This window comes from Schistocerca serialis, chromosome 2, assembly GCF_023864345.2.
Source record: "Schistocerca serialis cubense isolate TAMUIC-IGC-003099 chromosome 2, iqSchSeri2.2, whole genome shotgun sequence".
NCBI lineage: Eukaryota > Metazoa > Arthropoda > Insecta > Orthoptera > Acrididae > Schistocerca > Schistocerca serialis.
The window spans coordinates 660,510,667-660,799,024 of record NC_064639.1 but is presented as its reverse complement, the minus strand read 5'-3'; the positions used below and the strand labels follow the sequence as shown (position 1 = coordinate 660,799,024).

The 288,358-nt window shown below is 42.6% G+C and overlaps 1 protein-coding gene across 1 annotated transcript; it reads right to left on the bottom strand.

Annotated features, from left to right (window-relative positions):
- Nucleotides 1–66,275: 66,275 nt before the first annotated feature.
- LOC126456314 (neuropeptide CCHamide-1 receptor-like) lies at nucleotides 66,276–287,929 on the bottom strand. Its single transcript, XM_050092064.1, has 5 exons — nucleotides 287,915–287,929; nucleotides 149,428–149,724; nucleotides 137,352–137,680; nucleotides 117,731–117,961; nucleotides 66,276–66,549 (listed from the first exon to the last, which is right to left on the bottom strand). Exons 1-5 carry the CDS (start codon nucleotides 287,927–287,929, stop codon nucleotides 66,276–66,278), a joined length of 1,146 nt encoding a protein of 381 aa, XP_049948021.1.
- Nucleotides 287,930–288,358: the final 429 nt, after the last annotated feature.

The window sequence follows — 288,358 nt, the reverse complement described above, 5'->3', positions numbered from 1 at the left end:
CATCGTATTTCTGAATCCAAATACTAAAGACTTTTCCTCTTTTATTGCATTAAACAAAAACTCTTGTTGTATTTTTCTTACGTTCTCTATTAGGTTCCAACTAACCTAGAGATCCAACAGTTATTCAGTTACCGGTATGGATGTAAAAAAAATTGTCTAAAGTGATTCCCCTTCCAGACTGAAAATATGGTTGAACCATATCTAACATAAGATTCACTTCTCTCTGGCTATCCATGTCTATATATATATACAGGGTTATTACAAATGATTGAAGCGATTTCACAGCTCTACAATAACTTTATTATTTGAGATATTTTCACAATGCTTTGCACACACATACAAAAGCTCAAAAAGTTTTTTTAGGCATTCACAAATGTTCGATATGTGCCCCTTTAGTGATTCGGCAGACATCAAGCCGATAATCAAGTTCCTCCCACACTCGGCGCAGCATGTCCCCATCAATGAGTTCGAAACGGTAAGGCTTCTGCTTTAGCCTTTTCCGTAAGATTTTCCAAACCGTCGGCTGTGGTACGTTTAGCTCCCTGCTAGCTTTATTCATCGACTTCCGCGGGCTACGCGTGAAACTTGCCCGCACGCGTTCAACCGTTTCTTCGCTCACTGCAGGCCGACCCGTTGATTTCCCCTTACAGAGGCATCCTGAAGCTTTAAACTGCGCATACCACCGCCGAATGGAGTTAGCAGTTGGAGGATCTTTGTTGAACTTCGTCCTGAAGTGTCGTTGCACTGTTGTGACTGACTGATGTGAGTGCATTTCAAGCACGACATACGCTTTCTCGTCTCCTGTCGCCATTTTGTCTCACTGCACTCTCGAGCGCTCTGGCGGCAGAAACCTGAAGTGCTGCTTCAGCCGAACATAACTTTATGAGTTTTTCTACGTATCTGTAGTGTGTCGTGACCATATGCCAATGAATGAAGCTACAGTGAATTTATGAAATCGCTTCAGTCATTTGTAATAGCCCTGTACTTGTAGATTACTTACATATCAGTTTCCAGCATCTTCAAAAATGGTTCAAATGTCTCTGAGCACTATGGGACTTAACATCTGAGGTCATCAGTCCCCTAGAACTTAGAACCACTGAAACGTAACTAACCTAAGGACATCACACACATCCATGCCCGAGGCATGATTCGAACCTGCGACCGTAGCGGTCGCGCGGTTCCAGACTGAAGCGTCTAGAACCGCTTGGCCACACCGGCTGGCCAGCATCTTCACATTGACCCTTTTTTTCAACATCATATTTACTCGAAATGGACAGTTGCCACGGAAAGTTGCCAGTTTTCATCAGTAGAGAGATACTCATTACTGCTGCAATTACGTTTGCATGCATTCACAACAATACATAAAACCTCTCCTGCTCCATGGAGCTTGTCATTTACATATGAAACTCTGGTATTGTAACTTCTTGTGTCATGAAATCTCAGAACAACTCATAATACTGGAAATCTACTACGTGGCACAACACGTGTGAAAAATAAATTACGAAAATTTGGGTTGCTCGACTATAGCTAGGAAACTCTAATGGGATTACCACGAGTCTTTCCCGCAGCCATCAGTATGGAAATAAATGCCAACAGCTCCTGGTTTGTTATGTTGTGCCATTCTTTATGTTGTTCAGGGTGAGTTTCATTGTATTTGTCAAAGACTTATTGATCTCTTTCATTAATATGTTTACACATAAATAAAGTTAGTTTTCGTGAAAAAGGAGGGTAAACATATTTACAATTGAATATACCGTTGGACTGAGATTTATTTCTGGGGTTTGTTAAAGAAAAGTTTGAAATGCCCTTCTTTGTTGACGGAAAGGTGCAGACAGCCAGACGACCTCTCAGATGAAATGGCACATGTGAAAAGGTAGGGTCTTCATTCTTAGTGACCTCTTCTGATACATTTTCTGCCACTGAATTTTTCCGTAATTTGATGCATTTCACTCATTTCTATGGCATAGTCAACTTCTCTATCAACTTCGGCATTATCATCTTAATCATACCACAAATTATACATATCACGATCTTTGTCACGCAGATCATCTGGATTATCAATAATTTTAATAATTTCAGATTGCTGCAGACTTCAACGCTTGTCCATGTTTGCTCTCAGAAGTTCAACATAAGAATGCAACAGATCAAAAAAATAACAGAGAACCATTATAAAATCATTGTTATCATTGTTGTCCTAGTGCAACAATAATTTCGAGCTGTACCAGAGTCTTCAACAACAATGCCAGGAAACGTGACAAGAGCATGGAGTGCAATCTCCAAATGATGATTGCTGATTAAAACAAATTTATAACAGTCTTCAAAAAGTTTGCAAAAACCAATGGTAAGCTAAGCTACAAAACTCCCATTAGCCCATAAACGCAAGCTGTCATGAGCAAAACAATACAGAAATAGCGATTTTTTTTTTTGCGAAGATCTAACAGTGACGTTGCTCTTTACCTAGTTTTCGTTTGACGCAGCACACATATTTTCGTATGGTGAAGGTGGGATACACAGGAATACAACCATTTCGTTTGCATTTGATGAAATTTTTGTTTTCCGTCTGAATGCATTTATAATTGTGCTGTTTGAATTTAATTTTCATCTTATGTCTTCCACAGTCTCATAAACACAGCTCTGTTTTGCCATTTGATCCCAACAACCGGTCACTTCGTCTTGTTACTGCTGCTTCAGAGGAAGAAGGTTGTGCACACACCTTCCCTACCAACAAGTTACGACTAGCCTTACACACCTGAGTGCTTCAACAAGAGAGAACAAATCGACGACTATATAGCTCCGGATCTACGATATTTCCGAACTGGGGCAAAAGCTTGATATTGACCACCCCCCTCCCCCACCGCCACTTCTATCGAGTGCTTTTGATAGGACGTCAAGAATTTAAAAGGAAATCGTTTTTCCAAACATATATTCATTTTGAAGCATACATCTTTCTGAAGAATTTGGTATATAAAACATATATGTTCGAGGAAATGTAAGACATGTTATTCAGTCTTAAGTGTGCCAAAGTGCATTGTGACACCTCTTCACACAGCATTCTTCTAACGCAAATCACTGTACTTCGCTCTGTGGAATTCAAACGTGTATATTTTGTAATGGAAGCTATCAATCTGGTGCCTCTCCTGCTTCCAGTCAGCTTTTTTAACATCCTAACCCCCTTAAAGAAACTCATAACTAACACTGGGTAGGGTTATTTGTGACTGGGAGAACTCGTTCCTTTGGGCTTTTGACCCGCTGCAACGCGGGGTCGGCTGTATTATTACGTATCGCGCAGCGTTAGTTGAAGAGGGTGGCCAGATGCCCTTCCTGCCACACCCCTAACCCCCCAGGACAGAAGTAGTGTACCCCAGCTGTCTGTGTCTAGTGTAAGTCATGAAATAGTGCGAACGTTTTCAAATGTATGTGAGTCATGTAACTGAGGTGGAACGTGGGAACCATCCCGATATTCACCTAGCGGGATGTGGAAAACGGCCTGAAAACCATCCGCCGTGCGGATTCGATCTGGGGCCGGCGCACCCACCCGAGTCCAGGACGCAGCGCTTTAGCGCTCTCGTCTCTCCTGGCGGGGGGTTTGTGACCGGGAGAATAAGCACTCTTTATTGTCTGTTAAGTAACAAGTTTCTCTTTTGTGTGACATGAAATTAAATATAAGAAACATAAAACCAGTCTACATTTCTTCACTCCTTAGATTCCAGCATTTTTTTCTGTTTAATCTTGATGCAGCTTTACATGGCGTGCTTTCTTTACTGCGAAAGAATCTGCTATCTCATCAATGTTCGCCAGACGTTTTGCTACATGAAAAATCAAAATTTCGTCATCTAATACTGAAAAAGCGTTCAATACAAAGAGTATCCAAGACTGGTGCGATTTCGCGATTTGATTACGTCTATTTTGTGAATGTCTGTTAGAGAACAGAAGTAGGCGTCCCAGTATTGCAGCAATTGCAACACACGCCAAATAAGCGAGATTGTTTCGGTACAAATGGTCATTTTGATGTACCTCGTTTACATAAGTAACATAACAGAACGTAATTCACAAAGTACCAATGTCAAATGCCTAATAGGGCTACTACAAGCAAAAAGTTTTATGTCATCAAATAGTTTCATTTTTCTTTCGTATTCCCAGTTTCTCGAGCATGAGGTCGAAAATTAGTAGTAATAACTTCTTACAGAAATTAGGAATCATCATATTCTCCCATTTAATTTGTGTGATGTCCTCGTTTCTTCTCCTTCTTCGTTCTAAGAAACGATCGTGTCATCACTAATTTTAAAACCATTAATGACACTGTCGCAACTTGTTCTCCAATTAACTTCAGTAACCCTGCCAGAATCACTGGTTCAGTTATCTAACGTTTATTCTCCGGTTAGGCGTCACTGCGTTGTCGTACAAAGCGTTTTCTGCGCTACCGAGAACAGAACTTGTAACACCATGATCGATAGGGACCAGTTGTTCAGTGTAATTAATGATGTGAATTATAAAGTGTTTTCTCTTTACTGCTTAATATCATTGATTTACTGTAAGGAAAAAGTCTTACGAAATATGTTTTGTAGAATTGTATTTAAATAATGAGACTTTCTAAAATAGGTTTATTTATGTAAAGGAAATAGTAATGTAAAAAACTGGTTCGTACTTACGAAGTTGCTTTGTATAATGAAAAAGACATAGTACTTTCCTCCACAACGGAAGTGAGTTGGCATGCGCCAAAGGTGTAATTGGTGCTCAATCTTGGTGGCAGGCGAGAGAGCACAGTAAGGAGTCAGTAGCCAGCAGCCGATGAGTGAAAAGTGTGTATAGTTTACTTTTATATAGAGGTGATAGTTTATGGGCCTCCATTCGAATCTCTTGTATTAGAAAGAAAACCAAATGAATATTGAAAGATAGGAGTGGAGATTGTGGTTAACAGGGATAAAGTTTCTGTTCATTTCTGTGATTGCTTATGCATGCTACTCATAACTACTGCTGTTCACTGTGTAGTTCGTTTGGTTATTGTAGAGGTTCATTGCACTTCATTGAGAATGAAATAATGAAAGGTTCTATTCTACAAGTAAAGATAGATTCATTCGAAACAATGTTTCCACGTTATTGTGCCTAATCAGGCTGGCGACCGTTTTACTATTTTATTTACAAGAATTCTGTTACTGTAACTTTTATCAAAATTAGTTTTTTCTGTCTTCTACCCAATTGCTGACAATACGATATTCATGTCCGATACCGTCATTCTGCTAGGTAACGCACTGTCAAATTCAAAATTCCTCCCAGAGGGTAGCCCTATACTGCCGGTGTAGGTCATATTTGGCATTTAGTAGTCTGTAGGTGTTATACGTGGCTCCTTTGTAACTGGTTGGGAGGTACTGTTACAAAAGCTAAGTATAGAACGCTGCGCCAATAGTGTTACGAACGTAAGTGGCTGCTAACCGTGTACTGTGTAGCCTTAGCCTATGTAGCCTGTGTGCCCTTAGTGTGTGGCGGTCTGGGAAAAACTTTTCTGTCAAAATTTCATTTTCTTGGAGGTACCGAGAAGGTAATATGCAATATTTCTTAAGTGTTATTCCTGTTAGTCGTCTATTTTCATTCTGGCAGTCCGTATCTATGGATTTCTCTAGTAATTATAACAACGCTGATCATCGCGCACCCAATCGACCACATAAAGAAAAGGCGATTGACATTCACCCGTTCGGGTTTATTCGGCTTATCACCGACAGTCCCGTCCCCTTTCGTCTGCGGGAAAGTTTTTATTTCTAGATGCGACGTCCCCCCTAGATCCGGTCCTGGAAGTATAAAGCGACCGCAGCGAGACGGTTCATACTGGCGGAACTACAGTCGGAATGAATGAAGCCCGTTACAACTGCTGTATTGCATTCTATTGAACTGGGGAGCTAGAAACGACGAAGAGATTTCGTCTGCAGCGTAGCCCGCAGTGGTCCACTCACCCCACCGCCGCCCCACGCCGAATCGAGGCTTATTGCGCGGTTCGGCCCCACAGTGGAAGCCCCCCCCCCCTCTCCCCCTGGAACGTCTCGCACCAGACGAATGTAAGCCCAATGCTTGCGTGGTAGAGTAATTATGGTGTACGCATAGGTGGAAACTGTGTTGGCACTGCAGTCGCCGACATGGTGTAACTGAGGTAGAATAAGAGGAACCAGGCCGCATTCACCGAGGCAGATGAAAAACCGCCTTAAAAACCATCCACAGACTGACTGACACACCGGACCTCGACACTAATCCGCCGGGCGGACTTGTGTCGGGGACCGGCACGCCTTCCAGCCCGGAAAGCAGCACGTTGGACCGCACGGCAAAGCGGGCGGGTTACAACTGCTGTGACGGCGCCGCCTTCATTTTTGACGTACGCAACCTGCAATATCATACTCGGTCCGTTTCTGACCTCCGTCTCACACCACCTGTGCCGGCAGTGAGACAGCTAATCGACACGTACGACTGTGCGACTTCTCTCACCTTTCACTTGCGCTGTGCGCTGTTATGTATGAAGGATGGAGCGCTGGTGCCAGCTACGCGTATCAATACTGCTATATATAGGATTGACGGTTACATACTAGTGGAATTAGGCAGCAAGAAACAGTAGCTTGGAATATGTTTGCCAGTTGGTGGTGCTGTATCTATATTATGTATTAGTGAAGGCTATTCAGTATGTTTGTTACTGCTGTTGGAGCATTGTGGTGGACTGGAACGTTATGTAGTGCCTGATCGTCGTGCTGGAGGTACTGTTCTTCACGGCGTAAATTTTCATAGTTGTGACCCTGCCTAGCGTGGTGTTGTTTAGTGGTCAGTTACGAGGCTGCCACCTAGAATAAAATAGTGTATCTTCAAGCTTTACAGAATAGAGTATTTATGATTAGCATAAGTCGAGGGGTTTCTGACTAAATTTAATATGAAACCTCTTCCTCGTCCCTATTTCTCGTGAATTAGCGTTAAACTTAGTGTTTTTGTATTGATTAGTTCTCTTGCCAGAGTGTGCCTTTTAGGTAGTGCTAAAAGCGTGCGATATCCTGCCGAAGGCGGTGTTCACTTAAAGTATTTTTAAACATTCTGTACGCTGTTGGCGGCCAATACTATTTTATTAAGGCTATCACATTTACGTGACAAAACTGAAAGTCCACGTTAGCCGAAATGGGCACTTAAATAAATTCAATGGTCGCCAGTGAAAATTGGTGAAGGACAGGGAGTCAAACCCAGATTATCCACTTTATGTGAGCGGTTGCCTGAATAGCTGAGCACACTTCCCGTCCAACCGAAATCACAGAATACGTGGCTTCCACTGTCCATTACTCTCTTTGCCCGCAGTCTCACGCTGATCCCCAAAGGAGCAAACGAAGAGTGCACCGGCACTGGATCATCACTAATTGTGGCAAAGGTGCTTATGTTTATATGCGTAGTGTCTGTTCTTTCGGACTTGCTGGAAAGAACAAATACCGCATGTATTAAAACAATTATCATATTTAATTATTTTTAAATATTTAGTGCGCCAAGTTACATAAGGTGATTGAGTATACTCATATATGTAAAAGTTATCCAGTATTCTTGATTTGTATTTTACCTAAATAAATCCGGATTTTAAGCTGTGGTATTTTGGCCGATTGTAAGTCAGTTCTGGTAGCGAAGTCCGATATTCTTGTTATTTGCATTGACAGTTTTCATTTGTCATATGTCCACGTTTAAAACCAGCACGTTCCGTCAACCATTCTTAGGCTCCCTACTGTTTCGGTTTTCTGAAGCTTTATCGCTCAGTAACACTTATTTTTTCACAAACAGACCAAACCACATGTTGACACGCCTGTATTTTATTCCTTTTCGATTCTTGCTTTAACTAGAGGAGGAAGTTTCATTAAAAGTAAACGGAGTTTTAGAATGAAGCATAAATTACTTGCCTTCTACAAAACAACCTCGTCTAGATCCAAACGTCTTGGCAGCATTACGAACCACTATCGACATCAGTATAGTTAACAGCATTCTAACCCCTTTCAACCAAGTTCTCTTGTTGTATAATTGAGGTGAAGATTCATGGGGTATAATCGAGGATTTTAAGTACCTACTTCTAAATGTCAACTCAGTCTGTGGAAAAATCTGTATTGATAGCCGGCCAGTGTGGCCGAGAGGTTCTAGGCGCTTCAGCCTGGAACAGCGCGACCGCTACGGTTGCAGGTTCAAATCCTGCCTCGGGCATGGATGTGTGTGATGTCCTTAGCTTAGTTAGGTTTAAGTAGTTCTAAGTTATAGGGGACTGATGACCTCAGATGTTAAGTCCCATAGTGCTCAGAGCCATTTGAACCAATCTGTACTGATATACAAAACATTATTGTGTGCATAAGTCATCTGTAGGATCTCATACGGCAGATATACCTTAGTCTTCAGACTGCCTCTTCCCGTTTTATGCCTTGGTGACACAATAGTAAAATGAGCTTTCATCACCTTTAATAGCCGTGCGGATAGCCACGCGGTCTAGGGCGTCGTGTCGTCCTTAGCGTAAGTTAGATCAAGTATTATGTAAGCTTAGGTACTGATGACCTCAGAAGATTGTTCCAAAAGACCTTACCACAAATTTCCAAATTTTTACCTTTAATAACACCAAGCGCATAACTGCAAATCCTGAATTTATCTGGAATTTCATTCCATCATCCGAAAGATATGTCATCTTCTCCTCCGTCAAGGAGAATGTAAGAAAAAAAGTTTTCCATGATCAATATGATCTTGTAGAACGTCACAAACAGCAGATAGCGCAAATTATTTTTCTGTCTCGTGGTTTTAAGTAGTGTTGTTCTTCCGCTAGTTTCCCAATCACAGCTACATTCTCTTAATTTACAAGTAAAGAAGTTACACCCAGGGGGGATGTAATCTGACAGCGACAGATTGTGCGTCAAAATTAATGTTGGACAGTTTTGTGTCGTTACGTAAATAATGTGGTTGTTTGAATCTGATAGCAGCGAAATATCGTAAAGCTGATAAAGTGTGTAAAAAGGCTTTATTTCTTGTAACCTAAGTCAGTGTTCGTGTGGTGTCACCGCCAGACACCACACTTGCTAGTTGGTAGCATTTAAATCGGTCGCGGTCCGTTAATATACGTTGGACCCGCGTGTTGCCACTATCAGTGATTGCAGACCGAGCGCCGCCACACGGCAGGTCTAGTCTAGAGAGACTCCCTAGCACTCGTCCCAGTTGTACAGCCGACTTTCCTAGCGATGGTTCTTTGACTACATACGCTCTCATTTGCAGAGACGACAGTTTAGCATAGCCTTCAGCTAAGTCATTTGCTACGACCTAGCAGCCATATTCAGTTACTATAATCTGAACAGATAATATTGTGAATCATGTATTGTCAAGAGCGACGTTCATCATTAATGGATTAAAGTTAAGTATCAAACAAGCTACGTCTGCTTTCTGAATTCTAATTCCTTGTCATGTTCCAGACCTCACGTCAGTATAGTTCTGCCCTCCTCACGCCAGCCTGCGTGAGCTAAAACGCGTGCATTTCGGCCTCCACTAGTAACACGGTGTTGGCTCTTCTGCCAACACAACAGTTTGTATGTATATATTCTAGAAAATCCAGAATTGTAACCAGCTGTAATAGCGTTCAGACAGAAGCGGCAAAGATGATCTATGCGGCGGTGGCTCATAACATCAACGCGTGCGAGAGATCATCCTGGGCGAGCTGGCCGTTATACAACGAAACGACAGCCACAGGAAATTGCATATTGATTGTTAAAGAATAATAATAGCACCCAACGTATATCTAGATTTATCGTTCAGCTATGGTATTGTAAAAAGAAGCAGTTAGCCACTATCGAGGAGCGAAAGAATTCGTGAGCTTGAGTCAGTAGATGACTGATGTGTTACTGCATGTGGGTCAAGACACATTTATGTTTGTCGCTGTCGGTACTTTTCTAGGAGCATTCGGTATCGATTATCAAGACAATTGGAGATTTCTGTTGGAAAGGTGTGGGAAACTTGTAATGAGTGGATTTAGATTTATAATGCAAGATCAGATAATGCAGTAACGATACTTGGGTACAATCAGTGGAACTGTTTGATGAATTTTATTTGAAAATAGTTCCCCGTAATGTTGTTTCGTACTTAACCTGTGGTCAAGCGATCTTTGAGTGACGGGCTTAGTGTAGAGTTGCTGGTACGCTGTGCTAGTTTGAAGACTGGTATTTGATTTTCGTAGGTACGACCAAAAATGTAAGTTCCATGTCAGTAATCGTTTCTGAAGGTTTCCGGTTTTGTTGCCCGTGATAGTGTGTAGCATGCGCCAAAGAATTTGGGTTGTGTGTATAGTTTGGAGATTTGTAATAAGCGCGCTCTAAGGTAGTTGAGTGTTAGCTATTTGTGTAGATTTCGGGAGGATGGTGTTAATACGAGGTAGTAATTTGTTGTACTCCGGGAAGTATTTAATAATCGAGCGTCATTCTCGAGTTTTTCGTGATAGTATGATCAAGTACAGAAACAAACGGACCGAAACTGAATTGCGATAACCAGTGTATTTAGTCCGTATTCATTGTTAGTAACGCAATTATAGTGATTCCCTTGCCCTAGCTGAACCATGTGAAGACGAAAAATCCACTGCTAACCTTGTTCTAATAGTACGTGACGAGTGACATTCAATCGGCTTTGCAATGAGTACGCGAGAAGTCAACACGTTAAGTCGTTAAGCTTTTGAAAACATGATTTTTAAGTTGAGCTTGAAAGTAGTGGTGGCGCGTAGGTTTCATGTTGTGCTTTTGTTTTTAAATTTATATCTCGTTCAGTGTCGGAATTAGATTTGTGGTCACTCGCCCATATCAACGTCTGCCTACGTAAAGATCTGATTCATTTCAAAGAGCTAAAATGAACTCTGATTCTTTAAAATTAAAACCAAGTCCCGTATTCTCTTTTTACTAAATGCTCTAAATAAAATGAAGGAGAATAATCGAATTTTGAACTCTGAAAAGATAAATAACGTTTCAAAGTTTAGCGATCTGACTTATAACAAGTAGAACAAGCACGCTCAAGTCAGAGATGGAATATAAATAAATGAACGACAAGTCTTTAAAAAGGAAGCAGAGGAGTATTTTATCAGAGTTTAACGACGCGACGTTTACTGTTTACGTAATTCCTTGAGAGGTAGCACTGGAGGTACAGTTAAAAATATTTTAGTTGACAATATTACAGTAAATCAATATATAAGGATTTTCTTACGAAAGGTTTATGATTTAGTACAAAAGACTATATTTAAATTTTATTAGCTGAAGTATGGCTAGGCAGAGGATGTAAATAACTGTTGTTTATTTGCGTAGTAACAAATACACCTTTGCCGTGAGACGTCAACTGCTTTACGGAAATAATTAAATGCAAAAACCTTTTATACATTTTAGATTGCGTAAATCCTCTAATTAAGAACTGGATCAATTAGCTGAAATAATTTAATACCAAGTGCAATGTCGTTATATTCCGAGTAACGAGTTAAGAGGTGTCAACATTACGTGATAGACTATGACTGCCAAGTAGTAATTTGTACAGCTCACTCATTTGTGGTGTGTTGATGATCTCTATAATTATTTGTGAGCTTAACTCAAAAAGATCCGTGTAATTATTATGATATTATAGTGTTGGATAGCTTGATCAGGTACACGAATGCTGACTGTTTTCAGAATTGCTAATAGAGTGTTACAGAGAACCTGTTATCTTCCGAGATGTTAGACTGAGATCTATTCCGCCTCTCCACAGATAATTAGCAATTTATTGCATCTATATTTATTTTTTTCTCGATTTCATCTTGCATTGCGTTGGCGTGACGCCTGTACCTTTTATAAGGTATGGATGAGTGGACACTCGGAGGCGGTAATTCTGGCACAGTGCAGGAAGCGGTGAGGACCCTGTGGTCCAGGATATATCAAATACAAGCATATCATGAGCTAGGAACATTGAACAATTAACTAGCAGATATGATCGAATTATCGAATTGTGTAAACTCATTATAACGAACGGAGGATGAACTAAGTGTAAGAGAAAGTGTAGAGCATCAAACAGAGGTTTAGAAAGTGTAGAGCAGCAAACAGAGGTTCAATTGTAAAATTTTATTAGTCTAAGACTAATTGTTCAACTCCATAGTTTAACATTAGTCTTACGGTTTGACCAGATACCGGCTGACCTCAGTGTCGAGTCATATACCAGACGAGCACAGCTGCCAGTGGTAGGCTGCGGGTATCAAAGTCTACTGCATCGGCTTCGGCTTCAACTTCAGGTCGGGTGCGACATCTCACACAGCTGATCGAGAATAAGGAGGAGGCAACACAAGGAGAATATTAAGTAAGAAATGACTTTTTACATTCTTATTTCTGTGTTGTTCCTTGTTTAGTGTTGTGTAGTCGTGGTGAGAGATCTTGCGGATTTGGTTGAAATTTTTGTGACAGTGTTTTAATATTGTGGGGAAGGTAATGTGGGTGTTGCTGAGAACGATGTAATTGGAAGGGAAGAGATAAGTTGCAGGAAGTGGGAAGTAATTATAACAACTATCGACAGAAAATACTTGTAATATAGATCAAACTAGGGCAATTTTCAGAATGACGGAAAATATTGACGAGTTTCTATCTCAGTTCACCGAAGATATAAAGAAAGAAATGAAAATGGTCAGAAATATTTGGAAGATGGGTTGGAGTACGCACAGAGAGTTAGAGAGGGTTTAAGGAAAGTTTTAGACAGGGGGATTATAGAGGCTAAAGAGGAATTAAAAACTGAGGTAGCGGCATTAAATCAATGGTGTGAGGTAATTAATACTAGAATAGTAAAAGAGATAGAAAAGGTAAGAGAAGAGGAACATCAAGTAATAGGTTTGCTAGTTCAAGATTTTAACGGTCAGATAACCGTATCTCAGGAAAGAGTTACAAGGAATGGAGGCAGTCACGGATGGAAATCTGCTGAACGAAACGAATAATAAGCTGGAAAAGACGCAAAAATGGGCCGTGGGGAATGTAAAAGATGTGTATATTAAATTGTCTGAAATTAGTTTTACTCCCAATACTGCTACTGTTATAAATGGATACCACTCAGGAAGTGGAAATTGACTTGCGTCGATTCCGGGTAGTGAAAGTATACTTAGTTCTCGAGGTAACAGTCAGAGTGAGCCTTCAATGAGTAGATTGTTAAATGACTCTAACTATGAACGTTGCTGCAAGTGTAAAAACAAGATTTGTACAAGAAATCTTGGGGAAGAGTTGAGGGTAAGAGTTATAAGCGGTGGTAATTACTTTTCACCTTTTAAACCAAGGCGGTCAGTACACACTGTAATATTTCTAAAATCATTTCAAGAGGCTTTAACAACGTCATGGGACGATAATCGATGTATAAGATACATGATTAGTCATTTAGAAAAAGATCTTTCACAGTGGGCGATATTAAACTTAGATAGCTTTCATATAGTTGAAGATTTTACGAGCGAAGTAAAGCTAAGTACTGGTACTCTAATGATAAGAACTTTATGATTTGAATTGTTCAATCCTAAAAGATATAATGAAAGTTGGGGCGGACGTAGGAATTTTGTGGAATATCACCTTAAGCAAGGTCTGTATGTGGATGAACCTGTAAGCGAAATAAATCATTTTGGTTAGGTTAGACTGAATGCAATGCCTCTCCATAACTTACTCGCATTTTATTGCATCTATATTTTTTTCTCGATTTCCTCTTGTATTGGTTTGGGATGATTCCTGACCGTATTATCTGGACTAGATACGTGGACATTCGCTGGCGGCAAGTCTGACAAAGTGCAATATATCTCTGAAATTGTCTCAAGGTCCTTGCCGGGTACATTTATGAGCAGTTCTAACTTCACGCGCAAGCACTTAAGTATTTGAAACTTCCTGGCAGATTAAAACTGTGTGCAGGACCGAGACTCGAGCTCGGGACCTTTGCCTTTCGCAGTAGGTAGGAGACGAGGTACTGGCAGAAGTAAAGCTGTGAGGACGGGGCGTGAGTCGTGCTTGGGTAGCTCATTTGGTAGAGCACTTGTCCGCGAAAGGCAAAGGTCCCGAATTCGAGTCTCGGGCCGGCACACAGTATTAATCTCCCAGGAAGTTTCATATCAGCGCACACTCCGCTGCAGAGTGAAAATCTCATACTTGAGTATTTGTTTACTTATTTTCTGGTTTTTCAAGTATGTAAACATCAATCTTTGGAGAAAAGAAAACCACTTGTATGAATATCAAGAGCCCAGATGGAAAACCAGTTCTAAGCGAAGGAGAGAAGACAGAAAGGTGTAAGCAGTATATAGAGGGTCTATACAAAGGCGATGTACTTGAGGGCAATATTATGGAAATGGATGAGGACGTAGATGGAGACGAAATGAAAGATATGACACTACGTGAAGAGTTTGACAGAGCACTGAAAGACCTAAGTCGAAACAAGGTCCCAGGAGTAGACAACATTCCATTAGAGCTACTGATAGCCATGACAAAACTCTTCCATCTGGCGAGCACGATGTATGAGACAGGCGAAATACCCTCAGACCTCAAGAAGAATATAATAATTTCTATCCCAAAGGAAGCAGGCGTTGACACGTGTGAAACTTACCGAATTATCAGTTTAGTAAGTCACGGCTGCAAGACACTAACACGAATTTTTTACAGACGAATGGAAAAACCGAAGTCGACTTCGGGGAAGATCAGTTGGATTCCGTAGAAATGCTGGAGCACGTGAAGCAATACTGACCCTAAGAAGTATCTTAGAAGATAGATTAAGGAAAGGAAAACCTACATTTCTAGCATTTGTAGACTTAGAAAAAGCTTTTGACTTTGTTGACTGAGATGGCAGTTATAAGAGTCGAGGGGCATGTAAGGAAAGCAGTGGTTGAGAATGATATTGTAATTCTGTCAAAAACAGCATAGGACCTGGAAAAGCAGTTGAACGGAATGGACAGCCTCTTGAAAGGAGTATATAAGATGAACATCAACAAAAGCGAAACGAGGATAATGGAATGCAGTCGAATTAAAACAGGTGATGCTGAAGGCATTATATTAAGAAATAAGACACTTAAAGTAGTAGATGACTTTAGCTATTTGTGAAGAAAAATAACTGATAATGGTCGAAGTAGGGAGGATATAAAATGTAGACTAGTAGCGGCAAGGAAAGCATTTCTGAAGAAGAGAAATTTGTTAACATCGAGTATAGATTTAAGTGTCAGGAAGTCTTTTCTGAAAGTATTTGTATGGAGTGTAGTCATGTATGGAAGTGAAGCTTTCGAAATGTGGTGCTACAGAAGAATGCTGAAGATTGGATGGGTAGATCACAAAAATAATGAGGAGGTACTGAATATTATCGGGAAGAAGGGGAATTTTTGGCACAACTTGACTGAAGAAGGGATCGGTCGATAGGACATGTTCTGAGGCATCAAAGGATCACCAATTTAGTATTGTAGGGCAGCGTGGAGAGAAAAAATCGTAGAGGGAGACCAAGAGATGACTACACTAAGCAGATTCAGAAGCGTGTAGGGTGCAGTAGATACCTGGAGATGATGATGCTTGCACAGGATAGAACAGCTTGGAGTGCTGGAGCAAACCAGTCTCTGGACTGAAGACCAGAACAACAACAACAACTACACATACAACAAAATTTGAAGTCCCCGACCGCACTTTTATATCTGTAACTCAAGGCCAATCACATATATTACTGTAGGGACTTTGAAATGTTTCTCACAAATGCACAGAATGAGTCACGGAGGAAGTTTTTGTGTGTAATATATAACCTCTACGCCAAACAAGTAATCCAGTAGTAGAACCTATTTAAAAGAGGGTCCAGCAAGATTTGTATTTAATAACCTGATGTATATAAAATAAAATAAACCAAGTATTATATTGAAAAGAAAATTTAATCTTTCACAAAAGTACTCTGTACAATTTACACAGTCTCCGTAATCAACAATGTTGTAAAAGCGTAAATCAGGGACAAAATCTAACGTTAATTGATTGCATATTCTCTGATTTGTGTTACTCATGTAATTATGTATTTAGGATGGTTAAATAAGACTGACCTATAAGAGTCTTCGGAATTTCGTAACAACGTTATCTAAAGAGCAGAGAGATCATTAGAAACTGAGGCAAATGCAGTTCGTATGTGCGGGCAGCATTGACAGATGCGTGAATATGCGAGTATTCATAAGGTGTACGGCGTGGGAGAACAGAACCGTACACATTTAGCAGAATTGTGAATAAAAGATACTATGCACAGTATAATACGTTCACTGTTTTTGACAAGGATATGTCAGTTCACAATTACTTGTTTATTTTGGTATACAGTAAAGTACCTAACCTCCAAGAGCTTCAGCTTCGATTTTTACCTGTGGTACAAACTGAGTGGGCAGGTATACTCGGAAACCCGTACGTCTGAAGAGCTGCACCAGATTATAAAAGAAGCTTTGCTGTCAATCCTTCCTTTCATCATGGGCTGAACTGGTTCCGATTTTAAAAATGCAGTAGCGTTACCTAAAATAGTTAAGCCCAGCAGTAAGAAAATAATATACTTGGGATACATTGTCAAAAAGGAACGCTGAGCAATAGGTGCATTTATTGAGATCTGCCATCGTGTTTAGGCTCAGATGGTTCAAATGGCTCTGAGCACTATGGGACTCAACATCTTAGGTCATAAGTCCCCTAGAACTTAGAACTACTTAAACCTAACTAAGCTAAGGACATCACACACACCCATGCCCGAGGCAGGATTCGAACCTGCGACCGTAGCAGTCCCTCGGTTCCGGACCGCAGCGCCAGAACCGCACGGCCACCGCGGCCGGCTCGTGTTTAGGAAATAAAAGAAAGTTGTTTCCATGATATGCGGACTGAATTCCCATAATTGAATCTGAAGAAACGGCTGTTATTGGGACTTAAGAATCAAAAGATTCTGAATATTTATAGTGAAACTATTATTATAATACGGTGTAGAATAATAACAGCTACCTGTCACGACTCAAGCTGTTTTTACTTAACACTCGACCGATTTCAGGCTGATGCCCATCGTCAGGTAGTTTGTATTTAGGTGTAAATTTGCAAACTTTATGTTGGAAATCACTGTTTAAATCAAAAACAAAAGATGTGATGATGACTCACGTGTAAATGCACTGGATGAGAGTGCACGTCTGTCTGAAGTTACCAACATCTAAGATGCGACTACGTTATCAGACTTAATGTGGAAGCACAATAATTAGTATGGTGACTAATATACAGTTAACATAAAAGACGAAGTATTTTTGTACAACAATGTGATAAATGAAATGTGAAAATGATATGGATACACCAGCTTTATGTGTAAGCACAACACATGTCGCTTGGCCACTTCAAAATAATTCATTAGTGTCTATTTAGTCATCATCACAGCTTTTTTTTAAACAGTGATCTCCACTATTAAGTATGGAAACACATACCTGCAAGTAAGCTACCTGAAGATGGACAGTAGCCCGAAACCGATCGTATGTTAAATAAAATCACCTTCTATTGTGACTTGTAGTGGTTATTATTCTACAACCTACGACAGGTGCAGTCACGGAACTCAACTGTACCCGTTAAATATAAAATACATTTATTGTTATAAGAGTCGTAAATGGTCAATAGATTGCAGTGCAATAAAGCAGCTGGGGTGGATGAAATTAAGTCGGAACTCATCAAATACAGTGGAATGTCAGGTCTTAAATGGCTACACAGGATAATTGAATTGGCCTGGGAGTCGGGACAGGTCCCATCAGACTGGACAAAAGCAGTAATCACACCGATCTTTAAACATGGAAACAGAAAAGATTGTAACAATTAAAGAAGTATCTCTTTAATCAGCGTTGTGGGTAAAAACTTCTCAGGTATTGTTGAAAGGAAAGTGCGAGTATTAGTTGAGGACCAATTGGATGAAAGTCAGTGTGGGTTTAGGACTCTTAGAGGTTGTCAGGACCAGATCTTTAGCTTACGGCAAATAATGGAGAAGTATTATGAGTGGAACAGGGAATTGTATCTATGCTTTATAGATCTAAAAAAGGCATATGACCGGGTTACTAGGAGGAAGTTATTGTCTGTTCTACGAGATTATGGAATAGGAGGCAAACTTTTGCAAGCAAATAAAGGTCTTTACATGGATAGTCAGGCAGCAGTTAGAGTTGACGGTAAATTGAGTTCATGGTTCAGAGTAGTTTCAGGGGTAAGACAAAGCTGCAACCTGTCTCCACTGTTGTTCATAATATTTATGGATCATATGTTGAAAACAATAGACTGGCTGGGTGAAATTATGATATGTGAACACAAAATAAGCAGTCTTGCATATGCGGATGACTTAGTTGTGATGGCAGATTCGATTGAAAGTTTACAAAGTAATATTTCAGAGCTAGATCAGAAATGTAAGGACTATGGTATGAATATTAGCATCTACAAAACAAAAGTAATGTCGGTGGGAAAGAAATATAAACGGATTGAGTGCCAAATAGGAGGAACAAAGTTAGAACAGGTGGACGGTTTCAAGTACTTAGGATGCATATTCTCACAGGATGGCAACATAGTGAAAGAACAGGAAGCGGGGTGTAGCAAAGCTAAAGCAGTCAGCGCTCAGCAACCATCTACTCTCTTCTGCAAGAAGGAAGTCAGTACCAAGACTAAATTATCTGTGCACCGTTCAATCTTTCGACCAACTTTGTTGTATGGGAGCGAAAGCTGGGTGGATTCAGATTACCTTATCAACAAGGTTGAGGTTACGGATATGAAAGTAGCTAGGATGATTGCAGGTACTAGTAGATGGGAACAATGGCAGGAGGGTGTCCACAATGAGGAAATCAAGGAAAAACTGGGAATGAACTCTATAGATGTAGCAGTCAGGGCGAACAGGCTTAGGTGGTGGGGTCATGTTACACGCATGGGAGAAGCAAGGTTACCCAGGAGACTCGTGGGTTCAGCAGTAGAGGGTAGGAGGAGTCGGGGCAGACCAAGGAGAAGGTACCTCGATTCGGTTAAGAATGATTTTGAAGTAATAGATTTAACTTCAGAAGAGGCACCAATGTTAGCACTGAATAGGGGATCATGGAGGAATTTTATAAGGGCGGCTATGCTCCAGACTGAACGCTGAAAGGCATAACCAGTCTTAAATGATGATGATGATGATGATGATGAGAGTTGTAAATTTTGTAAATTTGTATGTACATTTTGCCGTTGACACGATGAAACACGAAGAAAATTTGAGGAAAGCATTAAACGCGAGCCGGTGTCCTTCACACCTAGCTTGTGCTGGTCTCTTGTGCCGGTCTGATTAAACAGGGATTAATTAAGATTTTTTGCTTACGGAAGGATATGACTCGATACGAACGTTCTGAGCTTTTTGATTTAACATTCTTTCCATGTTCCCAAAAAATGCACTTACTAAATAAGTAACAAATTCGTTCCGACCCCTCCACTGCCACGCTTCTATCTCCACCGTTCGTCTCGGTTTCGTACGTGACACTTCCGACCGACTGTGAGCGTTTGGTTCCAATTTCCCCTCCCCCCCCCCTCCCCCCACAGCACCAATTCACGGAGGAGGGTATGGGGGGAGGGGGGGGGGGAATTATTATGCTAGTCCAGCCATTGCACTTGGTAGAGCTGGTGGAAGGTGTGGGACGGGGGGGGGGGGGGGGGGGTGCAAGTTTACTGACGTCAGATATGTAGCGGCGGCGCCACTGTGACGGCCTTAACACTCGCTCCCTTTGTCCGCCAGACGTTACGCCGCCTCTCAGCAGAGATTTAAGGACGAAACGGAAGCAGCTGCCCGCCGCCTCTAGCGCGGTCGTAACGACGCGCTTAACGGCCGCGGAGAAAAGGAACGCTGTTTCACCGCCGGTCACAGTGAGGCCGTTTGTTTTCCTTCTCCGAGCCACATAAACACCTAACTGGTGGAGCGCTGATTCTGCGGTACGTCAACCTTATCGCCTGAACCTGCTGCGGCATTGAAAGGCGACAGCTGACCGTCTCGAGCGATCAACATTCAGTTATAGAAATGGTTCTCGGAGTGAAAAGGCGGATGTCGTTGTGAAATCTCTTACAATATATCTGCGGCGCGACTGACAGGCATCTTCAGCTGCGACGAATACACTCAGTCGCAAAAGTATTCGGACAGTGGGAAGTTTCACAATGAGTACTCGAGAAACACTGACTATGAAACCCAAACATATTTATTAGCAATATATATGCGTAACAACATTAATTACAAAAGAATTATTGTATTTTTCGTTTCCAAAACATAAATAACAGAAAAATTAACAACAAAAATGAAACATCCTGCACACCCTGCTGCTACAAAAGTATTCGGACCCTGTCCAATAAATGTTCAAAAGTTATACGACGAAAATGTCAGTATCTTGTGGGTCCACCTTTCATTTTCAATACCTCCTCCAATCTACTAGGCATACTTCCCACGAGTTTTTTCGTGAAATCTGGGCCTATATTTGCCCATTCTTGGCGCAGTTTCTCTTTCAAGGTCTCCTTCGTATAGATGTTGTCCGCGTGGAGGGTCCGTTTCAATTTATCCCACAAATGTTCGATTGGGTTAAGGTCTGGTAATTGGGGAGTTAGGTGCAATACTTTCGGGCAATTGAAGACCAACTACATTTGTGCAATATGCGCAACATGCTTGGGATCATTATCCTGATAAAAATGAAAGTTGTTCGCAATGCCTAGATGTCGTGCACTCTGCTTCAAATGTCCTCGCAGTATATTTAAATACGCTTCCTTGTTCATCGTATCATCAATGAACACTAAATCACCCACACCATTCCCGGACATGCATCCTCACACCAGGATGCTCCCATCTCCAAACTTTACTGTTTGTTGGTTTGAGGTTCCTGGGATTCAGCTCTTCATTGGTCTATCGCCACACGTTTGTCTTTCGGTCGCTTTGCCATAATGTAAATTTACATTCGTCGCAAAATATCACCCGATTCCACCAAGCCTGATCATATTCGGCGTATTCCCTCGCAAACTGCACACGTTTCTTCTGGTTCACTGCAGTAATGAATGCCACTCGACCATGGTATTGCGATCGTCGTAGTGCTCTCCGCACGGTTTCGGGATGAACTTTTATACCAAGGTCTTCCTCCACCTCACTTGGAGTTCATGTGGCAGATATTGTCTGATTCTGTTGTACCTTTCGCACAATCAAACGTTCATCTCTCTGTGAAAATGACCGTGGCCGTCCTGTACTGCAACGGAATTCCAATCGGTCTTCTTTCTCGAACCGTTTAATAATGTCGTGAACTGTACTTTTCTTCATGTTCACCATTGCGGCAATTTCCCAGCAGGTTTTCCCCTTCGCGTGATGATAAACGACGAGTTGCCTTTGCTCGAACGTAGAACACTTCCCTCTGCGTCCCATCGTCGACCTGCACAGGCTCGCGATACGTGTTTACTAATCATCGCCATCGTCTCGCGGAAATGTCGGACACACTGCATTCACTTCACCCTCTGTGTGTCTCGGAATGAAATATTCTCTCACGTTCTCCGCCTTTGTCCGTATACTTTTGTTGCACCTTCCCATGTCATTTTCAGGAAATATTACGTAACAGACACATGTCCGACAACAATTCTTCGTACTTGACGCGTGTTTCACGTTGCGACTTCGTACCCAGAGTCCCAAATACATTACAAAGTGCAATTTCTGTATTTGTTCATACGGCAAACTGCAAAATTATGCGCCGTTACATGCTGTCAGAATACCTTTGCGACTGAGTGTACACTGCTGAGGCTGACTCTCCGTCCACAGGAAAGGCGACTGATATGAAGTAAATAATCTAACGTTGAAAGCTCATAATCTCTGCTGGGCGTAGAGTCGAACGCCGGTCTCACACTCACTAGGCCGATGCGCTGAGGACTTCAGGACTTGAGGACTGCGCTATTCGGACAAAGTGGCCATTGCAAGTGCACGGACTACTCTAGCATGCCTCCGTCAGATCCGGTTTCGAATCCCGGTCTGATACAAGTTTTCAACTTACCCCTCTGACTTAAATCAATGTCCACTGGCAGTTAATATCATTAATTCCTCTGTGTCTTGACTGATTCCGTTCTACCCTACATGTCCGAAAGAACAGACACAACATACGTAAAATTCAGGTCAATACGACCGAGTGATCACTTCTGTGCTGATGCAAACCAGCTCGGATTTTCACGGGAATCGCCGAAACGCCGCAAGTAAGGAGGATTATGCGCAAGGGACACTACATTAGCAGTGTGTGGATTAGTTGAAATTTCGTATGTGACCGGAGCCATCCTAGGGTAGCCTGTCGTGTTACAGTAGCCACTGCGGCCGGATGTCCAGTGTGCATGGTACTTCATTATCAATGTGAAGCATGTATGCCGGTCACGCCTTCAAAGGACTCATCTCGTAGACACCCCACTGTGTGTCGCTTATGACGTTTTGGAAACAGACGAGCACCGCCTGATGTGCAGATCGGCAAGAGGTGTCTGGTTATTGGTGTGACAGATGTCCTTAATTACCCGCGCGACTCCTCTTTCCGGACGCGGGACATTTGCCGCAAGTGAAGACGAACTCTGTGGAGTGGATTTGTGGACACGCAGCTCACTACTTGTTTGCAGATGGGGAGAAAAGTATCTTTGATATTTGGCAGTTCCTTAAAGAACGCCGGTCGGGGTGGCCGTGCGGTTCTAGGCGCTACAGTCTGATACCGCAGGACCGCTCGGTCGCAGGTTTGAATCCTGCCTCGGGCATGGATATGTGCGATGTCCTTAGGTTAGTTAGATTTAAGTACGAGGTGCATTCAAGTTCTAAGGCCTCCGATTTTTTTTCTAATTAACTACTCACCCGAAATCGATGAAACTGGCGTTACTTCTCGACGTAATCGCCCTGCAGACGTACATGTTTTTCACAACGCTGATGCCATGATTTCATGGCAGCGGCGAAGGCTTCTTTAGGAATCTGTTCTGACCACTGGAAAATCGCTGAGGCAATAGCAGCACGGCTGGTGAATGTGCGGCCACGTAGAGTGTCTTTCATTGTTGGAAAAAGCCAAAAGTCACTAGGAGTCAGGTCAGGTGAGTAGGGAGCATGAGGTATCACTTCAAAGTTGTTATCACGAAGAAACTGTTGCGTAACGTTAGCTCGATGTGCGGGAGCGTTGTGTTAGTGAAACAGCACACGCGCAGCCCTTCCCGGACGTTTTTGTTGCAGTGCAGGAAGGAATTTGTTCTTCAAAACATTTTCGTAGGATGCACCTGTTACCGTAGTGCCCTTTGGAACGCAATGGGTAAGGATTACGCCCTCGCTGTCTCAGAACATGGACACCATCATTTTTTCAGCACTGGCGGTTACCCGAAATTTTTTTGGTGGCGGTGAATCTGTGTGCTTCCATCGAGCTGACTGGCGCTTTGTTTCTGGATTGAAAAATGGCATTCACATCTCATCCATTGTCACAACCGACGAAAAGAAAGTCCCATTCATGCTGTCGTTGCGCGTCAACATTGCTTGGCAACATGCCACACTGGCAGCAATGTGGTCGTGCGTCAGCATTCGTGGCACTCACCTGGATGACACTTTTCGCATTTTCAGGCCGTCATGTAGGATTGTGTGCACAGAACCCACAGAATGCCAACACTGGAGGCGATCTGTTCAACAGTCATTCGGCGAACCCTCAAAACAATTCTCTCCACTTTCTCGATCATGTCGTCAGACCGGCTTGTGCGAGCCCAAGGTTGTTTCGGTTTGTTGTCACACGATGTTCTGCCTTCATTAAACTGTCGCACCCACGAACGCACTTTCGACACATCCATAACTCCATCACCACATGTCTCCTTCAACTGTCGATGAACTTCAATTGGTTTCACACCACGCAAATTCAGAAAACGAATGATTGCACGCTGTTCAAGTAAGGAAAACGTCGCCATTTTAAGTATTTAAAACGGTTCCCATTCTCGCCCCTGCCGGTAAAATTCCATCTGCCGTACGGTGCTGCCATCTCTGGGACGTATTGACAATGAACGCGGCCTCATTTTAAAACAAGCGCATGTTTCTCTCTCTTTCCAGCCTGGAGAAAAAAAATCGGAGGCCTTAGAACTTGAATGCACCTCGCAGTTCTAAGTTAAGTCCCATAGTGCTCAGAGCCATTTGAACCATTTTTTTGAACCTTAATGAACGCCATTGTGCAGTTGTCCCCAGTCCAAAATACAGATAATTTTTCTGCAATTTCCTTTGCCTTGTATTCCTTAACCCACCCCAGAGCTGGGGTGCTCCTGCCATGAAGAGTTGATCTCCGCCTTTTCCGCACTTACAACAGATATATTCTCTGGCCATTGGAATGTTGTTTTTGGAAAAAGTAGACAGTCTGAATGAGTGTGACGTCTTGCTGCGCCCTCCTAACGGCCGCGCGGCAGCCGGCGAGCCGAGAGGACGCTCAGCAGTGCAGCAGCAGCACTTGTCTCATAAACTGTCAATTAATTTGGTCCTTGTTTTTTGTTCGTGTGCTTCTGCAAAGAAGTAAACTGTACGTGTGTATTTTACTGTGTAGACCAGTGGTTAGAAAATTAATCGTAGTTTTTGTTACTGCAAAACTGTGAATATCTTGTGTAGGGCGGATCCTAGTGTAAATTTTCCCGTCGCCAGAAACTCCGCCAGGCCATTAAGTTTTAATTTTGTGCTAGTAGGCAGCACACAGTTTTCATCAGTGCATTCTAATTTGTAGATTTATCTCGTGCAGTAACTTTTCGGCAGACAGGTGTGTGTAAATACATCAACTTCAGTAGAGAAATTTATATCTGTTCAGTAGCTTACAGTCTCAGAGTACAGTTAGAAATCTGCACAGCAACGTTTAGTGTCACTTTATTCTACTTTGGTATATTTTCAAACTCAGTAGCGCCATTAGAGGCCTTATATCTATTTTATACACAGTGCGATATGGCTATGGACTGTGCTCGTTGTGATCGGACACAAGGAGAGTTTGTTGCTGTCCGTGAACAGCTGGAAGCTGCGTTGGCTACCGTCGATAAGCTTCTGGCTCATGCTCAAAGTTGCGGTGACGTCGCGGCGCCAGAGACGATACGTGCGACAACCTTTGGTGCCACTGGAATCCCCTGGGGAACTGGACGTCGCTGCGGCTTCCGATACGCAACATCTGACCTGTCCGTCCTCACTCCAGAGTGAGTGGCAGACAGTGATGGGTTCGCGTGTCACTGGGCGGAAAAAGAAAGAGGGAGCAGGTCGTGCGGCTGGCTCCGTACGTCTTAGCAACAGGTACGAGGTGCTTCCCAGTGTTGATGATAACTCTGAGACAGCACGGGATGCCTCTGCTGTTGGGCCAGCGGTCGATTCTCCTGCCCAGTCCGGACAAGTACAGAGGGTGGGTATGCTAGTCACTGTGAGTTCCAATGTTAGGCGGGTGGCGGAGCCCCTCAGTGAGATATCAGGCAAGGTGGGAAAGAATTCCAGTGTGCATTTGGTTTGTTTGGCGGGAGGTCTCATCTGTGATGTGGAGGAGGCCCTGCAGGCGGCTATCGAGCGCACTGGGTGCAACCAGCTGCATGTAGTGGCACATCTCGGCACGAATCACGCCTGCCGCTTGGGTTCTGAGGCCATCGTCGGCTCCTTTCGGCGGCTTGCTGATTTGGTGAAGGCAACTAGCAACGCATGTGGGGTGCAGACTAAGCTGTCTATTTGTAATATCCTGCCCAGTGTTGATCGCGGTCCTCTGGTTTGGGGCAGAGTGGGAGGTCTAAACCAGAGGCTCAGACGGCTCTGCGACAGTATCGGATGCGAACATCTCGCTATCAGGTGCAGAATTGTAGGTTTCCCCTTAATAGGTCAGGCATTCACTACACGGAGGATGCGGCTACTAGGGTTGGGAGTACATATGGGGTGCACATGGCGACTTTTTAGGTTAGAGAACCCCTCCCTCGTATCAAAGACGAGTTGCCAAGTTAAATCAGCCACAGCGATCTCAGAGAATCCTGGTCCTCGCCGATCAGAGATAGAAAAGATTGATATGATTTTAGTTAATTGCAGGAGCATCCAAGGAAAGGTCACAGAATTAGTATCGCTTACTGAAGGTTAAATGCACAGATAGTATTGGGAACAGAATGCTGGTTGAAACCAGACGCCAATGACAATGAAATCCTAAGTTCAGACTGGAATGTTTATCGTAAGGATACCTCAGTCGCTAATGGTGTCGGCATGTTTATTGCAGTAAAAAATTCGATAAAATATAGAGAGGTTGTCACAGATTCCGAATGTAAATTAATCTGGGTGAAATTATCAAAGAATGGTCAAAAATGGTGATCGGATACTTTTATAGACCACCTGGGTCAGGATCTGTAGTTGTAGAGCGCTTCCGGCAGAACTTGCAGAATATCATTAGTAATTTTCCTGATGATACCGTTGTAGCAGGGGTGAATTCAACTTGCCAGGTATAGATTGGGAGTGGTATGCAATAAAAATGGTGCCAGAGACAGGGAATCGCGTGGAATTGTTCTGGATGTCGCGTACGAAAATTACCTTGAACAGATAGAGAACCAACTTGTGAGGGAACATCTTAGACCTCCTGGCAACAAACAGAGCAGAACTTATCGACTGAGTTAACGTAGAGGAAGGTATCAGTGATCATAAGGCTGTGACAGCATCTGTGACGACGGGTCCTACAAGGAGTGTTAAGAAAGGTAGGAAGATATATTTGCTCAGCAAGAGTGACAGGATACAAATTTCAGAATATTTCAGCAGTCAGCATCAAATATTCGGCGATGAGGACGAAGGTCTGGAGGACAAATGAAAAAAAATTCAAAGGCATCGTTCAATATGCCCTAGACAAGTATGTTTCGAGTAAGGTTTTAAGGGATGCGAAATATCCACCTTGGTTTCATAGACGTGTTAGGAAAGTGCTATGTAAACAAAGAGCACTTCATCTCTGGCTCAAGAGAAAAAATGCCTAGCTGACAAACAGAAGCTGAACGAAGCGAGAATAAGGGTAAGGAGAGCAATGGGAGAAGCGTTCTACGATTTTGAAAGTAAGACGTCAACTAACCTGAGTAAAATCCCCAAGAGATTTTGGTCGTATGTAAAATCAGTAAGCGGGTCAAAATCATCTATTCATTTTCTCAGCGACCACACCGGTATCGAAACGAAAGATAACAGAGAGAAGGCCGAAATACTGAAGTCGGTCTTCCGAAGTTGTTTCACCGCGGAAGATCGTAACACTGTCCCTCCTTTCAATCGTCGTACGACCGTCGAAATGGCGGATACTGAGATAACCGATCGCTTAGCAGTGCAAAGGCTTCAGGACCAGATGAGATACCTATAAGATTCTACAAAGATTATGCGAAAGAACTTGCTCCCCTTCTAGCAGTAATTTATCGCATATCGCTTGAGCAACGGAAGGTACCTAACGACTGGAAAAAAGCGCAGGTCATTCCCGTTTTTAATACAGGCCGTAAGACAGATCCACACAATTATAGACCTATATCGTTGACGTCTATCTGTTGTAGAATTATGTAACATGTTTTATGCTCAAGAATTATGATGTTCTTGGAAAATGAACATCTCCTCTATAAAAATCAACATGGATTCCGAAACCAGAGATCCTGCGAAACTCAAATCGCTCTTTTCCTCCATGAGGTCCAGACGGCAGTGGACAACGGCGCTCAAGTTGATGCCGTGTTCCGTGATTTCAGTAGGGCATTGGACACCGTCCCGCATTGCCGTTTAGTGAAAAAAAAATACGAACTTACGGATTATCAGAACAGACATACGATTGGATTCAAGATTTGCTTGCAGATCGAACTCAACATTATGCTCTTAACGGACCTAAATCGACGGATGTAAAGGTAATATCCGGAGTACCAAAGAGAAGTGTGATAGGGCCGTTGCTGTTTAGAATATATATATAAATGATCGAGCAGAAAGCGTCGGATGTTCTTTATGGCTATTCGCAGATGATGCAGTTGTCTATACCAAAGCAGTAACCGTCGAAGATAGTAAGAATTTGCAGAACGACGTGCAGCGAATTGATGAATGGTGCAGACACTGGCAGTTGACCCTGAACGTAAATAAATGTAACATATTTCGCATACATAGAAAAATAAATCCACTGCCGTACAGTTACACTATTGATGACAAACAACTGGAGACAGCGTCTGCTGTAAAATATCTAGGTGTAACTAACCACAGCGACCTTAAGCGGCATGACCATATGAAACAGATAGTGGGAATAGCAGACACCAGAGATTCATCGGAAGAATCTTAAGGAAATTTAACTCATCCACGAAACAAGTGGCTAATATAAGTACTGTTCATCTATCTGGGACCCCTATTACGTATGACTCATAGAGGAGGTAGAGATGATCCAACGGAGAGCGGCACATTTCGTCACACGATCGTTTAGCTGGCGAGAGAGCGTTACGGAGATGCTAAACAAACTCCACTGGCAGACGTTACAAGAGCGGCGTTGTGCATCACGGACATGTTTACTATTGAAATTTCGAGACAGCACTTTTCAGTTAGACGGCATATTGCTACCCCCACATATATCTCGCGTATTGACCACGAGAAGAAAACTCGAGAAATCAGAGTCAATACAGAGGCTTACTGACAATCATTCATCCCATGCACTATTCGCGAATGTAAGAGGGTTGGAGGGATCAGATAGTGATACCGAAAGTACCCTCCACCACACACTATTAGGTAGCTTGCAGAGTATGATGTAGATGTAGATGTAGCCGCGTTGTCTAAGGCACCTTGCCACGGTTCGCGCGGCTTCCCCTGTCGGAGGTTCGAGTGCTCCCTCGGGCATGGGTGTGTGCGTCGTCCTTAGGGTAGTGTACTTTAAGTTAGGTTAAGCAATGTGTAAGCCTAGGGACCGATGACCACAGCAGATAGGTCCCATAGGAATTCACCACCAAATTTTTCCTCCTCTTGCTATTCTCCGTGGTATTTAGTTTAAAATGAATAAATAACTAAATGAAAACAAAAAAGAAAGGAAAGGAAAATAAATAAATAAACGATGTTCATTGTTCTTTACTCCACGTATCCTATGCCATCCTTGTTTCCTGGAGGGTGGGAACGGAACATGGTGGGCAGGCTTCAGGTTGCTATTCCTTGCCACTTTGCCCCCCCCCCTTGCCCCTCCCCTCTTTGGGTGCCGGGAAGTTTCGTTTAAAAAAGGTTCCCGGTCAGAAACAAATTTTCGACTTTTCCCTTTGATTTCAAGCAATGCGCGCTTGCAGACAATCTCTGTAATTTCTCTGTGTCTTAATTAATAACGCCTGATGGATCAAGAATAAGACAGACGCCACGAATATATAAAATTAAGGTGAAGTAGCCAGTGATCTCTTCAGTGCAGATTCATACCAGTCTCGAACTGTTACAGATAAAGGCGAAATGCTGCAAGTAATGAGGAAAATGGGGAAGGGTCAATACATCAGTAGTGTGGATAAGTTGAGAATTTGAATCTGACAGGAGGAGTACTATGGTAGTCCGTCACTTGCGATAACCACTGCGTCCAGATGGGGCATTGGTCAGCGCATCCGCCTAGTAAACAGGAAACTTGGGAGGAAACTGGAGAGGACTGTGTATGATTGAAACCTCCTATTTATGTCAGTCCAAGAGGGAAACGTGCAGGCGTGAAGGCTCCAAAGTCGGTGACCAATAGTGAAGTATTCCTAGAAGCACGATGGACAGATATACCACATGTCGGACGATGCAGCAAGAACTTAGGTGCACGCGCAAAGGCTATAGTTCAGGAATTTACAGCCATTAAGCTTACCTTGGCCACACTGGAACAAGACGAGTATTTTTGGGCTGTATAATATAGTTAACAATAACAATAACAGCAGAGCAATAAAAAGCATTGGCTAGGTGCAAGCAGCATCCAGGCACTGATGATTGCTTGCAACCGAAATTATGTTCATGGATAGTTCATCCATTCTGGAAATCGAGAATCTCGACCGTTTCTGCCTCTTATCGACACTGATACTGAGAATATATCAGTTCCAGAGATTCAAAGATTTTCAAGAATGTCTTAATTTCAATAATATAAATATGACAAAACATTAATCTCTCGGTATTTGTTTCACATATAACTTGAAAGCCATATACACATACAATAATCACTCCTGGATATCTGATGATGCATAAATTCTGAAACGCGTCATCTGAGAAAAAAAAAGTCATTCCTTGCCTTATTTTTGACTTTCACCATTGCGATTTACTCACTCTGAATGCAGAACTGCTGATTATCTTAGTAACAAACCATAAAAGAAATATTTTTTTCGTGAGATATGGTTACAAATTTACGATACTCGTTCCTTAGTAAATTTCATAATTATGGGCCAGATTTCTATGAGTGTGTTTGCAGGTATGAAAACCAGTGACCAAAATGGCCATAGCTTTTGGGTGCATTGACTTAGGAACTTATGTTTATTACAAAGCCAAGGGACCATAGACCTCAGTAAGTGACATACGTTTCAACTTGATACATCTATCCGTTCCCGAGAAAATGGGTTTTTAACATTCAGACAGACAGACGGATAATAAAGCGATCCAGTAAGGGTTCCGTTTTTACCGATTGAAGCATGGAACCCTAAAACTAAAAAGTAATGTATACGCATAACAAAACAAATGGATCATTGAGAACTGCATAGTGTGGCAGTTTCAAATGGAAAATATTCAATTTATTACGACTTTCATAACTTTCCACAATTGTTTTTTCTTTTTTTCCCCATCGTGTGACAGATTCTCACTTCATGGTCCGCATTGTTACTTGCTTGAGCGGCCTGCGACCCGCTAGTTGGACTCCCTTGTTATACATTGAAGCGCCAATGAAACTGGTACAGATATACGTACTCAGACACAGAGATAAGTAGACTGGCTAAATACGGCACTGCGATCGGCAACGCATATATAAGACAACAAACTTCTTGGGCAGTTGTTAGATCGGTTACTACTGCTGCAGTGGCAGGTTGTTAAGATTTAAGTGAGTTTGAACGTTGTGCTATAGTCGGCGCACGAGCATTGGGGCACGGCATCTCCGACGTAGCGATCAAGAGGGGATTTTCCCGCACAACCATTTCACGAGTGTATCGTGAATATCAGGAATCCGGTAAAACATCAAATCTCCGACATCGCTGCTGGCGGGAAAAGATCCTGCAAGAACGAGACCAACGGCGACTGAAGAGAATCGTTCAACGTGACAGAAGTGCAACCATTCCGCATATTGCCACAGATTTCAATGCTGGACCATTAACAAGTGTCAGCGTGCGAACCATTCAACGAAACATCATCGATATAGGCTTTCGGAGCCGAAGGCCCACTCGTGTAGCCTTGATAACTGCACGAAACTAAACTTTACGCCTCGCCTGGGCTCCTCAACAATGACTTGGGCTGTTGATGACTGGAAGCATGTTTCCTGGTCGTTTCAAATTATACCGAGCGGATGGGCGTGTCCGGGTATGCAGACAATCTCATAAATCCACAGATGCTGCGTGTCAGCAAGAGACTTTTCAAGCTGGCGCAGCCTCTGTGATGTGTGGGGCGTGTACACTGGGAGCGATGTGGGACCCCTGATACGCCTAGATATGACCCTCATAGGTGACACGTACGTAAGCATCCTATCACCTGCATTCATTCATGTTTATTGTGCATTCCAGCAAGACAATGCGACATCCCACACGTCCAGAATTGCTACAGGGTGGCTCCAGGAACACTCTTTTGAATTTAAAAACTTCCGCTGGCCACCAAGCTCAGCAGACATGAACATTATTGAGCATATCTGGGATGCTTTGTAACGTGCTGTTCAGAAGAGATCTCTACGCCCTCGTACTCTTTCGGATTTATGGACAGTCCTGCAGGATTCACGGTGTCAGTTCCCTTCAGCACTACTGCAGACATTAGTCGAGTTCATGCCACATCGTGCTGCGGTACTTCTGCGTCCTCGCGGGATCCTTACACGATATTAGGCAGGTGTAATTGTTTCTTTAGCTTTTCAATGTGGTTCCTACAGTACGCTGTTGTATGCCACCCTGGTGCCCTGTGTTGTGAGCCTCCTGCTGAAATACGACTCCGCAGTGTTGTGTGACCATCCTCGCCATTGTTATCCCAATATTTATGTCGGCACCGAAGTATCATTCATTGTGATCGTTGTGATCGTTGTGAATTTCAAGTTGCCAGTGTAAGATCCTATGCCGTGTTGAGTTCGAAACCCATATTTCTGTTCACAGAAGTTGTCAAGCTCTGCATTTCCACCGTTTTCTTAATTGCACGGTCTCAGTACGAAGACGTTGACGAGACAATGTTTCCCTGTTCGGTCCAGTCGTGTCTGTCTTCCATGTTCGACAAATCAGTCCTCCACCCAGCGAAAAGTCTGACCGATGTACGAACTTTATTTACGCATAGCCTTCTCAGTTACAATAGCAACTTTGTTATGGAGCACACAAGATTAACTAGAAATTTTTGCCACGTCTGCAGTAAACGGCGAACTGAAACTTCATCGACAAAATTTCGGAGGTCGTTCACGTATTACTTCTTGGGCATTCTCGTATGAGGGAACCGTGGTCTTCGAAGCCACGTTAGAGGGTAATAATTTAACGTCGAAGTATTCTTATTTCAACTCCAATTACCTTTCTTTCTGTGAAAACGCGCCAACAGTTGTGAAAACGCCTGTAATATGCAATCAAAGCATGTACGACACAGAATACGGTTTCTTGTAGGTGCGAGTGAATACACTGTATATACTGTGGTGCAGTTTCTGTCGCTGCGGGAACAGCTCAGGAAACAATTGTCATAGCACATAGAAGGTAGAAAGTGTGAGCACTAGTCGAATACACCCGTTTCGCCGCTTGGCGTCGCTAGCTCCGATTTAAGCTCTACCTTCCTATGCAGTCCAATTACGCTTTCGCGTTCGTACCTCGTTTTCACGTGTTATATAGTCACGAGTATCATATATGCTGTGGAAACATACTTAAACTAGACTATTTAAGCGCAGATTTAACAATGATAAATGGTTTCTGAATTTTTCCTGCACGGAAACAGGAGAATACGGCAGTGCATAAACTGCACGACTTCGCACACAGTAATTAATTTTTGGATTGTCAGTGTATTAAAATAGCTGACCAACTAGATAATTATCGTTAAATCTGCTACCAAATGTAACACATTAACAACTCACTTTTAGTAACGCTGCAAATAAACTAGAGCTATGATGGTATAAGCATCATCTGTTGTGAAAAGTTTTCAGTTCTGTAATAAGTAGTGCAGAACATTGTCAATATTTAATCTTCTCCCAATGTTGTGTTTTCAGCTATTTCTTTCCAGACTTTCTGTCAGGATTTCGGTTTTCTTGGCCTGTTATGAACCCAGAATGCATCAGCGCCTATGTCTCATAAGGCACAACAAGAGTACTCTTAAAATAAATGCTGCTTGCCCAAAAGTGAAAGTAATATAGCGTGCCTACTGCTAAAAAGAAGAAAATTCTCATAGGACCACCAGCCCATAGGGCAAAACTAGGCCATGAATAAAAATTACTACACACTAAAATAAAAAAAATGAAAATATTTTCTACGTATTTTCTCACTTTTTAAATGAAGGACAGCTTGGAGAGTTTCCTTGTTAATTTACTCATTTTGTCGACTTAAATTCCTTCCTGAGTTCCTTCATTTTGAAACAGAATCGACATTTCATGTAGTAAGAGTTATTTTGGGTACAGTTTCCATTGCATGCTCTGCACTACATGCTAAGCCTGATGTCTTTATTTTTTCGATGTTTTCCAAACAATCATAGAACAATTTACCCGAGAAAGCCGATGGAGAAGAAAGATCAGTACATAAGGTTTCTTGTGTCTGTAGGAAGAGATTTAACAGTTCTTCTGAAGGGAAACATAAATAACTTAGTCCTTGCTGGGAACCACATTTCTTCAAGTTAGCGAAAATTGAAATAGGACGATTTTCTACCGGCGAATTCTTCAGTGAATTTAAGCAAGCACAACATTTAGTGATTTTTGAGGCCTGATGTACGATATAGCCTGCTATGTTGTGTGCAATAAATTTTTCATATTTTCAAGAAGACTGTTGTAGGGCTCATTGGCTTACCACACATAATGATTTTCACTGGTAGTTAAGACAATCACGTCTTCTAAACTCCCTAGTACAGTTTTTTTTATGTCAATGTATTCCTTCTTGGTCTTCTTTGCCAGAATTATTATCTGACATAGGATGTGAGAGTGTGTTCTGTCCATGATTCACAATTCCCACCATTTGAGAAAACATTCTTGACTGGAGCATATGTAAACGCAGAAAGCCTACTGATGAAAGGTGGTCATCACAGGTCAATGATGTAATAATAACAAATGTCGCTCTAGTTGATCCTAATTGAACTTGGCAGTCAATACAACTTAGAACCATTTATTTCACAAGTATTCACCTTTTTCTAATGTGGTCTGTAATGTTACTCTGAGCGATTGCAATATTCTGTTTGAAGCAAAAGTACTGTATGTCACTGTATGTTGGATATGTCAATTTACTGCATGCCTTTACACCAGAAAACTCTAGTGAATTGTGAACTTCATAAACACGTTCATAAAATGCGTACTTACTCATGTCAGTACCAAACAGCGTAGTACGTTTATCATGAAAGTGGTGACGAATGCATTTCAAAATACGTGCTGCACCTGAAAAAGTCCAAACTTTTCTACAGGATTTTGCATCTAGCATTTAGATTGGTTGCCATCACATGTATACCCAACAATTCTACTAAACTGCCTGCTCTTGTCGTATTATAACCTGAATAAAATATTTGCTAACACTTCTCCAGGAGTTGCATTTTTACTGACATAGACTGAAACTGGTTGTACCCAACTGTGTAGCAGAGGTACGAACATGAAAACAAGGGCATGATTAGCTAAGACTTTACTTTTGTTCTCAGGTGTCATACTGCTAAAGACTACAAATCCAGCTATGAATAAAGAGGGACCATTGAACTGAATATCCTCTTTCAGTTTAACCTCATTAAAGATAATCTGTATTCATCCCTCTCTTCTCTAAACTTCTCTGTAATAGCTGTTTTGCTAATACCATATGTGCATTTCAAACTTTTCAAGACCCTCCTCAAATGCACCTCTGAAGGAAGACGTAACAGATTATGCTTCAAGCAGTGCCTATAACCCTTAGGAGATTTAATATGTAACAAAAAAACTGTTTAGAATAAATTCACTATTGTATGTGATTCCATTTGTATCCTTTTTCTGTCCCTTCTGTAACATAATATCTACAAGTATTTTTTGCTTACTAGACAAGCTTTCGTTACATTTACAGGTGTGTTTCTTTAGTCTACCTACTTCTGCCTGCAGCACGATTACTCTGTCCTTCTATGAGTTGAGTTTATTGTTTGCCCTAGCAAAGCTACTTTTTAAATTTTTTATTTGTAGTTTCAATACAGTCACTTTATCAAGTGGCTCAATTAATGTAGACCTACCAACAACTCTGCTTAAATCATAAGTGGTATCACTGTCACAAATTCTTAAATATTTGGTTGGTATTTTAATCACAATTTTCAAGCAGCTATCCTTTTTGTGAGAGATTTTCTTTGCTTTTATGAAGTAGACAATTACTTGAGCAAACTGGGGGAATTGTGATGAACTGAATTTAATTTCAAGTGCCAATTAATTCTGGCCAGTTCTACTTCTTTTTCATCTATAATTAATTTGTCTGTCTTTCATATTAAATTTTCAGCGATGTGAGCACCACATAAGTATCAGTTTCTTGTTAGCTCCTAGTCTTCTTTTGGAATAACTTTTTTCCATTTGTTAAAATTTTTTACGCCTTTTGGGGCTTTGAAAAAGCGTCTTACCTCCCTGCAACGTCTGTAAACTGGCTTGCAACTAGGCACAACACAGGGGACTGCAGACCTAGCTATTGAGTGCACGTATGTAATTCAAAATATCCGCATATAAACAGCGAAGCACACTAAATAGTGATAATAAACTGCGTGTATAATGATCACAGCACTTCGCAGTGGGCGATTACCGCCTTAACTCTATTTAGCCCATGTTACTGGAGACAAGAGTGTCAACTTCTGTTTCTATACGCTATGCCGTTGTGTTGCTTTTCTACTGCGTGCACTGAAACCATAGATCAGCTGCGTATCGGCCAACTACTCATAACTAAACCTATACCTACTTCAGTGTACCACTTGTAACGTACAACTGAAAAAATACCCGAAACCAAACCGAGGCATACTGCAAGCAAGCTTGGGGGCAAATCGTAAAATGAGAGTACTGTTATCAGGAGCAAGTACCGTGAGTCAATGGAAAAAGATTATTTCCAATCGTCAAAATTTCCACTTTTGTGTAGATACTTTCGGCACAATACAGATACAAAATAAACGCGTATAAGAAATCGAACTAAATTCAATTACTTTGTAACAGGCCATCGGAAAGGATTGCTCTTTGAAGCCAAAATAGAAAATCTCCCTTAACAGGTTCCGAAATTTTGCTGGTAATCTTCTGATTCATGCTGAAGACTTCTCGTGCCTGAAGACAAAAATCCATGCAGCTCAGACACCACGACGTTTTGGACAAATACTTCTTGGTCACTGTCAAGTAGTTGAGGGTACAGTTGCAGCTAAGCTAACGGATGTGACGTCACTGATACTGTAGAGAGGTTTTGAAGTCTGTTTTTATATTGCGCCCGCTGAGTCTCAACCTCACTTGTTTGCAAACCATCAAATATTTGGAGAAAGTGTTTTTAATACGTGTGACTTCTGTTATAAAATTGATAAAGCCTTCTTGAAAGAGCCTTCTTAACAGTTTTGAACACGAAAAAAACCGCTTCTGGCAGTAAGTGTCATCGAACCAGTGCTATTATGATTTAAAATTTTCCTTTAGAAATATTTTCTTCCATTGTGCAGATATAGTTTAGTCTACGTGAGTAGTAAGATTGGTGCTCACCTGAGGATGTATGTTCCTCTGAAATGCTGACGACTGGTTTCCAACTGATGGCTATATGCATACAGGTCAGAGAAGGTCTACATCTACGTCTACATATTCTCCGGAAATCTCCTGACGTTGTGTGGCGAAGGTTACTTCTTTCCGACTATCTGATCCCCTCTTCCTTCTTCGTTTCGGGAATGGCGCGTGGAAGGATTCAAGCGGCTCTGAGCACTATGGGACTTAACATCTGAGGTCATCAGTCCCCTAGAACTTAGAACTACTTAAGCCTACATCCATGCCAGAGGCAGGATTCGAATCTGCGACCGTAGCAGTAGCGTGGTTCCAGACTAAAGCGCCTAGAATCGCTCGGCCGCAGAGGCCGTCGTGGGAAGATTGATTGTCGGTAAACCTCCGTTAACTCCAATATCTCGGATTTTCTCGGTCATTTCGCAAATCGTACGTGGAAGAAAATAATACACTACTGGCCATTAAAATTGCTACACCACGAAGATGACGTGCTACAGACGCGAAATTTAACCGACAGGCCAGCAATGTAATTTGCACCTGAACAATAGGTATATTGGCATACATGTTATTGATTTCACACGTCGTCACACGTGTCGTTGGCGCTATGATTACATTCTGCAAATTGTTTATATGCTGTTTCCGATTTTTTATACTGCAATTAGTAGGATGTCGGAAATGTTTCTTCAGATACTCTGCGAGCAGCCTTTCACTTCATAACCCGCGTACTACACCCCCCCCCCCCCCTAACATTCACAATAGGGCGTAACGGTTCATTTGTTTTGTGTAGCTTTACAGTACTACGTAATTTCGGTGCCGTTGGATGCATTGATAGAGGTCGTTTCTTTTGAATTTTATTAGGAAAGATTTATGATTCACTAAAAAACTGCTTTTGGTTCACTACATATTTTGCAGTTAAATCATATGTAATTTTCATTATATTATTCTGCTGAAAAAAAAATTTGAAATTTGCTTAGGAATACTACCGCTGACTTACTTTTGTCAACCTATACTATGAGTGCTTGATAATTTACTGTGAATTGACGTTATAACGATACTGTCCGGGTTTTCATTATCTGCTTTTGATTTCCCTCCTTCCCTTGCATAGATATAATGGAAGGCATACCAGGAGAAGGAACAGGTCAGGAAACAGTACCTATCGATCTTTGAAAAAGGATCAATTATTGCTGACAACAAGTGTCTGGTTATAGTCACTGCATAATATAGCATGGGTTTTACCAATTCGGTTTTGCCAAATGCTTGCCATATACTGCAATAGGATGACACATAAAATAATAAGTGCCGAAAACCCCACCTACAACCGTGCATAGTACTGAACAGAACGGGAAGAAGCCCTACTAACTGTTACAGTGGGAAGTAGGCTATGTCTGCCATGCATTTCACTGTGATTTTCAGAGTACAGAAGTGGATATGCGATTGGGTAATATTCTGTAGTATTCACAGAAATGGGCAGATTGTAGGAGCTGCTGTGTTTGACAGTATTCAGCCGCATGGGTACACTAGTACATTCTGAAGAAGTTCTCAGCAGAGGCGCTGAAACGTCGAGTGAATGAGAAGGCATGGACGTGGCCTCACAGCTTAGAAGGTGACAAAGGGGACGAAAGCCTGCAGACTTACATGCTTCATTGGGTTTTCGACAAAAAAATTTCAAGCTAGTTTAAATCACTCGTACCTCTTCATTATGACCACAGGGTGAGTTGTAAATTGTAATCCGTTTCACGAAAAAAAATTGAGCTCTTAATATTCGTAGTGGAACATAAATAAAGTTTTCCGAACTTACAAAGTCAGTTATATTCGTCTTGAAAGACTCACATGAACTTAAGTATAGACATGCGAAACGAAAACAAACACACGGACACATAGAAGGACTCAGATATGCTGCGAGCTCTGGAAACAAGAAAAAACAGCGATACACGAAGGGGAAACTTTGTTTCTTTTTAGTGTTAAGTATGCTGATATCTAATGAGTTATTGCAGAAATGTGTAGCATATATTTCTTCAACACTGAAAGCTTTTGAAATAACACAAGATCACGTAATACAGCATCTTACTGTCCATTGTTTTCTATTAACTGCCTTTCTGCTGTCGTTAGGTTCATTGCTTACTGAGATTTCCATTTGTTCGTCAAGCTATTGAGAGCAGCTGTTGTAGTTAATGTGTTACAGTGCATCAAAGAAAACAGAGACAGTGCGCAGTGAGATAAATAAAGGGACGATTGTAAATACCCGAATACTGGCACGGCCCCTTCACAGAAAAGACAGAGAATTAATTAAATGTAAAACAGGATTAAGGTGAAACGCGTTCTCGAGGCATGGAAAGACGCTTTTAATCAGCGAAGTAAACAGGGAAATGGGGAAAGTAATGATGAAGAACTATCTTATCCAATGGATTTGCTTGGACTCATTATCGAATTTGCTCTGAGACGGTAATCGGCGGCAGGTGTAAGAACCTGTATCAAACTGCTAGCCCGACTGAAAAGTCTGTCTTCAGCCGGGGGACAAAGGAGAGGGGGAGAAGAGGGGAAAAATTCGAAGTCATGGTTACCAGCATCTGCTGCGCTTCTGGAGGCAGACGTGCTCAAGTGTAAGGCATGGGGAATCTGCGGAGAGGACAGCGATGACAGACGGTGTGCATAACAAAGCACTACGGGATGAGATTGCTGCTCTTTGAAGCGGAGAGTGCACTTTTGCGAAAGCTCTTGACAGGTTAAATATGGACGTTGCGCCAGGACTCAAATCTGTTTTAATCTGTCAGAAAGTTTCATGACGCCAGACAGCCGCAAAGTGAGAGATTCGTTTCTGAAAAATCCTATATGCAACCCGGCATCCATTCTCCGTTGAATCCCTTTCCCATGAGTGTGAGTCCAGTAGATATACCTCAATAGAGGTAGCAAACTAGGTGCGAGGTACTGGCAGCACTCACGCTCTGTGGACGCATCGTGCTTGGATAGCTCAGTTGCTAAATGCATTGTCTTCGAAAGGCTAATATCCTGCTTTCGAATCTCGATTAAGTTCACAGTATCAGAAAAAGCACTGTAGAGGACGTCTTTATAGGTCTGCCCTGCAGTTCGGTTGAGACACCATCCAATTTACATTCTTAATTAAACGGATCTTTATATCAGTGCTGGACAGTGCAGAGTACCTATACGTTTATTTACTTTTCACATTTTGCTTAGTTACTCAGCTGCAGCTCAATTAGCGGCGCTGTTGTTGATGTTGGGTGATAATATTAATGTACATTAATAAAACAGAGTACGTATCGCCACCAGAATATCCAGATCCATGTTTTACGCTCTCTCCCTATTTAAGACGAATGCTACAATGTTTCTTTTGAAAAGCAAATGGACGATTTTGCTCTTCAGCCTAGCCTGATCCGAGCCTACGTTCCAACTCTACTGACATGGCCGTCGATGGGTTTCTAAACCCTGGCCTTCTATATTCGTGTCTCGTGTAAGAGCTAGCAAGAATTACTATTCTAGAGAATGCTATTAATCAAGTCGTACAGTTTAACCCTTTCAGACTTGTTTCTGGAGAAAGGAAAATTTTTCTTTATGTGTTAATGCTCTTAGGTCATCTTTTAATGGTTTTAGATGCAAGATGTACAAAAAAATGTACGCCTTTTCAAAAGATAATTTGTACACTTGCCTTCACTTTATCCACTAAAATAATTAATTACGAAATGTTCTCTACTTTAATAAATAATACAATGATCGTTCACTAATTTCCATACGAAATAACAATAACAATATCCAACTACAGAGTGGAATATAGCGAACCAACCACATTTGTTTGTTCTGGTGGTTACCTGCTGCTGCTCAGTGCTACACTGACTTGCTGATGTTTTCATAGTGATGATCAGCAGTTAGCAGCACTTGCGCGTGATGTAACACTGACTAATGCGTACCTGTTGCTTCCACTGAGAAAAAGTACTCCTTCTGTAGCTAAGACACAGTGAAAGTTGATGTACACAGTGGTAGCCAGAGTGTCTGAAAGGGTCAAGACAATTCCAAAGTTAACGAGTGATATTTTTTTATCTTTCTGAGAAAACATTTTGAGGCATGTGGGGGATTTGATACTATTTTTCTTTATTTGCGAGTTATTTTTCTTTTAGTGACATAAATGTACTACTTTTCCTTGCATTCTGATGTATGTTTTCGAGACTTTAAATTCTCAGTTCTCTTTGTTCTCTAAATGAAAGACATCGTGTCAAAATTCTTTTTGTCCAGCTGGATAACAAGCTATGCTTGGGTCAACTCACAGATAAACTAATCAAGAAGCTCATTTAAACATCTTCTTCACTTTTATGTTGGTCTCATTGTGCTGGCTTGATAAGTGGCCACTGGATTAATTACCAAACTTTGACGTTCTGTAGTTCGGGGGTCCCATTACTAACACAAAGAAATAATCATTCAACAATAGCTAACAGTAAGAGTATAATTTATTTATTTTAGATATCGAAATCGAATATCTATCTGACAAGGGGAAGGCCTTATATTTGGCAGGACACATCTGTACAGCCTTAAATGAAAGAAACAAACAACAGTATGAACTAAGATTGATTGCTGCTCACTACACCTGTATCTGCGTCTACATCTACGTCTACATCCATATTATGCAGACCACCGCAAAGAGCACTGTAGAGGGTATGTCCCATTGTACTAGTTATCAGGGTTTCTTCCTGTTACATTCACTTGCCTATCGTAGGAAGAATGATTGTGTGGATGCCTCTGTGAACGCCGTAATTATTCTAATCTTGTGCACATATCTCTTTATTCTAGACTCTGCCAGTTCAGCTTGTTCAGCATAACTGTAACACACTCCCCCGTGTCAAATAAACCTGTACTATTCTTTACTGTATATATTCAGTATCCCCTGTTGGTCCTGTTTGGTATGGGTCCTACACACTTGAGTAAAATTATACAATTCTTATAGTGATCTGTAAGTAATCTCCTGTGCAGACGATTGAATTTACCCAGTGTTCTACCAATAAACCATAGTATACACCCGATTCACCCACGACTGAGCATGTATGATCATCCCATTTCCTATCCCTTCAGAGAGTTACGTCCAGGTATCATAAGCATTAACAGCACCATCTCAATGTTCTGCCTCTCATCAGTCCAGTCTGAAACCTGTCTGGACTGATGGGATGCAATCTGGGTAATGAGCGCGCCGTGAATGAATCTGTCTCAAGACCGTACACCGCTCCTACCTTTAATACTTGACTTACCGTGTTAAACTTATAATGTGAGATTATACCTCTTAATGAGTAGTTTATGAAAGTATTTTAAATTATTAAATTCGATCAATAGTTATATGAAATACTGAAAGTCAAATATTTGTTGCCCTAGGAAGCCGTTCTACAGGCGACCTGCAAATGTGGGTGATTGGTTTAGCAGTGTGTGTGTGTGTGTGTGTGAAAGAGAGAGAGAGAGAGAGAGAGAGAGAGAATTATTGGTCGTTTAATAACCAGAAATTGATCGTGTTCTATGGGTTCACTTTCTTTAATAATTTGTCATGGTTTGTGATACCTGGTTTACTTTGTTTTTAAAATATTATTTTGAAGCTTAGGTAGACTAAGATCATTAATTAGGAAGAGCTAAAGAGAGAGAGAGAGAGAGAGAGAGAGAGAGAGAGAGAGAGAGAGAGATAGGGAGAGAGAGAGAGAGAGAGAGACAGAGTAAGGCCTTTTAAGTTGATTCAGATTATGTGCTCTTTTATGTGATAAGAAACAAATAAAGAATATTGAGTTTCTCCCAACAAGTATTCCAGCCCTACGTAATTGAAGAGGTACAAGCATGTAAAAAGTATTTTGCAATTCATATGAGAGAGTGAGAGATGTATCTATAGCGTATGTTTAGTACTATCGTTGATTTAATTTGTTATTATGGTGTAGATATAGAAAGAAAAAAATTATTTACTGGGAGCAGGAGCTATATTCCAACTGCGCTACATACTGTTCGTATTACACCTTAACGATGCCGATGTTAGCGCAACTATTACCAACGAGCGCAAGACGTTATTAAATTTGTACAGCTTGAGTGTGTCGAGTATTTAGAGAGATGGTAATAACCATAAAAGAGTCCAATAAATAGGGGCTCTAAAACGCACATCTTAACAACTATAAGCACTTGTTCATCTTGGATACTGCGAAACACATCTGTTCTACTGCAAGCTCTTTGCTTCCATATTTTGGGAGGAGATAGTACAGACCAAAACAAGAAACTCCAGTAAAAATGGCCTCTAAAACACATACCTTAAGTGCTATGAGCACTTGATCAATAGAAGACATGCATTACCCCGTAGCGGATATGAGTAAGGCTCATTGTTGTTAAGGTATTCATTTTAGTGCCCATGTTAAGAGATATGACCAGTTGCTCAATACAAGAGATGTGTTTCACAGAAGATGAGCAAATGCTACTTTTTTTTTTTTTTTTCATGAGTCTTTCGATTGGTTTGATGCGACACGCCACACATTCCTCACCTGAGCTAACCTTTCCATTTCAGGGTAGCACTTGGAACCGACATCCTCAATTATTTACTGGATGGACCCTGATCACTATCTGTCTCCACAGTTTTTACCCTCTACAGCTCCCTCTCTTACCATGGAAGTTATTATCTGATGTCTTAACATATGCCCCATTGTCTTGTCTGTGTTTTCTATATATTCCTTTTCTCGCCGATACTGCTGAGAACCTCCTCATTTCTTACCTTATCAATCCACCTAATTTAGAAAATTCTTCTGTAGCATCACATCTCAAGTACTTATATAGTCTGCCATACAATGACGTGCTCAATATGTACATCCTCAGAAATTTATTCCTCATATCAAGACCTATGTATGACACCAGTACACTCGTGACCAGGAATGCTCTTTGTGTCAGTGCTAGTCCGCTTTTTATGTCCTCCTTCCTTTGTGCGTCATGAGGAAAGCAATTTCATCAGCGAAGAAGAGGGGCAAGATTCGTGACTCGTACATTTAGCCATCGCGAGAGCGTTACAGATCTCATAGAAAGTTTGAAGTGGGACACACTTGCAGATAGACGACGCGCTAAACAGAAGGGGCTGCTCACTAAATTCCGAAATCCAGGCTTCACCGAGGATTCAAAATGGCTCTGAGCACTATGGGACTTAACAGCTGTGGTCATCAGTCCCCTAGAACTTAGAACTACTTAAACCTAACTAACCTAAGGACATCACACACACCCGTACCCGAGGCAGGATTCGAACCTGCGACCGTAGCAGCCGCGCGGTTCCGGACTGCGCGCCTAGAACCGCGAGACCACCGCGGCCGGCACTTCACCGAGGATGTAGAGCATATATTATTACCACCACTTGGTGGCTAGCGGAGTATATATGTAGATGTAGATGTAGAATCTTATCGTTGATATCCTTCCACCTTGAATCTCAATCACACTGTTGAAACTCTCTCTAAATTGCGTCAGTGCTTTTTCGACGTATAGACTGAACAGGAGGAGCGAAAGACAGTGTCACTATCTTACACCCTTTTTAATCAGTGCACTTTGTTCTTGGTCTTCCACTTTTATTGTTCCTCTTGGTTCTTCGTTGGTTGGTTGATTGATTTAGGGAATGGGAACAAACAGCGAGGTCATCGGTCCCAGCGGATTAGGGAAGGATGGGGAAGGAAGTCGGCAGTGCCCTTTCAAAGGAACCATCGCGGTATTTGCCCCTCTTGGTTCTTGCACATATTGCGTATTACCCGTCTTTCGCTATAGCTTACCCCTATTTCAAACATATTGCACCATTTAAGGTTGTCATCGCTTTTTATAGGTCGACTGATCCTATGAATGTGTCTTGATTTTTCTTTCGTCTTGTTTCCATTATCAACAGCAATTTCAGAATGGCGTGTCCGATGTTTTTTACCTTTACTAAAGCGAAACTGATGATCATGTAACAGATACTCAATTTTCTTTCCATTCTTCTGTATACTATTCTCGTCAGCAACCTCGATGCATGAGCTGTTAAGCTGACTGTGATAATTCTCGCACTTGTCAGCTCCTGCAGTCTTCAGAATTGTGTGGATGATGTTTCTACGAAAGTCTGATGGTATACAGGCAGTCTCGAACATTCTAAACACCAACGTAAACAGTCGTTTTTACCCACTTCGGCGAATGATTGTAGCAATTCCAATGGAATGTTATCTACCCCTTCCGCCTTATTTTATTTTAATCCTTCCACAGCTATTGCAAATTCTGATTCTAGTACTTGCTAACCCATCCCTTCCCTATGGACTTTTCTTTCTTTTCTAGGCACATCTTCAGATACGTCCTCCTCAATATAGATACCCTCAGCGTACTGCTTTACTGACTCCCTCACTCCCCTGCATTTAATCGTGGAATTCCCATTGCACACTTCATTATACCACCCTTGCTTTTCATTTCACCGAATGTCGTTTCGACTTTTCTAAATGTTGAGTCTGCCCTTCCGACAATTATTCCTTTTTTCAATTTCTTCACATTTTTCATGCAACCATTTCGCCTACATTGCCTATTCATTTCATTCCTAAGTGCCTTGTGTTTCTGTATTCCTGAATTTACGAGAATATTTTTGTACACTGAAGCGCCAAAGAAAGTGGTATAGGCATGCGTATTCAAATACAGAGATATATAAATAGGCAGAAAACGGCGCAGCGGTCGGCCACACCCATGTATGACAACAAGTGTCTGGCGCAGTTTTTAGATGGATTACTGCTGCTACAATGACAGGTTATCAAGATTTAAGGGAGTCTTAACATGATGTTATAGTTGGCGCACAAGCTGTAGGACATAGGTAGCGATGTAGTGGGGATTTCTCCGTACGACCATTTCACGAGTGTACCGTGAATATCAGGAATCCGCTAAAACATCAGATCTTGAAATCCCTGCGTCCGGAAAAGCTCCTGGAAGAATAGGACCAACGAAGGCTGAAGAGAATCATTCAAGTTGACAGAAGTGCAACCGTTCCGCAAATTGCTACAGATTTCAATGCTGGGCCATCAATAAGTATCAGCCTGCCAACCATTCAACGAAACATCATTAATATAGGTTTTCGGAGCAAAAGACCCACTCGTATACTCTTGATCACTACATGACACAAGTGTTTACGCCTCACCGGGCCCATGAACACCGCCTCATTTCAAATTTTATCGAGTGAATGGAGGTGTACGGGTATGGAGAGAACCTCATGCATCCACGGCCACTGCATGTCAGCAGGGGACTGTTCAAGATGGTGAAGGCTCTGTAATGGCGTGGGGTGTGTGCAGTTGTAGTGATATGGGACGCCTGATACTTCTAGATACGACTCTGAGAGGTGACACGTAAGTAAGCATCCTGTCTGATCACCTGCATCCATTCATGTCGATTGTGTATTCTGACGGACTTGGGAAATTCCAGCAGGACAATGCGACACCGCATACATCAAGAATTGGTATAGTGTGGCTCCAGAAACACTCTTTTGAGTTTAAACACTTCCACTGGCCACCAAACTTACCAGACATGAACATTATTGAGCTCATCTGGGATGCCTTGCAACGTGCTGTTCAGAGGAGATCTCGAACCCCTCGTACCCTTACGGATTTATGGACAGCCCTCCAGGATTCATGGTGTCAGTTCCTTCCAGCACTATTTCAGATATTAGTCGAGTCCATGCAACGTCGTTCTGCGGCACTTCCGCGTGCTCACGGGGGTCCTACACGATATAAGACAGGTGTACCAGTGACTTGGGGTCTTCAATGTATTTCCTTTTTTCGTTGATCAGCTGAAGTATTTCCTCTGTTACCCATCGTTTCTTCGCATTTGCCTTTCTTGTACCTACGTTTTCCTCTCCAACGTCTGTGATCGCCCTTTACAGATATCCATTACTCTTCAACTGAACAGTCTAGTGAGCTATTCCTTATCGTGCTATCTACAGTCTCAGAGAACTTCAAGCGTATCTCTCCATTGTTTTTTACTAGCACCCCACTTCTTTGGGCATTGATTCTTTGTGACTGGTATCTGTAACTTCAAGCCTACGCTTCATCGTTACTAAATTGGTGATTTGAGTCTGTATCAGCCGCTTTGTGCGCCTTACAGTTCAGTATTCGGTTTCGGAATCTCTGCGCGACCATGATGTAACTTAATTGAAATCTTCCTGTATCTCCCTGTCTCTTTCAGGTCTAGCTCCTCCTCTTGTGATCCTTGAACAGAGTATTCGCTATTACCGCCAGAGATTTATTGCAGAATTCATTCCTAGCACCAACCCCATATTCTCCCATAATCCTTCCTTCTACTCCTTACCCTGCAACCGCATTCCAGTCACCGTGACTAGTAGATTTCCATCTCTTTTTACGTACTTAATTACACGTTCAGTAGCCTCATATACGTTCGGTGTTTCTTCATCTTTGGCTTCCGACGTCGTCATGAAAACCTGATCTATCATTGTCTGCGTTGGTTTGCTGTCGAGCTCCACTATCACTGAACTGTTCACAATAACACATCATCTATGCTATTCATAACGTATCCTACTCCTTCTACTGTAATATCTACTGCTACTGATACTACGATTTTTCTCATCTGACCAGAAGTCCTTATGTTCTCTCCATTTCGGTTCATTGAACCCAACTGTATGTAGATGGAGCCTTTGCATTTCCCTTTTCAGAACTCCTATGTTCCCCACAACGTTCAAATTTCTCACATTCCACGCCCCGACTCGTAGAACGTTAACCTTTCGTTCGTTTTTCAGTCTTTTTCTCATGGTCACCTCCAGCTTGGCAGTCCTCAAACAGAGATCCGAATGTAGGACTAGTCTGTAATCTTTTTCCAACGGAGAGATCACCATGACGCTTTTCAGTTACAGGCTACTTGTCCAGTTGGTACACATTATGTGTCTTTAATGCAGTGGTTTCCATTAACTTTGGCATCCTCATGCCGTTGATCATTGTTGATTATACAGTGTTTTAGGGGCAGTTCCTTCCTCACCTCAAGGACAAGAGAGTGCCGTGAACCTCTGTCCGCTCCTCCGCCGTATTTGTCAAGGCCGTGGCTTCTTATGCAGGAAATCTTAGGGCGTCATTGTGGACGATTTTTGACAAACAATGAAAGACGCTACCCGTAGATATCCCTGTATACATATGTCACAGGAGGAAGCGAGAAAGGAAGGATGAAGAGCCGGCCGATGTGTCCGAGCCATTCTAGGCGCTTCAGTCTCGAACCGCGTGACCGCTACGGTCGCAGGTTCGAATCCTGCCTCGGGCATGGATGTATGTCATGTCCTTAGGTTAGTTAGGTTTAAGTAGTTCTAAGTTCTAGGGGACTGATGACCTCAGATGTTAAGTCACATAGTTCTCAGAACCATTTGAACTATATTTTTGAAGGATGAAGATGCATAAATATTGTTTTCTTGCTCTGTGTCACATTCAGTTTTTGTTGAATGACTTTGAACGGTTCGTAATGGTTGCACCCTGTATACCAGAGCAAAAACTACGTCAACACTGGAAACGGATGAGGTAACGTTCAATATGGTTGCAGCACCGTTATGTCCCAAATGAAGGGTTGCCGGATGCTGTAAGCAGTATCAATGGCTGTCAAGAACGTAGTCTTGTTGCACACAGCACTGGAAACTGTTGCTTTCGATTCAGAAATGTGTGAAAATGAACTCCCCAAAGGAAGGAAAGGTTTCATTCATGCCCGTCGACTCATCGGGAGGTCTTTTCATGTCGATTCTGAGCAGTGTTCCTTCCGGAATGCTTTCATCGTCCTCAGAGTGATTTCAACTTTTCACGGTTTTGATCCTCGTCACAGAGACGTTGAGAGAAGCGGTATGATGTAGCTAAGAGGGAGGTGTGACGTCTTCCTAGTGACCTGACACGTCCATGGTGGAGCGTAGAAGAATTTTTCTGAAGTTCAGTAACCTTGTAACATCATTAACCCACCTCATGCCTCACAAGCAGTCCAGAGCTCTGGGCTCTTTCCCACACACGTCGTCACCTTGCTCTTTTAATAGTCACCGACCCCGTAGATGAAGTAGGAGAGCTCCATGCTTTTGCACCATTACAGAGGAAGGGAGCAAGCACGTTAGAACCAAATTTGGAACTTCTGTGTGGCAATGGGAGAAGCTAACGGCGTTTCAAAGAGTGGCCCTTCAATTTTGCTGCACGGTGTATATTCCCAAAGATATTCAAGGTTTACGGTTGCTCTGGAACATGGTATGCCAGGCCTATGCCACGCTGTGTAAGAGGGATAATAAATTTATGTTGTTTTTCCTGAGTGTCTCACACTTTCTATCACTGCAGAGCTGTTAATTACTGGGTAAAATAAGCCCAGCCGCAATTAACCCTTTCTTGTCCAGTGGGACATATGTGCCCCATACACAGATTTATTCCCCTGTGTTCACAGGGGCATGAAAGTCCAACATTTGACTTGAACTGTGATCTAGAACGTATCAACTGTTTGGAACCAGCAGGTTCACTGCTCGGCGCTTAATGAATTTTTTTCTGTATACAGTAGATAAGCTCAGTAAAGCTGTTTATTGTCTTCTTTTACAGTTTTGGTAGAAACTGCACATTGCACATATATGGCCAATCTGAGTAGATAACTTCTGCTTGTGCCTTTTGCTCATTTTGTCTAAATTTTTACATTTATATATATATATATTATTAAGTAATGCAATCTTATTTTATTTCCTTTCATTTGATATGAAACGGAAGACTTCACACTTATGGTTTGTTTTTAGCGAGGAAAGCTTGCCTTCCCCTTCTCTTTATATTTCATTCAGATGGATGCTGCTTTATAAGAGCAAGGTTGAATATAAAGTTGGTCACATTTTCCTGCATTATTACAGTTCCATATGATGGAACTGCTTACTACTGAAACAACCAAAATAAAATAAAAACGACTATGCCACCATTTGAGTGACCTTGTACCGGCAGCATTTATTTCCCTCTGCTGGCTTAACAGGTCTACAGCTCCCATTACTGCTGTGTATTCAGCTGTGGATGCAGGGCAGGATATAGCTGAATTTGTACCATCTCTGTTTTCTCATGTGACGTATATTGTATCTTTCTGGTGGTGAGGAGATGACAAAACTGTTACTGCCTAATTATCTTCCTATTTCACCGCAGATACACACACTTTATTTATTTATTTTTTTTATTTATTTATTTATTGTTCCGTGGGACCACATTTAGGAGAAGTCTCCATGGTCATGGAACGAGTCAATACATGAAATTATAACACGATTGTAGAAACACATAAAATGAAACAAGTCGTTAGTTTAAATAAAGAAAATCAAGAATGTAACACTGGAATTTGCTTAATTTTTTATCTCTTCCAGGAGCTCCTCGACAGAATAGAAGGAGTGAGCCATGAGGAAACTCTTCAGTTTAGACTTAAAAGTGTTTGGGCTACTGCTAAGATTTTTGAGTTCTTGTGGTAGCTTATTGAAAATGGATGCAGCAGAATACTGCACTCCTTTCTGCACAAGAGTCAAGGAAGTGCATTCCACATGCAGATTTGATTTCTGCCTAGTATTAACTGAGTGAAAGCTGCTAACTCTTGGGAATAAGCTAATATTGCTAACAACAAACGACATTAAAGAAAATACATACTGTGAGGGCAATGTCAAAATTCCCAGACTATTGAATAGGGGTCGACAAGAGGTTTTCGAACTTACACCATACATAGCTCGAACAGCCCGTTTTTGAGCCAAAAATACCCTTTTTGAATCAGAAGAATTACCCCAAAAAATAATACCATATGACATAAGCGTATGAAAATATGCGAAGTATACTACTTTTCGTGTTGAAATGTCACTTATTTCAGATACTGTTCTAATGGTAAATAAAGGGGCATTTAGTTTCTGAACAAGATCCTGAACATGGGCTTTCCACAACAGCTTACTATCTATCCGTACGCCTAGGAACTTGAACTGTTCCGTCTCGCTTATAACATGCCCATTCTGTCTGATTAAAATGTCAGTTCTTGTTGAATTGTGGGTTAGAAACTGTAAAAACTGAGTCTTACTGTGATTTAGCATCAAATTATTTTCCACAAGCCACGAACTTACTTCATGAACTACATTATTTGATAATGTTTCAATATTACACACAAGATCCTTCACTACCAAGGTGGTGTCATCAGCAAACAGAAATATTTTTGAATCACCTGTAATACTAGAAGGCATATCATTTACATAAATAAGGAACAGCAGTGGCCCCAGCACCGACCCTTGGGGAACGCCCCATTTAACAGTGCCCCATTGGGACTGAACATCATTACCACTCTCAATATTGCGGAGGATTACCTTCTGCTTTCTGTTCTTAAAGTAGGAGGCGAACCAATTGTAAGCTACTCCCCTTACTCCATAATGTTCCAACTTCTGCAGTAATATTTTGTGGTCAACACAGTCAAAAGCCTTCCTTAAATCAAAGAAAACACCTAACGTTCTCAACCTTTTATTTAATCCGTCCAAAACCTCACAGAGAAAAGAGAATATAGCATTTTCAGTTGTTAAGCCATTTCTAAAACCAAACTGTACATTTGACAGCAAATTATGTGAATTTAAATGCTGCAGTAACCTTGTATATACAAGCCTCTCGATAACTTTAGCAAACACCGATGGCATAGAAATAGGTCTATAATTGTCAACATTATCCCTGTCTCCCTTTTTATAAAGTGGCTTCACTACCGAGTACTTTAATCGGTCAGGAAACCGACCACTGCTAAAGGAAAAGTTACAGATATGGCTAAGTACTGAGCTAATATACGTGGAACAATACTTCAGTATTCTGCTAGATACCCCGTCATATCCATGAGAGTTCTTGGTCTTTAGTGATTTAATTATTAACTCAATCTCCCTCTTGTCAGTATCATGGAGGAGCATTTCAGGTAACAGTCTCGGAACACTTTTTTCTAAGAGCGCTATATGATTCCCTGTTGGGACTAGGTTTCCATTTAGTTCACCTGCTATATTCAGAAAGTGATTATTAAGTACTGTACATATATGCGACTTATCAGCAACACGGACATCCCCACTACGCACTGATTCTATATCCTCGACCTGTCTCTGCAGACCGCCACTTCCTTTACGACTGACCATATGGTTTTAATTTTATCCTGAGACTTAGCTATTCTATCTGCATACCACATACTTTTTGCCTTCCTAATAACTTTTTTAAGCACCTTACAATACTGTTTGTAATGGGCTGCTGCATTTAGATTTTGACTGTTTCTAACGTTTTGATATAATTGCCACTTTGTTCTACAAGATATTCTTATCCCTTTAGTCAGCCACCCAGGCTGCCTGTTTGTGCTAGTACCCTGTTTTAAACGTTCTAACGGAAAGCAACTTTCAAAGAGCACGAGAAAAGTCTTGAGGAAAGCATTATATTTATCGTCTACTGTATCAGCACTATAAACATCTTGCCAATCTTGTTCCTTGATAAGGTTTACAAAAGTCTGTACAGCAACTGGATCAGCTTTCCTAAAAAGTTGGTAACTATATTTAACATGTGTTGAAGCACAAAAATCTTTTAGACTTAAAATTTGTGCATCATGATCTGAAAGGCCATTCACCTTTTTGCTAACAGAATGCCCTTCTAATAATGACGAATGAACAAAAATATTGTCTATGGTTGTTCTATTGTTCCCTTGCACTCTCGTTGGAAAGAATACGGTTTGCATAAGATTATATGAATTAAGGAGGTCTACCAGCATCCTTTTCCTTGCACAATCACTTATACAATTAATATTGAAGTCACCACATATAACTAACTTTTTGTATTTCCTATAAAGTGAACCAAGAATGGATGATGTGCGCTTATCTGCAATTACAAAACATTATCCAACAAGGAGCACAAGGAGGCGATAAGGACAATGCAGTTCACTGAAACAAAAGACAAGGACTAAATAATATGTAGCAATTATAGAGTGCCACTGCGTATTCAGCCACGTTTTTGAAAAGTTCCTAAAAATATTAAGATGTGAATAAATAAATTGGTTTGACTTAGGCTATACGCCCCACTTAATCCTGGAAGTGTACACCAGGGTCACTTTGAGCCTGGAGTTTTTTGTTTCTTACTATGTATGTTCCACTGCACATACTCAGACCGCTGCCACCACTGTTAATTCGGCATTGAGTGAGACCTAGTGGAGGACAGACTTTCGAATTGGTGAGACATTGTTGTTTAATTAATTTGACAGAAATATTTCTGAAGGGTTGCCATAACCCTAGAGTACATATCGTGTATCTGTTCTGTCGCAGAAAATGACGCACATTTATGTGAAAATGCCACGTAGGAACAACATTTTACTAACTGAGAATGTGATACAGGAAGCATTATTAGAAGAACTCAGTCTTGACATGCGTGACTTTGGTGAGGAAAATGATTCTAAAGCTCACGCTCCTCCAGCAGTTATGGTCAACGGAAAAACTGATTGGCCTGCCGAATTTCAGATGACGATGAAGAAAACAAGAGTTGTCAACGGTAAGAATGGTCATTGCTGGAACACAGCTATGCCTAATAGAAGAGACCTGCTAGTAGCCTATAACATTGCAGTCTGTGTTTCAAAAGTGTAGAAATAATGAACGAATCGATTTATGAATAACTGAGGATATCTCAAAATGTTTGCGTATTACGAGGGTTGCCCAGAAAGTAATGCACCGCATTTTCTTTTCTCAGCCGGAAACAATGCTACGAATGCGAAACGTTACGTATGTGTTACTTGAAGTCTCCAGAGTGAGCACGCCAAGTTTCCGTCACTTCCGACAGATAGCGTAGCTGCAGGGCAATTTCAAACTGGCGTCTGCAGGTGATGTACACACTTTGACATAAAACTCGACCGGCGGCCGGCCACTTCAGAGGCTAAGTCCGCGCCGATAGCGACATGGGACAAAAAAACTGGCCAACTCGCTAATTCTCTAAGTCTGGTTATCTGCACAATCTGGCAACACTGTAGACTGCGGCACTTCCTGGAGGAAAACTTGTCCCATGATAGAGAAACACTATGCTGATTACGCCTGTGGTCTAGTGGCAGCGTGCGTTGTTTCTGTTCGTAATGTCAGTGGATCGAGAGCAGCTGGCATAAAATATTTTTATAGCCTCTTCTGTCTGAATGCTGAAGACGTGAATGTAATGGTAGCGCAGATTCAATCTATTTCGATTTCTGACACACCGATATCAAAATTTTATCCAGTAACGATTATGCGGCAGATTTCCTGCAGACTGTCCTCTGGACGCAGTATGCGGCAAAGCTCCGGGATCCATTTGCTGGCTACCGGCAGCGGCCGTGGCACATCAGCGGCGCTGCACTCCCCCGTTCTTTATCGAAAGCGCCTGCTCCCGCTCATCGCTTTTGATAATTTAAAACGCTTTATTTTTAAATGTTGCTCCACAGAAAATTTCTACGATTTCCATTCACGCTCAAAAGCAACGGAGACAGACGCCCTGATAAGTAGGCGGGTATTATATTACATTAATCGGCAAGAGCTGAGTATGGCCCGAAATTAATTTTATAGACTGGGACGAAATTAAACCACCTCGCTACATTCGATGAATTTATAAATGCTTCATACCTCGTTTCTTTTCCTTTCAAACTCAATTATTTGTGCAACTTTTGGTCAATGTTCGGATGTTTTCGTCAAGCCGGGGTGAGCGTCTGTGGTGTAAAGTGTATTACAGTTCTTGTTTCATTCCTTATGGTAACTCTATGCGATAAACTGTGTGAATACCTTGCAATGCATGCTCTGTAGCAATGCAGGAACACTGCACATTTGGAGCTCCATGTATGGGTTCATGAAGTATTTAATGTTGATCGGAAGTGATAGTTAAGGTCATCAGATTTAGAGCAGAAAAATTTGTCATTTTGGAGGTTTCAGAGAACGGAAAGGAATTGCTAACGCCGGTGTTAGAAAACGTCTACAGTTAAATGCTATTGCAAAAATTTAGAAGAGGGGAACTATATTAATCAACCAGTGCACTTCATAAACAACCTTCTGACATGTTAGACCTATATGACGAACAAAACTCAAATTTATATCGTTGACAGTCGCTTTGAATCTTTTCAGGATCTATTTTACAGTGAAGCACCTTGGCATTTGCAAAGCAGACATCCATGATATTAACTTAATTTACTAAGTCGAATCGGACGAAGATTGATGTTTAAAGGCATTCTTCAGATTTCGTATAAAGAAGTGAGTAGTATTTTACTAATTCGTGTCGATAGAGGCACATTTGTGTACAGATACTCGGTTTTATTAAAACATACTTTCGTCGTAAGGTTATCGTGGTTAGTTTTATTTCATTTCTTATAATACAGTGAACAATTTTCGTAAGGTTTCCTTTAGTGTTGTTAAAACAATAGCAAACATGAGAGAGAAATTAATCATCAACGATATATGCGAATTCTCTGATGTTATCTATGACAGTATGACAATGCACGTGCAGTTTATTGATTACATGCATGTAGAAAACTTGTTCTGAGTTAAAGCTGCCAAACAAAGTTTGAAGAAGAATAAAATCTCACTACCACACGACAGCTAATGTAGAAAATACTTTTCTGACATATTATGGCACGATGCGCTCTCCCTAATCTTCGAGATGCATCTGCTGCCTGCTGTCTATTAAACCTGAACAGAACAAAATGTCGCAGTAATTAGCCCTTTTTCCACATGCGACTACTTTGGGTTGAGAAGTGAAGGGAAGTATGTTCAAAGTTCCATTAGATTGACAACGTCAGCAGACAGCAGAATTGCGTTTTAAAAAATGTAGCACTGAATGTATTCGAACTCGCGACATCTTATCTACGCTACTAGCTGACACGTAGCTACAACAGCTCCAGATCTCAACTATTCCTCCAGAACTTTTTGATTCCACAGCACTGTGACATTATGCATATGGCCAGGTCCTGACTTCTGAGTGACAAACAGTTACAGCTTTTCTTTTTTTTTTACTGAACGACGTTTTCTACAAACAGATAGCGCAATAGAATAGCTCAGGTGGAAAGGAACACTTCCTATTTAAACTTCGGCATCCTACACTGTTGGCAGTTCTGTGTAGGTGGCAGTTACGTGATTTTATTTCGGTGATTACAAAATATAGAGTGGAATGTATGCACTGGGTAGCCGAGGCAGCTGGTTCATGGTGATTCGGTCAACCAAGTAAATGAATTTACTGAACATGGTGCAAATTACTACAGGACGACTGTGTGTCAGAATTCTCATCCAGTGTGGCGCAACGGCGTTACGATAGAAAAATGAGAGAAGAGGATTTCGTGGTCTGTTGGACGGATAGTAGGTTGTTATACCTATGGTCTGGGTTGGATTCCCACTTCTGTCAATGATTTTAGATAGGGAGAGACAGAGTCCACTTTCTCCTGGCTACGCCAAGTGAAGAAGATGTAATGGCAGTGTGGTCTGAAAATTCGCATTAAAGATGATTTTCCTTCTCTACCAAGTAGACGGTAGGTTGAACCACAATAAAGTCTGGAGTGACGACATGTAGAAACTCTATCACCAGTAACCTTTCTTATACTAGTTATTTATTTCAAGTGACGAAACAAACGCTATGTATGGTCACAGGACACTTATTCCATCTTTTATCTGAGTTTCTGTATGTCGATAAGATTGGTTCTGAACTCGGAATGCAACTCAAACCGCCCTTAACGCGGAATTTGATCCCTTCGTGACAATACAGCTCGGCTACAATTTGTTGTTTGTTCAAAACTGCTGATTCCTTAACATCTACACATATTACGCGTGAATGGGATCGAATCCTGGCCCGGCACTAAAGATTTAATTATGTATTATCAAGCTCTAGCATGAGAACACCTATCTGTTGGCGGATAAGAATTTTGAAAAAATGGTTCAAATGGCTCTGAGCACTATGGGACTCAACTGCTGAGGTCATTAGTCCCCTAGAACTAGTTAAACCTAACTAACCTAAGGACATCACAAACATCCATGCCCGAGGCAGGATTCGAACCTGCGACCGTAGCGGTCTTGCGGTTCCAGACTGCAGCGCCTTTAACCGCACGGCCACTTCGGCCGGCTAAGAATTTTGATTTTTAATGTATTTTTATTCGTTGTCAACACTAACGATATCTGACGTTTTTAACTCCCAGTGAGACACAGAACTATTTGCGAGATGACTGTAAGTTCAAGATGTTATTCTGAGCAGCTGGTGGAGAAAAATTCGGTAGCTGACGTCTCTTTGTGTGTAGTCAACAACGATATGTGTGGGGCTCTATTCCCAGTGAGCGCTGAACTCTTCGTCATATTATTTCTAGTTCAAACATGCTCACATATCACTGCTGGCGCAACAAACTCATATTTAACGTTCGTTTTCTCTAGAATATAACAGCGATAGGTGCTGGGTAGGAGTCCTGTGAAGGAAAAAATTAATGTTTCGTCTCGTCATTTCAGTTAAAACATCTAGCTACTGCCGCGAAAATCTGATATGTCACATTTGACTGTGCTTCGATAGCAATCCGATTAGGTTCTGGGTTCGAATCCGTGTCCAACACAAAGCTTTACCTCACGGCATTTCAAGTAAGTTACTTGTGAAGAAGCAATATTTAACATCTCTCGTAGTTCGTTAACAGGGACAATAGATGATGGGTAGGAATTCGCGTCTGTTAAACATGTTTGCGTTATGCAATTTAAAGTTGATATTTGCTAACTGATACTGTCTAAAATCGAGGTATATCACTCTCTGTATGCTTAATCAGGAATGACTGTTAGTTTCCGTCAGTAACGAAATCTTTGCTTAGTCTGCATGAGCTGGGTTTGAATCCATATGCGGAACATGACGGTTCGTCGTGTCATTTGAAGTTCATAGATATTCTCAACTAGCTGCTCGTGAATAACTTAAATTTTTAATGTCATTTTGTGTTAAATAATAAGTACGGTATGTTACTTTGAAGAGGAAATCATGAATACGACGAACTTACTACGTGCATTACCAATCTGACGTAATAATGAGAGAGGTAACATTTCAGGTGTGTCATTTATTGTAATAAATGTGAGCTTACAAGCCTTAAGGACAGTCTTATCTGTGATAAGGTGTTCCCTGATATTTGTAGTACCGTAGTATTACTTTACATCTTGAGTTATTGCGGTACGGAGCAGTGTTTTCTAGTGGTGACTTGTTGGAACTATTTTCAATAGTCAAACGACTGTACCAAGGAGCGATTAGAGGACCTGCTAGACAGCTTTTTTTGAATAGGACAATATTCCTGTCCAATAATTTTTAGATTAGTTACAATAAGCTTACGCTGCAAGAGAACTCGCTTGTATTTTTCAATATGTGGTCTGTTGTCGGTTTGAAGGCCTTACATTGCAACGGCAACTTAGTGCAACTCCACCGAGGGCTGTCTGGAGTAGGGTGGAGATAGCAATGTGAAAGTTGTGAGCTGTCGAAGACGATCTTCATATTCCTAATGCGATTAGGCCATCGTATACTCTTGACGACGTTTAGCACCTGTGCGGTCAGTCAACCAATTTCAGAATTCATGTTGAGTAATCCTGCTAAATTCCCATAATATTATCTTTTTATATTGATGAGTAATATGGACAGTCGTCACGTTCATGTGCCGTCTACAACGCAAATTTAATGTTACTATCCTAGGAACTAACCTGCAATACGTTTTGTATTTCATAATCGGAACTATCTGCATTAACCGTCATCAGAGCAATGTCAGGGAACAGAATGCAGCAGTGCCTTGGTACCTACTTGGGGACCTGTTTGAGTCATGTTCTAAGGAAAGGGTAGTTGCTGGTTCACATTATATTACACTAGCGAGAAGTACCGACTTTTCCTTTTCTCTGCAAACATCCCGAACTAAATACAGTAACTAAATGCTAAGAATATATTTGCATTGTGCCAACTCAAAGATCAATAGATATGGATATAGATATAGATTTTTATATTTAAAGCCATTCTCGTTCTGCGTTGGAATAAACATTATTCATTATTTGATTGTTATTGTTATGGTTGTTATTGTCATTCTCTCACTCGCAAGAGTTTTCACATTCCTATTTGGTATCGATGCACATGAAGAGTGGCCATGAAAGAGGGGAATACTGAATGTTACGGCATGCAGAATACACTCATTTACTTCTGCTCCTTGTGATCAACGCTACAGGAGAAGTGAGATACATAAAGTTGAGAGTGTGAGGACAGACATGCTGGCACAACTCTGCAACTACACAGTGTTGGTTGGTTGGTTGTTTTGGGGAAAGAGACCAGACAGCGAGGTCAACGGTCTCATCGGATTAGGGAAGGACGGGGAAGGAAGTCGGCCGTGCCCTTTGAAAGGAACCATCCCGGCATTTGCCTGGAGCGATTTAGGGAAATCACGGAAAACCTAAATCAGGATGGCCGGACGCGGGATCGAGCCGTCGTCCTCCCGAATGCGAGTCCAGTGTCTAAACACTGCGCCACCTCGCTCGGTCTACACAGTGTTACCAGATAAAATGGTGCTGCGGAATCGAAAGTGTAGTACGGACTTTGCCACAGTAGCAGACAGCTGCTAATTTTGGACCACGACCGTGGATTACACTTCGGTCAGTGCTGGTTAGAGTGTTGCAACTGTAAATGGAAGGCTTTGTTTGACAGTCTTGTGCTGATGCTGTCTGAATAAATTATACCATTGGATAAAAAGCGGTTTAGTTTTGAGACCTAACCCACAAGGGGAGAAGGCACAGTGGTCTGCTACAGGACTTCCAAGCAATAAAACACAAAAAGCAACCCAGGAAGGGTTCGAACAGCTACTTTCATGCAGAGACATGCATTTGGAATCTGTTCATAGTTACGGGGTCAAACAAGAGGGTAACATTACTGAAACAAAGATCAGGCTACTGAGTATATAAGGGAGCATACAGATTTCAAGAAGGAAACGTATGACGACGCAGACTTCCTCGTTATCAATATGTGCGGCATATCTTTCTTGTTAACGAGAGTAATATCCCGCTTTAACTCTTCTTACGTCTCAAATGAAATGAATGCCATGAGGAATCGAATATTTGTTGACTGCGTCTCTCCTTGCTTCCATCCGTACCAACATATTTCTTCATTCTCGTGGTAATCATGACATTCTTTTTGCATGGTTCAAATGGCTCTGAGCACTATGGGACTCAACAAGTTAGGTCATAAGTCCCCTAGAACTTAGAACTACTTAAACCTAACTAGCCTAAGGACATCACACACACCCATGCCCGAGGCAGGATTCGAACCTGCGACCGTAGCAGTCCCGCGGTTCCGGACTGCAGCGCCAGAACCGGTAGACCACCGCGGCCGGCCATTCTTTTTGTATGCTGCAAAAAATTGCACGTGGACAAATTCGACATCGAGGTGCAAAGCGTATCGTATCTTACATTATATTCAATTCGAATAAGCTTCAGATGTATTTTTACTTCGTTTGTATTTTTAGATGATTATGAACGTTACGGAAAATTATCTCACATGCTTTATGTTGAATGAGAAACATTGAATGACCCGTTTTGCTTTCCCTACGTTGAAATGATATAATGTCGGCGTCAACAGCCTTCTTCCACGGCGGAAGCTGAAACTTGTATCATTCTGGATTAATGATAATTGAATGTCTCAAATGTAGACATAGCCCACAAGGCGACGTCAGAAACCATCAGGGGAGAACGCCGCATAAAAACCAAACGTGCGCGCGCGTCTCCACTCTGAAGGACCGTATCGGAGAATCACGGCAAGCATTTCGCTGAAGAGCTGCCTCGTAAGAGAAGCGAGAAATGGCAGCGTCGTAGCAAGTATTTGTCAACACTCTGATAGTGCATTTACTTCCGGGTGTAGGCCGGCGTTACCTCGCTAAATTCACTTGACATTCGTTTTCCACATTGAAGACTCGTACGATAGAATCCACCGTAAGATGAGACACTTAGAAAGTATAATTAATTTCTGGATTCCAAGAACGGCGTTCTTCACATAAGTAACACCTGTTTGCGTGTTTTAAGGTTGTGTTTTGAGGCTCAGGCAACATCGCAGTGACTATAGTCCGTCTGTGGTCGCCAGTGTGTCGTTAGCTCAGAGGTTATTCGTCATATTGTGGCTTTTCTAACGCGGGACATTCTGAATCGGAATACTCCCCTTTCATTAATAGTTCCGGGACGTGACTATTTTCCTCGGACAAAGACCAATACTGTGAATTGGATTCGCGGACATGCCATTCACCACCTAGTTGGACAAACTGTAGACTCTGTACTCGATTTTTGGACATACCTCAACGACCGTCATTTTGTCGTTGTCCGCCATCCAAAATACAGACAATTTTTCTCGAACTTCCTTGGGAGTGCTTTCCACGACCCGCCTCGCAGCTGGAATGTGTTAAGTCAAGAGTGAAGAAGGTTTCCAGTTTGAACCAATGAACATTTCTGAACTACTGAACGGAACACACCAATTTCGAGAAGACGTGACTCAACATATTACCAGCGGGGCGCAGAAGGCGTCTGATCAATTACACAACAAAAATAAACAAAACAAAAATCAAAATAAAAATAAAATTCAGAAAAGGAAGATTTTGTTTTGTTTGTAATGATAGCCCTAACCTTGAATTCCCATATTTCCCCTGGTATATAGGCAGCTCTTGGGGTAGGTTTAGTCAGGAGCCAACGCCTGAAGTGGACCAGATTTTTTTTTTTTTTTTGTTATAGGATGAAAAGTGGCGGTGGCACTTAGTTTCTTTTTTTATTGCCATTTTCCTAAGGGGCTTTAAAATAAGAGAGAAAAAAAGGGGTAATCGTCAACAAAAGTAAAAGAAAAAAAGCAAAATTAAAAAAAAAAGAGGTTCCCTTGTGCGTTGCGGTGGTCGTACTGTATGACATAGCAGTTCCAATCTCGGTGGAAGCCGGTGACTACAACCTTTTATTTTCCATTTTAATTAATGGAGTTGCAAACGGCTAGTAAAAATTCCTTATACGAAATCTGAAGAATGCCTTTAAACATCAATCTTCGTCCGATTCGACTTAGTAAATTAAGTTAATATCATGGATGTCTGCTTTGCAAATGCCAAGGTGCTTCACTGTAAAATAGATCCTGAAAAGATTCAAAGCGACTGTCAACGATATAAATTTGAGTTTTGTTCGTCATATAGGTCTAACATGTCAGAAGGTTGTTTATGAAGTGCACTGGTTGATTAATATAGTTCCCCTCTTCTAAATTTTTGCAATAGCATTTAACTGTAGACGTTTTCTAACACCGGCGTTAGCAATTCCTTTCCGTTCTCTGAAACCTCCAAAACGACAAATTTTTCTGCTCTAAGTGGTTCAAATGGCTCTGAGCACTATGGGACTCAACTGCTAAGGTCATTAGTCCCCTAGAACTTAGAACTAGTTAAACCTAACTAACCTAAGGACATCACAAATATCCATGCCCGAGGCAGGATTCGAACCTGCGACCGTAACGGTCTTGCGGTTCCAGACTGCAGCGCCTTTAACCACACGGCCACTTCGGCCGGCTTTCTGCTCTAAATCTGATGACCTTAACTATCAGTTCCGATCAACATTAAATACTTCATGAACCCATACATGGAGCTCCAAATGTGCAGTGTTCCTGCATTGCTACAGAGCATGCATTGCAAGGTATTCACACAGTTTATCGCATAGAGTTACCATAAGGAATGAAACAAGAACTGTAATACACTTTACACCACAGACGCTCACCCCGGCTTGACGAAAACATCCGAACATTGACCAAAAGTTGCACAAATAATTGAGTTTGAAAGGAAAAGAAACGAGGTATGAAGCATTTATAAATTCATCGAATGTAGCGAGGTGGTTTAATTTCGTCCCAGTCTATAAAATTAATTTCGGGCCATACTCAGCTCTTGCCGATTAATGTAATATAATACCCGCCTACTTATCAGGGCGTCTGTCTCCGTTGCTTTTGAGCGTGAATGGAAATCGTAGAAATTTTCTGTGGAGCAACATTTAAAAATAAAGCGTTTTAAATTATCAAAAGCGATGAGCGGGAGCAGGCGCTTTCGATAAAGAACGGGGGAGTGCAGCGCCGCTGATGTCGCCACGGCCGCTGCCGGTAGCCAGCAAATGGATCCCGGAGCTTTGCCGCATACGGCGTCCAGAGGAGGACAGTCTGCAGGAAATCTGCCGCATAATCGTTACTGGATAAAATTTTGATATCGGTGTGTCAGAAATCGAAATAGATTGAATCTGGGCTACCATTACATTCACGTCTTCAGCATTCAGACAGAAGAGGCTATAAAAATATTTTATGCCAGCTGCTCTCGATCCACTGACATTACGAACAGAAACAACGCACGCTACCACTAGACCACAGGCGTAATCAGACCAGTGTTTCTCTATCATGGGACAAGTTTTCCTCCAGGAAGTGCCGCAGTCTACAGTGTTGCCAGATTGTGCAGATAACCGGACTTAGAGAATTAGCGATTTGGCCAGTTTTTTTGTCCCATGTCGCGATCGGCGCGGACTTAACCTCTGAAGCGGCCGGCCGCCGGTCGAGTTTTATGTCAAAGAGTGTACGTTACAAGCAACGTGCCGTCATTGAATTTGTCACTGCAGAGAAAGAGACTGTGGGGAATATTCACAAACGCTTGTACAAAGACTATGGAGCATCTGCTGTCGACGGAAGTACATTTAGTTGCTGGACACGGAGAGTGAGGTCATCAGAAAGCGGTTCGGCGGAGCTCCACGATTTGCAGCGTTCGGGGAGACCATCTACGGCTGTCACACCTGACATGTTGCAGCGAGCCCCCTCGGACAACTTGTTTGGGCCGTTAAGGGATGCCATTTGTGGAAGATATTTTGAGGACGATGAAGAGGTGATTTACATAGTGAGGCATTGGCTCTGCTACCAGGACAAGGATTGGTGCTGACAGGACACACACGCCCTTGTTTCGCGCTGGAGGAAGGCCATAGAACGGAATGGAGATTACGGGGAAAAATAGGGTGTGTAGATAAAACACTATTCTTTCGTGTAAGTAATTCTCATTATGTTCAATAAGGAATTGTTGAAAAAAATTCGGTGCATTATTTTCTGGACAAGCCTCTTATGGGCATTTTATGAAATGACAAGCATCTTCATCTAATTAAACTACAAATAAAATCTTTTAGTATGAATCACTTTCAATTTAGTTCAGAAGCTTCCATCGAAGTTGTTACTACATCTGTGATTTCTGAAGTATTAATACACTACTGGCCATTAAAATTGCTACACAAGGAAGAAATGCAGATGATAAATGAGTATTCATTGAACTAATATATTATGCTAAAACTGACATGCGATTACATTTTCACGCAATTTGGGTGCATAGATCCTGAGAAATGAGTACCCAGAACAACCACCTCTGGTCGTAATAACGGCCTTGACACGCCTGGGCATTCAGTGAAACAGAGTTTGGATGGAGTGTACAGGTACAGCTGCTCACGCAGCTTCAACGTGATACCACAGTTCATCAAGACTAGTGACTGATGTATTGTGATGAGGCAGTTGCTCGGCCACCATTGACCAGACGTTTACAATTGGTGAGAGATCTGGAGAATGTGCTGGCCAGGGCAGCAGTCGAACATTTTCTGTATTCAGAAAGGCCCGTACAGTACCTGCAACATGCGGTCGTGCATTATCCTGCTGAAATGTAGGGTTTCGCAGGGATCGAATGAAGGGTAGAGCCACAGGTCATAACACATCTGAAATGTAGCGTCCACTGTTCAAAGTGCCGTCGGGGCCAACAAGAGGTGACAGAGACGTGTAACCAATGGCATCCCATACCATCACGCCGGGTGATACGCCAGTATGACGATGACGAATACTCGCTTCCAATGTGCGTTCACCACGATGTCACCAAACACGGATGCGCCCATCATGTTGCTGTAAACAGAACCTGGATTCATACGAAAAAATGACGTTTTGCCATTTGTGCACCCAGGTTCGTCGTTGAGTACACCATCGCAGACGCTCCTGTCTGTGATGCAGCGTCAAGGGTAACCGCAGCCATGGTCTCCGAGCCGCTGCAAAGGTCGTCGAACTGTTCGTGTAGTTGGTTGTTGTCTTGCAAACGTCCCCATCTGTTGACTCAGGGATCGAGACGTGGCTACACGATCCGTTACAGCCATGCGGATAAGACGCCTGTCATCTCGACTGCTAGTGATACGAGGCCGTTGGGATCCAGCACGGCATTCCGTATTACCCTCCTGAACCCACCGATTCCATATTCTGCTAACAGTCATTGGATCTCGACCAACGCGAACAGCAATGTCGCGATACGATAAACCGTAATCGCGATAGGCCACAATCCGACCTTTATCAAAGTCGGAAACGTGATGGTACGCATTTCTCCTCATTACACGAGGCATCACAACAACGTTTCACCAGGCAACGCCGGTCAACTCCTGTTTGTGTTTGAGAAATCGGTTGGAAGCTTACCTCGTGTCAACACGTTGTAGGTGTCGCCACCGGCGCCAACCGTATGTGAATGCTCTGAAAAGGTAATCATTTGCATAACATAGCACCTTCTTCCTGTCGGTTAAATTTCGCGTCTGTTACACGTCATCCTTGTGGTGTAGCAATTTTAATGGCCAGTAGTGTACTTAGAATAGAAGCATTCGAAATGTGGTGCTACAGAAGAATGCTGAAGATTATATGGTTGATCACATAACTAATGAGGAAGTATTGAACAGGATTGGGGAGAAGGGAAGTTTGTGGCACAACTTGACCAGAAGACGGGATCGGTTGGTAGGACATGTTCTGAGGCATCAAGGGATCACCAATTTAGTATTGGAGGGCAGCGTGGACGGTAAAAATCGTAGAGGGAGACCAAGAGATGAATACACTAAGCAGATTCAGAAGGATGTAGATTGCAGTACGTACTGGGAGATGAAGAAGCTTTCACTGGATAGAGTAGCATGGAGAGCTGCATCAAACCAGTCTCAGGACTGAAGACCACAACAACAACAACAACAACAACAGTGTACTTACATTGATTGAAAAAGTGCATGACAAAGGTGAAATAAAATGCGTTTGATATAGGGGAGTCCAATTTCATTATAAAATATGCTGTAATCAGGCAATTTTTTCAGCAAGGAATTGAGGGTCATTGTGCTCTTCGAGTACAGTTTGTGTGACGACTTTAAAGGTAAGCACTTGTAGGGTTGAAATGTTATAAAACCATAAACAACAACCAAAAATTAGAAGCATGGTCTAAATTAATATCTATTTCAAAATTAGGAAACCAATTTTTAGAGTAATATACGAATTTTTAGTTAACTTTTTAGATGAAAGGGGTGAGTAGTAAAATCAGAAGTTCATTCATAGCAGTAAGTCTGAGGCTCTGGAGTTGGGCCGGTGGCTGAGGAAGTGGGCGGCAGTCACCTGGAGCGCGGCTGGAAGGTGGCGAGCGTCTGCGAGGTGGACTGCTTGCGCGAGTCGGTGCGGCTGCCGGCCACCACGGTGTCGGGCCGCGCGCCGCGCCGGCACCAGCACAGCAGGTAGCGGTCGAAGTGCTTGCGGAACGTGCACGACACGCAGTACAGCGCCACCGGGTTGGCGCACGAGTTGGCGAACGACAGGCAGAAGCCCAGGATGCGCAGCGCGTGCCACCAGTCGTTGTACTCCAGCACGCTCGACGACGCCCAGTAGAACCTGTGCACAAACCAGAGGTCTGTCTCACTGGAGGCACCTTCCTGGACGAATCTGTGCTCCAGCTGTCGGTATAGTCACAGTTAGCTCAGTTCTTAACAACAATACGAGGGCTTACTGGAACAATGCCTCCGAATATTTTATTCTGTTCTCACAAGGGGAGGCCGCCAATTGTGAAATTCAGATTCGATTCATACTGCGCATAATAAAAGCTCATGGCCAGAGGTGTAATGTGGCAAAGCACCAAGATGCACTTCTCAGCCGTTGTCGAGAAAATCGACAGTTAGAAGAAACCGTTGCGGTGAAATACTAAGATTAATAATGTTCTACAGCGTCGTGGCGCAGCGGTAAGCGCTCGGCTTCGTTATCCGTAGGTCGCCGGATCGAATCTCGCGCTATGAAACATTTTTTATTATTAGTTTTTGATCGCTCTCCAATTGTACCGCCTCCATTTTTTCGTTTGTTTATCAGGGTGTACCAAAGCTCTCACGTCCGCACTGATTTTCGACGATGTTATAAGTAGCGCTAGGGACCGCATCCACCTTGTTTCGAAGTTAGCAGGCAACTACGCTGTTATGCGGCCGCTCGTTTCGGCCCATTCAACATCTGTCCTTCAAGTGTAACGAGCGAGTAACGGAGTTTATGTTTCATACCTGCCACAGGAAATTTGTGTTCATTGGGTTTCTATTCTAATTCGAACGTTTGACTTACGCTATACGTATTCGTTTCGGAATATCGTTTCTACGTCTTCCGTTAACTATACGTGGTTAACATTATGAAGACAATTAATAACATTTGTGAAATACAACTTTGTTTGCGGGAAACATAATGATGTTCGAAGTCGCCAGTTTTTCCACGACAAACAACTTTCAACAACTTATTATATGCACAATTGTTGCAACTGATTGCCGGCAAATATAGGTTAGGTTAGGTTAGGTTAGGTTAGGTTAGTGTGTGTGTGTGTGTGTGTGTGTGCTTATACACACATTTGAATTACAAAAAACAAATACTAAAAAAAAAGTTGCATGGCGCGAGATTCGATCCCCCGACCTTCGGATTACGAACCCGAGCGCTTACCGCAGCGCCACGACGCTGTAGAAAATCAGTAATCGTAGAGAGTATTTCACCGCAACGGTTTCTTTTAAATGTCGATTTTCTCTACAACGGCTGAGAAGTGCATCTTAGTGCTTTGCCACATTACACCTCTGGTCATGAGCTTTTATTATGCGCAGTATGAATCTAATCTGAATTTCACAATTGGCGGCCTCCCCTTGTCAGTATCGGCCGAGGTATTAAACGCCATACATATTACTCGGTCGACATTCCCGTTTCGCTGACGCAAGCTGAAACCCTCTGCCGCTAGAGGGCTCCGTACTGTATCGTGTTACCTGGCGGCGCGTAACGTAACTACGTCGGTGCTTGGGAAACGCCGTGCTGTAATCGACTTTCTAACCGCAGAAAACTTGCCTCCAATTGAAATCTGTAGAAGAACGAAAGCTGTGTACGGCTATGATCCTATCGACAACATTAATGTGCGACATTGGGTTACTCGTGCTAGTAATGAAAGAATCGGTGGTGCTAATCTCAACGTGTGTGACAGCGCTCGGAGTGGACTACCGTGTACGGCGTACCGTGTTCGGTAACCGGGTTGTTGAACTCATCAGAGAAAATTGTCGAATAATACAGACACAGCTCTCAGGTAGGTGTGGTATATAGTGGTAAAGCGTAGAGACTATCACTGCAGAACTGCTAGGTACATCGAATGCTCACACCTGACATGAAATAGAGGATAATGGACACCTGTCAATACCGAGCGAGGTGCCGCAGTGGTTAGCACACTGCTCTCGCATTCGGGCGGACGACGGTTCAAACCCGCTCCCAGCAATCCTGATTTAGGTTTTCCGTTCTTTCCCTAAATCACTTCAGGCAAATACGGGGGTGATTCCTTTGAAAGCACACGGAAGTCTTCATTCCCCACCCTTCCTAATTCCATGGGACCGATGACCTCGGTCGCGCGGAGTGGCTGCGAAGTTTGAGGGGCCATATCACGGACTGCGCGGCTCCTCCCGCGGGAAGTTCGAATCCTCCCTCGGGCATAGGGGTGTGTGTTGCTCTTAGCATAAGTTAGTTTAAGTTCTTTGGACAACATGGTTGTGGAGAGAAGCAGCGATTAGTATGATTAATCAATAATTCAAGAACAGTCTTAATCGCATTTATTATTGTTATAATACCGCCAACCTGTTTCAACCCGATGTAGGGGTCATCTTCTGGGCGTGTACACCATTGGTCGACTGCTGGCAGTGTCGCCATCCATAGTTTCCTGCCGTTATGTAGACAGGAGTGACACCACCAGCAGTCGACCAATGGTGTAAACGCCCAGAAGATGACCCCTACGTCGGGTTGAAACAGGTTGGCGGTATTACAACAATAATAAATGCGATTAAGACTGTTCTTGAATTATTTATTTATTAGTTTAAGTTCGTTTAAGAAGTGTGTAAGTCTAGGGACCGATGACCTAAGCAGTTTGGTCCCTTAGGAATTCACACAAATTTGAGAATTTGAACATTTTGATGACTTCCCTGTTTGGTCACCTCCCTCAAAATCAACGAACCAATCAACACCTGTCAACAGTTTTTGTTGCGTTTTAAAAGTGGGGATGATGGGTTCCTGCAACAGTTCGACGCCTTTGGTTCACTGTCATCGATCATCCTCCACACATCATCCTGCCGCGGTTGGATAAGCAGCTGCAGCAGCAAGTCGTATACTCCTAGCTCACTCATTTGTTACATAGTTTAATTCTTAATTTGTTTGCGTGTTTTTGGTACTTGCATTGTTTAATTCATAAATTGCGGGTGTGTTATAGTACTTGAGAGTTGTAGCATCGCTTTTTAGTACTGAATAGTGTAAATTCGCGTAGTCGTCTGTTTTCTGTTTTTGTTTTGAACGGCCAATGTCGGTTGGTCACAGTCAGTGTGCTCCCTGCCTCCGTTGGATAAGCAGCTGCAGCAGCAAGTCGTATACTCCTAGCTCACTCATTTGTTACATGGTTTAATTCTTAATTTCTTTGCGTGTTTTTGGTACTTGCATTGTTTAATTCATAAATTTCGGGCCTATTATAGTATTTGAGAGTTGTAGCATCGCGTTTTAGTACCTGAAAAGTGTATAATCGCGTAGTCTCCTACCGCCGCCGAGCAGTGTGTCAGCAGTGCGCAAGTAGCAGCATTATTGCATTTACTAGGCAATCTTGTATTTTAATAACCGTTTAAATTTTGTGTCGATTTGTTTGCGCTCTCTGTAGATTAGTTCAGACGTTCTTTGCACAACAGTTTTTAGCATGGGTAGGGACTGCAACTGCTGTGTTCGGGTGCAGGCTGAGTTGGCATCCCTTCGCGCCCAGCTTCAGGCAGTGTTGGCTTCGGTCACACAGCTTGAGGCTGTTGCCAATGGGCATCACTGTGGGGGTCCGGATGGGGGTTTGTCGGGGACGGCCAGCTCGTTCCACGCATCCCCCGATCGGACTACGACTGTGGTTGCCCGGAATACTGCCCGCACTGAGGCTGATCCCTCACCTGTGGTAGAGTGGGAGGTCGTCTCAAGGTGTGGCAGGGAGCGAAAGACAATCTGGAGGGCTGAACGGAAGGCCTCTCCAGTTTGTCTGACGAACCGGTTTCAGGCTCTGTCTCAGGCTGATACTGATCTTCGGCTTGACATGGATGCTTGTCCTGTTCCAGAAGTTGCCCCTCAGTCTGCAAGATCCGGGCGCTCGCAGAGGGTGGGCTTACTGGTAGTTGGGAGCTCCAACGTCAGGCGCGTAATGGGGCCCCTTAGGGATATGGCAGCAAGAGAGGGGAAGAAAACCAATGTGCACTCCGTGTGCATACCGGGTGGAGTCATTCCAGATGTGGAAAGGGTCCTTCCGGATGCCATGAAGGGTACAGGGTGCACCCATCTGCAGGTGGTCGCTCATGTCAGCACCAATGATGTGTGTCGCTATGGATCGGAGGAAATCCTCTCTGGCTTCCGGCAGCTATCTGATTTGGTGAAATCTGCCAGTCTCGCTAGCAGAATGAAAGCAGAGCTCACCATCTGCAGCATCGTCGACAGGACTGACTGCGGACCTTTGGTACAGAGCCGAGTGGAGGGTCTGAATCAGAGGCTGAGACGGTTCTGCGACCGTGTGGGCTGCAGATTCCTCGACTTGCGCCATAGGGTGGTGGGGTTTCGGGTTCCGCTGGATAGGTCAGGAGTCCACTACACGAAACAAGCGGCTACACGGGTAGCAGGAGTTGTGTGGCGTGGGGTGGGCGGTTTTTTAGGTTAGATGGCATTGGGCAAGTACAGAAAGGGCAACAGCCTCAACGGGTGTGGGGCAAAGTCAGGACATGCGGGGACCAAGCAGCAATCGGTGGAGGTTACACTCAACAACCGAGCTAGTTTAATAATTGGCTCCTTTTACCGACCTCCCGACTCAGCAGCATTAGTGGCAGAACAGCTGAGAGAAAATTTGGAATACATTTCACATAAATTTTCTCAGCATGTCATAGTCTTAGGTGGAGATTTCAATTTACCAGGTATAGACTGGGACACTCAGATGTTTAGGACGGGTGGTAGGGACAGAGCATTGAGTGACATTATACTGAGTGCACTATCCGAAAGTTACCTCGAGCAATTAAACAGAGAACCGACTCGTGGAGATAACATCTTGGACCTGTTGATAACAAACAGCTCCGAACTTTTCGACTCTGTATGTGCAGAACAGGGAATCAGTGATCATACGGCCGTTGCAGCATCTCTGAATACGGAAGTTAATAGGAATATAAAAAAAGGGAGGAAGGTTTATCTGTTTAGCAAGAGTAATAGAAGGCAGATTTCAGACTACCTAACAGATCAAAAAGAAAATTTCTGTTCCGACACTGACAATGTTGAGTGTTTATGGAAAAAGTTCAAGGCAATCGTAAAATGCGTTTTAGACAGGTACGTGCCGAGTAAAACTGTGACGGACGGGAAAAAACCCACCGTGGTACAACAACAAAGATAGGAAGCTACTATGAAAGCAAAGAGAGCTTCACTCCAAGTTTAAACGCAGCCAAAACCTCTCAGACAAACAGAAGCTAAACGATGTCAAAGTTAGCGTAAGGAGGGCTATGCATGAAGCGTTCAGTGAATTAGAAAGTAAAATTCTATGTACCGACTTGACAGAAAATCCTCGGAAGTTCTGGTCTTACGTTAAATCAGTATGTGGCTCGAAACAGCATATCCAGACACTCCGGGATGATGATGGCATTGAAACAGAGGATGACACGCGTAAAGCTGAAATACTAAACACCTTTTTCCAAAGCTGTTTCACAGAGGAAGACCGCACTGCAGTTCCTTCTCTGAATCCTCGCACAAACGAAAAAATGGCTGACATCGAAATAAGTGTCCAAGGAATAGAAAAGCAACTGGAATCACTCAACAGAGGAAAGTCCACAGGACCTGACGGGAACCAATTCGATTCTACACAGAGTATGCGAAAGAACTTGCCCCCCTTCTAACAGCCGTGTACCGCAAGTCTCTAGAGGAACGGAAGGTTCGAAATGATTGGAAAAGAGCGCAGGTAGTCCCAGTCTTCAAGAAGGGTCGTCGAGCAGATGCGCAAAACTATAGACCTATATCTCTGACGTCGATCTGTTGTAGAATTCTAGAACATGTTTTTTGCTCGAGTATCATGTCGTTTTTGGAAACCCAGAATCTACTATGTAGGAATCAACATGGATTCCGGAAACAGCGATCGTGTGAGACCCAATTCGCTTTATTTGTTCATGAGACCCAGAAAATATTAGATACAGGCTCCCAGGTAGATGCTATTTTTCTTGACTTCCGGAAGGCGTTCGATACAGTTCCGCACTGTCGCCTGATAAACAAAGTAAGAGCCTACGGAATATCAGACCAGCTGTGTGGCTGGATTGAAGAGTTTTTAGCAAACAGAACACAGAATGTTGTTATCAATGGAGAGACGTCTACAGACGTTAAAGTAACCTCTGGCGTGCCACAGGGGAGTGTTATGGGACCATTGCTTTTCACAATATATATAAATGACTTAGTAGATAGTGTCGGAAGTTCCATGCGGCTTTTCGCGGATGATGCTGTAGTATACAGAGAAGTTGCAGCATTAGAAAATTGTAGCGAAATGCAGTAATACCTGCAGCGGATAGGCACTTAGTGCAGGGAGTGGCAACTGACCCTTAACATAGACAAATGTAATGTATTGCGAATACATAGAAAGAAGGATCCTTATTTGTATGATTATATAATAGCGGAACAAACACTGGTAGCAGTTACTTCTGTAAAATATCTGGGAGTATGCGTGCGGAACGATTTGAAGTGGATTGATCATATGAAATTACACATCTTATACAGCTAACAGACTAACTATTCCAATGGTTCTTCTTGGATTGCTGTACGGTCTCAAAAGTCGCCACTGTTGTGTTGCATCTAGCTCTGGCACGCACCTGGGCCTCTGTTGGGCACTGCGACTTTGGCGCCTCCTACACGAAGCTGTCTGTCGTCTGCTGCGGAATGACAACAGCGTGGGAGCAGCGACGGAGCCCATCCCGCTGGAGTCCTGGACTTGTCTATCTTTATAGCTACGCATCGTCAACGACGGCGTCTACCGTTAAATAATCCAATGCAGCCTGCTTGGGGTTGTGAACCCTGGTGTACTTCGTTGCATGCGCAGAATTGCTGATTGGTCTTATTTGTTATCAAGAACGGCTCAGGTGGCAATTGAGAAAACTGATGATGCGACTGATCTATGGCAAGTCGGGTTTCTTAAGTTTATGAACGCAATGGCTTCAGTCTAGTTGGTTTTATGCATTTAATTTGATCTCAGTTATAGGAACTAGGTATAATAACTTTGACTAACTGTGCTGATAAATGCTATGTAAAAAAACAGCCAAAGCTATGAAATTCTGTTTTTTTTAATTTAATTTATGACCGGTTTCGGATATCAGAAACCACTCTCAAATCATCCAAATGGGTTCTGATACACGAAACAGGTCATCAATTAAATGAAAAGAAACGAATGTCGAAACTTTGGCTGTTTTCTGCATCAGTCTGGTTAACGCAAGTTGCTGCCCCGTTATTAATCCAGCATGAAGGAAATCGAAAAAAAAAATAAAAAAATTTTTTTTCTTTATTAATGCTTTATGTTATTCATGCCATTGAGATTTTTCCATGCATGGGTAATGGGAGATTTACAATGTTTTTATTAAATTCATTTTATTATAGTGTCTTTCGTGAATTATTGTAGTTACATCTTTTGATTGCTGAGGAAGTTGTTTTACATCCGTTTTATTGTTTAAAATTACGTTGTCCCAAACTGACTGAATGAGACTTTTGAATAGTGTTTTCCTTTAATGGGAGTTTTTTTTTACATAAAAGTGTAATATGTTTTGAAGAAAAATATCACACTCACCTCAACCTGGCCCTTCCCCTCACTTATTACGAATCAACTACTGTTTGGTTAGGTAGTTAGAGTGCGTAGTGTGCTGATACACAGGAGAGCCAAGACACACGGAAAACAGACTTTCACCGGAGAATGCGGCCACGTGACAGGCTTTACAAAAGACTGTGTGCACATCAGGGACGTTCGCTTGTTTCGCTTGTACGTAGAACGATAATGAACACTTGACGATCCATCCTTTACAAGAAACACAACTTTCCAGGTTGCAAGCAATATAAACAAACTAAACAGGAATTATAAAGAAAGAACCTATCTTGACAAGTGTGTGGTTCTTAGGATCGAAAAAGTAGGGACTCCTTTGGAAAACCGTAGATAGTTAATAAGTAATACGATCGACGACTTAAATATTCTGAGCTGGCCAATCAAATCTAAAGCAAATTTTAGAAAACGCGTAGGGAGATAGAGGAGACTTAGACATATACCTGTTGTGAGGTAGTTTCTTGCGAGGCCTGATTTGTCACTTGCAGATATCCGGAAGGTGGCCCAAAACAGTTTCGTTAGCGGAATAAATGCTAGTACTTGTAGAGGATCTGCTTTTATGGATTACATATAACGCGTTATTTGTTAATATAAGGCCAAGCACTTGTAGAAGACCTGCTTTTATGGATTACGTATTGTGTGTTATATGCTAATGTAAGGCCAAGCAATTCATTGTCCACGAGCAAATGGTGAGCTCACTGTTTCGAAATCTTGGTGACTGACTTTTCACTGTTGGGAAGCTATGGAATCATTCAACAGCTGATAAATAGTGATAATCATTATTGTCTGCAAGGATAAGCCTTTTGGTCTGCTCCACCTTATAATAGTTCGCGTGAACTATTAAAGTGACTTCCTACATTTTTCTTTTCCATTTAGTTGCATTGTATCAGCTTCAATTATTCTAATGGCTCTGAGCACTATGGGACTCAACTTCTGAGGTCATCAGTCGCCTCGAACTTAGAACTAGTGAAACCTAACTAACCTAAGGACATCACAAACATCCATGCCCGAGGCAGGATTCGAACCTGCGACCGTAGCGTTCTTGCGGTTCCAGACTGCAGCGCCTTTAACCGCAATTCAATTATCCTATCACTGACGTATGATGGATGTGGTATTTCCAGTTCAGTCTCTATTTTTCTCTTATATTTGTAATGGGTTCAACACTTAGTTCTTCTCTAACACTAGCATTTCTTTTATGGTCCACAATGAATACCTCGCTACAAAGCGGAGGGGCTTAATCCCTGATGATTCGATACGCCGTAACTGATCAGAAGATAGGGTCCAACATTCGCTAATATACATGCGAATAGGCAAGACTGTTGTTTCGTAGAATCTAATTAATTTTTTTCCGTACGTTACATTTTAATGTAGTTGTGTAGTTCCACAAAACTGTTTGAGCCTGGTCAGTTTTAGCTCTACCTCATCTGACTTGGAAAATTTATCATTACACCATAAATACTTAAACTGTCTTATTTCCAATTATTTGTCCGCCTATAACGATTTTGGCTCTTATGGGTTCCACCCCCTGAAATAAAATTATTTTTGTTTTATCTGTATATATTCTCATTCCATATTTCGCGCAATTCAACTCAATTTAAGTAAAGCATTTTGTTCTTCAGATTCTCCTATTATAATCTGATCATTAGCGAATAGCATCGTCATATAATTAAAATTATCACTTCTTAAGGTGTCGTTTAAGAAAGCTCTCTCTTGACACCATTGAAGCCCCAAATGACGGTGGTTTGGGGTCAGTGGAATGAACGCTACAGGGCGTCTGGTTCGGAGCTGTAACCCATATGCAACAGTTCGTTGTGTCACTGTGGTGCCAGCTGGTGCACAAATTCCTGCTGCAGATGCAGTACGATACGACAGAGCCAAACGCCGAACACGATGATCTTCCCTCTCGGTAGTGCTACATGGCCGTCCGGAGCCCGATCTTCTTGCGACCGTATATTCTCGTGACTAACGCCGCCAGAAATCATGTACAGGGGCTATATTCCTGCCAACTCTTTCTGCAATATCGCAGAAGGAACATCCAGCTTCTCCTAGCTACATTACACGACCTCGTTCGAATTCAGTGAGGTGCTGATCATAGCGTGTTTGCCGCCTAAAGGCATTCTTGACTAACATCAAGTCTCCCACGTCCAATCTGAAAGGTAACTAAACGTTCACAGTGTGTATTTAAAGGAAACTTTATTTCAATCCTCAGAGTGGCGCTACTAACGCCGCTACTGTGCGAGTGGCGCGAAATTTGAATAAACGTCATCTTTCAGATGTGGAAACTCGCGTACCAACTTTCGTTTATGTCACATAGCTCCTTCTTTGTGTTGTGATTTTCCGTCAGGGTACTTTTTTCATTTAAATTGGATGACTCTAGTGTTATGCAGAGATTGCAGCTGGTCTTCGTCTCTTTGCTTAGCTTTATCTCTGCTGTCTGCATTCCACTACTAATTCTCTTTCAAGGCCGAAAGTATTTCTTTGGATCTTTCACTTTACCCAGTTTCAGTGTCCCAAGTTTATTATCCTCCTAAATTTACTCAGTTTTATTCTGCCGTTAATAACTAATAAATTAAGGTATGTGTCCATATCTGCAACAGGAAATGTTTAGGAGTTGACATTTTTGTTTCGAAATCTCTGCCATACTATGAAATAATCACTGAAACTTCTTGGTATCTCTGTATCTCGTCGACTTGTGCAAATGCTTTCATGATTCGTATACGAAATTTTAGCAGTGATTAAATTGTGCTGTGTGTAAAGTTCTACGATGTGGCTTCCGCTTTCACTCCTACGCTGCAGTCCACGGTTTCCCACCGTTTTTTCTTCTGTTCCGTTTCCTACTATTGCTTTTAAGTCCACAATCACTGTTAAATTTTCATCTCCCCTAATGATTTGAATCACTTTTTTATCCCACCGTACATTATTACAATCTCTTGGTCGTCTACGGAACTACAAGCCGTACGAAATTGTGTTACTATGATGGGTGGTAGCCATTTGATATTACGAATCAAATCTCTGACACCGGTAACGGCAATATACAACATAATGAGTGTCGGTGTAAAGCGTATTTTACTAAACATCTTCTGTCACGCGCTTCACAGTGGTTTGTGTAATATAGATGTAGATACAGTCATGGAACCCTCAATTGCCATCTATTGATAAAATAACTGCTTATTATTTGTGCCAATTGTACTATAGCGGAGCTAGTACTGTGTGAATCATTAAGGATTGATGAGCGCGACATCGCAGGCGGAAAAGGTGATTACTAGCGTCTGAACGGAGGAAAAAGTCAGTCTGTGAACTGTTAACGTATCTAATTATTCTGTTCATGGCGACACAGTGACGGCGGGTTAGCACGGCGTGGGTGATACCGTAGCGATTTGATGTGTTTTATTTGTAAGTGGTGGTCGTTCGGTGCTCCCTTGTTGTTGTTCCATACATGTGGTCAATTCCTCCAGAAGATTACATACATTGTCAACCAGAAGGTGAACGTGAAGAAGATAAAAGGAAAAATGGGGAGACAGATCAGTGAATCACAGTAGCAGAACTAGTGAATGTAACCTGCAATCGTAAATTCACTGACTTCCTGGGTCGGAAAAGAGTACTGCCTCCTTAGAGAAATAATGGGATTCAAAGATAACCTGACTGACTGCATTAGACACAATTTGTCACTTGTATAGTCACTTATCGAAGGTTACAATGCAGTATCACAAATACGTCAATTTGACCCTAAGATAATTTAAAGGACTACATTGAAGGTAGTTTCTCACTTGTGTGGTCACTAATTGAAGGTAGAAATGCAACGTCACAAATACGTGATTATCACCATATGTGACGAAATTTGATCTTTTCCGTCTGAAGATTGGGCTAAAGCGTAAAACTTACTCCAGATATCACGCCTCCTCTACCGGAACACATTTACATTTCTTTACTTAGTATCAATTAATTTTCGTCTTACACCCTCCACCGTCTCATAAAACATAACTTCGTTAAAGTCCATCTGATCCCGACAATAGGTCATTTCGTCTAATCAGTGCTGTTTTACAGCAGTAAGGTCGTGTACTCATCTTCTGTAGAAACAACAGGCCGCGACTAGCCCCTCACTCCTGCTTGCTTTAGTAAGAGAGAACGAGTCGACGAGTAGGAAGTGTGTGCAGCTTCACAGTTCCCATACTCGCCATACTCGCGGAACTACAGCGGGAATGGAGGAAGCCCGTTAGTACCGATGTAACAGCACCACCTTGATTTATGAAGTATGCAATTCGCAACATTAGAAGTGTAATCGCTCCTTTATTGACTTCTATTGTTTACAGAATGTCGAGTGTTGTTTCTCTTACTCATACCAGCGTATAGGCCGGCTCACGTATTACGGAATCAATAAAACCAAGACCGGATCTGAATGGAGAAATATGATTATCACTTATGATTACTTCTTCAGTTAGTGGAGCTCATGCTGAATCCTCATCTGCATGAATAAGCATGCAGTCGGTACAGTCATAGGAAAACAATGAAAGTTTATGTTGATGTCTCCGTGAGGAAATAAACATATTCGGCGGATAAGAGGGGCAACCAATCATCGTTGACGGTACGGGAATTCCATCACCTCACAGAGGTGCAAAGACAGGCGTTAATGGAACGTGCGACCTTCCAGGCCTGCAACAGAGGACTTTATCTTCTCTCCCTCTCTCATTCTTGCTTTTTTTAGTCATTAGACTACTGGCTGCTTTGATGTGGGCTGCCACGGATTCCTCTTTCTTCGGTGCCAACCACCAGCCACTTCACCTCAGAGAAGCAGTTGGCAACCTACCTCCTCAATTATCTGCCGTTTTTACTCCAATCTCTGACATCCTGTACAGTTTTTACCATCTACAGCTCCCTCTACTACCATGGAAGTATCGCCTGATGTCTAAACAGATGTCCTATCATCCTGTCCGTTCTTCTTGGCAGTGTTTCCTATAAGGGTCTTTTCCTCTCCGATTCTGCGCAGAACCTCCTCATTCGTTACCTTATGAATCCACGTAATTTCCAGTATTCTTATGTAGCACCACATCTCAAATTCTTTGATTCTCTTCTGTTCTGGTTTTTCCACAGTCCATTTTACTATCATAGAATGCTGTGGTCCAAACCTACATGTTCATAAATTTCTTCCTCAAATTAAGACCTATGTTTGATACCAGTAGATTTCTCTTGACCAGGAATGCCCTTTATGCCAGTCCTAGACTACTTTTGCTATATTTTCTGCTCTACGCGACATGGCTTACTTTGACGCCTAGGTATCAGAGTATTCGCTAGTATCATCTGAGATTTATTGCAGATCTTAATTAGTCTTACCCCTCTCTCATTGCTAGTACCATGTCCCTGTTCTCCCGTAATCCTTTCTTCTACTTCTAACGTTATAACAGCATTCCAGTTAGGTTTTCATCGCCATTTATATTCTAAATTACACGCTCAGTATGCTTATGTACTTCTCCTACCTCTTCATCTTCGGATTTCAACGTCGGCATGTATACAGGAATTATCTTAGTCGGTGTCGGTTGGCTGTCGACTCTCATGAGAACAACCCTATGACCAAACTGCTAATAGCAACTCACTCTTTGCCTTACCTTCGCCAGCCGCTGAGGCTGAGCAGTTCTAGGCGCTTCAGTCTTTAACCGCTCGACCGATACGGTCCAAGGTTCGAATCCTGCCTCGTGCATGGGTGTTAGTGATGTCCTTAGGTTGGTTAGGTTTAAGTAGGTCTAAGTTTTAGTGGACTGATGGCCACAGATGTTAAGTCCCATAGTGCTCAGAGCCATTTGAACCATTTGAACCTTACCTTCCTGTTGATAAAGAACGTTACTACCGTTATACCATTTTCTGCTGCTTTTGATATTACGCTTTAATCCTCTAACCAGAAATCCTTGTGTTGTTCCAATTTCACTTCACCGAACTGTGCTGTATTTAGATCGAGGCTTTGCATTTCCATTTTCAGATTTTCTATCTTCCCCTGAACGTTCAAACTTCTGACATTCCACGCTCCGACTTGTAGAACGTTAGCTTTTCGTTCGTATTTCAGTCTTTTGCTCATCGGTACTTCCCTCTTGGGAGACCCCAAACAGAGATCTGAATGGGGAACTAGTCTGCAGTCTTTTGCCCAAGGAGTGGTCATCAGACACTTTTTAGTTGCATGTTATGTGTCTTTAATACAGTGGCTTCCACTGCTTTCTGCATCGTTATGCCGTTGATAATTGCTGATTCTTCTGCGTTTGGGGGAAGTTTCGCTCCACAAGCGCAAGAGAGTGCCCTGAACCTCTGTCCACTCCTCCTCCCAGTTTGACAAGGCCGTTCGTTGGCAGAATGAAGGTGACTTCTTATGTCGGATGTCTTCGGTCGCCAATGTTAAAGGTTTTCATTCAAAATTTGAGCGGTAGTGGGTTTCTAACCAGGGAACAAGGACGATTTGATTGCTAACCAAAGACGCTATATCCTTTTATTTTATTTATTATTTTTTATTTATTTATTTATTTTTGAGGAGGTCGCCTACCTAACTCTTTATCGAAATAAATTGAATTCTCAAAAATAAAGAAATGAAAATCAAACCTGTCCCTACGTGCCACCGCCACATTAACCCTATGAAGAAAAACGAAATCAACTCTAGCTCTTCAGGGGTTGCCACTAGCTATTCCTAAAAATTCTCCAAAGGCAATAGGCTACACAGGTCTGTAATTAGTAAATGAGGAAAAATGATAATGCTATAAAACAGCATTTTTCAATGAAAGTATGATTCAAAGCATAACTAAAATAATTTTTGTGTATTGCTTGCTCTACTTCAGGTAAAAAAAATCATTCTTCATGAAGTGGTTCAACTGAGTTTCCCTTGTTAACTGCTATGCTGCATTGCTAATACCTTAAATGATTGCAGCGTTCCTTAAATCAGTCAGTCGCTTTCGTTTCGCACTGCTTGTTCAGGTCTTTCTATCTTCGTTGTGATGCTGTCCGGTACGTTAGTCTGAGTCTGGCTCTCACCAGCCGGCGGGGAGATTTACAAAAACAATGAGTAAATAATTTGCAAAGAGCGTACAGTACCTTGATGTGCGTTGTAGAGCGTCGTGAGTGTTTTGCAAGTGCCACCAGTAATCAAATACCATTTCTCCACTTAACGAATGCTTTAGTCGATTATCATTCTCTTGAACCATACAATGGCATGATATTTGCTGAGGGGAGGGTAATAGTCATCCGGACGCAGAAGGGAGCGAAGATCAATCACGTCGAGTGGGACACGGAGGTAACAAGCTACACTGAAGAGCCAAAGAACCTGGTACAGCGGTCTAATATCGTGTAGGGTCCCCGAGAGCACGCAGAACTGCTTCAACATGACGTGGCATGGACACGACTGATGTCTGAAGCAGTGCTAGAGGGATTTGACACCATGAGTCCTGCAGGGCTCTCCATAAATCAGTAGGAGTACAAGGGAGTGGAGATCTCTTCTGAACAGCCCGTTGCAAGGCATCCCAGATACGTTCAATAATGTTCACGACTGGGGAGATTGGCGGCGAGCGGAAGTTTTTAAATTGAGAAGAGTGTTCTTGGAGCCACTCTGTAGCAATTTTGGATGTCTGGGTTGTCGCATTGTCCTGCTGGAGTTTCCCAAGTCCGTCAGAATGCACTATGAACATAAATGAATGGAGGTGAAGAGACAGGATGCTTCGCTCCACACCATTACAGAGCCTCCACCAGCTTTAACAGTCTCCTGCTGACATCTCGCGTCCGGGGATTGATGAGGTTGTCTCCATACCCGTACACGTCTATCCGCTAGATACAATTTGAAACGAGACTCGTCCGACCAGGCAATAGGTTTCCAGTCATCAACAGTCCAATGTCAGTGTTGATGGGTCAAAGCGAGGGGTAAGGTTTTGTGTCGTGCAGTCATTAAGGATATACGAGTGGGCCTTCGGCTCCGAAAGCCCATATCGATGATGTTTCGTTGAATAGTACGCAGGCTGACACTTGTGGATGGCCCAGCATTAGAATCTGCAGCAATCTGGAAAAGGATTGCACTTCTGTCGCGTTGAGCGATTCTCTTCAGTCGCCGTTGGTCTCGTTCTTGCAGGATCTTTTTCCAGCCCCAGCGATGTCGCAGATTTGATGTTTTCCCGGATACCCGATATTCACGGTACACTGGTGAAATGGTCGTACAGGAAAATCCCCTCTTTATCGCTACCTCGGAGATGCTGTGTCCCATCATTCGTGCACCGACTTCAATACCACGTTCAAACTCACTTAAAACTTGATAACCTGCCACTGCAGCAGCAGCAACCGATGTAACAACTGCGCCAGATACTTGCTGTCTTATATAGGCTTGCCGAACGCAGCGCCCTATTCTGCCGTTTTACATATTTCTGTATTTGAATACGCATGCCTGTACTAGTTTGTCTGGCGCATCAGTGTAAGCTCTTCCGTGTCAGTCGCCAAACGACAGATGACAACACGCACGTGTAGCTATGTTCACTGGTTTCCAGGAGGCGACATTCGGGCAAATTGTGGAGTCCATTGATCCGATAGCGTGGATCCGGAGTCTCGTTGTATATTTTGTTAGTGACTTGATACGACTTTACGCACTCAATGGCTGGTAAAAAAGTGGTGATGCATCGTTTTCCACAGTCGAGGACAAGTGACAAATAGGTGCTTGGTTTCTACCACATTACCTGGAACTGCCTGCAGAAGGGAGGTGTAAAAATCATTCGCCTTTGCCGGACGCGTTGTGGGGAGATACAAGTTCTTATAGCTGTATTCTAAAATGAATGTCAATAGATCGAAGAGTTGCGTCGCAACGTGAGCTTCCAACACCAGCCGGACGAGAGAGACTGGCGTCACGACCTTTGATACACGACCTGTGAGGGACGCATGTTGACTGGTCCGTTGTTTCCACATATTGCTCATATGCCACTAGACCCCAGACCTTTTCCTTCTTATGCTCTATGGTATCCATCCTCATTAAGCAGCTCTACTGTATGAATTTCACAAAGGTGACTGAGGAATGTTTGCAGGTCTCTATTTGTAGGCAATTCTTTGGGACATTTATCGAAAGCTCTTCCTTACATTATTTCGTTTGGAAAAAATCAATAGACAGTATATTTCCTTGTTGGAAGTATTTCGAGCTGGATCCAGGCGTTTGTTGGACGAACGTGTGCGTGCTGTAGTAATCGGACAGAGCTGTCAAGAAATCTGGGACAGGGAAAAGACAGGGAGGAGAACCTACCAGTTTCTTTCTAACTAAAAAAATCAGGAATGTCGTATTTTTCTTCGACCGACTTGGCAATACACTTCCAGTTGGCACATGGTCCATAACGCAGCAACTTATCGAAAATACGCTAACACACCATATACACATGTCAGTATGGAGATATGGGCACCCTAGCCCACATCTTTTGGAATTGCGCCAATAGACAAGACTTTATGGACCAGGATACGAACTTTGATGGTAATGCTCCTGCCTGCAGCATAACAGGGTATGAACAACTGAATTTGCTCAGAGCTACAGTATCAGCTTAGGAGCTGCAAGATTACATGGATGAAAGACAACCAAGAAGAAGCCAAACTGAGAGAGAACGAGTCACTCCCTTACTATTGTCTATATTCAAAGGTAAAATATAATGTTGATTTTTCACCTAAGACATCGTGTCTGTGAGACGAGAGGAAGTTATCAGCAGGCATTGATGGAAATATGATCATTGTTAATGCATGCATGATGGCTCCTTCGATTAGTATTTTTCTGGAGAAAAAGCAGGTAGTTTGTTCAGTTAACAGTAAAACCTGCTATGGACGTTTGGGGATTTAAAGCCACATACAGCTATTAGGAAAAAGAAAATCTTGAAGCACTTACTGGGAACGGAATACTGGGTCCAAGAATTTCTCCCACAGCGTGCGGACAATGCGTTCGGTCGAAGAGGCGGAAAAACGGCCTATCTGGACTTACCGGTTAAGCAACTTTTGCCACAGTAGGGGCCAGGGGTGCGAGAGAAATCTAGGTCGCCCATCTTACACATTATGGCAGCTTCGTAAATACACTTTGTAAATATAAATGTCGGCCTTGAAAATTCGCGAGTTTCACTGTGGACAGGACACTATCGAGGGAGTGGTCAGGTGGTGTCGTCCTTCAGCCTTCAGAGTCTATTGGGAAGCCCAGAGCAACAAAACAATTTCAAAAGATACGTACCATTTACGTCGGCTCTGAAATGATCTATATTGGGATACAAAAGCACTTCGTTAGTTTAGCAGGCTCCCTGGTCAGATATGCAGTAACGTTTAGGCCGTCCAGATAATGATCTCCATGATTAATGTGTTGTACTCTTTACAGCTATAAGGAAACTCAAAATAACAAGCTGTCTCCTCTGTGCCTGGGAATTTGGGAGTCAGGGATTGGCTGCTTCTGAAAAGAGAAGAATATTGTTAGCTTTGATTGGGATTGACTGATGAGTAGAGCATGAAGCTCGTGGAATCTTGGGATTGGCATAAAACTCTTGTGGTGGAGGTTGCGTGAGTGCTTTTGTGCAGTTTGCCGAGGTCTGATGGGAAGTAAGGCCAGGAGAAATTTGGTCTTCCGTTTCAGACTCTGGGCTGAGTGGGGTCTTCTGATTCAGATTTCTGACTGGCAGGGTTCTGCTGTTGACTTTTGTTACGAAGGGTTGCACTGGGGACTCTTGTTCTGGACGTAACTTCGCATTAACACTGGTCTTGATTGGGGAGCCTGTGGTGACGACTCAGCTGTAGCGCGTTTAGACCTCAGTCATCTCGGACAACTCTCTGTGCCGAGGGCAATCTCATTCGTGACAGGTCTGCCGCTCTGACGTTTGATCTCCTTGTGTGCACTGTCTTATAAGTGAGTCAGACTGGTCCGTGGTATGACCGGAGAATGGGAATGTCACACAATGGAACTTGCCGAGATTTCATGATTCCGTTACAGAGAATTATTGCGATCCGTGTAACAAATCGCCAGCCGCGACTTTGCGTATTTCATGCACGCGGCAGGGAATTACAGGCGCCGCACATCACTGCTCTGCAAATGCTTGAACCACGACTGTCACCTGAGGCAGAGATGTACATTAAGAAAATGGATATTGTGTTGTTGCTACGCCTTGTTAGGGCAAACAGGATGACAATCTCGCCATTTCTTCTTAGCTGCATCAACGTAGTATCACTTCTATGTTAGAATAAATCCATCAAGGTCTGCCTTGTGGGGTAGCCGCGTGGTCTTGGGCGCATTGTCACGGTTCGCGCGGCTCCCCCCGTCGGAGGTTCGAGTCCTCCCGTTGCAGAACGCCCATCTACCACTCTGAAAGGCGAAGAAAGATTTCCTGAGATCGTGGCAGCTATTTCCTAATTTCTATATCTTGACTGTAACCCTGTGGGTCCTGAATTGTGCTTAAGTCTAAAAATCCAAACGAAATGAGGAAACTAAGTTTTGATTCTGGTACAAAGTGCAGCAGTTTAGACTTGTGTAAGAGCAGTGTCCATAATATAGTTAGTATAGCATTATAAATTACAAAAAGCTGCGCTATATGAATGGAGTATAGTACATTAGAGCAGTAGAATAAGCCTTCTGGATATGTAAGGCGCACATACACTGGCGGTAAAAAATCGCAACACTAAGATGGAGTTGTGTGACATGAACGAAAGTTGGCAGACGTGTTTCTACACCTGAAAAATGTTGTCCGTTCCAACTTCGCGTCTGTCGCATAAAACTGGCACTTGTAGAGCCACTATGGGGATGCAAATAGTGTTTGTTTTAAATTCGCACTGTAATAGCGTCTGTTCCCTTTGAGATTGGACGTGGTGACTGGAAGTTAGTCAAGAATGCCTTCAAGGGAACAAAGAGGCCATTATCAACACCTCATTGAGTTTGAACGAGGTCCTGTTATAGAGCTACGAGAAGATGATGTTCCTTCGGCATTGCTGCAGAAAGACTTGGCAGGAATGTAGCAACTATGCGTGATTGGAGGTAGGGGAGATCTAGAGAATGTGCAGTCGAAAAAAATAGCACTACCGAGAGAGAAGACCATCCAATTCATTGTATGGCTTTGGCACATCGTGCTGCAAGTGTAGCAACAATCTTAGTAGCAGTTGGCACCATAGTGACGCTTCAAACTGTTACAAATTGTTACTTCAAGGACACCTCCGAGCCAGTAGCCGCATAGTGAGCATTCTACTAACCCCAAAACACTGCCATTTGCGACTTTACTGGTGTCAAGCGAGAGATAATTGGAGGTCAGGGTCGAGATCTGTGTGTTTTTTGATGAAAACTTGTTGTGCCTCGGAGCCAGTGATGGCCGTGTGTTGGTTAGAAAGAGGCCAGTTGAGGGCCTACAACCAGCCTGTGTGTGTGTTGGGCGCACTTGACCCACTCCTGGAATTATGGTTTGGGGTGCGATTTCATATGACAGTAAGGGCACTTTCGTGGTTATCCCAAGCTCCATTACCGTAAAATTGTACGTCAGTATGGTGATTCGACCTGTTGTGCTGCCATTCATGAACACCATTCCAGCAGGTGTTTTTCAGCGGGATAACGCTCGCCCACATACCGTTGTTGTAACTCAACACGCTCTGCCGACTTCGAAATGTTGCCTTGGTCTGCTCCATCAGCAGTTCTGTCTTCAATCGAGAATATATGGGACATCATCGCTAGATTGTCCAGCGTCATCTACAAACGGCGCTGAGCTGTCCATGTGTTGACCGACCAAGGGCAACAGGCACGGAAGTCCATCCCGCATGCTGACATCCGGCACCTGTACAACACAATACATGCACAGCTGCTAGCTTGTATTCAACGTTCTGGTGGTTACACCGGTTTTTAATGTGCCAACATATCACATTTACAATGTTTTACTTGCGCTTAGATTAACCTCCAGTCTTGCAATGTTAATCACTGAAATACACTCCTGGAAATTGAAATAAGAACACCGTGAATTCATTGTCCCAGGAAGGGGAAACTTTATTGACACATTCCTGGGGTCAGATACATCACATGATCACACTGACAGAACCACAGGCACATAGACACAGGCAACAGAGCATGCACAATGTCGGCACTAGTACAGTGTATATCCACCTTTCGCAGCAATGCAGGCTGCTATTCTCCCATGGAGACGATCGTAGAGATGCTGGATGTAGTCCTGTGGAACGGCTTGGCATGCCATTTCCACCTGGCGCCTCAGTTGGACCAGCGTTCGTGCTGGACGTGCAGACCGCGTGAGACGACGCTTCATCCAGTCCCAAACATGCTCAATGGGGGACAGATCCGGAGATCTTGCTGGCCAGGGTAGTTGACTTACACCTTCTAGAGCACGTTGGGTGGCACGGGATACATGCGGACGTGCATTGTCCTGTTGGAACAGCAAGTTCCCTTGCCGGTCTAGGAATGGTAGAACGATGGGTTCGATGACGGTTTGGATGTACCGTGCACTATTCAGTGTCCCCTCGACGATCACCAGTGGTATACGGCCAGTGTAGGAGATCGCTCCCCACACCATGATGCCGGGTGTTGGCCCTGTGTGCCTCGGTCGTATGCAGTCCTGATTGTGGCGCTCACCTGCACGGCGCCAAACACGCATACGACCATCATTGGCACCAAGGCAGAAGCGACTCTCATCGCTGAAGACGACACGTCTCCATTCGTCCCTCCATTCACGCCTGTCGCGACACCACTGGAGGCGGGCTGCACGATGTTGGGGCGTGAGCGGAAGACGGCCTAACGGTGTACGGGACCGTAACCCAGCTTCATGGAGACGGTTGCGAATGGTCCTTGCCGATACCCCAGGAGCAACAGTGTCCCTAATTTGCTGGGAAGTGGCGGTGCGGTCCCCTACGGCACTGCGTAGGATCCTACGGTCTTGGCGTGCATCCGTGCGTCGCTGCGGCCCGATCCCAGGTCGACGGGCACGTGCACCTTCCGCCGACCACTGGCGACAACATCGATGTACTGTGGAGACCTCACGCCCCACGTGTTGAGCAATTCGGCGGTACGTCCACCCGGCCTCCCGCATGCCCACTATACGCCCTCGCTCAAAGTCCGTCAACTGCACATACGGTTCACGTCCACGCTGTCGCGGCATGCTACCAGTGTTAAAGACTGCGATGGAGCTCCGTATGCCACGGCAAACTGGCTGACACTGACGGCGGCGGTGCACAAATGCTGCGCAGCTAGCGCCATTCGACGGCCAACACCGCGGTTCCTGGTGTGTCCGCTCTGCCGTGCGTGTGATCATTGCTTGTACAGCCCTCTCGCAGTGTCCGGAGCAAGTATGGTGGGTCTGACACACCGGTGTCAATGTGTTCTTTTTTCCATTTCCAGGAGTGTATGTTACCTAGACAAATGAATTCTCGAAATTTCATTATTGTACATTATTTATTTTTTGGTGTTACGAATGTTTCTCTGTCAGTGTATCTGTGATCACTACTACCATCTTTATTTAAAGTATATTTAGAAGAAGATTTGCAAAACTGTATGAAAAACATGTGGTGAAGTGGGAATCCCTGTAGAGCAAGTAATACTGTACACGTCACTCTTCGCCGGTGACGATGTTCTGACAGTGAGAGCCAAAAGGCGATTCCACTTACATGTATAGGAAACTACTCGTAGAGTACTTAAAATGGAACTCGAATACTTGGTAGTGGGTTAAGATGACCGGGCAGATATGGATGTAGATATCTACAAAAATAGAAACGTCTTTTGATCGGGCAGGATAACTTTTCTTCTCACGCTCTGTCGAGTGGTACCTCAGATTGGCAGCACCGGTGGTAGTGGCAGTGAAACGAGGTTAGGATCGGCCACCAGATGGAAGGTCGTAGGTTGAGACACTCGATCTAAGGGCAGCCACGGTAGTCAGCGGTCTCAGTGAGATTCCGGCAGGCAGTGAGCAGCGACCGAGGGCACAGTCTTCGAAGCCCGCGATTGGCTTGGGCAGCACATATGCTTCAAGCGCCAGTCTCTGCTGTTCCGATGTGCCAGTTTTTACTGTCTGGCCAGTGAATATCGCCCGGTGGGACCCTTGTTCCGACGTGGGGACTGAACCCTGACTTGTACTTTGACTTTGAATATCTGAAGAAACCCTGTGTCAGCTGTGGTGGAGGACTTGCTACCTGTCAGTCATTTCCAATCATTGGTCCTGAGGATTAGACCCTGATGGCTTCTGAATGACAGCTGTGAAGTGAAAGCACCTGTTTATTGACAGTACGGGTTTTTTATGGTTGCTGTCTGTTTCCTCATCGATTCACAGAAATAATAGCGAGCATATTGTTTTATGACTGTTATGTGACCTGCCATCTCTATTGGCGGCGTCCTGGTTACACAAAACTTGTCAGAACCACTGTAGCGTCAGTGAATTAGTCATGTCAGGTCGGCTACTAAGTGATTTAGTTGCGACAGTTTGTTCTAATTTTACAGTAACAGTGGAGGCGCTAGATGAATTCGGAACATATTACATGTGGGGACTTTCGAATGGGAAATGTGTATGCAATGTGGGACACCCCTGTGACGTAGTCGTTAAACCTCTGTTTATTGCGCCTTACTCTACATTGTGTGGATAGACGATCCCTTCATCTGAGGGTGATCTATTCTGTTTAAAAAATTTGTTATTCTGTGTTGCGCGTGTAACAGCAAGAGGCCTCCTGCAATTCTGTTTGTTCATTTTGTGTGCTCGTGTTGCCCGAACACGGGGCCAGCGCACGCTAAGCTGTAACAGTAAATCCGGTGGGTAGTTGCTGCTTAATTCATTCGATCATTTATTCAGTACTGCCACCAATTGGTTTCTATAAGTTGTTACAATAAATCTCATGGGCAGTTCCGTTTAATTCATAAGATCATTTTGTTAAATTCTGCCATTAACTGCCTTTTGTATTTCGTAACAGTAAATAAGGTGGGAACTTCCTGTTTAATTCATGGGAGTATTTCATTGCATGCTGACACCAACTGATTTCTATAAGCTGTCGTAGTAAATCTGGTGGGCATTTGCTGTTTCACTCACTGGATCTTCTTTCTAAATCTCACCAGCAGTTGCTTTTCTTAAATTCAAATAGTAAATTGTTGGCAGCTATCAACAATTGCTTTTCTTAAATTTTAGTAGTAAATCTCTTTGGAAGTGTTGCTTAATACTGATGGCATTAAGTTTCTGTGTTGAGACTTCTTAGTAAATTCTGCCACCAGCGTTCTTTGGTAAAGTCATATTCACGAATTCTAAAGGTACGAGATTATCTTAGCTCATATATTTTGCACTAGTGAAACTTTACTCTTGTTTAAATGGAGTGGTTTGTAAAATTTGAATAAATTTGTTCTGTTAAATCATCTCACATAACACAAAGCTCCCTACTGCTTTAAGTCTTCACATTTCAACATTTAGGCGTCACTTTCACAACAAATGCAAGAAGCACGCAAGATAACACAAAAAGAATTGGGGAATTGGGCAAGGAAAACGAGTAAGTGGACAACATAATTCCTCGTTATGGACTGATAAAATTACAAACAGATCGAAAGTGTTGCTGTAAAAGTCGTAGGGAGTACCACCATATATGGCGTGGAAACATCGCAGATAGCCAAAAAGGAAAAAAATAAATTGATGGTCCTTGAGATGGATTTTTGGAGAAGAAGTTGTCGCGTATCTATACAGTAACACGTCAGGAAGGAGACAATACGGAAAATTATGGAAGAAAAATGCACTATTTTCTGTGCACTGTATATTATAATATTAACTTCGTATGACCACCTCCAACGAATGGATGATAACAGACAGTCCAAACAAAATTACAAACTGACAGAAGCTCAGCAAAGAAACGTGGAAGACCACCTAGAAGATGGATGCAAAATGTTAAATGTGCGACGAATCCAAGGGGCTTTCAGGAACATGAATCAACAGATACGAAACTATGGGAAGCCCATTATATATATATTGTATAGATACGAGACTAAGAGAAAATAGCAAATAAATAAATAATAGTGTAGTGATGCAGGTATGATGCAGAGATGGTAAGCTGACAACACTGTGACTAATAAGACAATGGAAATTCTACTGAAACTTTCATTACACAGATATTCAATCTCTCGGTTATCCTACTTTAGCAGGAAGTCCGATGAGTTGTGCTTAGATGAGAGGCTTTATTTCTTACAGCATTTAAGCTCAACAACAAACAAAGTTCTTAAAGCTTCCCACAGATTGATTACAGTAACCACAACAAAATTCTGACAGCAGCGGCACACATCGGGGCTTACCACAACACTGTAATTACTGCCGTCGCCAGTTAGGCGGAAAGTTTGTGGGTGCGTCACATCTGATACGACCCGTACAGCAAAGCTACACAGAGCGCGTAGGTGGCTACACTGCTGTGGCTAATATGAAAATTCGGAACCAAGCCCATTCCTTTCTAGGCATATTGGGTATTCATTTCATCATTGGGTATTTGACTAGTGAGGCGGCCAAAAATGGCGACAGTGAAAAGATCTCAAGACAGCCCATAACAACCGAAACCGGCGATCACCAGTATTATGTCGTCGCAGTTATTGTAACAATTAATCAGTTATGATTTTTTGGGAGTTATTCTGTCTCTCTATCGACAATATTTCTGCCCATATATGTATCACTAAAATTACTACAATAAAATTAAGTCGAAGGGTTGGGAGGTGAAAACTGGACATCAGAACTTGAATTCTGACAACCATACATTTGCTTTTTAACTAAGGGAATACTTCCATAGAACTTGCTCGGTTCCAGAGGATAGTAATTATTTTTAATTTACTTCTGGCGCAATATGTTCCAAACAAAAAAAAAAATACTAAAGCCGAATGTAAGTGTAAGAGTGAAAAAGGGAAAGCTACAGTGATAAGAAGTGGTATATATTATAAGAATCAGGAAGGAATAATAAAAATTGAAAAACCAGAACGAAATGCTAAGATTAAAAAGGGTGTGCTGTACTCCCCGAAAGGTACGGTATATAGTCATACACAGAGAGGACGCCACATGGCAAGGCCAGCATATGGGGAGGCACACCATAGTTACGATCAGATACTAGTAATATATCTAGGACATTTCTGGGATCGCCCGAATTGTTGCCAGATATCCCACTCCTGTGCTCCTACAATGTCACTGATGATGTCAGACGACAGTGCTAGATTTCACCCCAACTCGCTGGCAAAGGCCAATTGTCCAATGTGTAAAAAGACTGGCAATTCAAAAATTAGGAGAAAATTTAAAAGTTGGTGAGAAATACAGAATAGCCCTGTTATGCTACAGGTTTTCTCACACTCCTATGCCATCACTGTGGAAGTAGGTCTGTTGTTCTACGTGTACAGTGGTGGTAAATCCAACATGTTACATTGTTCTACCGGGGTGAACTTCATGGGCAGTTTTATGACATCAGAATCTAAGAGGGTGATCCATGATGGTACCTAGGCATACTGTGACATGGTTGCCAGATCATTGAAATCCAGTATGTTAGACCTGGGATAGCGCGCTTGGTTGTAAGATTGCTTAGAGTAAGATTTAAATGGTGGTAAAATAAAAAAGCTGTCTTTTTCCTCATCTACATGACACTACAGTTTACTCACCCTACGTTTAAGTGAACTTGTGCTGCCCTTAAACAATTCTGACCTACCTCCCACTCCCCCCACAATCCAGTTAAAATAATTGTCCTAAGATTAAAACTAGATAAGTTACTGGTGCAACACATATGGTTGTCAAACACATGTCATTATTGTGTATTGCAGGAACATAATAGGAATGATTATGTCTTGATTTAAGCAAACACCACACCAGGGAGAGCCGCCAATCCGCATTGCTCAAAGTTTGCTGTTGGTAAGTCCCCTGGGTCTCACATCACAAGTGCAGCACGCACCTACGCCACTCACTCACCGGAGATTCCATTCTGCTCCATGCCTGCAGCTGCCTTGGCAACTGGAGTTACCAACACAGAGGTGTCACATAAAGTATACTGCAATTTTACCACATAACACGGGGTGCAGAACAGCAGTTCCGATTGCTCCCACTAATGCAATCTTTATGATGGCACAGAGGTCACTCCCACAACACCTCTAACATCACTGGCCACATGACCCAAGTTGAATAGGCAGAAAATTTTGAGAATGCAAGAAGAACATACATAATTTAGTCCATGCTGAAAAATGCTGAGAAATCAAAACTTGCCCAAAGTTTAAAATTAGCAGTTGTACACACATGCATTATTCACGGAAATTCAAAAAATCGCAGAAGCACTTTCGTCCTCGTGGGAAGAAGAGCTGTGCAGTGACTCAAGAGGCACACACGTAAAAAATGTTCAGGAACTATGCTTGTAAAAGAAAGGACGGTAGCTGTGCCATTAACAAGCCCCACAGATGCATAATTCTTTTTCCTTTTTTTATTTCATTTCCCCACAATAGGGGTGCGCAGGCAGCAGATAAAACTGCTCTTCGGCCATAGTTGACACTAATAGAAAAGATGATTTGAAATACATAAAAACATGTGACAGTAAGTGATGATGTTTAAAAACGCAATGGTGGATAATATTTACGATTTTTACCGAAAATGAAATGAAAAATTGTAATTTTAAAAACACATCAGTGGACAGTATTAGAGATTTTTGTAGATGTTGCTGATTATTTCATGTTAGACTCAATATAAAATCACTGATGATGCTGTGAATGATCTTATGGTACATTGGTAATGCCGCTAATATATGGAAATGGTATTCGTTATGACGAAGGTGGAATCATGGGTATTGGTATGGAGCACGGGAGAACCCAAGAAGCAACTGAAAATAAACAAGCTGAAGGAAGTGGTAGTGGAGCCACAAGAAGCTTTGAAAATGAGCAAGGTGAAGATAGGGGGAGGGGGGAGAAGGGAAGAAAGATGTGAGGTGGAGTGTAATGACTAGGAATGGGAAGAAAGATGTATTTGAAGACGGATTTAATCATTTGGAACTGAGAGTTGGTTGAAATTCCGACGCAAGAGGATGAATGAGGCATGAAGATGCATCGAAAGTGGAATACGGATGTAGTGGGGCAGCAGGTTACCTGGATTAGTGATTGGTGGGGAAATGGGGTGCTCGAATTCGATTCTTAGGTTATGTATGAGATGTTAAGGAGCTCTAGTAAGTGAAGAAGTTGAGGGAAGTGGATGAGGTTGAACAGGATGCGAGTTTGGGAAGGTAGGTGGATGCTGAAGGAAAGGAAGAGTTCATGTCTTTTCAGAAAATTTCAAGGGCTTGTAGAATTAAGCGAAGCTGGAGCTCTGGACAACGCAGTGATTGGTGAGCATGAGGCCAGTGAGGGATATATAGGCGAGGATAACAGTAGAAGTGTGTAGACACACACATACATTCAAACATGTGGTGATATATACATCACAGATTATCAGACACACTGAGAACAAAGTATATTTATACAAAGTGACAAGTCGCTACATGACCATCAAAATGAAACAAATACAAATGTCTAAACATGATATTTTATGAGAGTAAAGCTCAGTACCCAAATTGTACAGGATATTTCTGCGGCGAAAAACCTCTCCTATTGCCAGCGACGGACTGCATGGCAGATAATACTGCAGCATCAATTCGTGAACACTTACATGGGACTTGACTCAGTGGCCATGCGGCCAGAGGCAGGTTGCCAGCGTACCCATTGCTAGTGTGTCTAAGGCTGAGCCATGGCAGGTCTCAAACCATGCAACCCAGAGGAGGTGGCCATTATGTTGTGATCCATCTCACTTCAGATAAGGAAGATATCAAATCAATTCAGAGCTGTGCATGCGTTGTTTCTTCAAATGTATGGAACAGCACAATCGTTTTCCACTCGCTAAAGTATCATTGCCTGATGGTTTCACATGTTTCGCAAAAAATTTAATGACACCAGGCCTTTCCACGGGATTTCTAAACTGAGAGTTTAGAGATTTATAGATGATCTTTATAGAACTGACATTTGCGACAGACTGCACAACAATTTACTGCAATGAACATACTTTTAACATAATGACAGCGAAGGTGGGAGAAATCGGGGATAGTGCAGATGCACATAGACTGTTGCTCATCGCTCCATTTGTGAGTGAATTAAGAAATGGAATGACTGGCAGTGATACAGGGTAACTTCCACTATTTTGGTTTGTAGGATATGACATAAACTGGATTGTGAAATAGAAAATTTTGGTGATCTGTGTAAGACCACAGTTCACAGAAATTTAAGAAGACAACTAAGTCACATTTCGAAATATTGTGGGCAAAGACGAAATCACATGATTCATAATCATTGCATACAAATGATTGAAATAGTAAATTTTTTTTTTTGAGCACTAACTTTTTGTCTCATCTAATAATGAACTCTAACACAATGAAATTAAAAAAAAAAATACATGAAATTTAAAATTTTTTCTCGCCTAAAATATGCTAAGTCCCATCAACACAGGGACAATAAAGTCCTTCTCGAGGTGTAGTCGTTTGCTTTTACACCTATTATGCTGTGGGTGTTTGAGGTAGTTGGTTTTGAGACTTCCCTGTATAAATCTGTATAACATGCGTGGATATTTAAAGGTATTTTGTTACAGTTTCTGCTGTGACGTGCAGCATTCTGCTATAAATGTACTCTAACATAGTGTATTTTTGCTGCAACTGTTAAGTCCACAACACTCTCTGACTATGAACTGTTACGTAACATCTCATGCAAAAAACTGCTGAATCTCTTTTAAATAGCTCAAACTGAACTGTAAATTCATGACCCCTCACACCAAGAAACCCTTACTAGATACGTGTGTATCCTGTGAATGTATAACTGTTTTTTTAAACCTGAGTTACATATCCTTGACATGGTACTGCCATAGATTGCCACTTTATGTAGATCACTGAACACATAAATCATTCTGTTTGTAATTTGTACTTCAGCAGTCTTAACTGCAAATTTTGTTCAACATGTTTGAGTTTCTGATGAATGGAATACATTTCAGAGAGACAGACACTCGTCTATTTTCACTTTTTTAATTTCTGTTTAACATAGAAGTGTATGCAAATGATAAGTACAAATTTACATGTGATTTTGCACCAAGGTCAAGCAGTGATGACCATGTATTATATACATTGCTAATGAAGTACAACATACATCGAAATTCATAACAAATACTTTTGAAGTGTTGTGATAGGTAAGTTCTGTATTTCCATAAAATCCATACCCATACAGGTGGCACCAGTGATGTTCGTCCACACGACCCTGGATGGCTGGGCTACTATACTTTAAGTTCCAAATTTCGATTTGTGAAACTGAGTGTACTGCAAGGTATTCTGGTTGTGTATTCTCACTATTCTTTGCTAACTCCAGACACATGTCACATGGAAACCCAGTAACACTATTGGCACTTGAGAGCTGAACATTGCAGTTATTTCTGCTGAATATTGACATGCTTGGTACCACTAAGATTCCAACAGCACTATTTGCATGTCACTAAATAGTGAATTTTCAATAATTGCCACTATAATGAACTCTCAGTCTGATGTAACGCCTATAAGAACCTTTTTGCTGACGTTCGCATTCAGTCTATATGTTGCAGAGAATAACCGCACATTCAGAGGTTGTTTATATAATGGTAGCAGTTCGATAATTGGTACAGATGCTGGTGACAGTGGAAACTCAGTCTGGAAACAATTCTGTTTCCTGCTCTGCTACACCAGGCACTTCATCAGAGAGTTCGTCTGCATGTTGGCATACTGGAGCAGGTGATGATTGTAGTGGAAACTCTAAGTCTGGAAACAGCTCTGCATGGTGATCTGATTTCCACTCCAACATATCAGGAACTGCATCATGGAGAGTGTCTGCTGTCTCTGATTACAAATGCATCAGGTGCAGAATTATCTATGTCAGGGATATGTTGTATTGAGGGAGAAATAAAAGAAACCCATGAAAACACACATATACATACACACATAATGAATAATAATAATAAACACTGAGAGATTCTTGTCAGAAATACACTCCTTAGGTAAGCATAAATCTATGATGAAATGGAATTTCGAATATCTGCCATACGAAGTAAGTAAGAAATTTTTTGGATTTCCTGAAAAAAATGTTCTAGTGCACTCACTGCATATTGCTTCTGGACGCATCAGATAGCAGTGGGTCAGTACATCCAACAATACGATTCAGTTTATTTCTGTGTGGATGTGATGGATCACTGATGACTCTTTATGATGATCGGCCTTTCACCAGGGTGTACTGAACACATCTGCCGAATTTACAAGATGATTGGATGGTACAGAGGAATCGTGAGTGTAGCCAGCTGCAGCACCACAGAAACTGTAACAACTATTTTGATCTGTTCTATATTCACATATCTGCTGTCTTGGATCGACATCTTGGATTCTGACGTCATTGATGAGATCCTGGATTTATATCTTGGATTGTGATGTCACAGGTCTTCCAACTTGGATTTTAAACTGAGTAGCCATCTTGGATTGTAGACCTAGTACAGGAGACTTCCTTCCTTCGATGTCAGGCAAAAGCCCCATAGGGTACATGAAACCTGTAGCAGCCGTGGAATAACTGAGAACTGTAAATATATCCTTTAACCATTACACCATGTGACATTATGCAAAATCTTAATAGGATATATGTCCTTAGGTTAGTTAGGTTTAAGCAGTTCTAGGGGACTGATGACCATAGATGTTAAGTCCCATAGTGCTCAGAGCCATTAATGGGATATGACTGTCTTGTGACTAAGAGATCATTGGGAACAGCACTGAACTCTTGTGAAAGCTATGACATTACTCTGATTAAGAGCCATCTTATCAACATGATAACAGTATTACAATTTTAATCATTTCTCTGAGCAACCATGTATAAGATATAACAAAGGAATCATATAGGCAATCAGTTGCGAATAATGTTTGCTACTTTGACGTAGGTTTCGACACCTCTAAGGATGTCATCAGAATGAAATTTTAAGAACCACGGTAAAATAATAAACAGAAAATTAAGTTTAAGAAAAGCAAACCAAGATGAAAACTGTCATGCTATACGTAGATTACTTACGTAAAGTTACACTGCCAGAAAGCAATGGTCAAAGTTTCGAGCAGATATGCTCAAGTCAAAATTTAAAATTAAACACGTTGAAGGTTTTGTCACATAAGCCTTGTTAGGAACAACCTCAAACTGATCGGCCCAGTGGCTTACATTGCTGTCACGAAAACAACACAGGTTCCGCCGCCTTTTGGACGCGGACAATGACGTGTGCCCATTTGAGGCATTATAACAGAATTAACTGACTTAAACAACAGTTAATTATAAAACCAAAATACAAAGGAAGAGAGTTTAATATACTTTTGAAAATACAAAAAATCGAGCGAATGCTGCATAACAGAGGCATGTATCAGGCTACACAGCAATTACCATTGTTCAAAACACAGAATATTATCGACTACTCTTAAAATTGCATTCTGATGAAGACATCGTTGGAGATGTAGAAACCGAGGTCAATGTACCAACAATTATTTGCAACCGGTTGGCCGTTGATTTCTACGTTGACATCAGTACGTGAGTGATGCAGAACTAAGACCTTCATGTCGTTCTGGGTGTGTTGTCTGTCCTGAGGCAGTCGTGGAATTGTACAGGCTGCAGGATTTCAGTGAATTTTGCTGTAACATTGTGGTGTATTGGGTAATTTGTAACAATTTTCGCTGTATCATGGAGCATTTTGTTATAATTAACAGTAAAAACAATTTATTTGAGGCATTACTTGAAAAGTCACATAAAAGGTAATGCTAACCTGAACATTAGATAGCTTTCTGTTTATAGGAAAGTTTCATCTACATTGATCGCACAAAGAGATGCCAACATATCTGCCACAGCTAGTATTGCCGCTAAACTTCTACTACTACACTTAGTTGGGAACATACTTGAATCTATAAGTTTATTGGTACTATCGAACTGGTTGGTTTCAATCTATGGAGTGAATGTGCTACAATAACCACTAGTATTCTGTCAACTGCACTACATCGACCTCAGATCCTTAAGAAATGCTATAACGCATTTTTCCACTCTAGTGCCCTTATACACAATGTCATCAAAAGTATCCGGACACCTGGCTAAAAATGACTTACCAGTTCGTGGCGCCCTCCAACGGTAATGCTGGAATTCAGTATGGTGTGGGACCACCCTTAGCCTTGGTGACACATTCCACACTCGCAGGCATACGTTCAATCCGGTGCTGGAAGGTTTCTTGGGGAATGGCAGCCCATTCATCACGGAGTGCTGCTCTGACGAGAGGTATCGATGTCAGTCGGTGAGGCCTGGCACGAAGTCGGCGTACCAAAACATTCCAAAGGCGCTCTAAAGAATTCAGGTCAAGACTGTGCAGACCAGTCCATTACAGGGAAGTTGTCGTGTAACCACTTCGCCACAGGCCGTGCATTATGAACTGGTGCACCACCGTCTTGAAAGATGCAATCACCATCTCCGAATTGCTCTCCAACAGTGGGAAGCAAGAAGGTGCTTAAAACAACAATGTAGGTCTGTGCTGCGACAGTGCCACTCAAAACAGCAAGGGATGCAAGCCCCCTCCATGAAACCCACGAAAACACCATAACATCACCGCCTCCGATGTTGGCACTACACACGCTGGCATATGACGTTCACCGGGAATTCACCATACCCACACCCTGCCATCGGATCACACATTGCGTACGGTGATCAGTCACTCCACACAACGTTTTTTAACTGTTCAATCGTCAAATGTTTGCGCTCCTTAGACCAAACGAGGTGTCTTTTGGCATTTATCGGCGTGACGTGTGGCTTGTGAGCAGCCGCTCACCTCTCGCCTATCTGTCATAGTACTTGCAGTGGATACTGATGCAGTCTGGAATTCCTGTGTGACTGTCTGGATAGATATCTGCCTATTAGACATTACGACCCTCTTCAACTGTTGGCTGTCTCTGTCAGTCACCAGACAATGTTGGCCTGTACGCTTTTGTGCTGTACGTGTCCCTTCACGTTTCCACTTCACTATCACACCGGAAACAGTGGACCTAGGGATGTTTAGGAGTGTGGAAATCTCGCGTACAAACGTATGACACAAATGACACCCAATCACTTGACCACGTTCGAAGTCCGCAAGTTCGTCGGAGCGCAGCATTCTGCTCTCTTACGATGTCTAATGACTACCCAGTTCGGTGATATTGAGTACCTTGCAGTAGGTGGCAGCACAATTCACCTAACATGAAAAACGTATGTTTTTGAGGGTGTCCGGATACTTTTGATCACATAGTTTAGCTGACTGTAGTACAAGACTCAGATCGAGCTACCGTGGCTTCAGGAGCACTCACGTTGGTGTTTCAACCATGAAATTCATCTGATGTGAATATACCTGGAATGCTATTTGAGCTCAGCTCCACACCTTCAGTTTAGGAGCATTATGTGTGAACATATGTTACCAGATGTCTCCAGAAACCTATATTAGTCCGTTGTAGCATGTTTGGTATGCCCCCAATCTTAAATTTGGAGTACGTTGAGGTGTAGCAGCAGATCTTTGATATTGTGAGCATTCAGAACGTTCCCCTGCAAGATATTTATCGTACAAACTTCCTTGTTGAGTGAAGTACAGCTGTATTCATACGAAATGATCTAGAAATCTTGTGGAAACATTTCGTCCATACCACATTTATAGATGCATGTCCCTCATACTGATGCAATAACCTTTTCAATTCAAGCACTTCTCTCTCAGAATCTCTTATATCAGCTGATCTTGTGATAAAACTTCTCTGATTTCAATGTAACGTTGACTGACTTGCTGTATGTATGCAATTAGTGGCTATGTCCGTTTCCTTTTCTGCACTTTCGGATGGTTGTCCTCCTCTTCTTCGATCGTAAACCTGTGGTACTTGGCACTGTTATCTAGTTTACAGTAACGCATGACTTTCACCAGTCAAAATGGCTGCTCTGTCACATCTAGAAATTTATATATGAGGTGTCTCTTCTTTTTGACACACTCGAAAGAACAGACATCATTTTGAGCTTGCAGTCACTATGAATCAAGAGACAAAGGAATTAATGACATAGCTGCCAGTGGGCATAGATTTAAATCAGTGAGGAAAGTTGAAAATTTGTGCCGGACCATCAAAGGAATCTGAACAAATTTTGAACTTTCCCTATTGATTTAAATCAGTGTTCACTCGCAGGTAATGTCCTTAATTCCTTTGTGTTCTTACATCCAGAACTATTTGCAGCACTTATCAAGACATTCATAGTACTTCTGTTAAAACTGTGACCTCATAAAAGAGACTACGTGGACTGTGATTGCTTTAAATCTGATACAAATGGCTGGGAAACCTATGTCAATGTAAAATTCCTCGATTTCGACACGAAAAATGACAAATCAAGTTGCATTCCCTTTTGACTGTACAGTCAACCAAATTAAGATGCATGTAGGGAGATGTGAAGGGCACCATTCCTTTGTCGTATATGCTATACTTGCAAGCATCTCGGATGTAAATCGAATCATTCGGTGTCAGACCTGTGCCGATTTTCAATCAGTAACAGAGATTATTGTGATTCTCCCAGCATTATGTTTGTATTGCTCTAGTCATTTGCTTGGCATTGTCGTAAGAGAGAGATTGAGGTGATGTAGTGTTCTGTTCTGTTCTTGTTTACAATATTAGAGCCATATCACGAACATACTGCTCGATAGCGATCATGTCTGGAGAACATGCTGGCCACTCGTCGAGCGATGTCGTTATCCTGAAGGAAGTCATTCTCAAGATGTGCACGATGGGTGCGCGATTTGTTGTCCATTTGCTGCCGATATAGTTGAACTATCGGTCGGAGGATGGCATTCACGTATCGAACAACCAGCGGCGCATGTCGGCCACACACAATGCCACCTCAAAACAGCAGGGAACCTCCACCCTGATGCACTCTCTGGACAGTGTGTGTAAGGCGTTCAGCCTGACTGGGTTGCCTCCAAACCCGCCTCCGATTATTGTATGGTTGAAGGCATATACGGCACTCATCGGCGAATAGAACGTGATGCCAATCCTGAGCGGTCCATTCGGCATGTTGTTGGGCCCATCTCTACCACGCTGCATAGTGTCGTGGTTGCAGGGATGGACCTCGCCATGGACGTCGGGAGTGAAGTTGCGCATCATGCAGCCTAATGCGCACAGTTTGAGTCGTAACACGACATCCTGTGGCTGAACGAAGGTCCAAACTTAGCAGTTTGGACCTCAAATGCTCAAGCCCTGCATTTTTCTGTTTCCGACAAGGAACTCCGTTTCATCACATTAGCTATTGAAGTGTATATATGGACAATATGTATTGTTTTTAAGTACAAGGGATTAAGGACATTGTGAAAAGCTGACATCTCACCAAAGGAATTCGTTAAAAACAAAAACACATTTGAAACACACGAACACTGTGTACATCACCTTTCTTGAGTTTACCAGGGAGACACAGCTTATATGAGGAATATAATATGTAAACATATTGTACTTGACAGATGAACTACCACTAAACATGTGCTGCTTTTGTGTTATTCCAAACTACTCCCACGTTTAGTTGCTCTCCCCGGTATGGTATTGTAATGAAATCATGAGCGTTCCAACGCTATTCTTACTACACGTGATAATGACATATGTTTGATCACCATATGTGCTGCACCAGCGAGTTAGATAGTTTTACCATTAAGAGAAATCAGCACTTTGATTTCAAACACAGCGTGACGTACAAGCTCAGTGTCAGAGGGGGAGGAGGGAGGTTGTTTAAATATAGGAAAGATGGACTTAAGCGTAGAGATAGTGAACTGTAACGTCAGAAGAGTGGAGAAAATCAATGATTTTTTAGTGTCTCGCTATTTTAAACTTAGGATAACTGATCCGACAAACATGCAGGCTGTCCTAGCATCCCCATGTCCACCATCGTACATCGGTCTGGCAATCACATACGCCCAGTTCACCATGTTGGATCGCTGTCATGGAGCCCGAAATCATACAGGCTGTCCTAGTATGCAGAGATCGTCACACTGGATAGTAATGTTGGCTCCTGACATCATGCAGACTCACCCAGTACGGAAAGTTCGATATCTTGAATCACCATATTGCATCTCCCTCTTGGATTCTGACGTTGTAAAGACTGTCCCAATATTGTCAGGTCGTCATTTTGCGTGGCATCATACACATAAAAAAAAAGTTTTGTATCACCCCAGTTCACAGAACTCCTGAAGACAGACGATGACTGTGGATATTGTATCACAGACAGAGTCACTTTGACTGTTCAGAGATGTCACTAAACCCACCCAAAGATGTAAACAACCATGCATGAGCAGCGCCCATTAGACGGAGGGGGTTCGACAGCCAAACACCTCCAGTCATTCCACTTGGAGGAAGGAGGTACACGGCTCGTGTTGTCTGTAGTTCAATCACGCCTAGACGATCAATACCGCGGTTAGATCGCGTCTGCATTGTTACTTTGTGCCAGGAAGGGGTCTCAACAATGGAACTGTCCTGGCGTCTCGAAGTGAACCAAAGCGAAGTTGATCAGACATGGAGGAGATACAGAGAGAGGAACTGTCGATGACAAACCTCGCGCAGGCCGTCCAAGGGATACTACTGCAGTGGATGACCGCTACCTACGGATTATGGCTTGGAGGATCACTGACAGCAAAGCCACCATGTTGAATAATACTTTTAGTTCAGCCACAGGATGTCGTGTTACGACTCAAACTGTGCGCATTAGGCTGCATTATGCGCAACTTCACTCCCGACGTCCATGGCGAGGTCCATCTCTGCAACCACGACACTATGCAGCGTGGTAGAGATGGGCCCAAGAACATGCCGAATGGACCGCTCAGGATTGGCATCACTTTCTATTCGCCGATGAGTGCCGTATATGCCTTCAACCATACAATCGTCGGAGGCGGGTTTGGAGGCAACCCAGTCAGGCTGAACGCCTTAGACACACTGTCCAGCGAGTGCATCAAGGTGGTGGTTCCCTGCTGTTTTGGAGTGGCATTATGTGGGCCGACATACGCCGCTGGCGTCATGGAAGGCGCCGTAACGGTTGTGCGATACGCGAATGCCATCCTCCGACCGATAGATCAACTATATCAGCAGCATATTGGGGAGGCATTCATCTTCACAGACAACAAATCGCGCCCCCATCGTGCACATCTTGTGAATGACGTTCTTCAAGATAACGACATCGCTCGACTAGAGTGGTCAGCATGTTCTCCAGATCCCTATCGAACATGCCTGGAATAGATTGAAAAGGGCTATTTATGGACGACATGACCCACCAACCACTTTGAGGGGTGTACGCCGAATCGCCGTTGATGAACTTTGGTTAGTATGACGCGACAAATAAAGGCATGCATCAATGCAAGAGGACGTGCTACTGGTTATTAGAGGTATCGTGTGTACAGCAATCTGGACCACAACCTCTGAAGGCCTCTCTGTATGGTGGCACAACATGCAATGTGTGGTTTTCATGAGCAATAAAATGGGCGGAAATTATGTTTATGTTGATCTCTATTCCAATTTTCTGTGCAGGTTCCGGAACTCTTGGAACCGAGGTGATGCTAAATTTTTTTTGATGTGTGTAGATCTCCTAGTATGGAAGGATCCTGGATCGCCATCTTGGATTCAGTACTCATACAGATTGTCCTAGAATTCCACAGTATCGCTACAATTCATCACTAATTTACTGCAAGTTTACACTTAGAACAACTGCTCAACTTTTGTATTGACATCATAGAATTGGGGGAAAATCTATAACATTGGACTATTTTGACTTTCCTGACAATTTTTTTTAATTGGCGCCTAATTTTAGATGTCCCACCATTTTATAAATATGCAAATCGTTGTATGTCTGGGTGGTTGGGGGTAATTTGACAACATTTTGTCACATCATCGATGATGTAATAGGGTACGGGGAGGGGATAATCTGTCCATAACGCAGGCTGTCCCAGAACTGTCTTAAGCTTACTGTAGATGCTGCAGACGGCCAATTTGACTAAAGCTTCGTTATGCTTCTGTGATATGTCAGTCAAGTAGTTCAGTAATGCAGATACGAGTGCAATCGCGGCTCCACTCAAAATAAACAGTGTCAGTGCTCCGAGCCAACAGCATCGAGACCACGTCCACAAAACTGAGCCACTGGGCACTGGGCAAGCAAAGTCCGAGAGACGGCACCACCGGCGCTTATCGAGGTCATGTTTAGTTAGTAGCATCTTTGGAGAGAGCGCACGCCAAGTTTCAGCCATATTGGTCTATTTCTTTGTGTTTGGCATTCGTGTGAGTCAAGGAAGTGGAGTGATTGTCAAAAAAATGGAGGAAAAAGAATTTCGTGTGGTGGTTAAACATTACTTTATGAAAGGCAAAACGCCTCAGGAGACTAAAGAGAAGCTTGATAAACATTACGGTTACTCTTCACCTTCGACTAGAACAGTTTATAAGTAGTTTCAGAGTTTTCGGAGTGATCATATGGGCACAAGTGATGCTGAACGTTCTGGACGCCCTGTGGAGGTTACGACTCCAGAAATCAATGATAAAATCCATGATATGGTGATGGATGACAGAAGAGTCAAGGTGCGTGAGACTGCTAGTGCTGTGGGCATCTCGACTGAAAGAGTACATAATATTTTGCATAAACATTTGGACTTCGCATGATGGGTTCCGCGATTATTACAGGGACATATTATTCATCGTTATTGGACCGACTGAAAACGGAGCTGCAAGAAAAACGCCGGCGATTGGACCGCAAAAAAGTCCTTTTCCATCACGACAATGGACCAGCACACACCTCAGCAGTTATGGTCGCAAAATTAATGGAAATAGAATTCAAACTCGTTTCACATTCCCCCTATTCCGCTGACTTGGCTCCCTCGGACTACTATTTGTTCCGCAGTTTGAAGAAATCGCGGGACAAAGATTTTATTCAAACGAGGAGGTGATTGCAGCAACTAGTAACTATTTTGCAGACTTGAACAATTCCTATTATTTGGAAGGGACCAACAAATTAGAACAGCGTTGGACGAAGTGTGTAAGTGTAAAAGGAGAGTATGTCAAAAAATAAAAAAAGGTTTACCTCAAACACGTAAGTATTTTTGCACAGACTTTTCAAACGCCCCTCGTAACTATTATTCACTGTGTTCATGGCTAGACCAGACTTAGACAAGTCAAGTGAATTTTAACTGTTGCCACTCACCATAATCACACTAAAGTAAAGTAATGTACAGATACAAAACATGAGTTATTGCAATTCCCTAATCTGTTTGGCACTATAAGGCGGCTGTAAAGTTGCTCCGTGTAAATAAGCCATCTCATAACACAAACTACCAAGTGGTTATAATGAAAGTACAGCTGTTTACGGAGGTCCATTGTGGACTGAAATTAACGTATGGCAGCGAAACTTGATATATATGGTATTTCATTAATATGGAACTGATTTACGCTGGAAAAAAATGAGTTCCAAATTTGGCCTCCAGGAGCCAATTGGGCGTTGTACAGCATTTGACAAGAAATAACATGAGTGAACCGTATGGCTATCGAGAAGAGGAACCGGCGTTTTTAGTGAAACTATTCTACGCGAACAGCAGCAGTTATAGAACTGCATTGACATAGTGTCGCCAAAAACAAAATCAAAACAAATCAGAAACAGTACCGCCGAGTGAAAGAACTGAGGAGAGGCCCGATGTCATGAAACGGCTGAAAAAAGATGATAATGAAATTTTAAGACACAGTTGAGCATGGTGTGGTATTCAGAAGGGAAGGCGTCCTAACGCGATGGAAGTTATGGCCTAGGTTGCTGTTGCTTTACTGACCATGCAACACATTCCCTGGGTAGCGCTAATGCTTGTGAGTGTCATTAAAAATTGTCCATCGCATGGTCAACAATAGGGAATGTTTTGAGATCAATTTTACGCTGGTACCCGTACAAGATCCAGGGGCGATGATGACCTCGATGTTGAGCGCCCATAAACCCCAACACACACGCACACACACACACACACACACACACACACACACACATACACACAAGATCCAGACCGTGCGGCAACTGAAACCTCGTGATCCACAGCAACGTTCTGAGTTAGCTCTTCGGTTTCTGGCCCATTTAGAAGTTTATTACATGTGGCCGAGCAATTTTCTATGGTGTGATGAGGCATATTTTACATTATAGGGTCGGTGAATACACATAACTGCCGAATTTACACTCCTGGAAATGGAAAAATGAACACATTGACACCGGTGTGTCAGACCCACCATACTTGCTCCGGACACTGCGAGAGGGCTGTACAAGCAATGATCACACGCACGACACAGCGGACACACCAGGAACCGCGGTGTTGGCCGTCGAATGCCGCTAGCTGCGCAGCATTTGTGCACCGCCACCGTCAGTGTCAGCCAGTTTGCCGTGGCATACGGAGCTCCATCGCAGTCTTTAACACTGGTAGCATGCCGCGACAGCGTGGACGTGAACCGTATGTGCAGTTGACGGACTTTGAGCGAGGGCGTATAGTGGGCATGCGGGAGGCCGGGTGGACGTACCGCCGAATTGCTCAACACGTGGGGCGTGAGGTCTCCACAGTACATCGATGTTGTCGCCAGTGGTCGGCGGAAGGTGCACGTGCCCGTCGACCTGGGACCGGACCGCAGCGACGCACGGAAGCACGCCAAGACCGTAGGATCCTACGCAGTGCCGTAGGGGACCGCACCGCCACTTCCCAGCAAATTAGGGACACTGTTGCTCCTGGGGTATCGGCGAGGACAATTCGCAACCGTCTCCATGAAGGTGGGCTACGGTCCCGCACACCGTTAGGCCGTCTTCCGCTCACGCCCCAACATCGTGCAGCCCGCCTCCAGTGGTGTCGCGACAGGCGTGAATGGAGGGACGAATGGAGACGTGTCGTCTTCAGCGATGAGAGTCGCTTCTCCCTTGGTGCCAATGATGGTCGTATGCGTGTTTGGCGCCGTGCAGGTGAGCGCCACAATCAGGACTGCATACGACCGAGGCACACAGGGCCAACACCCGGCATCATGGTGTGGGGAGCGATCTCCTACACTGGCGTTACACCACTGGTGATCGTCGAGGGGACACTGAATAGTGCACGGTACATCCAAACCGTCATCGAACCCATCGTTCTACCATTCCTAGACCGGCAAGGAAACTTGCTGTTCCAACAGGACAATGCACGTCCGCATGTATCCCGTGCCACCCAACGTGCTATAGAAGGTGTAAGTCAACTACCCTGGCCAGCAAGATCTCCGGATCTGTCCCCCATTGAGCATGTTTGGGACTGGATGAAGCGTCGTGTCACGCGGTCTGCACGTCCAGCACGAACGCTGGTCCAACTGAGGCGCCAGGTGGAAATGGCATGGCAAGCCGTTCCACAGGACTACATCCAGCATCTCCACGATCGTCTCCATGGGAGAATAGCAGCCTGCATTGCTGCGAAAGGTGGATATACACTGTACTAGTGCCGACATTGTGCATGCTCTGTTGCCTGTGTCTATGTGCCTGTGGTTCTGTCAGTGTGATCATGTGATGTATCTGACCCCAGGAATGTGTCAATAAACTTTCCCCTTCCTGGGACAATGAATTTACGGTGTTCTTATTTCAATTTCCAGGAGTGTAGATTACTGTTAAACCACTTCTGGTGCACGAAGAGTCACTGCACTCACCATCTCTGTCTATGTAGTATAGTTTCACAACCACCTTTACTCTCGGTCCGTTCTTCCTTGAAGAGACTACCTCCAGAGGGCCGATTAGGTGTATTGTGACGTCTGCAAGTCATCGAGACCCCCTCGTACAGCATGTGATTCTTGATTTGGAAGAGCGCAGATTTGAGGAAAACCACTGCTTTCATGCAGGCTGGGGCAACACTTCACGTAGTTCGTCCAGTGCAAGATCTGCTTAATGCGACCTGATATGAACATGTTATTTTCAAAGGTTTTTCAGACGCATAGCCTGAAATATCATTTGATCTGAATCGTGGTATTAATATTCAGGGTGAAAGAATATCAATAATAAGATACGCTGACGATATGGCAAAAAATATTACAGGACGCACGGAGTAGAACACAGAATATGGACTGAATGTAAACTGGAGGAAGACGAGAGTAGTGAGGAATATCAGAAACGAGATTAATGAGAAACAACATGAAAACTGAGGACCACGAAGTAGACGAAGTGAAGGAATTCTGTTACTCTATAAACAATATCATGTATGATGTACGAACAAGATGGACATAAAAAGCAGACTAGTGCAGGAAAAGAGGGCATTCTTGCCCAAAAGTACTAGTATCATCTGTAGGCCTTAATCTGAGGGAGGAATTTCTGTGAATGTACGTTTGGAGCACTTCATTGTGTACTTGTGAATCATGGACTGTAGGGAGATTGGAAAAGAAGCGTTTGAGATTTGGTACTATAGAAGTACGTCGAAGGTTAGATGGGCTGATAATAGCTATTAGAAATGAGGAGGTTCTCGGCAGCATTAGCGAGGAAAGAAATATGTAGGAAACACTGACAAGAAGAAGCGAAAGTCAGTAATAACTGTAACGGAAAACAGATGTACAATGTACCTACGTCGCTAACGAATGCAACCGATGAGTTCAGCGGCTACTGTCGTGATTCTAGGAACATTATTACTGCAGTACGTATATATGTTACAATAAGGAAGATAAGAATAATTCTCAGTGTACTGTGTCTTATCAGTAAAAGTGAAACCTCTCTTAAACGACTCTCTTATAACTACTAATAAATCTGCATGTATATCAGTATCAGACAAGTAACTAAAAAGTGTGTGGCAAAGTGTATGCTTTTTTTTCCTTGATACATCGTTTTTAATGCTGTTCCAGTTACATTCACGGATGGAATGTGGGAAGGAATATTGCTTGAACGCATATTTACCAGCTGGTGTTAGTCTACGAGACTGATAGTTTTAAGGATAGGAAATAACGCTATTTGTCTTTCTGAAATGTATCTTAGAACTTCCTTAGAAGATCCGTAAGCCATAAACCATCTTCCTTCGATTGTCTACGAGTTAAAATGAATTCCTCTGTTATTGTCTCTCATGTCAGACAAACACGTGACTGCTCCCTGCTTTTTATTTTATACAGGGTGTCCCAAGAGAAATGTTCAATATTCAGGGATATGACAGGAACGAGTCCAGAAACATGGGCTCTAAAATCTATACCTTAAGAGCACCTGCTGCTGCTTTGACCCACGAGATGTCAAGATAGCCAACACATACTTCTTATTAAAACCAAATATCCATAAAATATGAATCACTACTAGGATTGGCTTCGAGGACTTCAGCAAAGCATTTGACACTGTAAACTTCGATATTTTACTTGTCAAATAAGCATAAATTTCTCACCAAGTGCAAGCAACGGTTTCATTCATACTCGATGTGTCGACAGCAATCCGTCTTTTCCGCGGCCATAAACCCGCCAAGGAAGCACGTAGAATCAGGAGTACCGTGCAGTTCGATAACAAGTCCTGTACCATTTTAATTATTTGTAAATAATGTGACTTCAGTTTTGTCCTACTGTAAATAACACATAATATGTTTATGACCTCTAGTTGTATCTAAGTGCAAAACCAAAAAACTTGAAAACAGCTATAGAGAATCTCAATATTGACGTATGTGCACTATCAAAAAAAGGTTACAGCTCAACCAATCCAAAATCCGAAAGATACTCGTTGGTCCTTATAGGCTCATTGGTCCGAAATATCGGGAATCTCCACCACCTTTAATCCTAAGTGGGACAAATATCAACTTCTCTTCCTCAGCAAAGAGTCTAGGAATAATAATAAATGAAAATATAAATAGGACTGAGCACAAAACTGCAATGTGCAGGAAGGCATCAGCATGTCTGTATGCCCTACAAAAATATAAGAAGCTCTTCCCTCCTGACCTGAAAAATAAACTTGTACCAACACTTACACCGAGGCGACAAAAGTCGTGCAATACATCCTAATATCGATAAGACCTCCTTTTGCCGGCACGTAGTGCAGCGTCTAAAAGTGGAACGTGCTCAACAAGTCGTTGGAAGTGCCCTGCAGGAACGATGAGCCCTACTGTCTCTACAGCCATCAATAATTCCGGAAGAGTTGCCGGTGCGGGATTTTGTGCACGAACTGACACTTGATTATGTCCCATAAATGTCCGATGGGATTCATGACGGGGGATCTGGGTGGCCAAATCATTCTTTAGAACTGTCCAGAATGTTCTTCAAACCAGTCGCAGATAAATTGCAGCCCAGTGACACGGTGCATTGTCATCCGAAACATAAAGTCCATTATGAATAGCTGCAAATAGTCTCGAAGTAGCCGAACATAACCATTACCAGTCAGTGATCGGTCCAATTGGATCAGGTGACGCAGTGCATTCCATGTAAACACACCATTATGGAGCTACACCAGCTTGCAAAGTGCGTTGTTGAAAACTTGGCTTCACTGCTTCGTGGGGTCTGCGCGACACTTGAACACATACATCAGTTCTTACCAAATGAATTTGGGACTCATCTGCCCAGGCCATAGTTTTCCAGTCGTCTAGGGTTCAACCGACATGGTGACGAGTCCAGGAGAGGCGCTACAGGCAATGACGTGTTGTTAGCAAAGGCACTTGTGTCAGTCGCGTGATTCCATAGCCCCTTAACGTCAAATTTCGCGACATCGTCTTAACGGATAAGTTCGTCGAACGTTCCAAATTGATTTATGTGGTTATTTCACGCAGTTTCGCTTGCCTGTTAGCACTGACAACTGTATGCAAACGCCACTACACTCGGTCGTTAAGTGAACCTCGTCAGCCTTTGCGTTGTCCACGGTGAGAGGCTATGCCTGAAATTTGGTACTCTCGGCACAGTCATGAGACTGTGGATTTCGGAATACTGGATTCTCTAACTATTTCCGAAATGGAATGGACCGTGCATCTAGCTCCAACTTTCATTCCGCTTTCAAAGTTTGTTAATTGCCGCCGTGTGGTCATAAGTACATTGGAAAATTTTTTAGATGAATCAACTGAATACACCATCTGTTTCTGTGCATATCACTATCCCATGACTTCCGTCACCTCAGTGACTATGTCCAGTCACTGATTACAGCGATGTTTCACTGCGAGGTCATCCTCAGGCGTCTGGGACTGGTTGTGAATGCCTGTGTTTTTTATGTCCGTTAGGCTCTTCGACCATGTGTCACCGTCATATGGACACCATCCTGTTTGCGTGCAGGTTAGGACAGAGATTTATATACCCGAAGTCGTCTCTAATGTCCTATCAAAGAACATGGTTCCTCATATCTCTCCTCAACGTTAATGGTCTAGTCCAAAAAGTATCGTAGAAACACCCACCTCCATCAGAGCAAAATCTTTTGTGTCCCTCACTCAGTAACTTTTTCGAAGGCCCGAAGGAGCTCGACTCTGGAATAACTTCCCGCATTACATTATAGAACTGAAGACATCTAATGACGTATCCACTAAAGCAAGAAGAATGATTACAATCATTCCCGTGAACACTCGTTATCCCTGTACATCCATCAGTCCAACCAAATTTACCTCACTTCTCAGTTTACTTAGCCGGCCAGAGTGGCCGAGCGGTTCTAGGCGCTACATTCTGGAACCGCGCAACCGCTACGGCCGCAGGTTCGAATCCTGCCTCGGGCATGGATGTGTGTGATGTCCTTAGGTTAGTTAGGTTTAAGTAGTTCTGAGTTCTAGGGGACTGATGACCACAGCAGTTAAGTCCCATAGTGCTCAGAGCCACTTGACCCATTTCGAATCAGTTTACTTAACTGGTGTAGTCTCCTTAAATTTCCTTTCCCCGGAACTCGATATATCAGAAAAATTATCTTTTATCTGCCACTATAATTATTGTTGGTTGGTTGGGTTGTTTGGGGGAAGAGACGCAAACGGCGAGGTCACCGCTCTCATCGGATAAGGGAAGGACGGGGAAGGAAGTCGGCCGTGCCCTTTCAAAGGAACCATCCCGGTATTTACCTGGACTGATTTAGGGAAATCACGGAAAACCTAAATCAGGATGGCCGGACGCGGGATTGAACCGTCGTCCTCCCGAATGCGAGTCCAGTGTGCAAACCACTGCGCCGCCTCGCACGCTAATTATTGTTACTACTGTCATTATTATTATTATTATTAATATTATTATTAGTGGCTGCATCAGTAGTAGTAGCAGTACTGACAGTGTTAAGTTCATTAGCTCATAGCCAGTATTAATTCCTCACGTTGTCACTACAGATATTCAAATCGTTTTAGTACTTTTTGTCATATTAAAGTTGTTATTTCTTATGTAACTATGAAGTAAAGGAGGTACTGTTTCTGTGAAACCCTGGTCCTAAGTAAGAGAGCACCTGATGGTCTTAGTCAAATCATGTTAAACAAATAAATAGTCAAAATAAATACATACTTACTTGTCGGCCGACTTAGAAACATTAAATGACGTTCATATCTACCAGGGAAACTGTTGTGAATCTACACTGGTGGGAAAAAAAAATCGCAACACCAAGAAGGTTTTGTATGAGGTAAACGAAAGTTGATACGCAATTTTCCACATCTGATAATGATGTCTATTCAAATTTCACACTGGTCGCATAAAAGCGGCACTAGCAGCAATATTGTGAGGATGAAAATCAGGTTTGCGTTTAATACACGCTGTAACGATTTGGGAGGTTAGTTACCTTTCAGATTGGTCGTGGTGAGTTGATGTTAGTCAAGAATACCTTGAAGGACATAATGATGCCATTATCAACATGTCGCAGAGTTTGAACAAGGTCGTGTAATAGGGCTACGAGAAGCGCAATGTTTCTTCTATGATACTGCAGTTAGACATCGCAGGAATGGAGCCTCCGGACTTGACTGCTGGTAGCGGTGGTCACGAAAATATATGCTCGTAATAATATCGGTTTCCAGAAAGCTACGTGGCACTAGCGAGACGGAAAACCATCGTCCTCAGCTTATGGCTCTGATGCATCGCACTGCATCTGTAGCAGCAATTTAAGCAGCAGTTGGCATCACAGTCACACAACGAACTGTTACAAATCGGTTACTTCAAGGACAGCGGCCTGTAGCGTGCGTTCCACTGACCCAAAACCTCCACCATTAGCATCTTCAGTGGTGTAAAGCGAGAGCTCATTGGAGAGCAGGGTGGAGATCTGTTGTCGCTTTCTGATCAAAGCTGGTTCTGCCTGGGTAACAGTGATGGCCGTGTATTGGTTAGAAGGGGACGAATTGAGTGTCTGCAACCGACCTGTACATTGGACCTATACCTGTTGTTATGGTCTGGGGTGCGATTTCGTACGACACCAGGAGCACTTTCGTGGTTGTTCCACGCACCCTGACTACCAATTTGGATGTCAGTCTGGTGATTCAATCTGTTGTGCAGCGATTCGTGAACAGCATTTCAAAAGGTGTTTTCCAACAGGATAACGCTCGCACACTTGCAGTAGTTGTTGTCCAACATGTCCTGCAATGTGTCCACATGTTGTCTTGGCCCGCTCAATCACGAAATCTGTCTCCAATCCAGCTCCTGTGGGACATCATCGGACGACAACTCCACTGTTATCGACAAACAGTATTAACCGTTCTTGTTATGACCGACCAAATGCTACAGTCATTCTTTGTTGATCGATTGCGGACGTGGGACAGCGGATCGTCAAATATTTAAAAAACAAATTCGCCAAACAGGCGTGCAAATGAAGAAGTTATTTTATTTTATTTTCGTTACCAGTTTCGGCAATTCAATATGCCACCTTCAGGCCCCATATGCACCTCTCAAGAATTATCGACATTAACATATTGGACCTTCTGTTTCTGATTGTCGTGAATACTCAGGTGCTTCCTTCGAAGACTGGTCTGTAACACTAACTTTTAGTTGCCCCAGTATGCGGGTATCGATAATTTTTGAGATAAGCATATGGGGCTTCAAGATGACATATTGAATTGCGAAAATAAAATAAAATACCTTCTTAATTTGCATGACTATTTGGCAAAGTTCTTTGTTGAACAATGAATTTATTGTCTAAAAATCACGGTTGGTAATAGTGAGCTCTGGTCACATACGAAGTCGTTGCAACAAGACAATCAAATTGTTGCCAGCTACTGTTGATATTGCTGCACAAATTTATGAACTGTTATTGTCTAAGCTTTACTACTGTGAACCTCAACTCTGGATTCTCATGGATCATGAACTGGATCTCTCTAAATCGAATACAGCAGATCAAGCTATGAACCGAAGGAAGAGTATATTAGAAAATAATTGTCTACTGTTGATACAGAAGAGAACGACGCTATAGATTTCAGTGACAGAGATTCAACGGACAAATGGATTCCGAGTAAGGAAGATGCTGCTGTTGTGCTTGTAATGATATTGAAGTTGAAAGAGAAACAAGTGATAATAGTAGCGAGGACAATGACAGAGCTGACAAAAACATTGAAGTGACTGTGCCTTCTGCAGGCATTCTACGTAGTAAAGATCGAATTAAATTTCGTAAGGAACCTTTTTGGACAAGAAAGTTGGCGAAGGATAACATTTTACGAGAAAGGGCTGCCCCAAACACGTACAATAATACTTCTTCCTACAAAAGACTCCTTCAAGGATATATTTACGGATGAAATGTGTGATATAATAGCGCTTGAAATCAACAGGTAGCCAGATCAGGTATTCATAGACTATAACATCAATTCAGAATGAGCAGCGAAAGTGTGGAAGCCACTGACAACTGAGGAACTTGAAGCATATTTTGGTATGTCGACTGCAGCTGAGGTAAGGTTCTCTAAAACTGAACACACAGAGGAAATGTGGAAAGCAAACACATTCCGATTGTATAGTGCAAACTTACCCCTCAACAGGTTTCGATAGATAAGCAAATTTATGAGATTTGACAATGTGAACACCAGGACAGAGCGTTTGAGAAGTGACAAAGCTGCTGTAACATCTGACATATTTCAAATGCTAAATTAAAATCTTCATAAAAACAATATGTCTTCTGATTGTCTCACTGCTGATGAGCAGCTTTTCCTTAAATGCCCTCAAATCCAACCAAATACAGCTTGAAGGTTTTGTGAGTTTTTGATACGCGAAATTCTTATCCAATAACTGTTCAAATTTATACAGGCAAATCTGCTCCCGGAAGAGAAACTAATCAAGGGGGGAGGGTTGTAAAAGATTTATGTTACCGTTTCAAAGGTACTGACACAATTACGGTCACAGACAATTTTTTCACAACTCTACCATTATGCAAGGCTGTTGATGACGTGGGATTTGTCCATAGTTGGCTCTGTGAAAAGAAAAAAGCACTATATACCTCCAGAAATGCAGCCTTCCTCTTTATGCCAAAAACTGTCGTCTTTATTTGGATCAATGAAGATAACGTTTCTCTGTGCACATATGATCCAAAAAAGAAGAAATCAATTCTAATTTTATCTACAATGCTTTATGGTGCATCCACTTCCGGCCCTCATTCAAAGCCAGATGTTATACATTATTATAATATCACAAAAGGGGGCGTTGATAAAGTGGTCAGGTTGTGTTTTCATTGCAATGTAAAGAGGAGGACACAGAGATGGCCGCTAGCATTTTCTTTACACATTCTGGATATTGCTTGCTTAGTGGCATGCATTATTTACATAGATAACAATTCTCGAGCAAGAAATGTGACTCATAGAGCAGACTGTTTCTAATGGATCTGGGAAAACATTTGACAGTGCCTTCCATTATCTCTAGCTCGTCAAATGCTAATTGCTTGAGGAAGTTTTCCGTGAAATCGGGTACTGACTGCATGATAGTTGGACTTATTCTGGTTCCTGAAGAAGTGGAAGTTCAGCCAAATAGAGATGCTTCTGGGCGGATGAAAATCACTGGTGTCAGTTTTGTATGGAAATCTCAATCAAACAAAAGGAAGATAAACACAAGAAAATGTAAAAAAAAAAAATTATATGTGATGGGCATTACATTAGAATAACAGTGCGTGGACTTTGTAAATAAATAATAATTCCAAGTTCATCTTTTCATTGTAAAGAGCAGCAAAATCTAGTAACATTATGTAATTGACTATGTCACATATAGTAAAAAGTTGATATATTTTGCACATATTTATGACTGTAGTTGTTGTGTTATTCCTCGTTTGTCTAATAAATAATAAAACTATTAATACATTATATAAAATAAAGTATTTCATTTATGAACTTCACACCTGTTCTAATGGAGACATGTGGTTACCTGGATAACCCGAACATTGACTAGAGAGTGCATTATGTTCCTTGCCGTTTAAATGCTCTTATTTGAAAGAATTCAAATTTTGCTTTTATTGTGACATTTATAAAGAAGCAAATATGAGATAGCTTGAGACTTGTGTGTACTAGTTACAATACAGCTGAAAAATTAGCTGTTACAGTTGTAAGGTTTACCTAGTAACCCAGTGTGGACACAAGGGTTAACGTACCAGCATTTCACAAATGCAATCGCTTATCTGACCCTTACATTAACCAGTGATATTTCAATGTTAATCACTTTCCGTCGGTGTATTAATACCAATACAATTCATTGTTTGTAGTAAACGAACTAATGAATAACATTTAAAACAAGTGGTATCTACATTTTGTAGTGACACAAAATTCCAAACATTGCCACCGTAAGTATTAGAGACGACAGGTAGCTTTCAGGGAAGTTTAAGAGACCGCACAAGGCAAGTGATATAGTAGTGGCACTAACCAGAGCGAGAAGACGTGCTGCGGCAGGAAGCAGATGAAGAAGACGCCGACGAAGGTGAGCAGCGTCCTGGCGACGCGCTGCCGCTGCGAGCGGATGTGCCTCTGGGGCGCCTCGCCAGGCAGCCCGCGCCGCAGCCGCACCGCCATCAGCGAGTAGAAGACGGAGATGAGCACCAGCGGCAGCGCGTAGTGCACCGCGAACCTGCCGCCGGCACAGCAGGAGGTGTCACAACTGGCGGCAGGCTGAAGCACTGGTCGGTTAACTGCACACTGAGGTGAAAAAAGACATGGCATAGCGATAAGCACAAGTACAGATGGCAGCTGTATAGCTGACACAGGGTATAAAGGGACAGTGAATTGGTGGAGCTCTTATTTATACTCAAGTGACTCATGTGGAAAGGTGTCCGACGTGATTATGGCGGCACAACGGGGATTAACAAACTTTGAACGCAGCTGGACCCATGGAACATCTCATTTCGGAAATCCTTAGGGAATTCCATACCCCTAGACTCACAGTACAACAATGTACCGAAAGTATCCAATGTCAGACATTACCTTTCATCGCGTACGAAGAAGTGGCCGACGGACTACACATAACGATCGAGAGCAGCAGCACTTGCGTAGAGTTTTCAGTGCTGACATACAAGCAGAAAAACGTGAAATAACCCCAGAAATCAATCTGGGACGTACGACGAACGTATCCCTTGTGACATTGCTGTGAACTCTGGCGTCAGTGGGCTACGGCAGCAGAAGACCGACGTGTCCTTGCTAACAGCACGATATCGCCTACAGCGCTCCTCCTCGGCTGGTGACCATATCGGTAGGACCGTAGACGAGTGGAAAACCATGGTCTGATCAGATGAGCGCGATTTAAGTAGGGATTCGAGTGCGGCGCAGAGCCCACGAAGCGATGGACTCAAGTTGTCAACAAGGCACTGTACAACCTAGTGTTGGCTCCATAATAGTGTGCTTTGTGTTTACATGGTCCAGTTGAACCGATCATCGACTGTTCGTGGTTATGTTTGGTTACTCGGAGACCATTTTCAGCCATTCATCGACTTTATGTGCCCAAAACAAGGATGTAATGTCACCGGGCTACAATTGTTCGCGACTGGTTGGAACAACATTCTGGACAGTTCGAGCTAACGTTTCCGCCACCCAGATCGACCGACATGAATTCAATCGAACGTTTGCAGGACATAATCGAGACGTTAGTTCGTGCACTAAATGCTGCACCGGAGACACTTTTTCAGTAATGGACGGCTATAGAGGCAGCATGGTTTAATATTTCTGCAGGGGACTTCCAACGCCCTGTTGAGTCCATGCTACATCGCGCTGTTACCTTAAGCCAGGCAAAAGGAGGTCCGACATCATATTTTCCCCTGGGCAGCAGGTCGGGTATTAAAGAGTGAATGCGTAGATGCAAAGCAGTTTGTTTATACAAGTAAGCATTGCCCATTTACTGGTGCAGTTAACGACTGTGTGTCAAACATGAGGTAGTAAATTATGGCCGGCTGGTGTGGCCGAGCTGTTCTAGGCATTTCAGTCCAGAACCAGTCGGCTGCTACGGTCGCAGGTTCGAATCGTGACTCGGGCATGAAGGTGTGTGATGTCCTTTGGTTAGTTAGTTCATGTAGTTCTAACTTCTAGGGGACTGATGACCTCAGCAGTTGAGTCCCATAGTGCTCAGAGCCATTTGAACCATTTTTGTAGTAAATTATGTGATGTGTTTGCGGCAAGACAGTTAGACGCAAAGAGAAAACAAAAAAGAAACTAATACAATGACCTTGGTACATATTAAGATACCTATGATCACAATATTTGCACTTACACCGTAACGCCCTGTATGCCGTGGCAGTGAACTAAAGGAAAAGGAAATGGTCACTCTGGGCGAAAAAAGTGGATGAGCAGATTTGGGAGGGAGGGGGGGGGGGGGGGGCGGAAGCTCAACATTTCTTAGAAAATTATGTCTTTTAGAAGACGAATACTCGTTTGGAAATTTCGGCTGACACGTGCTACACGTTGTGCAATTGAAATTAACAGTGCACGTTACAGTGATGAGAAAAGCAATTACTTTTTTCAGAGAAGATACCAGTTACTCCACGTTTCCAAGCCACTTGTGCATAAAAGCTATATTTTTGTACTTAAACATCCTCACTAACAGCACCACTTCTCTTTGAGGTTGCAGTGATTTCTTTTCAGTACTGTGAAGGAGCAGATATAGACTCAAATCACAATATAGTAGTGATGAAGAGTAGGCTGAAGTTCAAGACATTAGTCAGGAAGAATCAATACGCAAAGAAGTGGGATACGGAAGTACTAAGGAATGACGAGATACGTTTGAAGTTCTCTAACGCTATAGATACAGCAATAAGGAATAGCGCAGTAGGCAGTACAGTTGAAGAGGAATGGACATCTCTAAAAAGGGTGGTAACATTAAGAGTGCAACGGGAATTCCACTGTTAAATGCAGAGGCGAGAGCAGATAGGTGGAAAGAATACATTGAAAGCCTCTATGAGGGTGAAGATTTGTCTGATGTGATAGAAGAAGAAACAGGAGTCGATTTAGAAGAGATAGGGGATCCAGTATTAGAATCGGAATTTAAAAGAGCTTTGGAGGACTTACGGTCAAATAAGGCAGAAGGGATAGATAACATTCTATCAGAATTTCTAAAATCATTGGGGGAAGTGGCAACAAAACGACTATTCACGTTTGTGTGCAGAATATATGAGTCTGGCGATATACCATCTGACTTTCGGAAAAGCATCATCCACACAATTCCGAAGACGGCAAGAGCTGACAAGTGCGAGAATTATCGCACAATCAGATTAACAGCTCATGGATCGAAGCTGCTTACAAGAATAATATACAGAAGAATGGAAAAGAAAATTGAGAATGCGCTAGGTGACGATCAGTTTGGCTTTAGGAAAAGTAAAGGGACGAGAGAGGCAAATCTGACGTTACGGCTAATAATGGAAGCAAGGATACAGAAAAATCAAGACACTTTCATAGGATTTGTCGACCTGGAAAAACCGTTCGACAATATAAAATGGTTCAAGCTGTTCGAGATTCTGAAAAAACTAGGGGTAAGCTATAGGGAGAGACGGGTCATATACAATATGTACAACAACCAAGAGGGAATAATAAGAGTGGACGATCAAGAACGAAGTGCTCGTATTAAGAAGGGTGTAAGACAAGGCTGTAGCCTTTCGCCCCTACTCTTCAATCTGTACATCGAGGAAGCAATGATGGAAATAAAAGAAAGGTTCAGGAGTGGAATTAAAATACAAGGTGAAAGGATATCAATGATACGATTCGCTGATGACATTGCTATCCTGAGTGAAAGTGAAAAAGAATTAAATGATCTGCTGAACGGAATGAACAGTCTAATGAGTACACAGTATGGTTTGAGAGTAAATCGGAGAAAGACGAAGGTAATGAGAAGTAGTAGAAATGAGAACAGCGAGAAACTTGACATCAGGATTGATGGTCACGAAGTCAATGAAGTTAAGGAATTCTGCTACCTAGACAGTAAAATAACAATGACGGACGGAGCGAGGAGGATATCAAAAGCAGACTCGCTATGGCAAAAAAGGCATTTCTGGCCAAGAGAAGTCTCCTAATATCAAATACCGGCCTGGAGTACAGCATTGTATGGTAGTGAAACATGGACTGTGGGAAAACCGGAACAGAAGAGAATCGAAGCATTTGAGATGTGGTGCTATAGACGAATGTTGAAAACTAGGTGGACTGATAAGGTAAGGAATGAGGTTCCACGCAGAATCGGAGAGGAAAGGAATATGTGGAAAACACTGATAAGGAGAAGGGACAGGATGATAGGACATCTGCTAAGACATGAGGGAAGGACTTCCATGGTACTAGAGGGAGCTGTAGAGGGCAAAAACTGTAGAGGAAGACAGAGATTGGAATATGTCAAGCAAATAATTGAGGACGTAGGTTGCAATTCCTACTCTGAGATGAAGAGGTTAGCACAGGAAAGGAATTCGTGGCGGGCCGCATCAAACCAGTCAGTAGACTGACGACAAAAAAAAAAAAAAAAAAACTGTGAAGGCCAAATGTTTTTATTTCCTTTTTAATTGCCTCGACTGTTGGAGGATCTTTTGAAGTGCAGCATATTTCAGTTAAGGCTCTTTCACGCTTGTTCTTGTGGTGTTAATCTTTACTTCAGATGTAAAAAATGTGTAACTTCACTCAATGCTTCCAGTTAAGATACTCACGTTTCGTTTGCACCATGTTGCCTTATTATATCTTCTTTTTTTCTGAATACTACTTGCACCGCACGCCACAGGAATTGTGATCTGCGTGGCTCACCTCTTCACTTGAAGCAACAGATGTCAGCAAACACTTCGGATACTATCGACAGCTTTTGAAGTAACATCGTTTATGCTTCCACATTCGGATTTAAGGAGCGTAACGAAATGACGTTTTAAAAATTTCGGAGATTGTAGAGAATGGTACTTCCAACGTTTTCACATAGACAACCTACAGGTGTACATGTGAAATGAAGTTCTTACAGAGCCAGGCACTTTCTACGTATTCGACAGCCTGAGAAACACCACGATACTGTACTCAGGAAAACGTTTATGGGCAATAGAGTACGGTCATATACTGTACAAGTAACGTTTGCAGTGAAGACTGAATAAATCTTCAACTGCCAAGATCGCCATAATCACTTATTCATGCAGAGTACTGGTTGTAGCAATTCTCTGTTGCCATCCTCATATCTACACTCCTGGAAATTGAAATAAGAACACCGTGAATTCATTGTCCCAGGAAGGGGAAACTTTATTGACACATTCCTGGGGTCAGATACATCACATGATCACACTGACAGAACCACAGGCACATAGACACAGGCAACAGAGCATGCACAATGTCGGCACTAGTACAGTGTATATCCACCTTTCGCAGCAATGCAGGCTGCTATTCTCCCATGGAGACGATCGTAGAGATGCTGGATGTAGTCCTGTGGAACGGCTTGCCATGCCATTTCCACCTGGCGCCTCAGTTGGACCAGCGTTCGTGCTGGACGTGCAGACCGCGTGAGACGACGCTTCATCCAGTCCCAAACATGCTCAATGGGGGACAGATCCGGAGATCTTGCTGGCCAGGGTAGTTGACTTACACCTTCTAGAGCACGTTGGGTGGCACGGGATACATGCGGACGTGCATTGTCCTGTTGGAACAGCAAGTTCCCTTGCCGGTCTGGTAATGGTAGAACAATGGGTTCGATGACGGTTTGGATGTACCGTGCACTATTCAGTGTCCCCTCGACGATCACCAGTGGTGTACGGCCAGTGTAGGAGATCGCTCCCCACACCATGATGCCGGGTGTTGGCCCTGTGTGCCTCGGTCGTATGCAGTCCTGATTGTGGCGCTCACCTGCACGGCGCCAAACACGCATACGACCATCATTGGCACCAAGGCAGAAGCGACTCTCATCGCTGAAGACGACACGTCTCCATTCGTCCCTCCATTCACGCCTATCGCGACACCACTGGAGGCGGGCTGCACGATGTTGGGGCGTGAGCGGAAGACGGCCTAACGGTGTGCGGGACCGTAGCCCAGCTTCATGGAGACGGTTGCGAATGGTCCTCGCCGATACCCCAGGAGCAACAGTGTCCCTAATTTGCTGGGAAGTGGCGGTGCGGCCCCCTACGGCACTGCGTAGGATCCTACGGTCTTGGCGTGCATCCGTGCGTCGCTGCGGTCCGGTCCCAGGTCGACGGGCACGTGCACCTTCCGCCGACCACTGGCGACAACATCGATGTACTGTGGAGACCTCACGCCCCACGTGTTGAGCAATTCGGCGGTACGTCCACCCGGCCTCCCGCATGCCCACTATACGCCCTCGCTCAAAGTCCGTCAACTGCACATACGGTTCACGTCCACGCTGTCGCGGCATGCTACCAGTGTTAAAGACTGCGACGGAGCTCCGTATGCCACGGCAAACTGGCTGACACTGACGGCGGCGGTGCACAAATGCTGCGCAGCTAGCGCCATACGACGGCCAACACCGCGGTTCCTGGTGTGTCCGCTGTGCCGTGCGTGTGATCATTGCTTGTACAGCCCTCTCGCAGTGTCCGGAGCAAGTATGGTGGGTCTGACACACCGGTGTCAATGTGTTCTTTTTTCCATTTCCAGGAGTGTATGTTTACATCATTACACAATCATCATTACACACAGATTCGAAGATGGCGAGAGAGAATTTCCGAAGCCAGAAATCTACATGAATGTATGATTTCAACGATCCTGGGAGTTGAATCTTTTTTCAGTGCTTAGAATAATACAGATCATCCTCATGCTGACGATGTCAGAAGTATATAACGTTTGCAACCTCATTATGGAGACGTGAAATTTCTATCTGAGGAAAGCAACGTAGACGTTCTTGAGAGTTTTAATACAAATCAGGGATGCGAAGAATTCGGCCCTGGCCTGAGTGCCATGACGATCAACCTCGCTGCACATTTCGCACACCGCCAAACCACGCTGTCTGAGGGCGAGGAGGGGGTAAAGAGAGAAACTGAACGCACTGCATTTAAATGGCAGTGCAGTCGCACTTCATATACTTCGTTTCATGTTTCAGAATTCGCAATAACTTAGCTCACAAACGAAACAAATTTTTACTATTATTTAATTACTTTTGGTGCCCTAAAGACACAATATAATTTTTATCAGCACCAGCACGGAGGGGCTGTGGTCGCAATGCTACTCTTCCTGACATTGTCAGTTTTTGTGACCGGTACCACTACTTCTCAATCTAGTATCTATTCAGTTGGCCTCAAGAAGGCTGAGTGCACCCCACCTGCGAACAGAACTCGGGAGATCCGGCCAGTGACCCTTCCAAGTACTAACAAATCGCGACAGCGCTTATCTTCGTTTATCAGATGGGAACTGCTGTTACAACTGCGACACTAGTTAGCCACTAGTATTACAAATAGGTCTAAATTTTAGGAAGGAGTTTCGGAGACCGGTCGTTTGGGCACAGAATTGTGTGGTAGTGAAAAATGGACTGAGGGAAAACCGGGGAAAAAGAGAATCGAAGCATTTGACATTTGGTGCCAAAGAAGAATGTTGAAAATTAGGTGGACTGATAAGGTAAGGAATGAGAGGGCTCTGCGCAGAATCTGAAAGGAAAGGAATGTATAGAAAACACGGACAAGAAGAAGGGACAGGATGGTAGGACATCTGTTAAGACAACACGCAATAACTTCCATAGGTGTATAGGGAGCTGTAGAGGATAAAAGCTGTAGAGGAAGACAGAGACTGGAGTACATCCAACAAATAACTGCAGACATAGTTTGCGAGTGGCAATCTGAGATGAAGAGGTTGGTAGAGGACAGGAATTCGAGGGGAGCAGCATGAAACCAGTCATAAAAAACCACGATGTTAACGGTAGATCAAGTTCAAGTTCAAGAATTGACCCACTTTTAACTGAGTATTCGTGATTGTGATCAGAAAGCGATCACAGCAAGTAGGAAACATTCACTGTAAATACATATGCTGCACGTTTATCAAGCACTTTCCAACTTGACTTTATCGGCGATACTCATTTTATTTTCAAAAATTTATCAATTTCAAATATTTTCTCTGTGGGCCGGCATAACATTGAAAGCAATCAACAATTAATTTATATTTTTCATTTGTGTGACCATAGTGTCCGTACTTGCTTTATAAATCATGACGGTATTTTTGATCCATCGTTGCAACTGCGAAAATGCGTGATTATTTCACCAGACGCGTTTCGCTTTATTGAGGTAAAGCATCATCAGTGGTCTGTAATTAAGTTATTTACGTTTAGATTTGCTTTTCAGATCGAAAAACAGTTCGTTAAGATTAAGTTGATTCGTACTTTCGGTGATTTTTCGGGTGATTTCACGCTTACATCGGGAAATGCCAGCTGCTAGCAAATCGTTGTTTTCCTGTGTTACACACTGATAATGTTGATCTAATTTTTAGATGTTCTGCAGCAATGCATTTCTCACAACTCACTTTTATGCACACCACTGTATTCTGTATGTTTTTGTACTTCAAGTATGTGTTGCTGTTTGTGTTTTGTTGTGTTGCCAACATAACCTTTCGACTACAGCATTCTTTTTTTAATTACATTATTGTGTGTGAGTAATTCTATTTAATTTGGTTTCTATATATTTATTTACTGTGTAAGAGTAGAGAAAGACTAGCAATCGAGAGATCTATTTTTTATTGTAGGGGGAAACCATGATGAGTGGACATTATAGCAGTGTCATGGAGTGTGAGTTAGAGGAGAAGGTGAGGAGCGAGAAGTGAAATGAAACTGTGAGTGGGAGGGGGGGGGGGTTGTTGTGGGAGAGTGGGAGGGGATGATGGAGGGAAAAGGCTCTTTTCTTTCTCATGTAATTTCGTCAATTATTGTATATGGAGTTTGGTTTCCAATATTTATCTGGTCATTGAGCAACTGTTTATTTTGTGTTAATGCATTTTGTATGTGGAAATTTCCTTGGAAAGGGAGGAGGTGTATGTCTTTACTGATTTTTGTGATATTCATATCGTTCTCAATATTGCTTGGCCAATTGTGTTCTTCTTTTAGATGATCTTCAAATGTTGGATGATTTGTATGGTATCTGAATGCTCTGATGTGTTCTTAATATCTTGTGTCAAATGTCCTGCCAGTCATTCCAGTGTATATCTTCTCACAATCTCAGCACCTGAGCTGATAGATACAACATTGTTGGTATCTGTCTGGTTTTGATTTTAGTTTTGGGGTGTGCTTCTGTATGGAATTGTTGGTTTTGTAAGCAATGTTTATGCCTTGTTTTTTTGAATATGTCTCCCATTTTATGAGTGAATTTGTTGTGGTAGGTCACTGTATGCCATTTTTTATTGTTGTAGGTCAAGTTGTTAGAGTTAGTGTGATTTGCTTAGTTTTTTTTTCATTATTTGTCTCTTTATTTTTTGTTTATTTTGTCTACCATAGTTTCTTTGTGTCCATTTTTACCCATCATAAAACAAATAGCATTAAAAAAATGGACACAAAGAAAGAATGCTAGACAAATTTAAAAAAAATAAACAGACGAATAATGAAAAAAAACTACCCAAACCGTAGTAACTCGTAAAATTTGCACTACATGATGCGAATGATCAAATGACTTTTATTTTATGTGGATAACTATTGTAGATATCTGTCGTACTATTTCTAATGGAAGCTTTATAAGCCGATAACCTTGTCGAATGGACATGATTCTTATATTTTCGTCTTACAACATGTTCATCGATTTTGAAGTTTTTATTTGTGATTTGCATATGGACAAGGGAGCTAATGTGCGTTTTAATAGAGCTAACGTAGGAATTTTACGCCCGTCGGTTTCATAAACAGTGTGACATTCGAGCCCCATATGATCGACAACTGCCGTTGCAGCGCGTTGCGATCACGTATGCCACGATGATGCATACGTGCCGTACGCACAAGTCGCATCGTGTCTGATCGTTCAGCAGCAAACTGAATTCGGCACCTTCAACATGACTTTCAACAGCACTGTCCGTGTGCCGACATCTTAAGTAACGAGTAAGAATAGCGGCGGAGCAAACAGCGTGGTAAGGCAGTCAGCACTCGGACCGAGCTATCGAACGCCAACATTGAGGGTGCCGAGTTCAATGTGCCACTGAACGCTCAGGAGCGATGCGACTTATGCGTACGATATGTGTGAATCGACGCTGTACACACGATCGCAGAGCTCTTCAGCGGCAATTGTCGGTTCTACAGACATTAAAAAAAATTTTCTTCACCCCGGTTCCCAGAACTCCTAATATACCTTGGTTCTTGTATCACAGACACAGTCCTTTTGACTGTTCAGAGTTGTCACTAACCCTGCCCAAAGATGTAAACAACCATGCATGAACAGCGCCTATTAGACGGAGGGTGTCCGACAGCCAATCAGCTACAATCATTACACCAGGAAGGAGGTAGACGGCTCCTGTTGTCTGTAGTTCAACCATGCTTAGACGGTCAATACCGCGATTCGATCGCGTCCGCATTGTTTCTTTGTGCCAGGAAGGGCTCTCAACGAGGGAAGTGTCCAGGCGTCTCGGAGTAACCCAAAGCGATGTTGTTCGGACGTGGAGGAGATACGTGGCAGGTTCAGTCCCATTGGGGCACTGTTAAGTGTGGCGTTCCCCAAGGGTCGGTGCTGGGGCCGCTGCTGTTTCTTATTTATATAAATGATATGCCTTCTAGTATTACAGGTAATTCAAAAATATTTCTGTTTGCTGATGACACCAGCTTGGTAGTGAAGGATCTTGTGTGTAATATTGAAACATTATCATATAATGCAGTTCATGAAATAAGTTCGTGACTTGTGGAAAATAATTTGATGCTAAATCACAGTAATACTCAGTTTTTAAAGTTTCTAACTCATAATTCAAGAATAAATGATATTTTGATCAGGCAGAATGGGCATATTATAAGCGATACGGAACAGTTCAAGTTCCTAGGCGTTCGGATAGATAGTAAGCTGTTGTGGAAAGCCCACGTTCAGGATCTTGTTCAGAAACTAAATGCTGTTTTATTTACCATTAGAACAGTATCTGAAATAAGTGAGAGTTCAACACGAAAAGTAGTCTACTTCGCGTATTTTCACACGCTTATGTCATATGGTATTATTTTTTGGGGTAAATCTTCCGATTCAAAAAGAGTATTTTTGGCTCTAAGACGGGCGGTCGAGCTATATGTGGTGTAAGTTCGAGAACCTCTTGTCGACCCCTATTCAATAGTCTGGGAATTCTGACATTGCCCTCACAGTATATATATTCTTTAATTTCGTTTGTTGTTAGCAATATTAGCTTATTCCCAAGAGTTAGCAGCTTTTACTCAGTTAATACTAGGCAGAAATCAAATCTACATGTGGAATGCACTTCCTTGACTCTTGTGCAGAAAGGAGTGCACTATTCTGCTGCATCCATTTTCAATAAGCTACCACAAGAACTCACAAATCTTAGCAGTAGCCCAAAAGCTTTTAAGTCTAAATTGAAAAGTTTCCTCATGGCTCACTCCTTCTATTCTGTTGAGGAGCTCCTGGAAGAGCTAAAAATTAATCAAACTCCAGTGTCACATTGTTGATATTCTTTACTTACGAATTGTCGCCTGAATACGTTTCATGTATTTCATTTAACCTGTTTCTACTATCTTGTTATAATTTCATGTATTGACTCGTTCCATGACCACGGAGACTTCTCCTTAATTTGGTCTCACGGAACAATAAATAAATAAACAAATAAATAAATAAATAAATACAGAGAGACAGGAACTGACGATGTCACGCCTCGCTCAGGCCTCCCAAGGGCTCCTACTGCAGTGGATGAGCGCTATCTACGGACAATGGCTCGGAGGAACCGTGATAGCAACGCCACCATGTTGGATAATGCTTTTAGTGCAGCCACACGACGTCGTGTTACGACTCAAACTGTGCGCAATAGGCTGTATGATGCGCAACTTCACTCCTGACGTCCATGGCGAGGTCCATCTTTGCAACCACGACACAATGCAGCGCGGTAGAGATGAGCCCAACAACATGCCGAATGGACCGCTCAGGATTGGCATCACGTTCTCTTCATCGATGAGTCTCACATATGTCTTCAACCAGACAATCGTTGGAGAAGTCAGGTTACGTTCCATTCGGAAAGTGGGTGCACTCAGCGACTGTTATGTGACTTATAGAGTGCAGCAATCAGTCGTCCTTTTTCTTGGATTTTATTACGCAAATCCAGATTTCGGCTATTTCTTTGAACTGTGACTGACGCCACAACAGGGACTTACATTCATTGACGATAGAAAATAGTGCATTGAGAAGGGCTAAATACTAGCCGAATCTGGATTTGCGTTATAAAATCCTAAAAATAGATGACTGATTTCTGCACCCTATAATTTACACATTGGAGATGTGTTTGGGGGCAACCCGGTTAGGTTGAACGCCTTAGACACACTTTCCAGCGAGTGCAGAAAGATGGAGGTTCCCTGCTGTTTTGGGGTGGCATTATGTAGAGCCGATGTACGCCTCTGGTCGCCGTAACGGCTGTACGAAACGTGAATGCGATCCTTCTACCGATAGTGCAACCATATCGGCAGCATATTGGCGAGGCATTCCTCTTCACGGACGACAATTCGCGTCACCCATCGTGCACACCTTGTGAATGACTTCCTCCAGGATAACGACATCGCTCCACTAGAGTGGCCAGCATGTTCTCCAGACATGAACCCTATCGAACCCTGGGATAGACTGAAAAGGGCTGTTTATGGACGACGTGACCCACCAACCACTCTGAGCGATCTACACTGAATCGCCGTTGAGGAGTGTGTCAACAGGGCCTTGATGAACTTGTGGATGGTATGCCACGACGAATACAGGCATGAATCAATGAAAGAGGACGTGCTACTCGGTATAAGAGGCACCGGTGTGTGCAGCAATCTGGACCAATACCTCTGAAGGTCTCGCTGTTTAGTGATAAAACGTGCATAGTGCGGTATTCATGAGCAATATAAAGGGCAGAAATGATGTTTACGTTGATCTCTATTCCAATTTTCTGTACAAGTTCCCGAACTCTCGGAACTGAGGTGTTGGAAAACTTTTTTTGATGTGTGTATTTGGCTCGCGCGTTGCCCTGTTTACGAATTGGATGGGCATAAAATTTCTACGTTAGCTCTATTAAAACGCACATTAGCTCCCTTGTTGATATGCTAGTCATGTTGTTCTGTCTGTAGTAAACAAGAAAACAAGTTTCAGTATTAATGAACATGTTGTAAGTTAAAAAGGGAAATGCCATGTCCATTCGACAAGGACATCGGCTTCGAAAAGTTATAAATTGTCCGATACAAATTTACATTAGTCCTCCACATAAGATAAATTTTATTTCGTCATTCGCACTTTTCAGTATAATCCTAAGGTAATTCGTACTTGATCACTGTTCCTATTGCACTTCAGAATCCTTAAAACGTGTGAAATACAAAACTTGCAACAAGAAATTACAAAATATCTTATTGAAAGTAGTGCAAGTTGCCTTGTAAATTAACAGCATCGGACAAACTCACTCCTCAGTAAGAGTACACTTATACAGAGTGAAGCGAAATTCGTGCTCTCGGGCTTCGCAGCGCGACTCCTCACATGCCAGTGATAAAAAATATCTTTCACAAAATTTCTTCCGGCTAATACATCCGGCAGAAAAAGGACGTTAAAAGGTGGCAATCGGGCAACACTGTAGCCACATGTATGGTAACTACCGTTGTCAGCACCTATTAGTCGTGCTGTGCAGTTGCTGTAGTGGATAGAATTTTGGGTTAGCATGCAGGAGGTCGATGGTTCGACGCTGGGTTGAGGCACATGTCTGGGAGATTGGTCAGCTTTGAAAGAAGCCCTGTCCACGTCGTTGGCGTAAATTTATTCGCACCACTTCATCTACTAGATGCGAAACCTGTTGTCTTTGTACCCTCCTCCAATGGTCCCATAGATTAATATCAAATATTACACTTGCCTCGTTCAGGTCCATTACATTTCGTAGGGCCTTACATTACCAGTAGGAGTAGCAACGCGGACTGTAAATAATGTCGAAACTCAGTTAGTATTTGTTTGTGTTATCACCATGATCCCACTAATTATGCCTTTGAGCATTGAGTCTGGTAACCGCATGCTGCATAGTACGTATCTCAATGCATTATTATTATTATTGTTATTATTATTGCCCTATCAATGGGACTGTGGAAACATCACGTCTATTACCGTTAGGGAAACAGTTCAGTTCGAAATCGAACATTTCACAATTAGTGGTGACGGAATGAACTATGCAGAACACTATCTGTCAGAGGGGTAATGTTTGTTAGGTGGAACAGCGCGCAGGACTGACGGCGTGTTTGTACCTTATGTGCTGTCCAACAGACAAGGGACAGTTGCGAGCAGAGTAATGCACCCGTGACAGGCTACATTGTACATGCGTACACGTATCGAATTTTTTCATTGTAAACTTCTAAACCAGTGTGGCAGACGTATGGCACACACATACAATGAATATGTGGATGTGCTTCTAGTCCTTGGTGCATATGATATCCGGGCTTGCGCTGCCGCTCGTGAATACGCTGCTAGATATCCTCCTCGACGCCATCCAGATAAAAATGTGTTTCGTCTTTTGGAGCTGCGCCTTCAGAGGTCAGGTTCTCTCCTTCTATCGTCGCAAGACAGAGGTTGTCCACGGACTTGCTGTATTTTAGCTACTGAGCAAGCTATTCTGGAGGTCATACACCAAGAAACTCAGCGAAGTTAAGTCCCATAAGATATCACACACATTTGAACATTTTTTTGATGCGCTGGAAGATGTTCAACTACATGTTCGGCAGAGGATGTTGTTCCAACATGATGGTGCACCTCCACACTCTGGAATTAATGTGCCACACTATTTGGACAGAACATTTCCAGGGAAACGGTTGGGACGTGGAGATCCACCGCGTTCACCTGACCTAAATCCCCTGGATTTCTTCCTGTGGGGACACTTGAAGGAGCACGTGTACTCTTCTCCACCGACAAATGTGGAAGAATTGGTAGCGAGTGTTCATGCTACTCTTGTTACTGTGTACGCAGCTTTGTTGCGAAGGGTTCTCAGCTGTATGATCCGGCGGGTTGGGCAATGTTTGACGTTCAGGGAGGTCGTTTTGAGCATCTGTTGTTCTGAAGACAACGTATTCAGTTGTGAAGGTCGTACGGTTATTAATGTTGACATTATTATTATCACTGGTTGCTAATGTGCGACATCTGAACGCTCGTATTACAAGTAGTATAAATGACAGGTGGATGTTGTGCTATTGTTTTCACCTTTAGCATCTCGAAACTGATATTGTCTTTGTAGTTATTCTGCCATATGACAGGTCATTCGTTTCAGTTGTCTATTTCTTATTTGCCTAATCACGTATTTGTTATGTTCAGCGTTACAAAATGTAAATTTAAGATACATGTGACCTACGAAACGGTATATATTACAGTATGAAATGTCAGAATTAAATTAGCAAATAAAAAATGCACCCAACCGCGGATCGAACCATCGACTTTTTGCGTGCTAACCCAAAACTCTATCCAGTGCTCCAACTATACAGTAAAACTAGTATTGGCTGACAGAGATAGTTATCACATATGTGGTTACAGCGTAGCAGACTGAAACTCTTTAACGTCTTTTTTCTGACGGATGTACTTTCCAGACAAAATTTAGAGAGAGACATTCCCTTATCGCAGGCATGCGAGGAGTCGTGCTGCGAAGCCCGAGTAAGTGAATTTCATATCACCCTGTATATACGTAACGTCGAAAATTATGGACTCTACTTTCATTGAACTACTAAGAAAGTATCAGGACCTATTAGCAAACGTGAAGGTTAGTAATATTTTTCAAATCTTCGACTCTACTCATTGCGCTATACCGTCCATGAGTGCTACACGCCCATACTTTGGGTCTTAAGATCTGAAACCTTTAATCTTATATGGTGACAATTATTGAACAATATGAAAAATAAACGTAAATTAGTTACCAACTACGGTGTGCACACACTTTATTCAACATGTAAACGTCACTTAGGAATTCGGATTTTTGACATGCCTGCCACCATTGGCGATGATGTGATGCAGACGAATAGCGAAATTTTGCATGGCTCGCTAAAGTGTCGGAACATTGATACCGTCGAAGACCTCCTGAATGACTGTTTTCATCTCAGCAATGGTTTTTGGGTTATTGCTGTACACCTTGTCCTTAATATAGCCCCACCAACATGAGTCGCATGTGTTCAGAACCCGAGAATATGGCGGTCGATCAAAGCCTTAGCCAGTGGCCTCTGGGTATCCCAGAGCCAGATTGCAGTCCCAAAAATTCTCCTCCAGGACGTCGAACACTGATGCTTCGTTGGGATAGATCTCTGTCTTGCATGAACCACATCGTGTCGAAAGCAGGGTCTCTTTGCATAATGGAGATGAAAGCAACTTCCTAAACCTTTACGTACCTTTCAGTAGTCACCGCGCCATCAAGGGAATATCGCACCTATTATTCCGCAACTGGACACTACGCGCCACACAGTCACCCGTTGAGGGTGAAGAGACTTCTCGACCACGAAATCGGATTTTCAGTCCCCCAAATGCGCCTATTTCGCTTATTGACGAACCCGTCCAACTGAAAGTGGACTTCGTCGCTAAACCAAACCAAGCATGCGCGTACTATTTCTCATCACGGTCCGCGGCCAACCGTGCAGTATGAGAGTCCTAATGCTAACCCATTCAGACGTTATAACGATTTTATTTGATACTAGCTATACTCGGCAAACTTCGTTCCGCCTCTGAAAATCTTTATATGTTATAGCTGACCCGGCAAACGTTGTTTTTCGCCATATAAATTATGTCTAGTCTATAAGAATAATGTATACGTCTAACACAATGTATACGTCCAACACAATAGCCGTTGTTGGCAGGAGCTCGTGACGAAACAGTAATAATGGCCGAAAACTGTGTAGGGAGTGAGAAAAGGCTTACGCGGAAGTCCGGCAGTATCAGCCATTATTAGTTCCAGCGTTTTTACGGTAGATCGCGCGGATTTAACAATTGCAGCTGATACACGGCTCGTCCATGAGCATACAAACATAGCGGCAATTTCGTGTCGAAACGTGTTCGCCAGCATTATGAATAAGGCCAAGTGCACACCCATCGATTTTTATCGTACGTAAAAATATTGTACGATTAAATTATTTTAGAGGAACAAAGGAGAGCATGGAAACTTCTTTTTTCCACTAAAAGAATTTGATCGTACGATATATTTCCGTACCATAAAAATCTATGGGTGTGCGCTAGGCCTAAATGTCGGCTTGGCGAATGTAGGGTGCTACCTAGTTAAACTTCTCGGTCTAGTTACGTCGATTCAAAGAGGGATATTCGAGTTGTTGCTTTTCGTACGTTTTCTTCAATTAGCTATCTATCGAATAGTGAAAGACTATCACCGGTAGACACTTGGCGCGGATAACTGATCAAGTGATAATTGATCAGTTATCGACCGGGTTTGAAAATTATCAAATTACTAAAATCGCTATTAAAATATAGGGGTTGATGGTACAAGGGTGAAAATTTAGGGTTGCGTGTATTTTGTAATGCCACATCATAAAAAATTAAAAATAAAAAGTTCTGCCAACAAATAATAAAAAATTGTCGTAGTGGACCCCTCTTATCACTTAGGGGTATGAGAAATAGGTTACGATCGATTCTCAGACCTACCGAATATACATGCAAAATTTCATCAGAATCCATCGAGCCGTTTCGGAGGAGTACAGTAACTAACGCGAGAATTATATGTATAAGGATAGTTCAGTAACTGTCACTCTCTAGGTAAGTTATTAACTGGCGTTTAATCATAGCAAACTGTACCAAGAAAATTTAATTTTTTATGGATCCACAGCTTGCCGTTGCCTTGAAACGATATGCCTTCATAATACAAAAGCATGAATAACTTTTTAACCACCAACGTGTGGTGTCCCGTTATTTTATTAACCGTACAATTAACGGCGCGTTTGCGAGAGATCGTCTATATTCTGAGGCTTCGAAACCGCATATATATACACTACTGGCCATTGAAATTGCTACACCAAGAAGAAAAGCAGATGGTAAACGGTTGTTCATTGGACAAATATATTATACTTCAACTTACATGTGATTCCATTTTCATGCAGTTGGGTGCACAGATCCTGCGAAATCAGTACCAAGAACTACCACCTCTGGCCGTAATAACGGCCTTGATACGCCTGGGCATTGAGTCAAACAGAGCTTGGATGGAGCGTACAGGTACAGCTGCCCATGCAGTTTCAACACGATACCACAGTTTATCAAGGTTAGTGTCGGGCGTATTGTGACGAGCTAGTTGTTCGGCCACTGTCGACGTGACGTTGTCAGTTGGTGAGAGATCTGGAGAATGTGCTGGCCAGGGCAGCAGCCGAACATTTTCTGTATTCAGAAATACCTATACACGATTTGCAACATGCGATCATGCATTATCCTGCTGAAATGTAGGGTTTCGCAGGGATCGAATGAAGGGTAGAGCCACGGGTCGTAACACATCTGAAATGTAACGTCCACTGTTCAAAGTGCCGTCAATGCGAACAAAAGGTCACCGAGACGTGTAACCAATGGCACATCATACCATCACGCCGGGTGATACGTCAGTACGGCGATGACGAATACTCGCTTCCAATGCGTGTTTACCTCGATGTCCCCAAACACGGATGCGACCATCATGATGCTATAAACAGAACCTGGATTCATGCGAAAAAATGACATTTTGCCATTCGTGGACCCAGGTTCGTCGTTGAATACACCATGGCAGGCGCTTCTGTCTGTGATGCAGCGTCAAAGGTAACCGCAGCCATGGTCTCCGAGCTGATAGTCCATGCTGCTGCAAACGTCATCGAACTGTTCGTGCAGACCTTGTGGTCTTTCAAACGTCCCCATCTGTTGACTCAGGGATCGAGACGTGGCTGCACGATCCGTTACAGCCATGCGGATAAGATGGCTGTCATCTCGACTGCTAGTGATACGAGGCCGTTGGGAACCCTCCTGAAGCCACAGATTCCATATTCTGCTAACAGTCATTGGATCTCGACCAACGCGAGCTGCAATGTCGCGATACGATAAACCGCAATCGCGATAGGCTACAATCCGACCTTTATCAAAGTCGGAAACTTGATGGTACGCATTTCTCCTCCTTACTCGAGGCATCACAACAACGTTTCACTAGGCAACGCCGGTCAACTGCTGTTTGTGTATGAGAAATCGGTTGGGAACTTTCCTCATGTCAGCAGGTTGCAGGTGTCGCCACCGGCGCCAACCTTGTGTGAATGCTCTGAAAAGCTGATCATTTGCACATGACAGCATCTTCTTCCTGTCGGTAAAATTTCGCGTCTTTAGCACGTCATCTTCGTGGTGTAGCAATTTTAATAGCCAGTAGTGTATAAGGATAGTACAATGACTGTCACCCTCTAGGTACGTTAGTAACTGACATTTAATCATAGGAAACTGTACCAAGAACATTTCATCTGTTATGGATCCACAGTGTGCCGTTGCCTTGAAGCGACATACCTTCATGATACAATAGTTACTATAATTTTTTAACCACCAACGCTGGGTTCCCGTTATTTTATTAAACGTACAATTAACGGCGGGTTTGCGAGAGATACTGAATTTTCTGACGCTTCGAAACGGCATATATATATATATATATATATATATATATATATACATGTGTGTGTGTGTGTGTGTGTGTGTGTGTGTGTGTGTGTGTGTGTGTATGTGTGTGTGTGTGTGTGTGTGTGGACTTCAGCTGAAAGCCAACAAGGCGTCTAACGACTCTGTGCTTTAGAGAGATGGCGTGCATGTGACGTAGTTGGCGTCCTTCCATCTATTTGGCATGGCTCAAACGCACGTTCGGAACATCTGTCATGCTCTATACGTTCTGGAAGACGCCCTCTGTGGTTTTTCCACTCTATAACCTCACCAATTCGGCAAGTTTATAGCTTAACGTGAGTCCGTGTGCGGATACCTTGAAGCTCTGCGGCGGGTAAGCGGTATACTGACCGTGCGGTGACGACAGGGGCCGCGAGCTCCTTGGGGAAAGGGTAGCAGACTTGTATCCTGCGCAGGGCGCCCGCCTCGCACTCGTTGATGGCCTCCTCGGTGACCTGCGTGTAGAGGGCGGTGGGCACGGCGGCGGCGGCCGCCAGCAGCCAGATGGCGGCCAGCAGCAGCGGGCCGACGCGGCGCGAGGCGCCCGCCACGGGGCCAGCGATGGCGCAGTACCGCTCCACGCTGAGCGCCGTCAGCGTGAACACCGACACCGACACCGACACCTCGCGAGCCGTCTCCGCCAGCTTGCAGATCACCATCCCGTACGGCCACGACTCCACCTGCGCACAAGCCCAACCGGCAGCGTTTACCGCACCAGCAATCGCTCCGTTCACATTCACACTGGAGAGCCAGAACATTATAACCACCTGCTTAGTTACCTGTCTGTCTGTCTTTGGAACCAAATACGTCACTGGTTCTGCGCATGACGGATCCGACAGTTTGTAGGTAGATTTGTGGAGGTACGTTGATAGATCTCGACGCACATGTCATGCAGTTCGTGTACTGATTTGCGTACGTGGTGGTGGCACTCAATAGTGACCCACATGGTTTCCCCAGGAATTTTACATCAGGCGAATATGGTCAACGAGGCATCAGCGTGAGTTCACTATCACGCTCCTCAAACCAATGAAGCACGGTTCAGATCCGAGACACCGACAGTTATACTGCTGAAACATAACACCAAGCATTAGGGGATGAAGATGGTTTGCAGCTGTCACTACCACAAGTCCCATGCAAGCGAAGGCTCTGTAGAGCGCTGCACGTTTCGAGTCGGGGTTCACCTCGATGACGGCATTTGTGGAGACGACCACTGATTGACTCAGTCCAGAAAAATGTGATTCACCCGAAGAGCCGAAACGTTTCGACTGACCGACGGTCTGCTCCCGATAGCCCTGTGACCACAGCAATTGCAACTGACGATGTCGTTGGATCAACATGTGAACACGTAACGCTGGTCTGCTGTGGCGCTCCATGTTCAAGAATATACGATGAACGATGTGCTCCGAAACACTTATGCGTGCACCTGCGTTGTGCACTTTCGGCAGAAATGCCATTAATCACCATCTATCATATTTTACAGAGCGGACAATTCTTCGAGCCCCACCTTCTGTAAAGAGTCGTGGACGTCAAACCGTTTAGCACCTAGTTGTGGTTTTACTCTCCTTCTAACTCTCCCTGTAGATGCTCACGACAGCAGGACGTGAACATTCGAACAAGTTTGCCATTTTCCGCTGTGGCCGAGTGTTTCTAGGCGCCTCAGACCGGAACCGCGCAGCTACTACGGTTGCAGGTTCGAATCCTGCCTCGGGCATGAATGTGTTTGTTGTCCTTAGGTTAGTTACGTTTAAGTAGTTCTGATTCTAGGGGACTGATGACCTCAGATGTTAAGCCCCATAGTGCTTAGAGCCAGTTTTCGCCTTTTTCTAGATACTCGTTCAGAAGTTCTGCTCGATAATAGTCTGCCCTTTGTCAGATCCGCTTATCTCAGTGAATTTCCCCATTTACCGCGCATATCTACGTTAGGGGTGTACCCCGTCCGTGTCTGACCCTCTTACATAATTTTGTTACCGCGCCACGTGCCAGCAACGCCACCAAACGGATTACAATGACGCGGTGGGCAGTGGTCATAATGTTTTGGCGTATCTGTGTATAACAGCGAGCCTCGCCACGCTGCGATTTACTCGCCTCTTTACCGACATCTGGCAAGGCTTCGGTGCTCGTAAGATTGCTGCTGCGTCAGTTCCCGCAAGGAACGCAATATTAACTGTACCGGGTCGTTCACAGCTATTTCGGACCATCCTTCTAAAACAAAAAGAAACTTGGATATATGCAAATTTATAGTCAAATACAGTGAATGGAAATAAATTAATGTAGAGATCTCAAATTTCAGGAATACATTTTTGTTGGTAGCTTATTTAAATGATTAACATTAACATTAACATTAGAAGCTTTTGAAATGTGGTGCTACAGAAGAATGCTGAAGATTAGACGGGTAGATCACGTAACTAATGAGGAGGTATTGAATAGAATTGGGGAGAAGAGGAGCTTGTGGCCTAACTTGACTAGAAGAAGGGATCGGTTGATAGGACATGTTCTGAGACATCGAGGGAGCACCAATTTAGTACTGGAGGGTGGCGTGGCGGGTAAAAATCGTAGAGGGAGACCAAGAGATGAATACACTAAGCAGATTCAGAAGTATGTAGGCTGCAGTAGTTACTGGGTGATGAAGAAGCTTGCAGAGGATAGAGTAGCATGGAGAGCTACATCAAACCAGTCTCAGGACTGAAGACCACAATAACAACACAACATTGTAGGATCACTGTAATGTAAGCGCGAGATAATCCATTGTAAATGTGAAATGCCGGTACATTACTAACAGGTGTAACCGCCAAAATGTTGAATCTGAGCGTCAAAAGTTGCATGCACTGTGTTGTACAAGTGTCGAGTGTCAGTTTGTGGGATGGGGTTCCGTGCCAGTTGCTCTTGGTCGGTCAATACAGGGGATGCTGTTTGTCGATGACGCTGGAGTTGCCGTCCGATATTGTTGCACATGTGCTCGATTGGAGACAGACTACGGCAACATGTCAACACTCTGCAGACCATGCTGGGTAGCAAGAGCAGTATGTGGGCGGGCGTTACGCTGTTGGAAAACACTCTCTGGAATGCTGTTCATGAATGGCAGTGAGGGAGCTTGGGATAACCACGAGAGTGCTCCTGGTGTCATACGAAATCGCAACCCAGAGTGTAACTGCAGGTGTAGGTCCAGTGTGTTAGTATGCAGACAGGCTGAATGATTGTCCTCATTTAGCCTCCTTCTAACCAACAGACAGCCATCACTGACACCGAGGCAGAACCAGCTTTGATTAGAAAACACGACATACCTCCTCCCTGCCTTCCACTGAGCTGTCGCTTCGTAGCAGTGAAGCAGAAAAACTGTGGTGGTTTCGGTTCAGTGGAATGAACGCTACGAGGCTACCGGCTCGGAGCTGACCTTTAGGTAACGATTTGTAACAGTTCATTGTGTCAGTGGGGTGGCTTACGCCGTACGCGATGATCTTCCATTTCGATAGTGCCACGCGACCTTTCTGGAGCCCGGTCTTCTTGCAACTGTACATTCTCGTGATCACCAGCAGTCGTTTGCAGTGGCTACATTCCTGCCAAATATTTCTGCAGTACTGCAGAAAGAACAACCAGCTTCTCGTAGCCGTATCACACGATCTCGATCAAACTCAGTGAGACGCTGATAACGACGCCTTTGTCACCTTTAAGACAGTCTTTGACATCAAGTCAGCATGTCCATTCTCAGAGCCAGCTAACATTCAAGATCGTTACAGCGTGTGTTTAAAGCAAACCTGATTTCCACTAGCGCCACCGAGCGAGGTGGTGCAGTTATCATCACAATGGACTCTTTACCGAATAAGATGGCGCAGTGGTTAGCACCCTGGGCTCGCATTCTGGAGGACTACGGTTAAAACCAGCGTCCGGCCATCCTGATTTAGGTATCCAGTGATTTCCCTAAATCGCTCCAGGCGAATGCCGGGATGGTTCCTTTGAAAGGCCACGGACGACTTCCTTCCTCATACTTTCCTAATCCGATGGGACCGATGACCTCACTGTTTGGTTTCCAACCCTCAAGCCAACCAAACAACCGCTGGACTCTTATCCTGGAGGATACCGGCGTCCGGCCATCCTGATTTAGGTTTTCCGTTATTTCCCTAACTCGCTTCAGGCAAATGCCAGAACGGTTCCTCTGAAAGAGCACAGCCGACTTTCTTCCCTAATCCGATGGGATCGATGACCCACATATCAACCAACCAACCGACAACTAAGGCCACTCTCATGCGACTGGCGCGGAATTTCAATGTATATCATATTTGATTGGTAGAAACACGCCTACGGACTTCCGTGTAGGTCGCACAACTCCTTCTCGGTGTTGCGATGTTTTATCCGCCAGAGTAGAATGACTGTTTGTGCTGTAAGTAAATTTCACAGGCAAATAGCCGGCTTTGAAGTCGATACAATTAATTGAAACTTTGACAAGTTGTCGTGGCACTCCATGCTCATCATCAGTTTGGTTTACGACAACATTACATTCCGCACCACATTCAGCTAGACACCACTCTACCGGTCAAACGTTTTCGATCACCTATCTCAGTTACGGAATTTTGATTAAACAGGGATTTCGTTTAGAATATTCTATCATATCTCCATTCTGATAACAAAACAAATATAAAAATGTAAAGAATAAGTGCCGCTGTTGTGTATTTGGCTGGTTGTTTGCTGTGAAGTTGCCGATGACTATCCACAAAAACAGCGATATTCCTCTTAAGAAGGTTCCGCTCGAACAGACCTCATTCCTTCTGCTGTCTGTGAAGCAATCACTTCGCATTAGCGTACAGCACCCTGCGTGCATCTAGAAGTGTACGTGTTTACCAGATTAGGTTTATACCTTATTACCTAGGCCTAGTCCAATCGACAGTAAATTAGACGTTGCAGCGTTTCCCCCAGCCCTGTAGGGGAGATAAATTCATATGCGTAGAGAGTAAGCGTCAGATGACTCGTACTGTACTTGAATCTCGTGGAAGTAAACAGTAATGGCAGCAGCGCCAGTCGCAAAGTCGTGTCCGTGAACGAACTATGAAAGGGTGCACAGTGGCCAAGAAACCTTTATTACGCAGACCAAGTAAGGTGAAACGATTCCAGTGAGCGCAGCAACAGAAAAACTGGAGCGTTCAGTAATGTCTCGAGGTGTTATTCACGGACGAATCTAAGTTGGAAGCATTTGGAAGCCATGGTCGGATATTTATTTGTCGACTTCGTGGAGAACGCATAATGAGTCAGTGTGTGACGCCAAAGGTTAAGCACGGTCGAGGGTCGGTCATGGGTGGGGATGTATGGTGGGTGATAAAGTCGGTTATGTAATGAAAATTAGTCGAACGTTAAAGAAGAAAGAACATTCCAGTTACATCTGACCGGAGGCGTGGGTGTCTTTTGCAGGAGGACAACGATCCCAGAAACGCTTCTAAATTGCGCAGAGGGTACGTCAACAGAAAAGAGAAATGTGGGGAGCTTAAGAGTACGATCTGATCAAGTCAGTCACCTGACTTAAATCACATTGAACTCTTCTGAGATAAACTTCAGAAGGAAGTCAGAGTATTGAGGTCATCTAATACTGAAGAACTATGGAATAATTTGCATGCCTGTTGGACTACAGTATCTTCAAAAACACTACTAATCTCGAGAATGCCAAGAGCTTTAGCTGCTACTTTGAGGGAAAAGGGTGGATATCGCGTAGAGGCTATAAGTTAAACTATATTAACGATAGAAAGAGAAAATACTTATTTTGTTGGCCTAGTTAGTTTATACGATGTGTTTGCACATTGAAATAAAGTATGCAGCGCTTGTCATGGATGATCGGAAACTTTTGATCGGTAGTATAGGTTCCTGGCGATTTCACTTCCTGTTGATATCCACGACAAATTCATCCCAGTTATGTGTATTTTAGCAACGTTAAGCATATAAAGACAGTACTTAGGTGTACTTGGTTGCACTGAACAAAACCTTGGCCGAGCGGTTCTAGACGCTTCAGTCCCGAACCGCGCTGCTGCTACGGTAGCAGGTTCGAATCCTGCCTCGGGCATGGATGTGTGTGATGTCTTTAGGTTAGTTGGGTTTAAGTAGTTCTAAGTCTAGGGGACTGATGACCTAAGATGTCAAGTCCCAAGTGCTTAGAGCCAATTTAACCAATTTTTTGAAACAAAACCTAAATACTGTATTTGTGTGTATGTGTGTGTTTGTGAGCTTGCCTCTCTTCTAAACACATTTTACTGGATGCCAAAGACGTGCATTGTTACGCGTCTATGAGAACCTCCTTAATACTTAGATCTTTAAGGAGAAAGAGAAGGCAGAAAGAGACAGGAACAGGGTTGTGGATACTTTGCTTGTTCTTTCAGAACGGGTGTTTACCGTTAATGTAGATGAACCTGTCGGTGCCGGGAAGATTAAATTAGTGGTGGTTGGTGACGAAATACAAGCTCCTAAGAATTCATGTAGGGTGCAATTTTATGACATTGAAGAGCAATATGGAAGTACCACTTCCGTTATACATTGGAATTTAGATGTCTGAGGCAGCAGAAATGGACATGGGCTAAAAATGTAAATGTAGTGTGACTAGGGCCTCCCGTCGGGTAGACAGTTCGCCGGGTGCAAGTATTTCAATTTAACATCACTTCAGCGCCTTGCGCGTCGATGGGGATGAAATGATGTTGTTTAGGACAACACAACACCCAGTCCCTGAGCGGATAAGATCCCCACCCAGCCGGGAATGGAACCCGAGCCTTAGGATTAAGATTCTGTCGCCCTTACCGCTCAGCTACCGGGGGCGGACGGACACGGGTTGTACGAAAGTGATTAAGTATGGGGGTAACAACGGGGGTGATTGCAAAGCGCAGTAGTTTCTGCTCCATTGGGTGATAATGGGAGTTGTGTTGAGGCCACAGAGCCGGAGGGTGCACAGGGAAGTGCATGTGACGTTGCTTCTTGCATCGTAAAAGTGAAACCATAGAAGGTATTGTTGTTTTAATACACCAGGGAATACAAAAGAAGTTGTTGTTAGTTATGTTTCAGATGTTGTGGTAAACACGGTTCACGAGCGTATACACTGAGCAGCCAAAGAAACTGGTATACAGGCCTAATATCGTGTAGGGCCCCCGCGATCATGCAGAAGTGCCGCAGCGCGACGTGGCATGGACTCGACTAATGTCTGAGTAGTGCTCGAGGGAACTGACACCGTGAATGTGTCACAACACAATGTGGGATGGACTCGACTAACATTTGAAGTAGGGAGGGAACAGACACCATGAATCCTGCAGGGCTGCCCATAAATCAGTATGAGTACGAGGTGGTGAGATCTCTTCTGAAGAGCACGTTGCAAGGTATCCCAGATTTGCTGTGTAATGTTAATGTCTGGGGAGTTTGGTAGCCAGCAGAAGTGTTGAAAGTCAGAACAATGTTCCTGGAGCCACTCTCTAGCAACTCCGGACGTGTGGGGTGTCGCATTGCCCAGCTGGAACTTCCAAAGTCTGTCGGAATGCACAATGGACATGGATGGGAGCAAGTGATTGGACAGGGTGCTTTCGTACGTGACACCAGTCAGAGGCGTATCTATACGGATCAGGGGTCCCATATCACTCAAACTGCACACGCCCCACACTATTACAGAGCCTCCACCAGCTTGAACAGTCCACTGCTGACAAGCAGGGTCCAGAGATTCATGAGGCTGTCTCCATATCGGCACACGTCCATCCGCTCGATACAATTTTAAACGAGACTCGTCCAACCAGCCAACGTCTTTTCAGTCATCAACAGTCAATGTCGGTGTTGACGCGTCCAGACGAGGCGTAAAGCTTTGTATCGTGCAGTCGTCAAGGGCGCCGAAAGCCCATATCGATGATGTTTCGTTGAATGGTTTGCACGCTGACACTTGTTGATGGCCCAACATGGAAACCTGCAGCAACAGTAGAAGGGCTGCACTTTTGTCACGTTGAACGATTCTCATTAGTCGTTGTTGGTCCCATTCTTGCACGGTGCTTTTCCGGCCGCCGCCATGTCGGAGATTTAATGTTTTACCGGGTCCCTGATATTCACGGTACACTCGTGAAATGGTCGTTCCTGAAAATCCCCACTTCATCGCTACCTCGGATATGCTGTGTCCCGTCGCTCGTGCGCCGACTATAACGACACGTTCAAACGCAATTGCAGCAGCAGTAAACAATCTAACAGACACTTGTTGTCTTATACAGGCGTTGACCATTGCAGCGCCGTCTAGTTACATATATCTGCATTTGAATGCGCGTGCCTAGATCAGTTTCTTCGGGGCTTCAGTGTATTTCAACAGGAACACAGTGAACAGAGAAAAAAGTGGGTAATCCAGTCGATAGGGCTGAATCTGTTGAAGAATGTACGTCAGAGGTTCAGAGTGTGGTAAGAGGGTCACTGCCTAGCAGGACAAGCAGCTGACGTGGGCAGCGAGTTGTTCATAGCACAGCGAAAGTCTAATGTACAAGCAGCATCCTCTCACCATGGCAAAAGTAGTCGTCTATACGTCAGCACGGCCAGGGAAATTGAACGAGGCGTGATTTACCTCACTGATCCACGACAAATCATGTACAGAGATTGAATAAAAGTTTCCTTTATTGTCAGCAGTGTTTGGAGTGGGTCCTCCGTCCTGTGAACATCATCAATCAAGCCACTGAATGCGGCTGCACTGCTCATTTGGTATTCATTCACACTGCATGTTATTCCTCACAGATTCAGTATCTCACTTCCTTCAACACCGATACTTCCGTACGATTCTCTTGAACTGTCTAACCTTTAGCATTACTAAACTATGATCTGTGTCTAATCTGTTCCTAGGTACACCAACCACTTCACCTCAGGGTGGCACTTGCAATCTACCTTCTCAACTGAAACTTCCTGGCAGATTAAAACTGTGTGCCCGACCGAGACTCGAACTCGAGACCTTTGCCTTTCGCGGGCAAGTGCTCTACCAACTGAGTTACCGAAGCATGACTCACGGCCGGTACTCACAGCCTTACTTCTGCCAGTACCTCGTCTCCTACCTTCCAAACTTTACAGAAGCTCTCCTGCGAACCTTGCAGAACTAGCACTCCTGAAAGAAAGGATATTGCGGAGACATGGCTTAGCCACAGCCTTCTCAACTATTTGCTGGATGTATTCCAACCTCTGTCTTCCTCTACAGTTTTTGCCGCTACAGCTCCCTCTAGTGCCATGGAAGTCATTACCAGATGTCTTAACAGACATCCTATCATCTTGTCCCTTCTCCTTGTCACTGTTTTTCGTATATTCCTTTCCTCTCCGATGCTGCACAGAACCTCATTTCTTACCTTATCAAAACGCCTAATTTTCAACATTCGTCTGTAGCACCACATCTCAACTATTTTCCCACAGTCCATGTTTCACTACCATACACTGCAGTGCTCCATATGTATATTCTCAGACATTTCTTCGTCAAATTAAGACCTATGTCCGATACTGGTGGATTTCTCTTGGCTGGGAATGCTTTTTGTTCCAGTGTTAGTCTGTTTTTGATGTCCTCCTTGCTCCGTTCGTACTGGTTATTTTGCTGCCTAGGTAGCAGAATTCCTTAACTTCATCTATTTTGTGACTGTCAATCCTGATGTTAAGTTTCTCGCTATTCTCGTTCCTTCTACTTCTCATTACTTTCTTCTTCTTCGATTACTCTCAGTCCATATTATGTACTCCTTTGACTGTTCATTCCATTCAGGTGATCATGTAATTCTTCTTTACTTTCAATCAGGATAGCAATGTAATCAGAGAATCGTAATATTGATATTCTTTCAGCTTGAATTTTAAATCTACTCTGAACTTTTATTTTATTTTCATCGTTGTTTCTTCGATGTACAGATTTAACAGTAGGGTTGAAAGACTACATCTCTGTTGTTACACAATTTCCAATCCGGGCACTTCGTTCTTAGAGGTCCACTCTTATCATGCCCTCAAAATTACCTCTCTGGTGCCTTTATCTTTCCTAAAGCCAAACTGATCGTCATCTAAAACATCCTCAGTTTTCTTTTCCATTCTTCTGTACGTTATTCTTTTAAGTAACTTTGATGTATGAGCTGCCAAGCATATTATACAGCACAAAAGTAACGCCACAGTGTGCACACATTCTTAACACTCACGTACACTTAATAGACATGCGAGACACCTCTCGTATATTCACAAGGAATATGCGCAAAGGAAGAATACCCATTCCAGCATGCAACTGAACCCGCCCCGTGATATTTCCCAATCAACAATGCCATACCACATTTAAATTTATATCAGAATAGGGTATACATCATTCACTACTCAGAAGTTGTTCAAAACTTACTGTTTCCACTGGTAACCATCGTGACTCACTCCAAAAGAAATACATAACGATTATTTCATAGATCTAATTTATTTTCGATACCTTTGATATTTTAACAGTATACTGAAACATTCTCGAGAGACAACTACCTTTCACTATCGTGGAACTAAGATCCCTATACATGCGCGACAGAAGTGAGGCTCAGCACCTTCAAGCCTTGTTTATCAGTCTTTTTAAATACTCATCGTCTTCAAATCTCATTGCGAGAAGGGATTCGTTCTTTACCAAACAGGTGATTATCACACTGTACCAGATCAGAGTTGTAGGGTAAGTGTTTCGATACTGCCCACTCAAGCTTTGTGATCTCAATGATGGTTTTCTCACTGACATTTGGCATTTTTCTACCTTAATTGTTTTGTTATACTGCACATACTCGTTTCTGCTAGCCCCACTCGAATTCACAGTTCGTTCGACGTTGCACATCTCTAAGCGAAAATCAGACTCTGAATCGGCTGTACATTGTCTGTCAGGACTCTTGTGTAGTGGTCGATTTACCACTGCAGGGGAGGACCCCACATTCACTAAATTATCTGCTTGGCCAACTATTAAATTCGCTGTGATCAGCAACGCCATGCTCATACATTTCTCATTCTCTAATGAGCGTTTGTCGCTGTATCTTTTTCACATCACAGGAATTTTATAGAAGCAAAGTAAATCATCAAGTCCACCAGCCACCTTCAGAGTGTTCTGACAGTGCATCTTGGGGATGCAAGTTGAATTAAATGTGAATACGAGAGGGGAGATTATTTCTATGACCTCAACTGGCAAACATGTAGAACAAAAGCTGGAGATTTGAAATAAAATGTTGTAAAATCTGTGGGTGTAACGCCCCTAACTTTGCGGCAACATGCATAGTAATTTTCCTACTTAGTGTGTTATAAATACTTCCATTAGGTTTATCGTTTCTGAATGGCACACTCACTATTTATTCACCACATGATAATAAAACGTCAGGATAGCTTCGATTATGTAGAACAAGTTTTGTTGTCAGCGACGTTCGCCTTTTAAGCCATCCACATGTACAAATTTACAGTGGCGCAAGTACTTAAAACACGCAGCTACAGCAGCTCATAAGGCGTTTTGCGTTGAAATGTTAACTGAGCTGGCTATATATTAGAAGTCCATTGGAAACATAATAATCAGCGATTGCTCAACTATGTTAGTATGTGGAAAAATGTACAGAGTCGTCGGTTTTGAGGCACTGAAAATCCGAATCAGTCTTTTTGTAAAGATAAGAGGCAGTGAAAAATGAAATGTGTGTCACGTCACGTATGCAAGAGTACAGCTTATAAATTTTACTTTCCTCAACTGAACTTCATTACCGGGCTAGTGATTCTTCATATTCTGAGAACAATCTTCATTGAACGTTGAGAGTACCGTTTAATCTTCCAAAGAAACAGTGCACCGCCGTATTACCTGGAGTACGCAAGTCCATATGTCCATGTGAGTGGATACGTCGACCTGGGTCAGTTACTCGACCGCCTATTTCGCCAGATCTGTATCCTGGTGAAACTTCCTGACAACTAACTGTGTGCTGGACTGCCACAGGAATGTGGAAAGTCCGCCTTTCGCGAGAAAATCGTCTACCGACTGAGCTACCCAGGAGATTCGAGGGCCAAATGGATAGATAACGGTTCCGAGTCCCATTCCGGGACACGTTTTTCATTGGCTAGGAAGTTTAATATCGACGAACACTCCGCTGCAGAGTGAAAATTGGTTGCCGTCACTTGTTGATTTGAAAATTCTATTCCATGCGGGCAACCTACTCTCGCTAGTATCAGTTCTCACAATAAATTTTTACTACAGTCGACATAATCGACTTGAGAGTTTCAGCAACTTTATACATGTTTAAGGTAATTATCATTTACTGTCCCGACTCAGTTGCACAATTTTAATGAGAATCTCCAGATCTAAGGAAGTACTCTGATATGTGGATATGAGTAGACAAGAGGGGTTGTTGACGCAGCTACTTACGTCTGAAGATGATCCTTAGTGATCGAAGCATGTAATCTACTTAAAATGTGCCACTGAGACTAAACAATAAATGAATGTCGGGCAGATTGAGATGCATACCGTGTAGATGGTGGAGATGAAGGGCACGCAGGTGAGGATGACGAGCAGGTCGCCCAGCGCCAGCGACAGGATGTACAGGTTGGGCGAGCTGCGCATGTTGCGGTGCCGTATGAAGATGAGCACCAGGGTGCCGTTGCCCAGCACGCCGGCCGTGAAGATGAGCAGGAAGATCACTGGCACCAGGTACGTCTCGATGCGCACGTCGAATGGCAGGTGCTCCATGTCGTGCTCCCCGGTCCAGTTGGAGCCGCCGGCACACTGATCACTGTCGTTCGCCTGCAACACCGTCGTTCCTGTCTAAAATTTTGTTACAAAAGAATTTTACTATGTGGAACATGATATTCTGTTTCGTAAATTGGAGTACTAATGAATTTGGAGAAAACCTCATCACTGCTTCATTTTTTGTTCTGGGAGCAAAAAGGTGGAGGATGGCGTCCACAGTCAACAATTTAAAAAAACCTACTGTAACTGAAACAAAATTTGGAATGGCTCCACGTTTAGCTGTAGAGCCAGAGCTGTCCTAAATTCTACGGTAAATTTTTAAAGGTGGTAGAGAATTCTAAACACCTGTGATATCATGTATCGACATCACCCCACGGGCGTCATAGCCAAGTTTCCATCTGACACCTATTGCAGTTACACGGGATCTGGCGGACCCAATGGTGCACGCCCGCTCAGCCACTCATCCAGCATCTCTGTACCATGAGCACGTTCTCCCGCCACGATATGGGATGGCCAGTAGCAGCCTTTCTCCAACTTGCGCTTGGAGCCTTATCGCTACGACACAATCGCTTATGTTTAGCACAGAGAGCCTTATTATAGTTGGCGCTGTGATATCTGTACTCAGTTTCTTGCTTCATTATTTCTAATGATTCTTCATTCAGTTGGAGAGATACAAATTTAGTAAATCTTCTGTTTCTTGTGTTAACTTGTTCCTAATCATTTCTGCTTCCGTCCAGGTTTCCTACGATGAGAGTTGTTGCACCGCTCCGTAGTCCACACCTGTCCTGACTATTGTATACAAAGTTGTACACAACAGAACTACTGGTCACAAAGGAATATTAAGGTTTCTCAGCAACGACTTACGTTCATTATACATCACTTTTATTTATTGCACACAGCCCAGTCACATTAAAGTGACCACCGCCTGTATTCGTCTTCAACATGTAACAACCATTCACAGACGACATGTGGTAGCAGTAACAGTGCGGAATATGTAAGGTGTGTCGGGGGGACGTGTGTCGGGGGAACGTCAATAACAATGCAGTGGTTGTCGCGATTTATCTGGGGTCCAAAAGAGCATGAATCATTTGCTTTCAGGGGAAGGGTGGAAGCATTTCCGAAGCGGATAACATTGTAAATTGTTCGCACGCCAAGATGGTTAAAATGTATCGTACATGGCAAAATGGGACTACTCAGAACTAGCACCGAACCTACTAACGTGCATCATGGGCCACAGAAAACAAGGGTCAACTCCGACTGCCGGTCGGAGTGGCCGAGCGGTTCAAGGCGCTACAGTCTGGAACCGCGCGACCGCTACGGCCGCAGGTTCGAATCCTGCCTCGGGCATGGATGTGTCTGATGTCCTTACGTTAGTTAGGTTTAAGTACTTCTAAGTTCTAGTGGACGGATGACCTTAGAAGTTAAGTCTCATAGTGCTCAAAGCCCATCAACTCCGACTGCGGAGATGTGTACAGGCGAACAAACGTGCAGCTGTTGAACAGAAGACCGCCCAGATGAACGAAAGACCTATGAACTGTCTCCTCAACAACTACTTAGAGAACGTTGGGAGTGAGTAGACAATATTTTGAATTGGAACCCATATTCGTCCTCGAGCCACAACCATCCGAAAACATTTTGGTAACGGGACCACTTTTACAAGTGACTGATTAGGCAAGATCCAGTACGTCACTTTTTTTTACATTTCCATACGTTAACAGACAAAGAAGTTGTTCGTGCTCTCGTTGGCGGGTTCTCTTCAACGTGATGCAGTACAGCCTCTTCCAGTTAAAGTGTGCGACGTTTCCTTGGAACACTAGTGTGTGCAGGTTTCCTTGGAACACCACAGTCACGCCTAATGATTGTGAAGGTACCACTTTCTCGAAGCTGTTGCGTAATTGTGGCGAAAAGAGTATGCGATGGAGTCGAACGTTGAGAAGAACGATCTTGGTAAAGGCGACGAGCAGTTCTGTCACCGTGAACTTCGCTATTCAGAATCATCATCTCGGTGTATTCTGCAGATGTGTATTCTACCACGTTGCTCTAATACTGTAACGCTGACAGACACGTGAATGAGGCTCGACCCAGATATGAGAGGTAGGATAGACGTCAAATGACATCTGATGATTCGACGTAACCTCCCGTCACCATGACTAACCTGTTGCATACTTAACTACCAAACATATTTTCAAAGGGCCGTAGAACGGAAACGGCACGTTTCCGGAATTAGGCTCCTATCCAAAATATAATGTACTGACTCCCCTCTAGAAGGCCTAGAAGTATGTAAATGGAATTTCCTAACATATTGTATTACTTTTGTTCACTTCGTACTGTACGGTATACACGGTGGTCCATTGATCGTGACTGGGCAAAATATCTCACGAAATAAGCACCAAACGAAAAAACAACAAAGAACGAAATGTGTCTAGCTTGAAGGGGGAGACGAGATGGCGCTACGGTTTTTTTAAACAGGAACCCCCATTCTTTATTCCATATTCGTGTAGTACGTAAAGAAATATGAAAGTTTTAGTTGAAGCACTTTTTCGCTTTGTGATAAATGACGCTGTAATAGTCACAAACATATGACTCACAATTTTAGACGAACAGTTGGAACAGGTAGGTTTTTTAAATGAAACTACAGAACGTAGGTACGTTTGAACATTTTATTTCGGTTGTTCCAATGTGATACATGTACCTTTGTGAACTTATCATTTCTGAGAACGTATGCTGTTACAGCGTGATTACCTGCAAATACCACATTAATGCAATAAATGTTCAAAATTATGTCCGTCAACCTCAATGCATTTGGTAATACGTGTAACGACATTCCTCTCAACAGCGAGTAGTTCGCCTTCCGTAATGTTCGCACATGCATTGACAATGCGCCGGGGACGTCAGATCCGGTGAACGTGCGGGCCACGGTATGGTGCTTCGACGACCAATCCACCTGTCATGAAATATGCTATTCAATACCGCTTCAACCGCACACGAGCTATGTGCCGGACATCCATCATGTTGGAAGTATATCGCCATTCTGTCATGCAGTGAAACATCTTCTAGTAACATCGGTAGAACATTACGTCGGAAATCAGCATACATTGCATCATTTAGATTGCCATCGATAAAATGGGGGTCAATTATCCTTCCTCTCATAATGCCGCACCATACATTAACCCGCCAAGGTCGCTGATGTTCCACTTGTCGCAGCCATCGTGAATTTTCCGTGGCCCAATAGTGCATATTATGCCGGTTTACGTTACAGCTGTTAGTGAATGACGCTTCGCCGCTAAATCGAATGCGTGCAAAAAATCTGTCATCGTCCCATAATTTCCCTTGCGCCCAGTGGCAGACCTGTACACGACGTTCAGTGTCGTCACCATGCAATTCCTGGTGCATAGAAATATGGTACGGGTGCAGTCGATGTTGATGTAGCATTCTCCACACCGGCGTTTTTGAGATTCCCGATTCTCGCGCAATTTGTCCGCTGCTGATGTGCGGATTAGCCGCGACAGCACCTAAAACACCTACTTGGGCATCATCATTTGTTGCAGGTCGTGGTTGACGTTTCACATGTGGCTGAACACTTCCTGTTTCCTTAAATGACGTAACTGTCCGGCGAACGGTCCGGACTCTTGGATGATGTCGTCCAAGATACCGAGCAGCATACATAGCAGACGCCCGTTGGGCATTTTGATCACAATAGCCATACATCAACACAATATCGACCTTTTCCGCAATTGGTAAACGGTCCATTTTAACTCGGGTAGTGTATCACGAGGCTAGTACCGTCCGCACTGGCGGAATGTTACGTGATACCACGTACTTATACGTTTGTGACTATTACAGCGCCGTCTATCACAAAGCGAAAAAAGTGGTCCAACTAAAATATTCATATTTCTTTACGTACTACGCGAATATGTAACAAAAAATGGGGGTTTCTATTTTAAAAAAGCAGTTGATATCCGTTTGACCTATGGCAGCGCCATCCAGCGGGCTAGCCATAGTGCCATTTGGTTTCCCCCTTCAAGCTAGTTTCGTTGTTTATAGTTTTTTCAAAATGGTTCAAATGGCTCTGAGCACTATGGGACTTAACTGCTGAGGTCATTAGTCCCCTAGAACTTAGAATTAGTTAAACCTAACTAACCTAAGGACATCACAAACATCCATGCCCGAGGCAGAATTCGAACCTGCGACCGTAGCGGACTTGCGGTTCCAGACAGCAGCGCCTTTAACCGCACGGCCACTTCGGCCGGCATAGTTTTTTCGTTTGATGATTATTTCGTCAGATATTTGGCCCTGTCACTATCAATGGACCACACTGTATACACAGTATGAAATGTTTCGTCAGTCGCTATCGCCCTTGCGTTGCAATTTTAATGGCCAGCAGTGCAGATTTATGGCTGACTAACACGCTGCACTGACGAAGAAACCTCTTAAGAGACGTCGGCCGTAAATAAATGTAGGAAAAGATAAGACACTCGCTGCAGAGCGGGACAGCCACGAAACTGGAGCACCCTTGAGGTATGCGGAGTCGGGACAGGCGGGGTTTTCGCTGGCTGTAATTACGTTCGGGACGCCGTCGAGTCGACTGCTCCAGACGCTGGGGAGTGTGCCTTGGATTTAATAACTGCTGGAGAAGTCAAAGGCGGGCCGAGGCGCAGGTTTAGCCATTGCATCCTCTGAGTAGCTTCAAAGGCGAAATCCTGTTTCCATACTCGACATCTGAGTACAGGAATTGGGAGTAACACACATAACGCTACTGATGCAAGTGCTACTTCTCGTCGTGGGGAGCTGATATCATGCGTCAATTTTAAGAAATTAGGTATCATACATGTGTCACGGCTACGAGAAAGAAATCTGGGTTCGCATAAGAGCTTTCTCTCCTTATTTTATTACTTTCAAGAGAGTGCTGAAAAGTAAAGTGTCTGTAGTTTTTATATGCAAATCTCTTAAATAAAATAAAGTTCATTAACATTCTACAGCTGTATTCTTCACGTCAGCATATCTATTCCCGAAAATAGCCACCCTATCGTGGAACGCACTTCTCCCAATGAGAGACCAGCTTATTGATACCGTCAAACTAGAAATTTTGAGTTTGTTAAAGGAGCCACAACCTCACATCTGCTTTTCCCGTTTCGTCACTATATAACTGAAGTCCTCGAAATTGCTCTTTAAATTTTGGAAACAGATAAAAATTGGCTGTGGCCAATTCGGGAATTTATGGAGGACGATCGTTGACAGTGAATCCGAGGCGCCGGATTGTTACGGCGATCGCATATAGTTTAGTATTGTTTTGCTGAAGGAGAGGGCTCTGTTCCGATTCATGCTTTCAGTTTTCTGAGAGTCTCGCAGTAACTTTCAGAGTCTGTGGTGGTGCATCATGCCTTGAAGATTCCAGAACACGCTGAGCACGACTTTCCCTGCCGGTGACATGGCCTTGAACATTTTTGGCGTCGGTTATCCTTTCTGGCAGAACTGCATTGGTGCTCTCTCGTTTTCGGTGTCAAAGTGGTCAAATCTTCAAAAATGGTTCAAATGGCTCTGAGCACTATGGGACTCAACTGCTGTGGTCATCAGTCCCCTAGAACTTAGAACTACTTAAATCTAACTAACCTAAGGACATCACACACACCCATGCCCGAAGCAGGATTCGAACCTGCGACCGTAGCAGCAGCGCGGCTCCGGACTGGAGCGCCTAGAACCGCACAGCCACCGCGGCCGGCCGTCAAATCTTCTCTCATCAGCTGTCATAATGTTGTTCACCAATCATCACCGTACACAGCTTTTATTAGTCTACGGATTCCACTTGTAGGTACGTCTTCTGCGTTTAGAAGCTCGTGTACAGCACGTTGTTTACGTTGCGTACCGCCATCTTACACGCTACAATTTGGACTCCTCTAGCGGCAGAGGACTGCAATTTGCTTCAGCGAACCGGGGAAGTCGACCGAGTAATATGCATGACATATAACACATTATCCGATATTCAGAAAAGAATAAAAATTCGGAGGCTTTGGTTTTCAGTAGTCATTCTGCAATACGTTGGTACATATCCCTGCCAGTACAAGAGTACGGTAACACGATGATACCCATTTCTTAAAACTGACTTATTACGTCTGCTCCCTGAAATACACCAATATTCACAGAAGAGCCAACTAACTCCTCCTAAGGGAAATGATTCATAAAACTCTACGAAACCTACGCAACATCAGTCGCCATGTTCTTTACCTGTTTCTCTTCCTTTCGTACCGTCTCGCTATAGTCGACTGGGTTATAGCGGACAACATCGAATTCCAGGATACCTTGACTCTGTCCGTAAATAGTACATTGACTCGGCAGAAGAAATGCTATTGTCTAGTCGATGGTCTATATTACCAGGGAGGTGAGCCATCATCAATCTTTTGTCACAAGAATTCAGCAGCGAAACAACCGCAGTACTAAGCAGTGGTATGCATTTAACCACTACTTCCTCCAAGATTCCAGCGGAAGAAATCATCTATTCGGTGGAAGCATCGTTAGCGCAACACCACAGTGCGCTCGCCCTTGTATATCAAATACCACACTACCGAATGGAAAACGGTCTTCGAACTACGGAAGAAAGAACTCACAGCTCCTCATGTCAGGGACAAGGCCACTTGCAAGGACAAAGTGACAGATAAGGTGTACTGGAAGTTAAATGCCTACTGCACACCGAAACAGATCTGTTGAGTGTCAAGAAATTAAAAACTACAATCTGATGTCACAAGCTCATTCCAAAAGCGCCTGTACCATTTAGAATTTATGATTTACACACGAAGTAGAATGTTCAATGCGTGCCACCATAAATGGAATCAGTTGGCCGATTAACCTGCCTGCATTAAATAACGACGTACAGGTGGATAGAGCGACGCCTTTGTGAGGAATTCTGGGTAAATTCGTTATCTTACAAACGTTACGTCGCAACGGGTTTTGCACTTGCTGGAGAAGAATGTATCGCCGTTCAGCCGATTTAAAGAAACATAGCCTTCAGTCTAGCTCTTTCAAAATGTGAGGAGATTTTATAAACAGACGGAGTATCTGTAGATTCTCCTTGTCGTCTTTGGCTGCAGATATCCTTATGCAGGTATTCGAAATGAGGGTTCGTACCGGAACGTCTATATAACCGTCACATTGGCTTTCTCACTCGGATAATACTTTCGTCGTCTGACCATATCGAAAGGAGAAGCTGCAGGATTTTCACAAGTATCTCAAAAGTACTCATGGTAAAATCAGTCTTAGTTTGGAAAGATCTCCTGATATTTTCCCTCTAGTACCGCGGAAGGTATTCCCCGATGTTTTAACACATGTCGTATCATTTGGTCCCTTCTTGTTGCACTGTTTTTCATGTGTTCCCTTGCTGGCCTATTCTGCTGACAAACTCCTCATTCCTCACGGTTCCACATCATTTCCACTAGTCTTCTACAGCATCGCGCCTCAAGCTCTTCGACTCTTTTCTTTTCCTGTTGTCCTACAGTAAATGGTTCACTATCATACAGTGTTTTGTTACCTGTGTACATTCTCATAAATTTATTCCTCAGATCAAGACCAATGTTTGATACTACAAACTTCTCTAGGTCAAGAATAGCATCTTTGCCTGTACGAATCTGCTTTTCATGTTCCCCTTTCATCATCCAAATGTATTGTTTTGCTTCAGACGTAGCAGAATTACTAAACTTCGTCTAATTCTTGAACAGCATGCTTCATATTATGGATATCGTTAGTATGATTTCTGCTGCTTCTCATTATTTTCGTATTTCTTCGATTTTCTCAGTCCATATTCATTACACTGTTCATTCCAATCAACAGGTCTCACTTTCACTGGAGATAGAGTTGTCATTTTTAAATCTTACTGAAATTCTTCCACCTTAAATTTTAATCCCACTCTTGAATCTTTGTTTTACGAGTATTTCCATCATTGAACGGTAGGGGCGAAAGACTTCATCCCTATATTACACGCTGTTAATCCCGAGCACTTTTTTTTTGTCTTCGTTTCTTATTATTCTTCTTGGTTTGTACCTTTTGTGTGTTAACCCCCTTTCTCCATAGTTTACTCCTGCCTTTTTCAGAACTTCAAAATCTTATATCATATGACGTGGTCAAAAGCTTATTCCATGTCCACCGTTCTATGTCTTGTTTCCTTACGAATCGCCATGTCGGAACTGCCTCTCTGTTGCCCTTGTCTTTCAGAAACCCATACTGATCGTCGTATAACAGGCCCTCAATTTTCTTTTCCATTCTTCTGCATATTACTCTTATTACAGTATATACGCTGGAAAATTAGGACACAAAATTTCCAGGAAACCTTCAATTACCACATTATAAAAATTGGGAGTTTTCAGCGCGTCGAGAGCAAGCGTTTATCGTATTAGTCGTGAAGACAATTTAAAACAGGAATTACGCCATTTGAGAAAAAACATTCATATCGTCTGACTAAGACAGCCCTGAACCGTAAAAGAATAGTAGGTAAGAAAAAAGAGGAGGCTGCAGTACCAAGTCGACCGTTGCTTCTACCAAACAAAAAGAGCGCGACAAATCATTTCAGGAAGATCTAGCAGTGTAAATGTTTAATCCAGTCTTTTCAAGCAGCCATAACATCAAAGATGTGTTAGGAGCAACGGGAGACGAATCACATCTTCTACTTGCTGCTGGAGAGTTGGAGAATTAGTTGCAAATGTTACAAAATATACATACGAAGACTTCGTGGAATTAATGAATGGCTAGAAGAACACGAACGACCTGTTCACTTATAGCAGCTCAGCAAGTCAGGCATAGCTCAACAGAGAGAGACCTGCAGTCAAGATATACGTATACGAGGGGTGTTCAATAAGTAATGACACGCATGTCGCTTTTGTTCCAGATTCGAATGCACACAATATCCCACACTCTTTTGGCTACAAAACCCTATTTGTCAACGCAATCTCCGTTCAGTGCGACGGCCTTAATCCACCTTACTGGGAGAGTTTGTACGCCCGCATGGTACCACTCTGCTCGCAATGTCGGAGCCAACGTTTTGAGGCATCAGCAACCCCCCGTCATCCACGTACTGCTCCCCGCGGATTGCATCCTCCATTGGGCCAAAGTGATGTAAAGTCGGAAGGTGCGTGAGGCGCGTAGCAGGAAGGATGAGGTAGAACAGTCCAGTGAAGTTTTGTAATCTCTCGGGTGTGCAAACTTGTGTGAGGGCTCGAGCTGTCATGGAGCAGAAGTTCGTCTGTATTTTTGTGGCAACGAAAACGACGAAGTGGTTCCTTCAGAGGGTAGAACAATACACTTCAGAGCTGATCGTTGCACCATGAGGGAGGACGCCAAACAGAATAATACCTTCAAAGTCCCAGAAGACCTTCGGCATGACTTTACGTGGTAAGGATGCTGCTTTGAACTGTTCTTCGGAGGAGAGGTGGTGTGACGCCACTCCATGAATTGCTCTTTTGTTTGCGGTTCGAAGTGATGATCCCATATTTCATCACCTGTGATCATGTTCGACAAAAATTATCACCCATGCAAGTGGGCCCAGGTTCGATTCCCGGCCGGGTTGGAGATTTTCTCCGCTCGGGGACTGGGTGTTGTGTTGTCCTAATAATCATTTCATCCTCGTAACCGGCGCGCAAATCGCCCAATGTGGCTTCGAACGAAAGAAAACTTGCACTTGGCGGCCGAACTTCCCGAATAGGGGCCTCCCGGAAAACGATGCCATAAGGCCATTTTCCATTTTCTTTTATCACGATCAGCCTGGTAACGCGCAAGGAATTCTTCACAGATGGTCCTTCGTTGCTCTTTGTGGTCTTTTGTTAGGCGGGGAGGAACCCAGCGGACACACAGCTTCGAGTAACCCAAGTGGTGGATGAGTGTGTTAGCACCACCAACAGAGATGTCCAGTTGAGCAGCAAGATGTTTGATTGTGATCCGTCGATCACCTCGCATGCGAGTGTCTGCACTTTCCGACATAGCAGAAGTCACAGCTGTGTGCCGCCGGTCGGCACGCGGGAAATCGGACGGATTTGCGACAACTACAGACTCCTCTTCCAACGACTCACCTTACTATTTGTTCACTACCAGGTGTCCCTAGACATTCTGCAAGCGCTTATGAATTTCTGCGATGCTCTGGTTTTCCGCCAAACGTAACTCAATGGCAGCTCTCTGCTTGGAATGCTCGTCCGTTACAGAAGGCTACGTGTAGCGTCGCCGTTTATGGGAACTTCATGAAACTGTAGGGGCTGAATCGGGAATATTCCACGATTCCCCACAACAAATTCTCTATTTTTTTAAACCGAAACTTGAAGAATTTCATACTTGTTACTGCCTACTTTTTCCGCTTCTGTCAATAACTGAATTGACTTAAGTGTGGCACTGAATGATTTTTGACTGAATTTCGTTATGAATCTTCACGCATTGCTAAATTGGCACACTTTCATGGTAGGTCAGCAACGGTAGTCCAGTATGACTGGTCTGAACGTTGACACAGACCATTTCGCGCCCGAATGTGCATAATATTTTGCTAATTCGTAACGATCTGGGATACTTTGTCTTACTAAAACAGTTATGTTATCTCGATAAGCTGAAATTCATTTTTATTAGTACAGTTCGTACTAATTAGCGTTTCTTATTTCATTTATATCTTACATTTAGGTGTTGTGGTTAAGACACTAATCAGCATTGATATAGTCTTACACATGATTGAAAACAGTCTGACACATTTCGGATAGTTTTTCAATTTTACGCCTTCGCATAGTATGTTGATAGCACTTCGTCGCCTTGCCTGTTATGCTGTGTAGCAGACTTTAAAGCTGTGCAGATCAGCATAACGAAAAGGCGAGTGGTCTCGTTCGTTTTGTCCACGACTGTGCATGTCTGTAAGAATTAATGTGAAATCAAATTAAGACTGATACAATACACTGCTATGAGCAAAAGAAAAACGACATTTCCGTAAATCTGTGATGGTATTTCAAATTGAAATTACTGTTATTAATTAATATAACATACTAATTTATGTAGGTTGGCAATTAATAGGAAGATTCGTGGGGAAAAGGGTGTTAAAGTGGCTAGGACGGAAAAACTGGTCATTGTATATATTTTGCCCTGAGCAGTGCTGCTACCTGCCGAGAATTGGTCAGACTGGTTATAACATACGTCGTTACTACTTTCAGAGAGACTGGCAGAGGAAACGTGATTCGATTTGTTTTTAACAATAAGTTTGTTTTTGAATCGTCTGATGTGAGTTAAGTCACTCGTAGAGAGAAATAATTTTTTTACGATATCGATATGTAAACAACGTCTTTTGGCCTACAAATGCAGATCCTTGTTATTTATTTCAGTCTCATAGTTGCTTCTGTGGATCATCAATGCTAACATGGCGTCCGGTCGAGAAATGTGGCCTCACTACTCGTCGGCAAAAGTGGCCAAATAAGAGTTAGTTACTTCCAAAAAACAAACATAATACAACAAATAAAACTTACTTCTAAAACCTTTGATATAGAAGGATATGATCCGGAATTCTATCCCTTCGTGACAATCTTGAATTAATTAAGTTTTATTAATTAAAACCGTATCTATTCTGTTGTATCTAGCCTAATACAGAAGTCAGATTGAAAGCGGGCTGCTACAGCGGCTTGGTATTCTTTCAAAGAGAAGGGCGTGAAGATGCCCAGAAAATGTGGCCGGAAATTGAACAAACATGGAGTCACACTGCGATGGCACTGGTGACACTACCCATTTAAGTTCGGAAAATTGGTCACTACGTAAGCCTTCTGAAAATTTCATGTATTTCTATAATATTATTTTTCTCTCAGTTAAAAATATTTGGTGTGATAGCTTATGATATGTAGATTCAAAATATGCTAGTGACAAGTTTTTGTCAATAGCCATGGTCCGGTGAAAACTAAAGCTCTGTTTCAGTAGCGTTTTTAACCCCCTCGGCTCTCCCCCCTACCTTTCCCATCTTCCTATGCGCCCCGAGGTGTCGCCCTACAGTGTCAATATTTCCTGCTGAGCATAAAAGTTTGCCGACCACTAAGTTAGAACGTCGACTGCGCTTCAGACCCCAGCGTCCAATACTGTATCACCACCTTATCTAGTTTGGGCTCTTGGGGAAGAACAGACTGCCATTCCTCCGCAGACATTCAGACACGTCACTCAAAGTGTCTGCAGCAGAGTTCAAGCCGTCATAAACGCTAAGGGCGGACACATCCCATATTAGGTCCACTAACAGTTGTCCGGATACTTTTCATCAGATATTGTACGTTGATTTATTGCTGACAAATGAATTATTTTATTTTCACGAGTCTGAGCCTGTAACAGAGTCTGAACTGGTGCCGATGTCCTCTTCAGTCTTTCTGTATTTATGTTCTGGGTCACATTTCATGGCTACTATTGGTAATCTGTACCTAGGCACTGTTTTTGGCAGTTTCACACCATCTGGTACTCAATGTTTTTATTCCAGAAGCGAGTGGGTCAGTTTTAAGTACTAATGTTCTAATTCCCTCTCGAGCTAACTGTGTCTAATAAAGCTTAAAGGTTTCATTACAGTCACTCAAATTTTGGTCTGATATTTCTTCATTTTGTACCTACATTCACCTGAGTCTGTAAGAACTGGAACAACAGCTACATGTTTTTCGTCTGTATCATTATACGGATGCCTACGAAATGCAACGTATGCAACACACATTACTTTCCAAATATAAAAAAAATCTCTTTGTTACATGGTCACAAATTTGAAAATCATATTCTCCTGCTATCTTATTCACATTATAACTGCATATTGTAGCTGTCATTTACTTACCAGTATGATAGATGGGTGATCAACATAGAGAATTTAATTTATTACTGTGTAATTACATGCTTCAGCGATCAGTAACACTTGAATCTGAATCGTTGGTCGCTGATTCGACGTTATTCGGTTCACATTCATGCTAATTTACACTTCAATTACATGAAATGTGCACCTCGTCAGCCCATGGCACGTTTAACAGCCAATTCCATCGGTTTCCATTTGCGCCGGTTAACAAATTAGGCCAATAACGACATCCAGCAACTCCGTCAGTATCACAGTGGCACCTGCCGCCAAAATCGAAAGTACTTTTCATCCTTTAAAAGAAGATTAGTAGATGTTACTGTATATTTCCGCGATAATTTCATCAATATGATGGGTGTAATTCCCAAATTCTAATTTTTAATTTTTTGTGTTACCTTACGAATCGACTCCAGGAGGAGTAATCAGACGGAAACCACAAATTAAGCTGGATAAGTGCATGAGAAGCAAAAGGTGAAGTTAAGGCTCAGCTTGTGGCTGCTCTGTTACCTTTGCTTCATTCCTTATCAGTAGTATCATGGGATGACAGTGTCGGGGACAAGTAGTTAACAAAATCAACTCCTGGCCATTTATGTAAGCAGGAGACCAAACTAAAGGGAAACGATGTAAATACAATCACAGTTTTACTAATTAAATACCCATATAATCCTGAAGAATCACAAAACTTTGTGAAATTGCAGATACAGTGAGGACTAAAAAAAAAAAAAAAGCCAAGTGTGTGCAATGATTAGCTTCAGAAGAAAGAACTACGGAATTATTCTTGCAAATATAAATATTTCATGAAGGACAATAGGATGGATTGATTAATTTGGCAAGAACAGATTTTGGATTCATTATTTATAATTATTTATCAGTATAGTCTTTTCAGCGACGAAATGTGTGACCTTTGTGGTTCCACTTCATTCATTCGACCAGTGAAACAGCTCTTGCAGATGATGTTATGGGCATTCTCATATTATCGTCTTATGAAAACGTATACAAACTTCATGGTGTCACATGTAGATACCACCCCACCGTCATATCACAGTTGACAATGGAACTGCACGTTTCCGTAAAATGTCGATAGCAGTCGTGCGGGATACACTGGACCCAATGGAGCACGTCCATTGAGCCACACCTCTGGAAGCTCTGGACTACGAGCGTCCTCTGTAGCCGCGATATACACTCCTGGAAATGGAAAAAAGAACACATTGACACCGGTGTGTCAGACCCACCATACTTGCTCTGGACACTGCGAGAGGGCTGTACAAGCAATGATCACACGCACGGCACAGCGGACACACCAGGAACCGTGGTGTTGGCCGTCGAATGGCGCTAGCTGCGCAGCATTTGTGCACCGCCGCTGTCAGTGTCAGCCAGTTTGCCGTGGCATACGGAGCTCCATCGCAGTCTTTAACACTGGTAGCATGCCGCGACAGCGTGGACGTGAACCGTATGTGCAGTTGACGGACTTTGAGCGAGGGCGTATAGTGGGCATGCGGGAGGCCGGGTGGACGTACCGCCGAATTGCTCAACACGTGGGGCGTGAGGTCTCCACAGTACATCGATGTTGTCGCCAGTGGTTGGCGGAAGGTGCACGTGCCCGTCGACCTGGGACCGGACCGCAGCGACGCACGGATGCACGCCAAGACCGTAGGATCCTACGCAGTGCCGTAGGGGACCGCACCGCCACTTCCCAGCAAATTAGGGACACTGTTGCTCCTGGGGTATCGGCGAGGACCATTCGCAACCGTCTCCATGAAGCTGGGCTACGGTCCCGCACACCGTTAGGCCGTCTTCCGCTCACGCCCCAACATCGTGCAGCCCGCCTCCAGTGGTGTCGCGACAGGCGTGAATGGAGGGACGAATGGAGACGTGTCGTCTTCAGCGATGAGAGTCGCTTCTGCCTTGGTGCCAATGATGGTCGTATGCGTGTTTGGCGCCGTGCAGGTGAGCGCCACAATCAGGACTGCATACGACCGAGGCACACAGGGCCAACACCCGGCATCATGGTGTGGGGAGCGATCTCCTACACTGGCCGCACACCACTGGTGATCGTCGAGGGGACACTGAATAGTGCACGGTACATCCAAACCGTCATCGAACCCATCGTTCTACCATTCCTAGACCGGCAAGGGAACTTGCTGTTCCAACAGGACAATGCACGTCCGCATGTATCCCGTGCCACCCAACGTGCTCTAGAAGGTGTAAGTCAACTACCCTGGCCAGCAAGATCTCCGAATCTGTCCCCCATTGAGCATGTTTGGGACTGGATGAAGCGTCGTCTCACGCGGTCTGCACGTCCAGCACGAACGCTGGTCCAACTGAGGCGCCAGGTGGAAATGGCATGGCAAGCCGTTCCACAGGACTACATCCAGCATCTCTACGATCGTCTCCATGGGAGAATAGCAGCCTGCATTGCTGCGAAAGGTGGATATACACTGTACTAGTGCCGACATTGTGCATGCTCTGGTACCTGTGTCTATGTGCCTGTGGTTCTGTCAGTGTGATCATGTGATGTATCTGACCCCAGGAATGTGTCAATAAAGTTTCCCCTTCCTGGGACAATGAATTCACGGTGTTCTTATTTCAATTTCCAGGAGTGTAGAATGGTTGTCGGCAGCGGTTCACCCCATTTGGCGCTTAGAGCCACTATGCTTCGACACCTAAGTTCGTGCTTCATCCTTGTTGACATTAAGATAGCTGGACTTGCTGCATTGTTTTTAACGAGTCTTCATACACTTGGAGAAATGGAAGTTAAGTAAACCTTCCTTCCTTGTGTTAATTTGTTCGCTAATCGTTTTTCCTCCTGCTCAGCGTTCCTACGACAGCTGCCACTCCTCACTGTAGCCACCGTCTTCTTGCCATTGTGTGCGAAGACATACACAACAAACTCAACGGTAGAAGTGGGGAACAGGAACATGTCAATTGGGGATCAATCAAGATAATTAGTTTAGTAACGAATCTTTTCAAATTCTAAATATGTATTTTCTATTACGTCCGCTGCCATGGTGGTTGAAGAGTTATCTTATTGAAAGAGCATTTAAGGGTAAGCCAGCCTTACTCGCAGCTTAGACAAATCCTCTTCAAAACGTCCCAGCACCGATGCAAGTAGAATCATTTTTTATTTTCGTTTCGGCTTCTTTCCAACAATCTATCAGTATTGCATATGGGTTTTGACTGTTACTCCACGTCTTTAGTGAGACGATGGATTCAGTTTCATATACGGTCACTAATACGCAGATAAACCTGCAGATGGTTCCTACGTTCTATGCTGAAATGGATTTTCGCATAATTTTTTTTGTGAAACATCAGCAACTTAAACTTCCAGGGAGAACACCTTTGGCGTAGGGAACATAGTGCTTTCATACAGTTGAGATACTAATAATATCGGTTGACTCAGGCATAATCTGTATTGCATTACATCATAATGACCTGCACAGTTTCAAAGCTGTATGTTTTATTGCGGTCAGCTTTCTAAATGGACATTAGGTTCTGTGTTCACGTCAAAACAAGAATGCAGAAAAATATAGCCTTTGAAAGAGGACAGTATGTCCCGCTTTTTTTTTAAGATGTGGGCATTTTGTGCCACAAACAACTTGTTACTACCATTTTTTCCTATTTGCTTTCTTCTCGAGAAAAACAAACAGCCACTGGTAAGGAAGAATGCATGTGTGAATATTTATTTCATTTTTTTGTGGAGTTCCTCTCCACTTCTTTCCTACCTATGTGTGGGTGGGGCTGTGTAACTGAGAGGACACGAACGTTTTAAAACTAGCTGCTCAGCAGTCAGAGAGTATCATAGTAGTTGGGTCCAGGAAATGTCGTGGTGAGTCTCTGCTTTCCACAGTATATGGCTGGCGGTTAGTCTGATGTTCTTAGCTGCGCCGTGTGCCGAATGCACTGCTCTATTCCAGTAATAATTTCCAAAAACCTAAGCCACCAAAATCAAATATTAGCCAGGAGGAACGACGTGGCTTACGCTTCGAGAGCGAGGACTTAGTCATCTTGTGATCCGGAAAATTTATTAGAAAATGAGGCGTACCGAAAGATTAGTTGCGATCCATAGTCAGGAAGACAGGAAAGTTATTAAAGGAATCTGGTTTACCACATTAAGTGCTGAAGAAATTAATGCCTCGCGCCGCCAGACATCGTAGGGTTTATGGACTACCGAAGATACATAAGGAACATGTTCCTCTTAGGCTCATTGTTAGTGCAGTCAGCTCGCCCACCAACAGACTGGCAATACATCTTGCAGGATTATTAGCTCCAAAAGTGGGTCATTATGAACACCATACTGTTAAGTCGCTGAGATTTGTTGAAACGCTGAAGAAAGTGAAAATAGGTCGAAACGACGCAATGGTTGGTCTGGACATTCATGTGATCCACGAACTGCTGCACCGTGAGGCCATATTAGGAAGGTGTAATCGACGTACCTAAGGAAGCAAGGCGGACGCAACACCGCAGAGTTCAGAGCCTGCTTCTCAAAGTGCTCCCTGAAAAAATTCGCGACTGCAGGAGACAGTGGCGAGCCCACTGTTGTGCCATCTGTCGTTCCATAATATTCGTCGCGGTACAAGAAGTACGTTGTCGTGAGAACATGACGGAACAACTTGACGATTACAGGTGGAAACTGTTGGGCCAAAATATCCAGCGTGTCTTGTACAAGACAAGACAGAGTCTGTAGATAGAATATAGCTGGTGTCTAAGAATTTCCCCACTGACTTTCGAGGTTTAAGGAACCTTCTTAAGAAGGGTTTTGAAAGACAAAATGAGACCGACTTGGATGAGATTTACGCGCAGTCAATATTAGCCAATGGGCGCGTAGCGCTCTATTGGAAGAAGACGTAGCCTGACTTGAACGTGCACACTTACTTTCCATAATTTGGACGCAAGTGTAGGGCAACTAAACACACATAAAAATAAACTAGTAAAGCAAGAGCTGCGTAAAATGGTGGAGGAGAGGAGAATGGATGTGCTATATCTCCAGGAGCCATACTCCCTTGCTGGACAGATCGCTTTCAAGGCCATCACATGGCAGATTATAAGCTTTGATGATAAGCTAAAAGCCGCGCTAGTTGTTACCAACAAAGCTCTGAAAACTACGATTATTTGACAATTGTAAAATAGCCACTGCAATGTCGTCGAGCTTCAGTGTTCACTAGGAACCCTCTACATAGTCAATACGTACTTCGATTATGATGGCGACATTGAGGAGTATCTAGACCACCTCACTACCATGATTACGACGTTGCGGTGGCGGAAGGTCATTTGGTGGTGGACATTAATGCGAAGTACCCCCACTGCTTCAGTGGCATTCGGGATGCCAATGGAGGCAGGGCCAAGGAAGCAATCATGGCCTTGCAATTTGTGGCGGGTAGCAGTTCAGGTAATCCCGCCAACCTACAATGGCAGAAGTGGTGAAGGCAGTGACATTGACATCACTTTGGCGTCACCTGGTGTTGCAGACAACGTTAAGAACTGGTCAGCTACCACAAGTGATCACAATCTAAAAAACATTTACATTAATTGATAGAGAGTGCCACTGGGACCTTGGGTGGGTAGTTCAGCTCAGTTATAATGGAGCTGACTGGGAGTGTCTGTCAAGGGTGAGCGATATTCCGACGTTTCCAGAGGGTGACGACAATGTGGAGGAGTACACCAAAGCACTAGTTAAAACGCTTACCATAGCAGTGAAAGCGGCCGTGCCGACCAGGAGGAGACCTGTGGCGGCCTCCCTATCACTGTAGTCTGTCGAGCTGGAGTACAGTCTGTCAGAATGATAAGGAGGTACTATCAGAGAAGTGTCGTCTGGTCGGGGAAGACAAGCAATATTGGTTTCAGCAATACTGGTAGGTCCTTCAGAAGGAGCTAAAAGCTCTTAGACTCAGCAGCTGGGAGCGGTATATGCTGGACCAGCTGGCAATTGACCCCTGAGACGTTCCTTATAAATTAATAAGAGAAAAAGTTAAATCGCCCATAGTGTTGCCCACCGTCAGGGATGGGGACCTGATGACTTAGTCTTGGCGGGAAACTGCGGAGGTTCTGCTCCGGTCCTTGTTGCCTGACGATGATGCGAAGGTAGATACGGATGAGCAACGTTGCGTTACAGAGGAAGAACAAACAGAATACGTTAATAACAGCGTGGTATACCCGTTTTAGGAAGAGGGAGTGGACGCACAAATCAAGTCCTTAAAGACAGATAAAGCCCCAGGGCCAGACAGCATCAGAGCGGAGGTGGTGCAGTTCCTCGACCCACAGCTTGTTACGCCTCTAACAAGGCTGTAGAATGTATGCCTGAGGTTACACAAATTGCCGACCATCTGGAAGAAGGTAAATTTAGTAATTATAAAGAAAGGTACTTACAAGGACCCAACGCTGCCAAAATTACACAGGTCAATTTGCCTGTTAGATGTTTTTGGAAAACTCTTTGAAAAGCTGTTAGCTGACAGAGTGGCAGCACACAGAGTGCTGTGCGGGATGAGAGACAGACAGTTCGGCTTTCGGCCAGGGCGATTAGCGTCTGACGCTATTGCCCTAGCAGCGGAGGTCTATGCCGCGTCTGTGCGTATGTGTACTCTCGGCATCATGTTGGATATCAGTGGCGTCTTTGACCATTTGTGGTGGCAGACGCTCTTCTGCTGCTTGCGGGAGAAGGACTGCCCAGGGCCGCTATATGGCTATGTAAGGAGATATTGCCAAGGACGGGAGGTTTGGCTATAGTCCCGTAGTAGACGTGTTAGTAAAAGAATAACAGTAGGTGGTCCTGAGGCGACTCTTTTAGGACACAGTGACGATGTGCTAGAGGCGATAGCCTACGCAGACGGCCTCCTCCTGGTGGAAGGCGGCAGTAGCCGCGAGGATCTAGAACCAAAGATAGAATATTCTATATCCTTGCTATCTGAGTGGTGTCGGAAAGCTAGGACGAAGATCACACCGAATGAGTGTACTTATCTAATGTCAAAAGGAGAATTAATTAGAAACCCAACCGTTAGACTCGATATCTCACCAGTTCTTCTGCGTCGAGAAGCCCGATGTCTGGGCGTCATCGTTGACGAGCGATGGATCTTTGCCACACATATCGAGACTGTGACCGAGAGATCGATGGCGAAACTGAACAATCTTATTAGAATTGGACACAAAAGATTTCATCTTCAAAAAATGGCTCTGATAACTATGGGACTTAACATCTATGGTCATCAGTCCCCGATTTCATCTTCCAGCCAATAGAATCCGGCTATATCACAACATTATCCTTACCTCGATCGTTGGTTACGGCTCCGTGGTTTGGGTACGCAGGATCACGAGGGTTGTGCCTGCCATGGCTGTGCAGAGAGTGCAGCGGAATTTGCTGATGCAGTCAATTGGGACATACAGAACAAGTCCAGATGGGGCCCTGATAGTTATAATGAGCCTCTGCCCACTTGATATTAAAATACGGGATCAGGCCACCGGGTACTGTCAGAACAGGGAGAAAATTAAAAAGACAGTAGAGATTTTTGGGGTTCACATAGGGGACAAAATTTCGATCAGATGATGAGAGGGGGAATTATGACGAGACTGATGCAGAACATATCAATTTTTAACAAGGTTTTCGGAACGACTGAAGCTTACGTATTTTCAACTCGGCAGTGGTCTGTTGCACTTTCTCACAGAACAAGAGCCGTAACCGGCATACCCACGTCGGTTCGGAAAGAAGGCAGTACCGTAGTGTGACTGTGGAGCCTTGGAGGGCACTCCGGACCACGTGGTCTATGCGTTCCCCATAAATAATGATGTGGTAGCTAACTTGAGGCGACAACTACCGGATCTCGACGCACCACATACTAAGATATCAGAACACCTTCGAGATACTCAGCAGCTTGAGTACCGAGATTTCCACCAAAGCATTAAGGGAATATCTGAGGGTTAATCTTTGAAGATAGAGAATTGCTAAAAGAAGTAACGACGCACTCGCCCTATTCCACCCTGCCGTGGAGTGGCCGACTGCCGTTACGGTCGGAATCGGCCACGTCGCGGAGTTGGGGAGCTGTGCGTCTCACTCCGATGTAGAACACCGCACTAGGTTATTAAGATAGATAGTAATAGATGTAGTTTAGTAGAAATAGATTTCTTGAAACCAATACTTTGGGATCCTGCAGCGATAGTACAGTTATTAGGGCCAGACCAGTGCCAGGGGAATGCACACTGTGTTGGGTTGTTTGGGGAAGGAGACCAGACAGCGAGGTCATCGGTCTCATCGGATTAGGGAAGGATAGGGAAGGAAGTCGGCCGTGCCCTTTCAGAGGAACCATCCCGGCATTTGCCTGGAGTGATTTTAGGGAAAAACCCAAATCAGGATGGCCGGACGTGGGACTGAAACGTCGTCCCCCCGAATGCGAGTCCAGTGTCTAACCACTGCGCCACCTCGCTCGGTCGCATGCACTCTTGGATAAGCTCCATGGGCACAGCCACAAAAGTAGGTCTATAGTTGTGCTGGCACACTTATAACGCTGCAGTAGTGTAGTGCAGTAGAATAGCAGCACAGCTCTTATTCCCAATAGAGTAAATAAAGTAGTTAGCTTGCCCATTGAAATTAATCAAACATTACCGTACATTTAGTTGCATGTGGCATTGCAGTTAATTGTAACACATAATACCTAGTTATGTAATGGGTTATTGATGTATGATGAACAACATACAGTGTTTGCGATACGCACATTAATGTATTAGTAAATGCTCACGTCATCAACCAGCTAAAGCGATAAAGTAGGATTCTGCCGAAGCTGCAGTGAAGTTACGTCATTTGAGTTTTTCAATTTTTTTTCCTTTATCTTGTTCTAAATACTGGACAGCTATATAATTCATAACATTAAAACACGCAATGAACTAATAAGTACAGAAAACAAATTATGTAGGCTAAAGAAGAAGTCACCTGTGAAAAGCAGTACGTTCCCTATTCGCTCTTTAAACAATGTTAAGAATGCGAAAGACCCTCAGATAATGTATAAATCACTCGTGAGACAAACAGGAAGAGGGAGCCTACTTGTTTTGAGGAGCTGTGTGCTGACGCCAGGTGACAGAGATATAGCCTCCTAGATGGAAGCGCCAGTGAGTCGAAAGTTGGGGAAATTGAAAGCTCACATTCAGACGTAAGAGCTAGGGATGACGGGAGTCAGAGAAGTTCAAGAGTCCGTGCACAATTACACGAGTAGCGGAGGTGCAGAGAAGGGGCCATGGCAATCTCTGCTCAGCGACAAAGGCAAAAGTTTGCAATTAACCAAGTACCGACCCGCTCTGGCCTCCGTAATTCTACATCATGTTTTACCTATTATACAATGAAAACTGCAACAATGAGAAAATTAGTAAAATTTGCTCGTGATATTATAAATTTAGAAACGAGGTAACAAGTTATGAAAGTATACGTATCAATTTCTTATTTCATTTTATTGGAAACAGAGGTGACATTCTGGATGTATACAGTTAATGTACTAGAATAATATTGGCACAAGCCTTAAAGGCGAAGAACGCACTGTAGATTGAGGCAGTAGTACGTCCTCGTCCTGCAAGAGATAAGAACAAACAGGGCTGTATGAGGAAACACTACACATGTAAGAACCAATAAAAATTTACATGTGAGGGTATTTATTGTTTTGTTTAAAAATGAGTGATGATTCCAACCAAATGGATTAATATTTCTCAATACTCTGACCTGCCTTCATTTGATTATTGTTTCTGAATTGCATAATCTTTTTAGTAAATATCTATTATCAAAAGTAAAAGTGAAACTGCTTTAACTCCTATCATAACGAACGCCGTAGAAAGTAACAGTATTTCATGAAGTTAAAATTGCATGAGCTAAACGATTTTTAGGTAGTGGTACTTGCACTATAATGGATTCGGTAAATTTATAAATTATTGTTAATAATATTTATGTGATAGCTTAGAAGTGTATAATGACTTTTATATAGACCGCTCGCAGACTGAAATGGTGTTACATAATGCGTTTCTTTTTCTTTTTATTTGTAAACTTTGACTTTAGTGCATGATGGAGTCTTAGTTGTAGATACGTGTGAACTCTCTGCAGTTTTAACCAATGCGCTCTTTCACCCACTTTGAGTATCATAGGAGCTATTTCAAAAATGAACATGGAAGGGCACATTTGCGCTTACAAATTTCTAATTAGTTGTGTGTAATTAATGCTGGTATTTACACACAATGTGAGAAGAAGGTACGTTCTAAAGGGAATCAAATTATGTTCACTTTCACATCCGTTTTAGACAATTAGAGTTACGTATCGTTGGCAGTCAACAACGGGTGTAAGGAAAGTGGAGTAAACATAAAGTGTCACGTAACGAACTCTCAGGCATATGAGTGCATCTCAGATGTCGGTAGATGCTATTGGTTGTTAATAAAAGTGTACAGAACTTCGCTTCAATGTGATATTGTAATTTTCTGTTTGCAAATACTGATCCAATTTTATAACATCAGACCAAGCAGTGAATTAATCTAACACCTCAATCTGAATTTCTCAAGTCATGATTACTTCTGAAGTACTTGAGCCATCGACAGTGTTTGAAATGTATCACTTAATTTTCCAAGAATGTTGCATTATTTTCAGATTTTACTTTGATTACAATTAATTGGTGTTTTGAAAAATCTAGGCTGTGTATAGGCGACACAAATAGCATTTTGACGAAGCTTGTGCCAACTATTTTACAAGAACAGAGTGCATGAACATGTGCCACAGTTTAACAAAACGGAAACAAGAACATGATCTTTGTAAATCACACCTTAGTGCATCAAGAGGAAATATATGGCGTTTCAATGTACCTCGTTATCTATAGTTGATAGTTACAAGGTATAAACAAATGTGCCAATGACAATAATGAACTCTTTGTCATGTGTACAGGGGTGCAGTACATTCGGATGAACTGTTAACGTAAATGAATGTCGATATCGCGATTAATCACCTGAACAGCTGTTGCACATAATTAAACGAAAATCGCATTAGAATTACGACGCTTGGATGGATTGTTTATCTGTAACTGTTATACCATATGTAGTCAGTTGTCCACCTGCTTACAGAGTTTTAGAGAACACAAACCAACAGATTTTTTTTTAAGATAAGGAACCATGAGCATAGACATAAAAATGAGTTGAGAAAGTTATAATATTGGTTGCTTTATTAGCCGCCAGATACAGATAACAGTTTTTACACGGAAACATTTCATGGATTTCAACTACTCGATCGTTCCACAAAGAGATGATACGTGCGTTTGTGACTATATTCGCATGTCAGTTTCAATATTTGATGAGATTCTCATGAGGGAGATGATGGCAGCGAACCTTATGGGTGTTTCATTAGTGGTACTGACACCAGCGACAGAATTAACATTTTTCAGCTAATGACTCTGTCATTCAAAGTAATTTCCGCTACATATATAAAAAGGACAAATGTCTGTTATAATTTATTTAAATAACTGATAACGAAAAAGCTTGCACAGAGCTTTTTTCAGTATCCATTTTATCGTGTGTTTAGTTACATTCATTAATTTCAAAAAAATCAAACTGAAAAGAAATTTCATTATCACTTTGTGTAGTTATGAAACGAATATTACTCCAGAACTTCTGTCATTGGTTTTGTTTTTCGAAGTGATATTTATGCCTCTAAGTTATTAGCAAGTTGTATCATTATGTGGGTTTCTTGGAAGTAATTCCAGGAATTTCTCGAAGATATGTTTCCTTTTTCCCCAATGCAAGTGCTATAGACACAAGTATTACCAATTGTGATTTGTTTCTAAGTTGTCAGTCTGAAAAATTGCACTCATTCCAAACGGCACGTTGTTCCAGTTTACTGAATGTTCTGCAAGACAATAAAGCATCAACACAGCTTTTAATTGCTTCATTTCCTTTCTCACCATCTCACCATCTAGCCAGCCACATGTAGTGTTGAAGCTAAAGTCCTTATTATCGTTTAATTTAATGTAATAGCTTGTTCGGTAGGTGCTTATATGACACAGAAACTGATATACTTAATACATTACTTCGTCATTGACGCATTCATAATTAAAATTCAACTTTTGACTGACACTTCTCTACACTTCTAATGTGTAATTCCATGCTATTATTTAATAGGCACACAATAAGGTCTATGTTGATGTATACTTTTCTTGTTGTCGTGATAATCGATTTGTATTGATGGTAGATAATTCAACACCAGACGCTAAATCATTGGCAAAGGCAATAAGGAATAATAGAAACCGGAATAAGATCTTCTGAAGCGTGCTAAACTCAAAGGAAAATGAGTGGAATCTCTATTTGCTCTATGAATTGAGCAATTTACATCAATTCAGTTACGACGAGAAAGAATTTGAAATACTTCATTCTGTCCAGCCGCTTACTTATATGGAAGCTGGGGAACCAACTCTTCGTGGGGTACATAAATATACACGCTGAATAATTACAGAAAAGTTTACAATGAAATAACCATGATCATACATGGCGTCTGCAACCGTTTTTAAGAGCTATAGAACTTCAAAGGCATTGTTGATGAAATAGTCTCAGATATTTTAGCGTTGATATATTCATTTATAAAATTTATTTCCCACTAACAGTCATACATTCGAAAAGGAAAGAACTATTTTAGAGTTGCTAAACTGCACAATAAGATCTCTTACCAGATGCCATAAAATCACAAATTTCTGAAGTATTTGCTCAGAAGCACGATCATACTGACTTTCCGGTATACTATGTAAGCAGATACTCTCAACAATACGTAAGAAGTTCTTTTCTTGAGCAGTGGATGAGGTGTCTTATTCCATACAAAGAATGTCTGCTGAAGCAATGGAAGGGACTCATTGGTCATCCAGGCCTGCAAGGACACCTGAGAAGGACTCCGCTCTAGAATGCTATATGCTTAAAAAATAAAAACTTTGATATTGTACGATACTGGAGAAAAGCATGGGGAAATAATGTAGCTGCGGATCTCAAGAAATTCCGACTTATCTCTCATTTCCCAAGAAAATTCTAGATAGTTATTTAGTTGACTGTTCCATAGATCAAATTCACAATAAATATTACGATGTGGAATGTAACAACGGAACGCACATATAACACTTATATATATATCAGAAAGACTAAGGACTTATGCTCGCCATGTAAAGATTTTCACGTTTATATATTAACTAATTATTTTTATCCAAGAATTCCTCTGTAGCAGAGAAGGAGTTGTCAAGAAGAAACATCTTTAATCTGCATTTAAAAACACTTCTGCTGTCTGTGAGAAATTCGATTTCCATGGGTAGATTGTCAAAGAGTTTTATAACAGCCTACTTCAGCCCTTTCTATGCCTAAATTATATTCACTAAAGGGCAATGCAGATCATCTTTCCCTCTAATATAGCAAGTGTGAATTTCTGTTTTACTCTCAAACTTAGAAGAGTTGATGATGACAAATTTCATAAGTGAATTAACGTACTGGTAAATGTTCCCATTTGCTTAAAGGAATATGTATAAGATGTATGTGTGTGAACTCCATGCATAGTTCTTATTACTTTCTTCTGCACAACGTGTACTTTTTACTTATGTGAGAAGTTACGCCAGACTGTCACCCTATAAGACGTCAATGAATGAAACTGTGCAAAATACGCTACGATACTGACTTCTGGACACCCAGAGTTGGCGATTATTCTTATGCCATATTTAACCAAACCTAAACGTATTACCAGATCTGCTATATCGTTTTTCCACTTTAAGCTGTCATCAAGATGCATACATGAATTCTCTACTATGTTTATTATTTCTTGTTGATGGAATGTTTCTGACAGCATGAAAACAGATCAATTGTGTTTGTGTGTTGTGTGTGTGTGTTTTTCAAAGTTTAAAGCTTACCCATTTGTACAAAACTATTCAACGACTTTTAAGGAAACTTCATTTACTATTTCCTACGCTCCCTGAATTCACAACATGCTTTGTCAACTGCCTAAAGTACTTATTCTGCCTCCTAAGTAAAATGGCACATAATTATCGTAAATCAAGAATAGTAGTGAGCAAATGATTAAAACTTATCCTACTTCCATTGCAATTTCTTCAATTTCAGATGATGTGATGTCCCTCTTTTTATCACTTGAACGGCCTAGTGTAAGCTTTCTGTTTCTTAAATAAAAACTAATCTGGGCATTTACCGAATTACAGATTCCATAAAAAACAGACTTATCTAATAGAATATTATGATTGACATACTCAAATGTCTTCAGTAAGTCATAGAAGATCCCACCTGGTGATATTTTATCATTTAAAGATTTTATTATGCGCTCAGTAAATTACTAAATAGCCGATTCAGTAGAAAGGCACTCTTGAAACACAAACTGTGTGTGACTAAGTATTCCATTGCTACACAGGTGGGGTAGAAAAACTTTAGAGAATGATGTAAAAAGTGACACCGGGCGGTAGTCATGGATATCAGTGGAGTCAGCCTCTTTGTAGACGCATATTTCAGCTTTTCTGGGAAAACAGCCTCCATTAAAGATGGATTACATAGGTAACTTAAAACATCAAGTATTATAGGCTCACATCATTTTAGTGTCACATTGGGGACCCATCTTCTTTATAGAGAGCTGATGATCTCCTTTATTTCTGACGAGGCTGAGCGTTTAATTTTTATTTCACTGAAAATCCTATGTACTGCTTCTTCTGTGTACTGTTTTTCGGTCTCTTCCGAACTATATGCATAAATTTCCTCACATATTTTTTGAAAATTGATTATTAAGGATATCTGTAGAACATCTACTGTTTATTACAATGTTCCTGCTCTCTTTGACAGAAGTAATATTATCTTCTATGGCTTCTCTCCCAGTCTCTGTTATAATAATCAATGTTACAAGGAACGCAGGCAGTGGGGGCAGTACTATTCTATTGCCCCGTTCTCCAGGGCTACCAGGCGGTCTACCTCTACATTATTTCGGGGCATCAGCAGCCATTCATGTATGATGTCTTTCTCGATGGCGATAGCGTCTTCCAGCGGGATGACTGCCCATCTCACAATGCTACAGTCATGCTACACGGTTTGAGATGCATTGTACTGATCACACACTGATCACGTGGCCACCAAATTCGTCTCATCTGAACCATATTGAAAGCGTATGGGATGCTACTAGCAACAGATCCGCGTCTAAAAACACCGAAAGGTAATTTACGAGAAATTCATGAGCTGCACAGTACACATCTGGGCCATATACCTCCGGATATCTACCAAGGAATTGTCGAATCCAAGCAATGCGAACTCACTGATGCATTGCATTCCAAAGTTGCATCAACAAGTTATGAAGCAGGTGGTCATAACGCATTGCCTGGTACGCAATACGTACACTGCTGGCCAAAACGTAAGGGCGAGAGTACTTTTCGCATCATGTTTCACTGTTCATTAAGGTAGCTCGATCAACCTTGGACCATACATAGAAATAACTGCTTGAGTATAGTATGGTATAGAAGGTGGCTGAACGAAGTACGCAATGAGAGAGACAGAAATGATACTACAATTATACTGAAGTCACTAGGCTTTATGATGATGCGTTACACCTTACGAAACGTGAGACAAGGTTCTTAATAGTGTGTGTGATAACCACAGACTGTAATGCTTGCTGTGGAACGTGATAGAATGTTGCCCAGAAGACTGATAAGCTTGCGACAGGAGGTTCCATTCATCGAGCGGCGCGGTTGACAACTGCTGGATGGCCGTTCGTCCATGGTGCATGCTGAAGTGCGTCTCCACAATGCGTCCCACACGAGGTAGTGTTGTTTGTTGTGGTATTCAGTCCAGAGACTAGTTTGACGCAGCTCTCTATGCTACACTATCCTGTGCAAGCCTCTTCATCTCCCACTACCAACTGCAGCCTACATCCTTCTGAATCTGCTTAGTGTATTCATGTCTTGTCTCCCTCTACGTTTTTTACCCTCCATGCTGCCCTCCAGTACTAAATTGGTGAGCCTTTGATGCCTCAGAACATGTCCTATCAACCGATCCCTTCGTCTAGTCAAGATGTGCCACAAATTTCTCTTCTCCCTAATTCTATTCAGTATTCAGTATTTCCTCGTATCTCTACCCATCTAATCTTCAGCATTCTTCTATAGTACCACATTTGGAAATCTTATATTCTCTTCTTGTGTACACTATTTATCGTCCGTGTTTGACTTCCATATATGGCTACATGGGATCAATGAGGTAGACGAAGTATTGTGCTACCATGAAAGCAAAATAATATGACACGGATGAAGCAAGGAGCACATGAAAAGCAAACTACGACTGGTAAAGAGGGCATTACTGGCCAAAAGAAGTCTTCTAGTATCAAACACCAGCCTTAATTTGGGGAAGAAATGTAAGAGAATAAACATTTGAAGAATAGCCTTGTTCACACGGGCTTTCGGATATCCATATAAGAAGGGAATCGAAGCGTTTGCGACGTTAGTTGATTCGTTTCATAGGAGGAAGCTCCAAAGTAGGTCTACTTATGAGGTAAGAAGTTAGGAAGTTGTAGAGGGAACTGTAGCGGTTAAAAACTGTAGAAGAAGTCAGAGAGACTGGAATACACCTATTAAATAATTCAGAACTTTTGGTGCAACTGCTAATTTGCGATGAAGAGGTTGGCTCAGGACAGTAATTCGTGACCGGCAGCATCAAACGAGCCAGAAAACTTACAAAAATAAGTGAACTTGAATGTCCTGCCATACGATGGCTATACAAATATTCCCTGAACATTTAAAATGTCTAAGGAGGAGTTCTGACTCTGGCCATCACACAGTAAGTCCACAGCGTATTTGTAAATGGGACAATGGAAAGTGATTGGCCGTTGGCAAAGTGAAGACAGATTATTAATTTCATTTACTTTACTTTCAATTTTATTGTTTGCCATTTAGAAAGAGTCTCATTCGGGATATTAAGTGAGACTGTATACTTTACAAAAGCGTGGTTCTCAGAAAGGAGGGACCACGACTAGATTGTACGCCATCTGAAGTAGGTACAGCCTCACGTAAACTTTCGCCCGAGAACCAGTCTCACCCCAGTGCTGCTCTCTCAAAGACCTCCGTCCGCTGACGTTCTGAATCAGCGACAACGGTGTCACAACAGCAGAAAGTACTCCGTCGGCGGGTTCCGAAAACTGGAAACCTCGGGGTCACTTGGCGCACTGTTTGGGTATTTCTGGAAAGTTCTCGAGGGGGTCTCCTAACAAATGAGGCGCCATCGCTATGAGCACAGAGGAATTGACTATTGTCCAAAGAAACACCAAAACTGACAAAATGAGCCGACATGAAGTGAAAAGACACCCACGAAATATACGTCATCGATGTTAAAATGCTCGTCGCGAAGATACGCTCAGTGCATCGGTCGCTACTTTACGGATGATTAGCAACTGATAGCAAACTGGCTGAAAGTATAATGGCAGTTTTCTATGTACTTTTTGTTGTATTTTCAGCATGTTTATTTGTTTTGTCCATACTATTTGTTAACGAGAAAGAATAAACAAGAATTTCCTAATATTAATAATGTGCTGTTTGAGACTTTCTCATCGTAGTAAGTGCTTCATTGGTGCACGGCCGTCGCGTGGGATAATAAGGTGGAAGCTGCACAATATTTCAACGAAACAGCTGCTCTTCATCTTCAGGTTCTTACTGACGCGTTGCTAGAATGGCTCGCCAATATATACAGTGACTCGCCAGAAAAGCGCAGGCACCAAGGGGTAGGGCTATAACATCATCGTAGACGAATCATAGTGCACGGCGACGTCCAATGCCCCCTGCCGGAGAAACGGGCCACGGTCTTCACTTTCGCAAGCCGGGAAAGCGCGGCCGAAAATAGCGGACTTTAATTCTCTGTCAGTGTTGACTCAGATTCGTTCGTCTGCGGGCGACGATGCTTAGTATCGCTAGTGCTTGTTCCCATGCCTTGCCGAGTCGAAATCCCGTGTCTCCATTGATCAGGTCGTTACTTGTAAGAATGTCGACTGCTTCTTTAATGACAGAATCCCAGTACGTGGAAGCGAACGAAAGGATATCTGTCTCTCCGTAATTAATGTGGTGTCTCGTGTCAAGACAGTGTTCAGCCACAGCACACTTTTCTGGCTGACCCAGTCTGGTGTGTCGTCTACGTTGAGCGCATCTATCCTTAACAGTGCGACACGTGCCAGTGTATGATTTCCGACACTGGTGCTGGATGTTATGTATCCCGTGTCCCCTTAGACCTAGGTTGTCTTTAACAGAAGCCAGTATAGTTAGCACTTTCACTGGAGGGTGGAAGACAAATTGTATCTGATGTTTTTTGAACAGCCTGCCAGCCTTAAAGGACACACCACCAGTAGACGGTAGGAAAACCATCTTCGTGAAGTTCTCTGTTTCGTCTGGCTGTTCTTGAGCTTTAGTGCGTGCAGGTTTAAATATATTACGGATCTGTTTTTAAGAGTACCCGTTTCGTACGAACAGAGCGCAAGGGTGCCTAAGCTCTACTGATAAGTTCCCTACATCTGATATAATTGTTGCTCTATGAATGAGAGTCTGCAACACGCCACTGCCTTAAGTGATGGCAGCTCGTAGCTCGTAGATATAGGTCGATGTGAGTCGTTTTACGAAACACACTGTGACCCAAGGAGCCATTTCCTCTTCTGCGGATCAAGACATTTAGGAACGAGAAGTCTCCATTTTTCTCCACTTCATTGGTGAAACAAATGTTGGGATGCATTCAGAAATGCAGGAAACGTTGCTGCTCCGTGTGACCAAACTACGAGAACGTCTTCCACGTATCTCCAGGATCGTTTCGGTTTCAGCACTGCTGACTGAAGTTCTTTCTCCTCGAAGTCTTCCATAAAAAGGTTAACTACAATGGGAGACAAAGAGAAATCTATTGCAACACCGTCAGCCTGCTTAAAATATTGGTCAGTAAATAAAAAGTAAGTCGAGATAAGAACATGTTTGAACAGATGTAAGATGTCTTGCTCCAATTTAGTTCCTATACATTGTAATGAATTCACCAAAGGTACCCGTGTGAATAAAGGGATCAAATCAAAACTCACTAATACGTCAGCTGGTTCGAGACGCAAAGTCTTCAGTCGTTGTATAAAATCCTCTGAGTTTCGAATGTGACGTTCACATTTTCCTACCAGTGGGCTTAGAAGAGCAGTCAGATGTTTTGCCAGGTAATATGTTGCGGCTCCTATATTGCTCACGATGGGCCCAAGACTGTTAGGCTGTTCAGAAAACATCGGATACAATGTCTTCCACCCTCTAGCGAGAGTGCAAACTATGCTGGGTTCTGTTAAAGACAACCTAGGTCTAAGGAGACCAGGGATATATAAAATCCAGCACAAGTGTCGGAAATCATACATTGGCACGTGTCGCACTGTTAAGGATAGATGCGCTCAACATAGACGACACACAAGACTGGGTCAGCCAGAAAAGTGTGCTGTGGCTGAACACTATCTTGACTCGAGACACCGCATTAATTACGGAGAGACAGAAATCCTTTCGTTCGCGTCCACCTACTGGGATTCTGTCATTAAAGAAGCAGTCGACATTCTTACAAGTAACGACCTGATCAATGGAGACACGGGATTTCGACTCGGCAAGGCATGGGAACAAGCACTAGCGGTACTAAGCATCATCGCCCGCAGACGAACGAGTCAACACAGACAGAGAATTAAAGTCCGCTATTTTCGGCCCCGCTTTCCCGGCTTGCGAAAGTGAAGACCGTGGCCCGTTTCTCCGGCAGGGGGCATTGGACGTCACCGTGCTCTACGATTCGTCTACGAAGACATTATAGCCGTACCTCATTGGCGCCTACGCTTTTCTAGCGAGTCGGCGTATGTTTTGGCGAGCAACTGCAGCAAAACGAGCAGCTGTCACGTTGAAATATTGTGCAACTTCCATAACACTTTACGGCGCGACGCCGGCGAACCAATGAAGCAATATTCATAGTAATAAAATATTTTTGTTCCTACAGTGTTAAAGAAAGGTTTCACAAATTTATACGCTAAGGAGCTGATTGAGCGTTAAAACGAGATTGTATTCCAACATCAGCACTAAGGTAGATTCTGAAAAAATTATTCTGTGGATGCAGATCCATTCTCGACAGAGATAAGCAGTTCGATGTAACTATACACAGTTTTTTAAACAGGATAATATTTTGATTTTTGAAAAGGATAATTCTGAATGGTAAAGAGACATTATTTACTTGTAAAACCTAGCTTGTATCATTGAAATGCTGGGTCCTGATGAAACATAGCGCTGTCGTTGAGATCAACTGTCATCGACTAAACGTAAATGTAATTTGGGTGCCATTACTTTACAGTATGTGCCTGATCCATGTTTATTCCATATCGCTATTCGTAACTTTGGCCGAAGTCTCACAACGTGACAGAGCAGCAAAACAAAAATGTGGGTGTGTCTCCCAACAAGAATGGGTCCTACATCATACGCGTACCATCGTCAGCGTGTACTCCGACAGATAACTTCTAGGTTAGGTCTGTCACTTGGTAAAAGGAAACAACTTCTGCATATGGACGATCCATCCACTGGCGTGGCATTGTTGCTGAGATATTTCTTCACGGACAGAGTTTACACCACCCCACTTCTCGCGACGTCGCCAGAACTGCACAGATTCACTGTCTTAGTATGGAAAACAGCACCAGTCTTTGATGGAACGTGTGGAGAATTATAGTGTTGTAATATACGTGAGTCTCCCATGGAATTAGTCTGCACTCGAATGACGAGTCTAGTGAATATCATGAGCAACAAATGCTGCGTGGCCCTAAAGCATTTCTCAGTACTCCGTGTAGAAACAAGCTCCTTGTGCAGAATGTTGATACCGAAGTCCCGACAGCTGTAGATGAGAATTACAAAAAAGGCAAGATTCTGTGGGTATTGCCTTTCTGCTGTCTTCACTACACTATCCACTCACATTAATACGATCACCTGTCAGATGTCTGAATAACCACATCTGACAGCGCGCACCGCTGTGAGGCGTGCAAGAAGAGAATCAATGAGGTTCTGAAAGGTACCGGCAGGGATTCTAAGGCCGTGGCCAGCTGCGCTAGATTTCTCGGTTGAGGATCCATGGGGCGAACAGTCTCGATTCGGTTTAAATCCACGACGTTTGGTGGACAGTGGGGTAAAGTAAACTTACGTCGCTGCACTTCTAATCACCCACGTACAGTGCGAGCTTTTTGACACTTTGTATTGTCGTGCTGGTAGGTGATATCGTACCGAGGGGTAGACATGATCTGCAAGAGTAGATACATATTTTGTTGATTCGTTGTGCCTTACAGAATGAAGAGATAATGCAGGGAATGCCATGAAAACATTCCCCTGATCATAACGCTCCCTTCTCCAACCTGGACCCTCCAGACGACTGTTGCGTGGTCGTAGACAACAACGGTTATGGAGCTTGAAACGTGATTCATACGAAAAGGCCACGTGTCGCCAATCAGTGGACGTCCATTTTCGATATTGGAGTGTAAATTACAGCCGTCGTCGCCGATGAACGGCAGACTCCCTGAGTGCATGAACGAGGCATCTACTGTGGAGGCTGATATGCAGCGACATTCGCTGAACGGTCTTTCAAATGGTTCAAATGGCTCTGAGCGCTATGGAACTAAACATCTGAGGTAATCAGTCCCAATAGACAGACGGTCCAATTATGTTAATGTGATCACCATCTATGTCGACGTCAACGTGCAGTAACCACTCACAGACGGCAGGTGGCAGCACTAGCAGTCGAGGGTATATAAAGCGTGTTGGAGGGACACAGAAAGAAGTGTATTTTTGTCGCATTGTGGAAACGGAACAATTTATCTGACGTCGAAAACAACATGGTCATGGATGGAAGAATTACTTAATCCCAACTAACCTAAGAACATCACACACATCCATGCCCAAGGCAAGATTCGAACCTGCGACCGTAGCTGTCGCGCGGTTCCAGACTGAAGCGCCTAGAACCGCTCGGCAACAGAGACCGGCAACAGTCTTTCAGGAAGGAAGGAAGGAAGAGTGGGTTTAATGTCCTGTCGATATCGAGGTCACTAGAGACGAATGGTCTTTCAGCAGACTTTGTTGATAGGCCTCTGGTTTCTGTGTGCGGTCAGTTGCTCAATAGTTGCACGTCTATTCGACTGTACATACCTCTCCAGCCACTGTTCACTCTTGTCGACTACCCGTGGTGCACTACCGTTGCTTCTGCGTCGGTTTGAGATGTACGCTATACATTAACCACGGCGGCACGTGAACAGTTTATAAACTTATCCGTTTCTCATATTCTTCCATCCATGACCATGTTGTTTTCGACGTCAGATAAATTGTTCCGTTTCCACAATGCGACAAAAATACACTTCTTTCTGTGTCCCTCCAACACGCTTTATATACCCTCGACTGCTAGTGCTGCCACCTGCCGTCTGTGAGTGGTTACTGCACGTTGACGTCGACATAGATGGTGGTCACATTAACATAATTGGACCGTCTGTCTATTGGGACGGGACTAACGATTGCAAGGCAGTTACTGAAACACGAACGTCAAGGATCGCTAGAGGCTTGCTTCTTCTTTCGAGGTGAGTGGTAGTAGTAACGGGCACAGTGGCCATTGCACAGGTATACTGAAGAAGTAAAGCATTACGCCCACAGCCCTCCGTGAGATTCAGCGCCGCCTGGTGGCGTTGTGACAATGTAGGACGATGAGGAAGGTGCATAAGCGGTGAAGAGACGAATGATGACATTCAAGTGACGATGCACCCCGCAAAAACGGATATCATTTTACGTACGCCATCTTTGACGAAGGAAAAATTGTTGAGGCTCAGTTCCAGGAATGATCATCACTTAAAAAGCTAGTAGGCCGCTCGCTTACTTCTGTTGTGTTTATCTGCAGACAACAGTTGAAAGACAGTGAGACCACGAGTAGACGACAAAGTATTGGGCATCCACGTCTCACCACAGAGCGTGAAGGTCGAACAATTTCCCACAGGTTACGTGTCGATCTCTGACGAAGCTGACAACACAATGTAAGGTGGGGATGTCATTTTGATTTTTGTAAGTTATCATTGTGTACATCAGAGAGAGAGCAAGTTATGTTGCTATTAAACAATCTTTGGTCTTGTGGCACAGCCTTTGCATCTGGACAGGCTGATACATTCTTAGTTGAAGAGTGGTAGGCATAGACGTATTTAGTAGTGCTGAGTTGACATGTGGTTGTATTTATTAGACGAAGAAAGATTTATTGCAAAGGATAGCAATGATGAATATGATGTATATAATGAAAAGTGAAAAGAATTATTGAATAATGTTACTTTCTTGAAGAGAAGAAGTTTGAGGGAAGACTTCAGCATTGAAGAGCTAATTTGTCAGAATGATTATTGTCAGTTAGTTAGCTTTGTTCACATGCTCAGAGCTCAAAGAAACACCAGTCCATGTCCCTGGGTCATGCATTAACATATGAACTGATTAAGCTGTTCGGTTTTTATAGAAATTCTCTGTCAACAATGTATCCTTTTTAAATCATTGTTCATTTTATTAATCTAATGTGGTTCAGACCCATGCTGTGCGTGAAGACGATGTGAAGTTTTGCTCTATTTTTTTGAACACATACTTCATTTTAATTCATTGTCTTGGAATATTATTTTGTAGGAATAGTTACTCTCCCCATCTGACTGTCTAAAGAAGGTTTGTCGTTACATATTACCACATTGCATCATGTTATACACGGCGGTTTAAATATATTTAGACGTTTTATTTAAAAAATAGAAATGCAGCTTAGCCCTTGCCTGCTTGCTGTTTGCTGTTGTGCTTCTGAGAAATCTGCAGCAATGTTGTCAATGTGTTAGGTAAGTGGAAATTTTGATTAGGGCTAGGTAGCTCTTTTTCTTCAGTTGTCCGTTTAATATAAGGACGGTTGTGTTCAGGCCAGTTCTAGTTCAGTTCAAATTTGATTCTGTTTAGTCAAAGATTAGCATACGAATTTTTGCTGGATAACAATTTATGGGAACACAGTTTTTTTGATAATATGTGGAGTTCTGGTGGAGTGGGACATGCATTCAGACTAGATTTCGAACAGAAACACATAATGGGGAACTTAAATATGGCGACCCTTACCGTATAGTTCGATGGTTCTTTTGCTAATATGTAGTAAGATAGTGTTGGATTTCTCAAAAACAAAAATATTTCATTGCTCTAATTTTGCTAATGTTGTATTTCTTTCTCTGAGAATTCATTTCTAATTTTGTGTTCAATTTGAGAAATTTTGCATCATGTGAACAAACAGCACAACAGTAAAAGAAATTAATGAACAAGTAGAAACATTGGTATTAAATTCTGAAGAACAATCAAGCGCAATTAAAGAAAAAGTTGACGACCTGACAAGGAAAATGCAAATTTGTCAAACAATGAAATAGAAATTCAAATAACACACTACCCCACAGTTGTCAGACAAGGCAAAACAGCAGTCACTGAAAAACTTTAAAGACAATCAGAAAGTTATTAATTGGGAAAATAAGCATTATACGAATACTATGAACGAAAAACTCAAGTGTATTGAAAGAAAGCTCAACTGCAAAGACAAAAATGACGAATTTGACCATTTATATTCATATAACTCTGGTGACCACATGAATTTATGGCGTTTAGATGCCTTACCACGAGAACAGTACCACACATCCAGATACGACAGTAATTTTCAGTAAACTGAACATTGACAGCATTTTTTTAAAACAGTTCTGAGAGTATACACAGATTATCAGCAATGTGTTGTTCACTTGAGAAATATTTTTTGGCTATACACAGTGATGATATTACAGAAACATATAACAGTTTCTACCACATTAGGAGACATAGGTAATGGTAATGGTGCTGTCTGGAAAGAAAACTAATAAGTACTTTTACATAACAAGTTTTTCAGTATCTATTGTGAGGTCGTGAAGTTGTGCTTACTCATGTGAAATATTTTCAGTTATAGCTGTGAGGTGTTGTCACGTGGAAAAATTTGGACGAAAACCGAGCAGGGAATTGTTATTTGAGGTGTATATTCAGACAAAGACAGCGAATAGAGTTAACATTGTAATAGGATAATGACATTTATGTTGATTAGGCACACAAGATGATCATTAAGAGATGTATGATGCATTCTGTAACAGAATATGGCAATTATTATTATTATGATTAATTAGAGAATGAGTAAGTTAGTAATCATTGGGGAATAGGGACCCTGTTTCTTGTTATAGTCAATTTTTATACTATGTGGATGCATTTTGTGTTCATAAATGTATAACGTAAGTTTTTGAAAAGATGTGGATAGATGGCAACAGTAAATGAAGGTAATGTGACTTGAGACAACACAGTTATTTCTTTGATGTAGAATCTATGATTATCTGAAGCAAATTATTCAGCCTTTTATTAAACAAATAGAGTGATTTTTTTCATTGGAACAACACAACGTATAGCAGTTATACAAATTTTACAGTATTTCGAGAAGATTGCGTTTTTGTCTCCATTCGTTCACGAAAACATTCAGCAAAGATATGGCTGAGCACTGATTGCTACTCTGTAATGCGACATGCCCTTTCAGTATATGGTATCTCACTGAACTGTTTGTGCCTCGACTCTGTGGTAGAGTTTTTCTTTTTAACATTGGTGAATGACTTTTTTTCTGATTTTTATATAGTGATATGCAGGCAAAATTTAACTGCTACTGAATTCTGCAGATTTAATCTGCCTTTTCTTTGTCTAACAGATGAATTTTACATATGTATGAAACTATGTTATTGTTTATCAGACTAAGTGTTGGTGTTTGGGAAGTTTTAGGAGTGAAGATGAAATTCATGACCTGTGAGGTGTGACTTGGATAGACAATACACACAAAAAAGCAAGAAGTGTCTGGGATAAAAAAGATGATTTTTTTTAATTTTTCAATTTTATCCCTTTTGCCATAGGATGGGATAAAACTCTTTTACTTATATTCTTCTAATAATACGTGTGACATTTCAGGAAAACTGTCTTCTGGTATTTACATATGATGTAACATAATAACATGCATTGCTTTAACTTAAGGAATTTTCAGGTTGAATTTGCCTCTTACACTTATGTAATTTATCGAGTCTATAATGCATACTCTCTGTATAAATTGTTACTATAGGATATGGCACCGTTAGTAAAAAATAATTATGTTAATTGTAACGCTGAAGTGACCTCTCATGAGTCATGAAAGATATATAACGAGAAAGCAAAGAGAAAACGGTAAGAAATGATAGTTGTGCAATGTATATATGACTAAAGAAATCGTTACAAAGGTGAATTTGAGATGAAATGATTAGGCATGGTAAATATCAGATGAAATACCATTAGGTAGAGCAAATGTGAGAAATGGTTAAGTATGGAAAAGATGAAAAGTTGTTATATAGGTCAATGGAGCTAAGTGATATGAAGTTATAAGAAAATATAGAATATATGACAGAAAGAAGAAAAGTTTGATGAAATCACGGGTAAAATGATTAAGAAAAGCACAAAGTAAAGGATAAAATATAACTAGATAGCATGCTCATTGTTGACCATATTAGCTGTAATAATAGACTGACATTTGACTGACTGCACAAAGTATTCTTTAATGTAAACATTAGTTTTTCCCAAATCCATGTTTTCTCTAATTATACATTTGTGTTCTCCTTATCATTGTGCGCCCTAAAACACTAATCATCATCATCATCATCATCATCATCCTTATCATTGTGTTTAACCACTATCATCATGTGTTTATTTTTTGTGTGTGATCGCTATCCTTATATACCTCTTTCTGCCTTCTTTTGTGTATTTTACTGATGAAAATGCATACATTTTTATTTTAACAGATATAGAATATTCTGTGGGACATTCTGCAGACATATAATAATTTTTTCTTAATATGCTTATCACTATACATTGTTTCACATGATGTCCTTGTCTGATGATTCTGGAATACATTACTGTAAAACCATGAGGCAGTGTTTTTTACTTTTTTATAAACAATAGAAGTTTGTTGTTACCATTACACTACATTTACAATCAATATGTACAGCTATGTTAAATCTTACTACTTCATATAGGTAACTGTGTGTGTCACAAATCTAACAAATTATAACTGACTGACCATTCACCAGAAATGATTCAGATTTGTCAGGGAGAAAAATCATGTCACCTGAGTATATACTGAAATATCCTTTGCAAATGTTGGTATACTTCAGCGATACAAGCCGCAACTGATTTTAATAAGGAACTGTTCGATACTACATTACAGCTTTGGAGTTATCAATGGATGTACAGTTCCTTCAAGCAGGTACTACTCATATTTTAGTGTTTGTGCGTGGAGGGTGAGGAGTTATCAGCTGAGAAATAAGCTTAGTCTCGCTGAGTCTGCTTCCACACAACTTCCCGCAACACGGACATAATTGCAACAAGCTGAGGAAAGTCTGGTCTTTTGTAACACGGAAACTCTTTTACCTACTTTCATTGAGCAAATTACAGATGACCTGTGTGACTGCGTATCAGAAATGTAGGCCATGTAGGAGATGGACACTTTCCAACCTTCTTCTTGTATGGTACAGAAACGGTGTAGACCGCCAATACCACTTACTACAGTGGAAAATACATAAACTTTCAAAATAACCCCGTAAAGATTGTTCTTATAGACATCATGAAATATGATAACGTGCCTGTAATGAATTCTATTGATTATTTCATTAAAATGTTCTTGAATTTTGTAATTGTATTTGTTTACTTATTGTTCTTTAACTCACATTCTTGTAAAGTTATCTTTTCCATTGTGTTTGTAACTTTTATTGTATGTTCCTACTAACAGTGTTTGTAATTTTCTCCTCACCCCTTTCCTATCTGAAATGATCCTCGTACAAAGTTCTACTCAGGGAAGATGGAGGATATGTATGATGGGCATGTCCTCTTCAAAAATGTTCAAATGTGTGTGAAATCTTATGGGACTTAACTGCTAAGGTCATCAGTCCCTAAGCTTACACACTATTTAACCTAAATTATCCTAAGGACAATGACACACACCCATGCCCGAGGGAGGACTCGAACCTCCGCTGGGACCTGTCCTTTTCATTTTTGTAAGTTATTAATGTGTACTTCAGAGAGAGAGAGAGAGAGATAGAGAGCAAGTTGTATTACTGTTAAGCAATCTTTGGTCTCTTTGTGGCACAGTCTTTGCCTCTGCTCAGTCTAATACATTCTTAGTTGAAGTGTGGTAGTTGATGGACGCATTCGGTAGTGTTACGTTGACATATGATTGTATCTGTTAGATGAAGAAAGATTTATTGTAAAGGATAGCAAGGATGAATTTGATGTACGTATTGAAAGCCTGAAAGAATATAAATTTTGAATAATATTACATTTCTGAAGAGAAGACGGTTGAGGTAAGACTGCAGCACTGCGGATCTGGTTTGTCTGAATGAGTATTATCAGATAGTTAACTTTCTTCACTTGCTCAGAGCTGAGGGAAACACCACGCCACGTCCCCAAATCATACATTGACATATGAACTGATTAAGCTCTACGGTTTTCATAGAAATTCTGTTTTAACATTGTACCCTTATTAAACTATTGTTTACCTTGTTAGGCACAGTACTGTACAGACCTATGTTATGTGTGAAGATGATGCGAAGTTTTACTCTGTCTTTCTGAATACATAATCCATTGTAAAATCGTTGTCTTCGATTATCATTTTGTAGGAATAGTTACTCTCCCCATCCCATTGCTTAAAGACGGTTTATCATTACACAAATCTAGCTTGGCCCTTGCCTGCACGCTGTTTGCTTTTGTGCTTCCGAGAAATCCGCAAAAATGTTGTCAAGGTGCGAGGTAAGTAGAAATTTTGATTGGGGCCAGATAGCTGTTTTACTTCAGTTGCGCATTTCATATAAATTCAGGCTAGTTACAGTTTAAATTGGGTTCTGTTTAGTCAAAGTTTAATATGCAATTTAAGATGGATAACAATTTGTGGGTACATAGTTTTCATAACACGTAGAGTACTTGTAGAGTGGGAGGCGAACTTGGGCTAGGTTTAATACAGAAACAATGCTGGGGCAGGCACTTGACGGACCAAATCATTCGGGGCACATCGTTGAACGTGGGATACCGTAACAGAACGGCCCCTACATCTCTGCAAAGTGAAATCATGAATGTTGGATAGAAAAACGTAGCTACAAGGAAGGTAGAGACGAAAAACGAAAGAAAAAATTCAATTTATCGACGAAAGAAGGAAGTGCAAAAGTGTTCATAGAAAGAAAACCGACGACATCGTCAATGGCAATTGAAGTGCGCACGGGATCATCATCGATGTCTTTAACAAAATTCACAGCACCCACAATCCTCCAGACTATAATTTACGGGATTTTCGTGACGTTTGCGTAGACATCTGATGCTATATACCTCCGGAAAAAGCCAAGGACTTGCCGAATTCATACCACTCAAAAATACTGTGCGTTGCATCCCAAAGGTGGTTCACCACGCTGTGAAGCACGTGGTCACGAATTCCTGATGCTACAGTGTATTCTGGAGGATTGGAACTTAAATCCTAGTTTGTCCATCCATACTGAGGTTTTGGATAATTTTCCTAAATCACTTGAGGTGAATTCAGAAATTTTCCGTCTCCTTTGCTGAGTGGTTAGCTGACTGCCATGCTGAGGACCCGCGTTCAGTTCCCGTTACTGCTAGGGATTTTTCCTTGGTAGGAGGGCTGCAACGGGATGCACTCCACCTCGTGATGCCAGTTGAGGAGTTACTTGATCGACTGGCAGCGGCTACAAGTCACAGAAACTGACAGCAAGCTGGAGAGCGGTATGCTGACATCACGACCCTCCACATAATATTCAACGACGCCACTGGCAGAGGAAGACAAAGTGACATGTCGGTAGGGACGGGTCGCCAGAGCCTGTGGGCGCCGAACGTTTACAAATTCTGATATTATTTTTAAGAAGAGGCTACGCGTGGCTCCTTGATTCATGCTTATCTGGTTGGAACCTTAAAGCGAAAGAATACAGCGAAAGAATACAGAAGCACCGAGAAACGATGAGGCGCGTTTTAATTTCGCTGAAGATGTGGATTATGCGTTGAGGAATACCAAAGAATACAGTTCAGCTGAAAAAGCATGGACATCTCTGAAAAGTGAAATCAGATGTCAGATATAAAAACTTAGATACAAGGAAGGTAAGGGCGAAGAACAGAAGAAATCATTCAACTGATGGACGAATATCTACATCTACATGGGTACTCTGCAAATCACATGTAAATACCTGGCAGAGGGTTCATCGAACCACCTTCAGAATTCTGTATCATTCCAATCTCGTACATTGCGCGGAAAGAACGAGCACCTATATCTTTCCGTACGAGGTCTGATTTCCCATCTTTAATGGTGGTGATGGTTTCTCCCTATGTGTGTCGGTGTCAACAAAGTATTTTCGCATTCGGAGGAGAAAGTTGGTGATCGGAATTTCGTGAGAAGATTCCTTCGCAACGGAAAACGCATTTCTTTTAATAATGTCCAGCCCAAAACCTGTTTCATTTCAGTGACACTCTCTCCCATATTTCGCGATAATACCAAACGTGCTGCCCTTCTTTGTACTTTTTCGATGTACTCCGTCAGTCCTATCTGGCAAGGATCCCACACCGCCCAGCGGTAGTCTAAAAAAGGACGGCCAAGCATACTGTATACTGGCTCCTTAGCACATCTGTTACAATTTCTAAGTCTCCTGCCATTAAAACGCAGTCTTTGGTTATCCTTCCCCACAAAATTTTCTATGCGTTCCTTCCAATTTAAGTTCTTCGTAATTGTACCTAGGTATTTAGTTGAATTTACGGATTTTAGATTATACTGACTTATCGTGAAACCGAAACTTAACGAATTCATTTAAGCACTCATGTGGATGACCTCGCACCTTTCGCTATTTAGGGCCAACTGCGAATTTTCGCCCCATTCAGATATCTTTTCTAAATCGTTTTGCAATTTGTTTTGATCTTCTGATGACTTTATTAGTCGATAAACGACAGCGTCATCTGCAAACAACCTAAGACGGCTGCTCATATTGGTTCCCAAACAGTTTATACAGATAAGGAACAGCAAAGGGCCTATAACACTACCTTGGGGAACGCCAGAAATCACTTCTGTTTTATTCGATGACTTTCCGTCAGTTGCTACGAAATTTGACCACAGATCCAGTCACCTAACTGAGACGACATTCCATAAGTACGCAATTTCACTACAAGCCAGTTGTGTGGTACAGTGTCAAAAAGCTTTTCGGAAATTCAGAAATAGAGAATCGATCTGGAATCCCTTGTCAACAGCACTAAATACTTCATGCGAATAAAGAACTAGTACTGTTTCACAAGAACGATGTTTTCTAAACTCATGTTGATTGTGTGTCAATAGGCCTTTTCTTCTAGGTAATTCATACTGTACGAACACAATATATGTTCCAGAATACTGCGACATATCAAAGTTAATGATATGGGCCCGTAATTTAGTGGATTATTGCTACTACCTTTCTTGAATGTTGGTGTGACATGTGCAACTTTATAGTCTTTGCGTATGGATCTTTCGTCGAGCGAACGGTTGTATAAGATTGTTAAGTACGGAGCTAATGCATCAGCATACTCTGAAAGGAACCTAATTGGTTTACAGTCTGGACCAGAAGACTTCCTTTTATTAAGTTATTTAAGTTGCTTCACGACCCCAAGGTTATTTACTTATACTTTACTCATGTTGGCAGCTGTTCTTGATTCGAATTCTGGAATATTTACTTCGTCTTCTTTTGTGAATGCATTTCGAAAGGCTGTGTTTAGTAACTTCACTTACGACCAGAATCTCTTTATATTTTCTGCCAAGTTTCGAGACAAAGTTTCGTTGTGGAAACTGTTGTAAGCATCACTCATTAAAGTCCACGCTAAATTTCGAGCTTTTGTAAAAGATCGCCAATCTTGGGGATTTTGCGTCTGTTTAAATTTGATACGTTTGTTTCTTTGTTTCTGCAACAGTGTTCTGACGTGTTTTGTGTTCTAAAGAGGATCAGCTCCTTCTTTTGTTAATTTATTCGGTATAAATCACTCGAATGCTGCCGATACTATTTCTTTGAATTCAAGCCACATCTTGTCTACACTTGTATTATTATTTTGGAGTGAGTGGAAATCGTCTCTCAGGAAGACGTCAAGTGAATTTTTATCTGTCTTTTATTTTAATAGGTATATTTTTCGCGCCGGCCGTAGTGGCCGTGCGGTTCTGGGCGCTACAGTCTGGAACCGAGCGACCGCTACGGTCGCAGGTTCGAATCCTGCCTCGGGCATGGATGTGTGTGATGTCCTTAGGTTAGTTAGGTTTAATTAGTTCTAAGTTCTAGGCGACTGATGACCTCAGACGTTAAGTCGCATAGTGCTCAGAGCCATTTATATTTTTCGCTTTTTTTTTTGAGGATATGGGGATTACAATATTCAGTCTCGCTACGACAACCCTGTGTTCACTAATCCCTGTGTCGGTTTTGATGTTCGTTATTATCTCGGGCTTATTTGTTGCGAAGAGGTCAAGTGTGTTTTCACAACCGTTTGCTATTCGCGTGGCTCATGAATTAACTGCTCGAAATAATTTTCAGGGAATGCGTTTAGCACAATTTCGGATGATGTTTTAGGCTTACCTCCGGAATTAAACATGTATTTTCGCCAACAAATCCAAGTTTTCTTGAACCTTTCAGCAACTGTATCATCTGAATTGGGAGATCGGTAAAAGGATCCCATTATTATTTTACTCTGGTGGCCAACGATGACCTCTGCCAATACTAACTCACAGGAACCATCTACTTCAATTTTGCGACCAGATAAATTACTTCTAACAGCAATAAGCACGCCACCGCCAACAGAGTTTAGCCTGTCCTTTCGGAACACCGTTAGCTTCTTCGAAAAAATGTTGGCTGAGCTTATCTCTGGCTTTAGCCAGCTTTCAGTGCCTATAACGATTTGAGCATCAGTGCTTTCTATTAGCGCTTGGAGCTCTGGTACTTTCCCAACACAGCTCTCACGATTTACAATTGTTATCCCGATTGTTCCTGTATCTACGTTCTTCCTGTGTTCAGCCTGCACTCTTTGTTACTGAAGCCCTTATTGTGTTTCCCGAGATCCTCCAACCTAAAAAACCGCCCAGCGCACGCCACACAGCCTCTGCTAGCCGTGTAGCCGCCTGCTGCGTATAGTGGACATGTGACCTATTCAGCGGAACCCGAAACCCAACCACCCTTTGGCGCAAGTCAAGGAATCTGCAGCCTACACGGTCACCGAACAGCCTGAGCCTCTGATTCAGACACTCCACTCGGCTCTGTTCTAGATGTCCGCAGTCGGTTCTGTAGACTACGCTGCAAATGGTCAGCTCTGCTTTCATCTTGCAAGCAAGACTGGCAGCCTTTACCACTTCTGTTAGCCGCTCGAAACCAGAGAGAATCTCTTCTGATCCAAAGTGACACACAGCATTGGTATCGACCTGCAGGTGGCTGCACCCTGTGCTCTTCATGGAATCCGGGTGGACCCCAGAATGGCTCCTGTGGTGTCACCGCCAGACACCACACTTGCTAGGTGGTAGCTTTAAATCGGCCGCGGTCCATTAGTACATGTCGGACCCACGTGTCGCCACTGTGTGATCGCAGACTGAGAGCGACCACAAGGCAGGTCTCGAGATACGGACTAGCACTCGCCCCAGTTGTACGGACGACTTTGCTAGCGACTACATGGACGAAGCATTGCTCATTAGCCGAGCCGATAGTTAGTATAGCCTTCAGCTAAGTCAATGGCTACGACCTAGCAAGGCGCCATTAGTAACATTGCATGTATCTAAAGAGTCTCACTTGTATCGCCACAATCTCCAGATGTACCAAAAGGATGGATTAAAGTTAAGTAATCCAGCAGCTACGTACTTTTCTTTATAGCATTCATTACGTATCCTGTTTCAGACCTCACGCCATCCGGCTTTAGCTTAGCGCGTGCCTTTCGGCTTCCTCTCATTGTGTCTAGGCTGTCTTGTCTAGACACAACAGCTCCACCCCGTAAGCACACAGAGTGCACGTTGGTTTTCTTCCCCTTATTGGCAGCCATGCCCCTGAGGGTCCCCATAACGCACCTAACAAAAAATGGTTCAAATGGCTCTGAGCACTATGGGACTTAACATATGTGGTCATCAGTCCCCTAGAACTCAGAACTACTTAAACCTAACTAACCTAAGGACATCACACCCATCCATGCCCTAGGCAGGATTCGAACCTGCGACCGTAGCAGTCGCGCGGTTCCAGACTGAGCGCCTAGAACCGCTAAACCACCGCGGCCGGCAACGCACCTAACGTTGGAGCTCCCAACTATCAATAATCCCACCCTCTGTGATTGTTCGGATCTTGGAGTCTGAGAGGTTTCCTCTGAAACAGGACGGGCGACAACAGCTGGCTCAGCGACAGTGTCAGCCACAGACAGAACCAGAACATGTTTGTCAGGCAAACAGAGGAGACCGTATGTGCAGCCGCCTGGGATGACTTTCGGCCCTGCTACGCCCCAGGGCGACCTCCCACTCGACCACAGGTGAGGGGTCAACCTAAGTGCGAGCAGCAACTGGGCTGGCCACTGGTGAGGACTGATCGGAGGGCTCGGACGTGCTGGACGTCCGATGGGTTCCGACAGTCGGCCCACAACAGTGGCGCCCATCCACTGAATCCTCAGGTGGGGTAAGCGAAGCCATCACAGCCTGAAGCTGAGAGCGAATTGTCACCAATTCGGCTCGAATCAGCAGTCTCTGTCCACATTAAAGACCGTGGACAACTGAACTCTGCAGATAAATGGGCTATCGGTATGTGTTGCGCAACTGTACTCTAGACCCTGACGCAAACTGTGTCTAATAAATTAGATTAATACGCAAAGATTCAAAAACCTAACTAACGAAACACTCAGTGGAAACTAAATAATTCGTCCCCTATTAGGAACTTGTAGTATGTGACAAAGTCGGTTTGCTTTCCGACGCAAACGAAAACGCGAGAACTGTGGCTATGAGATGTTAAATTTACACGCAGAAACTCAAGAAACTAAACTATTAAAGCACACAGATGATATTATAAAATTCGCTCCTGGTTAGGAACTCGTATGAGTCACATTATTGGTTACTTACTTGTTGCTGCTTCTGTCTCGGCCGGCTACTGCTGGAAGTACAAAAGTATTCGGGGAAAGGAAGGAATACAGGTATACAAATTACTTAATAATGACATAAGTTGGAAGTGCAGGGAAGCCAAAGCAAAACAGCCACAGGAAAAATGTAAAGAAACTGAAAAAGAAATGATTGTCCGAAGGGAGTGACTCAGCATATAGAAAAGTCAGAAAGAACAGTTGGTGAAATTGAAAGCAAATGTGGTAAAATTAAGAGCGCTATGGGAATTCCACTGTTAAAAGCAGTAATAAAACGGATAGGTGGAAAGAGTACGTTGAAGGACTCTATTAAGGGGAAATTGTAAGATATGGTAGAAGAAGAAACTGAAATTAATATGGAAGAGAAAATGGATCTAATATTAGTCAGAGTTTAAAAGAGCTTTGGAAGATCTGAGATGAAATTAGAAGAAGGGATAGATAACTTTATATCGGAATCTCTGAAATCATTGGTGGGAAACAAGTATTGAAGTTGGTGTGTAGAATCCGTGAGACTAGAGACATACCGTCAAAATTTCAGAAAAATACATCCACACAGTGCCGAAGACAGCAAGACCAGATAAGTACGACAATTATAGCACAATCAGCTTAACACTTCATATATCCAAGTTTCTGACAAGACTAATATCCAGAAGAATGAACAAGAAAATTGAGGATGTGATAGGTGACTATCAGTTCTGCTTTAGAAAAGGTAAAGGCAACAGAGATGCTGTTGATAATGACAGTAAGACTGGCAAAAACAAAAATCGAGACACGTTCGTAGGATTTGTCGATTTGGAAAAAGTGTTTGACAAGGTAAAATGATGAAAGATGTTCAAAATTCTGAGAAAAACAGGAAGACAGCATAGGTAAAAGGCAACTGTTGTACAATAAGTAGAAGAACTGAGAGAGAATAATGAGATTGGAAGACCAAGAACGATGCTCTCGTATTAAGATCGGGGTAAGAGTATGATGCAGCATTTCGCATCTTGTTTTCAATATATACGTGGTAGAAGCAAAGGCGGAAATTAAATAAAAGTTCAAGAAGAGGACTACAATTCAGGTTGAAAGGATATCTGTAATAAGATTCACTGATGACATCGCTTTTCTCAGTGGAAGCGAAGAAGCATTACGGGATCGGCCGAATGAAATGAATTGTCTAATGAGGGCAGAGTATGGAGTGAGAGTAAAGTGAAGAAAAACGAAAGTAATGAGAAATAACAGAAGTAAGTATATCAAGAAGTTTAAGTAGACGAAGTTAAGGAGTTCTGCTACCTAGGCAACAGAAATATCTCATGATGGACGGAGCAAGCACAAACAAAGAGGTAATTCCCGGTTAAGAGAAGCCTTCAGAAAACAATCATAGGCCTTAATTTGAGGAAGAAATTGGTAAGAATGAATGTTTCGGGCACAGCAATGTGCATTAGTCAATCATAGACTGTGTAAGAACCGAAATAGAAGAGAATGGAAGCATTTTAGATGCGGTGCTAGAGAAGAAAGATGAAAAATAGGTGCACCGATAAAAGTAAGGAATGGGGAAGTTCTCTGAAGAAATGGTGAAGAAACGGTCGCATGGTAATCACTGAGAAAAGGAAGGGAGAAGATCATAAGACGGTGTTAAGACATCAGGAATTAACCTCCATGGTCCTATAGGGAGCTATAGAAGGTAAGCAGTGTAGTGGAAGTCAGCGATCGGACTAAATCCAGTAAATAATTGACCACATAGCATGCAATTGCTGCTCTGAGAAGAAGAGGTTGGCTTACGAGAGGGAATCATGACATGCTGCATCAAACTAGTCAGAAGGCTGATGAATCAGAACAATCAAGTAAACGCGAAACAATGAATTGTGACCTTCCTTTGGTGAACCAAGTCAAAGCGAATCTTGATGTAGCTGATAGCGGAGTACAATATTGGGACCAGACTTTTGGAAAATACGCCTCCACAGATAATTATCCGTTAGTGTGTCTTTGTCAACACATGAGATGTCAGCAATGACGGCAATAACAACGGAAATAGTCTCCTTCGAGAAAAAAATCATTGACTTTCCTCCAGTTTCCTGCAGACAAATTATTGTGATGATATATATATATATATATACCCTAGCCGAGCCTCAGGTACAGGGCGGGTCGCAGGTGGCGGATAGCGAACGATCCATCAGATATGGTGGACAGCTGCGAATAAGGGGAAACCCAAATAAGCAGTCCCGGACCGAGGCGGCAGCATCACGAGGGTGTGGGAGGGTGACTTTTGGCAAGGGTCACACTCATTCAAAAACCACAGAACCCGAAGGCGTTGCTGTGTCATGGCGAGTAAGTGCCGCCATTACAATAAGCACTGTCAACACCCAAATCCAGGACGCGTCTGAAGTGGGAACCATCGGCATCCTGGTCAGCGTCTGTTCACACAATGTGCGGCTGGTCATAATGCGCCAGGAACTAACAATCCCTGGTTCTAAACACCCAGTGGAAACACTGGACCAACTTGATTACAAGCAAGTATGACTCGTGCAAGTAATAACAACATTACCCCAGGTGGTAACCAATCCACCCATCAACAGATGGCAACCAGGAATTCGGATTCTGGGGAACCTGGACTTACACGATTACACCAGAGAAAGTCGGAGCTCTCTGGCAAACTTCCACTTAAAACACCTACATACATTGGAACCTTTAACATAAATACATTAATCCAACCAGGAAAACTTCTAAACCTTACAACAGAACTTGAAAAGCAAAAGATAGTAATACTAGCGTTACAGAAGACACGTTTTACAGATGAAGAAACATCAGATTATGGCAACTATCGCATCTTTAAGAGCAAGACGGATAAACGAATCGGAAGAGGAGCCCCCCATCTCGGGATGGCGTTTATCATACACAAGAGCGTGCTCAGCTCCATCAAGGAAGTTACTCCCGTAAATAATAGGATAATGACGATGCGCTTACAATGTGCCAACAAAACATACACAATGGTTAATGTTCATGCTCCCACAAACGGAGACAACAAGAAAAACCCCATAGAAACAGAAAAGTTCTGGGAAAATTTGGAGAATATAATGGCCAAGATTCCAAAAGATGATACAAAAGTTCTACTCGGCGATTTTAATGCCCAAATTGGTAGAGAGAAAATCCACCAAAAAACTGTAGGCAAATATCCTGCACATAAATTTACCAATAAAAATGGTACAAGGCTCGTCGAACTATGTAAGCAGAATAACCTGAAGATAATGTCAACATCTCTAAGAAAATGTCCAAGAAAACAAAAGACATGGAGATCTCCTATACAACAAATTGGCGAGTTTCAAATAGATCATGTGGCGATTTCATACCCAGTACAAAAAGAAATTTACGACGTGCAAGTACGCAGAGGAGCAAACATTGATTCAGACCATTACCTAACTAGAATTAAAATCAAGTTTACAGCACGAAGAAGTCATCAGAAGAAAACAGAAATACAGAAATATGACACCAAGAAGATTAAAGAATCTAAAGTAAAAGAAGAATGGGAGAAGGAAAAGGCAAACACATGGGAAGAATTTCATTCTAAAATCACGCGAATAGCTAAGGAAACTATTCCCTTGAAAAAGATATTCAAACACCCTTGGTGGGATTCAGACTGTGAAAATGCATTGGAAAGGAGAAAGAAGGCATTTCAAGAATATAACAGTAAAAAATCACAAGAAAGTCTACATTTATTTAACGAGGTTAGAAAACAGGTTTCAAAATCCATTAGGCAAGCAAAAAGGAAGTACACAAAGGCACAACTGGATGCCATAGAAGAAAATTTCCAAAACTATAATACAAGAGACTTCTACAGAACTTTCGCAGATAAAATACGAGGATATATCCCTCAAAATTTATGTTTCAGAAAACCTGATGGTAAATTAGCCCTAACAAACCAGGAAAACTGTCAAGTATTGGCTCAATATTTTTCTAACCTACTAAATTGCCCAGAACCTAGTTTAAGGTTTCCCAAAGAAATCAGTGCCAACGCTCAACCGGATTCATTACCACCAACACAGGAAGAAATCAAATGTCACATTAAAAACTTAAAAAATAATAGAACATCTGGCGAAGATGGCATTGTTGCAGAGCTATTAAAAAACCTAGGACCAAAGACGTTGCAAGAGCTCACAAAAATAATAACAAAAATATGGGAAACAGAAAAATTACCAGAGGATTGGAAATGTGCCCTTATTCACCCGTTACATAAAAAAGGAGACAGAACAAATGTCAATAACTACAGGGGAATCTCACTTTTACAAGTCACCTACAAAATTCTCTCAACATGCCTGCTGAAAAGAACACAAGAGCAGCTGGAACGCCAAATTGGTGATTATCAAGCAGGCTTTCGCCCCGGTCGCTCATGCATAGAACAAATATTTAATTTAAAGACAATATTAAAACACAAAGCAATTAGAAATGCCCCCATAATTTGTACATTTGTAGATTTTAAGAAAGCCTATGACTCAATTGACCGGCAATCTTTGTTTAACATTTTAGAGGAACTTGGACTTGACTCCAAAACACTAAGGCTTATCAAAGAATCACTGACAGACACTGTATCTAAAGTTAAATTCAGGGGAGAAATCTCTGAACCTTTTCTCATAAAAACTGGAGTACGTCAAGGTGACGGGCTATCTCCACTTCTGTTTAATATAGTCCTGGATAAAGTCATTAAGGAATGGGAAAAAGAATTAAAAAATCAATCCTACTGGAAACCAATCCATCTTGGTAGAACCAAAGACAACGTGGAGATATCTTGTTTAGCATTCGCGGACGACTTGGCCATACTTGCAGATGATGAAGAAATCGCCACCAAACAAATAGAGATCCTTAAGGAATGTGCGGATAAAGTAGGTTTACAAATTTCGTTTCAAAAGACAGAATTTTTCTGTACGAAATTCCATATACACAGTTTGAACACAAAATATGGAAAAATAAATAGAGTAAAATATTTTAAATACCTAGGTGAAATTTTGGAGCCAACCGGAGGAGAGAAAGTTGCACAGAAGATCAGACAACAGAAAATGAAGAGAGCATATGGTATGACACATGAAATATACAATAAAAAATGCATCTCCTCGAACACAAAAATCAGACACTACTGCGCAGTAATTAAGCCAGCAGCACTATATGCTAGTGAAACGCTCACACTCCACACAAAATGTGATTTAGAAAAAATACTAAAAGAAGAACGCAAAATTATGAGAAAGATTTTAGGTCCAAAATTAACAGAAGAAGGATACCGGATACAATCAAGAAGAACCACAGAAACTATATCAAACCTGGCAGCAGACATAAGAAGGCGAAGATTAAAATTTTGTGGCCATGTCACTAGACTTCCCCCCACACGACTCACCAACAGAATTCTCACTTACATAGAAAAAGTCAAATCAACAACACCATGGATTAGCCAAGTAAAATTAGATTTACAAAAAGCAAATATTGAACTTAAAGATGTCAAAGATAGAAAAACTTTTAGAAATAAGGTGGAAAAGTGGATTGTATTGTCGGAGATGGAAGCACTAAAGAGACCAGGAACAAAATGGACAGAAGAAAGAAAAAGAAAACATGGAGAACGAATGAAAGAAGTATGGAAGAAACGACGTCAGAAAGCTTTGCGTGATCCTTCTGGGTCCATTCGTGATAAGTAAGTAAGTATATATATATATATATATATATATATATATATATATATATCATCACAATAATTTGTCTGCAGGAAACTGGAGGAAAGTCAATGATATATATATATATATATATATATATATATATATATATATATATAAAATGAATTTTGAACACTATTAAGGTAAATATATTGTTTGTTCTCTGTCAAATTCTTTCATTTGCTAACTATGCCTATCAGTAGTTAGTGCCTTCAGTAGTTTTAAACTTTTATTTAGCTGGCAGTAGTGTCGCTCGCTATATTCCAGTAGTTCGAGTAACGAAGATTGTTGTGAGGTAAGTGGTTTGTGAAAGGTATAGGTTATTGTTAGTCAGGGACATTCTTTTGTAGGGATTTTTCAAAGTCAAACTGCGTTGCGCTAAAAATATTGTTTGTCAGTTTAGTGTTGATCAGAATAAGTAAACAGCGAAATGTCTGAGAACGTTCAGTTTTGCTCAGCTGTTTGTAAAGCAAATAACGTAAGAGGTTTATCAGCACAGTAATTCATTAATTTTTATAAGGGGACCTCTCATAAACTTTCCTGGATTATTATTTACTGACTGCTTTGTATGTATCGTATTTTAGGGACCATAAGACGAATTTTTTTCCTCGAAAAATTGCCTACAAAATTCAGGTGCGTCTTACACTCGAAATGAATATAAAATGACCAATTTTTTGTTTAAAATTCCCGCCAGTATTAAAAATGGCCATATATTCAATGCTGCGCGTAATCCATCTTTATCTGGCAAAAAATGTTCAAATGTGTGTGAAATCTTATGGGACTTAACAGCTAAGGTCATCAGTCCCTAAGCTTACAGGGAGGACTCGAACCTCCGCCGGGACCAGCGGCACAGTCCATGGCTGTAGCGGCCAAGACCGCACAGCTAATCCCGCGCGGCTTTATCTGGAAACATTGGGGTCAACTGCCAGCAGCAACGCACCGATGCGACAAACATGAGTTGCAGGGATTCACAAGCTTGCTCACACCATCTCCCTCCTGCTCCACCATAACAAACCCATAATGTTGTAGAGCTTTTGATGCGTCATTGAAGTCTACGGTGCCAGTGGACTTGAAACAGTGCAGTGTCAATAACAGTGCAGTATCGATAACAGTGCAATTTTTTGTTAGTAGCTATTTTCCTAAGGGTAAAAATAAAAGGTATTTATATGATGCGGGCTGTAAAGTGAAAGTAACAGCATGTGCAGAAGAACATGGAAACAGGCGACTGAGAGGCAATTGTGTACATGAAGGACGAAGATGTAGATTGTTGATAACTTATTTTATTAAAAAGAGCTAGCTTCAGTTTTTAAGCCCGATTGTAATGTAATGAATTATCAGTGGTTAGCAGTAGGGCAGAGAAGGAGGAAAAACTGACTTCTTACTCCAGGATAAATTTTCAGTGTGTAGCGAAGCAAGCGCCTATTTGCAGCTTCCTGGCAGATCAAAACTATATGCCGTACTTGAATCTGGGACTGACGTCTGTGCAAGTGCTCTGCTGACTGCGCTATCCTACCATGACTCACGACTCGCCTCTCACAGCTCAGCTTCGGCCATTACCTCATCTCCCAAGTTACTGAAGTTAGGAACTGGCGTGACTTCCCTCTGAATAACAAATAGCTGACACACTTGACGCCGCTCTGTTCCCGAGGGTCCAATAAGCAAAGACGCAACGCGGCTGACACCTACAAGGAGCCTGCAACGAAATATGAGGGCAGCCACCAGACATACGAGCCGCCTGCGCTCTGTGGACGTGCGGACACAGTAGCTGTCAGTGAGACCTCATTTCGTAAGGACTAATGTCTTACGTAGTGACTTCAGAACGTAAGCTGCACATTTCGTCGTTAGCTAAGACCACTGCGCAGCAAGAACCGCGCATTGCCAGAATAGAGTATGTAATATGAACTTGCTGTGGACAGTTCTGCTGCGATGCGGGTAATGTAACATCACAGGTTGGGAGTGAGAGGGCGCGGCAGCTGAAACGTACTCCGAAGTTGAAGTACGCAAAAAGGTACGGTTCTTCTGGACAAAGCGTCTGAACTGCACACACATTCACCATGAAATCTTGGCGAAGTGAGCACCAAATACAATGTCACGTCGAGTCATAGCGCAATGGTGCCAACTTCTTTATAAAAGCAGAACAGGCGTCGCTGACAGGGAAGCTCAGATTTTGCATGATGTGATTTACACGTTTTCGGCAAGCTGAAAGAACATCAGGTGGATAAGATATTTTGCAACGATGAGGTCGTTGACACAGCGGTTCTCGAATGGTTTCGTGACCAATGAGCATATTTCTATAGTCGAAGAATTAAAAGAATACTAGACAGTTCTGACCACTCTTTACATATACTTGGTGACAATGTTGGAAAATAGTGTCACGTATCTGTATTACTCTGACGTAGTTCAGCGTTCATTAAAAGTTACTTGGCTTGCCGGAATAACGTGTAACGTACATTTTGATGTCTACCCGCAGAAACAGCACTAAAGAGACGTCCGTTTCGCTTCGTAGAACGTCTAAATAGAAATCGTAACAATTCAACAGTTGGAAAAGTTATTGCCGAAATGATTGCAAACAGAGACGCTCGTAAATACACTCCTGGAAATTGAAATAAGAACACCGTGAATTCATTGTCCCAGGAAGGGGAAACTTTATTGACACATTCCTGGGGTCAGATACATCACATGATCACACTGACAGAACCACAGGCACATAGACACAGGCAACAGAGCATGCACAATGTCGGCACTAGTACAGTGTCTATCCACCTTTCGCAGCAATGCAGGCTGCTATTCTCCCATGGACACGATCGTAGAGATGCTGGATGTAGTCCTGTGGAACGGCTTGCCATGCCATTTCCACCTGGCGCCTCAGTTGGACCAGCGTTCGTGCTGGACGTGCAGACCGCGTGAGACGACGCTTCATCCAGTCCCAAACATGCTCAATGGGGGACAGATCCGGAGATCTTGCTGGCCAGGGTAGTTGACTTACACCTTCTAGAGCACGTTGGGTGGCACGGGATACATGCGGACGTGCATTGTCCTGTTGGAACAGCAAGTTCCCTTGCCGGTATAGGAATGGTAGAACGATGGGTTCGATGACGGTTTGGATGTACCGTGCACTATTCAGTGTCCCCTCGACGATCACCAGTGGTGTACAGCCAGTGTAGGAGATCGCTCCCCACACCATGATGCCGGGTGTTGGCCCTGTGTGCCTCGGTCGTATGCAGTCCTGATTGTGGCGCTCACCTGCACGGCGCCAAACACGCATACGACCATCATTGGCACCAAGGCAGAAGCGACTCATCGCTGAAGACGACACGTCTCCATTCGTCCCTCCATTCACGCCTGTCGCGACACCACTGGAGGCGGGCTGCACGATGTTGGGGCGTGAGCGGAAGACGGCCTAACGGTGTGCGGGACCGTAGCCCAGCTTCATGGAGACGGTTGCGAATGGTCCTCGCCGATACCCCAGGAGCAACAGTGTCCCTAATTTGCTGGGAAGTGGCGGTGCGGTCCCCTACGGCACTGCGTAGGATCCTACGGTCTTGGCGTGCATCCGTGCGTCGCTGCGGTCCGGTCCCAGGTCGACGGGCACGTGCACCTTCCGCCGACCACTGGCGACAACATCGGTGTACTGTGGAGACCTCACGCCCCACGTGTTGAGCAATTCGGCGGTACGTCCACCCGGCCTCCCGCATGCCCACTATACGCCCTCGCTCAAAGTCCGTCAACTGCACATACGGTTCACGTCCACGCTGTCGCGGCATGCTACCAGTGTTAAAGACTGCGATGGAGCTCCGTATGCCACGGCAAACTGGCTGACACTGACGGCGGCGGTGCACAAACGCTGCGCAGCTAGCGCCATTCGACGGCCAACACCGCGGTTCCTGGTGTGTCCGCTGTGCCGTGCGTGTGATCATTGCTTGTACAGCCCTCTCGCAGTGTCCGGAGCAAGTATGGTGGGTCTGACACACCGGTGTCAATGTGTTCTTTTTTCTATTTCCAGGAGTGTAGTAGTTATGTCTTCAGTCATCTCGATCATGATCTGTTGAGAGTTTGTAGAGTTTAGAGAGGTTTTTACATCTCACTGAGCTGTGGTGCGCCTTTTCTTGCACACAAGCTCTTTAGCAGTACTATCGATTACCCGGCTGTACTAGGATCTTTGCCCCTGTTGTGATCTGGCGGCGGGTATTTGCGGTAGGGGGGTTGGTCGTCGGACACACTACGAGGCGCTAGGACGTCTTTTCAGGGACGAAGGAGCAAAAACACACGGGCTAGGCCAGCAGCGGCGCGGCCCGTCTACCTTGCAGGACGGTCGCGAGTTAGTGGTGCACCTGCCTGAACTTAACTCAGGGCGCTGCTCGTCGCCTTGCGTCGGTACCTGTTTTCTCCAACAGACCATTTCCTCGAGACCGTCTCGAACAACGCTCTCCATCGTCGGTGTAAGTGGTTTTGCTGCCTTCGTTTCGTGGAACCACTTGCGTTGTAGCGATTGTCATTTGTGGGTTGCTCGGTTGGTCTTGTGTATGTGTTGATGAAGTAAGAGCAACTGGCAAGAGGTGTGATCGGAAGGAGACCAGCAGTCAATACGTCCTTCAGGAAATCAGCGTCCCCGAAAGATGTAGTGACTGTAAGCTGTTGAAGATATTAGGTCATAGTCTAGTTGTAATTTGCTGCATACTAAACTTAAACAATTCAGTTGCATTGCAGACCTATGAAAGGAAATTAAGGCGCACAAAACCTAGTTTGTGCTGAAGTTGTGCGTTTGAATAAAGCAGAATTTTCTTGAAATTTCTCCATTTCATCTTGTACACATTGTCGATCTTTATCATAGGTGGAAATATTGTTTGGAAAACTATCAGAGTGGAAGGGTCTGATACTATACTTTCAGCATTGGATTTGTGTCCATTTCTTAGTTTAAATGTATTACAGCATTGATATTGCTTCTATTAACAGCTCTTATTTGCTTTTAAATTTATATGATTGATCTCTTAACTTATATTAATTGATGTTTGTTTGGTGTTTGTCGTGTTTGCTGCGTTCTGTTTGTGTCCCAGTTTTCTGCGTGTTGGGGTGTGTGGTAGCGGCGCCACGTTCCGCTTCGGTGCACAGAAGCTGTGACGTACCGTCTAATGGGAAGTGACTCCTGGTTGCGTCCCGACGTTTAGGCATTGTTTTGGACGGCTGGTCTGCTGATTCCGGCATCTTACGTTAAGTCACCTTTTGCCCAGGTCAGCCTGGTGTCACTGCCCTTTTGATAAACTCGCATGTATAATTTAAAGAAACAATTAAATTTGCTTGGCAATGAATTATATTAACTGTAATGTCTCACTTGGTGCCACATTCCACATCTCTTCAAATCACTTCTGATGTTCAAATGGTTCAAATGGCTCTGAGCACTATGGGACTTAACATCTATGGTCATCAGTCCCCTAGAACTTAGAACTACTTAAACCTAACTAACCTAAGGACATCACACACATCCATGCCAGAGGCAGGATTCGAACCTGCAACCGTAGCAGTCGCGCGGCTCCGGACTGAGCGCCTAGAACCGCAAGACCACCGCGGCCGGCACTTCTGATGTAATTTACTGTTCGTTAAGTAATTGTAATTTGCTGCTTGCTTAAGAAGGAAGCTGTCATTTTTCGATATTACCTTAATGCTAATGGGGAGCCACCACATGTCGGTGGTATGTTAGCTATTTGATTAATATGGTCTAAAATAAATTGTTAATTTATTTCTTCACTTCCTAATTGTTGTGTTTAAGGAGTGACATTATAGAGGCCTTAACCTTCCAACCTTCCATGGTAAGTGTACCCTTCATTCCCCACTTGCTAAGTCACATTCATATCCTAAGAATATCTGTTCGATTAAACAATTTTGCTGAGTGCGTGTTAAGTGTAGCGTTGGTTCTGTTTTACTGACGACGGTGACACCGTAGAGAGAGAGACCATAAAATTCTGTACCGGGTTATACGAAGTCTACGCAACACGTACAGCACAGAGCTGTTCTCAAAACACACCGCACCTATTGAACAGCTTTACATTTTGTATCAAATAATAAAAGTAGGCACTGCGAACTACCTACAAAGAGCAGCCTCTGTCATGAGACAGGTGGATTGGATAGAGTTTTTAGTAGGTGGCCGAGCTGAAAAGTAATGCCTCGGAATTTTTTATGTGAAAACTATTAAAGCATTTCAAATAAAAGAAACGTTATTAACATTCTACTTCTTTGTTCTTCAATTCTGGATATTTATTTCTCGGCATAGTCGCCCTGGCGACGAATACGTTTATCCCAACGAGAGACCAATTCGTTGATACCATCACTACCATGTTTGACTTCGTTGACGGAACCGCAATCACATCTCCGCTTCCATCATTTCATCACTATCAAAGTGGAGTCCCCAAAGGAATTCCTTAAGATTTGGAAATACTCGTAGATGAAAATCGGATAGGGCCTAGTCGGGACTATATTTAGGGTAATTCATGACAATGAATCCATGGCGTCGGACTGCTGCACATGTTGCAACGCTCGTGTGAGGTCTACTGTCGGTTCTCCATGTGTTGATGGACTCTACGAATTCGAGACTCGATTACGGCACGCTGTTTCTCACGCACCTGCATAGCTACACAACTCCCTGTCACGCTCTACGATTCTGAGTCCTCTATCGGCAGAGGGATTCAAATGTGTAGACATAAGAATAAAGATGTATTTGAAAAGTATGAAGAGTTTTCAAATGAGAAATTCGGGGACATTACTATTCAGCACGCCCTTGTAGCCTTCAGTTTTAAGACTAGTTTGATACAGCTCTCCAAACTACTCCATCCTGTCCAAGCCTCTCCATCAGCGAACAGCTACTGCAACCTACAGACGTTTGAACCTGGTAGTTGTACACATCCCTACTCTTTCCTCTACAACTTTCACCCCACACACTTCCGTCCCTTACCAAATGGACAGCTTCTTCACGCTTCAGCGTGTGTCCTATTAACTTATCCCTTGTTGTATTGAAATTGTGCAACAGAATTTCTTTTTACCCCTAATTCGATTCAGTACCTTCTCATTAGTTACTTCATCTAACCATGTATTCTTTAGTATCCCTCTGTAACACTACGTTTCAACAGCTTATATACTCTTCTTGTCTGAACTGCTTATCGTCTACGTTTCCCTACCTCACGAGGTTACACTTCTTCACAGAAGATTTCCAGAAATCAGATTTTTTGTAGAAACTCCCATTTTTCACAAAAGTATTCCTTGTTATACCCAGTATTCATTTTGTATCCTCTCTGTTGTGGCCATCATCAATGAGTTTGCTACCCAAACGGTCTCTTTAATCTTCCAGTCGGCGTTATCTATTTTTCCTACAGTCATTCTTACTTCTACGCTCTTGAGTTTGTCCTCTAGCCACTACTGCTTAGCCATCTTACTGTCTACTAATCTCATTTTTAACTCCTCTATTGCTTTCTGACAATCTCATTATTTAGACGTCCATATTCCTTTTCACCTGTTTCGTTAGCTACATTTTTTATAATTTATACTTCAGTCAACAAAATTGAGTATCAAATTTGTTATCGAATAATTTCTAGGAGCGCCTTGTCTTTTTACCTATTTGATTTTCTGTTACATTCACTACTTAACCTTACCAAGCTACCCATTCGTCTGTATTTCCTTCTATATTTTAGTCAAACTCTGTAGCTCTCAATAATTTGAATAATTTCTTGTTCTTCCAACTTATGTAGGTCGAATATAAAGTTGGTTTTTTTGTAGTTTGTTAAGTTTCAACTTACGGCTCATAACGAATAAATTGTGATCAGAGCCCACATCTGTCCTTGGAATTGTCTCATATTTTAAAATATTACTATTAAAACCATCAGTCTGAAACTCTAATGTTTCCCCAGGCCACTTCCACGTGTACAACATTCTTTCATGGTTCTTCAATCAAACGTTAGCATTGATTAAACAGGTACGCATATCGGACTCTATGTGTCGGAAATGGGTAAAGGCCTCAAGGAGATTTTTCAGGCTGTTCGAGACGGGGATCTTCATCTACATCTACATTTATACTCCGCAAGCCACCCAACGGTGTATGGCGGAGGGCACTTAACGTGCCACTGTCATTACCTCCCTTTCCTGTTCCAGTCGCGTATGGTTCGCGGGAAGAACGACTGTCTGAAAGCGTCCGTGCGCGCTCTGATCTCTCTAATTTTACATTCGTGATCTCCTCTGGAGGTATAAGTAGGGGGAAGCAATATATTCGATACCTCATCCAGAAACGCACCCTCTCGAAACCTGGCGAGCAATCTACACCGCGATGCAGAGCGCCTCTCTTGCAGAGTCTGCCACTTGAGTTTATTAAACATCTCCGTAACGCTATCACGGTTACCAAATAACCCTGTGACGAAACGCGCCGCTCTTCTTTGGATCTTCTCTATCTCCTCCATCAAACCGACCTGTTACGGATCCCTCACTGATGAGCAATAGTATAGGTCGAACGAGTGTTTTGTAAGCCACCTCCTTTGTTGATGGACTACATTTTCAAAGCACTCTCCCAATGAATCTGAACCTGGTAACCGCCTTACCAACAATTAATTTTATATGATCATTCCACTTCAAATCGTTCCGCACGCATACTCCCAGATATTTTACAGAAGTAACTGCTGCCAGTGTTTGTTCCGCTATCATATAATCATACAATAAAGGATCCTTCTTTCTATGTATTCGCAATACATTACATTTGTCTATGTTAAGGGACAGTTGCCACTCCCTGCACCAAGTGCCTATCCGCTGCAGATCTTCCTGCATTTCGCTACAATTTTCCAATGCTGCAACTTCTCTGTATACTACAGCATCATCCGCGAAAAGCCGCATGGAACTTCCCACACTGTCTGCTAGGTCATTTATATATATTGTGAAAAGCAATGGTCCCATAACACTCCCCTGTGGCACGCCAGAGGTTACTTTAACGTCTGTAGACGTCTCTCCATTGATAACAACATGCTGTGTTCTGTTTGCTAAAAACTCTTCAATCCAGCCACACAGTTGGTCTGATATTCCGTAGGCTCTTACTTTGTTTATCAGGCGACAGTGCGGAACTGTATCGAACGCCTTCCGTAAGTCAAGAAAAATAGCATCTACGTGGGAGCCTGTATCTAATATTTTCTGGGTCTCATGAACAAATAAAGCGAGTTGCGTCTCACACGATCGCTGTTTCCGGAATCCATGTTGATTCCTACATAGTAGATTCAGGGTTTCCAAAAACGACATGATACTCGAGCAAAAAACATGTTCTAAAATTCTACAACAGATCGACGTCAGAGATATAGGTCTATAGTTTTGCGCATCTGCTCGACGACCCTTCTTGAAGACTGGGAATACCTGTGCTCTTTTCCAATCATTTGGAACCCTCCGTTCCTCTAGAGACTTGCGGTACACGGCTGTTAGAAGGGGGGCAAGTTCTTTCGCGTACTCTGTGTAGAATCGAATTGGTATCCCGTCAGATCCAGTTGACTTTCCTCTATTGAGTGATTCCAGTTGCTTTTCTATTCCTTGGACACTTATTTCGATGTCAGCAATTTTTTCGTTTGTGCGAGGATTTAGAGAAGGAACTGCAGTGCGGTCTTCCTCTATGAAACAGCTTTGGAAAAAGGTGTTTAGTATTTCAGCTTTACGCGTGTCATCCTCTGTTTCAATGCCATCATCATCCCGGAGTGTCTGGATATGCTGTTTCGAGCCACTTACTGATTTAACGTAAGACCAGAACTTCCTAGGATTTTCTGTCAAGTCGGTACGTAGAATTTTACTTTCGAATTCACTGAACGCTTCACGCATAGCCCTCCTTACGCTAACTTTGAGATCGTTTAGCTTCTGTTTGTCTGAGAGGTTTTGGCTGCGTTTAAACTTGGAGTGAAGCTCTCTTTGCTTTCGTAGTAGTTTCCTAACTTTGTTGTTGTACCACGGTGGGTTTTTCCCGTCCCTCACAGTTTTACTCGGCACGTACCTGTCTAAAACGCATTTTACGATTGCCTTGAACTTTTTCCATAAACACTCAACATTGTCAGTGTCGGAACAGATATTTTCGTTTTGATCTGTTAGGTAGTCTGAAATCTGCCTTCTATTACTCTTGCTAAACAGATAAATCTTCCTCCCTTTTTTTATATTCCTATTAACTTCCATATTCAGGGATGCTGCAACGGCCTTATGATCACTGATTCCCTGTTCTGCACTTAAAGAGTCGAAAATTTCGGGTCTGTTTGTTATCAGTAGGTCCAAGATGTTATCTCCACGAGTCGGTTCTCTGTTTAATTGCTCGAGGTAATTTTCGGATAGTGCACTCAGTATAATGTCACTCGATGCTCTGTCCCTACTACCCGTCCTAAACATCTGAGTGTCCCAGTCTATATCTGGTAAATTGAAATCTCCACCTAAGACTATAACATGCTGAGAAAATTTATGTGAAATGTACTCCAATTTTTCTCTCAGTTGTTCTGCCACTAAGGCTGCTGAGTCGGGAGGTCGGTAAAAGGAGCCAATTATTAACCTAGCTCGGTTGTTGAGTGTAACCTCCATCCATAATAATTCACAGGAACTATCCACTTCTACTTCACTACAGGATAAACTACTACTAACAGCGACGAACACTCCACCACCGGTTGCATGCAATCTATCATTTCTAAACACCGTCTGTACCTTTGTAAAAATTTCGGCAGAATTTATCTCTGGCTTAAGCCAGCTTTCTTATGAATAAATCGCACAAATTTCAGCTATTTGCTGTGCATAGCTGTCTTGGAATCCGTGGCTCAGTTTTGGTACCCAAAAACCACGTTTTTCGGGTGTTTCTAGAAAACGGATAAAGATTTTTAAAAACGAAAAAGCGACGCCTCCAGATAAATGCCGAGAAAATATAGTATCAAAATTTGAGCAATTGTCTGTCTTTCTGTATTATTTGTTTTCGCCTCACACCGGATTTTGCGTCCGTATTCTACGTGTACTTCTAGGGTAACTTTGAACCCTCTGTATCTAGAAGACGGATATGGCTACCAAGGTCACCAGTATCAGAATATCAGTAATATATCGTAATAATATCAGCTATTTACTGCGCGTTAAACCGTCTAGATATCCGCGGCACGGTTTTGATATCCAAAATCGCACTTATCTTATTTTTTCAGGAACCCTCCGTGAACTAAGTAGTCTCTTTATGAACCCCTTAAGGCGCACCATAGAACACATCTAATGCGAAACGAAACAGGAACCAACCGATTTGTTCCATTTATTTAAGCTGGAGGAAGGAAGTATTAGTCAAATTTTGACTCTGTACTGTAGGATAGTTACTGTAAGACGATCCTTCCACTCGGTATAGAAATGGTTCCTAGCCCAAGGGCTATCAAAACACTTGAACCAATCTTTCTATCACCAGTACAACCAAAGCTATGAAACCTTGAAAAATTCCGTGCATTATCGCATGCATGCCGATGATAACATTTTTAAATCTATCGAGACAATCTCTCTGGTGCTTAAGCAAAATACTTGGAAATCTTACAAAGTGTAAAAGTAAAATATGTAATGACCAATACGCAGCCATCAAATATTTTTCAGCAAACAAATTCCATTAAAATTCTTCTCTCTCTCGTTAATTCTCAGACAAAATCAAGTTCATTAAAGACGCCTGAGAAACGTATGCGTTTGTTAGTATACTTTATTCCTTTCGACATTAACATTTAGCGAAATCATACAAACACGCCAGTTTCCTATCGTTGATTCTCATCCACGCCTGTCTCATTCCACCACATCGTGACGTTTATCAGAAATACTTGTATGTGCTGTTCTTTGGTCCAATCTATCTTCATATGTGAACGAATGTTATGTTTGACATGGAACTCAGAACCAACAAGTCAGAGAGGTAGCGCAACACCATTCGGCGGATCACGAACTTCCTTGCCAGAATGTCGTTAGGCACTATGGTGCCAAGTTTTTAAACTCACGCTATTAGCGTACTTTCCTAAAGACAACCTTACCGAAGTTGGCTGATGACTGACATAATTGATGTTTGTGTCTGTTGTTGTCTATAAGTTCTTTTTGAGTTGAATTGCACTGTCATCTAGCAGGCTACGTCCAGTGAATAACGCTCATCGCTACCAGTAGTTGTTAGTGGGTTCCCTTGCAAAAATAATTAGTGTTTTCTTCAGTAGGTTCAGGATATGTGCACCGTTGTGACGTAACTCGTACACTGCGGAACGCAGAATCTGTATCACTTACTTCACACTGTGGCTATCGCCCAATGGATAGTAAAAATCAAAATATTTCAAAATAGCGAAACTGGGTTATGGTAATATCTTCAGGCTCACGTCATTTCGAGAACTTGAAGTTCAAATGCAATCTGTCTGTTCGAAATTCGAAGTTTAGAACGGCAGAGCTCGTGAAGCTGACGCCACAATTTAGAACAACCTGCGGAAGAGCGGGTAGGCCGTGAAGTGGAATAATTCTTCCGGATATTATTGCGCCACGCGATTAAAAAGTGTCGATCGATACAGCGCGATGCCGTCGGATGCTGTTGTGTGCGCCGTCCCCTTCTGGCAGCGCCAGCGCGTGATACGACATAAGTTGTATTTGGTCTTTGGAGATATTGCTTTCCGGTTTTGGTCAGGGAAATGTTTATCACTTTCCGTGCGTGACGTCTGGCATCCGTAAATTTTATACCGACCGCTGGAAGGGGACAAATCGCCCGAGAGGCTGAGAAGCAGAGCAGACGTCGTATACGGCAGTCGTACTTTTCTGCGTTTGTCACTGTCTTTATCTGCGACGTATTTTCCTTATTCTCATTGCCTGATGTAGTTGTGTTATTACCCCTTCACTGGATCTTCTAAGGGTGTGATTTTCAGGATCATTTGAATTAACATGTCTTAAATGATAGAAACGAATCTATCCTCCCACAGAAGTTTTTATTCTATTCAAGTGACATGTGTTTCGTCGTCCCTCCAGTGGATCTTCCTATTTGCGTAAGTACGTAATAGTAAATATGTAATGAAAGTTCATATCAAAATTTCGTTTAAATTTAAGCAATGTGAGGTGAAACAGAATATCACAGCAAGGACATTAAACAATTTGCCATATCAAGATAAACGAATGATTGAAGCTGGGTACCCTCATGCAAAGTTAAAAGTAAATTAAATGAAGCAAGAAAAAGGCAATACAGACATCCAAAGAACGAAACTCTCAGAAAGTACAGAAGAGAAATGGAAATGTGCACAATCTTGCTTGAGTATGGGAAATATAGATACCGTAAGTGGGGAAATTAAAGAAATTTATGCAGGAAAGAGAAGCATTATTAAGCAAGGAAAGGTAAGCTAAGAGGTCGGAAGGATTACGTGGATGGGCTATATAGACGGAATAAATTTGAAGACATTTTTACGGAGAGTGAAACGGAAGTGAATGAAATGAGATGAAAGTAGAGACAAGAGACAATATGTCTCAGCTTACTATCGTAGGTGTGCCATCGTGCGGTTTATAATGACGGAGCCCGCCTTAGGAACCCCACGTGACTGTGTTTACACCACACTAGACGATTGCTGCAACATTTTTCTGGGATTTTTCCGGGAAATTTAACGCTAACATTAAAAGGCGTTATTTTACTGTACTCGTCCATGCAAGAGCTTTAGAATAACGCGAAAAAGGAATACACTCAATTTTGAGAGACAAGAGTTGAGGGTACTAACCGTGGAAAAAGGCTACGTGCCGCTGTGCTTACTATTTGACGGGCAAAACTAAACTGGCACAGAAAAAACTTCAAGCGCCTTAAGAGAGGCAACTTATCTTACGTCATCCGCTCTAGAAATGGCAGACATAAGTTTTGTTGCCTATCTTAAAGTGCTTGTAGGTTCTACGGGCCGCTTTTGTTTTCCTCACTTTGTATTATTTGTCTAAAAGCTCGTTTCAGTGTCTCAAACTGTTCATATTGTTAAGAAGACGTTATATCTTCTGTGACACCCCGTCTATATAAAAGAAGAGAAAGGCACTGATATTTTCTCAGTGTCGAGCTGAAAGACTGTAGCAGCACTTCCTGGCGGTCTCTGCCTGAGACCGATTGATTTCTCATGTCTCACGGAATATATCAAACAGTTGTGGCTGTATAGCGTGATTTAATCAAGTCTGATACACGTTTCGCATCCTACGATACTGATGGGTGTCGATAACTCCATTTACAAGTAGAAGAGTCCGTATAAAATTAGATTCCATAAAATTAATTATATCATGCATAACTGCTAAGGCTTCACGTAATTACGTTTGAAACGTCCGCTAAATCACACAGGGCTAACAGGTAATTAGGCTTGTGGAAAGGACCAAGGGAGTTGCGGTCGGATTCATTTCACAATTGTAATTTATTATCATTTAGTTCACAAATACACTTTTGAAAGAATTAAATTTGCTTCGCGGCTGAACGCCTCCCAACAGATGCTTTAGAATAAGTTCAATTTTGAAAAGACATGACATACAGTTAAATTTACGAATAAGATAAATCGTATACATGTGTGAGATCAGCACGCGGAGCGGCTGAAGACCGCCGGATTAAATCTTCAAAATTCCAAATATACTACGATGATTACTGAAGGCAGAAGGCCACAATGTTTTAAGATGCTAAAAGGGCTGATGGCCCGCAATGTGCACGGAAAGAGAGAAACAAACGCAGTAAGATGGCTGAAGGCTGCAAAGTTAAATTCTGAAAATTAAGTAAATATATATATATAGCAACAATCGGTAAAACAATACATTAAGCTTACAAATTTCCTTTTGCAACATCAACGGCGGAAGGCCGACAATAACTTGTAAAATCTTTCAGAGGAAATTACAATTACCTTTGAATAGCAGAAGGCAATGATGTTTGGACTTGAAGGAAACTCTGAGAACATGTTTCCAGGGCTAAAGGCCCTCAATTAAATTTGCCCAATTAAAAATATAAAATACAGTAAAGCCCCAAAAACAATTATAAAATAAATTACAAAAACATTAACGCTGCCAAAGTATAATTAAGGGAACAGCACTCAGGAGCCTCCAGGGGATCGGTCTGCCCTCCTTCACTTAGGCGAGACAGGCGGTGAGCCCAACTACACTCAATTCGTCCGAACCCGACCAAGGAACAGTCACAGACCGACCGACCAACCGCTTGCTTGCCACGACGGAGTACACGAGAATTCAAGGCCCCAAAATGTTACAAGTATCACTATCCCCAAACAAACGCGTATGTGAACTGAGCTGCCAAAACTGCACGCCATGTCGGGCAGCAACAACCGGTGAGGAAAAGACACTGCCTAAAAATTACGTCTCGTGGTCGTGCGGTAGCGTTCTCGCTTCCCACGCCCGAGTTCCCGGGTACGATTCCCGGCGGGGTCAGGGATTTTCTCTGCCTCGTGATGGCTGGGTGTTGTGTGCTGTCCTTAGGTTAGTTAGGTTTAAGTAGTTCTAAGTTCTAGGGGCCTTATGACCACAGCAGTTGAGTCCCATAGTGCTCAGAGCCATTTGAACCATTTCTAAAAATTACGTTAGTGGCCAGGGCAGGTAACCAGAACAGTAACGACCACAAAGCAGAAAATTCCGCTGGTGCACTTTAACTATGGTTAAATTAATTTAATCAATTCCACCTGACGGCGGCTATCTCGAACACTTCACTCATTGTTGCTCAGAGGAAAACCTCCACAACGGCTACGCCGGAACCACCATCGTAGTATGCTCAAAACCACTTAACCTTCACGTCCTGGGTCGGCAAGCGACGATGCTCGTACCGATCGGACAGCTCCAGACAGACTCCGACACTGTGGAGAGACCGCCGGCGGCCCAGTCGACTATGCCGCACGAAGATGTCCTCGGATCAACCGACCGAACAACAATCCACCAAAGGTCAGGCCCGGCTTACGTGATGCGTAGCGGCAACAGTCGATGTCCGCGCAGGGCTCACTGCTGCTGCAAACCGGCGACTGGCTGGCCCGGGCTGCGCACCAGACGCCATGCAACTCCCTGCCAGGGCCCAACTCATGACCCGAACTGCCGCCACGAACTCTCCTCCTCGCGCGTTCCCACTCACTCCACGACAGATGACAGCCGAGCAAAGATCCTATCAGAGGGGATATATGATACACGCTACTAGCGCCGACGACGGTCAGGCAAAACAGCAACTCAGTACCGCCAGTAATTTAAATCATGGTGGTGTGATGGAAAATTCGTTAAAACAGGGTGTAAAATACCAAATGGTGGGACGACGAGCCACGTACGGCTCAACTTTAATTTTGAAACTTTAAGATGAAACTCTGTAAATTTATTTCTACACAGTTTTTATAAATTACGAGTCAGTGGAGCGAAACGATGATTTGACACTCTAAATCACTTGATTCTGGCCCGCATCTCGTGGTCGTGCGGTAGCGTTCTCGCTTCCCACGCCCGGGTTCCCGGGTTCGATTCCCGGCGGGGTCAGGGATTTTCTCTGCCTCGTGATGGCTGGGTGTTGTGTGCTGTCCTTAGGTTAGTTAGGTTTAAGTAGTCCTAAGTTCTAGGGGACTGATGACCATAGATGTTGAGTCCCATAGTGCTCAGAGCCATTTGAACCATTTGAACTTGATTCTGGTCACCCTGCGTCCAGTGGCGCAGCTTTTTACACCACCTCAAGCGTCGTCTAGCAGTAACTACCGAAATGTGTGACTTACTAGGAGCTACTCGACCATTATACCCCTTTTTTTAATCCCCTAAGCACAGTCATTGTGCCTGCGGGACAGTTGGGAGCTCTTTGGAACTGACGAGCCATTCCTTCTGCTGATTTTTGCTTTTTTAACAATGTCCCTCCGCCTTTCACGACGGCACATTTCCATAAGTGCGTGAGGTCTGTCAGGTCTGCGTTTAGCGGTGCTTTTTCCTCCGCCTTTCGACTTTACGATCATATGAAGAACTGGGAAGCTTTAGAAGGGTTGAAATGTACCAGAGGGATTTATTACCTTGGGTAACGCTGTCTTTTGCACGTTCGAAGTCACTGAGCTCTACTGACTGATCCACCCAGATGTTACTACTTCTCTATTGGCAACTAGAGTGGCACTCTACCCAAAATTATGGTTCAATTGCTTTGGTACAGTACACAAATTACGTACTAAATGATAGGATTACAGATGGCACTGATTAAATTGGTAGCCGAAGTAACATTAATGTGAGAGAGAAACTGGGGGCCGACAACTTCGCTCTGTCATTTTCTCTCATTCTCTTTTTTTTTTTTTTTTTGCACCGTACATCAGTGTTGGTCCATTGTGTATTTTAGTGTATTTTAAACCGTTAGGATATATAAATTGCATTTTATAAGTAATATAGTCTGGCTGATTGGCTGATCCTATTGATCACATAATCTCGGCCCTTTTATACAACCAAAGGAATTTCTGATGCAAGTACAGTCTAGAGGTACAAACATAAAAAGCAGTATACTTACTGTTGTTATTTTGTACACAGTGGAACGTTCTTCACCAAGATCAAAGGCAAGAGTTTCCTGTTATTATTGATAACTGCCAATGTTGTTTATGATTAATAGAAATATGTTTTATATAAAGTCAACTAATTACTGAAGCGATGCTTGATCGTTTTGTTTTGCTTCTTTTCAAATTTTACCCTTTTTTATTGAAGAAATCGCATTTCCTAGCGCTGTATGATAAATCTGTATTGTTTTTCAACTTTTACTACAATATCCTTCTGTTTCACGTTACAAATCAACGAATTTCAAATAAAACCTAAATTAAACCTTGAAAATTTCAATATTTATTTAAATAATGTTTGTTTTAAGAAAAGGAGAAGAGGAGAACTCTGTAGGACAAAAGTGTTCCGTAGGTTACGCGACCCTTTATACAGGGTGAGCCAATAACTGTTGCGACCAAGAATAACTGCGAAAGTATGATAGTAGGTGAAAAGTTTGTGTGACATATGTTGCATTGGACAACGGGTGCCATAATATGACGTTGGTTGTTTGTTGCTAGGTGGGGTCGCTTCAGAGATAAGAAGGTCAGCTTCGTTTTTCTATGCCATAGTTTGGCACTTATTTTCTATGCTATAGTTTGGCACTTATTTTCTGATAGCGGATGTTGAGAAGAATCCAATGATGTGTAACAGTAAGGTCTTTGAAAGTCAATGAAGGTCACAAAGGTGGCATGAACGTCCATTTACAGAAGGTGTTCGAAGTGATGACCATTGATATCAGTGCAGTGCTGCAATCTTCTGATCGTAGATTGAGTGGTATTTCTTATCACATTGGCACTTACCGAAGAACATGCTCTGAAAATTCTGTCTCTCGTATCTTCACGTGTAGGTGGAATGTGTTTATAAACAATGTCTTTTACGAATTCCCACAAGAAAAAATCCAGAGGCGTCAAGTCTGGCGAACGAGCCGGCAACAACACATCTCCTCCGCGTCCAGTCCAACGATTTGGGAATTGTCTGTGCAACTCATTTTTAGCCATCAGCGAAAAATGTGCCGGACACCCACCGTGTTGATACCACATTTTGTTCCTTGTTCCTAAAGGTATTTCTTCCAATAGCAGACCTAATATTTCTTTCAGGAATGTGGAGTACTTCCTGCCATTAAGATTACCTTCTACGAAATGGGGGTCTATAACTCTGTCCTCCACACTTCCACACCATACATTCCCCGACAACGGTTTTTGGGGTGCAACTTGCCGCAGCCAACATGGATTTTTAATTGCCCAATAATGCATGTTACGCAAATTAACATTTCCATGGTTGTTGAATGTAGGCTCGTCAATAAATGAATTAATAAATGTGTCATCCGTCTGAATCTGACGTTGAGCTCATCGGCAGAATTCAATGCGACGAATACGATTCGTACCAGTTAATAGTTCGCGGAGACTGATGTACTAAAGGTGATATTTATGGCGATGCAGAACACGAACAACGCTACTCTGGCTTATGCCAGGTTCTCTTGCGATTTGACGCGACCTAACACAAGGATCTCGAACCACAGTGGCAAGAGTAGCAATTTCCGCTTCCTTTCCCTTGCCGGATATGTTTACGATGCGTTAAAGATCCAGCTGTTCTCGATTTATCATACACATATTTAAATGTACGATGTGTAGGGTGAGTGCGTTGAGGATAACTTTCAGTGTATAAGTCTCTTGCTCTCACTGAATTTCGTTGGTATTCTCCGTAAGTGAGAAGCATATCGACTTGTTCTTCGAAGGAATACATCATTCACATATGCTCGAGTCGACGATACTAGTCTTGCCGTTCCTATTAGTATTGTATTACGAAACCGTCGAATGGTGTTTACATGTCAATGGCATTATATACGAGATACAATTCTCAGAGCATGTACTTCAATAAGTGCCGATGTGATAAGTAATACCATTCAGTCCATGATAAGAAGATTGCAGCACTGCACTGATACCAATGGTCATCACTTCGAACACCTTCTGTAAATGGACATTCATGCCACCTTTGTGATCTTCGTTGACCTTCAAAGACCTTGCTGTTACACATCATTGGATTCATCTCGATACCCGCTACTAGAAAATAAGTACCAAGCTATAGCATCCCATTTAAAGAAACAAAGTTGACCTTCCTATCTCTGAAGCGACCCCACATAGCAACAAAACACCAACGTCATATTGTTGTCTCAGTTGTCCCATGCAACATTTGTTCCACAAAATTTTTAGCTACTATCATACTTTTGGAGTTATTCTAGGTAGCATTAGTTAGTGACTCACCCTGTATATCCTCAGTTTCTAGAGGGTTCAACGATTCCGATTCCTAGGTGAATTTAGTGACACACTGATACAGGTACCATAAGCAAAGAAATCGATCGAAATGAGTTGACGTCCGACAGGGATGCAACACAGCTAACCTACATGTAACGCGGCTACTATCATTACTGACAATGGCTACTAAGAAAACTGCCGTATTATGCCCTTGTTTGTGATGCTCTACGGTAGCCTCTGTAGTCTTACAACTGTACTCAAAATACACTCCTGGAAATGGAAAAAAGAACACATTGACACCGGTGTGTCAGACCCACCATACTTGCTCCGGACACTGCGAGAGGGCTGCACAGGCAATGATCACACGCACGGCACAGCGGACACACCAGGAACCGCGGTGTTGGCCGTCGAATGGCGCTAGCTGCGCAGCATTTGTGCACCGCCGCCGTCAGTGTCAGCCAGTTTGCCGTGGCATACGGAGCTCCATCGCAGTCTTTATCACTGGTAGCATGCCGCGACAGCGTGGACGTGAACCGTATGTGCAGTTGACGGACTTTGAGCGAGGGCGTATAGTGGGCATGCGGGAGGCCGGGTGGACGTACCGCCGAATTGCTCAACACGTGGGGCGTGAGGTCTCCACAGTACATCGATGTTGTCGCCAGTGGTCGGCGGAAGGTGCACGTGCCCGTCGACCTGGGACCGGACCGCAGCGACGCACGGATGCACGCCAAGACCGTAGGATCCTACGCAGTGCCGTAGGGGACCGCACCGCCACTTCCCAGCAAATTAGGGACACTGTTGCTCCTGGGGTATCGGCGAGGACCATTCGCAACCGTCTCCATGAAGCTGGGCTACGGTCCCGCACACCGTTAGGCCGTCTTCCGCTCACGCCCCAACATCGTGCAGCCCGCCTCCAGTGGTGTCGCGACAGGCGTGAATGGAGGGACGAATGGAGACGTGTCGTCTTCAGCGATGAGAGTCGCTTCTGCCTTGGTGCCAATGATGGTCGTATGCCTGTTTGGCGCCGTGCAGGTGAGCGCCACAATCAGGACTGCATACGACCGAGGCACACAGGGCCAACACCCGGCATCATGGTGTGGGGAGCGATCTCCTACACTGGCCGTACACCACTGGTGATCGTCTAGGGGACACTGAATAGTGCACGGTACATCCAAACCGTCATCGAACCCATCGTTCTACCATTCCTAGACCGGCAAGGGAACTTGCTGTTCCAACAGGACAATGCACGTCCGCATGTATCCCGTGCCACCCAACGTGCTCTAGAAGGTGTACGTCAACTACCCTGGCCAGCAAGATCTCCGGATCTGTCCCCCACTGAGCATGTTTGGGACTGGATGAAGCGTCGTCTCACGCGGCCTGCACGTCCAGCACGAACGCTGGTCCAACTGAGGCGCCAGGTGGAAATGGCATGGCAAGCCGTTCCACAGGACTACATCCAGCATCTCTACGATCGTCTCCATGGGAGAATAGCAGCCTGCATTGCTGCGAAAGGTGGATATACACTGTACTAGTGCCGACATTGTGCATGCTCTGTTGCCTGTGTCTATGTGCCTGTGGTTCTGTCAGTGTGATCATGTATCTGCCCCCAGGAATGTGTCAATAAAGTTTCCCCTTCCTGGGACAATGAATTGACGGTGTTCTTATTTCAATTTCCAGGAGTGCACTATGCTCCTCACTTCCACGTTTCCTTTTATTTTGCCTGGGCCGCTTCTCGTGACATCTAGTGGTCATTTTCGTATCACGAACGGCTATCCGGAAACTTTTAGTCAGACAGCGTATAAGCGACGAAACCAGATAATGCAGAGCGACCACCGGAGGACGTCCCTGTAAGACGCAAGCCGGTGCGTGTTGCGCTGAGAGCGGCAGTCGGTTGAGGTGAGCGCGGAAAGCCTGCAGCGACGCGAAGCCACCTCTGTCTGGATGGACGCAAATTACGGCCCGGGGGCTTGCGGCGCGCCACGAGAGGACAGCGGCGGAGGGCTGGCCGCGCTTCGTTAGCAGGCGCTCGGGCGACCACTAGTTGCGGTGCGGCGACAGCTGCCGACCTGCGACCTCCGGCCACCTCGTGTCACATGTCCCGAGAGATGACGCTGGCGGGACTCCACCTCAGCACGTGCCCAAACACCGTGAAGCAAACGTGGCGAAGCTCGCAAGAGGAGTAGCTAAACCAATCGCAAGTGCCCTGTTCGCATAGACACGCCTGCGGTTGCCGGTTTACTACCCTTACTGAAACGACAGGTGAACCGTTCTTGAGAGGTACACCGTGTGCGTAATTTCATGCGTGGTGCCTTACAACGAAAAGGTGTGAACATACACCAACTCGTGGGGACGAGAACGGCACTCAACCACAGTTTGCTAAAAATAACTCACCCTTGCGTTCCTTCACAGTACAGACGCTCAAACTAAAACTCCGACTCCGAAGGCCCAGTGGTACCAATCGACCAGCGTGTCATCCTCAGCCGATAGGCGTCACTGGATGTGGATACGGAGAGGCCCGTGGTCCACACACCACTTTCACGGCCGTTTGTCAGCTTCCATGACCTGAGTCGCTACCTTTCAAGCTACTTAAGTAGCTCTTCAATGGGACTCACAAAGGCTGAGTGCGCCCCGCTTGCCAATAATGATCGGCCGACGGTGGCGGTCACCCATCCACGTCCTAGCCAAGACCGGAAGTAATTAGCTTCGGTGGTTTGATGGGAGCCGATGTTACCACTGTGTGGCACGGCCGCTGGAACAGTGCAGCCACAATAACGTCAATTACATCTCACAGTTTGAATCCGTGCTAAACAATGTTCCACAAGCTTCGAATATACTTCCGTATATTCTAAAAGTAATTCTTCCAGAGTGCTCAGTTATACAGTTCACAGTTCTATACACACTGATTTACTACTGCAAAATAATTTAGACAAGATATCCGTAGAGTGCAGGAAACTAAATGGCAGGTAACTAAATGGTTCAAATGGTACTGAGCACGCCGGCCGGGGTGGCCGAGCGGTTCTAGGCACTACAGTCTGATAGGGTGGCCGAGCGGTTCTAGGCACTACAGTCTGGAACCGCACGACCGCTACGGTCGCAGGTTCGAATCCTACCTCGGGCATGGATGTGTGTGATGTCCTTAGGTTAGTTAGGTTTAAGTAGTTCTACGTTCTAGGGGATTGATGACCTCAGAAGTTAGGTCCCATAGTGCTCAGAGCCATTTGAACCACTCTGAGCACTATGGGACTTAACATCTGAGGTCAGTCCCCTAGAACTTAGAACTACTTAAAAACTGTCAGAGAAAGCAAAAGAGTTGGAAGATCAGACCGATGGAATGGATAGTCTCTTGAAAGGAGAACGTAAGATAAACAGCAACAAAAACAAAACAATGGTAATGGAATGTAGTCCTGTAAAATCAGGCGCTGGTGAGGCACGTAGGTTAGGAAATAAGACATTAAAAGTAATAGATGGGTTTTGCTATTTGGCAGGAAAATAGCTGCTGATGGCTGAAGTAGAATGGATAAAAAAATAGATCGACAATGACAAGGAAAAAGTTTCTAAAGAAGACAAATTTATTAACGTCGAATATGGATTTAAGTGTTAGGAAGACTTGCTTGAAGGTATTTGTGTGGGGTGCAGCCTCGTATGGAAGCGAAACGTGAACTATAAACAGTATAGACGAGAAGAAAATAGAAGCTTCTGAAATATTGTGCTGCAGAAGGATCTGAACACTAAAAAGGGTAGATCATGTAACGAATGCGAAGGTACTGAATAGAACTGAGAAGAGAGGGAATTTGTGGCATCACCTGACTAGAAGAAGGGATCGGTTCGTAGGACATATTCTGTGACGTCAAGGGATCGCCAATTTACTACTGGAGGGAAGTGTTGGGAGAAATGAATGTATATGATTACGGTAAGTAGGTTCAAACGGATGTAGACTGCCGTAGTTATTTTGAGATGAAGAAGCTTTTACAAGATAGAGAACCGTGGAGAGATGCACCAAACCAGCGTTCGGATTAAAGACCACGACAGCAACAAAACTGACAACAACAACAACAACAACAGCCCCGACACACTTTGTTAACACTAAGTTTGCTGATTCCCACAGTGGCAGGTAACAGTCCCTATATGGACGGCGGCGGGGTGTGTAGTTGTGCAGCGGGAGGGGGCAGGAATGGGGGAGGGGGGAGTAATAAGCGTAACCTGTCTCCTGAACCTGTACTTCATTCTTTAGCAAAAGTAGGAGTCATGCATGCGGGTAAAGATCGTCCGAAAATAGTTTGTAATCGAGACACATTTAATGAAGATCCGTGCTCCAACAATTACACACACCTATCACAAGGTAAGATGAGAACAGTTAAATACAAAGCAGTTACGCATCAGACAAAAATGGCTCCTCCACAGCGTAAAATCAGTTAAATAATGTTGGCTACAAGGAAAATGAATGCCTATCAGCCGAAGTTTTCCGAGTCTACCGACTTCTACTTACAGTTAACAAGCTGTATGTTCTGCTGCAATTAATGTGGTTCCATTTTTACTTTTAAAATTGTACCCAGTGTAATTAAGTTCCGAAATTATTCAATGCACTCCTTTGTTCGTCTGATCGTATCATGAAAATACACAGACAGAAAATAAATCCGAAAATGGAGAAATATTTAATGTAGAGTAATGAAATTTCTTGGATACGTTTATTTAGGTAATATATATTTCAGTGATTAATGTTTCAGGATCACAGTTTAATGTGAGCAGGAGAAAGCGATTCCAATTGTGAAATGCTGATACGTTGAGAATCGGTGTAAATGCTAGAATGCTGAATGCAAAAATGTGCATGCTTTGTGTTGTAAAAGTGCTGGATGTCAGTTTGTGGGATGGAGTTCCTTGCCTGTTAAATCTGACCAGTCAATTCGGCATGACGCTAGAATTGTCCAACGACGTCTCATAGCTGCTCGATTGGAGACAGATCTGGTGATCGAACAAGCAAAGACAACATGATGACACTGTGTAGAGCAAGTTCGGTTACAACGACGGTATTTGGGAGAACGTTATCATGTTGAAAAACGCGACTTGGAATACTGTTTAGGAATGGTAGCACAACAGGTCGAATCACAAGACTGACGGACAGATTTGGAGTCAGATGCATGTGACAACAGAGTGTTCCTGCTCTCATACGAAATCGCGCCCAAGACAATAAATCCAGGTATAGGTCCATTGTGTTTAGTCCGCAGACAGTTTCCTTTCGGGTGCTCACCTGCCCTCCTTCTGACCAACACACGGCCATCACTGGCACCGGGGCAGAATCAGCTTTTAATAGAAAACACAGCAGACCCCCGTTCCACCCTCCAATGAGCTGTCGCTTGACATCCCTTAAGTTGCAAATGGCGGTAGCCTGGGGTCAATAGAATGCACGCTATAAGACGACTGGTTTGAACTTGGAGTAACTGATTAGTGTTTCAGTGTGGTGCCAAGTGCTGCACGAACTAGAGATGAGCAGTCTGCTCCTGAACTGAGTTAAAGAGCCCTATCCTCTTAAGGAGTGGGTGACGGGTGATTCAGAAAAAAATGATTGGCAGCTCATCTGATTTCAAAAAGCGCCTCTGGTGGCTGTAATGATATGAATGAAAATTCTCTGCTGGGCTGCTGCAGCGGCGGCCCACGCCACATCCTCAATAAAATGTTTCCCACATGTGGATTTGCATATTTTGTTAGTATGTGACGCTTTTGTCATCCATGAAAACAACAGAAAATAAAGGAAGCTCCATTTTTTCTCAATTTGTTGGCTGTCAAGCTGTACTCATTCAGCCATCTCAATAGTAATGCCAATTATGATAGTATGAGTGTAAGCACAACACAGCACCAGTCCCTGAGTAGAAAAAAAGTAAATTTGACCCCACTGAGAATCGAACCAAGGACCTTTCAGATAGTAATACGGCATGTTGACTGCACAGCTACCGTAGATAAAAAGAAATTTGTTCTTTAGAGTGATACATTTAAGTACAAAACACTTCCAGCCTCATGTTTCTGTACATCATTTGAAAAGAAAACATCAGTCTTCAGAAGCTCAATAAGCGTTTACATACTTTCGAGTGAGTGGTTACTGCTTATCTTTTCACCTATCATCACACTCGGAATGTGTTTTTAGCGATCATATAAGCTGCAATCTTCAGGCACTGCACAGTAGGCAGTAGGAGTGTATTGCAAGGCGACCCAGACATCACTCGCCTCGCAATAGCTCAGCACTCCCCAACACTCTCACCGATCAGACCATAAGCCATCCACTAGCTCACTCCTCCCCACCACTCTCAGGGATCACATCCCAAAGTAGTTCACTAGCTCACTGCTCCCCATCACTCGTACTGATCTGATTGCAAAGTAGCTCGCTGCTCCCTACCCCTTTCACGGATGAGATCGCACGGAGCAGACCACATGGCAACGTGAGGTATCACTTTGTTCTCTGCGCTCTTGGCACAGTATTACAGCTTCCAACTCGCTTTCCTGGTTGAACACCTCTCCATCCGAGTTCAGCTTTTTATAGAAATAGAGTTATATGTAACACACAATTATATTAACATATACAGCAGTCGATGTACACAGGTTACCAAAGGAGGAATGGTCAATATTCAGAGATATGACAGGAACGATAATTTGAGGCTAAAAACTGAATATCGACATATGCTCTATTCCAAAGTGTTTCTGAGATGGGATACATTTAAAGTTACTTTTGTACGTTTTCCCGAATAAATCGAAATCATCAGTCCCAAGCGAAATTGCAGTACAGAATTAAACTATATTATATTTCCTATGACAAGGTCCTATTCATTTTTTCTCTAGGGCTTGTAGTTTGCGTGAAGAGAACTAGAAAATAATGAAAATCCCACATGACGTGCATGTGCTGAGATGGTGGTAGGTTTTGTAAGCCAGTCTGAGGTAGCACAGCATATGAATTCGCAATTGAGAGTAAGGACTACCATCAGCTGTTGAAAGGAATGACGACACTGAAAATCTGTGCCGGGCCAGAAGTCGAACTTAGATCTCGCGCTTATCACGAGCAGTCAGTTTACCATTTTGTTCCATTTAGTTCGTTATTGTTCGTTGTATTTGGTCGTAGTCCCCTGACATCCGTGGAAGTTCGTTTGTTGATCCACTGACTCAGGGTTTTTATTATAGAGGCCAGCCAGGTCTCCGTCCGATCACGCTGAGCTACCGTGCTGGCGCCATTTGGGCATCCGTGCACGGTTCACAACCAGGCCCAAACTTCCAAATGTCGTCAACCATGCTTCTACGACCTCTACTCATACGTCCATTATGTACATTCCCGTACAGGTCAGACCTTGTACTTGAAATTCGCTCGGTATCGGCTGGTAAGTACAGTATGGTTGTGCCTGTGTTATTCTGATTACAATGCAAAGTTTCTTTGAACATGCATGCATCTCCAAAGAAACTTTGCGTAGTAATCCGTATAACTCAGGCACTAAAATATTGTATCGAATTTGAGGTAGTTTTCAGAGTTATTAGCCCACATGTCCTATATGAAATTAGTCGTCTCAACCTCATCTACACTAGTGTGGTTGTTGTAAACAATGGCAATGTGCTGAATAATGAAGGAAATAAATAACAAAGTACATTAAATATGTTCTGTCTCAGAAACCATTCAGAGTAGTGTACATGTCCACACGAAGCTTCTTGCTTCAAATCATAGTTCCTGAAATCCCTGAATACTGACCATTCGTCCTGGGACAATCTGTATGTCACGTTTAACTTTTCAGTTATTCATTTAACCTGGGCAGATTAATACCTTCAGGACCCGTCTTAGGTCAGGCCAGAGTTTTATACGTAAATACAAAACTTATTAAAATCATAGTTACTTAAAAAAATCTTAGTAATTTTAATACTATATATCTTCGTCTTCACTTTGCATGTATTTGGTATTTGGCTGCTACGCCCTCTTGGTTGAAATTGTTGATTTTCTTCGGTCTTCCTAAATATGTTCTTGCCCACTGTGTAATAATGTCGTCGACAATGTGTCCAGCAACTCTTCTTAACAACTGGATTTGTAGTGATTGTATTCTGATGGAAACGATTGTTTCTGTTGCGGTGTCCAGACAAGAGCTTCACAGTCTACGGAACAGTAGTTATTGTCAGCAGTAGTGAGTCAATAATAAGCTCGATCGTTGAGGCGGTGACAACGTCCTGTACAGCAAATGCTGATCTGAAGGATTTTCGGCGGCGTTGTCACCTCACGACAGAGTTTTTCGCGACTATCATCATTTAGCTCTGTGAAGTAATCCGTAAGTCTATGTTTTGTTTACAGTGCAATGACCGTATCGTTAAAGTCAAGTACTGGTCTAGTTCCCTGGTTGGACAAAGGAATTACTTGGAATTCCTACTTTGCTTATACATCTATAGATCACAATAGCTTTTCGATAGAGCATCTGGGTTTTAGATTAATATAGTGGCATCCCTTAGTTATCGCTTCTCTTTGATTGATTGGCTCTGTTTGCTTCTTGCTTATAATCAATTTAATTTTCAATTGTAGATGCAAGTTCAGATTCACTTTAAGTCTCGTAAGTCGTCAATTAGAACTTATTCCTTGGATATTTTAGAGAGTAAGCCATAAATATAATGCTGTGAGCTCATTCCAGGTACGAATTTCTTTGCTTGTGGATTTCGTGACTAATATATGTATAATAGTGTGACTATAGGCAGCATTATGGGTAGGTGCAAGCTGAAACACTGTTACATTTGAAGAAGGAACTACACACGTGAATTTCCAAGTGAAGGGGCAGAATAATTATGTGTTAATAGCATTATTTCTATACTTCTAAGTCGAATTTTGAAACGTCAGTTTTGAAACAGGCTAACTCCCCTATTTTCGGAGGTCTATAGAGGAAGCAGATTAGTTAAATTATGTTACGGGATTTGATATTTACGAACAACATATTCGCCTTGTTCGTTTTCGTTTCTATTGGAATAAGTCAAAGCGCTTGCACGCTGCTACTGCACCCCATCTATTACTTCTGTGATGCCTTAGGACAATGAAGTATGTATTTATTGAACTGGAGAGCTTACTTGGCTTCAGCCAGGTGTTCATGTTCATTAGAAGAAAGACATGGATGACGATATTCTGAAATATGCAGCTGAGGTCGTCGAAATGAGTTGAAAGTGATGGCCAACTATGCTCTACAGTAACAATATAGGCACAATGGTAGAATCTGTGTCTGCATGAGCAGACGAGTTCGTAGCTCTTAAAGCATAGACTTTAAAGTTATTTGCACTGTTTTTTCCAGTCTTTATCCGCACCATTATCCTGCCATCTCTTGTTTACGCGCTATGTAGCCCAAGTTCGGATATCGTATTATTGAAATTTTTTATCTTTCGGCAGTAAAATGCTCACGGTATTATCAGACTTGTCTTCGCGAGTTCCTTAATCACGATAACTGTTTCAGACCTTTTCATATATAATACAGACTTGATGATTGTGGATCTAGGTTTCGCAGATCATAACGTCCTACATCGTACTCTACAACTTGTGGCTACAGAATGTGCTGCTTGTATGTTTGTTTTCACTTTAAGCTTTTACAAATTAAGATATCTGTGTTAAAAGTAATTTTTTTTTCAAATTTTACAGCGTACTTATCAGTGCTGCACTACAAGAAGTCAATCACATTGTTTTTGACTTGAAGAATTACGAGTGATATACGATACCATTTTACCAAAATGGGAGAAAAACTAAAATGCTGCTACTGTCAGCAGATAATTCCCGTGGCTTTTGGCTCATTCACAAACCTGAAGGGACATGTAAAGTCGAAGTATCCTACTGTACCTCTGGAATGATGTGGGCCAGGAAGCCGGTCAAGATCGCCGTCAATCGATGCAGAAATTCGAGACATTATTTCTCCTAAACCGTCCTCACTAACGTCTGCTCCCAACTCGGGTTAAGGTAAGCTCTCACAAAGGAAAACTGACAAATTGAGTCTCAAGCTGTATCCAGCCCATCACCAGTGCCGTGAGGGCCTGGACCAAGTCCCGATTTACTTCGTTTTGTTATGTCCTCACCCCCAACACTGCTTTTCATTTATAATAACAAATAAGTAAATATTTTAATAATATAAAGCCTCTCACATCAAATAAAAGTGTGGCATTAGATGTACAGCTTTAAAAATGATTTGCAGAGAATACCTTTCTCTCTCTCTCTCTCTCTCTCTCTCTCTCTCTCTCTCTCTATATATATATATATATATATATATATATATATATATATATATATGGTGTTTCACTAAATGTGTTTGGTGTTTGCCTCTGTAAGTTACGAAGTAATAGGCGACGGGAATATTTATTGCGGTAGGTCACCATGAGAAACGTTACACTGTCTGCGGAGCTATGAACATAGTTTATTGTGTTATTATCCAAAGAAAATCTGACTAAGAGCAGCCGACCAGTTGCAAAGGATAAAGTAATCTTTACCTAGGTTTCAATAGATATAAATCTATCTTCTTCAGAAGACGGCAGTATTATAACAACATGAAGTGATATGTTGTTATAATACTGCCGTCTTCTGAAGAAGATAGATTTATATCTATTGAAAGCTAGGTAAAGATTACTTTATCCTTTGCAACTGGTCGGCTGCTCTTAGTCTGATTTACGTGGAACCGTTGCTGTAGCGCAGCTATGTTTAAAGTATTATCCAAAGAGTTACAGCAAAAACATACAATTTTTAAATGGAACAATAGTTGTCTCTATCATGCACTGGAATCAGTAACATCAACTGTGTTTATATCAATTTAAATTACATTCCTATCACTTTTAGTTTGTGAGCTACAAACCTTCAGAATTTCAGGGTCAGATACCACACGCTGTACATAATACATGGCTGTGCGATGGGTGATGGATGTTCTGGCGGTGGGAAGTTGATTTAAATGAGATGTTCAAATGTGTGTCCATGCTCCTGAATGGACAATGAATTCGCCTTCTAAAGGATCTGCGGACGAGATGTAACATCGCCGGTGTCACGGAGCAATGCGTCCCCGATGAGCAGTTTTAGATCATCTGGGGATTTGGGCTCAGTAATTAAACACGATCCCTTAGATATCCCCACAAAAAAAATCTAATGGTATTAAATCGGGCGACCTTGCGGGCCATGAATGAGGTCCATGGCGCCCCAACCACCTTCCTGCAAGCCTGTTGTTTAGTTCTTCCACATCAGCAAGCGCAGAATGGGCTGAGTGACCATCGTGCTGCATCCACATATGGACTCTCGTGTGTAGACACATATGTTCACGGAGACCGCCCAAACTGTCGACTATAAAAGCGCGTTATTACTCACCTGTCAGTACACCTGGGAAGTAGCGTGGCCCGATGATTTCATCCTCAGGAATTCCACACCATACATTAATAGACCACCTACGTTAACGGTCGACAGGTCCTACCCACCGAGGATTGTCTGCGGCCCAGTAGTGGACGTAACAAAAGAGGTGAGCTCAGAGAAAAGAGTCTCACATTCAAAAACAAAAATGAAATTCATGCCAAGATTAATGCAACGGCAACTTAAATTTTTTAAAGACAATAAGAAAAGAATGTCTTCAAGAAATATAGTCATACGTCTTACAGTGGCCACAGCTGGAAGACAGATGCACTGCAGAAAACACCTCAAACTGTTATTGCCAAATACAATATCGGTTTTAAATTCACGTACATAACAACAGACAACGCGTCAGATATGAAGTTAACTGCCATACATCTCAAACTCCCACATTTTCTATGCTTTGCACATTCTTTAAACCTCACTTACAGCACACAGTTCACAAATCTATACAGAAAACGGTTGACGTGGTCGAAAGGGTTCTGTTTTTTAAGGGCAGACCCTTTACTTTAAGCAAACTTGCTGAAATGCAAGAAAATTTTAAAAAAATGACCGATTGAAATATGTCCCAACCAGACGGAACTCTACTTGCGAAATGTTGCAAAAATATTTATTTTAAACAAAGGTCTCATAGTTGCTTGCCTCGCTATTTTATGTGGATAATCTATCATCTTAGACTGGGAGACAATGCAACAGGCTTTACATATTTTTAAGGTTTTCGATGAGGTAAACAAAGTGATGTCCTCAGACGAAACAGTTTCACATTCAGAAATGAAAATCTTGCCCAGATTAATGGAACGGCAACGGAAATCTTTTGAAAACTAAAACAAAGAACGTCCTCAAGAAACAGAATCATTGGTTGTAATTTCCTTAAGGGGTTAGCAGAGCGGCTTGGGATTATCTCCAGGAACGCATTGATTGGTCAGGCAAGGATTTTCAGCCGAGAAACATTTCAGGATTGCTATGTGAAGGCTATTGCAGAAATGAAAGCGTTGACTGTTCAACAAGAAAAAACGCAGCCCGTTTCTCAACCACTTACGACCATAATGTACGAGACTTCTTCAAACTGTCGACATGTACAAATATGTAATGTAAGGATATTTGCCTAGAAACAAGAAAATTGCGGTGGTTAACGCTGGATCAATTGGTTCTAAAAGTGTTATGTATCACAGTAACATCAGTGGCCTGCCAACGAATATCCTCAAAAGCAGGACAAATATGCACCGAGAAGAGAAATAGACTCACATCGACTAAAATGGATCTAATTTATTTATAAATGAAAATTTTGATTAATTTTTCCTATTTTGGAACGTATATGGTAGTACGGACTATAAATGACAACTGCATATACACTTTAATTACAGTTATGTTATATTCTTATATTGTATTTTTTCCAATAAGAGTACCAAAATATAACACGGATCAGTCTTCAGTATTAAAATTTTTTTGAGCGATAAAAAATGTTTGGGATTTTTTGCAATATTAATAATTTTTGTAGCAGATGATATTTAAAAAGTGTTATATCTCAAAATTACTAGGGACATAACACAAAATTATTACTCCTCTTTATATGTTCTTTCAAAATAGGACCAAATCAGATAAAAATACAGGTTCAGTGACCTGAAATAAAAAGGCAATGTACCTTCCTTTAACTTGCTTTTTGAGTGAGCGGTGACTCATCAAAAAGAACTAGTTCGTTCCAGTGAGTGGTCAGTTTTCACCCAATCTCTGAAAAGAACAGTTTTCCACATTTGCAGCTCGAACAGCTGCTGCAGACGCAGTACGATGCATCACAGACAAACGCCGAACACAACGGTCTTCCCTTTCAGCAATGCCACGTGGCCGCCCACAGTGCGGTCTTCCTGCGACTGTACCCTCCAGTGGTCACCACCGCCAGCCGTCGTGTAAGGCGGCTACATTGAAGTTTTCCTGCAATACTGCGAAAGGAACATCCAGCTTGGCGTAGCCCTACTACACGACCACGTTCAAACTCAGTGAGCTCTTGATAATGGCGTCTTCGTCTCTTTATCAAAAGCAACTCACTACGTCCAATGTCAAAGGTAACGAATGCCCACGACTGTTACAGCGCATATTTAAAGTAAACTTGATTTGCGTCCTCCTAGTGGCGGTACTAACGACTGGCGAGAGAGACGCCACCTTTAGGATTTAGAAACATATCTACTAACTTTCGTTTACCTCGCACAACTCCTTCTTGGTGCTGAGATTCTTTCCCGTCGGCGTATTTCAGTAGCAGTGGTATTGCTTTCCTGTCAATATCTCAATGATTCGTACATACTACTCCTATAATCTGCCAAGCTTTGTTCACCAAATATTATCAAAGTGCTCTTTCTTAAAACGAGTCTCACGCGTTTACATAATAAGAACCACAATAAAACCATATTTCCATGTAATAGCAACGCCTTTATCCGCACGATATACACGCAGACTTATTGTGACCCGAAAGTGCGTAATCGGCAACACAGCTAAAAAAACCGGCGACTTTGCCCAACCTCACTCAACAGTGTGGTGCCGTAATAAAAATGTTCGAAAGGAAGGTCATATTGAATGAGACTATGATTACGCTGTGACTAAACGTATTGAGTTTCACACAAGTTCGTTAACGGGAGCGTAGTTTGTTTCGTGTGAGGCAACTTCTACGATTACCCTTTTTAGAGATGTTAATTTGTCTTAAACTGAACTGCCTACTGTGGTGGCTATTTCACAGTATCTACAGCCTTAGAGAAAGTCATACGCACATCATTCCTTCCTATTTCGTAGTGAGTGAATATTAAAATGTCGGCTCAACCACCTATTCATAGTGTAAAAAACACTCTAAGGTCAAGCCTTTATATTCATAATTTCCATACAAGAACCTTCTAAAACTATCAGTATAAAACATAGACAACATCAAATGTTAATAATAAACCAAAGTGCATACTTCCCGTGCAGTCGTGTGTTATTAAGATGTAAACCCATATCACTGACACCCGATGAAAAGATTAAAATTGAATGACATATTTTATCCATGGCTATTCGCAGCGTCACAATAATAGCCCTATGCGTGCAACCTATGCGTGCAACCTATGCGTGTAACCGTGGAATCAAGGAGATACCAAATAAGTCCTTAAATAATTACAGATATTAAAAAAGATCGGCTGACTTTCTGAAAAACTTATTTGTGTTACCTGTAACCTGTTCATTTAACGTTAACGTGCTATGATTTCCCACGCTATATATGGTAATCGCTAATTGTTCTCGTAGATCCAGTTCCTAGCATTACCTTGTAGAGACCTAAAATTGCGAGATCCTTATCAGTTCCCAACACGGTGTGGCCAGTCTCGCATGGCTACATCTGGCTTCTCAAAATTGTTACCCCACAAAGCATCCCTATTTCTTTGTACCATAACTTGAAGGACCTATCACTTTCACCTATGTAGCGCCCATTGCATATGTTACACTGAATTTGAAGACACCATTAGCCTCACATTTGTCTACATTATGTTGTAATTTTTTCATTAACGTATTTTTTATGTCAGATACGGCATCACAGTCAAAGATTTGCATTATTAGCCACTTTAGAAGACAGATTACCGAAACATAGGACTGCGACTCTCTGAGCAACACTTGCGGCATTCTCGTTTACATTCGTAAGCGGTTTTTTGGGGCGTTAATTTATTCACAGTGTTTTCACGATAATCGTCAGCTTTCGCTAGCTGTTTTGTGATGTTTAGCTTAGTCATCATTACAGAAAAATTCAAAGTAACACGTCTTTTCACGTCGATTCTTAAACTACAGTCTATTCTTCATCGTTACTAAATTGTAATCAGACTCTATAACTACTCCTACATACGGCTTTAAAATTAGGATTTGATTTCAGAATCTCAGTCTCTCCACGATTTAATCGAGTTTTCTGTGTCTCCGGGCTGTTTCAAAGTATACCTATGCCTCTTGTGATTTTGGAACAGTGTATTCGCTGTTAATAGTTGTCTTTTATTGTAGAATCCGATTAGTCTTTCATCCCTCTCATTCATGCCGCCGATGACATTCTATTCCTTACTTTGCTTCAGCGTTCCAGTGACCTATGGTTATTCGATTTTCATTTCCCTTTACATATTGAGTTAAACAATCAGTACCCTCACACACTTTCTCTATTTCTTTGTCATCTGCTTGCCACGTCGACATGTAAACCAGAACTATTGTTCTTGGCGTAGATTTGTTGTCGATTCTGATGACTAATTCTGACTATTCAAATTGATTACTGCCCATTTTAATAACATTGTAGAGGTCTTGGCAGAAAGAGGGTGGTATTGAAGGCAGCTTATTTTTGTACTGTAACTTAATAGACGTACCAAGTATTGAGACAAAAATCAGGATTGCTAGGCTGTGTAATTTTCATTCTTTGTTACGAAAAGACTAGGTACTCAGTAGTTTCACTGCAAGTTTTAGTAGGAATTTTCAGCAAATATTGAGATATGCTGTACCAATAGACAGTTAGTTATCGATTACACAGGCCAACGATGGAAAAACTTTTTTGCTGAACAAACCTTATTCTTATTTTTTCTTAGGGTGGGAAATCCAAAAACGATCCTTAAAAAACTGTGTCACCCACCACACTTCACATTTCAAAGAAAATTTATTAAACTAAGCGAGTTTTAAAGAATTTAACAGCTTTTATGTTGTTAAAATAATTTAAAAAAGATATTTAATGAAGGTAGATGACGTTGGTAAGACTGCTGAAAAACATTTGCTGGCGAAAAAGGTCGATTCTATTTTTATGTTAACAGATGGTGTTTTGTTTACTGTCAACCTAACCTCACTTTCCCGTTTCCTATACATGTCCTCAGTACAATGCCTAATCGTGGTTGTAAAAACCCTGCTGACAGTTTTATATGTGTGATGAATATGAGATTAAAAAACACCATGGAACATTACTGAATTTTTGAAAAATGTTTATTTATGATACTTTGGATCTAAACGTGGTGATCAATATAAATCTTGGGCGCCAAATAAGGTATGTTATGTGTTGAAGATCTGAGAAAATGGTCCAAGGGGGAGAAAAAATCCTTTAGATTTGCAGTTGGAGGAAGCAAAGAAATCATTCCGATGACTGCTACTTTTTCAGTGTTGATATTACTGGTCATAATTCGAAAAACAAGAAGGTAATTAGCTACCCTAACCTTCCGTCCACCATCCGACAAGTAGGGCATGGTATAGATTTACTGGTTCCTGAACCACCAAATGATTTAAATTCTGTTCCAACATAAGTATTTTCTGGTGTACTAGCTGATTTAGATGAACCAGATGATGAAGAATTCCATTGTAATACAGAAAGTCTAGAGACCAAATTGTTTAGTCAGACTGTGCTTAACGATTTGGTTAGGGATCACAGCTCAACGAAGGTAAAAGCTGAACTGATTGGCTCTAGATTAAAAGAAAAGAACTTATTGGCAGTTGGAACCATCATATACATGTATAGAAAGAGAGAGCAGCAATTTACCAAGTTTTTTCAACAAGTGTACTGCTCAGACATTCCCAGTCTGATGAATAAGTTTGATATTGAATACAAAAAGGAAGACTGGAGGCTGTTTATTGATTCATCCACAACTAACTTAAAGGCTGTTTTATTACACGATGGTAACATGTGTGCATCTATACCCGTTGGACATGCTGCACATATGAAACAAAGCGATGGAAACCTAGAAATAGCGACAACTAAAATAGGCTATTCTGCTCATGGTGGGATGATACGTGGCGATGTCAAAGTAACATGCATTCTCCTTGGTCAGCAAGGCGGCTTTACCAATGTTCCATGTTTCTTGTGTGAATGGGACAGTAAGGTTAGGGGTTAACACTGGTGCAGGAAGAACTGGCCTGTGAGGGAGTCTTTAAAACCTGATGACAAGAACATGCTACGCAAAAACCTTGTAGATGCAAGAAACGTACTCCTACCACCTCTACATATAAACTTAGGCTTAATGGAACAGTTTGTAACGACTATGCCTAAAGATGGACCATGTTTTAAATATCTCTGCCAGAAGTTTCCACACCTTCCAGAAGATAAACTAAAAGAAGGAGTCTTTGTCGGACCTGACATTAGGAAATTGATGTTTGATGTCAACTTTGAATCTACAATGACCTTAAATGAGAAATAAGCATGGGTACTAAAAGAAGGAGTCTTTGTAAAAGAAGGAGTCTTTGTCGGACCTGACAGTAGGAAATTGATGTTTGATGTCAACTTTGAATCTACAATGACCTTAAATGAGAAATAACCATGGGTATCATTCAAGCAAGCCGTTACAAAGTTCTTAGGAAATGAAAAAGACCCACAATATGTTTCTATTAGAGCTGCAATGTTAAAGAAGTTTAAAACTTCAAAATGTTTATGAGCCCGAAAGTTCACTTTTTGAAGAGTCACCTTGATTACTTCCCACACAATATGGGAGATGTTAGTGAGGAGCAAGGAGAGCGTTTTCACCAGGACTTAAATTGATGGAAAAACGCTACCAAGGCCGCTGGAACACCAACATGATGGGGAACTACTATTCGTCACTTCATCGAGAAGTTCAACAAGCGACTTATCGTAGAAAATGCTACACAAGAAGCTTCAAATAAAGAAGAGAAAGAAAATACAAAGCAATTCCAACTGAGAAGTGAAACCTGTATTAACACATATCATTGTTTTAAGTAGATTATTGAAAATACAAACCATGCTTACGTTGTAACAAAGCGTTTCATTAATTTTCCCGTTTACCATATAACGCAGGATTTTTATACTGTATAATAAACAGCATATTGCCCAAAAACTGTGGGCGACACAATAAAACTAAGGCTAGATTTGGATTCAGCTCATAAAAATATATAAAGATCAGCTATCAAAGTTCTTTTTTGTTGTTGTTGTAGTTATCTTCAGTACTGAGACTGGATTGATGCAGCTCTCCATGCTACTCTATCCCGTGCAAGCTTCTTCATCTCCCAGTACTTACTGCAACCTAAATCCTTCTGAATCTGCTTACTGCATTCATGTATTGGTCTCCCTCTACGATTTTTACCCTACACGCTGCCCTCCAATGCTAAATTTGTGATCCCTTGATGCCTCAGAACATGTCCTACCAACCGGTCTCTTCTTCTTGCCAAGTTGTGCCACAAACTCCTCTTCTCCCCAATTCTATTCAATACCTCCTCATTAGTTATGTGATCTACCCATCTAATCTCCAGTATTCTTCTATAGCACCACATTTCGAAAGCTTCTATTCTCTTCTTGTCCAAACTATTTATCGTCCATGTTTCACTTCCATACATAGCTACACTCCATACAAATACCTTCAGAAACAACTTGCTGATACTTAAATCTATACTCGATGTTAACAAATTTCTCTTCTTCACAAACGCTTTCCTTGTCATTGCCAGTCTATATTTTATATCCTCTCTACTTCGACCATCATCAGTTATTTTGCTCCCCAAATAGCAAAACTCCTTTACTACTTTAAGTGTTTCATTTCCTAATCTAATTCCCTCAGCATCACCCGACTTAATTCGACTACATTCCATTATCCTCGTTTTGCTTTTGTAGATTTTCATCTTATATCTTCCTTTCAGGACACTGTCCATTCCGTTCAACTGCTCTTCCAAGTCCTTTGCTGTCTCTGAGAGAATTACAATGTCATCGGCGAACCTCAATGTTTTTATTTCTTCTCCATGGACTTTAATACCTACTCCGAATTTTTCTTTTGTTTCCTTTACTGCTTGCTCAATATACAGATTGAATAACATCGGGGAGAGGCTACAACCTTGTCTCACTCCCCTCCCAACCGCTGCTTCCCTTTCATGCCCCTCGACTCTTATAACTGCCATCTGGTTTGTGTACAAATTGTAAATAGCCTTTCGCTCCCTGTATTTTACCCCTGCCACCTTTAGAATTTGAAAGAGAGTATTCCAGTCAACATTGTCAAAAGCTTTCTCTAAGTCTACAAATGCTAGAAACGTAGGTTTGCCGTTCCTTAATCTGTTTTCTAAGATAAGTCGTAGGGTCAGTATTGCCTCACGTGTTCCAACATTTCTGCAGAATCCAGACTGATCTTCGCCGAGGTCAGCTTCTACCAGTTTATCCATTCGTCTGTAAAGAATTCGCTTTAGCATTTTGCAGCTGTGACTTATTAAACTGATAGTTCGGTAAATTTCACATCTGTCAACACCTGCTTTTTCGGGATTGGAATTATTATAGTCTTCTTGAAGTCTGAAGGTATTTCGCCTGTCTCATACATCTTGCTCACCAGATGGTAGAGTTTTGGCAATCAAAGAAAAAAAAAGCTTTTCAAAAACAATTTTTCGTTGGACTGTGTTTCCGTTAAAAGGGTGCCTAGTTGCCGTAATACAGAGTTCCTTTATAATGCCATTATAAAGTTAAATATACCACGAAAAATAATTCTTTCGGTATATTGACAAGTAAAACAGTCGCCAATAGAACCAGTTTAGAAATATTCTGGCCGGTATGTGTAAACTCATACGTTAGAATTGTGATAACCTTACTGAATGCTTGTGGCAGCTCTTCTTTAAAACTCTGACAGTGGTTGCTAAATATTTTATAAATGGCATCCATATTACGTAAGGCACAGAGTAAATGAAATCGGGATTTCTCATTTAATTTAGTTTTCTTATATTTCGAATCTGTATGTCAATTTTCAGTACGAAACACTGTGTCGCGAAACCTCTTCGTAACATTGCTAAGCACTTCTCATTGATTTAATTGTGCTTGAGTACCTTTCCCTTCTGAAACCACACCTGCATACTTATTATTTGATCCCTAACAGCACTGGAGATCAACTGGTGAAACAGTGATGCGCCGGATTCCGCCGCTTCCATCGCACTAAATTATTCTCAGACAGATATGTTGGATGAAAAAAAATCTAGCGCTCCAGGAACCTAACAGACAGTGTAGACAAAATTGTAGGCATCATCTCTTTCCTAGCAGCGTAATTAATCTTGCTTAATAAAGGGGTGATTACCAGAAAATGTATAATTAGCGCAGCGTCGCCTCTCGGCTTCTTGCCTTCAGTCAATCATCTCTTCCGTCACGGAGACCTAGTAACTATTGACAAAAATAGTTGGCGTCAGCCAGATCTTTACCGTTATCGCATTGCGATTCTGGTTAACTGAAAGTTGTCCCATAACACTATTTATTAAAATTCACCGGTGAACATAGCTAATAGGTTACTGAATGGGAAGTACGTTGTATGCGAGGGTGAACATGATCGATCCCACACATAGACACGTCAGTTATATCGGTAAGTAATAAGTGAGGGATTAGTGCATGAAAAACGGTTGGGGGGCGTCATGCTATTGTTCACTTCAGTATGGTTAATTCATGTATACCTGAGATACGAAATGTCACTGATCTCAGCTAAAGTGTGATCTAACAACCATTATAACACATCTATCGGCAGTAAAAAAAACCTACAGGAGTGGTGCGGAGAAACAAACTTTAAACTGCACAGTCCAATTATAATTATATATGTAATAATATGATACAGTATAATACACAAATAGCACATTCGAGATAACTGGCATTTATGAATAAAGATCTTATTAAGTGGCAAAGGACGTGCAGAAGAAAGCTAAAAATTATAAATATCTTTCAAGAAACAGTATTAGCGACCACTCTAATTAATGAATGTTACAGAATGAATGAATGCTCCAAGTAATAATTCTGACGGAAACGGCGAAATAAGTGGCCCTGAAGTAACGTGCAGTGGCCCAGTTCTTCGTACACAATCAGACAGACGCACTGCGACTTCTGTTTCAAGTTTTTCCCAAAGATCTAGGCATTAAAGGAGAAGACAGGTAAGTGGCAAAAAATTATTTTTTGGGACTCAGGTACACGGCCTATTCGAAACCAAAACCAACGTTTTCTATATATCACAAAAATTTTGCATGAATGTAGCAGTCTCAATCGATTTATTACATAGGCACAGAAGACCTCGTTTTCAACTTCAGTCGTTCGAATGTGGGTGACAGCAAACCACAATACCTACAGAAATCGTTGCTACCGCCTATAAAATCGGATGAATCTTTTTGCAACGCCTGTCTATGAATAGCATATTTATATTTAAACCATAGTATAATTGGATGTTAGATCCAAGGACAGTACTGACGACCTGGTGCATCTTGGACAATACTGCAACCGCACTATCAAGGAAGCTTTGACGAGGCACTCAACCACACATTAGTAAACTGCCATCAAGGCTAGGCGAGGTAATCTACAGACGGAGAGAAGACATCTGAGGTTGGCGACCACTGAATGAAATGGTTTTTCCACATTTTACATTACGTTAGTTCAAATGACCACGAAAATATGGTTACTAAGACGTTACAGTGACTCGCGGAATCGCTTGTTATTGTGAAAACGCTGCTGACGTGGTGCTCTATGACTTACTGACCAATACTCAAGGAATCCATCATAGATGACTGTGCTCTGGGCCAGGATGAGGGCGGACTCAGCTGCGGGAACAAGCGTCTACAATTTAGAAGCGTTCTAACGAATAATGAAAGAAAATAATCCTTAGCACAAACAGTAATATTAGTAGCACTTCATCTGATGAAGGATTCTGTTGTAGTTTTGTAGGGGTAGTAAGTAGTTGTAATGTAGTAATAGTATTTTGGTGGTACTAGTAATTTTAATAAGTACTAGGACTAGATAATCAGCATATAGATTTACCAGTATGCACGAAAATGTGAACTGTGTGGGCTATTTTAGCTTTTCAAGTAATAGGTTGCAATTTTGAAGGATAAAAATGAAATATACACTACTGGCCATTAAAATTGCTACACCACGAAGATTACGTGCTAGAGACGCGACATTTAACCGACAGGAAGAAGATGCTATGATATGCAAATGATTAGCTTTTCAGAGCATCCACACAAGGTTGGCGCCGGTGGCGACACCAACAACGCGCTGACGTGAGGAAAGTTTCCAACCGATTTCTCAAACATAAACAGCAGTTGACCGGCGTTGCCTGGTGAAACGTTGTTGTGATGCCTCGTGTAAGGAGGAGAAATGTGTGCCATCACGTTTCCGACTTTGATAAAGGTCGGATTGTAGCCTATCGCACTTGCGGTTTATCGTATCGCGACATTGCTGCTCGCGTTCGCCAAGATCCAATGACTGTTAACAGAATATGGAATCAGTGGGTTCAGGAGGGTAATACGGAACGCCGTGCTGGATCCCAACGGCCTCGTATCACTAGCAGTCGAGATGACAGGCATCTTATCCGCATGGCTGTAACGGATCGTGCAGCCACGTCTCGATCCCTGACTCAACAGATGGGGACGTTTGCAAGACAACAACCATCTGCACGAACAGTTCGACGACGTTTGCAGCAGCATGGACTATCAGCTCGGAGATCATTGCTGCGATTACCCTTGACGCTGCATCACAGACAGGAGCGCCTTCGATGGTGTACTCAACGACGAACCTTGCTGCACGAATGGCAAAACTTCATTTTTTCGGATGAATCCAGGTTCTCTTTACAGCATCAACATGGTCAAATCTGTGTTTGGCGACATCGCGATGAACGCACGTTGGAAGCGTGTATTCCTCATCGCCATACTGGTGAATCACCCGGCGTGATGGTATGGGGTGCCATTGGTTACACGTCTCCGTGACCTCTTGTTCGCATTGACGGCACTTTGAACAGTGGACGTTACATTTCAGATGTGTTACGACCCGTGGCTCTACCCTTCATTCGATCCCTGGGAACCCTACATTTCAGCAGGATAATGCACGATCGTATGTTGCAGGTGCTGTACGGGCCTTGCTGGATACAGAAAATGTTCGACTGCTCCCCTGGGAAGCACATTCTCCAGATCTCTCACCAATTGAAAACGTCTGGTCAAAGGTGGCCGAGCAACTGGCTCGTCACATTACGCCAGTCACTACTCTTGATGAACTGTGGTATCGTGTTGAAGCTGCATCAGCAGCTGTACCTGTACACGCCATCCAATCTCTGTTTGACGCAATGCCCAGGCGTATCAAGGCTGTTATTACTGTCAGAGGTGGTTGTTCTGGGTACTGAGTTCTCTGGATCTGTGCACCCAAATTTTGTGAAAATGTAATCACATGTCATTTCTAGTATAATATATTTGTCCAATGAATACCCGTTTACCATCTGCATTTCTTCTTCGTGTAGCAATTTTAATGTCCAGTAGTGTAAATTATAGGCATATATGTTTCCACGATAAGTAATCAAACTTCTGAATAGCCAACAAAATTGATCGCAATTCAAAATGGTCTCAGAAACGATGCTATCCAGTGTTGGCAAGGATGAAGTCCACACTTACACATCCTGTATGATATTTTAATGTGAGGAAAGCATTTTTATTTTCGAAAAAGGGTTCAAATGGCTGTGAGCACTATGCGACTTAACTTCTGAGGTCATCAGTCGTCTAGAAGTTAGAACTAATTAAACCTAACTAACCTAAGGACATCACACACATCCATGCCCGAGGCAGGATTTTTCGAAAAAGGGTTTCACTTGTTAAACTTATAATTATATGAAGATTATGGGCAGCATTTTGTGTCAGCCAAAATGTGTTGAAATACAACAATCGTTGTTTTCTAGCACTCAGAGCTTGTTTTTGTAGCGAGAAGAGAGAACGATCGATCTTCTGTTGCTTCTAACATGCTAATTAATGCGGAACGTAATAAGAAGTGCCGACACCACTCAATGGGAAAGACGTGTGGCTTCTCTTTGGTGCCTACGTTGCTTTGATACCGGTGTTTCACGACTCCGGAGGTCGAGAAAATAACAGGCTTTTTACGTCTTCCGTTGAGCGTGACGCGACGAGACGGCGGCAGTGCAAAGCAGATAAGAAATGGTCCCTCACTTCCGGCAAGCTTCTCGTTTTATGCCACGTACAGCGGACGTTTTAGTGCGTTGGAAACATAAAGAAGGATTTGTGAAACTGTGACGGCCTATCTTCGCATAACTGAATCGTGCTCAGCGGTGGTGAAAAATCCTCCCATAGCTACGAGTGTGCGCTTAGGTTCACGACTGTCAAGTCTGTTATAAGAGTAAAATTTCTCTCGAGAGATACTGTTGCCAGTGACAGATGGATGAGCTAATTTTCTCAAATAACACTGATATTCGTAGCACATTTTCGGCAGTGAAGGAATATTAGTGCGATTGTCTGCACACTGTGAAAGTCACTGAAGTGCAACTTCTTGGTGATGATAATTTTTGAGAAAATTTCTTTTTGAGAACAGCTGTTTTTTATTACTTGAAAATGAACATGAACAGTCGCAATCGCAAGAAATATCTTTTTTTACGAGGTTACCGGTTTCGGTCTATTTTAGATCATCTTCAGACCTCACACCATGCTGGTAGCTCTACGAACGCAACAGGTCTGAAGATGATCTAAAACAGACAGAAACCGGTAACCTCACAAAAAAAGAATTTTCTTACGGTTGTGACTGTTCATGTTCATTCTTAGTGATACCCATCTTGAAGGGCATGAGAAAAGGACATAGATATGTTTTGTTCTCATGGATGCTGTTTACATTTACTTCACTGTTCTCAAAATGAGTAAACTATCTCATTGTTAACTATTTCGGTTTCTTCCACATTCCGCCATTTTATACACACCTCCCTGGAAGCTACAACTGATATGCTTTAAAAAATTGGAATATCTGTATTATTTGCATTAGAGAATATTTAAGAAAAATTGATAAGGGTTTGAGTAGTCAGCGGTATACAACAGATTGAGATGAATAGTTACGTAGAGATAAAAAGATAATCACGACGCAGAGATACGTAAATGACAGCACCAAATTAGTCTAAATAATTATCAGTAGAAATGAAAGAGGTTACAAACGAACATGTGTTCGGACAGTGTAGGGTTTGTTATGCATATAATATCACAAAAGTAAGAAAAGGCATAGGAATAGGATTTTGAATCACAATAAATGAACGCGTTCATTTGCAACTTCCTGGCAGATTAAAACTGTTTGTTGAAACAGGAAAAAAATCGTTCAAATGGCTCTGAGCACTATGGGACTCAACTGCTGTGGTCATCAGTCCCCTAGAACTTAGAGCTACTTAAACCTAACTAACCTAAGGACATCACACATACCCATGCCCGAGGCAGGATTCGAACCTGCGACCGTAGCAGCAGCGCGGCTCCGGACCGGAGCGCCTAGAACCGCACGGCCACCGCGGCCGGCTTGTTGAAACAGGACTCGAACCTGAGACCTCCGCCTTTCGCAGACAAGTGCACATTAACTAAGCTACCCAAGCACCTCTCACACTTTGCCCAAGTTTCTGCACAGCACATCAATTTGAAAGAAAGAAAATAAATTTTAGGAATCAGTCTCTGAAAATCATGACCTACTGTGGATAATACTGTTAGACAGCTTTCTCTAGTATAGTTTTTCATAACTATTAAAAAATCCTGGAAAACAGTAAGCTGGTACAAGCCCTGAACATTGCGCATAAAAATATAACAAGTATAGGCCAAATCTCCACAATTCTAGCAATAAGTTAATCCTTCAGAGAAGATGTCTCACATACAAGTGACCAATTCTGCTTGAGAGCGGCATCGAAAGGAAAATGGTAAGCTTTACACAGCTTCTCAGTTCACATTTGGCGATCTAGATTCTCCTCTGCCTCTCTATGCTTCACAGCACTTGGTCGTTCTGTGCGGCAATATCTTTGTCATATGTTGTTACACTTAATACGATTGTTCATCAGTAATGAAAAGTAACATCGCAAAAAAATATCTAGGTGCTTATTACGAGACATGAATGAGACCTCATGTGTTGAAGTTCCGTAGACGAAGCACTTACTTTCTAGGAAAATGATGGTGTAGCAAATTGGCTTTGTCCTTTTAAAACGAACCTTCATACATATGGCATGGAAAAATGGAAACTTAACTTCGTTCCTCTTGCAAGCAAGTACCGAGCTACTGTAGGCTGAGTAACGTTTACAGTTGATGATATGTTGTAGGTTTTATGGCCGAGATGACAGTTCCAACCAAAACTGTACCACTGATTAATTCCTTTGCGGAACCTTGAAATACATCCCCTATGCAATACTCATCTACAACTGTGTCTTATCACGTGGTATACGATCACTTACCCCCCCCATGAACCATGGACCTTGCCGTTGGTGGGGAGGCTTGCGTGCCTCAGCGATACAGATAGCCGTACCGTAGGTGCAACCACAACGGAGGGGTATCTGTTGAGAGGCCAGACAAACGTGTGGTTCCTGAAGAGGGGCAGCAGCCTTTTCAGTAGTTGCAAGGGCAACAGTCTGAATGATTGACTGATCTGGCCTTGTAACAATAACGAACAATAACGAACGGCTGAAAGCAAGGGGAAACTACAGCCGTAATTTTTCCCGAGGGCATGCAGCTTTACTGTATGATTACATGATGATGGCGTCCTCTTGGGTAAAATATTCCGGAGGTAAAATAGTCCCCCATTCGGATCTCCGGACGGGGACTACTCAAGAGGATGTCGTTATCAGGAGAAAGAAAACTGGCGTTCTACGGATCGGAGCGTGGAATGTCAGATCCCTTAATCGGGCAGGTAGGTTAGAAAATTTAAAAAGGGAAATGGATAGGTTGAAGTTAGATATAGTGGGAATTAGTGAAGTTCGGTGGCAGGAGGAACAAGACTTCTGGTCAGGTGACTACAGGGTTATAAACACAAAATCAAATAGGGGTAATGCAGGAGTAGGTTTAATAATGAATAGGAAAATAGGAATGAGGGTAAGCTACTACAAACAGCATAGTGAACGCGTTATTGTGGCCAAGATAGATACGAAGCCCACGCCTACTACAGTAGTACAAGTTTATATGCCAACTGGTTCTGCAGATGACGAAGAAATTGAAGAAATGTATGATGAAATAAAAGAAATTATTCAGATTGTGAAGGGAGACGAAAATTTAATAGTCATGGGTGACTGGAATTCGAGTGTAGGAAAAGGAAGAGAAGGAAACATAGTAGGTGAATATGGATTGGGGGACAGAAATGGAAGAGGAAGCCGCCTGGTCAAATTTTGCACAGAGCACAACATAATCATAACTAACACTTGGTTTAAGAATCATGAAAGAAGGTTGTATACATGGAAGAACCCTGGAGATACTAAAAGGTATCAGATAGATTATATAATGGTAAGACAGAGATTTAGGAACCAGGTTTTAAATTGTAAGACATTTCCAGGGGCAGATGTGGACTCTGACCACAATCTATTGGTTATGACCTGTAGATTAAAACTGAAGAAACTGCAAAAAGGTGGGAATTTAAGGAGATGGGACCTGGATAAACTAAAAGAACCAGAGGTTGTACAGAGATTCAGGGAGAGCATAAGGGAGCAATTGACAGGAATGGGGGAAATAAATACAGTAGAAGAAGAATGGGTAGCTTTGAGGGATGAAGTAGTGAAGGCAGCAGAGGATCAAGTAGGTAAAAAGACGAGGGCTAGTAGAAATCCTTGGGTAACAGAAGAAATATTAAATTTAATTGATGAAAGGAGAAAATATAAAAATGCAGTAAGTGAAACAGGCAAAAAGGAATACAAACGTCTCAAAAATGAGATCGACAGGAAGTGCAAAATGGCTAAGCAGGGATGGCTAGAGGACAAATGTAAGGATGTAGAGGCCTATCTCACTAGGGGTAAGATAGATACCGCCTACAGGAAAATTAAAGAGACCTTTGGAGATAAGAGAACGACTTGTATGAATATCAAGAGCTCAGATGGAAACCCAGTTCTAAGCAAAGAAGGGAAAGCAGAAAGGTGGAAGGAGTATATAGAGGGTCTATACAAGGGCGATGTACTTGAGGACAATATTATGGAAATGGAGGAGGATGTAGATGAAGATGAAATGGGAGATATGATACTGCGTGAAGAGTTTGACAGAGCACTGAAAGACCTGAGTCGAAACAAGGCCGCCGGAGTAGACAATATTCCATTGGAACTACTGACGGCCGTGGGAGAGCCAGTCCTGACAAAACTCTACCATCTGGTGAGCAAGATGTATGAAACAGGCGAAATACCCTCAGACTTCAAGAAGAATATAATAATTCCAATCCCAAAGAAAGCAGGTGTTGACAGATGTGAAAATTACCGAACTATCAGCTTAATAAGTCACAGCTGCAAAATACTAACACGAATTCTTTACAGACGAATTGGAAAAACTAGTAGAAGCCAACATCGGGGAAGATCAGTTTGGATTCCGTAGAAACACTGGAACACGTGAGGCAATACTGACCTTACGACTTATCTTAGAAGAAAGATTAAGGAAAGGCAAACCTACGTTTCTAGCATTTGTAGACTTAGAGAAAGCTTTTGACAATGTTGACTGGAATACTCTCTTTCAAATTCTAAAGGTGGCAGGGGTAAAATACAGGGAGCGAAAGGCTGTTTACAATTTGTACAGAAACCAAATGGCAGTTATAAGAGTCGAGGGACATGAAAGGGAAGCAGTGGTTGGGAAGGGAGTAAGACAGGGTTGTAGCCTCTCCCCCATGTTGTTCAATCTGTATATTGAGCAAGCAGTAAAGGAAACAAAAGAAAAATTCGGAGTAGGTATTAAAATTCATGGAGAAGAAATAAAAACTTTGAGGTTCGCCGATGACATTGTAATTCTGTCAGAGACAGCAAAGAACTTGGAAGAGCAGTTGAATGGAATGGACAGTGTCTTGAAAGGAGGATATAAGATGAACATCAACAAAAGCAAAACAAGGATAATGGAATGTAGTCTAATTAAGTCGGGTGATGCTGAGGGAATTAGATTAGGAAATGAGGCACTTAAAGTAGTAAAGGAGTTTTGCTATTTGGGGAGCAAAATAACTGATGATGGTCGAAGTAGAGAGGATATTAAATGTAGGCTGGCAATGGCAAGGAAAGCGTTTCTGAAGAAGAGAAATTTGTTAACATCCAGTATTGATTTAAGTGTCAGGAAGTCATTTCTGAAAGTATTCGTATGGAGTGTAGCCATGTATGGAAGTGAAACATGGACGATAAATAGTTTGGACAAGAAGAGAATAGAAGCTTTCGAAATGTGGTGCTACAGAAGAATGCTGAAGATTAGATGGGTAGATCACATAACTAATGAGGAAGTATTGAATAGGATTGGGGAGAAGAGAAGTTTGTGGCACAACTTGACCAGAAGAAGGGATCGGTTGGTAGGACATGTTCTGAGGCATCAAGGGATCACCAATTTAGTATTGGAGGGCAGCGTGGAGGGTAAAAATCGTAGAGGGAGACCAAGAGATGAATACACTAAGCAGATTCAGAAGGATGTAGGTTGCAGTAGGTACTGGGAGATGAAAAAGCTTGCACAGGATAGAGTAGCATGGAGAGCTGCATCAAACCAGTCTCGGGACTGAAGACCACAACAACAAACAACAACGATCACTTAAACGTGTCTCTGGAGGGTTTCCGTATACATGTGCCATTACTTTTGCATAAAACATGTGTCTAAATTGTCAGTGGCGGATAACTCATAGTACATTCGCGATATCGAAGGTAACGTGCTTCACAACAACACGTAGTAGAAATCAACTAATCGCACGATTAAATAAAAATAGCATTACTGCCTACTGCGGACCATGTTTACGTTTATTAATACACATTTTTCTTTACAAATGGTGTGTTTGTGGCTATACAAGTTCGGAAAAATATCATCACCACCTTTCCGAAGGCAGGAAATGCCGATAACTGTTAGATCTATCGCACAAGCAGCTTTACATCTCATCCATTCAAGCTGCTGACACGAATAATATGCAGAAGAATAAAAAAGAAAGTTTAGTCTGTACTGGACGACCATCAATTTGGCTTTAGGATAGATAAAGGCAACAGAAGTGTTTGGTGTTTCAAGAAGCACCACATTGAAGATTGGTTATACCGCAAGCAACGAAAGCAGAAAATCGTCATGCACTAATTCACAACGCGGACGAAAGTTGAATGATAGCGACGGACAGTCACTGAAGATGATAGTAACGGAAAGTAAGAGGATTGTAACGAAAAGTAAGAGAACAAAGTCTGAAAAACTCACTGCAGCACTGAATGTCGCATTAGCTAACCAAGTCAGCACCAAATCAACACGAAGAGAGCTCCATAAGCGATAAACTGCAAAACCACCCATCAGCGATAAAAATGCCCGTAACATGAAAACGTGGTGCCGTAACCATAAAACCTGGAGTATGGGGGCAATGGAAGATTCTTATTTGGTCTGATGAGCCTTGTTTCACACTTCTGGCTGGATTTACATACCAAGAGTGAAACATGGCGCGTGGGGGCTCATGTTTGGGCAGCAGTATCGTGGTACCGCAGGGCCTCCAGTGGTACCTGTAAAATTGCATTGCTGTCAAGGATTATGTGAACATTTTGGCTGATCAGATTCATCCTATGGTACAATGTTAGTTCCTCAACGACCACAGCCGCCCTATTTCAATATTATTCAGCCATTGTGGTTTACTTTGAAGAGTGTTACGTTGTCGCTGTCCACCTGAATTTGCGCCGGCCGCGGTGGCCGAGCGGTTCTAGGCGCTTCAGTCCGGAACCGTGCGACTGCTACGGTCGCAGGTTCGAATCCTCTCTCGGGAATGGATGTGTGTGATGTCCTTAGGTTAGTTGGGTTTAAGTAGTTCTATATTCTAGGGGACTGAACCTCAGACGTTAAGTCCCACAGTGCTCAGAGCCACTTGAACCATTTTGAACCTGAATTTGCATAATTTTGCAGGTACAATGGTATAAGATTCCTTTGAAAACCATACGGGACCCATATTTATCCATTTTGAGAGGACTGGAAGCTGTTTTGAATGGCAACAGCTTTCCTACACCGTATTAGCCGTGGTAATGTGTTGTGTATTTGATGTTTCCACGTTCTTTCCACCCTCTGCTCGTCCTTTTAGTACAAAATTTGCGGTCTTCCTGAATGTGTCTTATGTAGTTGTGTAGCAGACTGTGCCGTTCCCGCTCAACCAAAGTCTCTTTCCTGAGCCTCAGTCCTCTTTAAGACAACTAAATCGATGTCCTTGCGCACAACTGCTTGCACTACAAGCTTCCCAGGCTTCTCCAATGATGTTAACGTCGATGTTGTCGTTGAAGGTAGAGCTTAAAGAGGATTTTTTCTATTGAGACGCCTCGATATTCGTTTTTTTCTGCCTTGTCTGGTTTCCTGAAATATGGTACATTGGTTTAGTATTGCTATTCCCATATAAAGGTTATCATTTTTACCTTGTCAGCATCTATGTTTATTTCTATATGATTGTAGCGGTGACACTATGGTCAGGGAATAACGGAGTTCCAGAAGTTCGGAGGTGGCTTTGGTTATTACAAAATGTGACGCATTAGTTCTGTCATATCGGTTTTACGACCTTAACACGAAAAAGGTTTCCTTCAAGGACAGGTTTCATGAAAACCACCATTGTAAACTACTAAAAGGTAACTAATGGCTGGCTTGAATCATTCGTTCTCGAGATAACCTCCGAGGCGGCATAAGCAACTACCATTTGCTGCAGTCAGGCAGAACGAAGTTTACGTTCGTTATATACTAGTATGACCTTAATTTCTTCCCGAATGGAACTGGTTTGTAAAGTTTTAAGAGGACCATAAATTTCGATTCTGTTGTTATCCACGTCCCTCTCAGTAGTTTGGACATCGTAAATGGGTGGAGTCACTGCCGTTTCCCCTTTTCATCTTGATTTTCGTGACTCTTAAATGACGATTCTTTGCTTGAGTACAACTTCTGCTGCTTCGACAGCCATACCCCTCGCCCCCTTTTCTGCTGTGTCCGTTATTGCGAAATCTGCAGCCGTCTTCTCCCGGATGTAAACATCCGTAAGCGCAGTCCTCTCTAAGTCAGACGGACGCTGGGGCCGGACTCTGAGGTATTATTGGCTATGCGCCTCTGTTTGTACTCCAGTTCAGGTCCTGGCGACAGCCACCGACATTGTGTTGCACGGCGCAACGCAGCGAAATAAGTCTGCGCATTTGACATTTACTAAAGGATCTTATGTGCTTGTCTGCATTTAACAAAATACGCGAGGAGATTTGATCGTAATAGGGGTGTTTAAAGTCAGCTCTCATAATTAGCTGAAATTTTTTCATTGCATCCTTCTGTTATTAATTAAGTTAATGAGTTGTTTCACGATACTTAGCTTGGAAATATAGTCGGAATATCTATGGAATGTGCATTCAGGTTTGTCTCCAACACACACATGTGGAAATGTGTGTGAAGTCCTATGGGACCAAACTGCTGAGATCATCAGTGCCTAGTCTTACATACTACTTAAACTAACTTATGATAAGAACAACACATACTCCCATGCCCGAGAAAGGACTCGAACCTCCGGCGGGAGGGACCGCGCAGTCCGTGATATGGCGCCTCAAACCCCTCGGCCACTCCACGGGACCTCCAACACACATCGGCACCAACAGTCAGTGACTATGGCGCGACATAATGTTTAAACGTAAGTATCTTTCAGATTTTTAATACAAGTACGTCAGCTAATACAGACAGATCCTACTCAAAATTATCATCCATTCTGTTCAAATGTGTGTGAAATCTTATGAGACTTAACTGCTAAGGTCATCAGTCCCTAAGCTTACACACTACTTAACCTAAATTATCCTAGGGACAACCACACACACCCATGCCCGAGGGAGGACTCGAATCTCCGCTGGGACCAGCCGCACAATCCATGACTGAAGCGCCCTAGACCGCTCGGCTAATCCCGCGCGGCTATGCGAGTTTCATACGCATCATATTAATTTATATTAGATAATACTAATATGGCACTTGCCTCGTAAGTGTGTAGCCATAAAATCACTATACCATCCGTATGATTTTATGCGTACATAACACATAAACTCGTCTTACTAATATGGTAGCTAGGTCTAGGATTGTTATGAAAAGCCATATCCTTCTCGGTAACGATGACGTTCTTTAAATACGAGGGTCCTTCAAAAGTAACACAAAACTTTCATTTTAACAATATGAGAACTGTCAATCCAGCTTGATGCAAACACGTTTTGTTATTTATTTATTCTCAATCTAGTGGGCGCAATGTTTTGAATTATGAACGAAGTTAGAAAGTTACGTTTTTCTGTGTATAAAAGTAGTTGCAAGCCGTCCAACGAACTAGCAGATTAGATGATTATGCCAAGAAAAACGGCAACAGAAAAAAAAAAATACAGAACATATGGTGCAAACGGCGACAGCAATCATAAAACCATGCCGTAACGTATAATAATCAAGATTTAATCAAACCATTGACGATGGAGATATTTACCGCTGAAACTACACTCATGCTCATAAATTTAGGGTAACTGCAGAATGTCGTGCCACAGAACGTGGCACTAAACAAAACTGGCGCTAATAGCATAGGCACATAGGGAACATACACATCTGTAAGTCCACGGTATTGGCGATAAGTTGAGAAAACCGTCCCGAAACACATGTGCTACAAAACGCCACTGTTTCCTGCGCATGTACCCCGACATCAGTATGGGATATGATCACCAAGCACACGTACACAGGCCGCACAACGGGTTGGCATACTCTGGATCAGGTGGACGAGCAGCTGCTGCGGTACAGCCTCCCATTCTTACACCAGTTCTTGTCGGAGATCCTGAAGGTCCGAGGGGTTTGAAGACGTGCAGCGATACGTCGACCGAGAGCATCCCAGGCGTGATCGATGGGATTTAGGTGTGGAGAACAGGCAGGTCACTCCATTCGCCTGATGTCTTATGTTTCAAGGTACTCCTCCACGATGGCAGCTCGGTGGGGCCGTGCTTCATCATCCATCACGAGGAAGGTGAGACCCACTGTACCCCTGAAAAGGCATACTGGTGCAAAATGACGTCCCGATACACCTGACCTGTTACAGTTCCTCTGTCAAAGACATGACGGGGTGCACATGCACCATTCATAAACCCACACCACACCATCAAACCACGACCTCCATACAGGTACCTTTCAAGGACATTAAGGGGTTGGTATTTGGTTCCTGGTTCACGCCAGATGAAACTCGGCGAGAATCACTGTTCAGACTATACCTGGACTCGTCCGTGAACATAACCTGGGACCACTGTTCCAATGACCATGTATTGTGTTCTTGACACCAAGCTTTACTGGCTCTCCTGTGACCAGGGATCGGCGGAATGCACCTTGCAGGTCTCCGAGCGAATAACTCATATCTGTTCAGTCGTCTGTAGACTGTGTGTCTGGAGACAATTGTTCCAGTGGCTGCAGTAAGGTCGCGAGCAAGGCTACCTGCAGTACTCCGTGGGCGGTTGGTGGCACTAATGGTGAGATATCGGTCATCTTGTGGTGTTGTACACTGTAGACGTCCCGTACTCTAGCACCTGGACACGTTTCCTGTCTGCTGGAATCATTGCCATAATCTTGAGATCAGACTTTGTGGCACACGGAGGGCCCGTTCTACGACCTGATGTGTTTGACCAGCCTCCTGTCGCCCTAGTATACTACGCCTCATAAAGTCATCAATATGTGTTGAGCCATTTTCAACACACAGTCACCATTTGCACGTCTGAAAACGTCTGCGTTTTTTGTCGGGAAACCAGTTGATTTCATAAAGCATTCCATTACATTATGTTATTCCCAACTCTTTTGACTACAATATCCTATTTTTGAACATAATCTCCGTTCAATGCGACGGCCTTACCCCAACTAGCTGGGAGGGCCTGCATGCCCGCTAGCTACCACTTTACTGGTCGTCGCCGGAGCCAACACCTTGCTGCATCGGTCACCTGCCCGTCATCCACGTACTGCTTCCAGCGAAGTGCATCCTTCACTGGGTCGAACAGAAGCAAGTCGGAAGGTGGTAGATCCGGGCTGTAGAGCAAATGAAGAAGAACACTGCAACGAAATTTCGTGAGCTCCTCTTGGATGCGCAGGATTGTGTCTGTCATGTGTTGTCACGGAGAAGGAGAAGTTCGCCTGCATTTATGTAGCGGTAGATACGTTGAAGATTTTGTTCAGTTTCCTAATGGTAGCACAGTACACGTCAGAGTCGATTGTTGTACCGTGATGGAGAACATCAAACAGAACATCCCCTTCAGAGTCCCAGAAAACCGTGGGTATATCTTTACCGGCTAAGGGTGCGGCTTTGAACTTTTTCTTCCGAGGGAGGTGGTGTTGTGCTGCTCACCGGATTGCCAATTTTGTTTCCGGTTCGACGTGCTGTACCCATTTTTCACTACCTGTAACAATGTTCGACAAGAAATAATGACGATCTACCCCTTTACGTGGAAGCTATTCCGCACGGCTGGCCCTTAGTTTGTCGTTACGGTCTTCTTTGAGGCTGCGTGGAACACAGCGGTCACACACATCTGAGTACCCCAATTGGTCCGGCCGAAGTGGCCGTGCGGTTAAAGGCGCTGCAGTCTGGAACCGCAAGACCGCTACGGTCGCAGGTTCGAATCCTGCCTCGGGCATGGATGCTTGTGATGTCCTTAGGTTAGTTAGGTTTAACTAGTTCTAAGTTCTAGGGGACTAATGACCTCAGCAGTTGAGTCCCATAGTGCTCAGAGCCATTTGAACCATTTTTTGAACCCCAATTGGTGGACAAGTTCGTCAGCACTACCAACAGAAGCGTCCAATTGTGCAGCGAAGTGTTTGATTGTGATTGGTCGATCACCTCGAAAGAGACTATCAGCACGTTCCAACACTGCAGGAGGGGAGATCGGGCAAGTTCTTGCGACCTTGTTACGATGATGACTAACCTAGCTTTTGTTCATTGCCGGAACGCCGTAGACGTTCTGCAAGCTGGTATGAATACTTATGATGCTCTGCTTTCCGCTAAAAGGAACCCAATGACAGCTCTGTGCTTGGAATGCGCCTCCGTTTCAGACACTATTTTGACGGCACGTACGAGGTGTGATAAGAAATAATGGGAAGTATTGTTTTTCTTAAAGAATATTTATTTATTCATCAACCTCAGCTTCGGTCCCTTAAAAGAAATCCCTCTCGGATGTAATGCACTGGTGCTAGCGCTCTTTCCAATCTTACAAGCAATTCAGCCTCGGGAATAGAAAGAAGTCGCAGGGGACATGTTTGGCGAATACGGTGGGTGAAGTAACATAACAACTTTGCTTTTTGCTGAAAAACAGCCACAAACAAGCGTTGATGTCTCAGCGGGAGCATTATCGTGATGAAATTTCCGCGAATGGTTTTCACACAATTCTCGTCGTTTTCTTTGGATTGTATCACGCAAACGGCGCATAACATGCAGACAATGTTCCTTATTGACCATACGACAATAAGACAGATGCCCATGATGCACTACCCCACTGTAATCTAAGGAACCAGTGATGATAATGATGATGATGTTTGCTTTCTGAGGCGCTCTACTGCGCAGTCATCACAGTCTGTACATAGTCCAATCTAGCCACTTCCATGAATGATGATGGAACGATGAAGACAACACAAACACCCAGTCCGTGGGAACAGAGAAACCCCAGCCCGGCCGGGAATCGCACCCGGGACCCCATGATCCAGAGGTACCAACGCTAGCCACTGGACCACGACCTGTGGACAGAAACCAGTGAGAAGAACCTTCACATATGAACGAACTTGTCTGGCAGTTTCCATTGAGACGACAGGCCTTGGTTTCGACGTTATATCCGTATACCCATGTTTAGTAAGCTGCTATAACCTTCATTAGAAGCTGTGGATCGTAGTTGACTTCTTTCAGCGATTCCCGAGCGATGTCTACGCGACGTCGTTTATAGTCGAAATTCAACAATTTCGGAACAAATTTTGCAGCTCCCCTTTTCATGTTCAGAACATCAGAAAAAATTGCTTCTCATGAGCCAGAGGATATGCCGACAGCATCAGCAACCTCGCTCATGGTGATTCGCCGATTTTCCAGAACCATTTTCTTTATTTCTTCCACACTGTCGTCAGCAACTGATGTGCTAGAGCGTCCAGGGCGGTCGTCGTCTCCAGCGTCTTCTCGACATTCTTTAAAACGTCTATACAACCCGTTAACTCTTGTCTTACACATAGTAGATTTTCCAAAAATCACAGTCAATATTTCGAATGCTCTGCTGCGCTTTATTCCACTGTTCAAGCAAAATTTAACAGAATGGCTTTGATTCATCATTTTGGAAGTAAAAATTCGCTGAGTACTCGGAAACACGTGTAACTTTTCGACTGTCAACAATAAACTAAATATTGACTACAGCTGAAAATGCAATATACATCACGAACATGGCATCACCAACAAGGCCAAAAAACTGAAAATCGGATGTTTAAAGCCGCGAAATCAAAAAATTACTTTTAGATCACGCATCGTATAGCACCGCCATGCATCGGATCATCATGTAATTATAGGGAATGAAGAGAGAATACTACACGATGTCCCATAATAAATATCGCATTTTTTCAACAGATAATGTGTTGCACTACTTACTGAACGCCCCTCTTAACTATAAATGTTTGTTAATGAAAAAAAACCTCTATGAATTACTGTCATTTGTTAAGTCACATATACACATATAAAGCAGATTCTCTCTGATACACCATATTCTATTAAGTAAATGCTCATATTCGTTATATTTTCACTATTTAAAAGTTTTGTGTTACATTTCACAGAAATGCGCATCTCATTTTTTTTCCTGCAAAATATGAAATATCTATCCGCCTGCTTTGCTTTGTCTGATGTCACAAAACGTACTTCATCCTTGCGCAAAAATGAGTTTGTGTAGCTTATATTTATTCTATGGGCAGGTAGTTACTTACGCCAAACTGGACCCAGGACTGGAGACAAGTTTCTCAATTCATTATTCAATTTCGTTGGACTTGGGAGCGTCTGGAGTATACACGAGAAAAATTCATGAGATGAAGCAAAGTATTCAAGTAAAATTGCAACAGTTCGTGTCTCAGTATGTTGAGAAAGTATTTTCAACTGATGGTAAAGTACTCTATCGTATAGTGTGAGACGAAAGTGTAACTGCGGAGAAGTTATTAAGAAGATCTATGTAGAAGTCATTTAATGTTCAGCATCATGTTGCAACAGAAAAACACAAATACGGAGTACAAGGAACTGAAAATAGAGGAACATTACAACAAATGACCGTAGGACAAACCCGCAGATCTCTTTCATTATTGCATGAAGAACTTCGCACAGCTTCCCTTTGTGCTCACTTCCCATGAAGTGCATCGATCCATCTAAAATTTTAAAATGCTTAGAAAAATACGCAAACAAATTTCTTCCAGATTCCTCCAGATTAAGAAAGGATAACATCAATCAAAGCTACGAAAAAAGGCAACAAATCAGACAACAGGTTGAAAAAAAATTGGAATCAACTGATAAAACCACAGACACTAAGGGAAGATTCATTACAAATGTGACTGGGGGAACTTTGGAAGAAGATGATTTAGGTGAAAAGTTTCTAATAAACTATACACATTTAGAAAAGTAATTTTTTTCACCATTAGTTGATATTTTATTGTTCTACAGGTGTATGAGTGTCAGAACGCCCGAAGTCCTGAAGCTTGCCAATGTACTACTATTCGTAAATTCGTAATGTCTCCTGCTCCTTATATGCTGAAAGCTGTTTATTCACTAAATGCATTATACAGTAAAATGCTGTATGTGAACTGCTTAGCTCACGCCTTATATAGATTTGGAGAAGAGATTAGTAGTAAATTCAGTGATGATGAGACAAATTTATGTTTGTCAAAAAGGTATTTTTGAAAATCCCTTCACAGGGTTGCAGCATTTAAGATTTTAGACATTTGCTGACCACCATCTCCATTTTGACAAGATTCGACTAGTGGATTGATGCCTGCAACTATTACTGCCAGAATATCTGCGTTGTGGAAAGCGTCATTGATTAGTTCGATAACGGTGAAGTCGCTTCAGTTGCTCTAGCCCAACAGTTAGTGTCTAAAGCCGAAATTACAAGGAAACTTTCAAACGCAGAATCAAATTTGGGATATATTCCTGCTGCCATACCTGTTTAGGAGGAATCAGAATTGTAGCTAGTGAAGTAGACACAAGAAGTTAAAATAATTGTCAATAATTTAGAAGTTATTTGTGGTAAAGCATGGAAAGAAGTACAAAGAAAAAGGAAAAGCCGTTAGAAGAAAAAACAAGGGTATCATACAACGTGACTCATTTCAATGATTTTGTTGGTTGAGAAGCTCTCTCGTAATCACTTAGATTCCAGTGAGATTGTACATGTTAAATATGTGTCTCTGTTTTCAGCTGAAGTAGAAAGAAGTTTTTAGAAATACAGTGCTTTGTTGGATGATAGAAAATCTATTTTATTTCCAATTTCTATGAGGTATTCATCGGATACTGCAGCTCAGAGCTCAAAAACTGAAGTGAAAGAAAAGGATTAACTATGATCTGTTAATGTCAATAAAAAGCATATTAGAACATCAAATTACATAGTTCAATTTTCTTCGCATGTGTGTTTTCTCTTAAATAAATAGTTCATTATTACAGCAGAAGTTTAACCTCCTATTAACATTGTTAGGTCATATTTTTTGGTATTGTTGAGATTTTTGTAAATTTTTGCCCTTAATGGGCTACTTTAGTATATTATGGTGATTTTTAGATCATAACAATCCCTTCCTGTATCATATCTTAACATTTATTCACGAAAAGTAACTTTTCCTCCACTGATAATTTTCGGAACAGCATTTGTAGCAGCAACAGTTCAGCACCATTGGTGTTACTAACAAAAAATGTGCGGTGTGAAAGCAAAGGAGATATGTAACATATTAAAGTTTATTTCCTATCCCATATTGCGTTCAAATGTGTCATTCAACCATCACATCTAGGCGCGCAGTCCGGAAGTGCGCGACTGCTACGGACGCAGGTTCGAATCCTGCCTCAGGCATTGATGTGTGTGATGTCCTTAGGTTAGTTAGGTTTAAATAGTTCTAAGTTCTAGGGGACTAATGACCACAGATTTTAAGTCCCATAGTGCTCAGCGCCATTTGAACCATTTGAACCAATCATCAAGAGACTATTTCTGTTTGATGTTGGATACATGGGCAGTACACTATGCTTGCTCCATAGACATTGCTGCACTATGGGTTTGGTACATATCAATTAGTTATATAACTGCGATGTTGATCGTAGGTTACTTGGTGACATGACAACAGAAGCTGATGTTAGATTGGATTAGATTAGTTGTTCATTCCATAGACCCATAAAAGAGGCAGTCCTCCTAGGTATGGAACATGTCAGATAAACACATTACAAAAATGTAATTTGAAAAACTTGAGTTTCATTAATTTTAATGTTCCTCTGTCAATAAACAGTAAAATTATGTATCTAATATTTACAGATTTTATACTTACATCTGTTTTCATTAAATTCATCAGACATTTGCTAGTTTCTTGGCTATTACAACCAAGTATTGTCAAAAATTAAAGTAAATTATTCATTTCAGTGATCCTCAGTTAAGAACAGTCATATTATGTAGACGATTTAAAATTAAACTTCCACTATTTACAGACTTAAGACTTACATTTGCTTTCCATACATCCATCATTTACACAGTAAGTAGTTACTTGGCTGTTACAACCAAATATTGTCAAAAATTAAAGTATTATAATTTTTCATTAAAATGATCTACTGCACTTGTTGAGAAACTCATGGATGGAATACAAGGAGTTGGTCACCAAAAACTCTTTGAAATTATGTTTAAATTGTGCCTTGTCTGAAACTAAACTCTTAATGGTTGTTGGTAACTTATTGAGAATATGCGTTGCTGAATACTGGACTCCTTTCTGGGCAAGAGTAAGTGATTTTAAATCTTTATGTATACTGTTCTTATTCCTAGCATCGACACTGTGTACTAAGCAGTTAGTTGGAAAAAGAGATGTATTATTTACAACAAACTTCATTAAGGAATAAATATACTGAGAAGCTCTGGTTAATATGTCCAGTTCTTTGAATAGGTTTCGACATGATGTTCTTAGATTTACACTACTCATTACTCTTATTATACCCTTCTGTACTCTAAAAAATTTTTCTCTGTTTGTGGAGTTAACCCAAAATATGATACTATATGACATCATGGAGTGGAATTAAGCGAAATATGCCAGTTTTTTTTAATATTTATATCTCCTGTGTCTGACATCATTCGCATTGCAAACACAGACTTGTTTAGGCACTTTATCAGTTAGTTAGTATGTTGCTCTCAACTGAATTTATTATGAAGTTGTAATCCCAAGAACTTAACACTCTCAACTTCTCCTACTTCCATGTCATCATATTTTATACACACACCAGAAAGAAATTTCGTGGAAGTTTTGAACTACATATAATGGGTCTTTTCAAAGTTTAATGACAGTGAATTGGCTATGAAGCACATATTAATGTCAGCAAAAATTTGATTTGCTGCCCTTTCTAAATTTATATTTGATTTACTATTTATTGCAATGTTTGTGTCATCTGCAAATAAGACAAACTTGGCATCTGGTGATGCAACAGATGACAGGTCATTGATATACTCAAGAAACAGTAGTGGACCTAGTATGGAACCTTGGGGAACACCACATGTAATTTCTTCCGAGTCAGATGATGTCTGATTGCCTACTGCTGAAGTATTACGTAATGACACCCTTTGTTTTCTATTAGTAAGATATGACTGAAACAACTTTCCAGCACTACAAGTGACGCCATAATATTTTAATTTACTTAAAAGAATGCTGTGATTCGGACAGCCTCTAATTTGTTGTCCAATGAATTAAGGATATTTTCGCTGTAAGTGAAAATAGCTTTCTCAATATCAGAACCCTTAAGATACACAAACTGTGACTTTGACTGTATGTTATTTTCACTAAGGTGCTTAAGTAGATGCTTGAACATAACCTTTTCCAAGATTTTTGAAAAATCTGGCAAAAGTGAGATTGGTCGGTAATTTTACAGCATTTCTTTGTCCCCTTTCTTGTGGAGAGGTATAACTTCAGCATATTTATGCCAGTCCGAGAATGTTCCTGTGACAAGTGATTGATTGCACAAATAACTTAAGATATGACTAAGCACACATGAACACACTTTTATTAACTTTGTTGATATGTTATCATAACCACTAGAATGCTATGAATCCAAGTACTTTATGATGGATTCTATTTCTTATGGGTGAAGTAAGTGTCAAATCCATTTTACTGAGATTGCTTGTGTGCCCTGGTCTCAGATATTCCATTGCATTATTTACTGAACGTGATAGCCCCATGCTATCAGTAACAGAGACAAAATACTTGTTTAAATGGTTTACAATACAACATGCACTTGTTACCAGGGTTTCATTTATTTTTCGAGCTATTTGTTGCTCCTCATTTCTGGTCCTACTTGTCTCTGATTTAAGTATATCCCATATTGTTTTTATTTTATTGCTGGATGTATTTACCTTCTTCTCGTAAACAGGTGTTTAGATTTCTGGATAACCTTCTTCAATATTTTGCAATAATTTTTGTAATGAGCTATAACCCTAGTATCGAAGGTGTCCCTACATATCAGATAGAGTTTCCTTTTTGTCTCTCATGATATCTTTATCCCTTGTGTGATCGATGGTTTATTAGACTTCTGCTTAATTTGAGTTACCTTTAGGGGAAAACAATTTTAAAATTTGGTACTAACTTTATTAATGAATGTTTTGTATTTTCTATTTATGTCTTGGATGCTGTAAACATCCATCCAATTAATTTCTTTGAGAAATCGCATAAATTTCTAAGTTTTTAACTGTTTTATTGGCCTTGTGTACTCAGTTCTGATAGATGTTTTACCCTGACAATTTTCTAACTTTAATGTTAGGTGTTGCATGTCACTGTCAGATAGCCCATTTACTACTGGTTTTGTAATGTGGCTTAGTTGCCTAGAATTGTCTATAAATATATTATCAATGGCAATCTTAGAACATATCTGTACCCTAGTTGGGAAATTTACAGCAGAAATTAAGTTGAATGACAATGTAACTGATTTCAGTAACTGTTCACTGACAGTGTTTTTTAGGACATCTACATTAAAATCACTAGCTACCACTAGTTCTTTTTTTAAATTATAGATGAGATAATAAATCTTCAAGATCGTTTATAAACAGGTTGAAATTTCCTGAAGGTGCTCTGTGTATGGCTACTATTATAAAGGACCTATTATGAAATTCTATCTCTGTTGCACATGCTTCTAAGTGCTGCTCTAAGCAAAATTTATTAATGTCAGTATTCTTAAATTTAAAACTGTTTTAACAAATGTAGCAACTCCTCCTTTCTCCATCTTTTGTCAACAGAAGTAGGAGGCTAACTTAAATTCTGTAAGGTTTAACATATCTATACCAGTGGTCACATGATGTTCAGAGAGGCAGATTATATCAACTGGGTTCGATGACTCTAATTCATCAATGCACATAAGTAGTTCATTAATTTTACTTCTAAGCCCTCAAATATTTTGATGCACTAAAGACAGTTGGCATTTCACAGTTACCGAGATGAAATTTGGTGGAAATAAAATTTCTGCTGATTGCTGTATATTTTTAACCAACAGCTGTGTTCGGTGATCCAATGTGCCAGGATTATGATTTCTTTATCAAACTGAAGGTTTGTTTCAATCTTTACTTCTCTCAGAACTTGACGTCGTTCCTCCTTTCTATCCTAACAAAGGTGCTGCTCCAACACCGATGACCACTGGTGTTTTACCACTATTGGCAGTGCCTCCCACCCTTACATTTCCTGCTATTAGCCCAGCCCAAGCAACCATTCCAACTCCAAATTAACTCTCCCCCATATAGAAGAGTTTAAATGAGGTCGATCATGGCGTCTCAGAACAGACACAAACTCAACACTGGTATGTCTCGCTGCTGACGGAATCTTTGCCAGGTCACACTCTATATTGTACCCAGGATCTCTGTCAATACTATTGTCTGGCCCACCCAGAATAATCACAGTGTCTTCCTTGGTAAGACGTAAGTGGTCTGCCATCAATAAACTGACAAGAGATGATAGCTTTTCAGTAGTTGTATTTATTTTCCATAAAATTATGCATAACTTTTTGTGAATAATATATATGTGTCACAACCTCTGTAATGATAAAAAACAATCTTTTAATACTTGCTATATGGTGCTTAGAATTATGTACAAACCGATTATCATCGTGTAAGCAAAGTACAATTTAGACAGACTAGTAATTTTCTTAACAAGAGGAGTGGCGGAACTTGATCTTTTACAGTGTGATAACTTAATAAGAGTGGGAGGTGTAGTAAATAGACGGCTAAACGCCTGTTATAGTCCGGATGTTGGCAACCATGAACAAAGGCTGTGGTAGCACCTCTTCTGAATAATCTACGAACTCGCATGTACAGCACGTCTTGGGGGAAATATATGAACTAAATAGGATACGGTGAGTTAAAAAACGGAGTAGCTTTGATGTGTAGTGGGACGTTATTACGCGGTATGTGACGCAAGATCGCTTTTTGTTTCAGAATATATAAGCTTTGCCTTGGTGGTCGTTAGGTTGGTACCTAGTAGCACAGCTTAAATTACCTCTTCTGAAACGAGCAGCAACAACTTTTAGTCACCACTGTCACACATGTTTGATGCTTTTTGCGGAATATGTCGCAATTTCTGAGGTTTTAATTAGGTTGGAACTTCCAAGCAGAGCAAAAATCGCCGTGAGTGGAACGAGCAGCCTTGATAATGGTAATGTTGAATGCCACACATGTTTGGCGTTTCTTTCCGAATATGTCACGCATTCAGAGACGGTTGTTAGGTTGCGAAGATAAGAACGCTGCTCAGATTTATTGGCAGATTCCAGTCTACATCAAATCGCATATGTTTATATTCCACTGTGTCACCGTGTTTCAATCGTCTTTGTGGAATGAGATATTTGAACCAAATATTGCAGACACAATTGGAATATAATACTTATTAAGTAATAGTACAGAACATAGCACAGATGAAACCAGATGCTTCTCCCGCCAGTGTGTCTACATGCTTAAAGTCTTCTAATTGACTAATTATTTCTATCGAGAGATTTATTTATGGTACAGACACAGCTGTTACGGAGAAACAGCTTACGCTACATTTGAAAACACTTCTGTCTCTCAGACATTTCACTTGAATGGGCAATGTTTTTAATAGCTGAACATTGCATTCATTTCTGCTTCAAAGCTAGGCTCATTAGACAGAAATGCAAATAAATTATATTTATAGTACTGTGCTGGTGAGTATCGTTATTTTTCTCAAACTGCAGTGGATTGTTGATAGCAAATTATATATATAGTCAGCGAGATTGTGTATCCAAATGCCTACAAAATGTATGATTCTGCATGTCACTATAAACACATTTTTTTGTACAATGAACCTATTTTCTAGCTATCCCCTACGACATCAGTGAATGAATACATGCAGTATGCATGATGCGGGCGAATGTATTGAGTAGTGTCATTACTTGCGAATATCAAATAATTTGGTGAAGCCTTATAGAGCTAACCTGACAGAACACTTCAGAAGAAGTCATTGCTACAAATTTGGAAAATATTATGCACTCACAAGACTGTGATATTTCAACATTGTAAACCACTTAGGCATGTACAAACATTCTACTTCTGATCTACACCCTCTGTACCATTACTCTGCAGTTACTAACCTTCATGCACCTGTCTAAACCAGACTGTCCCTCCTGGAAGAAAGGTAAAAGGTCCCAGGTTGGAATCCATGTCCAACAGATTGTTTTAATCTGCCAGTAAGTTGAAAATCAGAGCACACTCAACTGCAATTCAACATCAAATATGCTGAATGACATTTAACCTTAAAACCATCACACATTTGTAAATAAAAATAACCAAGTATTGTTCTGCTATTGGCATAACTTAAACTCTCTCTCTCTCTCTCTGTCTCTCTCTCTCTCCCTCTCTGTCACACACACACACACACACACACACACACACACACACACACACACACACACACACACATACGAACTTGGGCAGGGCGTAGTTCAAACAGCTCCAGTCCCTCAGTTCTGACGAAGGTTTTGAGGTGGCGTCTTTCGGTTATCAGACGAATGCCAGAACTGTACGCCGCCTCACAACTACTCTCAGTTGCGACCCCTCAGCCTCACTCCAAGCCTAGTCTACTGAAATATTTGGCAAAGAAGAACAAAGACCTACATCAGCCTGCCCAGCTGTCAAGAGTCTGGAATACCACATAGAAAAAGTGACAATTACAAAAAAATCGGCAGGAATGTAGGTACAGTGCATACTGCACATACACGGCAAAATACTGGCTTTACTCTGTATGCACATGAAAAAACACACTTTCAAATTCACTACACTTTCAGTTTCTTTTGTGCCACATACTGCCCCAGAATAAAGTAAAAACAGCCTAATCCCGTTGTTCTGATCAAGTTTTAAGGAGGTTTCCATTGGATTTAGGGAAAATGACGGAATTGGGAGTTCCGATGTGAGTGTCCAGAAGACGCTAGAAAGAGTGCATATTCTAACAGCAAGTTTGTGAAAACAATATAAAATGGGCTTAAATCAATTTTAAGACTCTACCTGTAATAATTCTGTGTAAAATCGGTATTGAAATCTGAGAAAATTATTTTCACGATAATTAATATTTATGCCTTTGGATCACAATGGAGAATATTTATAGAAACGTAAGAAATTTACAGAAGTTTATTTCTACCTAAGTGTATATATAAAGCTCTAATTAAAGAAGATAACCAAACTGTAAATAAGAAAGTGACATATTGAAATACCTATTCTGTCACAATTATGCATATGACAAATACTTGAAAGACTGAGACACAATGCTTCAATGTGGTCTTATGTTAGCCTTGCAGATCTGACAGAGGCATTAAAAGCTGCAGGATTGCTAGTGTCGTGTACAGACAAGAAGGGGGGAGGTGTGGAATCACGCAGAAGCAAGAGGGAGTGTTGATTGTTGTGTTAGTACATAACTGATAATGGCTATTCTGGCATTTTGTTACTAGTTGCGGGTGACAAAAAATGAACACAAAATATGAGAGCGATTGGTTGTAGTAATTATATTTTTTGGAGACCCTGTCAAAAGCACAGATGGTCTATGCATCTGGAGTGTATCACGTCGTTGCCAGTTGCCAGAAGAGAGAACACCAGGATAATGCGATGAAGGTGGAAGGTCGAAGACAAACGATCAGTGCCATGAACTACCATCTTTCCCCGGCTGTGCAGAACACATCCTGAACCAACCAGTTGACAGAAGAGAGAACACCTGGATAATGTCATGAAGCTGGGAGGTGGAAGGCAAAAGAGCAATGCCACGAAGTACCATCTTTCCCTGGCTGTGCAGAACACATCCCGAACCTGAAAATTGCCAGAAGAGAGAACACCTGGATAATGTGAGGAAGCTGGAAGGTGGAAGTCAAACGAGCAGTGCCACGAACTACCATCTTTCCCTGGCTGTGCAGAACACATCGTGAAACTGCCAGTTGCCAGAAGAGAGAACACCTGGATAATGTGAAGAAGCAGGAATGTGGAATACAATCGAGCAGTGGCACCAACTACCATCTCTCCCTGGCTGTGCGGAACACATCCTGAACATGCGAGTTACCAGAAGAGAGAAGACCTGGATAAAGTGTTGAAGCTGGAAGGCGGAAGACAAACGAGTAGTGCCATGAACTACCATCATTCCCTGGCTGTGCAGAACCCGTCCTGAACCACAAGTTGCCACAAGATAGAACACATGGATAATGAGAAGAAGCTGGAAGGTGGAAGACAAACGAGCAGTGCCACGAAGAACACCTACAGTGCCAAGAACGAACTTCTTACCCCAGCTGTGCGGAACACATCCTGAACCTGCCATTTGCCAGAGGAAAGAACACCTGGATAGGGTGATGAAGCTGGAACGTGGAAGATAAACGAGCAGTGCCACGAAGTAACATCTTTCCCTGGCTGTCCGGAACACATCCAGAACCTGCCAGTTGCCAAAAGAGGGAACTCTTGGATATTGTGATTAAGTTGGAAGGTAGAATACAAACGAGCAGTGCCAAGAACTAACATCTTTCCCCAGCTGTGCAGAACACATCCTGAATCTGCGAGTAGCCAGAAGAGAGAACACCTGGATAATGCAATGAAACTGGAAGGTGGAAGACAGACGAGCAGTGTCACGAAGTAACATCTTTCCCTGGCGGTGCAGAACACATCCTGAACGTGCCAGTTGCCAGAAGAGAGAACACCTGGATAATGTGATGAAGCTGGAAGGTGGAAGACAAACGAGCAGTGCCACGAACTACCATCTCTCCCTGGCTATGCAGAACACATCTTGAACCTGCCAGTTGCCGGAAGATAGAACACCTGGATATTGTGATGAAGCTGGAAGGTGGAAGACAAACGAGCAGTGACACGAACTACCTTCTTTAACTGGCTGTGCAGAACACATCCTGAAAATACCAGTTGCCAGAAAGGAGAACAATTGGATTATGTGATGAAGCTGGAAGGTGGAAGACAAATGATCAGTGCCACGAACTACCATCTCTCCCTGGCTATGCAGAACACTTCTTGAACCTGCCAGTTGCCAGAAGATAGAACACCTGGATAATGTCATGAAGCTGGAACGTGGAAGACAAACAAGCAGTGACACGAAATAACATCTTTCCCCGGCTGTGCAGAACACAGCCTGATCCTGCCAGTTGCCAGAAGAGAGAACACCTGGATATAGTGATGAAGCTGGAGGGTGGAAGAAAAACGAGCAGTGGCACGAACTACCATCTTCCCCTGGCTGCGCAGAACACATCCTGAAAATGCCAGTTGCCAGAAGAGAGAAGATTTGGATAATGTGATGAAGCTGGGAGGTGGAAGACAAACAAGCAGTGCCACGAACTAACATCTTTCCCTTTCTGTGGAGAACACATCGTGAAAACGCCAGTTGCCAGGAGAGAGAACAATTGGATAATGTGATGATGCTGGAAGGTGGAAGTCAGGCGAGCAGTGCCACGAACTACCATCACCAACTGGCTGTGCAGAACACATCCTGAAAATTTCAGTTGCCAGAAGAGAGAACAATTGGATAATATGATGAAGCTGGGAGGTGGAAGACTAACGAGCAGCGCCACGAACTAACATCTTCCCCTGGCTGTGCAGAACAGATCCTGAAAATGCCAGTTGCCAGAAGAGAGAAGAATTGGATAATGTGATGAAGCTGGGAGGTGGAAGACAAACAAGCAGTGCCACGAACTAACATCTTTCCCTTTCTGTGGAGAACACATCGTGAAAACGCCGGTTGCCAGGAGATAGAACAACTGGATAATGTGATGATGCTGGAAGGTGGAAGTCAGGCGAGCAGCGCCACGAACTACCATCACCAACTGGCTGTGCAGAACACATCCTGAAAATTTCAGTTGCCAGAAGAGAGAAGAATTGGATAATATGATGAAGCTGGGAGGTGGAAGACTAACGAGCAGCGCCACGAACTAACATCTTCCCCTGGCTGTGCAGAACAGATCCTGAAAATGCCAGTTGCCAGAAGAGAGAAGAATTGGATAATGTGATGAAGCTGGGAGGTGGAAGACAAACAAGCAGTGCCACGAACTAACATCTTCCCCTTTCTGTGGAGAACACATCGTGAAAACGCCAGTTGCCAGGAGAGAGAACAACTGGATAATGTGATGATGCTGGAAGGTGGAAGTCAGGCGAGCAGTGCCACGAACTACCATCACCAACTGGCTGTGCAGAACACATCCTGAAAATTTCAGTTGCCAGAAGAGAGAACAATTGGATAATATGATGAAGCTGGGAGGTGGAAGACTAACGAGCAGCGCCACGAACTAACATCTTTCCCTGGCTGTGCAGAACAGATCCTGAAAATGCCAGTTGCCAGAAGAGAGAAGACTTGGATAATGTGATGAAGCTGGGAGGTGGAAGACAAACAAGCAGTGCCACGAACTAACATCTTCCCTTTTCTGTGGAGAACACATCGTGAAAACGCCAGTTGCCAGGAGAGAGAACAATTGGATAATGTGATGATGCTGGAAGGTGGAAGTCAGGCGAGCAGCGCCACGAACTACCATCACCAACTGGCTGTGCAGAACACATCCTGAAAATTTCAGTTGCCAGAAGAGAGAACAATTGGATAATATGATGAAGCTGGGAGGTGGAAGACTAACGAGCAGCGCCACGAACTAACATCTTTCCCTGGCTGTGCAGAACAGATCCTGAAAATGCCAGTTGCCAGAAGAGAGAAGAATTGGATAATGTGATGAAGCTGGGAGGTGGAAGACAAACAAGCAGTGCCACGAACTAACATCTTTCCCTTTCTGTGGAGAACACATCGTGAAAACGCCAGTTGCCAGGAGAGAGAACAATTGGATAATGTGATGATGCTGGAAGGTGGAAGTCAGGCGAGCAGTGCCACGAACAACCATCACCAACTGGCTGTGCAGAACACATCCTGAAAATTTCAGTTGCCAGAAGAGAGAACAATTGGATAATATGATGAAGCTGGGAGGTGGAAGACTAACGAGCAGCGCCACGAACTAACATCTTTCCCTGGCTGTGCAGAACAGATCCTGAAAATGCCAGTTGCCAGAAGAGAGAAGAATTGGATAATGTGATGAAGCTGGGAGGTGGAAGACAAACAAGCAGTGCCACGAACTAACATCTTTCCCTTCCTGTGGAGAACACATCGTGAAAACGCCAGTTGCCAGGAGAGAGAACAATTGGATAATGTGATGATGCTGGAAGGTGGAAGTCAGGCGAGCAGTGCCACGAACTACCATCACCAACTGGCTGTGCAGAACACATCCTGAAAATTTCAGTAGCCAGAAGAGAGTACAATTGGATAATATGATGAAGCTTGGAGGTGGAAGACTAACGAGCAGCGCCACGAACTAACATCTTTCCCTGGCTGTGCAGAACAGATCCTGAAAATGCCAGTTGCCAGAAGAGAGAAGAATTGGATAATGTGATGAAGCTGGGAGGTGGAAGACAAACAAGCAGTGCCACGAACTAACATCTTTCCCTTTCTGTGGAGAACACATCGTGAAAACGCCAGTTGCCAGGAGAGAGAACAATTGGATAATGTGATGATGCTGGAAGGTGGAAGTCAGGCGAGCAGTGCCACGAACTACCATCACCAACTGGCTGTGCAGAACACATCCTGAAAATTTCAGTTGCCAGAAGAGAGAACAATTGGATAATATGATGAAGCTGGGAGGCGGAAGACTAACGAGCAGCGCCACGAACTAACATCTTTCCCTGGCTGTGCAGAACAGATCCTGAAAATGCCAGTTGCCAGAAGAGAGAAGAATTGGATAATGTGATGAAGCTGGGAGGTGGAAGACAAACAAGCAGTGCCACGAACTAACATCTTTCCCTTTCTGTGGAGAACACATCGTGAAAACGCCAGTTGCCAGGAGAGAGAACAATTGGATAATGTGATGATGCTGGAAGGTGGAAGTCAGGCGAGCAGTGCCACGAACTACCATCACCAACTGGCTGTGCAGAACACATCCTGAAAATTTCAGTTGCCAGAAGAGAGAACAATTGGATAATATGATGAAGCTGGGAGGTGGAAGACTAACGAGCAGCGCCACGAACTAACATCTTTCCCTGGCTGTGCAGAACAGATACTGAAAATGCCAGTTGCCAGAAGAGAGAAGAATTGGATAATGTGATGAAGCTGGGAGGTGGAAGACAAACAAGCAGTGCCACGAACTAACATCTTTCCCTTTCTGTGGAGAACACATCGTGAAAACGCCAGTTGCCAGGAGAGAGAACAATTGGATAATGTGATGATGCTGGAAGGTGGAAGTCAGGCGAGCAGTGCCACGAACTACCATCACCAACTGGCTGTGCAGAACACATCCTGAAAATTTCAGTTGCCAGAAGAGAGAACAATTGGATAATATGATGAAGCTGGGAGGTGGAAGACTAACGAGCAGCGCCACGAACTAACATCTTCCCCTGGCTTTGCAGAACAGATCCTGAAAATGCCAGTTGCCAGAAGAGAGAAGAATTGGATAATGTGATGAAGCTGGGAGGTGGAAGACAAACAAGCAGTGCCACGAACTAACATCTTCCCCTTTCTGTGGAGAACACATCGTGAAAACGCCAGTTGCCAGGAGAGAGAACAATTGGATAATGTGATGATGCTGGAAGGTGGAAGTCAGACGAGCAGTGCCACGAACTACCATCACCAACTGGCTGTGCAGAACACATCCTGAAAATTTCAGTTGCCAGAAGAGAGAACAATTGGATAATATGATGAAGCTGGGAGGTGGAAGACTAACGAGCAGCGCCACGAACTAACATCTTTCCCTGGCTGTGCAGAACAGATCCTGAAAATGCCAGTTGCCAGAAGAGAGAAGAATTGGATAATGTGATGAAGCTGGGAGGTGGAAGACAAACAAGCAGTGCCACGAACTAACATCTTCCCCTTTCTGTGGAGAACACATCGTGAAAACGCCAGTTGCCAGGAGAGAGAACAATTGGATAATGTGATGATGCTGGAAGGTGGAAGTCAGGCGAGCAGCGCCACGAACTACCATCACCAACTGGCTGTGCAGAACACATCCTGAAAATTTCAGTTGCCAGAAGAGAGAACAATTGGATAATATGATGAAGCTGGGAGGTGGAAGACTAACGAGCAGCGCCACGAACTAACATCTTTCCCTGGCTGTGCAGAACAGATCCTGAAGATGCCAGTTGCCAGAAGAGAGAAGAATTGGATAATGTGATGACGCTGGGAGGTGGAAGACAAACAAGCAGTGCCACGAACTAACATCTTTCCCTTTCTGTGGAGAACACATCGTGAAAACGCCAGTTGCCAGGAGAGAGAACAATTGGATAATGTGATGATGCTGGAAGGTGGAAGTCAGGCGAGCAGTGCCACGAACTACCATCACCAACTGGCTGTGCAGAACACATCCTGAAAATTTCAGTTGCCAGAAGAGAGAACAATTGGATAATATGATGAAGCTGGGAGGTGGAAGACTAACGAGCAGCGCCACTAACTAACATCTTTCCCTGGCTGTGCAGAACAGATCCTGAAAATGCCAGTTGCCAGAAGAGAGAAGAATTGGATAATGTGATGAAGCTGGGAGGTGGAAGACAAACAAGCAGTGCCACGAACTAACATCTTTCCCTTCCTGTGGAGAACACATCGTGAAAACGCCAGTTGCCAGGAGAGAGAACAATTGGATAATGTGATGATGCTGGAAGGTGGAAGTCAGGCGAGCAGTGCCACGAACTACCATCACCAACTGGCTGTGCAGAACACATCCTGAAAATTTCAGTAGCCAGAAGAGAGTACAATTGGATAATATGATGAAGCTTGGAGGTGGAAGACTAACGAGCAGCGCCACGAACTAACATCTTTCCCTGGCTGTGCAGAACAGATCCTGAAAATGCCAGTTGCCAGAAGAGAGAAGAATTGGATAATGTGATGAAGCTGGGAGGTGGAAGACAAACAAGCAGTGCCACGAACTAACATCTTTCCCTTTCTGTGGAGAACACATCGTGAAAACGCCAGTTGCCAGGAGAGAGAACAATTGGATAATGTGATGATGCTGGAAGGTGGAAGTCAGACGAGCAGTGCCACGAACTACCATCACCAACTGGCTGTGCAGAACACATCCTGAAAATTTCAGTTGCCAGAAGAGAGAACAATTGGATAATATGATGAAGCTGGGAGGTGGAAGACTAACGAGCAGCGCCACGAACTAACATCTTTCCCTGGCTGTGCAGAACAGATCCTGAAAATGCCAGTTGCCAGAAGAGAGAAGAATTGGATAATGTGATGAAGCTGGGAGGTGGAAGACAAACAAGCAGTGCCACGAACTAACATCTTCCCCTTTCTGTGGAGAACACATCGTGAAAACGCCAGTTGCCAGGAGAGAGAACAATTGGATAATGTGATGATGCTGGAAGGTGGAAGTCAGGCGAGCAGCGCCACGAACTACCATCACCAACTGGCTGTGCAGAACACATCCTGAAAATTTCAGTTGCCAGAAGAGAGAACAATTGGATAATATGATGAAGCTGGGAGGTGGAAGACTAACGAGCAGCGCCACGAACTAACATCTTTCCCTGGCTGTGCAGAACAGATCCTGAAGATGCCAGTTGCCAGAAGAGAGAAGAATTGGATAATGTGATGACGCTGGGAGGTGGAAGACAAACAAGCAGTGCCACGAACTAACATCTTTCCCTTTCTGTGGAGAACACATCGTGAAAACGCCAGTTGCCAGGAGAGAGAACAATTGGGTGATGATGCTGGAAGGTGGAAGTCAGGCGAGCAGTGCCACGAACTACCATCACCAACTGGCTGTGCAGAACACATCCTGAAAATTTCAGTTGCCAGAAGAGAGAACAATTGGATAATATGATGAAGCTGGGAGGTGGAAGACTAACGAGCAGCGCCACTAACTAACATCTTTCCCTGGCTGTGCAGAACAGATCCTGAAAATGCCAGTTGCCAGAAGAGAGAAGAATTGGATAATGTGATGAAGCTGGGAGGTGGAAGACAAACAAGCAGTGCCACGAACTAACATCTTTCCCTTCCTGTGGAGAACACATCGTGAAAACGCCAGTTGCCAGGAGAGAGAACAATTGGATAATGTGATGATGCTGGAAGGTGGAAGTCAGGCGAGCAGTGCCACGAACTACCATCACCAACTGGCTGTGCAGAACACATCCTGAAAATTTCAGTAGCCAGAAGAGAGTACAATTGGATAATATGATGAAGCTTGGAGGTGGAAGACTAACGAGCAGCGCCACGAACTAACATCTTTCCCTGGCTGTGCAGAACAGATCCTGAAAATGCCAGTTGCCAGAAGAGAGAAGAATTGGATAATGTGATGAAGCTGGGAGGTGGAAGACAAACAAGCAGTGCCACGAACTAACATCTTTCCCTTTCTGTGGAGAACACATCGTGAAAACGCCAGTTGCCAGGAGAGAGAACAATTGGATAATGTGATGATGCTGGAAGGTGGAAGTCAGGCGAGCAGTGCCACGAACTACCATCACCAACTGGCTGTGCAGAACACATCCTGAAAATTTCAGTTGCCAGAAGAGAGAACAATTGGATAATATGATGAAGCTGGGAGGTGGAAGACTAACGAGCAGCGCCACGAACTAACATCTTTCCCTGGCTGTGCAGAACAGATCCTGAAAATGCCAGTTGCCAGAAGAGAGAAGAATTGGATAATGTGATGAAGCTGGGAGGTGGAAGACAAACAAGCAGTGCCACGAACTAACATCTTTCCCTTTCTGTGGAGAACACATCGTGAAAACGCCAGTTGCCAGGAGAGAGAACAATTGGATAATGTGATGATGCTGGAAGGTGGAAGTCAGGCGAGCAGTGCCACGAACTACCATCACCAACTGGCTGTGCAGAACACATCCTGAAAATTTCAGTTGCCAGAAGAGAGAACAATTGGATAATATGATGAAGCTGGGAGGTGGAAGACTAACGAGCAGCGCCACGAACTAACATCTTTCCCTGGCTGTGCAGAACAGATCCTGAAAATGCCAGTTGCCAGAAGAGAGAAGAATTGGATAATGTGATGAAGCTGGGAGGTGGAAGACAAACAAGCAGTGCCACGAACTAACATCTTTCCCTTTCTGTGGAGAACACATCGTGAAAACGCCAGTTGCCAGGAGAGAGAACAATTGGATAATGTGATGATGCTGGAAGGTGGAAGTCAGGCGAGCAGTGCCACGAACTACCATCACCAACTGGCTGTGCAGAACACATCCTGAAAATTTCAGTTGCCAGAAGAGAGAACAATTGGATAATATGATGAAGCTGGGAGGTGGAAGACTAACGAGCAGCGCCACGAACTAACATCTTTCCCTGGCTGTGCAGAACAGATCCTGAAAATGCCAGTTGCCAGAAGAGAGAAGAATTGGATAATGTGATGAAGCTGGGAGGTGGAAGACAAACAAGCAGTGCCACGAACTAACATCTTTCCCTTTCTGTGGAGAACACATCGTGAAAACGCCAGTTGCGAGGAGAGAGAACAATTGGATAATGTGATGATGCTGGAAGGTGGAAGTCAGGCGAGCAGTGCCACGAACTACCATCACTAACTGGCTGTGCAGAACACATCCTGAAAATTTCAGTTGCCAGAAGAGAGAACAATTGGATAATATGATGAAGCTGGGAGGTGGAAGACTAACGAGCAGCGCCACGAACTAACATCTTTCCCTGGCTGTGCAGAACAGATCCTGAAAATGCCAGTTGCCAGAAGAGAGAAGAATAGGATAATGTGATGAAGCTGGGAGGTGGAAGACAAACAAGCAGTGCCACGAACTAACATCTTTCCCTTTCTGTGGAGAACACATCGTGAAAACGCCAGTTGCCAGGAGAGAGAACAATTGGATAATGTGATGATGCTGGAAGGTGGAAGTCAGGCGAGCAGTGCCACGAACTACCATCACCAACTGGCTGTGCAGAACACATCCTGAAAATTTCAGTTGCCAGAAGAGAGAACAATTGGATAATATGATGAAGCTGGGAGGTGGAAGACTAACGAGCAGCGCCACGAACTAACATCTTTCCCTGGTTGTGCAGAACAGATCCTGAAAATGCCAGTTGCCAGAAGAGAGAAGAATTGGATAATGTGATGAAGCTGGGAGGTGGAAGACAAACAAGCAGTGCCACGAACTAACATCTTCCCCTTTCTGTGGAGAACACATCGTGAAAACGCCAGTTGCCAGGAGAGAGAACAATTGGATAATGTGATGATGCTGGAAGGTGGAAGTCAGGCGAGCAGTGCCACGAACTACCATCACCAACTGGCTGTGCAGAACACATCCTGAAAATTTCAGTTGCCAGAAGAGAGAACAATTGGATAATATGATGAAGCTGGGAGGTGGAAGACTAACGAGCAGCGCCACGAACTAACATCTTTCCCTGGCTGTGCAGAACAGATCCTGAAAATGCCAGTTGCCAGAAGAGAGAAGAATTGGATAATGTGATGAAGCTGGGAGGTGGAAGACAAACAAGCAGTGCCACGAACTAACATCTTTCCCTTTCTGTGGAGAACACATCGTGAAAACGCCAGTTGCCAGGAGAGAGAACAATTGGATAATGTGATGATGCTGGAAGGTGGAAGTCAGGCGAGCAGTGCCACGAACTACCATCACCAACTGGCTATGCCAAACACATCCTGAAAATTTCAGTTGCCAGAAGAGAGAACAATTGGATAATATGATGAAGCTGGGAGGTGGAAGACTAACGAGCAGCGCCACGAACTAACGTCCTCCCCTGGCTGTGCAGAACACATCCTGAAAATGCCAGTTGCCAGAAGAGAGAAGAATCTCTGATTGTGTAGAACACATCCTGGTCCTGCCAGTTGCCAGAAGATAGAACACCCGGATAATGTGATGAAGCAGGAAAGTGGAAGATAAAAGAGCAGTGCCATGAATTACCATCTTTCCCAGGCTGTCCAGAACACATTCTGAACCTGCACTTGCCAGAAGAGAGAACACCTGGTTAATGTGATGAAGCTGGAATGTGGAAGACAAACGAGCATCTTTCCCTGGCTCTGCAAAACACATCCTGAACCTGCCAGTTGCCAGAAGAGAGAGCACCTGGATAATGTGATGAAGGTGGAAGGTGGAAGACAAACGAGCAGTGCCACGAACTAACATCTTTCCCTGGCTGTGCAGAACACATCCTGAACCTGCCAGTTGCCAGAAGAGAGAGCACGTTGATAATGTGTTGAAGCTGGAAGGTGGAAGGCAAACAAGCAGTGCCACGAAGAACACGTGCAGTGCCAAGAACAGACATATTTCCCCAGCTGTGCAGAACACATCCTGAACCAGCCAGTTGCTAGAAGAGAGAACACCTTGATAATGTGATGAAGGTGGAAGGTGGAAGAGGAACGAGCAGTGCCACTAACTGCCATCTTTCCCCGGCTGTGCACAACACATCCTGAACCTGCCAGTTGCTAGAAGAGAGATCATCTGGATAACGTGATGAAGCTGGAAGGTGGAAGACAAACGAGCAATGCCACGAACTACCATCTCTACTTGTCTGTGCAGAACACGTTATGAACCTGCCAGTTGCCAGAAAATAGAACACCAGGATAGTGTGATGAAGCTGGAAGGTAGAAGACAAACGAGCGGTGCCATGAACTACCATCTTTCCCTCGCTGTGCAGAGCACATCGTGAACCTGCCACTTACCAGAAGAGAGAACACCTGGATAACGTGATGAAGCTGGACGTTGGGGGACAAACGAGCAGTGCCAAGAACTACCATCTCTCCCTGGCTGTGCAGAACACATCCTGAATCCACCAGTTGCCAGGATATAGAACACCTGGATAATGTGATGAAGCAGAAAGCTGGAAGACAAACGAGCAGTGCCAGGAACTGTCAACTTTCCCTGGCCGTGCAGAACACATCCAGAACATGCCAGTTCCCAGAAGAGAGAACACCTGGATAATGAGAAGAAGCTGGAATGTGGAATACAATCGAACAGTGGCACCAACTACCATCTCTCCCTGGCTGTGCAGAACACATCCTGGACCTTCCAGTTGCCAGATGATAGAACACATTGATAATGTGATGAAGCTGGAACGTGGAAGACAGTCGAGCAGAGCCACGAACTATCATCTTTCCCTGGCTGTTCAGAACACATCCTGAACCTGGCAGTTGCCAGTAGAGAGAACACCCGGATAATGTAATCAAGCTGGAAGGTGGAAGACAAACGTGCAGTGCCACGAAGTACCATCTACCCCTGGCAGTGCAGAACACATCCTGTACCTGCCAGTTGCCATTACAGAGAACACCTGGATATTGTGATGAAGCTGGTAGTTGGAAGACAAACGAGCACTGCCACGATCTACCTTTTTATCCCTGGCTGTGCAGAACACATCCTGAACCTGCCTCATGACGTGTACATCAATATAACCTAAAGTATCAATGTAATATTTCCTCTCTTATAGACCTCACAGACGGCCTCCTGTTAACGTTTCATAACTAGCTGCACTGGGAGAGAGGTTTCAGTCACTAGAATGATGTAATTTCGCAATTTTATGTGTAATAAATGTAAAGCAAACTTCTACGTAATGTCGTGCACAGTATATGGGCGACAGTCCTACACAGAATATATGCCATAGATGTCAATCTGTGGTAGGTTCCTTGTGTGTGTCAGCCCATAGGAAACCAGGGAAAATGATCCTGGAACTGACCTTGGGGTGCCATAAGCAACCAGACAAGTGAATTGTTGTACGAGTGAGGCTACGACCTGAAATTTTTTTTTTAGTGCGCAGAAACAGATCTGATTGTTATGTTGTGAATTGTACGTGTTTGATTGCATCGTTATTTAAGGGAAAATGTTACCGATGCTGTGCCACTGTACTCATGAAAGTGACTCCTTGTGACCTGTCGAAAAAGCGCTATATGTTCTATGTGAACCTAGTCGTTCTGGTTTCATATGAAAGAAGAGCTTTGAAGCCCACCTATTTATTGAGCGACAGTGTGGTAGAGGAAGAATTTACTTTACTGCGTCCACAGCCATTTCTTGCTAACTACGAACCTTCTGGAAGCAGCTGTCGTGTTTTACGCTGTTTACGAATTTTCCAGTAGCATCGTGTCAGTGTCTCCTGGTCCCTCCACACAAATCACGTATTAGCGACGACATAGGCAGATATTCGGAAGAATCCTGCTAATTACGTTCCTGGGGAGATCCATAAAAGTATAGATCAAGCACGAGGGTATGGACTGCTGCCGTATGATCTGTTATGCTAAAGCAGGTAAGAGTAACTTATTTTTAGAGTCGTTTAAAGATACAACTAATCTGAAAAGTTGTATTGGACAAATACAACAGACAGCCTTGGGTGATGCAGATATGATACTCCATAGATGATACACATGAAAAAGAACTGGTACCCTCACGGAATACCCAACGTTCGCTATATGACATTTTCATTGTATCAACTGGGTGCAACTATGTTGTCAGGGCAACTACTATTGAAGTGAACCTCATTTAATATTAATTGCTTACGCCGCTGATCAATGTGACCAATCCGTCAGACATTTATCGTGAGGCTGTCGAAGCTATTTAGAAAGAGGACCACTGAGAATGTCGGCAGATCTAATGCAAAGACCTACAAGTTTCGGTTTATAACACCCAAAGCACTATTTCCGTAAATTATATTTCCAGAAATTAGAATTTAGAGACGGAACAGTAATTACATTCTTATGTATGTCACGTGTTAAGGGGATTTAGCGACTAGGAAAAGTAGACAGTGATATATTGCCGAATACAAGAGATAAGAGGAAAGTGATTACTAATTACATCACTCCGAGAACGAAATAATTAAGGTGCTGCTTCTGACATGCAAACGTCGAAATGACAAGAAAAGTACTTATAGCCGGTCCAGAAGCGCAGATTAAACGCCTGAGGCCTTGCACTCACAGCAGTGAGAAGAGGTAGCGAGTGTGACGGCGCTGTAAGTAAACGTATTACCACTGACTCTACACTCTGACCAGCTATTTACGAGGAGTAGCCCCGCTATACCACCCTTAAGCTCGACAGAAAAATGCCAAGTTTATGCTCGTTAGAGCAATCGAAGAGTGTGCACTGATGACAGTTTAAACTTGGGTGAGCCTTAAGCAATTGTTGTATGAATAATATAATAGATGGAGCCCCCTGAGCTCTGGAACGTACAGTAGTTCCGGAAAGGAAAACGTTCCTACAGCGGTAAACGAACATTTTAATCTGTGGGAGCAGGGTGGCGAAACGATTAAAACAACACACCACCGTGTATAATACATCTGACACTCAAGAAATATGAAACCGTATAACGGCGTCTATTAGTGATTTACGTCACAGTGATTTGCCCTGGCCGGCCGCTGTGGTCTAGCGGTTCTAGGCGCTCAGTCAGGAAGCGCGCGACTGCTACGGTCGCTGGTTCGAATCCTGCCTCGGGCATGGATGTGTGTGATGTCCTTAGGTTAGTTAGGTTTAAGTAGTTCTAAGTTCTAGGGGACTGATGACCACAGATGTTAAGTCCCATAGTGCTCAGAGCCATTTGAACCATTTTTTGATTTGCCCTGCTGAATTTTTCATGGATGTCGTTACTGTTCTGAGCCGTTTTTGCAGTAGGCTGTGTCGAATGTTTGTATTCGTGAGTGTATTACCATGGAACAGTGATGGGGAGGAAGGCAACATGATAATGGTATCGTCAATCTTTTTTCTCCCTTTTCATGGTTCTAGAGATACGCTAACAGCAAGAACGTCCATACTCTTCAGCCTCATTCATATTTACAAATTTTCAGTTCAAATGAATTTAGCACGCAACGTCATTATGGACGTCTTCAGTAAACAGAGTCTATATCCCAATGCAAAATTAAGACATTTACAGACAGCGAGCAGAAATGAAACTTTAGCAGCATGAAGTCAGCACCTTGTAGGAACGGATTACTTAGCTTTCTAAAACTCGTGGAACAACGTATTCTCAGGAGGATAATGGGAGCTCGAAGAACAGGTGACAGTCAAGATAGAATATGAGCGAACAAGACCTATATACTCAAAGACGCTCTCGGTCACCAACAGAAAAAGAATGACTATCTAGTTAAGACAAATTCTTAGAGTGGACCAAGGGTGGTTGGTTCATCAAATTTTGAAACTTCTTGTCTACAGGAGAGCCAGTGTACGCTATATTCAAATAGTAAAAAGAGATTTGCAAGAAATGAAGATATAGGAAACGGAGATTAAAGTAGGGTGACTTTTAAGTAAAAAATTGATGTTGACATAATTGTCCAGGATTGACATACGTCAAGGAATGCAGCATCATTCACAGAGGTGGTGGTGGAGAGTGAAAGAATACTGGACAAGTAAAGACCAAATGAACAGAAGCTGTCCGCAGCTAGTGGTAGTGCGGTAGCGTTCTCGCTTCCCACGCCCGGGTTCGCGGGTTCGATTCCCGGCAGGGTCAGGGATTTTCTCCGCCTCGTGATGACTGGGTGTTGTGTGATGTCCTTAGGTTAGTTAGGTTTAAGTAGTTCTAAGTTCTAGGGGACTGATGCCCATAGATGTTAAGTCCTATAGTGCTCAGAGCCATTTGAACCATTTGAACAGAAGCTGATCGGAATTAATTGGATTCTCTGAAGGCCAAAATGGAGAAAAATAATAAGAAGAAAGGCGTTTAAAATACAGTATAAATTGCTATAGAATACAGATTATGATAACGTTGATGAGGCTGATATTGCAGTGTAGTTTCCGTAACTGCTTCTGCTGACCAGGTATCGACTTTGGTTTTACTTGACGGACAGCTCCAATTCCTGGTGGAAATGAACGAGTAAGGACTGGGAAAAAGCATAGATTGATCACTGTATCTAGGGGGAAGTTTACTGAGTGCTGGTAAATGTGTGAGCTAGAGACTCCCATATACACAATAAAAATTTTCGGGGTTTACTGAGGGATATTCTTTGAATATTTTGGTATAAATGATCTGTGGTCTCTGGTAGTTCGTTACAGAGTAATACCATTTCCTTTGAATTATTACACCAGCAGTAGACTAATCTCTACTCCTGTGTAATACTATTCAAATACTACTAACACCGCTGAAGTAACAGACCCGAGGTGGTACCGAGCAGCTGTGGCGAGGTGTAAGTTGTGCCATTATTGTCATCAACAGCAGCTACCGTGAAGGAATGCAACAATTTCGTTTCCGAATGGGACACATCGTCGTCATTCGCATAGTTGTGCAGATATTTTCAGTGTAGTGAAGATGTGGAGGTAAGTGGGATAAGAAAGGAAACGAAATATACTTACTGTGTAACAAGGCACTGGAAACAGAGGCTCCTTGTGCCAAAACACTCACAAAATGTCCCTTAACAACCGTGTAAGTTTTGTGGATGAAGTTTTGGTTCGATCTGTGTAGTATGGAGGCTCGACTTTGCGAATTAGATGTGTGATGGAACATTAAATCCTTAAGTCACGAAACAGATACAGAGGCTAGAACTGTAACTGTCAGTAGTGACTAAATAATCGTATAGGCCTTTGTAAAATATCACACTTCTAGAACTGCTATTTAGAATCTTACTTATAATTTAATATAAGTCCTATTTTCTGATAAGACGGAAAATTTATCACTAACTGATGCACTGTCTGCCACCTGTTACTTCGGCCATGTTATACCGCAAAAATAATTACGCTCAGCAAAGAATAAAAAAGTCTGTACTGTATACTTTCTGTTTGGAGCATTAGCTGGAAAGTAGTAAAATCAGTAAGAATACTTATTCGTGCTGAATTAGGACAACCTGGATTTCTAATTGGAGATGGTCAAATTTATAGCGCGTGATCAGCTGTCACCAGGGTATCGGTGTTCCCTGGACGTCATTCATAGAGTCTCTTCATCGCAGAATCTGCTACTGTTTCTGTTGTACTCTTCAAATAATGGTGACAGCAGCTTCTCAAAATATATTCATTAATGGTTAATTCGATAATCCAGTTTTATTCCTTAAAAATTTTGGGGAAAATTCGCATTTTCACATCTCTCTCGCCTAAATCTGACAGAAACAGAAGTCATTGATCAAATTTCTCCCCAATAAGGCTACTGGTTATAATTTTTAAGTCTTGTAGTGAGGCCCCTATCTCTCCATGATTTCACTCCGCTGCAAACAACATGTACATCGGTTAAACAGTTCTAAATATGTTTTATAAATGTCGGGTAATAAAACTTCCCATCTTACTTTCCTCCATCTCCTAGGCCAAATTTGTGAGGCCACATATTCTACGCTAAAGACATCCACTCTTAAATGGTCTGGTCTGTGTGTTATCGAACCGTAGTGAATAACACACAAATGGACACTGTATTACCAGAATGTGAGTTCGTGGTAGTTATAATCGAATCTCGAGTGGCTGTCCCATGTGCAGACTCACTCGTATGCAGAGTTAGACATATTCTGTTTATAACACAGACCAGTAGCGCGAACTGGTCAGTATGCATCTAGGAATCTCACACGTATATTTGTGGAGGTTGGTTCACAGTGGGATCCGCCGTATAGGGTTCACCCGCCCCACCACTGAATTTCAGACCAACGGACTTAATGGTCATCACTGACTATACAATAGTCGGATCATTTGCTTCTGTCGAGAATAATAAGCAAATTACAACCGTGTGACATGGGTTGCAGGGTTATGAGGCATCTGGCCCACGAAACATAAGCTTAGTGTGTATCGTCATTTATACTGTATTGTGACGTCACACATCCTGGTCGCCTACATGCAGTGGCAAGGCTGCAGTGTGGAAAGTGGCAGAAGGCCTTATCAGCGTTTGAAGAAACCTACACAACCACGAACACACCCAATCACAACCCTGTATATTACTGCCATAAAAATGAGACAACCAATACCGTGTACCCCAGCGCCGCCATTCTGCTGTGCTAGTTCGATCTCTGACCTTGCTCTGGCATCTTTGTTCTCGTAGTTAATTGTGGAATTCCAGTTTCTGACCACTGGTCCGCCAGCTTTGTCGTCATTTGTCAATGTATACGCTCCAGAGCCACTACTTTACTCTTGTATTTGCATTTCTGACACTCCAGAGATATTACAACGGTAGTTCGAACTCACCTCCTGCTCCACCATCTTATTCTTGTAGTTCGACCCATGTTCCTCAGAGTCGCCATCTTCCTCTTGTAGTTTAACGTATGTGCCCAATGCATTTACACTCTATGAGTTGGGAAGCAGCTGTCTTGTAGCTTTAGAGTCTCTCTCAGGCACACATAACTTCAAGCATTTATCAACTTCCCAATAATTTAAATAAACACCATTTAATATGTAGTTTAAAGTGCTAAATAGCGCAATAATTTTCTCTGACTTTCTTTGAAGCTTGCTCCTATCTAGTCTTATTCCAACCAAAACTTTTACATTGCTTACCAGATGATCAAGGCACAGCCTATGTAGGGATCCGAGACTGCTTCTTTGGTAGATTTTATGTTCTCAATACAGCTACTGAGGGAAGTTAGCACATTAACATATTTCGGCTCACCTTAGAGATGTCACAAACTGATGGTA

Bases quoted from the DNA above. Each gene is read 5' to 3' on its own strand.
- LOC126456314 (XM_050092064.1), bottom strand. The intron at 117,962-137,351 runs GTCAGTATACCG...GCCTGCCGCCAG, and splicing joins GCCCCTGTCGTCACCGCACG to TTGTGACACCTCCTGCTGTG. The intron at 66,550-117,730 runs GTTAGTGCCACT...GTTTGTGCACAG, and splicing joins CAGCACGTCTTCTCGCTCTG to GTTCTACTGGGCGTCGTCGA.